The sequence below is a fragment of the Phalacrocorax aristotelis genome, chromosome 6, assembly GCF_949628215.1.
Source record: "Phalacrocorax aristotelis chromosome 6, bGulAri2.1, whole genome shotgun sequence".
NCBI lineage: Eukaryota > Metazoa > Chordata > Aves > Suliformes > Phalacrocoracidae > Phalacrocorax > Phalacrocorax aristotelis.
In genome coordinates, this window is record NC_134281.1 from 52,623,126 (window position 1) to 52,911,483 (window position 288,358).

The 288,358-nt window shown below is 38.5% G+C and overlaps 6 protein-coding genes across 89 annotated transcripts; 4 read left to right on the forward strand and 2 right to left on the reverse strand.

Annotated features, from left to right (window-relative positions):
• Window positions 1-5,126: 5,126 nt before the first annotated feature.
• USP33 (ubiquitin specific peptidase 33) lies at window positions 5,127-48,182 on the reverse strand. 6 transcript variants are annotated; one of them, XM_075097905.1, is made up of 25 exons: window positions 47,907-48,182; window positions 42,562-42,644; window positions 41,891-42,028; window positions 40,762-40,815; window positions 38,627-38,689; window positions 35,962-36,114; window positions 33,602-33,701; window positions 31,097-31,166; window positions 29,702-29,815; window positions 29,064-29,142; window positions 26,641-27,061; window positions 26,095-26,235; window positions 23,508-23,620; window positions 21,973-22,145; window positions 21,767-21,837; window positions 21,145-21,178; window positions 20,282-20,327; window positions 19,257-19,437; window positions 17,840-17,966; window positions 15,656-15,825; window positions 14,179-14,260; window positions 11,487-11,595; window positions 9,411-9,513; window positions 8,568-8,636; window positions 5,127-6,328 (listed from the first exon to the last, which is right to left on the reverse strand). In XM_075097905.1, the coding sequence occupies exons 3-25, from the start codon at window positions 41,969-41,971 to the stop codon at window positions 6,171-6,173; spliced, it is 2,712 nt and encodes a 903-aa protein (XP_074954006.1). In that variant the 5' UTR covers window positions 41,972-42,028; window positions 42,562-42,644; window positions 47,907-48,182; the 3' UTR covers window positions 5,127-6,170. The 6 variants fall into 6 exon arrangements, with proteins under 6 accessions (XP_074954006.1, XP_074954005.1, XP_074954004.1 ...); XM_075097904.1 differs by having other exon boundaries at window positions 11,478-11,595; XM_075097903.1 differs by having other exon boundaries at window positions 21,767-21,861.
• Window positions 48,134-88,694, forward strand: MIGA1 (mitoguardin 1). 7 transcript variants are annotated; one of them, XR_012661259.1, is made up of 17 exons: window positions 48,354-48,476; window positions 49,240-49,410; window positions 52,153-52,330; window positions 52,878-53,014; window positions 53,268-53,394; window positions 53,865-54,001; window positions 54,756-54,879; window positions 73,255-73,355; window positions 82,642-82,760; window positions 82,943-83,015; window positions 83,323-83,409; window positions 83,531-83,629; window positions 83,959-84,093; window positions 85,518-85,571; window positions 85,887-86,220; window positions 87,377-87,493; window positions 87,844-88,694. XR_012661259.1 is itself a non-coding variant. In XM_075097911.1 (17 exons), exons 2-17 carry the CDS (start codon window positions 49,312-49,314, stop codon window positions 87,890-87,892), a joined length of 1,767 nt encoding a protein of 588 aa, XP_074954012.1. In that variant the 5' UTR covers window positions 48,354-48,476; window positions 49,240-49,311; the 3' UTR covers window positions 87,893-88,694. The 7 variants fall into 7 exon arrangements, 5 of the variants coding, with proteins under 5 accessions (XP_074954011.1, XP_074954007.1, XP_074954008.1 ...); XR_012661260.1 differs by having other exon boundaries at window positions 85,923-86,220; XM_075097911.1 differs by lacking the exon at window positions 85,887-86,220 and adding an exon at window positions 86,619-86,749.
• Window positions 88,695-91,863: 3,169 nt separating this feature from the next.
• On the forward strand, window positions 91,864-116,230 carry NEXN (nexilin F-actin binding protein). 46 transcript variants are annotated; one of them, XM_075097919.1, is made up of 14 exons: window positions 92,184-92,425; window positions 100,255-100,336; window positions 101,555-101,746; window positions 101,877-101,958; window positions 102,057-102,205; window positions 103,577-103,618; window positions 104,735-104,929; window positions 105,008-105,181; window positions 107,545-107,730; window positions 111,833-112,033; window positions 113,289-113,510; window positions 114,630-114,815; window positions 115,275-115,635; window positions 115,740-116,230. In XM_075097919.1, exons 2-14 carry the CDS (start codon window positions 100,310-100,312, stop codon window positions 115,751-115,753), a joined length of 2,031 nt encoding a protein of 676 aa, XP_074954020.1. In that variant the 5' UTR covers window positions 92,184-92,425; window positions 100,255-100,309; the 3' UTR covers window positions 115,754-116,230. The 46 variants fall into 46 exon arrangements, with proteins under 46 accessions (XP_074954059.1, XP_074954045.1, XP_074954020.1 ...); XM_075097923.1 differs by having other exon boundaries at window positions 111,836-112,033; XM_075097921.1 differs by having other exon boundaries at window positions 92,336-92,425; window positions 100,259-100,336.
• On the reverse strand, window positions 106,052-142,857 carry FUBP1 (far upstream element binding protein 1). 23 transcript variants are annotated; one of them, XR_012661270.1, is made up of 24 exons: window positions 142,641-142,857; window positions 141,470-141,560; window positions 140,423-140,485; window positions 139,554-139,592; window positions 139,163-139,202; window positions 138,282-138,331; window positions 138,118-138,189; window positions 137,786-137,843; window positions 136,035-136,197; window positions 135,855-135,953; window positions 135,718-135,771; window positions 134,976-135,078; window positions 134,791-134,891; window positions 134,038-134,179; window positions 132,690-132,850; window positions 131,646-131,800; window positions 131,479-131,558; window positions 128,489-128,617; window positions 127,764-127,838; window positions 122,203-122,348; window positions 120,557-120,654; window positions 119,637-119,684; window positions 118,577-118,716; window positions 106,052-107,017 (listed from the first exon to the last, which is right to left on the reverse strand). XR_012661270.1 is itself a non-coding variant. In XM_075097965.1 (22 exons), exons 1-22 carry the CDS (start codon window positions 142,752-142,754, stop codon window positions 107,000-107,002), a joined length of 2,001 nt encoding a protein of 666 aa, XP_074954066.1. In that variant the 5' UTR covers window positions 142,755-142,857; the 3' UTR covers window positions 106,500-106,999. The 23 variants fall into 23 exon arrangements, 13 of the variants coding, with proteins under 13 accessions (XP_074954069.1, XP_074954065.1, XP_074954075.1 ...); XR_012661264.1 differs by having other exon boundaries at window positions 135,670-135,771; XR_012661267.1 differs by having other exon boundaries at window positions 106,500-107,017; window positions 120,557-120,649; window positions 135,670-135,771; window positions 142,641-142,856.
• A 97-nt stretch (window positions 142,858-142,954) lies between these two features.
• Window positions 142,955-169,087, forward strand: DNAJB4 (DnaJ heat shock protein family (Hsp40) member B4). 6 transcript variants are annotated; one of them, XM_075097978.1, is made up of 5 exons: window positions 143,059-143,204; window positions 143,875-143,951; window positions 159,606-159,891; window positions 162,789-163,363; window positions 164,984-169,087. In XM_075097978.1, exons 3-5 carry the CDS (start codon window positions 159,681-159,683, stop codon window positions 165,215-165,217), a joined length of 1,020 nt encoding a protein of 339 aa, XP_074954079.1. In that variant the 5' UTR covers window positions 143,059-143,204; window positions 143,875-143,951; window positions 159,606-159,680; the 3' UTR covers window positions 165,218-169,087. The 6 variants fall into 6 exon arrangements, with proteins under 6 accessions (XP_074954077.1, XP_074954079.1, XP_074954078.1 ...); XM_075097976.1 differs by lacking the exon at window positions 143,875-143,951 and having other exon boundaries at window positions 142,955-143,204; XM_075097977.1 differs by lacking the exon at window positions 143,875-143,951 and having other exon boundaries at window positions 143,071-143,208.
• Window positions 169,088-175,632: 6,545 nt separating this feature from the next.
• GIPC2 (GIPC PDZ domain containing family member 2) lies at window positions 175,633-203,482 on the forward strand. Its single transcript, XM_075097982.1, has 6 exons — window positions 175,633-175,953; window positions 184,022-184,207; window positions 187,234-187,414; window positions 190,694-190,803; window positions 191,547-191,628; window positions 201,791-203,482. The coding sequence occupies exons 1-6, from the start codon at window positions 175,720-175,722 to the stop codon at window positions 201,943-201,945; spliced, it is 948 nt and encodes a 315-aa protein (XP_074954083.1). The 5' UTR covers window positions 175,633-175,719; the 3' UTR covers window positions 201,946-203,482.
• Window positions 203,483-288,358: the final 84,876 nt, after the last annotated feature.

Here is a 288,358-nt window from a genome sequence, read left to right on the forward strand (position 1 = left end):
TTATGACCCTTATAAGGAAACTTGTCATCGAGTGACTTGGCATGTGATATCACTAACAACCCATAAAACCTATCAGACACATCAGCGATGTTTCTCTCAAATGGACCTTCTTTTTCTAGCTGCACGTCTCAGCTGACACACATTTAGAAGAGAGAAAAGTTTTGTGATAAGTAATACCGGCTTTCTATAAAAAACACGAGTCTGCTATTGTAAGCAAACATTTGTAGTATTAAATGTATTATAAACATGACATTTTATCTTGCTGTGTGGCAGTGTTCACAGTGGTTTTTTTTATGGAGAAACAGCCTTGCCACCTTGTTTAATGGCTGAAAGCTAGGCTGAAGCTATTCTTAATTTAAGACAAGTCACATGTTTTAAACAGCTATATATATTATAGAATATATTGAAGAAAACAAGTTATACTTTTCACTGTTAGCAAAAATAGCTCTTTTAAAAATTTTTACTGAACAAGGCAATTTTCTATTCTAAGATTTCGAAGGCTAATATAAACCAAGTTTGTTTGCAGCCAGATAATTTCTGTGAAATAATGCTGAAAGTGAGAAATCTAGAACTCTTATTTTGCTTCCTGCTACTAATTGTCAGCTCTGGATGGCTTAAGTACAGAGGGAAGCCAGAAAAGCCATCTGTTTGGAAGAATGAAAAAGCCTAGTTGTTTTACTCATTTCCTGGGCAAAATGAAGAGCTGAAAGGTTTTCAGTGAGAAAACTGCTTAGGCTGCACTAAGCCAGATGTATATAGGGAATTCAAAAGGAATAAATAGAACAGAATTTTCTTAGTTCAGTATAAAATAGTTGTATGGCAAATATGAAGAAATTACTTGCCCCTTAAAGCAGATAATTTGTAAGTTTTCCTGCAAATTTTCCAAATCTCAGGTTTGCTTTTCCAAATGAAGTTTAATGATAAATAACATGATAATCAATAATAATAAAAAATAATCAAATGTTAGGACTATCATTATAAGTAAATGCCTGTAATACTGATTTGAAAGAAACTTCTTGGCTTTAGACCTTCTAAGAAAACCTAGGATATCTTGTGTTAGAACAAGCCAATCACTATATGAGATTTGAATCTGAGAAGCAGGATTCTTACATAATGCATTAGCATCGCACGTCAAATTATACCCGATTCCAGAAGAATAATTCAGGCCTAGGTGGGCACATCTAACTTTTGCTCCACAAGTGAAGATTGCTCCATCCACAAAATATATTTTACAGCCAAGCATATTTCTAACACTTTACGCTGATATCGCGCTGCCAGTGGGACATACCGCTACCTCAACAGATACTTAGATGAGATTACCCTGCTCTGGGGCTCTCTCTACCAAAATATAGGACCATACAAATTTACAAAAGGCTCTAAATATAAATTCTTTCAGATTTCACTGAGTGTTGCACTCTGCTGGAAGGACAGATTTCTAAGAGTACATTATTTTCTAGTCTCCAGAAGAGGGACTAACATACTACTACTCGTTAGCTCCAATCTTCTGACATGTCTGCCTTGATAGGAATTGACTTTTGACCAAGCTGTCAGCATAGCTCTGTTGACAGAACTGTAAGCATTCCTATGTGACTCCCAAGCAAAGCTAAACAGACTAGAATCTCAACATATTGTCAGGGAGAAGACATTCTTAATTAAATAAACCCCCTAAATAAGTTAGCTTCCATAGACCCAGCTGCATGCAGTAGGTTTGCAAGGTATAGTATGGTATCTAGACAGAGCAGTAAAATTCAAATGCATGATCTCTTTACCACTGTTGGGTGTGCAGCAACAATGGGTGTGGCTGTTCGCCCTTGAATTCAGATCTGGCAGGTTTGTAGTGTCTTAACCACAGAGAGTTTACCCTACAGCAGTTTTTGTCAAATAGACATTAGAGAATACCTTAAAACATGGTTTTGCTGCATTCAGGCAGCTCAACAGCTGACCATGACAACAGTGGCCAAATTGTTCTGAGTTTCTTTGATATGAATTAATAAAAAAAAGGTTTTGCCCTTTTTCATCTTATCTTGATACAGCTTTTGAATGGCATATGAAGTATCTAACTTACCTAGCAAACTGTCAGGCCATTACTGATGGGAAGGCTGACACCCATTACAGCAGTCAATTAAGTGTCACTTACCTATTTGAAAACAAAAAACAACCTTTATCGGATGGATCTACTCAAGATCACTATTTCAACATAGAACCAAAAATAATTACCGTAGTGCCTCCAGCGACAGTTCAATTAAGAGACTGGAGAAATATATATGTAAAAAAATAAATGCACATAATATCTCTCTCTATATATATATCTCTCTCTCTCTCGATCCCTAAACACAGGACTAATTTAGATTATACTTGCAGAAACAGCTTTCTGGACTATCCAGGTTAAACAATGAATTTGCACACAGAATTGTCTCCAGAACTTCATTCCCTAACATTCCAGTCACAGGAAAGGAAGAGATTGGCCTTTAAGTCAGTAAAAGTACAGCATAGGATAATTCTACAGCTAACAAGCAAGTCATTTTTTATTTGCTTTATTAAGCAGATGGACTGCTTAGCTCTCACCTCTGAAGAGCATTATAAAAGCGCCTTATTTTACTCCTAAGCAGTTCAGTAGCTCTTCCACTAATCTTTTTCCTTCCAATTACACTGTTCAGCTACATCACAATGCATGTGAGGCACTCTCCTTGAAGCTGGCAGTCCTGATGAACAACTAGCTATACTCCTTGCAAAAAAACTTCAGAAATTTAGAAAAAATCAAGCTTTGAGCTGCTAAGTCCCCCACACCTCCCATGCAGTTTTCTCCAGAGGAGAGGATTATAGTTACCAGATTGAACAGTGGGCTTTTAACAGCTCAAATCTAGATTCCCAGGCCTAAAATAAGGACTCCACTGGATTTTTCCCTTCTTGAAATGACAGCTTCCCTGGCACCCAAACACATTGCTGTGTTTCCTCAGCTGGAAACAAATGAACAAAGAATCCAAGTAGTCTGGTGGAAGGCTTATGGAAAAAAGTAGTTTCCACAGCCCCTTCCTGAGATGCATTCTTTCTTTGCTGTGAATCAGACAGCTCTTCACAGTAAAGGCTTCTCCTTTACCTATACTCTGAAGCATTGCCTTCCCTGCAGCATACGTAAGCCATCCATCTGGAGTTCTCTCACACTGTCATACTTTAAAAGGCTACTTCCATTTCTGTGGCATAAAATCCTTTGTAGAGCTCTCAAAGGGCTAAAAGCAAGACAGCCATCCCTTTGGGACTTTCTTGAACACAAACACATCTATTTCGTCTCTGTGAACTCAGGATTTATTTTTTTTAAATCATGACTAACAGTTGTAGTGTGAAGTTGCCTTTTACCATGGTGACAGAAGCATTTCAAACTCTGCTAAAGTGTCTCATTACTGATCTATCTGCATCACAGTTTAAGGTTATGTCTGACTACGGATTCGCAGACACACAGTGGAAAAAACTGACAAAACCGCTAAAAGAGTTCTACATTTCTAAAAGGCTACCTAAAGCCAGCACAAATCACCATTGCTAAAGCAGAGACAAATATTCCTACTCATCTAGGAAATAATTTCTGTATAATAATAAACAATATTTCCCCACTGAAAGTCTTCCATCTTCAGCATTCTTTTAAGTGAGAAGAACTTAGTTTTCAACACCAAGTCTTGTTGCTCTTCTCTACAGTAACCTCTCCCCAACTTGTGTTTATCATCATATAGCATCCAAAATTGGGAACAGTACTGATAAGATCTCACAACAAGCACAGCACCAAGTAGAGCAGAATAATTACCTCCTGTGCCACACATCTGACACTTTTGTCACTATTACCCAAAACAGGTTTTGTTTTGGTATCACTGGATTTTTAACTCTTAGTCAGATCTGCTATAATACCCAGAATACCTAGCACAGAACTGCTTCATTACCCCAACAAGCTGATGTCCCTAACACTCAATCCATTTTTCTCTTGCAAGTTTTACAGGGGCAGTCAGTTGCACCATCCAGATTAATAATGAAATCATTGAATAAATCTGTAAACCTGATCACCACATAGTGATTTAGCCAAGGAAACATTTCCCAGGCTTCCAATTAAGAACATCATGTAGGAAAAATTCTTCCTAGAGTATAAGGACTTTTCCATTGATATGTAGCTTCAGTACGTTAGACAACCTTAAGAACAGCCTACATGAGGTGAAACCTTGGGGGGGGCAGTGGGAAAGAGTTAAAATAAGACAGTATAAATCCAGGTTTAGTTTAGTCACTCTAATATGAAAAAAAAGGACCAAAAAATGGAGGTGGGAAATTAGAACAGCCTTTGACAGGCCAAGGTCAGCAAGTTACTATTGACTGTTCATAAGCAAGTTAACTTTACCTTAGTCAGTAAGACAAGTCTAGTAGAAACTGATGTGTTTACCTTGTACATACAGAGGTAACCTGGTATTAACTTTAAGCTGCCTCATGTACTAATATAAAACTGTCCAAATGCATTGTCAGCTATTGAAAGTCTCTGCTCGCTGTGTCTTTACATTTACACCTATGCACGCAGACGGCTTCTCAGCTGCTGCTGTCCCATGACCTCCTCTGGAATTTAAAGAACATTTACATACAAGTTCAGAAACTTAAAGGGGAGGCCAAGAGTTACCTGTGATAGAGTTTAAAATTGAAAAATATTTTCCTTATGCACCAGCCATAAAATCATTGGGTTCATACCCAATGTCCTTTTACCCCTCTTATGTGCACTTCTGTATTTTTAGCTCTAGCTCTTCTCAGTTAGGCTGAGGAAAATACTGGGATTTACATTCAGACAGAAGGGACTACAGGGCTCATTAGCAAGTACTTAAGGTTAGAGGACACTTTCTCTAAGACTCTTATAGGTGGCTTTTTAAACAGACTGGCTTTAAGTGCTTTACAAAGTTCAAAACCAGTTTGATTTTGTACTAGAGATAAAGTTACCCAGAAGAATGCTATGTCAGCATTTTCTTACTTCGGAGATAGAACTGTCAACATCATCGTCTAAACATAAAGTGGTCAAGAAATATAGTTATATGGGTGTGAGAGCAGTACCACGCCATTACTTCAGAAGTTTTTCTATTGATGTAGTAAATGAAAAACATTTAAGAAAGCTCTTCCCCACCTTCTTCCACAGTTTTTTTTTATTGATCCAGCCTTGAATAATGCTACTTACTTAGTAACAAATCAGGCAAAAACAAGAGCAAGTGCCATTCTGCATTCCAGTAAGACTCATTCAGTAAAGTTTTGCAATATATACATTTTATCCAGCTTCTGACATTAGAGGTCATCATGCCAAAGAAAATTTTTAACAATACAATAAAACCGTTCAGATGGAACTGTTTATGAATGTAATTCAAGAGACCAGACAATTTAATTTCTGAAACCCATATCACTCATGTCCATAATCATTTTACATTTCACACTTCATGCTCTCAAACATTACCCTAGAGAAGACTAAATCTTTTTGTCACATATACTGTTAAAGACACTAGCCAGGTTTATAGAGTTACAGAAGACTATAAGATGTAAAATTTAGTAGGTAATAAGTTATGACATTTGCTGACTAAAACAATATTCAATCTACACTAATGTTTAATCCATTCAAATACAGTAAGTATTTGGATGTTATATACTACCCATTTCATATACTTACAGTGCAAAATAAGTGAGAATTTTTTTCCTGAGCATTTAGGAAATTAAAATCCTTTTTCTTTGTCATTGACTGCAATCCATTTAAAATATATTCCCCATATATCTAGGCTTGCCAAGACTGTACAATTAAGACAGGCAAAAGTGTGTAGACACCAGAAGCCCAATCAGTAATCAGAAGGGTTAATGAACACCTTTAAATTTGTTCCCATTTTTCAAGTCTAAGGATATAACAGGATTTTGAATTATACCAAAAAGTTCAGAAATTACATTTTTTTTTCCCATTGACCACACACTGCAAAATGTACAAACCACATGCCTTCCAAAACAGAGAAACAGCCTCTATTTAACAAATTGTAATACATATTTCAACTTATTCTTCTGTAGTTAGTGTAATGCCCAGCAAGCTGTGCCTCCAACAGACATAAGGGAATAAAGCTTTTAGGAATGTTGTTTGGGCATTTTGTAAGGAAGCTGGATTCCTTACAAGTTCATCTTTTTCTCAGTAGCTACACACCATGAGTTTCTAATTCAATCTTCTCCTCTGTTTGCAAGATATCAGGTTCTACTGGAGGAACAGGTGGTCTGAGTATAATCTCTGGACCTCCACCATAGATTGACTGAAGAAAATTCCATGTTTCTTCAGATATTTGTCCAGAATCTGCACCTGAAAACATTTTTAAAATTTTAATTACTATTTAGAATAATTCTTTCATTATTTCTTTGAAGTCCATAACAGATACAAGAAGAAAAAAATATATTCAAATTTAAAACACTAATGTGAATTTCTGCTTTATCTTGCACCAACTACCAAACCCAATGACATACTTTGTGTTAACTTTATACTTCTTGATTCTTAGAACTACCTCCTCGAAACTATCCAGTACTGACCACACCTCAAGTATAAAACACATGAAGGTTCTCTAATAAACATCTTATCTGATACTTATCAGTCAAGCTGACAACTGGTACCTCTCGGTACACAGGAAATGATTCATATTAATGTAGGGATATGCAGTCCCATCAATTACACAGTAAAGTTCAAGGACTCAGAATTCTTGTTTCATCAAAGAAATTAATATTATAGTAAAGAATAAAAGTGTGAGAACCACAGTGAAACTCCCAGAACCCTAGAGAGAAACCACTCTTAGGACATTAACTGCCCCACTAATGCTTTTGTATGTAGCACTGATGGGTCTGCCTGATTTCTTTTTGTTCACCGATTAACATCTTTCTTATGATTCCACTCCTCTGGCTAGAGGTCCCTCTCCTGCCTCAGGTCAGCATCCAACAATCATTTCTAGTTTTCTGTAACCATTTATAGGCAAAGGCAAGGGAACATCAGCACATCACCCCTCTAGCTTTTAACACAAGGATCCTTTCTGATACAGTTGAAGTTATTTTTTCCCATTAATCTAGGCAGAGAAGACAAATTTCTGTTTTATCTGAATAAACCTCCTCTTCTTTAAGCAACTCATTAAAAACCTGCCTCATAGTATCTAATAAAGATATTGGGACAAACTTGTCCAATCTGTCTTGTTAAGCCTAATTTCAGCATCCTCCTACTTTTAAAAAAATTAAGGAAAAAAAACCTGCCATAACAAGGGGATTTTTCTCCCTACCTCATATTTTCTATCCTCACCACCGGCCCCAGTGTGCCTACTACTGTACTTTATGTATAAAAATCTTCCAAAGAGGAAGGGTACAGAGAGCTGCACATTTCATTACCTACACTAACCGAACCATGCAAAGCTTCATCTGGAAGTGACGGTGCAAATCCCATGCCAGTACTAACGATGTTGAACCTAAATGAGTAAAATTGAGGCATATGTGCTCAAAAAATAACGCTATCTCTGTAGGCACAGGAGTAGATCTTCACTCCCTTATCCAGCTTTTCTAATTCCAGCTTTTCTAATGGTCAGGTTCAACTGAACAGGCACAGTCAACTAATGCGCTGGGATCAGGACCAGTGGATCACCGAAATACGTAGTACTGTACACTGCTTAGTAGCACTCCCAACTCTTTCTCATGACTTGAGACAAGTTTTCTACAGCCTATTCATCTTCATTTCTACCCAAGTTCTAATCTAAATCAACACAGCTGAAGTTACGTCAACAACTGGCTAATCTGCTATCAGTTATTGGTTCTAAAACGATTTTGTATTTTGCTACATGTCAGTTAGATGCTTTATACCTTGTATTTGAATTCTGCAGTAGCGCTCAAATCATTAAAGTGTACTGCAAAACTCCTGAGTGCAAGAACTCACTTTTTGTTTTTTAAATTCTTCATTAAGCTGAGCTACAATGAATTCAAATATTCATAGGAAGTCTAAAGTCTTCATAAAGCAGGCCATATTATAGTTTTTTAATCTGTACCTACAAACTGCAAATAAATGGTATTAAGCATCTGACTGAACAATAACAAAGAAATATGTATCTTTGCATGCTACAGAAGTTTTTGCAATGTACAGTGGCAAATAACTTGCAGAAAAATGAGCAACAGCATTTACTTACTGTGGTTTGTTTCCCTGTGTCAGAAGTAGCTCTCAATTAAAATTATGTTTCCAGATTCAAATAACTACATACAGATATATGACAGTCTAAAAGCCAAGCAATTTACGTTAAGAAAACCCAAATCAAGCCAAGAGATACAAAGCCAAAGAACATTTTCACCATTTTAAAGTTATTCTGCACCTCCTCCTACACTCTCATCTGTACTTGGATTAGTCTGTTACAGATACTAATTCTCCATTTTAAGAATAAGCTGCTCCCTCAAAAATGGGCACAACACAGACTCACTAGGAATTGCCATTTTATGATAACAGTTAAAAAAAGATTTAATGACTTTTCAAACTTCAGCAAATACATCATAAGGAGCCCAAAGCTGCAGCAATACTTGACACCTACCTTGTTTTAGCACAGCATTTCCGCATTTTGTTACTGCAATCTTAGCATTATCAATAGGACCAGGAGGATCTAGTATGACAGAAAGATTATTAATACTGGGAGAGCTGAAAACAAATGGCAGGTTGGAGGGGCTATTTTCACACAGAAGGAGAACAAGCTTGTTTGTTTACTGCTTGTTCTTGTGCTGCTTAACAGTACACTCTCAAGTTGTTAAAAGCTAATTGGAATTTTAATTGAGCAAGATTTTTAAAGCATCCATGATTACATTAAGTCTTCGAGCAATGTAAAACACAAATTAACCCTAATTCTTACCCCTAGCAAAGTTATCATAGAGCAGATTCAGACAAGACACTAGAACGTTTTATCAGTGTTTCGATTTCAAAACTTTGGAGGCATCTGAAGTAGGCTGAAGTGATAGTATTATAGTTGTTACTCAGTTCTGAGTTTAGGTTGTGACAGGGAGGCCACCTTTCCTCCAGAAGCAGTAGCATTATCCATCAATTTAATTTGCGCAGCAAAATCCATCCTCCCTTGTACTTAGTTCCAATTTTCCTGCTGCTGCTAACAGCAAACCCCTGGAATACAAGCAACGTTCTTTCCACAACTATCCCATTATCCATTCGTGTGAATTATTTGAGTATATTGTGTAATTTTGTTCCTGGATCTATTTGTTACCTATAAAACCTGTGTCTTGGATGTTCCGTTTAAGAGTTTTTGTTGCCTTCTCTATCTGTTCTCCCTACAGCCTTCTACCAAAGCAGAAACTATTTACTTAAACAATACCACTGCATGACAACAAAAAAAGAAAAAATTACCCATGTTTTGAAACGGAATATAACTTACCACTGTCTTTGCCCTTTACAAATCCTTCCCATTCTCTGAACCATTGCATACTGATGCAGTAAAATGTTGATGGAGATTCTTCTTCCTGGAATGCTCTATTAAGCTGAAAGGAAAAAGGGTCCATGTTTTTCTGCTTTTTTTACTTTAAATCACTTAATTCTTTTAACCACTGCATTTATTAACTGCATAAGATGGCACTGCTACAGAACATTGCAAAGAACTATTGACAATCAGAACAGTAAACATCTGGTGAATTCCTGAGGTGAGATTTTGCTGTAGCTGTAGCCTTCGTATTAAAAGATGATTTATTCTTTACTTGAGAATTTATTTATTTTTTCCTGAAAACAGCAGCAAGTTCCTCTTAAGCACAAGTGCTTACTCATCAAACGCTACTGGATAATTATGGTGAAGGCTGAACTTTCAAGCAGCAAAAGAAAGCAGAAAAGTTATTTTTGTAAAATAAAATCCCTCAGTGTTTTTAAAGATTTGCTCCATAATTGTAAAGAAGGTTCTGTGTGTGATGGACTATATCTTCATCTATGTTTGTTGTTCTTCTAATACTTTGAACAGATGCCAGTATGATTCCAAGCAAGGCACAGTGAACTAATGCGCTGGGACTTTTAATGACTTTTCTTTGCTTCAGTTTAAAGGAAACAAAAAACCCCAAACAACCCCCTACCCCAAACAAACAAACCCAAAAAACCCCACCCCAAACAAAAATCACGAAATAATTTTTTGTTCCTGCTATTTTAGAATTAAAAAAGAAAAAAAATCACATCCTGGTTTTCTGAGTTTCTGTTGCAAGGCAATGACAGTGACTGGATAAATTACAAAAAACACCTAAGTAAAGAGTCTCAGTTACATTTACCTAAATTTGCTTCTATCATTGTAAGAAAAAAATGTATTTTATAATGAAGATTTCAGGAAGTTTAACATTTTATTCTTTTTCAGAGACTACTGATCTTTTCACAAAGTTATTAAGAAACGTGCAAGAAGTCACTTAAGCCTTTAAAACCACTATCTTTTAGCTCTGTAACAATAGAGCTATACTTCCCCCTTCAAGCCACGAACCCAAAGCTTCAGCATAACCTCTTAAGGTTTCAAATGGAATAAGTTTTGCAATCATTCTGGAAAGTAACCTTTACAGAGGATAACAGAAATTTTCTGTCTGCTAATCAGCAACAATACTTGCACAACAGTGCACATATTATCATTGTTTATACTGGAAAAATACCGATTGCTAAAGCAAAGGAGGTAGGCTCAGTGTTGTTAATAATAATTACTATCCAGTGGTAACCCAGACTAAAGAAAAATCAATTACCACAAAGTTCAAATAAGAGTTAAAATATGGAAAAGCTGACACAATCCCTGAAGTGTGATTAAAGCACAGATAGAACTGAAACAACAGCTGCAATTTTATTTTCCTCCCTCTCATGAGCTAAGATAGCAGAAATGGGACTCCAATATCTCTGCACTTATTTTTACTGAAAACTTCATAACACATTTTCCATTTAAGAATTAAAAAATCATTACTACTAGTTTTTTTACCAGACTCATGCGCATAATCTCTAAGTAATGAAAAATATAGTAGCTGGTTGATATTAATTTTATAAATCCATTACAATACTAAGGTATTTACTTCACACTGAATTATTTATGTTTGTGTCTCAAGTGATATTTTTAAAATTAGAACAAGAGGTAAAGATTATGATTAACTTTTTGCTGATACCGTATTATTGCACTTAAACCTTATTAGATTGCACAGAACAGACCAATGGCAGTGTATAAAGAACAACTGCTCATGTGGCTGCACTGTTTCCACACTATAAAAAAGCAATTTAAGAAACACATTAAATATTTTCTGTAAGTACATTTCCTTATAAACAGTTATCTGGGATATCATAAGAACATTACTGTTGCCAAGGGGAAAGAAGGGATTCTATATCAGTATACAGATATTTAATAAAGTCCATTTGTTACAGGAATCACCTATGCACTTCTGGCAACCCCTTGGGCCAAGTCATGAATATCAGATGATGTCAAAAAGCAGAATGAATAAGTGTTTACTTTTTTTACCCGAATAAACATTTCCAATTCATTTTTCCTTCTTTTTTCAATTCTTTCAGACTCTATTTGGCAGGTGTGACAAACATACAGATGGTTAACAGCTGGTCCTCCTCCATACCTGCAGTAAAAATTTAAAAAAAAGACCAAAAAAACCCCCAACATTAACCTTGTGGCAAATGCCATGTAAAAAGATCATACACCTGTGGACATCACAAGTGTCAACCTCTTACAAAACGTAACAGAAGACTGATACATGCCAGTCACACTGATCCACAAATGCCATAATTTATTTTCTCAGTAAGAATTTGTACTCCGTCCGAAGACATAACCCACCTCCCGTGTTCTGACTGCCTAAAGCCTGAACAAACCGTCTCAAACTCTGCCGTATCGCATGCTTCAAAAGGCGTTACTATGGGAAGAACATGTCAGTGAGCAAGTGTTCTGGTATATGTACACACCGTGTGTGATTTTATTAAAAGCCTCTAAGAAACAGCTCATGGAAATGTTCCAGCCAGTTCTATCTTAACCACATTCCTCTATTCCACTGCAGGCTCTTCATCAGCTTGCTACCTCCGACACCAACCTCTAAACTTGTTTATTGTTTTGTTCTTAAAAAGTAATTCTCCATGACCCTCCCCTCCATTATTTTCCTTGTGTGAAACCGCATACATGGAAGTCTTCAGGGGCACTGTTACTGAGAAGCAGAGCAGAGATATATCCAGACACACACACACACACGTGTGTGTTTTAAAAAAAAATATATATATATGCATCACTATGAACACGGGCAGCATTTGCTAGCTGAGAAAATACAAGCCTGATAAAGAAGATATTCTTGAATGATTAGCAGCCTTAAGAGACGCATTTACTACAACAGAAAGGCCAGGTTAAAATATGCATTGAGATAAGGATATTCCGGGTTCTACTTCCTAGCTGAATAATTATTTGTCAGAGCTGTGTTCTCTTCCAATACATCATATTTTATACCAAAAATCTTATGTTAAATAAAATGAGAGAGGGCTCTTAAGCATAGCAACATGAATTAAAGTTCAAAATATGAAAGTTGCTTAAGCAAGAGTGAAAAATAACTGTTTACTTAGTGAATAAAATTAAACAAATATCTGCCATGGAAGGCATTGCCTTCTTTTTCCCTTTTAGTCTTGTATGTTTGTCAGTGCATAAGAATAATTTGGGATGCTATATTTTTCCCCAAATATGGAACTGTTGTATTTTAACTGAAAATTAAAGCATTATTTCAATACAACACACTAGTTTTTTGGTATGTACTCAATCATCCCAACTTATAGACATCTGTTTCATAAAATGCTCATCTACCACTTAAATTGCGCCTCTGAAGATGACACTTTGACTTTAGTCTGCACTGATCAGTTCACAAGTTTTTAACTGAAATAGGTCAAGTATGGGTTATACTATATTATCCTGAAGTACATGGAATTGAATAGAAGTGCCACATGAGCAGCAAAATGTGTCTGGGACATGGACTGGCAACTGGCATCCTAGACAGATATCTCCTTTTCCTTAACACTATCTTGGTAAAAGTCAGCTTCCACCATAGTTGGCTTCCTCACCCTAAATTCCTGCAGCCTTGGCACTCTCCCATAATTCCCAGATAACAGCAAGACAAGAAGAAAAACATGGTTGCTTCAGAGCTCCTCTGTGTTGAAAGGTGCACACGCCAGTCAGGAAGACAGACAGAACAGAGATTTAAATGTATAGAAAACACGTATCAGTTGTTGCTATGTGGTAGATTACTCTCAAAATGTGGAGGATGATATAATCTCTGGGACTTCTATGTTTCTATCAAATGACTGAAGTTCATCAACTTGTTAGAAAAGTTTATAGAGAAGGGAAATCAATGAGAAGTTTAAAAACCTCTTCCTTTAGATTTAACAAGTATTTCTGCATACAGAAAATAGATAATGCCTTTGTTGGTTGGAAGAAAAAAAAAATCAGTACATCTAGGAAAGTGGAAATAAGCTGGAAATAGTATTGTGTCTGTTTTTCGCTTGTGTCCATTGAAACTTTAAAAGAAAAAAACCCCAACCCTTTAGTTATAGTGCTTAGGTGGCAGAAAATCAACAGCTAAATATATTTAATGCAAGTGCAATACAGAGTCCTTAGGTCATCAGCAAAGCTCTTCTGCAGCGTTTTGTTACTGCTGAAAAAGGAGACACATCTTGTAAGAATCCCTCCGTTATAAGCAAGCACAAACCTGACCTACATTAAAAGCGTGGACTAGTTATACAGAACACTTAGATATAAGTTATTTTGAAGCAGTACTGGCAGCTGAGGCTATGGATTCAAAGCCAACGTAAAAGAAAAGCTGCCTCCAGCCAACAAGAGAACAGGAAGCTGATACAGAGAGCTCTTTCAAAATACTGCTTGCAAAGCGTACTTTTGCTGACCTACTTTGTGTCATTTTGTACATACCATATATGTTTATTGATTTAATACTCAAGTATTATCCCAGTAACACACTATTTTATGTAGGCTTTTAGCATTACTTTGCACAAGCAAATTACACAAATTGACTGTTTGCAATCCCTTCGCTTAGCTTTGTGCCTAGAGTATTTTTTTTTTTTTTTCTGAGCCACTAAATTCTTAAGTCTGTTGTTGCTTGGCACATGTTTGCTCTCAAACCGTATCACTGGATTTTTTCCCATTACAGTACGAAACTTACCTGCTGTACAGATTATCCCATATATTTTGAGGTAGCATTACAACTAGGTCCTCTATGAAGTTAGCTTTGTGTGGAGGAACACCTGAAAAAGCAACAAAACAAAAAAAGAAAAAAGGAGAAAAGTTGTGGATTTTATTGGCGGGTAGGAGACTATGTTAGAGGTCTCTGAATAAAAAAAAAATATAGCCTTTCAATGAATTCAGAGAAATCACATGACAATTTTTACCACAATGTAATCTATTACTGTATTTAAAGAGACCTCTCCGATTTTAGTCTGTTATGAGACTGAAAAGTTTATAAAAAGCAAAAAAAACTACATCAAAAATTAAAAATGAAGGGCCAGAATACTTTTTAGATATTGATTCCAAAATGCTTCTTAAGGTATACAATTAAAATATTGAAGAGCGCTTAAATATTTTTTTTATGCTTGTAAACACATTAGCAAACTGTCTGTTCAAAATTCACTTATTTGCTCTAGGCCTTTTTTAATTAGTTCATACAATACGAATACCTGAAAGTACCAAAATTTTGAGGGAGGCAGGAGGAGAGCCTTGCAGAATTAGAAACACTGAATTGAAGCACATGGTAAACAGCAATCTGCTATGCAGGAATTCTTTGAATAGGGAAAATCTAGCAGTTTGGGCACTCGTACAAGAGTCATCTGCTGTAACCCTGCAAAAGGAAAGCCACAGCCACAGGGGCTCACGGGTACATGTGCCACAAATTGCTTAAAGCGGCACAATATTCCTGTGTTAGAAGTTTGGTTCAGCAACAGGGGCAGCAACTCTAACTGCTAATCTACAACAGCTGTATTTTTATTAGAAAAATAGGTATAAGAACACCACGTAGTAACAATTTCTTGGAATGTTAGCACTCCAATATGGATAATTCCCCAAATACATTTTCCTTAATGTAACGCTTTCATTAACATTTAGCACAAAGTACAATTTTTATGCTCCTAATCAAAATATACAGAATTACTACTCTATTTTCACACTGCTATGCACCGAATACTCTGCATCAGAACCATTTCTTGTTCTGCAGCTTTCAAACCTTCTTGTTACTTCTAGCACGTAGCTGAGAAAAAGATTTATATTAGCAAAGTATTAAGGATGATGATAAAGTGACAGGATTTTTTAAAATGGGAACATACATGTTTAAGAAGCAAGCAGATAAGCCAAACTGTTCCTCTTTAAGAATCAAGAAAGCTTATGAACAAAAAAATCAAATGCACAGAGAAGAGGAAAAAAAAAAAAAATAGGAGAAATTCACACAGTATCTTTTCCAACTAGTCAGCCACTAAAATGGGAGAAATAATTTACTTAGGTAAATCAGAACTACAACTTCTAATAAGTTACAGAAGATATAATATGAACATACTCTTTTCAAAATCCTTTAATTAAAACAAGTTACATCCCAGTATAGCTACAAGGTGACAGACAAATTCTTTTTAAATGATACTTAGTTACAGTCTCACCTCCATGCATACAGAGAAAGTCATTATTTGAAATTGGTCCTGGCTCTGCAAAAGTCTTGAATTTATTTAACCACTGTCTGGAAACATAGAACTGCAGAAGACTTGGTTCCATCATATTCAGTAGACCTGATATCCTCCGTCTCTCTCTCTGTGCTTCTTCACTGCTCTTTCTATTACCGAAATAGAAACCATTAAACAAATATACATCCCCGTGTACAGTGCAGATAATTTACCCTGTGAAAAGAAAACTCCTTTCAAGTAAGTTAGCTGGGCCATGTCTATACTGCAAAGCTCTACTAGCATGAACTAGTTGACTTAGCACACGAAAGAACCCGCACCTTTTATACACAGCCAGAGCCACCATCTAAAGGCGTGGCAGGAACCTAGACTGTCAGATTACAGAATGGTGTGTCACAGGAGTCAGTACAGTTAGTGCAGAGTGGGAAGGGCAAAGACCACTTGTTCTGTTAAGCCTATGCTTGTCCTTAGTTCTGACAGGCCATGGCACAGGTGTTATCATGCTTACAAGAAAACTTTTGCCTGCTTAGTTCAACAACTCAAAGACCCCTGACAGTTCCCATTCAACCTACCAGCCCAAGAAAGCAAACAGCTGCACTGCAGAGACAGCAGACTACACTGCAGAAGTGATTACTGCCACAGAAGAAGATAAGGCTGTGCCCACCTGCCCATTTCCTTTATGCATCTTTTGAGCTAGAGTTTTGCAAGCTGTACTCCTTGGGCAGGTGTTCCTTACTTACTGTTCAACCTTACTTCTGAAGGTAAGTAGATCGGGTGATTCCCCTACTTCTCCTGTATCCCCCTACTTTTCTCTTTGAGGCTGTTGCTTCTGTCCAGCTGGAACTATGTCTGCTGTCCTGTTTTTAGATTGAATAGAATCTCTCTTCTCCAAAAGCAGGTTTGAACCATTATTCCATCCTCCAAAACCCTGACCTGAAACTTCACTCAGCATCACAAAAAGGCTGGGCCAGCTCAGTTAATTTATGGCGTCACAGTTGACTCAAATAGCTGATAGAAAAGCTCCAGGTAGGCCTAATGGCTATAGCAACAAGGCTATTTAGAGTATAGGAAAACAAGACTAAAAGAGTAGGAAAACACTTAAATGCTATCGACCTAATTAAAGTAAGAAATTTTTATCTGAACAGGTAATGTAACAAAAACCTTAAAAGTTTGAAAATGAAATTCAGGTAGGTAAGTTCGCTTTCCAGCTGCCGTTTAAAAATGCATGCGTATCTCCACAAAGCTTTCTAAAGCGTGCTGAAATAACATCTATTTTGTGTGTGTGGTAGTGTTTTGTGGACTATTTTCTGAAACCAAATTTTATGAATGCTATTCTTTTGTTATTTAATATGTTTGCCCAAAATCAGGGACAGTGTTCTTTCTTAGCAATTCAGCATGACTTCCACGTTCCTTTTTAAAAGACCCACTGAGTCAGACTCACAGGCTTAGCTCAGACAGTGGCAGGTACAAGTGCTCCTAATGAAAGTTAAAACATTCTCAGAACACATCTCATTTCTTGTGCAACTCTGACACAATCTATTTCACAGTCAACTTTTAGTGGAAATTTTCTGGTACTGACCTCAGTATCAGAAATTTAGAATTTGAAAATTGAGTTCAGTCGCTTTTATTATTTCAAGTACAAAAATGCCTTAGACTGAAGATGATAATAACATGATTTCTCGCATTTCATTTCAACTTTCAGGGAAAGAACAGCCTATAAACTCCCTGAAATTAAATTACAACATAGTAAAACCTCTGTTGTTCCACATCCCATCTGCTAAAGACTTTCCACAATTCCCTTTAGAGCCCTAACAGCTGGAGTCTGTGTGCAAAACCACCCCATGTGCAGAATTCCATTCCTCTAATTGAAAACAAGATAATTGGTGGCCAGTTCTAACAGTTGCTTAAAGTTCTCTTTCTACCCACCTTACTATATTTATGCAGATTTAATTTTAATTTTAAGTTCTATACATGTTTTAGCAGTGACAGAGCAAGTGTTAAGGTCATAACCAAATGACTACATCTCTCTCCCGCATAGGCTTTTCTGGTTGGTCAAATTCTTCCATTATCATTCTTGCGGGGCAGCTGATTTCTGAAAGCTGCCCAACTGCTTAAAAAGTTATTAACACACCTAACAGGAGTATGACTGTACTTTTAATATCTTACCTGTAGAAGAGAACATAGGCTTCTGCATTCTGCACTGTGGATTCTGAGACTTCTGTGACACTCTGGTCATCAAATTCATACCACAAATTATTTAAATTGTTGCGACAATAAGCTATATAATGTCCGCCTAGAGTGTCAGAAGCAAGAGTTATTAAAAAGAGTCCAGAGCTGCCCATTTTAGTTCCTTTTCATGTATTGCATAGTAAGTCCAACAAAAGCAAGTCTTAACTGGGAGAAACATTAGGTCATTAGCAAACAGGATCTGGATATTAACTTCTCTCAAACCCAGGATCAGCGTTTTCTTTTTCCCCTGATTTTCTATCAGCTAGTGGGAAGTTGGATACCACTTTATACCACTTTCAGCATATTCTTGAACTCTTCAAACAGCTTGTTGTCTAATGTACTCCTGGGCCATGATATTCAAATCAAGTAAGACTGACTGAACAATTTACCCTAACCAGTTTCCACAAACTCCTTTCAAATCTTTGGATGCTTTGTAATAGAAATCAGCGTAGATGTCTAACGGCTACATGATATCAAGACCATACTTTTCTGTTTTGAAGACTATTCATAATATATTTTAAACTATTACTATTTTAAATGCACATTCAACTGTTAGTAATTAAATAATCAAATATCTACTAAACTGATTACAAAAAGCATCATTCAGCAAGCACTAAACAGAAGATGAAAGAGCATCCAGAAAAAAAATGGAAACCACTTCATCTAAACAATGGATACCTTTAGTCTGGGGAGTAGGAGGGGGTTAGTAGCTTCTGTAAAAGTCTATGAAGTTTCTGACTTGAAACTTTTCTCTCTCCTATTTTCCGTATCTTGTAAACACGGAAAGCACTTGGGCAGGAACAAGCTTGACATATAGCAATAAGATGTTTATTCAGCTATTCATCACTACCCATAAATAGCAGCTACTGCCTGTTTTGGAGTTAATTGGCAGCAATCATCCAAGAGAACACCTTTAAATAAAGTTATGGGCATCTTTGTGGTGCTTTGTGAACTCTTTCCAAAGAAGTAAGGCATACAAAGCATCAAAACTCTAGACAAGCAACAGCTGTGTAGAACAGCCCATCATCTGGCATCTGCTGGCATGTAACATTATACATACTATTGAAAGAGAATAGTATAAATGTACAAATAGTTCTTTCACTTAACATTCCAGGATCTTTTAGGTTTTTTTCCACCTACAATTTCATTTAGGTATGCCATACAATTTCAAAGATGTGTCCACTCCTTAAGAGCAAACCATCTTATGTTCAAGGTAAAAAACACAGCATTTATCTTTCATATTATAATTACCCATGCTCATCTATTTACCCTTCAGTATATGGATATCATCCTTAAACAGAAGTGCTGATGTGAATATCAGCTGCAAAGACAAAATAATCAACCTCATACTTACTGCTGGCAGTTCCATGATGGCAGATGACAGATAGAAGATCATAAGTCACTATTTGAGCTGGACTGTCCTTTGCAAGGAAAGGTTGAAGATCAAGGCCTTCCAATGGAAAGGACACATGGGTCCCAATTTTTGTGGAAAACATAAGTTCATGTCTAAATCTTTTGAGATGAATGCACAATATCTGTAAGAAGGATCAACGGATTCACTCAAGAACTATACATTTGATATTTAATAACTACACTGGGCATGTCATCTGTTCCTTTTATCATCCCAAAGGGATCGCTTTTCTCAATGGCCTGAGGCAAATATCAGAAGCTCTGTGTGCCACAGTTTTGGGTTTGTTTGTTTTGCTTTGTTTTGTGGTTTTTTTTTTTTGGTGGGTTTTTTTTTTTGTGGTCTTTTTTTGTTGATTGGTTTTTTGTTTGATTTTTTTTAAAATCAATTGCAGCTCAAGGAGTTAGAAATGGATTTGTAATTATCGAAGACTTATCTTACTGACAGTGTAAGAAAAAAAAAACCAACCCAAAACAAACCAAAGAAACAGTCCTGAACAGTTACTAACACTGATGCAGCAATAAACAACATACCTTTCCTCCTCCTCAGTGCACCTATTGCACAATCTTGTCACAAGGGACATTAATTCTCACTGATTACTGCAGCCATCAACTCTTGTTTTGAGGTATAAGATTGGATTACTTTTAAAACGTAAAGTTACAAGCATCACTTATAGCAAAGATTTCCAGTCTGGCTGTGGTATAAGTCTATAATTTACAGTATAAATAAGTTCTACAGGATGACAGTAACAACATTGAAAAAACCCCACTCTTCTAACTCTACTTTTCATGTACAAGGTTCACTTTCGTACAGGGTGAATAATCAAACATTGCTCACATTCTTAAATGCCATTATGAAGATATGCTTTCATCATATAACATTATAAACACAATTTACTCCATGCAACTCAGTCTTACCACATTCCTAATCATGCAGAAAAAAGTGCTTTAAAGTGCATGTAGTAACAGTACCTCAGGAAATTTTTGCACTTTGCAGAATTTCACTCCATTTCTCAACCTAAGCAAAGGAAACAAACAACAAAACAACCAATACTTAGTTCTGGAAAGGTTTTATTTTCTTGTGCTAGATCAGCAAAAGTCTAAGCTGAACATTATATTAGTAAACCCAAAATATTTCTGGAATGTAGACTAGACATGGAGTAGCCAAAACGATACAAACAATGATGCTTCAGAAGGAAAGACAATCTGTACTGCTGAAAAATTCAAAGCAGCACGTACGGATAATCAAGTTCCATCTAGCTTAGCTAACAGTTTCTCTTAGCATAAAGGAAAGAACTAAGCTTCATGAAAGCTAATTATTCAGCAAAAGAGAAAAAAGAAACCAACTAAGTTTATTTAAGAAATTACCTACAGCAGATGACCAGTTACATAGCACGGAATGACACTCTTTTTCCTTAAAGGGCTTTGAGCGGTCTTCAGACCATGTCTGTTTCTTGGTTCTTTGTTCTTTAAAGCCATAGTAAATTTATTTATTTTTAACATCCTTGAATGACCCACTGCATATCAATAAAAACTTGCTAGTAACATAAAGGGCTAAATGTTTTTATTTTATCAATCAAAACAATTTAGAAAGGTGTCAAATTGTAAGGAATGTGAAAAAGAATTAAGTACATTTGGTTTGCAATTTGGGATGGTGAGTCAGTGTTTCTTGACTCCTGCACCTTTGTAATCCTAAATTTCTGACAGCCAGAACACAAGCATCAACAGATTAGTAGTACTGTGACATATCCAAGAGAAATAAATCCCTCTTGACTAAAAGAAGCATTAAAACATTCAAATTAGGACAAGTTAAAACAAAGGAAAAACCAGCTTACTTCTTACACCTTCCACAGCTGTACATGTTATCACCTGCAAATATCAGGGAGAAGAAAAAGAGCCATTATTCTCTAAATCCAAGTAGCTATCCATTAAGCACATATATTTGATATATAAAAGTTTCAAGGGAATTTATCTGTAGGTTGCATTCAGTATTTAAACAGTCATAAGATTGTTGATATTGAAAATAAATAGAAAGGTTCTTAGGTTTTATGCTTTCAACTATGAAGCACTACAACATAATGCAGAGAGACGATGCTATATAATTTAAAAAGGAAATAATTCACTAAGTCCAAATTAGGGTTATGAAAATGAGTATTAATACAGTGGTTTTGGAAATTTTTATGAGCCTTCAGTTGATACCATTTCATTAAACCAAATTCAGATATACTTGACATTTCTAAAGCAGCTTTCATGGGCATTACTTGCCTCAAATATTCAGTTGAGCGAGAAGCTTACCTTTTTGAAATGAGTGATCCCGTAAGAGCAAGGAATGACTGTATTACAGTCTAACAGGTGGCCTTTGTTTAATTGCATGAAGCTAAGGTGATGATTAATCATCTTATTGTGATAGAAGGAAAAAAACTCAGAAGAGATATGTTCATGTAATTAACCTCTTACCCTTGAGCTCATCTCTGGCGAAAAAGGCAGCAAGACAATCTTGTAAGGTTACAACTGGACCCCAAAACCAGCTAGGAACACATGAGACAACAAACCTGAAACATCATTGACAGAAAAGAAAGAAAACCAACAAATGTTCTGCCAGAAGAGCAGAAACTGGAATTTCAAAATAGATAAATAAATAAAGCAAGGTAAATATTATTTACCTTTTGAAATATTCCATAAAAAAAGCTATCCATCCCTGGGGGGCATACGCTTCTCCACATGACCCTGCCTTGACTAGAGATGTCTGATGACTTGCAGAATGGAGTTTAGCAAGATCCTCCTTACCTGGGATAGGCAAGGACAGATCCTGAAAAGTCTCCAGGGTTACAGACAGCTAAAGAATGAAACAAATGAAACAAAATGGAGTTAAGCTTGAAGAGTAACAAAAATTAAATTGAATTCTGTAAAGTTCACCAGTAACTATTAAGTCACCAAATAGCTGAAAATTCCACTAGGTAGCAAATTAATTATAAATAAGGAGATATAAGAAGTCACTTTCTAAAAAAGAAGGGAAAAAAAAACCACCCCACGTTTCAGAGTGAACTTGCACACTGTTATCACTGAAACTTTTTTTAAGTCGTCGTTCATTATTTGTCTTCTTACTAGTCATACAAAGCACCATGATTTTTGCCTCAGGCTCCTGTTACACAAACAAGTTTCAGAAAGCTTCAGCCCATTGTTTTGACAGTATTTTACTCTGACAGTACCTTGACCTGATGTAACTGGAGCCACTGCAAGAGAGACCGAGCCGTGCATTTTCTTTTTCCCATGCTGGATTTAGTGATTACATAGTCACAGAGTAAAACATCAAGCAAACTTCAGAAGTTTTTTCGTTTGGTTTGGTTTGTTTTAACTGCCTCACCAGATTAGCCTGAGGTCTCAGTATTCTTAGATCTAAAGTCTAAAGCAAGGGAAGCAGGGCATGCAACTGTGTCAGGGTTAAGTTTAAAGTTTATATTGAGAAACTCGTCCCCAGTGCAAAGGCTTGGATATCCAACACTTGATATTATTGCTCTGAAGCTAAAGTGGTCCACTAGACATGTTTAGATAAATGACCTTTTTTTAAAGGATCACGTGTGCTGTTCTAAGTAATCCTGTGAGCAAACAGTATAGGAAAAAATCAACTGCTCCTATACTGCACCACATCTTGCAGTAGAGGACAACTTCAGAAAGCAGATAATCATTCATATAACCTGTAAAAGTAAGTGTCTTTACCTGGATTTTTTGAAAGACATGAATTTGCTTAGCCTTGATCTACCCAATACAACTGTTATAGCAGTATGATTGGACTACTGTCTTTTACTTTTCTTTGTAGCATTATGTACCTGAGAATTTACTACAATAGTAGGCATGCATTAGGTTATTCAGAATATTACTGAAACTAATTATACCTAAGTGAAGTTGAAGAGCAAGCCTCTTTCTCCATCCCTGCTGTAAACCAATTCTCAAAATGTTATTTTTTGGTCTGAGTAAATATCCAGCTCAATGAAAGCAAACTAGTCTAAACACAAAGTGCTGGCAGTAGCTGCTATTACTGTTCGAGTGATCAAGTATGAAACAGCCTAATCTTCTGAGGAAATCTGCCACAAAAGAACGAAGTTACCAGAGAATGACTGTATTCATAAAACTAAGTATTTGTATTGGGGGGAGGAGTGGGGGGACATATTAAAAGCTAGGCCTTCCACTCCTTACTCACCCGATCACAAGTCAAGCACTGTACTGAGCTTATTATAGTCCCATCAAATATATCAGAAATAACACTCCTGTACTTCTTGTGCTTCTTCCTTTTTGGTGATGATACAGTTGAAACTATAAAATGACAAAAATAAAATGATGACAGTAAATCAAGATATAGTGAATTCTGATTCCCTTCAACTTTGCATAATATAACTAAACATCACACATATTCAGGATTAAATTATGAGCCAAGCTCTGTTTTCTATTTACTAATTATTTCTTAGAAGTTACATAACCAGATTACTGCTACTACCAGGCAATTCATGTAGGTTTCTCAAGTAGTTTATGGGGGACAAACACCAGAAAATTTTGCTTCCGTTTTACTAAAACTCAAACTGCCAGTCTTGAAATCTGCAGGCTACTGCTACAAGATCCATCTTGGCAGGAATCCCCCAAGGTATAAACTTAAAAAAGCACATTCTGACATTTAATTTGATCACATCTTTCCAGGAAGTTTTAACCATGTTGGGCTGAGGAGCTCATACCAAGCTTATTGTATCACAACACTAATGACAGTGGGTTGAAGTAGACTAAATTTATTCCTAGAGTCCAGCCTAACAGCAGCCTATTAAAAGGAATAAAGTAAAACTCCAAGGCAATAACATGTGCTCCCCACCCAAATCCACAACTAATTAGGTAAACACACCAGAGCAGTCTCTTGGGCTCTACGATTACTGGAATAGTAGGCTAAGAAGAAGACCACAAAACCTCTTCTGGAGTCAGTACATTACCCGAAGAACCACTCAAAAGTCTTGTAGGAGTCAAAGGCAAACTCTGCCAAAATGCTGACAGCCAGTAATAAGATAGGTAGTGAAACATGGAAAAAATGACAGTGAAAAGGAAACTGAATTACCTCAGCTCACCCAGCAGATACCATGTGCTTTCAGCAAGGGGTAGATGAAAGAGTAGGGAATAGGTGCATGTAATTAGGTATTAGCCCCTGGACACAAGTCCCAGCACACTAGGGAATTCCCCTAGCGTCATGGTGAGTTAGGACAAGAAAACCCACCCAAAAAACCCAAACAACAACAACAAAAATATCAACCAACCAAACCAACAACCTTGTGAGCTTACAAATGGCTGCCACGCCACTCCCCTAGTCAGTTCTACTTCATACATATCTGTTCCCTCAGTACTCAATGAGGATGACCAAGAGTGAAATTATTAGGAAGTGACAAAAATCGGTAGTCTAAATTGGAGGAGACCTTGAGATATCATCTGATACAGACTATGTTCAAAGCAGCTCTAGCTGAGCTTCAGAATATCCATCTCCAAGAACCTCGGCATACCTCTGGGCTCCCGCCTCTGTTGTGGTATTCAACTTCAACTAAATTGAAAGATTTTTTTTTTTCCTTCTACCTAAGAGAAGTTTTCCTTTCTGCAACCTGCTTCCATTTCTGTTTGCTGCATGGCTTCAAGAACATTCTGGCTTTGCATTCTCTATAACCACCCATAATGCCGATGACAGCAACAGTTCCCCTTTAGCCTTTCCTTCTCCAGACTGAACAACCCAGCTCTCAGCCTCTCCTTGTACATGACAGGCTCCAGCCACCTAGTATCTCTTTGGATAGACTCGCTTCATTTTGTCTAAAACCTTCCTGTAAAGGTGAAGCCCAAACTGGAGACAGTAGTACAGATGCAATGTCAAAACTGCTGAACAAATGAGCCAAGGAGGCCAATGATTTAAGTCCATTAAATTGTTGTCATTCAACATGAATGCTAAAGCATTAAAAGGATAACATGAACATTCTCAGAACTTACCCTGGACAGCCTGTTGAATGAAATAGGATCACAATATTAAAGCTGAAGGAGTTTCTTGTTTTGGTTTAATACTAGCCTTAAAAGCATGTTCCAAAAGACGAGCTTCTATTGAAATAGTCTACTGTTGCCAAATAAGTGCCAAAATAAAATAAAAGAAAAAATCATACATTGTTCCTAGTGCCCTAAAGCTGCACTGTCTTGTATCTAAAGGCAGTAAAAGTCTAAACATTCTGGGTGCTGAGAAACACATCTATACTGTGGAAAGTGCCAAAAGAAATACTCTACACCACAAAGACAGTAACAACCAGAAAGCAGCCAGCATTTACAAGTCTATCTACAGTTTAGGTACACATGGCTCCTTAAACCTTAATGAACTAAAATGGTGTCTTACTGAACTTGTGCTGAAGAACCATCGTGCGTGTTCTCTGAAAAGCATTACCCTCCTGAAGGTACTAACTTCTCCCACATTTTTGCCTCTCAAAAACAGTGCAATTGAGAAAGTCATCTAAAAATATTATTCCATCCTCCCAAAGCAGAGGCAAATACTACTCACGTTTCAAAAGAATTAGAATTTTACAGAAGTAAAGGGACTGTTATTATATGTCCAGCTTATATAATGATTCCCCTGGGGGGAGGGGATTTAGGGGGTGGAAAAAAAACCAAAAACACACAAACAAAAAACTGAGAACAACACTGCATTGCTATGCAAAAGACAAGAAACAACAAAATGAAAAACTAATACGGAGCAATTGAGTACCAGGAGGGAGAAAATAAAGGGCCTATACCTTTTTTGTGGACTGGTCCCAGTGAAGAGCATGATGCAAATGATTTTGGAGGACTGGTGGATAAGCGTGTGTTCATCCCTTCACTTGATGATAGGGCTTGGGCTGCAGATATATCATTCATGTGGACATCACTGATGTACTCTGCAATTAATATTTGCATTATTTCATAAACGCTACCAAAAACAACATACTACAGAATGAACGCATTTCTTATGAACAGACACCGCCAGGTCACTGGACATTTAGGAATGAAGCACTATTTCCATTCACATTCCTTTAAGTTAAGAACAAAACCTAAAAACCTGACTCTTCTGGGTTATCTGAATCCTTACCCAGTACAAATCTTTAGCTTTTCAAGGGAATTCAAATTGAATTCAGAACACCTAAACTGAAAAAAGAGATTTGGAAGGTGCATTGTTTACAAGTAAATCCACCTACCCTATTTGACCTATACCTCTCTGCTGTATTCTACAACCCACTTCCACTCCACACAGATATTCTGGCTAATAATTTGACTATTTCAGTTGCACATTAGTAATACATTACCTGAGAATCTGCTGTGTATCTGTACTTTGACAGTTCCTTGATTATTTAAAAATTCAGTGGCCTCTGAAGCAGTGTTTGTGTCTTTTTCCAAGTCTTCAACAGAATTTGCCCGTTTAAGCTTGTTGCTTGATATTTTTTCTTTCTGCCAATCTTTGGATGTGATTGAGCTGTTATCATCATCCTGAATTAACATGGTTGTCTCTGCAGGATCCTCTAAGACAGGCTTGAAAATAGCATCATTTTCTGTTTTATCACAGGTACCACAGGATTCACAGGGCTGAAAGCCTACATCTGACTGGCTCTTGTCTTCTTCCATACTCTCTTCAACACTCATCGGCTGGGCATCTTCCAGTTCTACAACTGGTTCTTTAAGTTCTTCATGAAGCAAATCCATTAGACAACGCAAAAATTCTTGAGCATCCTAGGATTTTAAACAGATTTTGTAATATTATTCCATCTTATTTGGAAGATATTAAAGTCATATCAGGAAAAGATACAGATCACTAAAATGAAAGCTACAGCTGGCTGTTAAAGCAGAATGAGGTAAATTCCCCTGTCCCAGGTCTAATGTTCAAAAGAAATTTTATTTCCAGACCAGATATTTGTTTCCTGCATCAACTTCTTTCATGTCACAAGTAATCTTATCGTAAGAAGTTTCCTCCAAAAGCTTATTTCAACAACTTCAACAAAAACGCTTTGCTCGTAATGGAACGTTTTAGGGACAGTTTTTCAAAACCTTACGCAGCATCTTCAGCAGAGCAATCAGAGCCTTGCTTTCACTGGGCATGGAAGTACTTTATTAAGAAATGTTATGATGTATTTAGCCTGTCTTTTCAATTGCATCATACTGTCAACAAGATCTTAATTCTGCTTCTCAAGCCTGGACAAGTTTTCTCAGCTATCAGTGTTTCCACAAAGAGCTGTCAAGTATTACTACAAGTCTAATCCGTGTTTGGAAATATCTTAAAAGTCATCGAATTTCAACAGTCCACGCAGTAGCTTGGTTCCTAGCAATAAAGAATATATAATAAAGCAAGCATGGGAGAAAACAATAACCTCTTCTTGGCAGCTACTACTGCTTCTATTTTCTTCCATTTTCCTTTTTGTATTTTGATTGTTCACAATAATAGTTTTGCTGCTCAACATTCCCATCCATCATCACAATTACTTATTAAGCAAAAAAACTGCTGACTAGAAAACATTCTTTTTCTTAAAAACTACAACTCTAAGATATGAGTTTTGGGTTTGGGTAATGAATAAAAAAAATTCTAATATGCCTATTTGTTGGTAATCCTTTTACACAACAAACAAACCCACACACACTCCCACAACCGACAACTCAAACCTTGAGACACAGATTAACTGATAAACATTTTTTACTGAGCAGAAGAATTCCTTTTTCTCCCTGAATATCGGGCATGGCTGCCCAATTGGCTGCTCAGCTTGCGAGGTTGGGCAATAGGAGAGTGTTGGTCATGAAAGACCTGCTTTGTTTTAATTGTTGCCATGAAACCTACTAAACATGAAACTGAAGTGTATTCCAGACAGAACCTAAAACACAACAGTTTCTTTTCAGTTATCAAGATTGGTTTTCTTCTTTTCCAGAAATTCATGTGTGTCTTAAGAAATTCATGAGTAAATTAAAAAACACTGAAATTACTATTTAAACATTCACTTTACAGCTACATGCTGCATTTGAACATTAAAATATGTGTTCTAAACCTCCACTCCACAAATTTGAAACATGCTAACTGAAACACCAACATTCCTTTGAGTAACAGCAGATTCCTCAAAGATATTAGCAAACTTTTCTAATTACAGGGTTTAAATTTTTTCCTCTAGACCAAAAGCTTTTTAATGAAGTGCTGTAAACTGTACGAATACAGCACGATACTGTATGAAGGATCAGCTGAAGAATGCCTTAACTATATAATAATCCATGCCTCTAACAAATTGTCAAATTTACAGTTTCCACAATACTGCTTACAAAACACACAGCGGTGGTTGTTTTTTTTCCAAAGATTCTAAATGAAAATTAGATACTGTGTATTTAATTTTTTAAAATAAATAAATGGTAGATATATGTAAAAAAATTATTCTTTTTTTATTTTTGAACACCTTTATTTTGTGTTTTTGGGACTGCTCAAATATTAGCAGCATTATTTCACACAACGGAAAAGGTTTAGATATGTATTATTTTAATTTTCCTGAAAAAAGGGAAAAGGAGTTAATCGCAGAATTTGAAGGCCCTTCAAGAATTTGATGTAAACAAACATAAAACCTGACTTAACTGTTGATGGTTCAGTTTCAGAAAATCTACATTTGAAGCATATAAACTGAAGTTTATGTTACATTTGCTTTAAACAAATACAGGAAGCACACTTTCTTAAGCATTAAATTTGAAAGACATCAGAAAGTTTTACCTGTTGAGAGTATCCTCGAAATGTTGGATTAACAGTTTTAATTCCTTGAAATAAACCAGTAGGAACAACAGAACCAGGCCTAAAGAAAAAAACAGTTTCAACTATATAAATACATATGAACAAGCAAGCATTTAAATGGAATTTTCTATCTTTACTGGGATCATAATTTTACCTACAACTATAACACATCTAACACCAATAATATTAATCTTAACCAAACACAATATTGATATTGAATAATTAACATGACAATGTTTTTTAAATCTGTCATCTAACAGAAAAGAGGCTGTATCAAGACTTTAATGCCACATTTCTTGACAAAGAATTAGATGACAATCAGACATACTCTTGGCACTGTGCACAATTACTGTTTCTTTACCTTTGTATGTGTATTTTCAAGTATTTTCTTAGACAGAGACAACAGAAACTCCATATAAGCAAATAAGAGAAATTGGTAAAACTTTGATACAGAATGAATGACACAGACAGGATAAAGTAGTCAAACATTTGAGATGTATTCATAACAGTAACTCTGTAATACGCACTAAATAAAAACTAGAAACCTAGGACAGATTAATACATCCTTCATGACTCTGGATTTTGTTTACCATCATTTCATCACCAAAATTATGCGATACCTGCTTTTGTGCCAGAGTTCTGTCATCAGCTTGAGGTAACTTTTACAAATTGCTGGTTTTTTATCGGTTTGGGCTAAGCTTCCACAGTCAAGAAAAAAGTGCGTCAAAGGTGGGCTGATTAAAAAGAAGAGAACAGTATTTTTTCAGTTTGTTAAAATACAAGAGGAAATCCGCATTTCATACAAGATTATTTAAAAAAAATACGATCACATAATTGAACAATGCCATTTCCTACATCCTTAAATGCTGGAACCAAACATCTCCTAGTGGGACAATTTCAGTAGTACAGCAGCACTACTCCTCAAACACGTTATGACATTTGTTAAAGCACCAGAATAGTCTAATGGGATTCAAATTCAAGGCCATTCCTACTAGCCATCCCAGAAGTATGCATGTACCACTACAGCAACAGTCACCATAAGTCTAGTCCATAAATAGTATCTTAAACAAATCTTTTCTCTAGAATCCAACAGCGATGCTTATAGGTATTTATAATTAAATTATTTGCTTACTTCATGCGGTGTTGCCAACTCATATACTCTCTCACTTCAACCCCTCTTCTGAAGTCACAATCCATCACACAGATTGGAACTATTTTCATCCAAGAAAGGAGATATCCCAGCACACATGCAAAACTTGCATTTCTCACAACAGAATCATTTTCTCATGGTTAGATGCCTTGTCCATTTTACCTTCTAGAGAGATTTGCCTCAGTTCTCCTCTCCCTCAACAACGGACCTCAGTGAGGTCTACTTAGCCCTGTATCCTGTCTTGGATTGCAGCCAAAAGCAGATGCACACAGCAAGCATATATGATACATGCTCAAGTAATGTCCCTGCCTAACCATTTCGAGTGCAAGAAACTTTAGAGTTGGATAGTGTTTTTATCTCTTCAGCTTTTGTAGATTTCTCCTTCATGAACTTGTCTGGTATACCCATGGGATGACATGATTTTGTACTCTAGCCATTCCTAGGATGATTTAGCATAGAATGCCCCAGACTCAGTCCTTAAGGACTGAAGTTGCATCTTTTGGTCTTATCATGTCTTTTTTTAATTAGGTTTTGTTCTTACGCATTTCCTTTGATTTCTTCTGTAGCAGGAAAAAAACCCACTCAAATGTAATAGCTTTGATGAGATTTTCTTCTAATTTCTAGAACTGGATGTTTAGGACAGCGAGGAATTAGAACGAAATGAGGAAAAAGCTGAATAGCCCATATACCATGATACTTTTTTTTCCCCTATCCATGACACATCTGTTTGTAGTATATAAGACTAAGATTTAACAAATACATGTCCTCTTCCACAGAAGTGCATCCCTTCAAAATCCTTAAGTCCGTCTTGAGAAAATGCATGTATAAGCAAATATAAAATTACATTTACAGTCATCTTCCTTACCAGTTGGAAAGAGCTTGTAAAGCTGCATTCATATAACAAGTGTTTCCAATATTTTTTAATCCTGTTAGACCTGAAAAACAGAATGAATATTCAGCAAGTCTGTTAATCCAGTACAAGACATATTAAGGAAAATACTTACACAGGACTCCTAAAGGAATACTAATCTAACTAGAAGAACTAATTAAGTCTTTCGATTTTGGCTGACTAAAACACTTCCGACAAGTAGATTGTATTTCATCTTACTAACTTTCAATGTTTTATGACACTGCAGATTGTAATTTAAAATATGTTTGTCAATATTTAAGTTTTACTTGAACTTAATGATTTACCTGTTCAATTAAGTTGTTGCTATGCTGCGTTTGTAACTGTTAATCATATTACTAAAAGCTTCTCACGGAAGATTTCATTCTTCAGTCTCAAGTTCGTGCTAGTAGTCAGATTATGCTAAACATTCAAAACATACTCAGCATGTGATTATCCCAGAATCAGAATTAAAATTACCTACGATCAGTCTGTTTCTACACCAATTATTTACCCTTATTTTTATACACAAACTGCTCAGTTTAGACTTTCCCACAGAATTTATTTTCAAGCCCAGATTGTTTACTTTCTTTGCTGATATCCACGTATAGTTTTTTCCACACACATAAAAGTTACAATGAACATACTCTTTCAGTGATAATGGAGTCATGAAAAATGCTCTCCAAATATCTGAGGAGAGGCTATTTAAACAAGTCGTAATTATCACGTGATCTCAATTTAAAAAAAAAAACAACCTGATAATCTGAAAGACTTGCTATGCACAGCTACTGAAGTGTTAAATTAATGTAGTAATGAATTTCAAAATAAAATTGCTTTTATGGGAGAAAAGAGTAACATTTATAAACAAAGAATTAATAAGACTGGAAACCTTAAAACAGTCAGCAATCAACACAGTTGGCTCTATGCAATCCTTGAAGTATAGAAACTACCACAATCATTTTAAAATGAAAAATAAAACTTACTAAGAAAAACCTTTTACATCTGAAAACCAGCTTGGTTATTTCAGTTGAATTTTCTACTACACGAAACTTAAAAATGAAGTTTTAAAAGGTTTTTCCATCTGTCTGAATGGAAATATAGTCCTGCTTCCCATATCTGAACCTGCATTCTGCCCTTCCAATTTCTGCTACAGAAGGGCAGTCAATCTTACTGAAATTGGAAAGTAAAAACAGTCATCGGATTTTTTAATTTGTTCTTTTAGCAGCAGGAGACATATCAGGAAGATACTCTCCCTGCAGTTTTCAAGTCCACAGTGTTGCAAGTAAAGTTTTCGAACAGACTTCTTTTCTTGCAAAGATATATTCTAACATTTGCTTCATTAAAAGCATTTCAGAATAAATGTTAAGAACAAAGTTAAAATGGAGCTAAAGAAGTTTCTTCCTTTAAATCTGAGAATGTATTAACATGGTCATATCAATATTAATAGGAACTTTAATGGAATTCTACTTCTATATTACTTCTAATGTTTTTGGGAATGTAACTTGTATAATAGGACAAGAGGATACATAAATACACACATTGGTAGGGGAAACTAACTGGAAATAAAACACATGGCTTAATCATTTAAGGGCAGATGGCAAATTAGTGGGGTGGTGACATATCCAGAAAGACCGTGCCAGAAAACAGAAGGGGCAAAGTAGGTTTTTTGGCCAGTGCCAGCAGACTTAGGAGAGGGAAAGCTGGTAGTAGAGGAGTAAAGGAGATATGAGATCCATGAATTAGAATAACCCTTTTATCACCACTGATGGAACACAAACTGCCTTGATATAGGCATTGACATCTCAAAAACAACAGCTTAACAATCTGCTGGTCAGATTTTTTCTGAGAAAATATCAGTTAAGAATATTTTCTTTACTAACAAGAACACATATCCTTTTTAAAGCAATCAATACCAATTTGAGACTTGTAAGAAATAATAATTATGCTCTTTTATGACACAAGAAATTAAGGCTTCACTGGGGTTTCATCAACTCTCATTTTCATCTTTATAAGTAGTTTAATATGAGGGTGGGGGAAGCTTTGGCAGTGCATGAAATCTATAACTAAAAAGGAGAAAACAAAAAAACCCAAACCTATACTGGGATACTACAGGCTAAGAAAAGGGTTACCCAAAATGCAGGAAAGCATTCAAATCGGGAACCTTTTAGAACAGGAAAAAACATGAGAACAGATTTTATAAAAAAACCCTGCTTTTATCAGAGTGGCTAGAACACCAGCTACACTAATCATTACTCCAACATGCTTTCTTATTTTTGTTGCTGCTTGCACAGGTGCACATTTACAACTGCAGCCTCTGCTCTGAAGGTAAGTAAAGATTACCACAATAAAGGTGAAACTGAAGATCTCTGAGCAGAATAGGAAGCAGTTCCACTTAGAAGAGAACTGGTATATAGATGGAGAACATACTTGGAGACATACACATGCAATAAAGGGCAACAGAGTGGTGGATTTTGCTTTTATTACCTCTAGTCTTTAACTCATCTTCTTCCACTTCTATGTCTAAGTCATCAAATACAGCTGCTAGAGGAATCTTCAGTGTGGGATTACTAGGTATTTTAAAATCCTTATGAGGAGAAGAAAAAACTATATTTATTTTTATGTATCAATTTTCCTCTTAATCGAGCTTACGTATAATTTCACCAACAAATCTAGGAACTAAAAATTATGTGAATGCATTTTGAAATCTCACTGCACATAAAATGAGAATAGGATTCCACAGCTACCCTGATGAAGTTTGCTAAGAAAAAACCCATGTTTTTGTTTGCAGATTAGCAGTGACAACATTGTGTGATTTTATGACACCAGCTAAAGAATCAAAACAAAGCAAGTTACAGTACTTCTTTCCCTTGGATAACAAACAGTAAGCCAGCATTGAAAAGCTAACAGAGTAGTCATCACATAAAAGTGTATATGTTTTTGATATGCCACCAGATGGCTCACTACATTTAACAAAGACTAATGAAACTGTTAGAAGCAAAATGTACAAATAGAGAAACACAGTATTAGGCAGGCAGACATTTATTGCATGACAAGCTCTTTCTGTGAGCACATAAATAGAAGTTCTAAACAAAACGTTTGACAGACTAAGTTTGACTCATTTTTCTGTATATTATACACATTTCTTTGGAAGACTAAAAAAGGATAAGTATAATAGAACAGAAGTTCGGAAGTCTGAAACCAGCTTTATAACAAGTACCCAGAATTTCTGGACAACAGAAATTTAAAAAAGATATTCTAGTGGTACTATTCCAGTTGAGCTGCTGGCATTTTATGAGAAAATATCAGATTACATTCATATTAAATACTAAACTTTGAAGTGAAAACATTAAAGGATATTTCCTCTCTACATACACTGAAAAACTATGCATCTTTCTGTCCAACCTTGCATCACAGTATCTCTTTCATAGCTCTATGCCTCAAGCAAAACAATTTTAGAAGTACTGTACTTGTGTCAGTTACCTGTCACTTTTCTATAAGTACATCTAATATGCAATAAAGAAATAACACCTTTTTACTCAGATATATGCCTTATGCCAATTATACTTAAGTGCAGCATAACTTTCTCCAAGACAACACTTGTTTAGAAAATATATTATCAGAGTGAACAGTGCTGATGTCAGTGAAGACGAAAGTAACCAGAAGACAACAAAACAAACCTAAACAAACCTTGCTGAAATTGCAGAAGAACAAGATAAGCAAACAGCATATTTCAAAATTCTCTGTGTAACATCTGCTTGCTCATTTTTTACCTCTAACTTGTCTCCAATACTAGGTAATGCTTTATTCATTGTCTTACTCTTCAGCTACTATGTTAATTGTTAGCAAACGTGGAGCTAGAAACAGCTAAGCACTTTTTAGAAAAGCCTTGTTTTGAAGTCATCATCATATAAAACACTAAAATCTTAAGCCTGTGTTTTACTTGACTAATATCAGCTTCCCATATACTGGCCATATTTTTCTCCTTGGCATATTTATATACCCCTTGGCAATTCTAACTGCCACAGAACACTATTAGCATTCTGATTTCCAGTGCGATACATATTTTTCCACATGAATCTAACACAACGTATTTGTCATTCTACACCAAAATTACACACATATATAGAATATACACAGGTTACTACTGCCACCTTAGTAAATTCCTGCGTAGTAGTTAAATTCTTAGCTATTCAGGAGTGTTTGGGTGTATACCACTCTGCTGGAAGAATTTTCCCACACACATACACATGCACAAAAACCAAGACCTTTTCATTCATTTATCAGAACTGACAACTAGACATGCTTAGACCTCAGAAACTAAGTTATAGGAATCCCTTGAGTGTCTTATATTAGTAGTTGAATGAGGTTAACAATTAGCATAGATTTCTCTAAAAGTACTGTGCTTGTATGAATGAATTTGTATCTCAGGCAAGTACCCATGAACACATACTAAGGCATTCTGCTGTTCCCTGTGAGCCAGCAGATACTGTAATGAGTTTTGTAAATAATATTTTCAAGAGCTGACAGAATGGAGAAGCACGGGTGAAGTATTCCACTGGCCACCTTAAATTTAACCCTGTGCTTTTTCTGTACCTTACAGGTTATTGTAGCTTACAAACAATTATACAATAAGATAAAAAAAAAAAACCCAACATTCTTAGGAAGCATGCAGTACAGAGAGACAGAACAATGAAGCAGGGGACTGTCTTTTTAAAGAAGTTTTATAAAAATAGAGATAAATTAATAGAAAGTTCAGCTACAAGAAATGTCAGTTTCTCACTTGAGAGAATACAACATTTACCACAAAGCTACAGCTGCCTTTGCTTCACTGGGTTGAAAGATACCTGCACACTATTTTCTTGTGCTTGGTGAGACAGTCTTGCATTTGGTAGTGGAGAATGCGATCCTAATTTTCTATCCAGGAATACCTCCTTACTACAGGCGTAACACCAAACACGGAGTGTAGTAAGGTTGACAGTTAGACAGTGTTTTGTCTCCTAAAACAGAACAAAAACCAAAACTGTGATTCAGACATTTGGAATAATTAAATACTGCTACATGCAAGCTACAACAGAAGTATTAAAATTCAGAGATTTCAACAATTTTACAAATATTATGTTAGAATATTAAAAAAATAGCAATTCAATTACTGAAATCTTAGCACAAACTATACAACACATTTTTAGTACACGTCACTCAAATTAGCAGCAAGGTACAATCAGAACCTAAGCCACTGGTCGTATCTGACATGCCTGTGTTATTACAAAAATAAGAAGAAAGGCTCTTGTCAGAAGTTTTACAGTTAACAACAAACCAATTTTCCAGGAACATCTGCTATTGGTCATAATGGCAGCTGCCTCCTCTACAGTAAGGGCAGTGTTTATTTATACTGGCTTGCTGCAGAAAATTCAAGCTATTTTACTGCTTTGCTGTAGGAACTTCAAGGTATTTAGCAATCAGAACAGCAAGATAAGATTTTTAGTTCAGTTACAGTAAGAGGTGCTCATATCAAACATTCTAGACAGTTCTCTTGTTGACAGCTTCATACTGTGAAACAACAGAAAAATCTGACAGATGAAGAGTATTTTTCTTGTTCTAATCTTTATCTTTCTTTTTTTAACCTCTCTGCTTGCTGTAAGATTGTGTACACAGTTGCTGTCATCCTCCAGATTTTTCCACCAATCCTTTCTGTATTTCTTCCTTATGTGTCAGCACCAGCCACCTTTATAGACAATGAGGGATTTCCTAGAAATTAGGAAAAATACTACAACTGCTGCAAGATGCCAAAGTTCCTCCTCCTCTCATTTAATAAGGCCTTGTACAAGAACAATGTTTTCCATATATAATGTGGGCTACAATTTCATTAAGAAGCCCTCCCCCCACTAAAAAGATTAGAAACATCAGGTTACTTAAATATCTCAGACAAGATTAATCATGAGAACATGCTTGATTCTGCAGCTTCAGCTGCATAAATAATTACAAGTCTCCAGAGCAAGAGCTTATTAATTTTCTTTAAGTGGGCACAATGAAGATGATTATTTGCAGTACATGGAGCCTTGCTGGTAGAAACTGGAGGAAGCAGAAATAAACTGATCCATGTCAACCTTTTACCTCTCATTATATTGAGTTTATTGAGATTTTTACTGGCTTACTATCCAGAAATTAAGTAACAAGAAAAATCAAGAAAAGGATGTCACTGACAGCAAGCAAACTCTCTATATTCCCCTTCTCTTACCTGGCAAGTACATAATATTGCTGAAACAGCATGTAAATCAGGAATAAACTACCATAGAAAGCCAAGAGTTAGAAAATTGTAGGCAAGAAATTCAGGGACCATCTGTTCCCCAATTGCTCCACAAGCAGCTCATTTATGCATCTATTGTAAAGCCTTTAGAACTGTGATTCAGCTTAAATGGCTGGCAAAAAAATATATTTATATAAATGCACTATTGATTTGAATAAATATGCACCCCTCTCAAAGCCCTGCTTCAAAAAAAAAAAATCAGGAGTGGTGGTAAAATGCAGTCATAAAGCGTACTTCTTGTAAAACCCTGGTATATACTACTCGTTCATTTTAATTTTCACTAGAGGGTTTTTTTTAGTATTTTTAAGAACCAGAAATTGCTCAGTGTGGAACCTTAGATGCATTTTCTGACAAACTGTAAATTGGTAGCAAGAATTTAATTCAATCAGAAAGTCGGCAATTCTTAAAAGACATGTTAATAAAACTGCCACGCCTCCATCCCCAGTATATTTGTTAAGAGAGACCGAATTATCTCATTTGCTCCATTTTGGCAAATGTGCACAGAACAGACAGTGAATTTAAGACCCAAACAGATGCATCAAGCTGTCCAACCCTGCCAGAACTTGGCATGCTGGGGAACATAGGGCACACACTCCACTGCTCCTACCAAGCTGGATGCAAAATCAGGACATAGCAGAAAAGGGTATACTCAGCTCAGTCTACAGGTTCTTCATCTGTAGCCACTGGAACAGGGAGCATAACGCAGAAACAAAACACCTGTTTCTGGTAATTTATACTTCCTATTTTACACCTGTTCAGCTCTCATCTTCATCAACCCAACTTCTATCCCCTTACTCATCAGCAGCCACAATCCTAAAAAGTTAGGCTGAAACAGTGAGGCACTACGTATAAGCTGAAGTGCTCAAGAATTCTCTTCTCCACACACCTTGAAAAATCATCAGAAATTGTTTGGGGGATTTTTGGTGTGGTTTTTTCTGTTTGTTTGTTTTTTAATTTTCACCATGTTCTTCTAAGGAGCACAAGAATCTCAGAATTTCATAAATAATTATGCATCTGCACAAAGATTGGAAACTCTCACATTCCTGAATTAGTAAGACCTGCTTCTACAGATAGAAAACAATCATAGCTTATCAAACTTCCAAACAGTTATGCTGACACAGGTTTCTGACGTCACTAAAATGAGTAAAAAGAGTTCTCAAATTCTACTTCACTGCTTCAACTGTATTACTAGCAAATACACATACCTGGGAATGGGTGGTACTGTGATCAACATGGGATTCACCACAGCCAACATATGTACATCTGTTCTGTTGAGCAAGATATGAGGAAGTATACAGAATTAAAGAAGTGGTGTCAAACAGATTTACAGAATAGGAATATACTGCCAGCCCCTTTAAAATTAACTCAAATTTCAAACTTGCAGAGTCCTACACAAACCAAGAGACATGCACAGTAAGTGTTAAAACAAACATCACCCAAAACAATAAGAATGTGGCAAGGTTTAACTCAACGCCTCTCGCTGGTGAGCAGTGTTAGATGTTTAATGCATTTGGAATATAAATTTTCAGCCATTTTAATATATTTATTCAGATTAAGGTCAACATGTAATTTTTTGCAATTCATGATTTAGTAGATATTGCTACAGAAATACAAAGTTAGCGCAGTGTCTCAAATACCAAATTGCAACAGTCTCAGAACATGACACATTTATACCAAAATGCCTGTATGCCCCTATCGGCAGTGCCTATTATTAAAGTATTACTTAGCAATTAATTAGTTTTTTCATCTTTAAATAAGAGTTTCCAGCACTATATGGTTAAGTACTTACTACATTCTAGTTATAACATGCGAAATAATTGTTGATTTTAATTGCGCTAATTGCAAAACATATTTGGCTGAGTTGAGTATGGAATCTTGCAGCTGCCAATCTTCAACAATTTTCACTAATTCCTCATTTGCATGAGTCAGGACAATCACATAACAGGGTACAGCATGTTATGTTTAACTCTCTAAGCACATTAATTTATACAATCAAATAGCAGCTGAACACAGTCAATTTTCTATATTAAATAATCACAGATATTTGTTAAGTTACAGATAGTTAACATGCTGGGATCTCACCTTGTTTTTGTACTGAAAAAGGTGAAGGCAAGATGCCAATTCAGCCAAGAGGAGATATATCACAGCATGACACTAAGTGTTCTACTGCAATTAGAAAACTCTCCTATGGAAATGTTGTTATGAAATTAAGTTTTTCAGTAACAGTTTAAGAGCTCTAAGTGAGAAATAAAAAAACATGTTTTAAGCTTCACAGCACCTGCCATGCTGATGTATGCCTGAACACCTCTTCCTACTCCCAAGAGGGTTTTTGTAAGTAACTAAACCTCAAGCCATCTCACAAAAAGACATTAAACCCTGTTGCCATCTCTTATTGATAGAAGGAGCAAAATAATCTGATGTCTTGACTGTTACGACTGCTACTTAAACTGTTACTTAAAAGGAGAATAATGAAGTAGATTTTTAAAAATACTCTTACATACACCTAAAGGCTGGCGTCTCAGCCTAGATATCTTCCTGACAGGACTTAGACAAATGTTGCCGAGAAATGAAGTCAAGCCTATAGAGCAAAATTTCAATCTCTGGAAACAGCTGTATGTCTCAAGAATTCACGAGACATTCTAAAAATTAGATACTTTCCTGTTGGTATCATAGATCAACCAGAAGCAGCATTTTCAGAGCTTTTTGTTTTAAACACACTGAAAAATATGGGGTTTTGTAGACAGCAAGAAGCAGCATATTTAAGAAAGAACTATATACAGGGTAAAGACTGTACAAAATTCATACAAAGTCTCAAGAATGTTCATACATACTTCTGCATGTTTCAAAGTTATTTTTTTCTGTTTTGCTTAAGAATAAAAAAAGTCAGAGTATGTATCTTTATGCCGTAAAATGGTCACCATTTACTGCTAGATGTTATTACTACAAATGCTAAGAGTGGCTTATAAAAAGTAACTTAATTCTGAAAAATAATATATTATTCCTGATCTACAGATCTGGGGAAAATATTAAAAAATGAGAAAAACCTCTTAAGAGCTAAAAAATATAATAACTCAAGAAGACACCTGGATACGCTACTTTCTTCTAAAAAAACCCATCATTTTCAGTATTCTTAAATTACAAGAAATATACACCTGACAAAAGGTAAATCATTTTAGAAATAGAAAACTGCACAAGAGATTTTGCTATTAAATAATAACATAAAGAAGCTAATTTAAGAAACTTCATTATAGTTGTTTCTTAAAAAAAAAAAACCAAACTACTAACTTTATCTACAGATTACTAGAAGAGGACCCTGCTATGGAACAACAGAACAACTTACCTCTAAGCATGCCCAAAGGTTAGGTCCTCTGACTTTGCAGTCCTGACAAGTGCCCTATTAGAAGTTAAACATGCAAGCAAAGTATTATTTCATTTACTTTCACCAGTAAACCATAACTTTGAGACAAAATGAGGAAAAAATACTGTAAAGCTCAGTATCAAATAAAGAATATTAAGTCAGAAAAAAAGCATGTGTTGATAACCAACTCAATTTTTGTTTTGCTTCACATCATCTTAAGATCAGCATATTGTTTCAGCAAAACCTTGAATCTCTGGGTTTTCATCTTAAACCAAAACTTGTTCTTCTAAATAAAGCATATATCATATCACATTATTAAAATAAATCCTCTAAATTGGTCTTTCCTACAAATTTAACATAAAAAGAAATTAAAGTGATGGTAGTGTTGTAATAACTGCGTATTCCCATTTGCAGACAGTCAGCACTGCCTGCAAAGGTTTACAAAAAAAAAAAAGATGCAACACTAGAGAAATGCTATACCACTCTGCAGCAAATTAACTGTTACGCTTTTAAGAGAAAGAAATTTAGCACCATGGACAGAAAAGGTTTGGCTTTTCGTTATCTCCCAGCTACTATAGTGGGTCACAAGATCTTTCTTTGTTCCATTTATTAATATAGCTAGAAACCAAGAGTTCAGGTACGGGCAGTTTCTCAAGCTGTGGCTCCTATATCAAAAAGTGAACTGTTATCCAAGAAAAACTTAAGCATAAATTTCTTTGTTACAGCTTCTACTTGAAGCCAAGTCAGTTACGCTGTATTAGATTAACATTTAAAACAACTAACTGCTACAATGGCAGTGTATGAAAATAAAGTTCAGCTTGGTGTTATGCTAACTCTTTTAACTAGTATTTCCATTCAAACATCACTTGCTTTGTAGAACACAGCTGGGCAAGGTACTCTTAAGTGTTAAGTACTGACAAATAGTTCTTCAGCCTTATCAAGTCCGTAATTCTTCCCATACTTCATTTAAACCTTAGTATTCCAGTACAGATTTTACCCGTGCTTAACACTTAAATGGATCTCATAACTAATAATTCATGACAAGACATGTAACTAAAATAAGTGACCAGAGTTAACTGTGATAGGAAGAAAGTAAGCTGCTACAACTCACATGAGACTTCTGTATCAATTCCTCTTTTGTTATCTCACCCACTGATTCCAAGTGTGGGCAATTGCTGCCGGGTGATGACATTTCAGAAGCTGTATTTTCTGAGATCCTGCAGCTGGGATTTTCCAGACCAGGGAATCACTTGTGAACAGAAGCAAGAATGAGTAAAACCCAATTCCTTACAGTAGGCAGCAATATTAGGTATCTAATATGCAACATATACATAACTTTTAAAATCATGTGCCTTTTTAAAGTAAGTTAGTATAAATAACTTCATTAACAGTCAGAGAATCCAACAGTTCAAATTAAATACATCTGACTTCTAAAACAAAATCCTCTGACTTTCAGGGCATAACCTAACAGAATCCCGAGTGGAGCAGAGCTAGTTTGGATTAATTATTTAACTTCCTGACCTCTACCATTGCACCCCAATGACATAAAAATTACAGTTTTCAAGAACTACCCAGACATGATGGTGGCAATGACTGTATATTCTGGGAAGGGATCTTATGCAATACTGAAGTGTGCTGAAGCTGTGATGGCCAAAATGCAAAAGCACATAACTTGCTTGTGAAAGGAGAAGGAAGCTTTATCTTGGTTTTATTTATTTACAAAGACACATTCTAGGGTCTGGCATATTATCTATCAAAAGCAAACTGAAACTTTTAACTCACATATAGTTCTGAGCACTCTGCGAGCTTTTCTCTTGTTTGAGTTCTCTCTGTCCATCCAACCTCTCTGATGCAGACACAGAAACCTACCAGAAATAAAGAATGCTAAATACAATCACTTTGTCATTATTATTTTGATGGTTGCACAGAAAGCTATGGTATTTTACAGAAGGAAAGTTAAAAAATTAATTCAGTAACATTCTTTTTATATAAATACTACAATTGACTCAAACAGAAAGGAACCATCCAAGAACTTTGTTCCAGTTTTGTCACTTAAACAATTACTATCGATGCCTTAATCTCTCAAAAGCCCAAGAAATCTTGAGCTTTCTTTGCCCAGTTATCTTCTGTCCAATCTAGCATTCCTTTATCAAGACTTGCAACTAAACTTCCAATTCTAACTCAGTGATGCACACTCCTTGATCTGTTTGCAGCCTTTAGCACTGTTATTAACATCTCTTTCCACTTTGCCTGTTTGCTTTGGCAGCTGTAGGTCTGTTCATTCTGCTACATGACCACTCACTCCTTTGAGTGTTCAGTAACCTAGAGCTTTGACAGTTTAGAGGAAAACAAACCTTGCCACACACTTCCTAGTAAACTTTCAGTTTGTTCTCTTTGACTTGGTCTTTACTTCCATTGCCTTGCAGTAAGATCCCTTTGAATCAAGAGTAATTTCAGATCCCTCTGATTATCAAAGGGGTTATATATATATGTATGTGTGTGTTTGTGTGTATGTGTATAAATAGTCTATATTATTTCTACAAACATTCCTATACAAATAATAAAGTATTATAAATTATTTGTATAAGAATAATATATAATAGTTTATATAATTATAACCTGCATGTATATTTAAATATATTGTATTGTTTTTATATAAAAATAATACACAAGATATTTATTATACGTGTAACATATATACACATACTCAAGTGTGTGTGTATCTCAGTCTTTTTGAACGTCATGTTAACAGCTGTTCAATAAAATATTTAAGAACTTATCTCACAAGACTGGGAATATTACAGTAAATTAATAATTCAGGATTTTTTTCAAGATGAGGTCTAAATTCTCCTCCTGGACCAATGGCATGACATTTAAAAACCATTACTCTCGAGTACAAGCTGCAGCTGGGGAAGTATTTCATCAGTTCAGCGTCTATTTGTAATCTATGTGCAGTATTGCTGAAAGAGACTTAAAATATGAAAACTATCATTTTTCAGGCCAAACCTCCTCAACTTCAGTCATATTAGCACCTCTGCTTTGAACTGTAAAGTTCCTTTTCAGAACAGAAATGGAAACATGAACATATCTTTCATCTTGCACATTTTGCAAGGTCATTTACTGACAATGGTTTAACCTTAAAACATTAAAAAAGGACAAGCAAGTTTCAAATAAACCCCTGACAACCTTAAAAAAATTCAGTGTGAATTAATGCTGATTTAACACAAATGCTTTAGAAAGACTGGTATAATGGATTAATAAAGCTTCAGGCTTTTTTTTTTTATGGAAGAAACTTTCTGAATGCATTATTCCAAGTAATACAAAGCAACGAATGAAGCGGAGACTTCACCACATGCTACCAGATATGTATTTAATGGATATATTTCACACCTGGAACTGTGCAAATGCACACCTCTGGTCCTGAACAAACCCAAACCCAGGAGTTCAGCTCACACCAGATTCTATTTCTTGGTGCAGTCTGCATCTCCTCGTAATAATCATCAGAAAGACCAAAGCATGTTGAAGCTCGTGTCCCTGTGCATGTGGTGGCTATTCCTGTCCATATGGAGAGCATCCCTTGTAGAAGTCTAGTTAATGTTACAGTTTCTTGACATGCTGTTATATGGGCAGAGCTGAATGGCCTTTCTTTCACCTTTTGTTAACAAAATTCTTACACACCTCCTTCCATCCTGTAGCAATCACGATAACTCACTGTACTGCCATAACCTTGGTAGCTTAATATACCTAGCTGCAGTAACACATTTTGTAAAATTTTATGTTAAAGTCTAAAACTGTAAAATTAATTTCAAACCCATGATTCATACTTCATCTCTCCAAGTACTACCAAAGCCAGGGTAGGCCCTCCCTCGCTCACTGCCCTTCCTCCATTTCACCACTTCCTACTCTATCTGAAAAGATTGCTTATCCTCCTCTGCTGACAGATCTCATCATCATATCTGCTTTTTCACAAACTTCTGCATTGAGTTGGCCTCATCCAGAAGTCACTTCTTTGCATTTTCAGTAATTTAAAAAAAAGTACTTTTGTAATTTCTCTTACATTCCATTTTATACTCCTGTTCTGAAGCTGAGTATATCTCCACTTCATGCCCCCAGTGATACATGATAGTTTGTTCTGGGAAAGCACCCAGATACTTCATATCAACAGCTCTACTGGGTCAGATGAAAGGTCCATTCAGCCCAGTATCCTGTTTCTACTGGGTACCAAAAGACAAAATCCACAGAAAAATAAAATTATTACAAGAATATATAGCCTCCCTGAATCCTTTCCAGCTCTGGGGCTTCCTCAACCAAAAGTTTATGTATTAGAAAGACAGATAAAGGCTCTGGAAAGGACCTATATCAGTAGTTCCAGCCTTCCTAAGGTTGAAGAACTCTAAAAAATTTTTGTCAAGACAGGAATTCTTTGACAGCAACCATGTGTCCAGTGGTAACAATACTATTTCTGTCCGTTTCACAGACCCTTCAGAAGTATTCCATGGTCTCAGAGGAACCTTAGAAAAATCACAAGCTCAAAACCACAGACCTACATATACAGGATGTAAGAAGCATCTTTGTTTCACTAGGAGGTTAAGAATGAAGTAAAACTTAACTGGGAACTGAACTCTAGTTTTCACACTAACTGTTCGTGATCATATTCATGCAATATAAGCTTCTCATCAAATGCTTCCCATATATTTGGGAGAGAACTTTGCAGTCTCTCCCTTGCTCTCTCCATCGTTTCCACTTGAAATGATGAAAGGTTTGTTTCAGCCCACCTATCTCATACTACATCATTCAACTAATTGAATCATTTGATGTTCCAAAGAAGGACTTACTATTTTTGCTTAGTGCATGCATACTTCAATGGAAGAAAAAAAGCCTGTAACACTTATCTTGAACTCCAGTCTTTTTTTTTTCCTGTTCCTGTTTATTCTTTGCATCCACTAAGAAAAAACCATTTGTCACATGAACCGTGACAATAATGATTTATTGTGAACCATAATTTAAAGCATTATGACCAGCAACCTATTTACTCTTCAGCAGAATTCCATGGCATCACAGACTTGTGTGGTGCCTACCACAGAACTACTATCACACACACAGAAATATCCCATCAAACACTAAAAGAATTCAACTGATCTTGAAAATTATCTTAGGCTTATGCAGGGAGCCCAATATTTCCTAAAGAAATGTAACAGATTTTAAATTATCTTAAAGAATTTTTGAACTAATGTTTTCATCTGCCTAGTTATAGTAGTTAACACTTCAACAGACATTGAAATAAACAAATATGAATCTTTATTCCATTGATATCCCTAAATATGAAGCCATTTTATCAGCTAGTTTTACAGGGTACAGTTATGGAATGCTGGTAGAAGATTTTAAGAATAAACATATTATTCTGAAGACAGCAATTACCTGAAGGAGTAACTGTATCTTCATTTTAGGCTTTTATTATTTTCCCTCTGCAGCTCTGAATAACAGCATATCAAACCAGCAAGTTCTAAGTTCAGCCTTCTTATTTGCGCTCCCAGTTATTTTACTAGTGATGCACTGGAACAACCACATTTTTCTTCATTTTATGGCAACAAAATGAGAGTGGCACAGAGGTGCAATTTTGTATCTGAATAATTAATTACTCAGAATACTAAAGAGACCTGGAACTTCAGTAATTGCCTGTCATATAGCCGTCCTTCAAGAAAGAATGACTAGAAACCCACCAGCACTCACTCCAAACTATACTTGCCCATTGAAGCTACAGCCCTAGACATACATATACAGATTTTTAAGATATACATTTCTCTATCAGTTTTCTAAAGATCTGTATTGCTCTTTGAAACATTTACTGGATTCTTTGACAATTATTACAGAAATTACTTCAGCATAGCAATGTATGTGAATAATTTTGTTACCAAACTTGAGAATAGCCTTCTCAGGTCAAGAAATAGGTAAGATTAATCTTAATTTCACACCCTAAGGTCCTTTATATTCTGTTAATCAGTAGGTAGTTTTGATTTTCATCTTCCATCCCTCCCTATTTCTGCTATTTTTAATCTATCAACTCTGAACACAACTATCCCATTCTCTTGGAAAAAATGACACCACCAGTACTAACTCTTGAAGAAAACTTACTTACGCATTTAGAATAAAACCTGGTGTTTTCCCAGTAAATGACAAACTCATACTCAGTAAGCTGATGAAAGATACCTGGTACTTCTCTTCAGGCACCAAGAACTACCCATCCAAGCAAGACACAATTTTTAAGCCGCTTTCATTAGACTTTTTTTAAGCCACTTTCATTAGACTTTTTTTGTGTGTGCCATTAAGTAGTTTCCGAAAGAAAGGGCATTTAAAAAAACTGCCTGAGTTGAGGGTATATCCTCTTCCAGGGTTAGCCATTTCCCATTTTATATTGCCCTTTAAGGTATATAGGCTGTCCATTCATTTCTTTCTTCCACCACTTTAAATCCTAGCCGTGAAACCCATTAGCTGACCTTTATGTTTCTAAGAGGATTTTCCTAACTCGGGCTTTGCCTGCGCGCAGGAGAAGCCTACAGTGATTTTCCAGTCGGTGCCACACCAGTTTTTTCTCCGGTCTATTCCACCCCTCGTTCGCGGGGACCGAAGCGCGGAGACACCTCAGGGAACGAGCAAAGTCATTTCTAGGTAAATCACCGGCGCCAGGAATTGCACCGCACCCGTGGCGCCGCCGCCGCGCAGCTTCAGCCTCGCAAGATACCTTCGGGAGGTCGATTCGACGCCCTCCGGCCGCTCCCAGCCGGCGGGGGACTGACGGGGGTCCCGTCCCCGCCCCCCCGCCGCCCCCAGCCCCGCTGCTCGGAGCGGGCTGCCCGGGCGCCGCCTCCCCACCGACCCCGGCCCGGCGAGGGAGGCAGGCGGGCCGCCCGCCGCCCCGGCCCCCTACCCAGCCCTCCGGGAGCGCGGCGCCTCGGCCGCCCACCACCGTGCCCGCAGGCCCAGCGGGCCAGGCCGCCCTGGACTTTGAGACCAGCCGCAGACACCGCCCGCCGCGCTCCTGTGTCCCCTCACGGACGCCGGGCCCGACCCGCCTCCCCCACCGCCGGCCCACCTCCCCCCATCTTACCGGAGCACCCGGGAGAACGTACCGTGCGCGGAGCCCGGAGCTAAGCCGGGCCGCGGCGAGCCCCACGGCTTGTACCGATGTCGAAACCCAGCCTCCGGGGCGAGCAGCCCTGGCGGGTGGGAGGGCAAGTAACGCTCCCCTGCCCTACGCCGCCGTAGCGGAGAAGACGGCAGTACCTCCTCCTCAGCAGAGACAGACCAGCCAGCCACAACAACCCCACCGAGAGGACGCGCCCCTCACAAAGCTAACCGCGCCGAGCGCCTCCGCCGCTCACGTGAGCGCTGCCCCGCACAAAGATGGCGGCGCCAGGTTCTCGACCCGCCGCCCGTAGAAGAAGGCTTGCCCTAGGTAAAGATGGCGGAGGTGGACTCCTAGCGGAGTAGGTCACCGTCACGTGGCAGCGAGAGGCGCTGCCTCCCGGACGCCCTCGGCCGCTTCTTGCTGGCCCGGAAGCAGATCCCCCGCCGGTCTCCTACCGGCTGCCGGTGCGGGGAAGGGACGATCCGTGGTGCCTGCCCCGGCCCTCGGCAGGTAGCCGCGGGCGGCAACAGCAGGGCTGCCGCGCAGGGGGACCTGACCCGCGCCCTGAACGGTGCGCCCGCCTTCGCCTGGGCGGTGGCGGTGGGGATGGGAGCCGAGGTGGGCGGCGGCGGGGCTGGGGTTCGCCGCCCCTAGGAAGGTGGCTGGGCCCCGCTCCGTGTCCCGCGGCGGGGAGGGGTTCCTGCCCTGAGGGGACGCTCCGGGGCATCACGTCCTGCCGGTGGCCGCGGCGGATTTCCCTCCGCCGGCCGTTAGCGCTGTGCCGGCCCGCCCTTGTCTGTCACCTCACTCCGTGCCACGGCCGGGGCGCGGTGGGTGCCTGGCGTCAGGGGCTTCGCCTTGGGTTTAGTATCAGGGGGTAAGGGGGAGATTACGTTAGGCTACAACGTTTAATCTTCATCGTGTAACTGCACAAGAATTGAAGCTCTGAATGGCATAAACTTTTTCTGGCTGTTCTCAAATCTTTTATCTATTTTAGCCGGCAAATACGTTCTGTCAGCACCAGCGATCCTAGAAACAGGGTTGTTTCTGTGTATGATTTGGAGGATGTAACTACTGAACTGCCAGCTAATCAAGGCAGACTGAGTCCCCTGTAGCTCCTGGTTATATATATACAGGTCTCAGCACGGAGCGGTTGGAATGAACGAGGCCTAAGCTGAGCCAGCAACTTTGCCATCTTCTCTTTAAGCCCAAGTCTTACTCAGAAACATCAATGAAACAAGTCATGTACCTGCTACATAGCAGACTTGAGCTTGTAGAAGAAAGCTCTCCTGTGCTTTTATTGCATAATTTAGTATGTGTCCTTTGTTTGACAGAGTATTCCAGAGTCTGGCTGTGACTGTTTTCAAGATAGTTCCACTTAATGAGGTTATGGGAGAGAAGTAGCCATGTCAGAAGAAGCTGTTACTGAGGCACGATTTTCTCTTAAGACAGTAGCTTTACGGGTATTTCATCTTCCCCTTTCTTGGTATTATTCTCTTAACCAGGTAATATATACATTATCTGAATATTGTCACTTTTGATATACATTTTGAAGTTCAAGTGCAATGTTGTAATTGCTCTTCTGAGCTTAATATAAGTTAAATTTATGCAGAATGTGTTGATTTTTAGTTTATTTAGAACACTGAACTGAAATTAGTGTTTTTTTCCTTTTTCCTGCTAATTAATGTGTAGTGCATCATCATACATCTGACTGAAGAGATTACTTTATCTGCAGTGTCCGTATGTCTTTGTTTTGCAGTAGTACAATGATTCTTATAAAATCAGATATCAAAATCCTCAGGTTGTCTTTTTTTTGTAGATTTCTTTTGGTATTTAAAAACTAAACAACTGTCATGAAATTTTGAAAAATATTGAGTGTGGCCTGAAATAATTTATAGATTAATTTGGTGAGTGGTGCTGGCAATCTGAATGATAATTAACTATTAAAAATCAAAAATCCATTGTTCTAGTTTTCCAGTCACTTCTGTTAGATTAAATAAGAGGCACATGACCAAAGCAAGGCAGTGATTCTTTAAAAACAGGCTGGTTTTTGAACCCGTTCACTTCTTTTTGTTGGCTTTGTTTGTGTGTTTTACTTACGGAAAGATCTCCAAAGAAAATCTTAAGGCTCTATTAATCACATTATTTCCTTTTATAGATGGTCCAGGAGTTAGTTATTTCTATTTTCTTTCACTGGTATTATAGGCTAGTTTTCACTGTACAAATAGCAACACAGATAGCAGTCACTCAAGTCTGAGCAAAGAGTACATTAAGAGCTTAGTTTTCAGGTTGACAAAAGTCATTGTGAAGCTGATACTCCTTGTCTGCAGGGAATCGTAAGATTTGTCCCTAGAGCACCTTCATGTCAAAGACAGGGAGGAGGAGATGTAGTTGTGTTGTAGAGATGCAGAGAAGAGAGGTGTCAGTTGTCCATAAGTACATATGTGATAAATGGTAGAGAGAAATAAGTCAGAATTACTTGAGAAAATATTAAGGCTTCAGTCAGATCCCTCAGAGAATAAATTTCTTGAAGAGTGAGCCATATTCTGATGCCATAATACACAGGAGAGAAAAAAAGGTTTCTAGTTGGCTGCACAAAATATGGTCCAGTAGTTTTTTTCCATTCTGTGTATGCTGAATTGTTGACAAGGACAACTAAAATAAAAAGAATATTTCTAATTAGGAATGGCAATAATACTTTTTTAAAAATAGATATTAGCAGGTCCTAATAAAGTTCTGCTTTTAAACCCTATGCCTTTAATATGACTGTATTTTATTTCTATTGAATTGGATGCTTGTAAGCAAAAGCTATGTCATTTTTCACAATTGTATGTAAATGTTTTTCAAAGCTTTGCTGCATGTAAAACCAGAATGAGATATTCTCAGTCTTAGCTGCATCTGATTATTGTCACACTTTTTCTGTATTTACGATACGTGAAAATTCTCACTGCAAGATCACTGATTTCTTTTTTACATTGCAGCATATTCACATCCTTTTTAAATACCATGTGCAACTCCATTAGGTGCAACTATTAACTTCCCCCTACTTAGAGGTTTCCATTGCACTGTTGATTTATTTATGATAGTGCTTGTAGGCACAGACAAACTTTAAAAATCCACTTAGAGCTTTTTGAAACTTTAGGTCTAGCATTTTATTTCATGAGCTTCAAGGTTTTAATTTCAGTTATTTGGTTATTAACTCTTTCCTGTCAAATACAATAGTCTTTTGTAAGTATGTGTTTGTGCTTTGTTTCAGGGATTTCCTTTTCCTCGCAGAGTACAGTGCTAGGCTTTTGGCCTTGGCCAAGATACAGTACCACTAAGGACAGGGTTCCCAACTCAAATGTGCTTGACTTGTTGATTGCAAACTCCATGCAAAGCAAAGCTTTCAATGCTTATTTAAGTTACCCAGCTCTGATAGTATTAACCAATTGTACAGCAACCAGGGACTGCCCGAGTGTGGCCAACTCATATGAGGAAACATGTTACAGAAACACCATATTAGCCCCAAGGACTGCAGATCTGGTTTTCTCCTAGCAGTCTGTTTCTCAAGCAGCATAGATTTCCTAAAGCTTTTGCGAACGTGGACTCTAGTTTCCAGTTAAGGGACTCTTTTCTTCCTCATATATCTTCTCACTTTGAATTTTATAAACCTTGTTAATGTCTTTTACTTCCAGTTCCTTGTGTATATGGTTCTTATTTGCTAATTTAAATTTTTGTAAACCTATGACTGATCTATGTCCAAAATAAAATGTAACAATTAAAAAGAAACTGGTTTATTTAGAGAAATATGTTTAAATACATGTTCTTCCAAAATTGAAACACCTTTCAGTATTTTTTTGCTGTTAGAGAATTAATTGAAGCCCTGCATTGTCCTGGCATGAAAAAAGAAATAATAATAAAAAAGATGTTTGTATGAAAGTCTTTGCTTATGTCCCCACAGTTCGTGGATTTGCAATATACCTTCTAGTTCTTGCTGCTGCAATATGCGTCTCAGTGCAGCCGCTCACTTTGTTGCACCAGCCGCTTGTAAACTCTCTCACCTACTGGCCACTGCAGATTTTGAGGAGCATTAGTCTGTGTCCTTAACTCAGAGTTGGTTGTTCCTCAAGCCGTGTAAGAGCAGCATCTCTTACCTCCCTCAGACAAGCTATAGCCTAGGTTGAACACACCAAAAGGAGGGTAGGAGGAAAGGTGGGAGTTACGCAGCACATATTTCAAATGAAATCACTCTCTCTTATTTTCAGATAAAGCTTTCCCCTGGGTTAAAAAAGCTGTTCACGGTAACAGCAGTGAGTGCGATATCTGTTATTTTTCTGGCCCATCACTTTAAAAGAAGACGTGGAAAGAAAAATAAGAAAGTGCCACCATGGGAGCCAAGTCATCTAGTATTAGAGTGTACCAAGGCAGCTGCATCAGAAAAAGGTACATGAAGGAACCCCCAATGTTTTTTTTCCTTTGCATTCTTGGAGGGGAACAAAAGCAGTATGAAGGGATGGGTGTGTGTAACGCTGTATAGTAGTAAAACAAACTCTTCTCCTTTAATGCTGAGTAGGTTTGAATTGTTAAAGTAGAAATTGTGCAAATTAAAAACAAAATTACAGTGTTTTATAAATAAGCTGGTCTTGTTCTCAAAGCTGAAGTTTTAATTATGAATTTGGATTAAAACTTTTTTTATCAGTAGTATATTAGCAGTGGGGTTTGTGGTTCTTGTGGACATATCAATACGGAGAAAAGCAGATTTAAATTTTTATAGGATGGGAAGATAATTATGCTCAAATGCATGTTTATTGTTATAGACATTGTTCTAATTTGCAGTTTCTTGTATAGAACTGAAAGTAAAAGAATAATTGTTGTTTGCTTCTAAACTGGATTTTATTTGAAAGAGTAAATGCAATTCTTGATAGGTCTTGCTAGCAAAAGATAGACTGACTTTAAAGCTGCTGCAAACTCAAAACGTTTTATCTGTTAGGTTCTAGTTGTTCCAGTAGTCGGCAAAACTTGACCCTTTCTCTGAGCTCTGCCAAGGAAAAAGGATCTCAGCCTTGTATCTATGCAAATGGAGGACTTTTCAGTAAATACTCTGGTTCAGTTCAGAGTCTGGCCTCAGTAAGTAAAAGTGTGTTAAGGCTTTTGAATGTCTGTTAACTTGCACTGCATATGCACCTAATGGTTTCACTGAGCTGAAACAACTTTCCTGAACAAGCTGCACAGATGGCTAGAGACGCTGAGAAGGTCATTGTACTCATTACATAGTAAAACTTTCTAGATAGGTAACTTGGATGTAAAGTACTCTGAGAGAAATGTAGTTTTAAGGATACTTTGTATAACAACGCTTCAAAATTTGTTTATTTTATTTAAGGTTCAGAGTGCCACCTCTTGTCACAGTTGTGCTTGCGCCAATTCTAATTCCTGGGATAAAGCCGATGAAGATGATATTAAGCTTGTCAATATCCCAGTGACCACACCTGAAAATTTATATTTGATGGGTAAGTTATAATAACAATATTCATCATCTACCAACAATGAACGTAAATAATCTCTTGGATTTGTGGCAAAGTGACGCAGAATATTATTGCGGTGTTCTTTCATAGTGTCCTGTGGGCATGTGTCTAAGAACATTTCCATTAAATAATGAAATCTTCCTTAATGTAGAGTCAGTTTTTTAAAATACATAATTTTATTCCTGTACTTGTAGTAAGCCATAGGGTTATTTTAAAAAGTAAATAGGAAAAAATACACTGAACGTTGTTGCTTTAATCATATTGTGAACTTCTTTATCTTATTAAAAGGCAGATATGTCTCTATTTTTTTAGAATGCAAATTGCTATTGTTTTAATAAGTTGCATCTCTGCTATAATCATGCTTATTAGCTACGTAGTTTCCTGTGACTCTAAAATGTGAATGCATATGGAAGCTGTGTATTTGATGGAATGGAGGTATTCCTGTCCCCCCCTAGGTATGGAGCTTTTTGAAGAAGCGCTGCGTCGATGGGAGCAGGCGCTAACTTTCCGTAACAGGCAGGTTGAAGATGAAGCAAACTGTGGTTCCATTAAGCTGGGAGCAGGAGATGCAATTGCAGAAGAAAGTGTTGAAGTGAGTATATGCAATCTATAATCCACTGTTGCTTCCCTGACTATTCGTTGCATTTTGTTACCTGAATCTTCAACTTCTAATTCAGTTACCAAAACTTGAGAATTAATTCAAATTTCCAATTTAGTGACATTGCATTTAAAGGAGAACTAACTTTGTTCCTTTTGATTTTTTTTTGATTGGTTATTAGGAGGAAGGGGAATTAGCTTGCTTTATTTTTCTGGCAATTGCTGTTGCATCAGTGTTTGCTTCTGAATGGTATTATCAAGCTACCAAGCACACTAGTTCTCTGCACAAAATCTCTTGGGCCATTCCTTTTTTATGACTGTGTGAGAGGATATCTGCTTAGCAAAGATAAAGGTCTTGGGAAAGATTATGAAATTATGAATATTCAGAAATAATGTGTTTGAACTTTATTTGTATTTCTTTGTTCTTATGACCTAAATGATAAAAATATATTTTGAAATAAAGATACACCAGTATGATTTTCATTCTTTCTAGTGCAGTAAACTTCACAGAGAATTTTAAAGTATTTTGAAACGTAGGTTTTATTTTTATTATAATAAATAAAATGCATGCTTAGAAAAGTGTGTATATTCTGGATGTTGAAGTATTCATCTGGCAGTGTCCTTGTGTGGTTTGTAGGAAATTAATGTGGCACAGTGAGCTCTTTGAAGGGTTAATATTCTTAGATTTTACAAAGGCATCTTACAGACTGTAAACGACAGAAAATCATCTAATGTCTGTCTTCTTGCAGGATATCATTAGTGCTGAATTCATTCATAAGCTTGAATCCCTTCTTCAAAGAGCTTATCGGCTTCAGGAGGAGTTTGAGGCCACCCTTGGGGTCTCTGATCCTGCTTCTCTAGCTAATGATATTGGTGAGTACTCCTATTTTATGTTTTTATCAGCTGAGCAGAATTATATGTATAAGTAAATAAGTGGAAAAAAATTCAGGTCTTTACATAATTATGTAATGGTTGATGTAGTGCTTGCATTTTAGATAAGAATGGACTGAGAGGAAATTTTTTTCCTTGTGGCTTGTCAGTGTACTTCAGAATTTTCATAATACTTCTCTAAGTTTCTGTTAACTCGGGTATTTAAATATTTATGCAGTAAGAATGTAGGACCCTTTCTATAACATGGGTGTATTAGAGCATTTCAAAAGAAGTTATGTGTTTTGAACTGTCAAATTGTGTATGCATGTGCTGGGTTGTTTTACCTACCATAGGTAAAAAAAAGTTTTACAAAGAAACCAAAATCAAACCAGAAAGACTTAGCCTGGAACAGATATCCATCACCAAAGCTCTTACTCCCTGTGATTGAAATTTATCAGTTATGAGTGACTAAATCCAGGATGCTATAATGGCAAAATAAGAATAGTTGCTGCCAGACTTGTTGACTAAATACAGATAATTTATTATTTTTATTTTAAAAATTGGCTTAAGATATTCTTAAAGACTGATACTATTGCACACTTTCATAATTCAAGATCAAGCATCTGATTTAAAATAACTGTCACATCATAAAGGCAGACATGTTCTGGGATTTGTTTTAGTCTGTAGCCTTGTTTGTTAGGCTTCAGCCTGACTGGCACAAGGTGGCAGTACTCTCATCTCTTAGCCCTCGTGTTACCCTGCAACTGCTAAATAGAGCTCAGAGGAAGGCAGGTATTAAATTTAGATTGGAGCTGGCTTTCTGACATATCTACGTACCCCTGTTAATGTAATTCTTAAAGCAGAAAAGCGTTTGGGTGTTATGTTTTGGTGTCTGAAATCTTAAGCTCTATAGTTGCAATGTCTATCCATTATTAAATTAGGCGCTTATTTGTAATTTCTATCTTCAGGCAAAATTAATAAAATGGTATTCAAAGGACTCAGTGTGATGTTCAATGTGTTTAGTTATTGTTTTGCTTGGTTACCCTGGAAGTATTTTGAACTGATATTTTATTTTTTAGATGTGATAACTTGATTCTTGTTTAGCAAGAATGTTCTGAGAATTGAATTCCTTTCAAATGCCCTTTGTAGAAATAATTTGTGATCCCTTGAGCAGATGTCTGTTACTTTGTTATGAATATTATTTGTGCTGCCCCAGATGAGTGAGGAAAACAAGTAATGAAGTTAGTGAGTAGTGTTTTCACTGTTCAGGATTTGGGGCTTTTTCATCACTATCTTGAATTTGTGGCTTGAACAGCAAGTAATACATTAGAGAATGCTTCACTTTTTCAGAATGCTATTTTAGAATATAAACAGATCAACATAATCTCAAACGCTGGCGCTTGGAAGATTTAATACAGAGGATGGTTTTGTTCAATATTTGATATGAAAACATTTAATCACTCAAAATTTCTTAGATAATTTATTTCCCTGTAAGACGTGACACTGAGTGTAGTGTATGAATGTTTGAAGTAGGGTGTTTTTGCGACTGACCTTTTTTGGTAACTTTCATGGGGAGAGACAGAAGAGTATGTTTGGAAGAATCCTAGAGGCTCCCTGACAAGTTTATCTCCCACCTCCCCCCCCCCCATTTTTTTTTTTTTAATTAATTTGGAAATCTAGTGAAAGAGAAGGAAAGCTGCTGTCAACAAACTTTCCTTTACTACAACAAAACGTACATATTAACATGTAATACTTATTTTGTGTCACTTCTGTCCAAAGCTTTGTATTACTCTTTTAGGAAGTAAGGAGTATAAATATTGATCGCTTTTTCCCTTTTTGTGTGTGTGCATGCACGCGTGTGCACGTGCGTAGATTAAGAACCACAGTAAAAGAAGGGTTCAAGAGCAACAACTATAAGCAAGTCCAAGAAAATCATGAAATCCGAGTGGCCAAAAGAAATAAAGATGGTACAGCATTCTTTACGCTACTGAGAATAATACCCTACTCCAAAAAAAAAAAAACCAAAACACGCAGTTCTGAACAGAAACAGAAATGAAGGTGCCTCTGTTCTGTACTTGAAATGAATCGGGAATGTGTGTATGTCTTTGACACTGATAGGAATGCGTATCATTTGTGGCAAAAGAGGCAGCATCTGCTAAATCAGAATCAGTAGTCCTGGATGATTTATACCCAAAACTTCTTAAGGAAACTAGATAAAGAAAGCACCCTAATCCATTACTATGCACTAATCTTGGAAAGTGAAAAATGTTCCAAATGATTGGGAAATTGCCAATTTAGTTCCTAATCTTAAAAAGCAAACAGACAACCCCAAAACTCCATCACCCTAGTTAAGCCTCATACCTGTGAGGCAATAGAGTTGCTAATTATGAGTTCTGTTACCACAGGCAACATAATAAAAGGTGTAATCAGTGGCAGTTGATACAGTTTCATGGTAGCTAGTTTTTCTTGGACTGTAGGTTTTTGAGAGATGTGCGATTTGGGGGATTGATACAGCACACATTAGATGATAATAGTAAGCTCACTGACATGAACATTTTTTTATACTTCTGCCCGCTGATAAAAGGTTTTCTTTCTCAGGAAGATGTTTGGTCAAACACTGTAATTTTATCAACTGTGTAGTTGATAAAATAATTTGTAGAGCTGGAAGTTGATTAAAAAATGATCATTTAGGGCATTAAAAGCATTGAATTATTGAAAAGGAAATGTTAGTAATACTGATCTGAATTATCTGTTTAAATTGATACAATCTAACAAATTACATTTGAGCCCAGACAAGTATGGGTTGTACATGTAGATGGGAGATTTAAAAAGAAAAATAATGAAGAAACACTCGGCATGCATTAGGAAAATTATGCATCACAGTCAGTGTAAATTCTCAGCACAGTGCTGTAGAAGACCATCGCTAACCTCTGGCTATGTGAAAAGGACAGCATTGGCATAGAGGCAGAGATATGACCTTGGTTTTGTATGGTTTTAGAATACTGTGTCCAGTTTTGTTGTTCGTATTTCAGAAGATACAGAAGTGCTAGAACAGCTCAAAACAAGCCATAAAAATGATCCGTGTGTTGGGGAAAAAAGCTAATATGTGGCTTAAGTTGCGTATGTCCAGCTCCTTAATGAAGAAAGTGCTGAGAGGTGACGGACTTGTTCTGAATAGCTACTTACACATAGAAAAGGTATGTGGTGCTGGGGAATTTAGAGCTTGTTGTCAGACATAACTAGATCCAGTTTCTGGTTGTTCAAGTGAAACAAGAAAAGTTCTGAAGTGAGTTGCCTCTGAAGCACGTTGAGGATATTTCAGTATTTTAGCCAGTTTGTTTGTTTGTTTGTTTGTTTGTTTTTACTGCTGTTTGAGGGATGTTTTTCTTCCTCTTTGAGAGGAAGGGATGGCTTGAGGGTAAATGTCATTGTGGTCTTTCTGGCGTTTCAGTGTTTCCCCTTACTACTGCTATTTTTTCTTCTTTTGTGGGCCTTCGAGTGAACAAGAAAAAGCCTTTGTGGTCCTTAATAGGTTCACAACACTTACAGCTTGTCATTAAAATGGTTATAACCAGATCTTTATGCATCAGGGTTTCCACTGTTGACCCACAATAGTAATCAGAAGTTTTGCTTTGTTTTTTCTGATATACATCATGGTGAGATATAGCTTGTGGATTTTTTTCCTGTTTTCTCCATCTGAAGCACTTGTGATTAGCCACAGCTGGAGACAGGACTCTGACAGTTGGACATGTGCTATCAAGTGTTATCAAAAGACTTGCTACATAAATATCTGACTAGCACTTCTTCTTCAGAAACCCTGGGTTATAATGAGCTCCAAATTAGGTCAGGAAGGAAACTTACAAAGGTAAAAATTTCTATCAATTCCTGGTTTTCAGCTTTATCTGTAAAATCTGCCAAACTTCTGGGGCTCCTGAAACCACTCTCTCCCTTATTTGTCTGCTAGTCACAGGTGTTGCTCCTTTCCAAAACCTTTATATGTTATTCTTCCCCGGTAATCATTTCCCTTTACCTAATCAAATTAAGACCTTAGTGCTGCCATTGAGTGATCAAGCCACAGACTTGCTTTTCATTTTGAGATCCCACTTACTAGTTGAAGTTGGTTGGCATGATAAACAGTTTGCCAACCAGCTTTGAGAAACAGCCTTCTGGAGGAGACTATGCTTGAGAAAAGGAGGCTTAGAGGGGATCTCATCACCATGTACCAGTACTTAAGGGGTAGCTATGAAGAAGATGGAGACTCCCTTTTTACAAGGAGTCACATGGAGAGGACAAGGGGGAATGGACACAAATTGCTCCTGGGGAGATTCCAACTGGACACCAGAGGAAAATTTTTCACAGTGAGGACAGTCACCCATTGGAATAATCTCCCCTGGGAAGTGGTTGACTCAGCCATGTTGGTCACTTTTAAGATTCGTCTGGACAGGGTGCTGGGCCATCTTGTCTAGACTGTGCTCTTCCTAGAAAGGTTGGACTAGATGATCCCTGAGGTCCCTTCCAACCTGGGATTCTGTGATTCTAATATGCTACATGGGGGAGTCAGCATTGAGTTACCTGGGGCCCTGCTGGAATACAGTAGCTTGTCACTGCAACTACTGGCTTTCATGTTGAGGCCTGAAGTGCTTCTTTTCTGTCTGCTGTGACAGGTAAAAGGTGACTTGTCAGAGCAGGCAATCATCACTTAAAGTGGTTGCGTGCTGTAGTCTTAATTGCCTTTTGTTTGATTCTTGTTGCGTAAATTAGCATCTCCAAGTGCTTTTTTTACCCCCTAGTAAAATGTAAATTATCTATTTCTTTTCTTCCAGATATTTCTAAATATTCAACTTCTAGCAGTGCAGAAGATAGAGGTATAAATAAATAGCTTTTCCCCCTGTGGGTAGAATTCTATTAATAGTAATAATACAAATAATTGCAAATTATAATTTTCAACTCTGTAAGCTATTGTTGAGTTGTAAACGATGAATACAGCCCTGGAAGACTTGCATTTTAAGTAGAAGAAATAATGGAATGCAGTTACGTTTATTGTTGTTGCATTCTCCACTGGACTTTCAGAATTATCACATAAACCAGAAAGCTAAAATAGGTTTTCTACAGCAGAAATATTTCTGGACGTGAAATTAAAACAAATATGTAGAGCTGAACTGCTGCTGGTTTTATTCTGATCCTTTTAGGACTGTGGAACAACGTGGGAAGCCTAGAAACAGGCTTTCCTGTGTCAGGCATAAGCTGCACTGAATCAGGAAGGAGGCAATTGGCAGAAAACTGTGAAATAAAATATTCGTCTTGTTATTTCTGCATGGTGAATGTGAAGGGGTAGAGGGTTAAAAGCTTCCAATACTTTCTGTAGTCTGTCCTTGAAAAAGAGTTCTTTTTTTTTTTTTTTTTTCCTTTTTAGATCTTTTCTAACAGACTGAAATGTTAGTCGAGCTAACTTGGGAGGAATGCAAAGAGTTAGGAGAGAAACAATAGCTTTACTTACGAGCAGAATTGCAGGTCAGAGGGGAAAATTCTCAAATTGTAGGGTTCCTTGTCAGTACTGAATTCCTAATACTTCATATTATTATTTTGATTTCTACTGTAAAAAGAAATGCTGGCACTCAAACTGATGGTGACTGGTGTACACTGGCCCTTAAACTTTTTGAAAATAGTATTAAAGCCTACATATTGATTAAATTTTTCTTTTTAAAATATTTACTTTTTCTTTTATATTAATTATACAATTTAAAACAAATTAATTGTTTGAGCTACTGCAGTAAAAGATATCGCACAAAGGTCTGTGTTGTTGGATGGTTTTGTTGGAAGGTTCGTCTGTTTCTTTTTTTAATTTTCTTCTCACACTCAAATATATGCTTGGCATTTTGGACAGAATAAGCACAGCCTTTAACCTACCGACAAAACTCTTTGGAGAACATATTTACATACTAGAAACTTTTCTCCAGCTGCTCTTAAAAAAAAAAAAAAAAAAAAAAAAAACTTTGTATAATCAATGAAGCTGTTGAAAGCTCATTTTTATACATTTTATTAACACAGACTTCTGTAATGTTTTACTGTCCATGGATGAAAATCTAGGGCCTGTATTTTCCCTCCTGCTTCTGAAATGTTAATGGAAAAATTTTAGTTTGAGAGTATTATGTTTTATTTGGTTACACACGAGAAACGTTTCTAACTCTCAGGCTCCAATGAGGAGGCGAGCAATTTGTAATAATTCAGTGAATCGAGTGTGTTCTACTGGTACATACTATAAAATAGTTTCGAAGTAGCGTAACTTTTTATGATAGCTTGAAAACTGTTCCTTGAAGATAAATTTACATTAGGTGACCTCTTCATTTCTTGGAGAAGGACAAAACCTTTTCTTAGTGGCTGAAACAAAATTGAAATTGCAACAAAAGAAAACAATAGTTGTTTTTTTTTCTAAGCATGGAAATACATTCATCCCAAGAAATGCTCTTGTAAAGGAAAGAAAACAATATTACTAAGTCGGAAAAAAAGCCCAGAAAAGTTATTCCAATCCTATTTTTAAAAAAATAATGCATATTTTGAACATAATTCAGCTATTGCAATTTTTGGAAGTTCAATAACTGCTGAAGCCTACTGCTTTTTGCTGTGAGGTCTCTTGTATTGCAACTTAATGCTGTAACTCCTTATTTCTGACTCACAATAGATACTCAAAGGGCAGATATTTGAATTGGATAGTATGTGTTCTGCTATCAATAATATTTAAGACTTTCCTTTGAAGGTATATTTGCCGATATTAATAACGCTTTCTTTCTAAATAGCCTTCAGAAAAATTCTTTAACAGAAATCACCTAAGCACAGGATGTTGAATAGTAGAGTCAGATTGGTAGTTAAAAGTGCAACTTAAAATTGCAAACAAAATTATTTCTGCAAATGTTGTGTCTATGAGAAGATTATAATGCTTGGCTTTCTCAGCAATACTCTTAGTTTTGGCAATACTATATTAAAAATGTAAAATAGCTTTGCATGGACCTGCAGTGAAGTTACTGGTACTGAAAAAGATTGGTATTTGATAATCTGTATCTTTATGTTGGAGTATATGTTTGTGTTTGTCTTGAAAGCTGAAGCTTAGATGCCTTTTCATTGCATAGTAAAACAGATCAGCTGAAGTATTTTCAGCAGTGGCTCAACATAATCTATTTTATTGTACACTGAACCAGCATTGGAGAACTCAAGGTTGCTTATTGTATGTTAGGCAGGGGGTGATAGGGAAGAATTTTCCAAAAACGCTTCCAATAGGATCAGAAGCAGAGTCAGTTTCTGATTTTTGAAGACCCTTGTTCCCATTTGCCCAACAGCTTTGCTCTTAGATCCAGCCGTGCAGGCTATTTATACACCTTGTTGCTTTTCCTTAAATGGCATCTCTGAAACCTGTCTTCTTTCTGTCCACACCAAAACTCCTGTTTAAGCCCTTGTCTCTCTCACTTCTTGACTCCTGCCATGTTCTTATGTCCTGTCTTGTCCATTTAAAACTTGCTTCGCTCACATGGACTTAACCGGTGTTTATAAAAATCACCTTTGCTCATTTTTCTGACTGGATTATTCCTTTCCCTTAAGCTGTCTCTCTCCCTCAGGAGCTTCTCTTCAAATGAAATGCAAGCTATTCTTCCTTGTAGCTCTAAAGGCCACTCATAATTGAGCTACCTGATTTAATTTCCCAGCCTTTGTTCAGCTAGCTGTTCCAATGCTTCCCTGCTCAGTCCTAAAACAATCCATCTGCTATATCTCAACTGTTGCTGCTTGTTCCTTACAACATGTGAGCAGCTGCAATTGTCTCTTTCCCACATCTCTTCTTAGCATGAGGCTCCCGGTTCCACAGTTACCCGGGCAAACTCTAATTACTTTCTCCCACTTTTTCCTTTCTTTTCTGCCCATTAGCTTTAAATCCCTGATAAAAAGGGGGAAATATAATGAAGCTGTTTCAGTTCCTTACATGAGTAAAGAACATTTGGACAGCAGTTTATGCAGTTAGTGCTCCACAACACTACTCAAGTAGGACTAGTTAACGCACACTGTATTATCTGTGTTTTATCACTTAGCCCACAACAGCAAAAACACATGCCTAACACAACTTTAAAGGCATATTTTTTTGTGTGTTCCATTTGCATCTTTCTTTGTTGGCCGTTCTAGTGCTTAGATTTAGTCAATAGCGTCTCCATTTTTTTAAAACCTTTTAAAAATGTACACGTAGTTGCCTTCTTTTTGTGTAAAGAAGTGATCATTTTCCCTGCGCATCGGGGCTTGATTTAATAACCACTTGCCTTCATTTTGAACGCTTTTGAAAAGTGGTGTATGGAATAAGTGGAAACAGTCTTCCAACGGCAAGAAGTTGCCTTTTTTTTTTCCTCGCTCTCGCATGTTTTTGTGGTATATTCTTAACAAGTTACAGTTTACAAATTCTTTTTCTTACTAAAAAGGATGTATATACACTTAACTTCTACGTGTTTATATACATTGTGAGTATAAATGTTCCAGAGGCAGAAAAAATCATACCAGACAGATGGCAAGTAGTGAGGGTGGGAGAAGTGTTTATTTTTCTGGCTGGAGTATCGCAGTGTGAGGTTATATAAACTGATGATCAAGAACATGTTTTGGCCCATAAGGCTAATTCCTGTTTTAGAACTTCTACTAAAACAATTTATTCTTGCATTAAAGTCTGTTTTTAAGAGAGGCTTGTCTGAAACATTCTTGGGCAAAATAAAGGAAGGAAAGCCATAATGGGGTGGGGGAGATAGACAGTGATAGTTTAGAGTTTGAAAAGTCTTCAAAGGTAATCAGCAGTCTTAGCTTGGTAGCTTAATCTTGAAAGTGCAGAAATAATAACTTGAGCTTTTCTGATTGCTTTTGAGCACAATATCAAAGCGGAATATTGACAGAATTGGATAAAATCAGCAAATGTAGCTCTCTGCATTAGACTTCCTCTATTAATTCAATAGTTCAGTTAGAACTAAAATGGATAAACTTCTGCCTGCAATTTATTTTTAAGGGCTTAAAATGAAAACATTGTGTCTGCCTGCACACGTGCAAAAGGGAACGACTTTTCTGAACTGATGTGTGTCTACTATGTTTAAATCTTGCTGCCGTTGAAGTCAAAGGCTCTGACCCATCAGCCTGGCATAAATGGTTGTAGCGTATCCACATAACGCAGCCTTCAATGACTGCTAATTACTGGGCTTGTTATTTAGCAGTAGCCATACCCCATTGCTACATTAATACATGTTTATTTACCAGGTGTATGGTTTGTGGGGTTTTTTAACTGCTTAGCCTACAGCTGGGAGGCTCAGGTAGGTTGTGTAAGCATTTAATTCCTAAAGGCCTTTTTATATCTTACAAATTCCTTAAACTTTTGTTTCAGCTTGAAACATTTCGAAGTTGAACCGTTATGTGGGAGGAAACCTATTTTTGTGGAAAGTTTTAGCAAAAGGTTCTTTGAACAATAACAACAGAGGGAGTAAAATTTATTATTTATGTGTCATTTTTCTCTCATGCATTTGTGCAGTTAATTACTAAAACCTACAAAAAATTAACTGGGTTTGAGATGTGTTTTGTTTTCCTTTTTGAGAGCTCAAGCTAAACTTTTTAATAAATTACTGTCAATTCTCCAGTTCTTTGTGGGATATCTGGTCTGTGCAGTATGTTCCACCTTACCTAATAATCCTGTTTGTAGCAAAGTGCTGTAGTGTAGCTGATTCAAGAGCACATGTCGATCACACCATGCTTTATTCTCTCTACTGCTATTTAAAGCTGCCCTTGTTCTACATGCAGATATGCTGCAAGTATTTAAAGGTAAGCATATACAAATTTCCAGATACCCTAAACTATGTACATTCTTTATTATTCAAGCTTTGCTTTATTTTACTTTACTCTAATTTACCCCAGATAACTAATATATTGACCAGATAGCAGCTCTAACTACGTCTGAGTAGCTGCTAATCGGTGTCAAGCTATCTTCCAGGGTCAGGGTGCACTAATCATTACCTACATTATAATTCAAGTATTAGTATGTTGTTGCTAATGCATTTAGCAACCTTATAGTGTTATTAATTTGGTTTTTAAATTGAAGTTTGTTAACTGTTGTTATTTAGTAAACTGAAGGTCCAGAGGAACAACTCTTCATTCACTACAACATTTTAAGGATTCTTATCTCATTCTTTCCTACTCTGGGGGGCAAGTGGAATGCAAGCAGGCCTCAATCAGTAGGGCACTTAAGATATTAAGTCTTATTGTTTAAAGTTAAGCATGTGTCTGGCTAATTTAGGTTCTTAAACCGTATGCTGTGTGCAGCTGGGTTTGCAGAAGCCAGTCACATTCCTGAGCAGTTTCACTGGGGTCTGCAGAATTCTGTAAGACAGATCTGCCCTGAAATTCAAGTGAAGACTAAGATTCTTGTGCTGCCCCTGCAGAGTTTGCCTGTGTCAAGCATGCTAGAGTCTCCATTCTGAATACAGAATCCAAATGTTAGACCAAGTCAAATATATATATTTGCATCTTTTGATGTGTATTTCACCAAGGATCACCAGTTGGTGATCTATATGTATAGCTGGTTTTGTCTTTCTATCCTTCTGTTAATTCCAGGGATAGAAAGATACCAATCTTTCTTTTCTGATACTGTCTTCATACAGGTAAGTGGAATTACAAACTGCTAGACTGCTTTTAATGGTAGAACAAATTAATATGTGGATTCCTTTTGTCTCACTTGCTTTGAAATGTCAGCACCCCTGAAGCATAATATACTGGCTAAAGATAAACCTTCCCAGCAATCTTGTGTTTAAAATTTTACTTTGAAGAGAACATGTTGGATGGTTCCATACCCTCATGCTATGTCCAGCAAAATAGTCTATACAGTAGCATACTAAATTGTTTACTCTTTCCTTTTTTGTATAACAAATTAGTGAACTTTATAAAGCAACAAGTTCCAGGAGCTGAGCAACAGTTGCTGGTTGTTCTCATCCTTTTTCATCACTGCATGTGCTACTGTCTACTCTTCTATCAAGAGATGCATGGTGGGAGAACCAGAAAGGTGGCAGTGAACTGCCTTGGAAAGAATTAAGGGATACTAGTAGTAATGCACTTGTGTGAATGTTTTGCTTTAAGTACCCACTGATTTCAATAGGTTTACACAGGTGTTGTAGAACTGAGGCCAAAGAGATAAGTTCACCTACTTTTGAGACTCCTCTCTCAAGTCTAGCGAGAAGACTGTTGTATTTAACCTGCTTATGGAGGCCTCTGGCACAGGAAAGGTATTAAAGGAGCTAATTCTATATGTGTGAGCCTCAAAGTTAACCTTGTACTTCCTTCTCCTGTAAATATGACATTGCATTTTGAATCTGCTCTGCATCACAATGAGTTAACATACTATCACACTGAATATGGTTGAACAGACCATTCCATTGTCACTAGAAAGTGTCTGTGCAAAAATAGCAGTAGGTTGCTCTTGTTTTTAGGTTGTTAAGAACTAAGAAAAGGCAGTGACGTTCAAATCTGATGACTAAGGTATCTGGCAGTCTTCACAGCGCTGTGCTATAAATCCTCAGTGGACAGCCAATGTTTTAAAATAAGCAGCGCTGGAATTCAAACTAGGCTTTGCTGTGGACAAAATAGATGTGATGCTTTCTGAATTACAGAAGAATGGAGTACCCCTATGAAGAGGAAACAGTGATAGCTTTGTGTTGCACATCCATCTAAACAGGCTCTGCCCAGAAGAGACATCTGAGCAAACTTGATTGCCAGATCTTCTCTCTCAAATCAAATACAAATACAGAAATAGTTACCTAAACTATTAGACTTGAAAACAGGAGGGTGGACAGAAATCAAATTCTTCTTTAAAGGATAGGGATTTAAACCTTAAAATCAGGGAAAATCCAGTGTTTTTTAGCTTCAGGATATGGAAAAGTTGCAGAAATTGTAACCCTGTGTAAATGTAGAACCTTAAAATGTGCAGTTATGAATAAGTTTACATTTTCAAAGAAACAAAATGCTGTACGATAGGGAGAGACCTAACAGTGACATGTAGTTTATGCAGGATATACATCTCAAATCTGTTTCAGGATCATATGTCTGTGTCAAGCAGAGAGTCAGAGCAGTAAACCGGTGAAGTGAACATATGCATACATTTATTTTGTTTACTAAGCTGATTTCTCAGCTGTCAGCACATACGATGTGTTAGTTCAGGTTATAAAATACACATTAGATGCTGCTTTATTTTCTTAAAGTTCAGATTTTGGCAATCTAGCGCCACGTGTGTTTACTCTGCTTCTTCCTTGAGATTTGAATTGCAGAGTTCCTCATGGTGGGGTCTTTCTATTTTGAGGTTTTGGTTCTGCGATAAAGCATGCCACAATGATTCAGGGACAGCTTTCACAGGTCACATTGTCTATAACAAAATTATATCTCTAGCCTTTTGATAATGTCGTTGCTTAAAAAAAATTGCACCTATCAGAAAATATTCCAATTCAGTTGTGAAATTTATAGAAGAGTTCTTTAGCAGATTTAAATCTTGAAAGAATCATTTGATTTATCCCCATTCCAGAACATCAAAGCTATATAACATTTACTTATAATCTTGAGTTGTTTAAAGTACCTGTGTCTATGGATTACAAGAAATAAATTATACTTAAATTCCTTTCTTAGGTATATTTGTTTTTTACTTGGAGAGACTAAAACGATTACTTATGCACAAGCATTTTGTGCTGTCTCTACCTTTGCTAGATGAAAGCATTCAAGGTGCTTGGTTTTACTGTTTTAGAGTATAAGAGCAGTAGCCATGTTGTTCACTGTTTTGTTTTATACGTCATTAAACATGTGGTGCTCAGCAGATAATATACATTTATGGACAAAGTCAGTATCTTGAAGGTCTGAAAATAATCAAATTATTATAAACACCCCAGAAATTGCTATGATTTCTTTCCAAAGTGGTGGAAAATCTCTTGAAGTTTATAAGGTTATTTTAGGCAGGTTGCATCTTTTTCCAGATGACAAATATTGCAAATCAGTACACCTCAGTTTTCAGGTGGATTTTATTGCTCATGTGTGTAAACTTAATGGATTGTACTTTTAAATTTTTGTATGAATTCTCTACTTATTTATATTTAAACATGAAGAATCTATTACTGACATCTCTACACATGCTTTTAATTCAGCTTTTAATCGTCTGGACTCCTTTTGTCTTAAAAATAACATCAAAGTAATAAATACAGAACACAGTGTGATTAAAGAACATCTTGTGTTTTGCTCACCTAATTAGCATTATGCATCCAGTGTCTTGGAACATGGGCCTGTGTGAGAGTATTGTAGTGGAAGGCTTTCATGTGGACCCTGAAGATTATAGCTGTACTTTGAAACAATTATTAAAGCTCTGTTGAGTCAACTTTTACTGAGGAAGTAAGACTTAGCCTTCTATTTGCCCAAAAGCAGATTATTCTCTGCATGAAAACTACGAAGGTATTTGTTAAGGATGTAATTGGAAGGTTCAGTAGTTAGCTCAGCCAAAGCTTACCTTGAAAAAGGTCTGTGAGTACTAGGAGGAAGGTGAAATTGCAAATACTAAGTACTTGGTGCTGTCCCATACTCTATTTTCCCCAGTTGCTCCTTTCCATTAGACCCCTGCTTTGGTTGCTGAGTTCCTAGTCAAATACTGGTGAGCAGAAGCTGTGTGTTCACAACAGGGGCCTGCTGGAGGTGTGAGCATGTACTGACAGCCGAGCTGGGTGATCGTACAGCACTGGAGTGTCTTTTTGTGGGTTTCGTGGTGGGAAGAGTGTTTTGGTTTTTTTAAAAAAATATGTCACTTCAGTTTGCATCAGAGCAGTCCCAACAAAGAACCATGAGACATGTTTGACTCGTCCCATGCTGATGTACTGGTAGAACACAAGATTTGGTTAGATATTTTTAAAATATCCTGACCTGAAATATATTTTTATGCTGAAGTCAATAACAGCTTTGTTCATATACAGTGAGGTGAGATGCCTCCAGCTATAGGCACTTTCTTGAACCCAGGCATTTGTGATACTGGAGAATGTAAACATATCATTTAACAATAACTGTTAAATCCAGAATGGACTGTGCGGACACTCTGCTCCATTCTTGGCTTGCCTTTTTTAACCTGTTGGTATATGACCCAGTCATTGGAAGGTGCTGTATGAAGGTTGGGATTGTTTTCTTTTTATAAATACAACATAAAGTAAAATCCACTGCTTTCTAGGTGCATCCTGTAAGACTTCGTGTAATACATTAGTAGCTACTTGGTAGGAGTGATGATTTTTTTTAGTGAATGTTCAGTCAACGCTCTCAGAGTTATGACTATTTATAACCATAAATAAAGCTGCTTTTGGATGCTTCAGCAACAGTGGTGACAAACCATTGTGCCACTTGTGACTAGCTAGAAGACTGTGGCACATTCTCTTGAAACGGAATTATGTAGTAATTCATGCTTCTGTGGTCTCTGAACTTGATTATTTTCATTCCTTTGTCTAGGCATGAAGCCACACATCTAAGGGGCCTGACTAGCACGCAGCACAGTGGCTGACTGTGTGGTAGCCTGGCAGAATACTGGGACCCTGCTGCCCTTGGGACTTTTCATAAGTGTATTCCTTTGCAAAGTTTTCTCCTCATTAGAGTCTATCAAGTCTCTCCTTTCTCATCCTGTTTTCCTGCTCGTGGTGTGTAACTGCACTGATGTGCCACTGAAGTGGGAGGGCTGGGGATAACAGGGAACCATGGCTTTAATGGTGGCAATTAGAACTAAATTCCTTAACTCCCAGTGAGTTCTTTGCCAGTGGGTAACTGCTTTCCTTTAACTCCTGCACATAAGTGCCAAACTCACTTGCGAACTCATGCCATGTGTCATTCAGAGTTGGAGGAAAGATAACATATATAAATGGTTTTCAAGATTCTAAAGCATTATGGGAAGGTGAATTCTTCCCAGCTGAGTGCTAAAAAAGTTAATTTTGTGCAGTTCCATCTCTAAGGTCAGATTTTGCTCTGAGAGTTTAGAGAGTGAGTTTTGTGGTCTGTCTTACCATATGAAACTACCAGAGCAAAGCCAAATGAATACTCTAGATTAGTACGCTGTGCATAGATGTGAAAGTAGCTTTGTTCTGGTTTGGGTTTTTTAGCCTGCTTAGTTTCAAATAGATAGTTGCTTGCAAAATCTTATAAAGCTAGGATTAATTTCATAAGCTTTAGCAATACTCCATATTAGCTTTTTTTAATACCCTTAATCTAACTTTAAAACCACATATGCATTTTAAGGCGCTGCAACCAAGAGCCTTTATGGCAATTACCGTTGTCAGTATCAGGTCTGAAACTCTACTTCATCCTTTTTACAAGTGTAAATGAACCCAAAATAACTTCCTGCTTCTCAAATAAGTAAAGTATATTTGAAGCTCACACTCTCACTAGTATTTCTTTCCTGAAGGTATTAGGCTACATAAGAACTAGGGATGAGTGCGTGAGCAGTTGCAGCCGCTGGTGGGTGGGTTCCTCTTGCAGCTGTTCATTCCAGGAATCTCATTGTGCTGCTGCCTCTTTTTTTTTTTTTTTTTTTTTTTTTTTGTTCTTGTGCCTAAAAATCATCTCCTGGTACTTGCATGGTATGTACTCCAGCTGTAACTTAATTTTCACCCTAACACTTCATAATAGTGTGCTCTCTGCACAGCGTGGGTACTGATAAGCGCCTGCTTGGCTAAGGGTATTTTAGGGTATTAGGGTGGTGGTGGTCAGAAAGTCAGAAATAGCTGACAAGGCTGTTTTGTTTTCTTTGGGGAGGCTGTGCTTTTGTGGACTTATCACTTGCCAAAGGTATTACTTCACTCAGCCCTACCAACCTTTTTTTAATCAAATTTTTTGTTGTCATAACATTAAAATTTTGTGTCTTTTTTTTTGCAGTAGGGAGAATTTTCTTTGAGTGAAAACACAGATATTCCTTATTCAACTAACATGTTAAAAACATACTGGGTAGGTGACAGTTTTAGGCCCATTTTAGAAAACTTAGAATTATGACTTCTTCAGCAAATATTGATGTATTTAAAATCTTCAGAGCTTCATGTAATCTGTATCAGGCTGGATACAAACTCCACAGAAGAACCTCTGATTCTGTGGTATTCTGGGCTGGAAACTCTGCAGTTCCTTCATTTACACCAGCTGGGGTTTTTTTTACATATATGCAGAATAAATTTTAAATGGCATTATTCCCATTGATATGTAATCAATCACATAGCCCAGTGTTAAATACTTCGGTGTCAGTCTGGGGTTATGTTGTTGTCATTGAGTTATAAACTCACATATAATAGCAACAGCACAGTAGTTATCAGACAGTATCCAAAGGCTCTGATGCTTCAGTCCGTGGTATCACTGGGACTTCCCTCTGAGGGTGGTGGGGACATTCTTGGATTGTGAATAAGTTGATATATGAGACTACTTGACAGCTGAACTTTGTGTACATAAGAGTTGGGTCCTTACATCTTCATTAAAGCCATCAGTAAGATCTTTATCAGTATGGCCCATGCTTTATGCTCGTAGGAGTTTGTAATTTGCATTGCTACTTATGAATTGTAGCTGTTTATTTCTCATTAAGCAAGTGTCGCATATTGCTTACAGACTGGGAGGATCAGGAGAATAATATTTCCTTGGACTGCACTTGAACCAGGTGCTAGAGGGCTTTTCTAACTGTGAGATGTAGAAACTTTTGGTTTAATTGCAAATTTATTATGGAAAGCAACTTAGTCAAAAGGAGAGATTCAGTGGAAAAATCTGCAATTAGGCTACACATCCCCGTACTACCCTATGTTTAACAGTATTATTGCAGTTTCAGCAACTGCTTATGTGAAAAAGTGATACTAGAAAAGCATTTAATGTAATATTAGAGGGGGATAAATGTAAATTATGAGCTACGAATAAGAAGAAAACATCGTGTTACCCGTCTGCTCTTACCAGACCTCAAGCAAATGCTTTACAAACCACAGTTTTGTTTTCTGTTCCAGCTCTTCAAATTCCAGTATGTGATTGTTTCTCAACCAACTTGGATGCTGCTGTACTTTTCCTCTTGGTTTTAAGTGATTAGAAAAAAGAACTAACTATTAAGTATGATCTGAAAAAATCAGACTTTCATATGAATATTGGTAAAGTTGTGATTACAAGCTGGAATCTGCCTAACTCAATCCAGTAAAATCTTTGGCCAAACTTTTAATAATTTTTTCCCTCAGTCAATAGTCTCAAAGACAGATATTTGTTGTTATATGCAATTTTTGAGCTGTTATTCCAAATCCGTAACTAATCAAACCATAACAACGACCGAAATCATAGTTAAGTTATGTGGATTTGTAAGATTTCAATTGATGAGTAAACCATTCCAGTATATTGGCATTTGGCCACTTTGCTATGTAATAGTGTTTTTAATGAAGTATTGCTGTAGCAACAGATCTGGATGACATTGGGTAGCTGGTCGCTGCTGACTGTTGGAAATAAAACAGACTTTTAGCAACACATGTGTAATGTCTGAAGGTAAAGTAACCCAAAATAAATGCCTGTGCTCTACCGAGGATGCAGTATGGGGCACGTCAAGCCAAAGTCTGGCTTACTGACTTATGAATTTAATCCTTCTGTGAAAGTGTGTCTGTATGGTGAAAAACCCATGTATGCTAGTAATATGTGCAACAACTGAAATCTGAGAATAAATTAAAGGAGAACTGAGAGAAATTGTATTGCAGATGATTTTAAGCATAAAATATCAGTTATTTCAAAGGCGTTAAGAATTCTAGTACTATATGAAATGCTTCTGGATGTGTTATTTCAATGGAAAAGCTTGTTGGGGAAAGAGGATAATGAGAAGGTTAAAAACTTCACTTGCTCTCCTGAAGAACCAGCAAGTGAAAAAAGGCATGAGAAGTAGAAAATGAAACAAACTCAAGTGAAGCCGAAACCTGTTTTTTATTAAGGGCTTTTATTTAGAACAGTATTTCTTGGTTACTAAAACACTTGGTTACATTGGTTATATAACACAGCCAAGGTAAAAACTTAACAGAGGATTTAGATCAATATAGCGAAGTAGTCTCTTTAGATAGAGAGATCTTCAGAAGCCTATCAAAGAAAGGGCAAAACCCCTGGGGAAAAATTATTTCTTCTCTCTCTTCACTGCAGATGATGTTTCTAACTGTGCTTTAAAAACAGAAGAATACAGTCACCCTTATATATATTAACAGGTCATAGAAGAATTTACTCTCATAGTAGTACAATGTTCTGCCTTCCAAATGAAATACTACATTAAAGTATACATGAAACACACTTTCAAGACCTAACTGGAATTTTCTCATAGTCTAATAATTAGGGTTTTCTTTTTTTATTTTAAAGATAAAAATACAGACATTACTGTAAAGGATAATACAGATGATTTCTGCCTTCGAGATACATTAAGCATCGCATCAACGGACTCCTTTGTTTCCACGGCTGAGGTAAGACTCTTAAAAATTGCTTCTTTAAAGATTCATTGATCTGTGTGAACAGTGAACAGAAGAATCTTAATTCTTTGCTAATTATTGTAAGCAAAGCGTATTTCTCTTATGGGGAAAAAACTTTCCTTGCTTAGTTGTAACCAGCTTCCTAGCAGTTCAAGTAGTGAAGCTGGGTTCAGTTTGCACTTTTTGTTTTTTTTGGGTTTTTTGGGTTTTTTTTGTGCACTGGCAGAATGTTTCCCCAACTCCTTCTAAAAAGAAGTTGCTTTTGAAAAATATGTCAGATTTTCATGAGGAAAGAAGCACAATCGAGGCTATAGTAGTTCCTTTCCCCATGAACTGCATTTTTCTCTTCCCTTTTTATTTTCCCCTATTCCCTTACCATAACATAAAGATGTATGAAGAAGGCTTTGTCTTTTTTGGAGCTGGATGTTTGTGGAGAGAAAATTATTAAAATTGACAGCTACCTATTTTAGTACATTCCATGCACTTTGTCTAACTTACTGTACTTCATCTAACTTTCCCTAATCTTCTTGGATAAGACCACAAAGGATACTAAAGAAATAATCTTCTGATAACAGGGCATTGTTTATTAGCTGAAATCTGCTACAGCTCCCTTGAAGTATTTGGAAGAATTTTATATACAGTGGCACGCTTATTTGGTTGAGGAATATCTCCTTTCATAGCCTCTCAGGAGCTGAAGTGATCTTGAATAGCACTCTTCTCCCAATTACAGGAAAGGCAATTGGTCTCAGTAGATACATTCGGCATTAGATATTGCTATCATGTATGCACCACAACTAAGCTACTGAACTCAGACAGTTGTAAAAAGAGAGAATTGCATACACATTCTTTGCAATTATCTTTTGACTGTCCATTGTGTGCTTTGTTTTTCCATGACACAATTATCGTGATTTAGTAATTCACAGTAAGTTGTGATGGTATGCCTAGTGTTCATTCCTAAGATTGTGTCTATACTCTTTCCTGTAATTCGGATGAGACCACAATTCAAGCTTGCTTCAACATTGTTAGGTCTTGAGAGGAGCTGTAAACCATTAGAGTTTGTACACTTTGTATCTTCTTTTTTTTTTTTTTTTTTTGTCCCCATGAACTTTCCTAATGTTTTTGCAAGTAGGTGGAGATGGGAACAATCCATTATGGTCATTTGTGTTGCTTGGCTTAAAAACCCCCAAAAAACCCAGGATATATCACCCTAGTGGAATAACCATCCTATCCTGATGAGTCAAAATTGGCAATGGAATAGTCTTTACACATCCTGAAAATATTCTCTGCATTTTGATACATCAAAGCCACTTCTGTTACCTCTTTCTTCCAGAACAAAGTTGCAAAGATTTTTCTCTTCCTTTCCAGTGTTCTAGCCTTTGCCAATAGAACAAGCTCTCTGATCTCCTTTCTCAGATTTTATTAAAATTCTCAGCTGATATGAGTCTTGAAGAGTAACAAAGCCATAAGCAACCTGAAGTTTGGTGTTCAAACCAGAACACCATGAAAATTCTAGATTAAATATGAGCCACTAGGCTTAAACTACAGGGCCAGTTAGCTCACTAGTAGTAGCCACTGGGACATCATTGTGTGGTGCAGGTGAAATAAAGCTGTGAATTGGTCTTCTCTTATGCATATAGTGTTACCAGCTTTGGATTTGTCTCAGCTAATGGGCAAATAGGCATTTTTTCTTTTGTCCCATGCTCCCTGACTGCAGCTATAATTTTAGTAACTATCTGAAACTCTGTGTACTGATAGAGATTTTTAGCAAAGTTTTAAAACCTGAAATTCATATAAGTGTATACTGCTGTGTGATTTTGTCCTACTGGAATCATTAGTAATTTCACCTTCCGGGAAATCACAAAGTAGCACCATTTTTTGTAGTCACATCATGCTACAAGCTGTATGTTGGCAGTTACTCATCTTCCTTTTACATTGCATCCTGTCCCAAGGAGCAGGGCGAAGTATTTTGTGTGATTCTGGTTTTAGAGACTGGAAGCTATTTCCATGTTTCAGTGCTGACATGAAGTGAAGTCAAATTTAGTTCACTGCCCTCAGGAGAGATAACAGCAAAGACACAGGGAATCCTAAAACAAGACATAGACGTTTTGATGGAAACTGATACGCATACTGCTTAGGAGGAAACAAGAATGTTGTGCTGTGTTATATTAGGACAAGGCATAGGAAGATGGCTTTCAAGAAAAGAACTGTACAAAACTGGGGCAGTTGGCAGAGTTTAATCACGCGAGCTCTACAGGACAGCAGTAGGGTGTGCCAAAACTTCAGCTTGGCTATGGCTGATAATCAAGAGGATGCTGAGGATCATGCACTTGATGACTCCTCGTACAGAATTGTGCCAGTCTGGATACCTACAATACACAGGTGCCCAAATCCTTATAAAGATGGTTTAGACAGACAGTTGCCATCCCTAAGCCCAGACAGACTTCCATTCCTGAGCACTCGCAGGCTCTCAGAAGCACTGCAGAAGGGATGGTAAGCACAACCATTTGCCCTAATTAAGTTATAGATACTATAGCAATAGTGATAGAGGCATTTTCTTCCCCATTTGAGACCGTCTGCCATCAGCTTGTCTTTATGAGGGTTAGTGTCTTGACACTTGCTATCTCACCTACTGTGTGTTCGAAATAGCTACCACCTTTGGCAAGAACACAGCCGTGAGTGTGCCAGATAAAGCTCTCCACCCTCTCGTTCCTGGCTTCTTTTCCATCTTTCCAATAGAAGCTCTTTCTGCTCTCCCTGACAGTGAGCTTCATTGCTGCCTCTCAGTTGTCAGTGTACATGCATTTAGCATGTCTTATTTTCAGATCTTGGCCAGAACTGAACCTGTAGTTCTATTATCAAATAAATTTTGCTTGCTTTATTGAAATGTTAACTCAGTCCAAAGCGTAGGAGATTTTAGGCTTGTGAATAAAGCCTTAGCTGCTCTCTTTTTTATCACTAATTCCTTTACTAAGGTTGTCTTTTTCTCAGTTCAAATCTACTAAAACAACAGTTCAGGAAGGAGTAGGGTTTGATAACAGGGAAGGAACACCAGTTTCCATATGCCTGTAATTATTTGTACCTGGCACCAAAACCTTCAAATTGAATGAAATGGAATTTTAGATTCAGAAAGTGCTCAAAAAGATCCCTGTCACTGAAAGGTAGGGGTACCTTTTTACTTGTTTACAGATAGATGTTTTATTCCTTTACCTGAAATAGGGAATACCAGAGGGAATAATGTTGGCAAGTAGTAGTAAGGTGTATTCCTGTAGCATTTATAAGGGAGGTGTCTGGTTTGGTTTCTTTCCTGTTTCATTGTAAAAATCAGACACGTATATATTCTGTATTCTGACTGCCTTCAGAAATGTGACCATAATCACTAATCTGATCTTCTCAGACCTTATTGTTCTCATCCTGGTCACTTCCCCCATTCATGTCATCTGTCTAGTTTGATATGGATTATTTTCTTACCCCAAAAACAAATGTACTACAGCAGTCCTGCAGTTGAGCATGCCCTGGGTAGCAAACCATAAGGAGCTCCCTATTCTAAAAACTTTAATGAGGTATGGAGGTGCCTCGTATTTATAGTCTTAAAACATGTGGAGAAACAGCGGAAAGAATTAATCCCTGAAGTCTTTCATTCTGCTAACAATAATACTATTTCTTTGGAGAACCTGTACCTGAAGTGCCACTATCCACTGCGTACTACTTTGGGCAAACTTAAAAGGTTTCACGGTGTCCATGGTGAAGCATGACAGCCAGTAATAAAGCTTATCTATTCATGTCATCATCAGAAGCTTTCCACCTCCCAACAAATGTCAGTAGTGTTGTAGGCAACAGGAAGGTTCTGTTCCACTTTGAGAAACACCTCCTGCTACTATGTCCTTTCTAACAAATTCCTCAAACTTCATGCTTTATTTCTGTTGATTTTTTTCCCCCTGCCATTATTTGTCTGCCACAACCTAATAGATGTAGCCGCAGTTAGAAGGATTCCATTGTAGGGAAAAGTTTTCCATGTGGCAATGAAGACTGGTCAACGGGAACCAGATTCCTTTGATTCCCTCAAAGGACAGCTGTGGTTCCTTGCTGTATGGCTATGAATAGGAAAACTTAGGCCAGCAAGTCATTAAATTGTTCTCTAAAAGCTTTAATAATAAAAAATCTGGAGTTGACCTGTGTCCTCTAACAGAAACCTTAGCTATGTATGGTATTTGCAGTTTCATCTAATAGCCAGTGTGTTCCTATACACTGACCACTCGTACTATACAGCTTTTAGTTCTTATATACATGTAACATTTGTAACAAATAGCATATATTAGCACTGAACTAATTTTTGTACCATAATACCTCCATGTAGGTATTATATAGGCAAAAGCCTATGTACCAGACACAGCCTGGGATTGTTCTGCCCAGCGAGGAGCAGTACTGCCACTGAGGCACACAACAGTGAATTCACATTCTTCATTATGCTTAACATTAATAAAGTTGCAGCAGTAATTCAGATAAAATCATGTTCTGAATGTGTGTTTTCCTCAAAGAAAATGTATCAGGTGTCTTATAATATATACAAGGAAGTATAGGAGTTCCTGAAAATACATGAACTTCCTTCCTGTTTTCTTTCAGATATTAGGAAGAACGCACCACTTTATCATTTCAGTTTATTAAAGTATTCTTAAATGTTTTAGTAAGTAATTTGCATCTCATCTTCCAACACCCAAAACATGTCTCTCACTCATCCTGCAGCTACTTATGTTGTTGTTTTTTTTTAAAAAAATCTTTTAAAAGCTAAAGATACCCAGAGAAAGAGAGCAGCAGCAGCCTTTTTAATACAGGGTAAGCATACTTTCTCAGAATGTAAGGAATGCTGACTGTGCCAGTAAATTGACCTTTTTATTAGGGGGAGCAAGCAAGAATTCCGAAAAGGTCTAGCATTCTTTATTTTTGTTACATTCATGTAGCTGGTTATTTTGGTAGTCAACAAGGTCTTGATGCACAGCTGAGAATTTTTTTCTATTTATTAAGAAACAACTTGTGAGTGGCAAGTAAGAGTGCTGAGTCTGTTCATTAGACCAGAGCAGTCAGGGAATCCCAGGCTTAAAAACTATTACAAGTTCCAGAGGTTTGATGTTTTACAACAATGGTTTCAGCATCTCTTTACTAGCAGATGCAGCCTTAAAGCCGAACTGTCCAGAGAAAATTGATTAGCATCTGAACAAAACCAATCCATGTTGTAATCTTCAGAGGCTGCTTTGCAGCACTGTGTATAGAGACACAATTTACTGCTACAAGCTTTGGAGTTTTGAAGATGTAGGTATTATTTCAACATAATGAAGTTAGGTATCCACTGCAGGTCATCATAAATGTCCTGAGCAGTGGTCACTGATAACCACTATCTCTTTCTTTAGCCTTGAATGGATAGAAGTAAAGCATGACAAGATTAGGTTGCTGCTATAGGGTGTTCCATCTTTTCAGCTCTTCTCTGCATTTTCATATTCTTCTTCATGTAACCCCACATGACACTGAGGAAATAGCAAACATTCAGAATCTGGCACGTCAGCTACATCATCACAAACCTCTGTGCTACAGCTACCAGCACTTTTGGAAACTGCTTGGAGCACTTTTTCATTCTTAGTGGTGTGTTAAGTGTTTCAAAATGGCAGTGGCTGTGCAAAGAAGTGTTCGGTACAGAGTGGAAAGAAAGGACTCAAGGAGCTTTCAAGAGTCTAACTTACCTGTGATGACAAGATGTGGAATGCTGGGGCTTTCTGATAAATACTGAACCACTGTTGAGGCAAGTTACGCGGTGCATAGGGGTGCATAGTGGGGTAAGAAGCAGCTACCTGAATACATATCACGAATGCACGTCAGTTTGTGTAAGGTAGTTATAGTGATAGTGAACCATCTCATTTAAAACTAACCTTTCTCTCCACCTTTTTCCTCAAAAGTAACAAGTCCGTGGAGACTTTTACAAGAAAGGGTTTTGATTTTCCTTTTGATGTTGGCTTGAGAAGGTTTTATCTAGAAAATGTTGTATGCTCTGCATGTTGTTAAACACTGTATATGATTTGTCCATTCTTCTAATGGCTGAACGTATTGCAGGTCTATTGCAAGACCTATGTTGCTGGTCTTACAAACATTCAGTAATGGCTATTCTTTTTGAGATTAAATAGGGTGAAAGCTTGCCTATATAAACATCCTGATTCAAAATAAAATTAGATGTTGATTCTCCGACCACACATCCACTTTTCTAACATAACTGAATCTTTTAAAATATAACACTGTATGTTACATATATATATGTATTGTTTATATCTACATATAAAATATTTATATATAAATATATTTTTTAATACTAGAAAGCATCAAAAGAAAATCCATGATGACTCCAGGAGCATTACGATGCAGCTGCAGAGCTTGTCTGGAAATCACCTTTTGTAGTTAAACTTCGAGGTCGTTTCATTTTCGGGTTTTCAGTTTGTTTTTTCTCCTCTCCTCTTTTTGCATGCTAAGAGAAGTCAGTGATAGAGGAATTTGCACCCCCTTTCCAAACGTTTCTGGTTGGGACTGACTTCTAACTGTAATCAAAACCATCTTGTGAGTGGAAGAATAGTTACACCTTTCTCTCTTGCTTTGTAGCTGGTTGATTTAACCTCTCTGTTTGAGCTCAATAATACTCATTGCAACAGTAACACAGCTATGTTATTTCATCTGCTAGCATGAGAGGAAGTTTAAAAAAAAAAAAGCTAACTAATCACGGGCCTCACCCAACTCCCAGGTATCAGATTCTGTGCTAATCTGTAACCACAAAGGCTATGATCAGGCATCTTCATGTGCTGAAGATGGTAACATCTCAGGCTTGCTGGCAGCAGCTGGAGATTATCTGCATCTAACTGTAGAAATCACAATCCTAAATCAGTCACAGTCAGTCAGTTTGCCTAAATATCTGAAGAAGGGAATTTGCCCGAAGTTCGCTAGAGAAAACCAATATAATCCCTTTTACCACAGAAATTATAACCTCCAAGAGAGGGGCAGCTGTTTACAAAGTGCATGTGTGTTCACAACCTATTTCTCCTCATGCTTTGCAAATGAAATAAAGTAAATGGAATGTTTTATGGCTTCAGTAATAGCTGGATCAGGTAAGAAATAAATTAGTATACTTATATGTATTCTGTTTTGGTCTTTATTTTGGAAAATATGTATGTATTGTTCCACAGTTAATACTTTCTTAACTATAATGTAGAATAACACATTCTGGAGTAAAGAATTTTCACTTGTCCTTGTTTATACCTGTTCTAACTATTACACTATATATACATGTGTGTATATATGGGTGTTGTGTGTGTGTCTGTATGTATATTTGTTTCTTATATCTGAAAGAAATCAGTTTATTCCTGTTTCTTCCAGTTGGTTAAATTATTCCTTCCTATATATTTTCACACATATTTTGCATTAAAAGCTATGTGGCTTCCTTTGTTTAATAAGAACATAAATTTTCAGGTGGGCTTTCTGGATTAGCAAATCCAAAACACAATTTGGTGCTACGATTAGTATTGTTAAATTGGAGTAAAGTCTTTAGTCTTAATAGCTGTAAATCTTTTTTAGAAAGTCAGCTTATTCTGCTCTGTTCTTCCAAGCAAAACAACTGATAAACAAATACATACTTTGAAAATGGAAATACTTTCAAGCTAGAGGAATTCTGAAAGTGTACATTCCTCATTTAATTATAACATTTTGTTGACCTTAAAGCTTTTATTCCTTCACTTATTCCCCAGCTATCGTCTTGTCACTTGAGTCTTAATTTGAGAACTCTATAGAATTCTATATAGGAATACAGGGGTTTGGGTTTTGGTTTTTGGTTTGGTTTGGTTTTTTTTACCCAAACTAATACATTTAAAATGGAACCTGACAGTTTTGTGAAAGGAATCATATGTATTTGCTTACAGTAAAAGGATACTGGTATGAGTGATTCAAAATAGTAGTGCAAGTTCCAGCAAATGTCTGCCATCTCACAACGTGCGACGCTTGTCAGAACACCAGCTCTGTACTGAAATGTCTGTAACTTATTCATGTGCTTAAATGCTTACACAGACAAAAATAGGTATTGGCATGTGCCTATATCCTTCCCCTTAGCAGGCAAGGCTTCTTGGCCAAGCTGTTGGTGCTCTAATTGGCTCAACTAAAGTGTGTGAAGCAGACACACTGGAAGCATGCTTCTTAATGTCCTTATGAAGTGTTATGCCAGCCCTTGCCTCTGTGTCCTCACTGATGGGAAAAACTGTTCAACATAGATCTATTTGAAAATTTTAATGGAAGTTTAACATAAAGTTATGTTTTAATCTGATTATTTTAAAATTTTCTAACATATAGGGTTATTATTCTTATATAGTTTATTTACTATGAGAATTATTTTTTAAAGATGTTTCTAGGGTCTCTTTTTATAGCCTAGAAGCACAGGTTTGTTTCCCCCATGCAGGATATTTTTAAAAAAAATTGACAAGAGAAAGTTAGAATTCTTTTCTGGTCATTAACTAAATTGAAGGATGTGTAAGCTTCTGGGGTTTTTTTGGGGGATCATTAATAATATAGTGTAATGTTTGTGGTGGACATTGTAGCTATCCTTTGTTTTGTGGATTAAATATGATATTCTGTAAACAGGCGTTCTCCATGTTATTTATGTGCTTTCATTTCTTAATCTGATTTGGGTTTTCTTGCTCTAAAATGTGTATGAGTTCATGTTAATTTATATGATAACCACACAGTTAAAGCTGCTGATAATGAAAACCTTTTTGGGAGTCTGTAGTAAAATGCTGGATGTTCATGCTTCATACAATATGCTGTGGTAACTAGCAGACATATTTACCAGCAAAACAAAAGCAGGGGTGGGAGGATGTTACTATTTCCAGCTTCCTAAAGATTTGCATGATGCAATCATTCTGTACTTCGCGTCCTGACAATTTTTTTAACAGTTTTGAGACCCACTAGATTTAACTAAACAAATTAAAACCAAAACTAAGCTGCCTCCATTTAATTAATTAAACTTTTGAAACTTGAAACCTGAAACTGTAGCTTTCAGATTTTAAAAGTCATGAAGTAACACTCTTGTTAACAGTGTGGTGTTTCTCTTCTGTTTACTAGTTGAGTGTTGCCCCTTTGTTTTAAAGCAGATGCAGAAGAAGATACATATTTCAATAGAATATCAGGAAAACCTCTTTAATCTGTTTTAGCTTTACAAAAATTATGTTAGCAAGCTCTTTAATGAACTTCAAAAAATTCCTTTTTTCAGCTTGCAGAGCACAGAGAGATTCGTAATACGTATGGTCTAGATTCCCTTTGCCATTGCCCATTGTATGAAGAAGCTATGCAGTTAGCAGAAGAAGGCAAAATTTATTCACGAGTGCTAAGGTATTGATTTATGTCTATCTAATTATTTCCAAGAAAAGCAAGAATTAAAGTTAAATATTCTGTATAGTACTCATTTTTAGAAGTTACTTGTACTACGTATTTTTTCTAGGAACTAGACTTAGTGGAAGTTTCTTGTGCTTCTTTTTTTAATGGTCTTTAAAAACCTTTGGGTTTTTTTGTAGGACTGAAATGTTTGAATGTCTAGGAGACAGTGACTTCCTCGCTAAACTTCATTGTATTCGACAAGCTTTTCAGGTAAATAGTAAGGAGAGTGATTTGTCTGCCTGTCTTGTTCAGCCTAAAGGACATGGCATTGAACCTATCAATGCACCACCTGTGCAAGCATTTTTATAACATATTCTGTAATTAAATATTTACCCGTTGCTTCTAAAATGGGACGTATTTGCAGGGGCATCCCAATTTTGTGATTAGCTTGGGAATCTTTGCACCAAAGAAACTTGCCCACTATCCTAGTGGTTATAATAAGTTTGATTTAAGTGTTGAGGGTCACTTAGTATAACCTGTGAATGAATATGTCTATGTTTTCTGAAACCTTTTCTAGATAATTCTTTCAGAAACAGCAAACAGAATATTTCTTGCTGAAAGTGGAAGAAAAATTTTGTCTGCTTTAATTGTGAGAGCACGAAAGGTAAAGCCTTTTTTAAACTGTTTTATTTTTAATGCAACTTCTACCAGAATTTACTTTTCAGTGTAAATAAACCATCTCTCATGTTAAGTTTGCTTGATACTCCTTGCTTTTTACTTTACAGAATCCAAAGAAATTTGAAGATGTCTTTGATGAAATGATATATTTTTTGGAACAAACAGATCACTGGGATAACACTGAAATGGAACTTGCTGCTAGAGGAGTGAGTCTGAATTTCTGAAAAGTGCTTTTACCCTTAATTATGCAAACCATAGCATCTAAAAATAAATTTTTACAGTTCAGAATTGTGGGAGAGGCAACTCTTCTTTGTTTACATTGCTGATTTAGAGAAATGACATCCACCACTGCAGTTTAGTACCAGAAAGCACATAATTATTTTTTAATTTCTCCTTTACTGACAAAGTATCTTCAGTATTCATTAAAAACAATTATAAATCTGGATATTAATCCAGAGTTAGAATATAGGGGATGCTGAATTCCACTGCTGAAAGAGAAACTAGGTTACTTAGATAATGTTCTGTTCTAATATAGGTGAAAAACTTGAATTTTTATGACGTTGTTCTCGACTTCATATTAATGGATTCATTTGAAGATTTAGAAAATCCACCGATATCTATACAGAATGTAGTAAATAACCGCTGGCTAAATTCCTCCTTTAAAGAAACAGTAAGTATTTATGTGTAATTTTCATAATCATTATTCTATAGTACATTATAATAAGTAGATGGTATGATCTATTGGTATGATAGTATTGGTGTAAGCATTCTCATATAAAATTTCTGTATATGCCAAAACTGTTCTTCCGCTTATCTGTGCTTTATATTCTTATGTAGAAATGAGAATAAATCCAGCAACTTCAGGATACAGACTATGAATATTGTCTTGATAATAACATTAATTCTGAGCAAAGAAACTAAACCGTCCTCCACTGTAAAGTCTAATTCAGTTTCCAATGTAACAGAATATGTACCTGAAATATTCCTCAGGGAAAATAAAGAGATAGTACTATCAGGTTTTTCATAATAGCAATTTAAAAGCTACAAGTCTTGGTCTAAAATATATAGAATGATTGAATGTACTAGAGAAAATAACTTGTCCTGCAAAAAGGAGTTTTCTCTGAGGAAGCAGAATTTTAGAAGGAAGTTTGTTAGCCACATCTTAGATATTAGATACAGGTTCTTGGTTCATATACCAGAGACTTAGCAATAAGGCACAAAGTTGCAAGCAAACAGAAGTAAGTTAATACAATACAGGCATTCAGATGTTCGTAACATTTCACAGTTTTTCAGATGTTCCTGTTTATTTGTCAAATGGAACTCATCCCTCTGTTACAGACATACAGGACATGGTCAGCGGGTACTACTGTAATTTCATCCATTTATATCTATAAACTGCTAGTTTTGCTTTTATTTTTGTCTTGCAATTGAAATATTCCCTCTAGAGGGGGGAAAAAAAAAAGGTAACATGCATGTATTTTTGTAGTTATGTGATAACATTGTGTTTTCTGAGTAGTAAATTATCTTGCAGTACTGACGGCGAATTGGATGAGGTTACAAGCTATGAGCGGAATAAGCCTAGTACTGATATCGGTATATTGTATCTTACAGGTCCATATTTGGACAAAACTCCTTAGCTGAATCTGAAGCTATTGCAAGAATGTTTTTGCTAAAAGGAAAAAGGACATTTCAATGTGATTGCACGCAATTTAATATCTAAAATAGTTACTTATGTCTGAGCACACATTTTGTTGTATAAGACAATGGTCCTCCATTAAACCCAGTGAATGTTGCTAACTGTTGCAACTGTAAAAGCAGTCAAGGATGCCAAATTACATTTGAATTAAACAAAGAAAATGTTGCAAAGTAAGATCTGAAAATAAATATGAACTACATGTAAAATGAATTATTGGTATCAGATGATATTTTATAGTTTTAAACTTCGTGTTATCACAAGATTAAAACTGAAGAAACACAAATCCCCAAATTATAGAAATACAGTATTCTGCAGGTCGCTTCTTTTGAGATAAAAGATAATTTCTCTTATAATGAAGTTATGCAGGTTTGGGGCTTTTTTTTTTTTTTTACATTCAGGCTGTGGCTTCAAGCTGTTGGTCAGTACTGAAGCAGAAAAGACAGCAAATGAAGGTAAGTTGCCTTGCAAATTATGTGGACCAAAGCTACTGATGAGCTCCTAAGAATTTGAAGTTCTGTCTTATAGCTTTGGCAGAATAAATTCCAGATCAACCCTTAATCCTGTAGACATGTTAGTGTAGACAAGAGGCTGCCAGTTATGTACGATTAGTTCACGGGGCCCTAATATAATTTTTTTTAGCAAAAAGTCTTAGGTGAAAGATTTTCAACCTAGCTTAGGTCCAGTAACAGTGGTTGCAGTAATTTCTCTGTACCTCAGATTTTTGCAGACCAAGGTCATTAATCTTGTATCTCACCTGCTTACGCTAGGATTCTCAACCCCATCTCCCTGCATCATCTCCACAGCTAAATAAAATTCAGTCCTGTCCCTTTACCTACCTGAAGTACCATCGTCCTCGCCAGCGGCAGGAACTCTATTGCAGCCTCCTTCAGCCCCCTTCTGCATCCTGACCCCTCAGTGAAGGAACTCTGCAGATTCCGAAGTAGAACTCCTCTGTGCCAGCAGCTCCTTACTTCCACCTTTGGAGGCTTTTATTAGACCTAGGAGGCAAATGCCCCATGTCTGTCACAGCCAGACCAAAAGCAGAGTTGGGGCTTGCTGCAGGACATCCATAGCCATTAGAAGTGGTTTTGCATACCGCAGGTGAGGAATCTCTGCTCCAGTGCTTGGCACTGACACCTTTCTCTGATGCTAAGAATAGCTATTTACGTGACTCCTAACTGGTAAAGACATATGTCATCGTAAAATAAGTTGCTTCCGATGGCATTTGGTGTTTCGTAAAAGCTCCTCAGATACCGTTACGTCTTAAGATTTGAGATGTTACATCCCTGTGTCAATATGGTTGGAAATTTTATATGAATAGATCTTTCTACACTCGTTTTATATAAAGGGATTGTATCTCCAAAATAGATGTTACAGTAACCTATTATTTTCATCTCTGTTTCAATGTACAACTCCCTACTCTGTCGTTCCTTTGTATACTGAAGTCTCAATATTTATAAGTTTGGAAATGTGTGAGTAACTTTACTGCTTGGGACTAGTTTCATCAGTGCTGCTGGAGTCATTCAGAAGTGGATGAAGTTAAGCACCATGGAAGTCTTTGTAAGGGAGAGACTAACTACTACAAGGAGTTTGAAGAACTTAAATTTACTTACAGGCAGTTCTTTATGTGGTATTTTATGTTTTAAATTATGATTAATTTCTATTTTTATTATTTTATAAATTAACTGATGTTGTAACATTATAAATACATGAGTATATAAAAACTGGACCTCCATATATGATATATAAATGTATACTATATTATATTTTATGAGCGCCAGTAGGTTGTAAGAGTAACAACAGGATGTTGTTCAGATATTCACAGATATTTTATGTTTTTCCTTAGACTTAAAGATGGATTTTTGTAAGGTGTCATTTTCTTCGATTCAAAACTGTGCAGCTTGCTTACTTTTTTGCAAGTTTCAGCTATACATAATGTATAGGGGCTCAGAGAGGAATAACCGAATAAAATTATCTGATCTGTCATATGGGAGTTGGAGTAGATTGTTCATGACCTTTTTGGGCTTATACCCATTCATCTTAAAATATTCAAAATACAAAGTACCACTGAAGTAAAAAACTCTAAAGAAATCACACCACTTGTTTGGTACCGTTGCGCTATAACTTAAAGGAGATCAAATTACCACAGCCCTGAAATAGTAGCTGTTTTAGGCTTTTCTGAAGACTTAATGTTATATGACAGAGATTTATACTAAATTTACTGTGTAACTTTTGTCTACAATTCTTACATCACTAGGTGCCTGATGGATTTTTTGCACATTTCTATGCTATATGTGAACATATCAGCCCTGTTTTGGCGTGGGGCTTTTTGGGCCCTAGAAATTCCCTTTATGACCTGTGCTGCTTCTTCAAGGTTTGCAAGTTTTTTTTTAATTACCACTTACCTTAATTTAAAAAAAAAAAATATATCTTCCAGATTAAAAGAAATGAGGATCTTACTTATAGGCATACATTTGCATTTTCTTAAGATTAAGACTAACAGTAAGAAACCATGAAAATAAATATTTTCGTATTAAATTTTTTTAAGCCTAGAACTGTTTTGCAAAGTCTATTTTAGTGCACTTGTATCGTAGCACCAAAAGAGTACAAGAGTACATAAATGGACGTTTTTAGGAAATGTGTAAAAGAAATAGCTAGCATTGCATACTTTTTTCTTCTTGCAAGTGAATACAAGTTTTTCCTTTATTTTTTTCCCCCCACTAGGATCAAGTGCTTTTCTTCCTCAAAGACATTTTTGATTTTGAAAAGGTGAGATACTCAACTATGGAGAGTTTGGCTGAAGATCTTATGCAGTTATTAATCCGACACACTGAACTCTTAATGGCCTATCTTGGAGCAGATTCACTAAGACATGTCGGTGCTTGCGTAAGTGGTCACGGGCATGTCATGACCAGTGGGCTCTTAGAAGCAAAAGTACAGTAAGCTTAAAATCCATGGCAAATGAGATGGAGTGCACTTTGGCATACTCCTTCCCACCTTTCTCTCTAACACGGAAGCTATCATTGCTGTTGCTGAGCAAGCGTCTGAAAATGTATCATGTCGCTAAGTATGGAAAAGGACTCAGGGAGGTTAAATGTACATCTGCAAAAAGAACTGGTGAGCATATTATTGTGTATGCCTAAATTAAATCTGCAGCTCAGCTGTCACTGTCACTGTATTTATACTTAATGTATCCCAAAGCTTTTTTCTGTAATATTTGGGTAAAGTTTATTTATGAAATACTGTACTTTTGCACAGATAATTTGTAAGTGAAGCTGACGGAGTTGTTTCCTTTAAAGGCTTGTGGTACAAAATGTTCATCACAGAGTCTCCAAATCATCGTGTGTCTAGATCTAGAAGGTGTTTCGACTGGGGTATATGCAGTCTCTGATTCATGTGACACGTGCAATAAAGTAATCGCACTCACAAAACTGAACGTGTTGCCACTGCCCTGAAATTACCTTTGTGTGGGCGTAAGCAGTCATTTTGTGCTACAGTGTAATAGAGTGATGCAGGAAATGCAGGCACCATTTGAGCAGGAATGACTTCCAGTATGCATTTTTTACTTTTATTTTGTTTTAAAAATATCTAAACATCATGAAGGTGTTTGAGAGCACTTATTTATATTCAAAAAGCTATGCTAGCTTCATCAATTAATTTAAAACTTCCTTTTTCTAAAACTGTTACTACTTTATATGGTGGTGGTGAACTAATACCCTTCTCAGTTCATATGTAGCATTTCAGAATGTATTTTTAAATAAGCATGTGTGATGAGATTTGTTAATCGTGAAACAGAATGGAAGGCAGCGTTTTATAATTAAAAGCATTTAGCATTTCCATCTTCCTCCCTTCCTTGCAGGAAGTCAGGTGCCTATTTAAGAGGAAATGTAAGCAATTGTGGCCATCTGTGTGCAGTGCAAAACTGTGGCTGAGGATACGGAGCCCTGAACTTTAGATAGGAGCTCAGCACAGCGAGGAGGCATGAGGGAACTTGCAGTACAGTCTTTTCCTGTGCTAGAGGTAATAAATAATGATGATCTATAATCTTTGAACTTCTGTAAACTGAAACAATGTTTCATAGTTAGCTTAGGCTTTTAAACTACGCTTACATAAGCTTAGCCACACAAAGCCAGCCCGCAAGAATCTATCCTGTGGCAAGACATACAGAGTAATTCTAAATATTCAGAAACCTGAGAAGCATGTTGTTAAAATCTAGCCTATTGAAACAGACAGCAATTAGGAACATTTCAACTTTTGTTGCAAACACAACCCAAAACAATGATAGTTGACAAGGAGGGCCTGTGTAATTCCATAGATTTTACTGAAGCCAATGTTTTGCTCCTTTGTTGTATTCATTTGATAAATATAAAAATGATGGAAATGTGTCATATGACTTGTGTGAAATGCCAACTGATTATAGCTTATTAATTAAAAAAAAGTATACTTCTACATGTAATAAAACAGAAATTCCAAATGCTGCTGCTGGCCTATTTCCACCACTCAAGTTGCTGAACTTGGCACCATGCTCCGTCCTGTACTTTTTTTCGCTCCGCAGAATATGTTTTCAGTACCCGAATGTGAAGGTTTTTTCACCCGTCTCACTTAGCTTAAACATACTGCTCAAAAGTATCTGTATTTTGGCAGCGATCTGCAAGTCTATGAATGAAATTATATGGAACAGTGAAGTGTCTCGTCGGGTACAGAATCAATAGGAATAGCTGGAAATAGAAGTAATGGAGTAAATGGCATGTTCCACAGCAAGTGTGCTACCCGGAGGTTGCAGTGTGTCAAAGGAGACTGTCTGCTGTGGTTTGTCTGCTCTAATAAAATGACGTGAAGACAATGAGACCTTAACATTCATCAGAGAAAGACAGAAATGCACTTTTTCACAGAAGTAAATGTGTATTTAAGTGAGCAATTTTCATATTATTTATAAAAAGCTCTTGAAGAAAGTGCAACAGCATTGCATGTGAGATTATAAATGTTTCCAGATAATGTAAAAGTCAATCTTCTGTCAAAACCGAAAGGATTTTTTTTTAAATAGAAGACTGGAAAAGGACTAATGACATGCCAAAATATTTAGAAAATGGGTAAGAACTTGATAATATCTGACTTAAATGTATCTCTCTAAATCAGGAGCACTTCCATGCACTCATAGAGCTCCCAAAAGTCCATAGAATCGCATTGGAAATTGGAGAGATGCATTTTCCATCCAAATAAGAATTACAGTATCTGGGTGCTGTAGGATACTGCTGACAAATGTTTGGTTCAGAAACAGTTAAGAAAGGAAGAAAGAAGGGGGGGGGGGGGGGGGAGAAAAAGAGATGGGAAGAGGGAAATGCGCAGGTACCTGTGAGTAGGGTTTTGATCTCCTCTGGGTCTCTTTGGACCTTGTCCCAAAACGCATGCATATATTCTGTCCTTCTAAACTCCAGAGACAGAGCGGGAAATTTAAATTTAAATGGGAGATGGCTGCCTCCTTGTAACACAGAACTGGGATCAGTTCTGTCGTAACCCAAGGTTTGTGTGCCGTAACTGGAAGGTGTATAAAGAATATCTGTTGAAAACTAGCCATGTGGCTTAAGAAAGTCAAAAGTGCCAGAGTTGCACCAAAGCAATGATAGTATGATGCAATTCTACTTTAGTGAATAATCAAAATCAGAATTTAGTTTATAATCTCTAAATTTTTAAACAGTTTTGAATGCCTCTTTCCATGCCAACAAGAACAAGCTAAATTTGAAAGCCATCCTCTTCTGCCATAACTCTGCTCCTAAGACCAGAAATGTTGAATGTGTAGGGATTATACAAGAATATTTATATCATTTGTAATTTAGTTGGAATAACTATCTCACTTTTAATGTGTTCTTAATTGTTATTATACTTCACTTTTGTAGTCTTTGGTTTCTATCAAACTAAACATGTCAAATCAAGTGTCAGAGTAAGCGTATTTGTGAACTTTCTATTGCCTAAATGAACTGCAGTTGTGTGTATTAAATAAAATAATTCAGTGAAATGATTGTTGCTCATGTAACTGTATCTAAAACTTGAATTTGCTCCCTGAAATCCAACAGAAAACAATTACAAAACTTATTATATACATGAAAAAGAAGTGGAATGGGAACAGCTTTTGAGCTGTCCAGTTTAAACTGAGTATGTGGACCTGTTTAATTTTGCTTCTCTTAAATGATCCACAGCATTGATAAATTTTCAACACACAGGCCAGAGATCCACCAAAAAGCCAAATATTGGTGTTTCTAGTCTTGGAAGTCAAAAAGTGATTCAGCCAGACACCTGAATAAACGAAGGGACCCCAGCCTAAGGGTGGCCCTGGTGGCCTGCAGGCACGGTGCGGGCAAAGCAGATTCCGGCGGCGTGACGCAGGCAGGGCTTGGTCGGCTGGTGAGATCCCGGCCTGCGGTGCGCACCAGGACGGTCTCGTTGCGCTCCTCTCTCCGTGCCAAGCTGTTGTCTCTTTCCTTGGTTTAGGAGAAGAGTTTTTTTCAGGATTATTTCCAAACCAAACTGCTATAGCGAGCTCCAGTTGTTGAATAAGGCTTCCTTTGTGGGGTAATATAAATAATGAAATGGAGAACATGAAGTTCCTAATAAGTCCTTGCTGCTGTAGAGCGGCAACGTAGATGTGCTTTGATCTGCCTGAATTTGTATTGTGTGTTACATGTGTTCATCTGCTGAAAAGTGTTATTTTACAGACAGTTGAAAGCCCTTCCTTCACTGAAATGTTGTGCCTTTGCTTCAGAAGTGGGAGTGTGGCTGTTCTGAGGGTGGCACTGGGGCAAATCCTGTGCTGTCCTTCAAAAGGCAAGCATGTTTTGTCTTCTAACTTTGGTGGCCGTCGTTCAGATTGGCAAAGCCTAAGGTCGCGTGGTTATCGCCCCAAGAGTTACAGTCCCGCTGAAAGCGGGCTCCGGCGTGGCGGACACCGGTGACATAGGAAGAAGAAAGTTCTGCACTGGAGACCTCGCAATTAAACATGTAGGAAACAAGTCATCTTTAAGCAGGAAAAGGAATGCATTCAGATGTAACGAAAGCACGTTCCTGCCTCTGCTTTCGAAGTTTGCAGAGAAAGGCGCTGCTGTGAACCGAACGCGCTCTCCGTCCCCCGGGTCTGGCCCTGGCGGGGCTCCCCTCCGCTCCAACACCGAACTGTCACATTACTATTATTAGTTGGTCGCTCTCCATGTGCCATGCGACGACCCAGGACCCGACACCGCGGGTATAAAGCCCCGCGCCGGCAGGGCCGGAGCCAGCGGCGGCGGGAGCGGCGCTGTGCGGGGCTGCGGCGGCGGTGAGTACGCGGTGAACGAGCTGCTGCGGTGGCGGAGCCCCGCCGGGGGCACCCGCCTGCGGGGAGGTGGCCCCGGAAAAGCCGGGGTGCCGCCGCCTGAGCCGCGGGCGGACCAACAGCGGGTCCCCGGGGGTCCCCTCCGCCGAGCCCTCCCGCCGCTCTCCCTGCGGCGTGCACGGCGCTGCCGGCACGGCGCTAGCCGAGAGCCGGCCTCCCTCCCCCGGTTATTTATAGCTCCGTCGTGCTTCCAGCCCAAAATAAGCCCGGGCGGCTGCCGGCGGTGGGGCGCGGGGTGGGGGGAGGGGGGCGGGCTGCGCCCCCCGCCGCGGCGAGGGGCCGGGCATGGCGTGCCGAGCCGGGCCGCGGGGCCGGGGCCGAGGCGGGCCGGGCCGGGCCGGGACAGCTGCCGCGGCGCGGGGCTCGCCTGGAATGCGGGCGCCGGCCGCGCGTCGAGACTTTTATGGAAAGTTGCAGCGCCGGAGCGGCGGCCGCAGCCAAGGGGCGCTCCGCAGCCGCCAGCCCGCCCGCCGGGACCGCGCCGAGCCGCAGCGGCGGGGCAGCCTCGCAGGTAAGAGCGGCTCCGGCCGCCGGCGGGAGAGAGGGCTCGGGCGGGATCCCGCGCTCCGCGTCGCTCCGCGTCGCTCCCCGCCGCGCACAGCCCGGCCCGCTCCGCTCCCTCGTCCTGCCGCGGGGCCCGGGCTGGCTGCCGACCCCCGCCTCAGCCGGACCCGCTGCGGCGGCGGCGTCTCCTCCCGCCGCCGGGGACCCCGCTCGTCCCGCCGCCCCGTCGCGGCCCCCGCCGCCGGGGACTCCGCTCGTCCCGCAGCTCCCTCACGGTCCCCGGCGGCCGGTTCCCCCGGACGTCTGTCGGGAGAAAGCAACCCGTTCCGCGCCGCGGCCCCGGTGGGGAGGGCGGGGTGGGCGAAGGCCGCCAAGGTCCCCGGCGTTGGGCAGCGCCTGGGGCCGGGCAGCCGCGGCGGCGCGGCGGGGCTGAGGGGACGCGCCGAGAGGGGCTGGCAGCGGCGCCAGCCGGGGCTCCCCGGGAGCCCTGGGGGCTCGGGCTCGGGGCGGGGGGCGCGGCTCGTAGGTGACTTGAGGTGGCATGGCTGCAGGTAGGGCTGGGTCCCCGGGGAGCCCCGCCGGGGCCGGCGCGTCCCTTGCCCCGCACACGGCGGCCCGGGGCCGGCCCGGAGCCAGGCCGGGGTCGGGCAGCCTTGGGAGCGTGCGGGGACGTGCGGTGCGGTCTGCCTTAGCGATTTGCTTGGTTATCTCCATCATGACTTAATAAAAAAGTGACTTGAAAATCCCTTCTGTTCATAAACCGCATGTCTCTACATAAAGAGGAGCTCGGCTTTGTTGGTGTGGTGTCCAGCAGCAGGGGCATAGGGAGTGTCGTTCACAGGTTCTGCTTCACCCCAAAGTGACAGCTGTAAGACAGCGTGGCTGTGAAGAAAATACTGGGCTGCCGGGACAGCTTATAAACTATTTATTGTCACGTTTGATTTAGGTAAATAAGAGCTTCTGCTAACACAGGAAACATCTGCGAAAAAAGCGTGTTTAATGAAACCTATTAGTATTTCGAAAATTAATTGGGAAATACCTGCATGCTAGAAAACACAGGAGTCTTAACCTTACATCTCAGGTCTTAAGAGACCTCGAATCTCTTAGAAAAACATCCAATGAAATGGAATTGTAAAATAGTAATTAGTCTTACAAGAGGGCCAAGCGTAGTAAGGAGCACACAGAAGTATGAGGGTATGTCTGGTATATGTAGAAAGCACAGTCTGCTGAAATACAAGAACTGGGTAGGTGGTTTAAGACGTGCCTAAGAAATACCTTCTCTAACTGCATTTGGAATATTTTAAGTGAGTAGTTCCCTCAGTGAAAGAAGTCAGACAATCTGTCATTTCCCGTACGTGGATATTCAGCTTGGAAACTCCTTTAACGAGGAACGGTGGTGCCCTGGCCGAGCCCGCTGGAAGCTAGCTGTGGGAAACGGAGCTGAAGGTTCACGAGGGCAGAAGGGCAGGTCAGGAAGCAATAGGGGTGACCCTTTGCTGTGCACTGAAGGCAGCCGGACCCGCTCAGAGGAAGGTATTACACACAGTCTGGTTTTTATGGGCATCAGCGCTACCAGCAGAGTAGGGCTGGTCAAGTGGAAGCAGCAGCTTATCCCCAGGAAGGGAAGCCAGGGGACCTCTCTTCGCGGCAGGGCCTTAGCACAGGCACGGTGACCACCACTGTGTTCAGTCTGAGGATTTCAGAGGACAGACAGGTAGGCTCTGTGTCCTGTTGTCTGAGAAGTAGCAAACTGCAGTAGTGCTTCGTGTCCGGTATTTTATCCCACCCTGATCTCTAGAAGTCCTGTCAGTGAAGTCAACAAGAGATGAGCTGAAATTATGCTGTTTCGCTTCAGCTGCTGTGACGCAGCGGGGGATGGAGGAGCTATGGCATGGGGGAAAACACACCCGTTTTTCTCGTGGGGATCTCGGTTCACAATTTACTGCCACCCGTGATTAGGATCAGCAGGTCACTTGGAACGTGAAATCATGGGCCAGAAGATCTCAGCAGGGCTTCCCCCGTAACAGAGCTCTGGAGCCCACGTACCCCGTAATAGTACCCAAAGAGAGTAAGGAATTAACAGACAGACCTTTTCTACAGAGAAGGGTGATTTTATTTGTTTAACACAGGAGCTGGACTGCCTGGCACTGTCACATTGAGAGTATTTATAGTTATTTAAACAGACATAGACAAAAATCCTTTATAATAAATATGTTTTTATTTAAAAAATCGTATCTGCAAGGGCTCTTACTAGCATATGAGACTCTCATATGCATATGAGGTCGTTGCATATGCTCATTGCATATGAAGTGCGATAAATTCAAAGACTGAGGAGAAGATTGTGTATGAAATTGAATTATCTCGGTCAGTTGTCAGTAAACATTCTAGTCTTTAATTAGGAAGACTTAATGAAGGAAATCAAGCGAGTGGAAGTATTGCATTTTCTATTTTATAAAATGTGAAGTTTAGACAGCTGGTGTTAATTGTCATAACTCACTGGCTTCAGCGGAGCTGACGGTTTATGCCAGTTCAGGATCTTCCCCTCTGCACGATAATTTTAGTATCTACTTTAGTATCTGTAATTTAGCACAACAACTGGTAGTGTCATTCCAGACGAGTTACAGCAGGGACGTAAATGCTGAACATCACTCCCCGCTCTCTTTCCCTTCTCTTTCCAGTTCTATTCAATATTTTGTTAAACATTTTAACATTGTGGACTGTGTTTTCCTCTCCTGAGGTTTTTGGCTGCAAGTAGTGAATTTCCAACTTTCACAATATGGTTTTCTTACATAATGGAGTCGTCCCTGCAAGCAGATCACAAAGAGGAGACAGATGGTAAACGTAACTTAGACTGTGCTGTGAAGGGCTTATTTATAACTCTCAGTAGCCATAGGACAGCAGGGGGGCCTCCCGAAAGGAGAAATCACAGAGGAACTAGACTTAAAGTCCTGGCTTCCTACTCCGGTTGTAGAGGGTAGTATGCAGTTCAGGAGAACGCTGGTGTTTTTCTGCGTCTCGTGTGAGGATGTTAATAACTCCACTGAAAATCAAGAGCTTCTGTGTTTTCTAATGAAGGGGAATTTTATTATTTATAGGAGGGGTTTTTTAATTTGGTTAAAGCTGCACAACATTTTTTGATCAATTGAGGACTCTGACCTTTCAGAAATGGAAATTAATTAAATTTAAGGGGATGGATTTTGGGACTTGTGAGCTATCAAACCTTCTGCTTTCCTTAAGGGTTTTCTATGTTCACTTTGATTATTTTGCCTAAAGTAAGGTTTTAGGGAGTCTGCATGAAAAGTTTAAGAAGTGCTATGATCATAACAATATGATAACTGATATCGGAGTGGTAGCTTACCCATTTACAGCAAACAAATAAGATGCTTGAAAACAGGCCATTTTTTTTACAGAGTTTTTCTAACCTGTTGCCCAGTTTCCTACGCATTATTGGTTTTGTATTAAATTTTCACTTGAAACTTCTTAGAGATCGCTCTGTGCGTCACAGCCAGCCAAGCCATCCTAGTAATGGCATTTTCTCTTCCATGCAGTTCCAGAGGACCATTGATCAAAGGATGGAGGTTACATTTCTCTTCTAGGAAAGATCTCACTGTAGACCTCCTTTGGAAGTGGAACTGCAGTCTAGTACTTTCAGTATAAATGTAACACCAGGCTAACGTTTCCTGAGATAGCTTGTTTAATCACAGGAAGGGTAAAATGTGGAGGGAAAAAAAATAATTACACTGGTGCCAGGTGAATGCTAGAGTGACGAGACTGGATAGGCAAAGAAAAGCCTAGTTACAAGCTCAATTAATTTTTTGATTGCGGTTATGTTTGACATTATAATCTGGGATGTTTCTGAGTGGGGAGCTTCACTGAGGAGCTCTTCCAGCTTTTCCTGATGTATGATGATCGCAGGAAATAAAAGATGTGACTGGATCTTAAGATTGGACAGTTCCGTAATAGGAGGGCAAATCTCTTGTCAAGTAAGTGCATACACAAGTAGACTCTTGTTGCCTCAAATAATAAGCTTTACTTGTATTAGGCGAACTCTGTGGGAAAATTCTTATTACAAAACAAGGAGATATATACACACAGCTTCAATATATAACTAGCTCCTCTCAAAAAAAAATTGCTAGGAAGTAGCTATTGGTAGAAAGTAAAATATGTTAAAGTTTCTTGGCTTGGACAATTTATTACCACATACTTTGGGAAAAGCTATCGGCCGATGATGAAGGCACTGTTCCTCCATGAGTTGTAGGTGTCAGGACTTCTTGACGTGGCCATTTGGGTTTTTTCAGCAGCAACACATGGACTGTGTGGATCTTCTCCTAATGATAAGGCAGATACAAAGGAGCTTCAGCCTGCTGTTGTTCCTGAAGCAGTGGTCACTGCCTCACGGACCCAAGCCAAACCTCAAGGAGTGCTTCTTGTTTTCTTAAAGGTACTGGGTTGTCTTTACTGGAAGTTGCTCCTCTGCCTTGAGGGGTGCCTGAGGCGGGGTCCTCCCGCTGTTCCTGCTCAAGGCTTAACTGCCACGGAGAGGGAAGGGCCAACATGGGCGGTATCGTGTTCAGTAATGCCCTACTGCTTCATATCCGTATCTTTTAGCATCAAAGGTGGAGGTAGGATGACTTGCAGATGCAAAATGTCTTAGCGCCAGCTGGCTAACCTTCAAGCATATTAAGAGTTAGTGATGCCAAAGAGCTGGGAAGTAGCCGAAAGTAATAGCAGATATGGCAGTAATCCAAATGGCAGAAATGTATCTGCCATCTTGAGGGCCCGCAACCTGCTGGACTGGCACATGTTTGGAAGCTCAGACAGCATGAACTTGCAAAGAAAATTTCTTCCAACATTTGCAATGTTAAAGAAAATTTCAAATTTGTTATTTGAGGGAAGGACTGAGTGCTGACAGCGATCTTAGTGACACCGTCAAGGGGTTCAGATAATCAGACCTATTGGAAAGGTTCAAGACAAAGTAGATCCAAAAGCGCAAAAGCTAAATTGTGTTCTCAGATTTGTAAATATAATAATCTTCCTACAATTAATTGCATATAGTAAGCAAATCAGAGTTTGGAATAGTCAGTTTTCAAATTACTTTAAGAGGAAGCCATATAGACAGGGTATGTTGGAGTCGGGAAGGTTAGCAGTAACCTTCGCCTGAGGTGTTTAGGTGAAATGGAACTCCTTGTGAAAGATTATCTTTGGGATTTACTTTTCTGCTCCAGCCCTGTATGAAGGCTTCAAGGTCTCTATGTCCCAGGCTGCTTCAGTGCATGAATTGCACCAGTGCACGATGTTCCTTTGTTTCCTGATGGGCTCGTGCACTAAAACTTTTATTCAGCTTCTGTATTTTAAGTATAAAGCTATAAGCCACAAGCGGGGAAGGAGAAATTAAAAACACAGAGAAGCAAAAGAAGGGAACAGAGAAGAACTTCTCTAAGACCTGCTTAGAAAAATGAGGAAGTCAAAGGATTTTACCTAGTTTTAAGGTTATACTGATCACAATGGGGATTTTACTTACACGCATGAAGCAGCTAAAGCTTAAAGACGTGCAAATCGGACTGCATGACATACGAATGTGTATTAAAGTGTATGGGGTCCTTGACACGACAAGAATGCTAGTGAAGTTATCTGCCTTTCTAGACACAACAGAATTTTAACATGCTATTGCTGATCTGGAGCAGTCTAAATAGGAACTAACGCTTTCAGATTCATGCGTTCACAAGTAACAAACTGAGGTGGCTTGGATTCCTGTCAGCCTACAGATAAGGTATTTGTCAACTGCGATTTTGGGGGGGAATGACTTTCCATGTTCGTTTGTTGAAAAGGAACACCCAAGTGTTCTCCAGAACGCCGCTGTTGAAGCTGAATTTGAAGAGTTTGGGATTTGTAAATCAGGGCAAGGATTGGTAGCAAACTGCTCGTGTTTCGTATATTGTGACTGCATTCATTTGGAAAAACATCCCAAGAGATCTAGGAATCTGACCGATCTGTGTAGCTACAGCAGCACTAACGAGCATTGATGACACTGGTGTGTTTTTGAAGCGCCATGTATGACATGACATAAAATTCCCATGTTTATAATGTTTGTAATTAAGAATTAGAGAACTTAAAGGCTAAGAACTACTAAAAACTTAACTTTGCATATCATGAAATGCCCTGACTTTAGTTCCTCTAAACCACAAGTGAGAAGTCCCTGCCAGCAGTAAGCTACTTTTCTAGCCTTTTTACTTCGAGCCCCTTCATTTGCCCCATGTTTGGCACACTGAGTTTTTAGGCTTGCCTGGGGCTCAGGGCATCGGTACAGTACAGACGGCAGTGGCACTGGAGTCACGTCATGATTTCCTTCCTCCCACCAGCTTTGTTAGACCTGGTGACTTAAAAGAAAAAGGGGGGGGGAGAAAAAAAAAGAAAAAAAAGAAGAGGCCTGCCCTGAACTTGACGTGCCTTTCTGTTAGGTTCCTAGAAAGTACAGTGTAATTTAAAATTTGAAACACTCTTCTCTTAAAAAATGCAGTGCAATTTCCAGCCCACAATTAAATGATGTAAAAAACTTTCTCTGAGGTATGTATGTGGTGTACGTACCTAACTCATTTCATAGCTTTTAGCCCTAGTTTTCCCTAGAATAGCCCTAGGGGAAAGGAAGGCATTACTTTGTGTTCCCCTATTGGGCGAAGAGCCGAGAGTCGCCAGCCCAGCTGAGAGTCAAGCAGGGAGGCGATCCAGCTGCATCTCTGAAATGCAGGTAGGTCCCCCCAGCCACGGGGCCATCTTCCCTCCTGTCAGCCGTATAAAGCATGAAGCAGCGTCTCCAGGAGGCTGTGTGGAGTTTTGGCGTGAGCTCTCTGCAGACTTCGTGCAACCTGAGCTCACTGGCTCGTACATCAGACTGAAGTGGAGCGGCGGAGGTGCGGAGCACATTCCTTTCTGCAAGCATGAATACTGAGAAAAACAGTTTCATAACCCACCAGTTGGGGCAGCCAGAGCTTGGCTCCAAGTCATTATTTTTTTTTTTTTTTTTAAATGGAAATTAAAAACCAATATCTGGGTCTATATAGAGGGGTTGTGAGCATGAATAGTGACTCGTAAGCTTGTTCTTTTAATTACTGCTGCATACTTGGAACCTATTCCTGTCTTCAGAAGCCTCAAAGGACCAAATGAAATTGTGATACATCGATTTCATCCTATGCAAACTCATTTACAGGAAGATGGTTAAAGCATCATTTAAAAGGAAAAGAAAGGAATATAACTACAACTGTTTCTTTCAGGTAGAAACTGAAAGCAATCTTAAACATACCAGGTGCAGAGCACAATACAGTAGCCATGAATGACATTGCACAGAAGACTGAGGTACGTACCAATTTTAAAGTAATCAAAGTAATGCTGTTCTTTACAAGTGATGCTTGCAAAAAGAGTAATTACAAACAAGTGTAAAAGACACACAATTATACTGGCAGCTGGCTGGTGTTGCAGTTATTTTAAGACAATGGAAGGGCGCTTGACAGTAGCTTAAGGAAACTTTTCTGATTTGATGGAATCTGTGAAACATGTTCTTACTGTTATTAAAAAAAAAATGAAGGAGGAGGGCAAAATAAAAGTACCAAAATATGAAGAAACTTGAAATGTTGGGGGGAAATTCAGGGTGTCATTCGCATCTAATTCTAAAATGTAAATATTAGGCTACTTCAAATATTTCTTCTACGTAGACTTGCTGAACAACAGGAACAAAAGCAGGAACAAAAACTATTGGTTTAGGTGGAAAATACAAAACATGGAATGGTTTCAGCCACTTTTCTCAGCATGGCTCTATCGAGAGCGTTGCTGTAGCCATTAGAGTAAAAAGAGAGAAAACTTCACGGTAGTTCTGAAAAGTGGGACCTTCCCTTACGGTTTGGGCACACACACAGAGCAAGCGTTGGCAAAGCAGCGGCCAGCAGTGGTATCGGAGTCCCGCAAGTCCGGTGATCTTGACACTTTATAACGCAAAGTTATATAACATAACGTATGTTGTATGTTAACATAAAGACTTCTGAGTTTCTCTAAATATTAAAAAAGTCAGTATATGATGCATTGGAAGTGTTAAATGAACAAATAATACTATTTATTTAAAAACCATCTGGGCTGCTGAAGTGTTGCAGAAGAAAACATACATATTGTTATTATACATCCGTGCCTTTATATCTGTTTTAAATGCTAGGGGTGGAGAGGGGCTTTGGTGACTGCGTATGATTCAAAGCAACAATATCAATCTGTATCTAATTTTTAAAGCCACAGTAATTGAAAATGTACGTTCACATAGTTCATATACTTGGTGACGGAGCTACGCATTACAATTACTTATAGCCTAAGTTTAATTCAATGCTAAATGTTGTTTTGGATACTTCAGTATTTACAACTATTTATGAACAACTACAGTGATGCTTAACTGATGATGGCTAGTGGCACAAAGTCATAATCCCAAAGGCACTTCTGTTTTATGTTCTTACATTCTTTCTAACCCAATCTAAGTATTTCTGTCCATCTGTTTCAACTTTTTCTTATCTTCATTTCTTCTATATCTTCACCAAGATTCTGCTTTCTTCATCTAAACCCGTCCAAAAATCCTATGTGCCCAAGCTTCACAAGGGTGATGTAAAGGATAAATTTGAAGCTATGCAGAAAGCAAGGGAAGAAAGAAATCAAAGGAGATCTAGAGATGAAAAGCAAAGAAGAAAAGAACAATATGTTAGAGAGAGAGAATGGAACAGGAGAAAGCAGGAGGTTATTTTCTTTGCCAATATTTTGTGTTATTTTAATATTATATGTGAAAATATTTTCACATTATTCTAAGACAATAATATTGGAATTTTACTTAAGGTGTACAGTTTACTTTCTGTGTTTCATCAACTAGATGAAAGAACTGCTTGGATCCGATGAAGATGATGACGCAAAATCATCTAAAATAGAAAAAGGTTATGTTCCAAAGCTAATAGGTATGAAAGGCCCGATTTTAAAGGCCACAAAATTCACTAGATAAGTAATGGTTGTAACTATTGTATTTCATACTGATGTATGTATTTCGTATTCACAGGAACAGTTAAAGGCAAGTTTGCAGAAATGGAGAAGCAAAGGCAAGAAGAAGAAAGAAAAAGAATGGAAGAAGAAAGAAAGCGCAGAATTGAACAAGATATGATTGAGAAAAGAAAAATTCAAAGAGAATTAGCAAAAAAAGCACAGGAGGTATGTTCATCTGATCGCAACAGTCCGGACATAATTGTAAACAATCCACACAAGAAGAAAGGTTTTGTATTGATCAGAAAGATTTGATCTTAAGATTTCCGATAGCGGTGAGTTACATGGGAGATGCTCAATGGGAGGGAAGTGGGGAACAATGTTCAGAGAATCTTCATCTGCAGTTCTTCATGGTGACAGTTTTTTCAAGCACTGAACTGGAGTTACAGATGAAACTGGGCAGGCATGAACCTGGCAGGGAAGTGAATCAGGCACAGGTTTTGGGGTCGTATGCGTACAAGAGTTTATAGACTTTACTCAACTGATTTTAAAATATCCCTTATATTTTACCAACCCTTACTTCAGCCAGGTTTTGCTTATACATTAGTGAATATAGTCCAGTGATAAATTAACTAAGGCAAGCAAGAAGAAATGGGAAAATGCCATAGGCAGGCAGAAATGAGACGATACTAATGCAGTAAAAATCATAAATCGTGAAGGTTCAGGGGATGTTTTATTCCTTGGCTGATCTGTGAGTCTTTATTGCATATATACGTGAACAGACTCCAACTTTTGTTGATGCCAGTAAAGCAAATTTTGTCTTTTGTAGAATTTTGCATTGGGGTATCATATTGAATTACTTTTGTAAGTTTTCTTCAGTGCTGCACATAGTGCCGTGCGAGTGAACATCTCAACGACAGACTAGAACCATAAGCAAATTTTTATTTAACCAGAAGACAGCAGTACTTAATTCAGATTTGGTTTTGTTGTAACAAAAGAAAACCAGTGCCAGAGGACGAGTCAGTTTTCAACAAGGACTTGGAAAGTACTTTCTACTACGAGTTTTAAAATTGTTAAAACTGGACTCTAACTGGAAACGTACCTAGCATATATTTAGTCTACTCTGAAAGGCAGAAGTACATACCATGTAGAATTTTAGAAAGTACATTAGTTTTAGACAGCAACACATAAACACACCATACGAAGCAAATACAGCGATAGGCTTTTTGCAGGAGTTGAGGGGAAGACGATGTCACTTGAATCAGAAATAACCAATGAGCTTGCTTTAGCTTTTTTCTTTTTACACAATTCTGGAGTGCTTAAATGAAGAATGGACATCTAAAGTCCTCTTCTCAGTTTGTCACTGAAGTGTTAAGACTGCTTTAGCGTACTTTCTGTATGATGATCTGTGTCGTGTTCCCTCTTCCTCAACATGCTAACCTGCCTGAAGTATTCCAGCAAAGGTTCGATCATTACCATCTCTGTGAATTTAAGTGCTACGTATATATCACTGATACAAAAAGAATTTCCAGTTCTATGTTTGCAAATCTAAGGCAAAGAGCCAAAGTAATGTAATCATGTGAAATTCTCATTTAATAGATTGATGACTTTAACAATACGGGAACTGAATCAGCAGCAGAGGTAATCAGATTTTTTTAAAGAAATGTTCACCTACATTTTTATTCACTTTGTTTCATTATTTTATTTTGGGCTGGGAAAACTTAGAAAAGGGCACACGAATACCTAATTGAAATTTAACCAAGAAGCTAACAAATCTTTGAAGTATACAGAACTATATGTCTGCACTTGAAATGAATTTATTTAAGTTTGAAGTAGAGTCTGCACTGTGAATATTTTGTGGTGGATAGTTAAAAAACACCGAAAATGTAAATATTCAAAGCCACCAGAATGATTTGAGGTATACTGGCAATGATAGTCTAAGTCCTCTCGCTTTGGAAAGTATCTTCTTAAAAGCTCTTTGCCTTAAACCTAAAAGGGGGTTCTGTCAATATGCAGATGTTTGAACACCTTACCTAGTTAGCTGCTTGTTTTTTAAAATTGACTAATTTACCATATGGATCTGGATTTTGTGTCTTGCAAATATACGTTTAATTTCAAAAATCTTGGTCCAAAGGTCCTGTTGTCTTTCACTAACACAAGAAATTCACATTCCTACTACAGTTTTGGAAAGACAAACAAACAAGAAAACCCAACCCATTAGTTTTAAGTTATTTGACAGTATCTCTGTTAATCATGGTATTTTGTGAAAAAACTGGGCAAAATATATTTTGGCAAGTAAGTTGTGAAAATAGTTTTGAAGCAGCAGCATCCTTCAAAACAAGCCTGACAAAAGCTCTCTAGAACTACAAGCTTGTTCCAACCACTGTATATATTTTACTTAGTAAATATAACACTGGAACTAGAGCGTGTTTCCAATTGCTACGTGTTCAAAATTTCACCTGTTCTTCCCCAAACTGTGAATATTTATAACTAACAGTTAACAGAAATACGTAAAGAGATTAAGGAGTTTGCCAGCAGTTATGTTTAAAATATAGTTCAGCCTTGATGCTCTTCAGATGTTACAAGAAAACTAGTGAGTGCCTCAGGCAGATGGGTTTAGTCTTGTTGTTAATACTCAACACAAGTAATTCTTTTGGAAGCTTTGGTGCACAAAGGCGAAACCAGCAGTTTCATTAAGAAATGGGTCTGTCTGGAAGCCAAGCTTTATGAAAATATAATAAATATCTTTTTGGACAGGAAGGGGATGATTCACTGCTAGTTACAGTAGTGCCTGTAAAACCCACCAAAACACCTGGGAAGATGAAAATAAACTTTGAGAACACAGGAAAGGAGAGAGCAGAACAAAGAGAGAGACAGGATGAAGAAATGAAGCTAAAATATGAGGAACAGAAACAATTCCTTAAGGAAACCAAGTGCCTTTCATTTGTCATGGTAAACCACTCATCTAAAAATACCTAAGAAATAATTATGTATAATTTCAGATGTAACTATTTCATTTTTCTTACACAGGGTAAAAGTGAAGATAATGAAACACAAGAGCCTCTGTCTCCTGGTAAGCTGAAAGTAACATTTGAAGAACTTGAAAGACAAAGACAGGCAAATCAAAGGCGGCAAGCGGAGGAAGAAGCAAGACAGCGTTTAGAAGAGGAAAAACGTGCCTTTGAAGAAGCTAGACAGCAAATGGTAAATATATGTTTTGTTCCTGCTGTTACAGAATTTTCACATAGGATATGCTTTTACATTCCCTCCTTAATCTGATTCTTCTTTTTTCTTATTCCTTAATAATATTTCAACCTGTTACAAGTCTGAAAATAGTATCACTGTAAATTTTTGAAAGACGTATTTTTGACCTTAGTTCTAAGTCAGTAACCACACTGGCATGATGCTTTAGACATTCTTTTAATAAAACAAGGAAATTTATGTATTTTAAATCTGGCAGCAATCTTAGCAGGTTTTATATCTACACTTTGTAATACCTTAGGCTGTAAGCCCTCAAGAAGATAATTAGTTGTCTGTTTTGTTCTCAAATAGTGCTTCAGATGTTTCGGTAACGAGTTTTTGATGAAAGCATTCTGTAGTAACAGAATGCTATTTGTTATTTCCATATTTATTTATAAAAGTGATAGAAAAAGACATCAGTTACAACTTTCCTCTTATGAAGGAAGGGAAAAAAGACAGGTTAGATCTTTTGTATGGATTGATGTAAACAACAATATACCCAAATTGTCAGAGACGTAGCTCACAATTCCTGTTTTGTATTACTTGCAAAACTGCCTCCATGTTTGTTCTTACTATAAGCCGGACTTTAGTTGGCTTTAGTTGATCTTATTCTAGATTGACTATAAACAGACCTCACTATAGTTTGTTCTTTGATCATACTAAAGGAATCACACACTTAGTATTAACATAAGACACACCAGATAGGTTAGTTCTATATTTCCTCACTTTAAAAAATGCTTTTGGAAATGGAGTATAGTGAAGTTCAGTATTTAAATATCTTTCCCCTGTACAATCATGATCATTATGACTTTGTTAATTCACATACAAAGAAGATGCATGAGAAATGAGATTTTAATCTTCGATGAAATCTTTGGAAACGTTATTTCTAGGAGTTTGTTAACTTCAGCTTATAAAGGGTATAATTATGAATGGACATTCCTGGCCAAACAGCTCAAGATCACTATGTTGACTATATTTCAAAAACATTCAAGAATCTGATGTTCTCCAAGAACAAAAACAAGGCAAAATAAACCAACACAGAACCTCCAGAAAGCTGAAACACTGAAATTCCCGACTGGTCCAAACCGAGAGGCTCCTAGCTTTAGGCAGACACCCAAATAGTAGTTTACTCCTCCACCCCCACCTCCAGTACATCACTTAACTTTTCTGTGCCAATAACCTTGACATTTAGTCAGTAATGTACTTTTTCCTTTTTATGTGGGGGTGGGCAGGGGTACTAGTGAAGGGGAAGAGGAAAGAAAATAAAGGAGAGAGAACTTCATTAAGTCACTAGCCATTCTAACGGGAGTTTTCTTCAGATCTCCCACCCTTAAGTATATGCCTTTATTAACCAAGTAACATAAAGTAGTTGACAGATTCTCTAATCAAAAGACATTTTCCAACATGCAGTTTTATCTTGTATCAGTGGTTGTCAAAATTTGAATTAAAAAGTTTTCTTAAAGGAGTTCAGCAGTTCATTTCCTTCAATCCTTTCTTCCCTATGAATTCCAAATAAAAGATTCCTGTAATTCCCTTAACTGTCTACCCCACATACCAGTCCCAGGGCTGCTTGCACTACACAGAGATCTGGGATATCAGTACCCTGACAGCTCCCAGGCAGTTTCCTCCATTAACAAATAAAGAACTCCGAGGTATGTTTTGAAGATGGTTCGTTCTTTTGTTCTTGATTGCAGTTTGCAAACCACAGGCTTCTCTTAGCAGACAAGTGTTCACTGGCAACAAGCAATAGTGAAGAGATCAGAGTATCTCAATTCCCTTTCTTCAGTGATGATTAAATGTCTAAAAAGAAAAGAAACAAAAAACTCAGTCTGGAGTAATAGCAAAGCATTAATCGATTTAGTTTTGCTCTAAAACTCTACAGCAATTTTTTAACTGGTAAGCGTGTTGGTGAAAACAATTTCTATGCAAATAAAGTCTTGATGGTATAAAGGTCTATGAAAGTGATGTAAAGAAAGTGAATAGGGAGTGATTTACAGTAAAGGATCCGACCCCAAGACAATAAAATACATACTTATTTGTTCAGCCTTTTCCTGATAACACATATGTCTTTGAATTACACACTCAACAGACTTTCAAGGATTATGGAAGCTACATGTAGGATACTGAAAGACTTTTTTTTTTTCTGCTCCCTGGCTAAAACCAAAGTTTCTTACAGGAACCAAACTCTTGATAGATTTTTACCTCTGGCACAGAAAAACCTTTATAAAAATATCAGAAAGGAATTAATGGAGTATTTATTTTCTATAAAGAATATTTTTATGTTTGCGTAAGTCCTTTCTGTTTTTTCTTCTCCTTCTTCTCTGAAGATGAATGAAGATGGCGATGAGGAATCTGAAAATTCTGTTAAAGAATTCCGTCCTGGTAAACTCAGACTCAGTTTTGAGGAGATAGAAAGACAGAGGAGAGAAGAGGAAAAGAGGAAAGCAGAAGAAGATGCAAGACGACGCATAGAAGAGGAGAAGAGAGCATTTGCTGAAGCAAGGAAGAACATGGTATGCCATTCTTGTTTACTATATAGTTTCATTTTTACTTAAGTCTCCGATGAACTAGAGAGCAGCTCTAGAAGAAAGCTTTAAAAACCGTTAGGAATGCATGCTTCATCTCTTTCATTAATTAGTTCACCTCACTATTTATTAGGAAGGTGGGGGAGGGGTAAACTAATCATGTTCCTTTACTGGAAATCACCACAGAACAAGCCCTCCTCACAGCAAGCCTAGAAAGGATTTAAAATAATGTAGTCAAAACCAGATGTTCTGTCCAACAGGTATTATTATGCTAGATGCAACAAACTTGGAAAGCAAAAGGTTTTCACAAGGAAGGTTTGTTGGTTTTGGGTTTTTTTTTGAGCAGTGGAAGAGCAACTGCTTTTACTTCTCCTAGTTTGTCTCCCTGCCTTTACAGGGTGTCCACCAATCAGCGCTTACTAGCTGAAGAATAATTAACAGCATACTAGAACATTGCTCACTGCAACTACAAACTTTATGGTCATCTGTGGCCCTTTAGGAAGGAAGAACTAAGAAAGCTGAACTCAGCTAATTGATGGTTTTATCGTATTTCATTGCTTGGCCAGAGAAACAGAAAAAGTAACTTGTGGCATTTACCATTAGACCAATTAGTAATATGGAACCTCCTTAGACAAATACAGATCTCTCTGATACGCAATGACTTCTAAAATTGATTATACTGAAGACAAGTTTACAGAGACCTAGGACCGACATACTGACACTGCCTGAAAGCAGGGAAAGATGCCCGATTCCAGAGGGCAGCAACATCATCATTTATAAAAAATAACGGTCGCGGAGCTTTTCACTGTGTTCTTCATGCTTATTCCAACAACTCCAAGTTTCAGCGGGCTTTTGGGTATAAGCCAGTTACTTATTAGGTGATGTTAGGAAATACAGTACTAAATTACACAACTGCCAACTTTAAGTATTGTTTGTTTCAAAAGGAAGGGCAAGACACGCCATTCAGAACTGTGGAACAACCAGCCCATCTGGCAGTGTCTTCCGAAATTCCCCTCTGTGGTTTTATTGGGAAAGTCCAACTGCATGCCTAATAAAAATTTCTTCATCATTCAAAGCAATGCTTTTGAGACAAATTAAAGCTTTCTATGACTACTAATATTGCTAGCAGTGCTCCCTCTGCCTGAAAATTGGGACAAAGACAAGACCTCTACCCTGAAAGACTACTCAGAGAAACTACAGTGTAAATTTATACTTGATAATGTACTGGTAAGCAATTATGGAAAATAGTGTCTGTCCAAACCTCCAAAGACAGAAAATAGAAGCTAAATCCACTTAAAAGAAAAAAGTGCTGCTGGACTTCTGCCATCACAATTTTTATGAAAAGCCAGCAGACAACTGAAGGAAAGCAAAGAAAGTACGTGCTGTCTTCAGGTTTTTCCTGCTTTCTTGAGAATGAATCTCCTTTTTTCTGCCTCAGTGCAGCAAGAACCTAAGCTTAAGTGTTTGGGCAAGAAAAATCTCACTGATTAAACAGGGTTTAATCCATTAGATGCAGCACAGACTATGATTGCCCTGTAACAGCAGAGTGAAGACATTCAGTAATGTAAAAAATTAATTGAAAATGTATTTTCAGCATATACATTAATGGAAAATTTTCTGTTAATTAGAATCCTGATTATGAACACATTTTCTGTTACTTGTAAAAGAAAATATAAGCTCACGCTTTCCCTATTTTCCACAGCTACACAATGTAGCAGCAATGCAGATGTGCTTTTAAACGTTTTAAGAACATATTAGTCATCCCTGTAAGAAGCAGTAAAGCCTCACGTTCAATTTTTATTTAAGCATTTAAATTAAGTAGTTATTTTAGAACCTTTTTCATGTTTGTTAATTTTAATTTGGTTTTGAAAGTATAGACACACAGAAGTAGTAATATTGTTGCTGGGACACACAAACGCCACCTCCTTTTGGAAGGATCTCCCTATTTCATCACATGGACTTGTGCTACAGCTACACTTCCATGCTTCCCACCATCAACGTGATCCCCTTCAGACTGAAGCATTCATCTTTCATCCCTGTCAGTCCTGTTCCGTTAGGGACTGCATAAAGATCCCTGTCTTAGCACGAATGAAAGAACATTCTACTTCTTGTCAGTCACTGTTTGCCCACTGAAAATCCAGTAACTGCTGCAAACTGCACCTATTACAGGACTGTTTCTCACTACCACCTGTTCCCACTTGCAGAGAAAAATCCCATATGGTCTCAGTTCACAAAATACAGCTAAAAGATTTACTGAACTAACCACAAGGGTTTTTGTGCATCCCACAACTCAGCTGAATTTATTCCTGTGTTTTTTAACCAGGAATAAGTTGGCTTACTGTCTTTCCATAACTGATTCAACAACCCAGAGCATACAGCTGCGAGTGTTTGCCAATACACACAGCTTCTGAGGTTGATATGTACGTGCATTGGTAAATTTGAATTAATGCTTCTATTCACTTAGTTCCGTATCTTGGAAGTGACGAGCGTATGAACTAATGCATCACAAAGCAAGAGACTCTCACATTTCTTTGGTAATTTAGCTGTGGTTAGCCTCTGAAAACTATGTGGCTATGCATTGTTTTCATTAAAGGAAATAGCTTACAGCTTTGTTTTTTTACTCCAGTTCTCCATAACACAATTTCATCAAATATGCTCATATTATGCAAAACGAATGAGGAATGGAAGGAATGGTGGGGCTGAAGTCCAACTCTAAGTTTACTCAGAGGGAAAATCTGAAGGAAAGCTATAGTGAATAGCAGTATTTGAATGGGACTGGCCCCAAAAACTATTGAAAGAGCTGTGACAAATAAAAAGGATATGGGCAGAGTAGGTCGTGACAGCGGCACAAACAGCAGCGAAGGTGTAAGTTACAATGGCAGTAAGTAGCGATAAAGAGAAAAGGGGGTGCAAAAGAACCTTTTAAAAATAAATTTCTGTTTCTTTATAAAGCTAATCAAAACACGTTCTCAAATGAAAGTTTTGCTCCTGTAATTCTTTCTAGCATTTGACTGGCTGCTGTTGGGAATGCCTACAATGCGAGGCACACTGGGCTCGCCAGTGTTTGCCACAAGGCTTTTCAAACATGTGCTGATTAAATAGTGCCTAAAGCCACATCAGCACAGTTCTAGATCTGTGTCTGACCTCGTCTCACACATTCATCTACAGACTGTTCCTCTTGAGACAATCTTTGTTATTAAGTTTATATAGTTACATGCACAAACATACATTTTATACGTTTTATCAAGAAGTTATTTTAAAATCTTCAAGCATAACTCATGTCATGCTACCTGGCCATTTTATAGTATACAGCTTCATTTTTCAGTAATACTTGGCTTCAACAAATTCAGTCTTATAAAACACTTCTTCCTACACTCCCTGCTTTTGGAAGTAACGTAAGTCACCTTTCCTAGGCCCTATCATCTTCTTCTGAATTAGTCTACAAAATAAGCAAACTGCTTATGAATGACCATCAAAGCCTGACCCTACTCTGAGAAAAGGACAGAAAGGAGGAAGCCCTTGCTCTGGGGTTGTACAAAGCAGCAGGCCGGCAACATCACTTAGTATAATCAATTTGTGCACAAGAAGAGTTTCTTTTAGAAAATTCTACTCGGTTATCCTTACTGGGAATACTAATATTGCTTACAAACAGGAGTAGAGTTCAGTTTGCTTAGAAAAAGATTCCAGATGTATGTACTTCGGTGTTAAGAGCAACATTTCAACACAAGCACTTCGTCCAATGATAGTCTGGGAAGTAAAGAGGAACGAATTGTTTCAGGTTGCAAAGCTGCATTTAGAGGACATCCTCGCCACCACCTTGCAAAAAAGACTGCATTTTAATGAACACCTTCAGCTTCATTATAAAAGTTTAGCGTTGTAATAATGAAGAGCTAAAGTCAAATCCAACACACGCACACCCCCCAACACACTCCCTCCCAAAACATTAGAGGAATACCCACATCGCCATACTGCATCGTGCTGGACTGTGGCAAAACATTTGGTTATTGTTACGTACTAAAGGTGTCTCAGCAACGCTGTGATGTCATCACAGGTACCTTCTGGCTGTATCATTAATGCTCTCAATTTCCAGCAGGTGCTGGATGATGAATCACCAGAAATGTTTAAAACAGTCTCTCAAGAATCTCTCGTACCTGGTAAACTGGAAATTAACTTTGAGGAGTTGCTGAGACAAAAAATGGAAGAAGAAAAGAGACGCACAGAAGAAGAGCGTAGGCAAAAGTTGGAAATGGAAAAGCAAGAATTTCAACAGCTGAGACAAGAAATGGGAGAGGTTTGTATAGCAAAGGGTGTGTTAAGCATGCTCGGAATAAAAATACAATAGGTCAGTTAATTACTAAAATCTCTAACATTGTATAAAATAAGACACATTTTTTTAATCACTAATCTACCAGGAAGATGCTTTTATCCCTTGCTACCCTTGAAGTGAAAACACAACTTCAGATTTGTAATTCTGTATTACAGTCACTGATGAAAATTTTACAGTATTACTAAACCAATGACGTAATATTTACAATATTGGGAGAACAGAAACATCTAGTTCCCAGATGAATACACAAAGATGAAAGGAGGGAAGAGCAAAATTCTTGCTTTTCCCCAAGGGAATGCTGTGTTAAGTAATTAGGAAAGAATTAACAGTGCTTCAACTTATTTCTAATCAGTGTATCGAGACTGTCACAGTTGATTTTAAAAATCACACACAAAATTTGCTTTGCATACCAAATGGCTCAAACACCATGTTCGTGAACTTTACACTTGAATTTGATTTGGTTGTGGGTGGCAATTCTTTGTTATTCCCCTTTGAACGTTAGAGGACTACATTTATTTATGTTAAGCAAAGCTAGAGTAATAAAGGCTCTAGATTGCAAATTCTTCAACTGAATTTTGTATTACATCCTGGGGAAGAAGGGAGAGACAGGGACACCCAACTACAATGCACGTGCATCTTTAATGTCAGTCAGAAGTCTCACAAAGAGGGAGTAAAATATCAACAATTACAGCTTGAAACATGGTTTGACTACCAGGATCAAGATCTGCCAGGATCCAGGCAGATCACAACTGCCACTTGATTTCCAGCCACGACATCCTGAAATATCAGCTGCTTTTTACAGAATTAAAAAAAGTAATTATTTTGTGTTTGACAAAGTGGCTGTATCTTAGAAAATTATTTCATATCATATTGCAAGTCAGAAAGGTAAATTACAGATCCAGGACAATTAAGTTTGCCTTGCTAGGTGTCTGGGTTTCCGAGTCTGTGAAGGGTAGTTTGTTGACAGCAATCCTCAAACAAAGGGCACATTCAAGAAGATATTTGAAAATCTATGTCAAGTTTATATGTGATTCAAGCGCAGTAAGCCTGAGACTAGCGAGGGAAAAAAAGAAGTTAGAGGGAAAAGGTCTCTGTGCTGATTTCAAATAACTAAGAGACATGTTGAAGTGTTTTAATTTACACCTATCTGGGGGGAGAACAGGTAGCAAAAATGACTAGGGCTTTTATCCACCTTACACATTCTGTCATTTCTGAACAGCTGGAAGAAGAGTCTGAAACTTTTGAGCTAAGCAAAGAATATGAAGAATTAATAAAGCTAAAAAGAAGTGGTTCTATTCAGGCCAAGAACTTAAAAAGCAAGTTTGAAAAAATAGGACAATTGTCTCAAGAAGAAATACAGAAGAAGATTGAAGAAGAACGAGCTAAGAGAAGAGCAATGGATGAAGAAATCAGAGAAAGGGAAGCTGAAAAATTTCAAGAGGTAAGCTGCATTCTGCATATGTTAATGATATCCTTAACTAGCACACTAATGATCGGGGAGCCGACAGTGCTGCTGCTTTCACCAAACTTTGCTGGATTTCCAAAGTGTTTTTCTACCTTCTTTCCTGTTCCCTCCTTTGGACGCATGAGGAACTCTCACCTCAGCATCCCTAAAGGAAACAGCATCCATTTATGATCACTCATCTGCTCAAGCAGAGATCTGTGTTTCTGCTCAAATTCCTCAATTCAGCATCTTAACAACCTGAAACCTGCCAGCCTGAGGGTTTGAAACATTCACATTTGAGAACTGATCTGTTAATCATCATAGGAATTGCTTCTCCTCTGAACTCTAATTCATTCTCAACTGTATGAGTTTAAAAAATCCCACCAAAACCAAACAATACCATTTCAAGATCGAGTCTTTTTATTGTCTGTACTCACTTCTCAGGGTAGAGCAGAGAAGGATGCCTACTTTTCTATGCTTCAGACTGGAACCTCTTCCGTATTTTCAGAGGGGAAAGCCAAGAAATAAAGCTATCAGTCTAACCGGTAACTCAGCGCTATGCTCATTGTGACCCAAAACACCAATGTGAGCTTTCATGACATAATCACATGGTAGGGCAGGAAACTGAACAGTAGTAAGCCTGACCTGAGCCTCCTTCTGAGGTTCCTGTCCACAGCAGTCACTCGCTTCGGCATCATCTCAAAGCCCATCTTTTATTTCTGAGCTTTTAATTCGGTGACTGACACTGCAATTATGTTTTTATAAGGTCAACCTGTGTTAGGTGTCGAAGCTACCATAACATCATGGCACGAAAGTCAAGTCACTAAGGACTTATCATTGCCACAAGACAGTATTCAACTTCTATATGAAAATAAGTTTTTAGAAGTATTTTCCTATTTAACATTTTTAAAATTACTTTTTCAAGTATTTTGCTCTATGCCTGGGATAAACTCTTATGAGACTTGATCTTAAACCCAACATTAAACAAACCTCTAAGAAAAGAGGACACTGGGCAGCTTTGCTCAGTTAAGAACTACTGCTCTACAAGACTAGTTTTATATCATACACATTTAAAAAGGTAATAACTAAGTCCTGTTTCCCCTCCCCCCCGCCAAGGATGATGAGGTAGATGTGAGACCAGCCAAGAAGTCTGAGGCTCCATTTACTCACAAAGTAAACATGAAGGCCCGTTTTGAGCAAATGGCAAGAGCCAGGGAAGAAGAGGAGCAGAGGAGAATTGAAGAACAGAAATTACTACGCATGCAGTTTGAACAAAAAGAAATTGATGCGGCGTTACAGAAGGTATAAATTACAAAGTACCTTTTCTTCAGCCATAAGTGTCATTTAACTTAGCTCCTGATTACCACTGATGGCAGCACTGCCAGAGGTATGAAAGGAACATCACACTTGTTTGAACAGCTGCTGTGAATTGCCGCAATAACATAAAACAGCTTTTGGTGTTTTCACATTCTTGAAGAGTATGAGACAGATACTGCAAAGAAGGTTCATCGTATCCTTTGAGTAGTCTGAAAAAGGAATCTACATTCATGCCTATTTTACCCCAAGATTCCAGCCTCATTAAAATCCATTTCACTGCCTGTTCCATATCCAGATTCAGTGCATGACGTTATCTAGTGAGCATAGGGGTGGCATTTCCCCTTCTCAGAAACATGGTAACTTTTCCGTAATCGCATGTGTGTCATTAGCAGTCGTACTGCTATTGCCACTTCAAGTGTTCTAAATCGACTTATTTTGAAACAGAAAAGGGAAGAGGAAGAAGAAGAGGAGGGAAGCATTATTAATGGTTCTACTTGTGAAGATGAGGAGGATCAAGCTCGATCTGGAGCTCCCTGGTTCAAGAAGTCACTGAAAAACACATCAGTGGTTGACGGCGAGCCAGTGAGATTTACAGTTAAAATTACCGGAGAACCAAAACCTGAAGTTACATGGTGGTTTGAGGGGGAAATGTTGCAGGACTCTGAGGACTATCAATATATTGAAAGAGGAGAAACCTACTGCCTTTACTTGCCAGAAACCTTCCCAGAAGATGAAGGGGAATATATGTGTAAAGCAGTCAACACCAGAGGCACATCTGCCAGCACCTGTATTCTCACCATTGAAAGTAAGAGTTAGCATTTTAATTCGCTTAATTCTCAAATATTCTTCTTGCAGCTTTCCTATTACAAAATCTAATTATCTCTTTCTCTTAACCCTTTTATTTTCTAGCTGATGACTACTAATGCTCTCCTTTAGCTGGAATCTTTCTTCCCCTCAAAACTTTCTTACTGCATCATCTCTCTCTCTGATGGGGCCAACTAAAGAAAGCAAGGATATGCATTGATTTGTCATACCTACATCAGATAAGAGTAACCTTCAAATTGTGAGAGCGTCCAGGTTCTTTGCTCAATACAAAGCATTAGTATTAAAAGCTAAAAAGAAGGAATCACTGTATGAAAGATCAACTAAAGGAAACGCTGAATTATAATAGTGCTCCCCCATTTGAAGACCAACTGTTGTGTAACAGTATAAAGCTAAACACAGTCTGGAGACTTGGGTAGTAGCGTAAATCTGTTGGTACATTTTGCATGAACACTGAATATTTAAGCTGTTTTCCTGTATCCCAGAGGCACCGAACTGGCAAAAGGAAATACTTATTGATGATTTTCAAAACGCCCAGTGTACTATTTTTAAAGAATAAAAGATGACATAACCGCTCACTTCTGTTGTTTTGTTTCAAAGAGCATTAGTTCTTCTGTTTTAACATGGGCTTGCATTTAAACTCTTATGCTCTTATCGACCTATGCAGTTGATAATCCAAGTAAAAACTATCTCAGCAAAACTTGTCATAGTCTCTATGGTACTGGCATTTGCTTGTAAAACTTCCATTTTTTCATTGCTTAAATGATACAGGAACAGTTGGTGACAAAATACGAGCCTATCATAGCCAAGGTGATAGGAAGCAAGCTTTAAGAAAAATATTCTCAGAAAGTGCCTAACTTCTCAATCTTTGTTCTCTCTTAATGCAATAAATCTATTGTTGCATCTCTAAGCATTGTCTTCCTAAGGCTGCTGTACTACTTTTCTCTAAAACCTCTTGATATCAACACTAATGTCATCGTGCTAACACCGAGTTTTCAGCTTAGCTTAAGCTTCTGTAGGAGTAATTTTACAATCAATAGTCACATTTTAAGTTAAAGAACATGTGTATAAGCCTTAACATAAAGACAAGGTAAGGCTGCAGCAAGTTAAATTTATGCAGTCATTTCAAAAATAAATTTCCCTGTGGCTGAATCTGCTGACTGCTTTTTGTAGTTACCTATTGGAAGTCACTCTTTTGCCTCAATAAAATAGTTACAAATTCAGACATGTCTTGAAAAAATGGAAATAAGCTGCATGATGTTTTGAATGAATATTTATCCTAATAGCCGTATGATGTTTTGCTTCATTTCATGTGGGCGATGTTCATTCACAGAAGCACTAGTTGCTGCAATCTCTCTCCTCTGAAGCTGGTATTTCAAACTAACCAAGGCAGGGATAGGAGCATAAAGAAGACAAAAACGTTGCTATTATCCATCAGTTTACATTTATTGAGAAAAACCATACAAAAAAACCATTATACAGTTAACGTGTACCCATATTACATACAATGTCAATGCAAGCTCAAAACCACATTTTTGTAAAGCATTCAATTTACCTCAAGTCCAAGCTGCATCTCCCTAAGACACTGTTTCCATCACAGTTGCCTTTTAAAGCCAATCTTCTTTTTACACACGGGTAGTTTCTGCAGAGAACACTTTTCTCAGGACGAAAAGGCATTTCACATGCACGCAAGAGAAATATTTGTGCATACATAAGAGTCTTACAAGCTATTACTAGGGAAGAGGGAATCCTGTCAACTGTGTGCTTTCTGAAAAGCCCAGTCCTCCCTTCCTCCCCCCACTTCCAGAAAAAAAGCAAAATAAAAAGCTTTCAGCATGCAATGGAAAACTTAAAAATTACTTTGGAAGAGAACAGGGGAGAAAGTTTCTATCATCCAATAAACACCACTAATAAAAAGATGAAAATTTTCAAGATAGGCTGTGCAAGTGAATAATGATCCTGTCTGCCCAGACAACTTAAACAGATGACTTACGATCACACTAGACTGAAGATGATCCACCCAACATTTTATTTCATGACCTATTGAAGTACAGGCTGCAAAAAGTGATAAGAAAATGCTTTTCCTACTTTGAATATTATGCTTCCTTCTTAAACTTTTTGTACTGTTCACATTCTACTTAATTTGTGGGACTCTAAGGCGGGGAGGGGGAACAGGAAACATTTAAAGACACCTTTTGGACAAGTTCATTGCATTTGTAAGGAAGCCCAGTTATCTTTTTTCTATCGGGACAACTCCAATAATCTAATTTTCAGTTCTCCTAACTATGAGTTTGGAGGCAGAATTGAAAAATAAAGACTATGCTTAGCACAAAAGAGCATGCCTGCAAGCCCAGCAGCGAGAAAGCTGGAAGTCAATACACCTCAAATGCTAACACACGAACATCTCATCTTCCACACACTAGCAACATCCCAACAAACTGGCTTTTTCTTCTTTATCTCCTCCCACTTGCTAAATTTACAATTGAAAGACTGTTAAGATATTTAAGCAACAACAGTTGAAGTAACGTTATCATGTAAAAGGAAGTGAACAAATGACTCACCCCAACACTAAATTCACAGTATCAAAATCCAAGTGGTACACACCTAACCTTTTCTCACATCAAAAATGAAGTTACATATTAAACTACATATGAAAATATTAAGTGGCTTGAGAAAAATCGAAGCACAACTATTAATTTAGTTCAAAAATTCAATATATCTAAGCTTGGCTGTTTAGAAGAATAGAAATAGAATAGATTGTTCATATTATTAAATCACAGTTTTAAAAACTTAACAGATTATGGAACATTTATGGTCAAACAAATAATACTTTAAAGAATGAAAAGTGATCAAAACAAAAATTATACCCTACACCATCATGTATGGGATACATTTCAAATCTGTTATGCTTTTGCCAATTTTACCTTCTACATGGAGCCCTTCTATGGTCCATGCTCATCGGCTCACCAATGGCATACACTCAAAGGATTCCTCTTTACTGGTAGTAACTATCTCAGGACCTGATTCTATGAGCTATGATTTGGTGCTTGCAGCATCTTCAGCACTGTGTGTGAAAATGAAGGCAGTATTTTTGAATATTTTTCTTTGATGTACAGATAAGCAGGACTTTTGAAAGAGGAGCAGCACATTTTAGAAACAGAATAATCAACAAAAAACCCAAAATAGATGCTGCTTTACTTTAAGCTAAAAACAAAAACAAACAAAAAACCCAACAACAAAAACCAGAAACAAAAACCTGTACCAGACCATCTATAAGACATACAAACATTTTAAACTATCAGAATATACAGCAATTCAGTTAAAGTATCAAGAAACAGGATACACTGACTGCTATAGAGATAAAATATTATTTGCTGTACTGTTAACATTTAAATGGTGCACATGCTTTCAGTTAAAACATACTGATCTCTGAAACTCCAGAATCTGTTTTCCTACCATGTCAAGTATGAATAAGCAAACTAAGTTACCTAAAAATTCCACTAATGCGCTATAACTGTAAGACAAGTTATCAAGTTCAGTGATAACAACAAAGTCATATTCTTTATATTCAGGTCTTACGGGTTTGAGTGGGTATAGTGCCCTATTATAAAAAACATTTGTGAAGGCTGTTGACATTTCTAACCGAAGTAATTACTGCATGTTTTTAAAGGTTTTGATTCTTTAATTGCAACAATTAGCTATTTGAGGAAAAATAACAAAAATTACTTATTCTGCTCAAGTTTAATGACTGCAATCTACTCATCTTCTCTAAAAAAATAAAAAATAAAAAATACATATTTACCTAGAAATAGAAACAGTTGTTTAAGAACTTAAAAGACTTTCCACTGCAATGGAACCGTGAATAACAATGCATTTGGGGAAGCAGCAGATTGCTTTTTCAATACACAACCACAAAGATCTCACAGGGACAACATTAATGTACTGAAATATATTAATTTATATACTTCCTTAGGTTGTGCTTACCTGTTGCTTTTTTGCAGCAGAACCTAAGGTGGAAGGTCTGGGAAGGCACTGTGAAGTATAAATAATTGCACTGTTTGCAATTAATAAAGATTTTATACCTTAAATGAATCAAAATCAACAGCCTCCATTTTGTGAATGATAAAGAATCCAGTGAATTTAATTTTGCTCAGCTTAGTACATAATAAATGCACCATTCTATAAGGTTATCTACAAAACACCATGCAAAATATCTGAACTATTAAACTTCATACCCTACACTAAAGATAACAAATACTGTCCTAGCCTTTTTCAAGCTACCAAAATAACTCCTAATTTTAAAAGGGATAAAAATAATTCCTTCTATTTCTACAGCACAATACATACATTGCTAATTACCTGAATAAACTACTGCAATTTTCAAGCCTTAACTTTTACTTCTCTGTGCAGCCACCCTAAAAAAATTTAAATTCTCAAAGCAACAATATGGTGTTCCAAAAGATAAAGCAAGTAACAGTTATAGAATTACTTAAAACATACCTACATCGCTATATATCTGCAAACTATCTGAAGACAAAGACAACGTCTGTCTAACAAGTAGTTCCAAAGACTTCAATGTTATGATATGCATACTTTAAAACACTGAATGATACAGCTGTCTCAGGAGCACTAGTGAAAAAGACTATTACTCAGATAAACAGAAACATGATTTTCTTTAGCTATTGCTAAACGTTTCAGGAATACTTACCCACAAAGCTCATATTATGTGTACGTATATGTATACGCAAACCCATGTTTATGAATTAAGAAGCGATTATGATTTCTTAAGATATCAGCACTGTATTCCAACATAATAGTCACACAAGTATGGCATTTTCATTATGTGGAACATTGACAAAAAGATACTGTTGCAGTTCATCAATTTGTCATTCTGATGTACTTACAGTGCAATGCTCCTTGAAGGAACAATCAAGGATGATACACAGCACAGTCCTCCTCACCCCTATAGAGCTAGTTCTATACTGGCTGGATCAAACCTGCACTTCAACAGACAATGGCAAGACAGACTGTATTGCATGTAGTCTAATATATGCAAAGAGCCAATAAATATGCAAAGAGCAAACAAAGGATTTCAAGAGAATCAGATTTTTAGTATGAGCATTAGAGCAATAAGAAGTTTCAAGTATATATAAAAAAAAATAATCAGTTGATTCAAGTATTTGAGTATTTACAAAAACAAGTTATCTGCTCTGCAGGAGTTCTCAACCACTCCCCACCACTCAAACAAAACAGCGTTTTAAGGACAGATGCAATTTTTTTTAACTACTATGCATACCACATTGACTTTTCTACACTGAATTTTGCAGTGCACTACTTTAAACTGAAGGCTTACGCACATTACACTTAAAATAAATTTTATAACTAGTCTGAAAAATCCATAAAATAGTTATGCAGGAACAGTTTTGAAGTACTCAATTAAGAACAAAAGTTATCTGTTATAGCAGCTGCACAGGTCTGAAACAGTGGTCATGTATAAAAGGAAATTTCACTGTTAATGCAATGGAAGTATGCCAAAAGATCACCTTCTTAAACACATGCAGTTTTAATCAAATAGAAAGAAAATTAAAGTATCAAGATTACTGGTGCTAGGCAGCAAAATACAATGAATGAAAGAGATCCTCCATCTACAACTATTCTGCAAGAGGGGAAAAACATGCTAACGACAAGTTTTTAAACTCAACAAGGTTTCATGGGGGGGGAAAAAGATCTTGTTTGTGTACAGGTACCTTGATTCAGCGTTGCAAATCAATCCTATAATTCCTTATATACCCACATATCCAACTTACCGACACAGGAGGTTTCATATTATTTATTGTAAAGCACAAAACAGGCATTTTAAAAGTGATAAAGTATACATTGAAAAAGTACATTTATATCACAAAGCATTGACCACATAATTGCAAATACATTTGCTGGAATGTGTACATCTACACTAATACTAAAAACAAACCATTTTCATTTCTACACAGAAATATTACCTCCTATCAGTAGTGATAGATATTTTGTACATTTTCAAAAACACTATTTTTTTTTAACCAAACAAAATTAAGATCTTCATCAAGGCGTCTGCATCCATACATTTAACAAAGGTTTTTTCCCCCACACAATGAAGCAAATACTGTATTGTCCACTTCTTATTATTGGCCCTGTGCAGAAGAGATACATAAGAGATACACAAAAAGTTAAAGAAAATCCTTTAAATCGAGCTAACTCAGGAGTGAAGCCTTTAAGAAAGAAAAATTGGTTAATGTAAATGGTGGTGGCTTCTTGCATGGTTTTCAAAACCCTGGGAGGAGAAAGTTTTTCTTTTTTTTTTTCTTTTTTTTTTTTTAAAAACATAATCACCAAACATATGGATAGATAAAGAACTCAAGTTATCAGGTAAACAAAGTCATCTATTAATTATTCTGCTAGTTATTTCGCTAGAAAAAAAGATGCATACTCCAAAGGTAACAAAGCAGGAGACATGCAAAAAATTACCTATAACCACTGAAACGGAAGCCAGCCAAAACACACTTAAACTTCATACCTGTGGTGCTGGAGGATGTTGTGGCATTCCCTGTGGACTTGTCTGGGCGTAATATGCTGCCTGTTGCCGGTAGTACTCAGCCCATGCTGCACTGTAATCCGGCTGACCACCTGGCGGAGCCCCAGCAGGGGCAGGAACCGCTTGACCTACAAGTAATTGGAATTATATAGCTTTGTTGCTGCAATAGCAGTGAGAAGATTTCAAAACCTCACTGCCTAACAACGTCATCTAGCTTCTAGCAATATTCCTTCAAGGCTTCTGAATAATCTTGTGGCTGCTTTTTTTTTTTTTACCTCACCACTCATCCTATTACTTTAATGTAATGAATCCCACGTAAAACAAAATTGAGGAACCATAAGGACAGTTTTTTTCCACCTCTTGAATCACCTTCCAGAGCAAAAAAAAAAGTCTTTAAAGCCTGCTGATCTAATCTGACCAGAACTGGTAGCATTTAAACTAAAATACAGGTCAACAGGTGAGATTACTTTCTGTACTCCACCTAGACTGATAACTTACCATACAGACTGCATTAAGTCACCAGATGGCAATTCATTCACTCCCCCAGTTTTGGCCTCTTAATGCAACTGCTGGGTTATTGCAGACTACAGGTTTCAAAAAGAGCATTAACTTTTGTAAACAGTGACTCCACCACAGAATATAATCTTGAAACTTCTCCTTCCAGCCTGAAGTTCTGATCCTCTAGAAATAACAGCATGTACACACATATGTGTATACACACACACAGTCGCAGATGTACAGCTGAGTACTAACGGTCCTTCCAACAAATAAACTTGCAGCTTAAGAACTGTATAAAGGCAATAGACTAATACACAAGGACTCTTTAGTCTATCAAAAACCCTGTAAATTAGAGCCAACTTTTTAGGAGCTTAGTCATGCCACCCTTCCAAGGAAGGTTTGTTACAGACATCTTTACTTCCTTTTTCCCTTCTCTTATTTCAGAAATATCGAACACATTCCGCTTATTACCACTATCTTCTTCACAATTTTTTATCTGAAAGGTGCTCTTGCAGTTACCACTGCAGAACATGCCTGACTACAAGTAGAACACCACTCACTATCCTCTACCCAATCATCTCCCCTCACACCTGCATGCATTCCGACAGAAGGGTTTTATATGGAATGCTTAAAATTAAGTTTCTTGAACTTCCAAAACAGAACTACTACTGCTGTGATATGACATTTTTGTGATCTACATTCTTATAGTTTTATTTTTTTCAAATCCAAGTTTTACAGTCTGAATTAGGATACTACCAAAAAACTACCACCTCCCCTTTTTTTTTCTAGGACACTAGGAAAAAAAGACCCAATCCAAAGAAACAACAGAAGAAACAAACCAAACGAAACACCGTATCCAACCACACTACATCAAATAATTGGATTTGATAGATTTGCACAATGCAAGCCTGCACCCTGTACAATTCCATGTGCATCTAATCTCTGTTCTGCTCTCAAGAAAAAGAGGCCTCTTCCACACAACGAGGGCTGAAAGTTTTCAATCCTACCTGAAACCACCTCACCTTTTATTTTGATACAAGACCACTGAGCAACATTCTGGGGAAAAGGAGTATCAAAGATTGTAACAAACTGTTTTGTATGTATCAGAAGGTTAATTTTGTATGGTTGGTTTTAAATACTTTCACACAGAAAACTGACATGACAAATACCAGTTATCCACACTCCTCTTACATATAAATGTATTCTCCCAATCCTCAAACACATTTAAGTGCGAGCAGAGAATCTGAACATTTGGCAAACCACTATCCTGAACATCTTCAAAACACAAATCTTCTGTTTTCCAACCCTCTAGACAACTTCCATAGTTTTCCCCTTACATCATAGATATATTAACTCACCATTACTGTTTGGGTTATACACTAAACAGTTACACTGTACACTGTTGAACAGTAAAGCAATTGTTTTTCTAGAAAAATGTACTTAAATTTCTTCAAATCTTAAGAGCCGAAATAACATTTTGCAATTGATACTTATAATTTACCACAACTTAAAAGTTATACTTCTGATCAATTATTTTAACCAAAATTATTTTTAACATGGTTATGAATTATCCCAGGCTATATTCTCACAAGTTCACTATTAATCTATGAGATAGTACTTGTAAATTATTTAGCACAGCTGAATGTCAGAGCTAAGGCATTTTTTGTGAATTATGACCCAAGGATCTTCTGACATTCAGCCAGCTATCCCAAGGCACTGTTGAAATTCAAATAATAAATCAGATATAGGAAGTTTGACATCTACTCCAAGATGTCAAACTGGACTTTTGTCCTGAAACAGATTAGTAAAAATTCGAAGTATTTTAGCTGCATCATCCTCCTTCTAAGTAATACAAGTAATTCTGAACCTACAGTTCAGATTTAGTCACAACTTCCTTTCAGTGTACAGAACTGCACTGAAACTGTACATGCTCATCATTAATATCCAGATGCAACTGGAACACTAACAAGGTTTCTAAGCTACATACAAAGAAAATAAAACACCGAATACCTCCCCATTAAGAAAGGCTAAGAAAGAACATGCCAGATGATTCTACAGTTCTTCCACTACTCAAATCTTCAAAGGTGATTCTAATAAAACTGTTCTTTGTCGTCTTTCCCACTGCAGCGCTGAGGAATCATTAAAGAACAGTTCCACTATTGTATTGTGGAAACTCCTAACTATGAATCAAGCCCACAATATACTAGAATATCTTTAAATGATAAATTTACAAACTCCTATAGTGACATACAGATCATTTACTGATCTGACTTACGAACATATGACTTCACGTTTAGAGGGAACTGTTACCCGTGGGAGGTTTTTAGGGTCCAGTTACGCAAATCTTTATTTTGGCTCTTGTAGGCAAGAATGGAAGTACTCTGCCTCCGATGCAAGGTAACAGCGTCTGTATGTATTCAAAAGCTGATCTACTGTCTCGTTACCTAGTAACACTCAAGGGAAATTTAAAGCAAATTTTCTGAATTTATGATGTAGGATACCAAGCAAGTATATGGTCTGAGTCAACTGCAAGATCCACATGCCGTAACTTACCAGTACACATGAGTAATTTTACTAGCTTTTCAGTCTTATCTTTAATTGTATTTGCTACTCAAAGCAATAGTCCCTGGCCAAAACCAGAGTCTGAAAAAGGAGATGGACTTTGCCAATATATTTGAGAGCTGGGAAACATGATGTTTTCAAGTCACTGTTCTATATAGGTCAGTGTTCTCTGTGATTAGCCGAATCATATTGCACCAGTAGGAAGTCACTTTGGAAAGCAGTATTGTGGTTTTAATGGGAATATTCAGGAATGCTTTAGGAGTTTTCAGATCACCTATACTCAAAGTATGAGAAAATCCAGAGGACCAAGCGCAGTATCACATGCAACTTGCTCAGCTCAGTACTGTTGCCCTCATAATTATCAAAGTAGTTTTCTTCAGCCACAAAAATAAAGTTGCTTGGGCTCAACAAGTCCCAGGTTTCAGTTCAGTTCTCCAAAACAGCTGTTCGTGTAATTATCTGTGCTGTGAAAAATCTGAAAGAAGAGCCGAAGAGTGAGTGACTTGTAATTCCTACCTTCCCCCTTTTGCACAAGTTAACGGGGACAGAAGCATTACAGTACTGCAGGAAGCACCAACAGTAACAGCTGTATTTGAGAGCCTGGAAACCACACGGGCCTGCTCATCGACAGCCCTCCTGTTGATTACATCATCTACTACTACTTAACACTGTTGTTAAGGAGTTGGGCTAAACCACCTCCATTTACCAGTAAAGCAACTCTAGGCGAATTCTCTGCCCTTCAACCTCACTTGGTCAGTTCTTCCTCTTTTCTAAGTGGACCTTAAGAGAAATTATATCTTCCATATCAAGATTTTGCACATGCTGAAGAAGTAAAAAGTTGTCATGATTTAAATAGCCAAGTTACACAGGTCCAGACACAAGGAGTTCTCCTTCCGGCAAAGAACTCAATTTAAACTAGAAAAACACATGAAGATCAGAACTGCCCTTCTGTTTGTCCTCTTGTTTGATTGTTGTCTTTGAATTTATTTTTACGTTTTAGGAGCAATTCTTTACATCTCCCAGTGTCTATCGTTTTTGGGTTCACAATCCTCTTTGGACTTGCTCCCAGAAACTCTATCCCAGCACCTTAAAAACTAGCTATTATTTAATTACAACAAATGTAAGACTGGTACAACCCAGGCTTTGCTTTCCAGAGACAGCAAATTAGAAAGACAGCAGAGCCCCTGCCAACAAAGTATTCTTAAAAAGGCAGTGAAAAAATCCCCAGAACATGGCATTGAAGAATGTGAGCTGAACTAAGAGATACAGTAAATTGAAAAAAGTTAGTTAAACGAAACAGAAAGAGGAAAACTGGAAAGGCTCATCACATCTTAAAAATCCCGTTTGGTAGCCATGTTGCAATTTTCTTAGTCTGATATACAATTCTTGAAGTAATTATATCATCATATATTTTCTGTTCATTTCACCACTTATGCTGTGCCAAAATAAAAAAGAATAAAGGTAGTTATGGCTTGGCAAATAATTTGAGATGAACCTGATAGAAGGCTTATAAGAGGAATTAAACATGCTATTAACCTTCACTCCAAATGCTTTTTAATATTCCATGAGAAAATGGGGTGCAGTTGGAAGAAGGCAAAAATCTCACCAAACCCTCCCACCCAAACAAACAGTCCAAACTAGATGCTGCTACATGTCTGGTCAAACAGAGATACCAGGGAAAGCACTGGCATTCATAAGCCCACTGGTCCTCAGTATACAGATCTGCATCAACTACAACATCCACGGGAGGACACCATGGGCAAAATACTGACCTGCGAGACTTTCCCATATGCTTTCAAGTAATTTACTGAATAAGGAAACAAGTCTTGAAAATTGCAAAATCATCAACTTCACAAGCAAATACATTTCAGGTTAATAAGTCATTTCAAGAAAATATTTTGAAAAGGCTAGCAACAACATATAAGAACTGTGTTTAAACTGCAGGTTAAGTGCTGCAAAGCAAATGCTATTTAAAAAAAAGGGCACGATATAAATGAAAGCTAGCTATGATGCTTTAATAACTTGGAACACAAAGTAAGAAAAAACCCACCAAACCTCAAAACTATCTGTAATCTTAAGAGCATTAGGAAACAACTACTAAACAAGACAAGGAACAGCTTCACAAAATAGATCAAAGTTGAACTCCAACACTTATGAAATATACTATAAAAACACACTTCAAAATACTCAGATTGAAGTAGTTAAAATATGCTGTTTCCCAATGATCAAATACAGACATCTCGTTATGTACAAAGTATTTCTGTAAAGCTGATTACCAGCATGAGTACAAGTAAAAATTTGTTGTGTTTAAGGCATTTAAGTCTGTTCTCCTGCGGGGTTCAGGGCCTCTAGCAGTATATAGTTCAGAAGACACATGGATTGTGCATGTGTTTTTTGGGGGTAAAAAACCATCTCAAATAAGATAAGCAAGCCTCCTAAATCATTCAACTATGCAACAAGAGAAAAAAGACATGCCCACGTACCCATTTTTTTGTAGTACTCCTCCCAGGCCTTGGTATAGTCAACCTGCCCTGCTGGTGCTGGATTTGGCTGATCTCCTGAATTAGACCAAAAATAGTCAAACTACTGGGTTTTGCTTCATCCATCGAACAATTTACAGATTATCAGCTAAAGTTTTCAGCAACAATCCCAAAAAAGGTCACTTAAATCTGGCACTATAAACCCATGAGGTACAAGCTACTACAAATCTAAACAATTAGTAAAAGACACCACAAAGAAACACAGAATTGTTTCAAGCGTTCAGCATGTTTTTAAGATTCAGGAACGCATACCACTCACAGTACAAAATGCTACCTAAAATTTAAGTGGTAAGCCTCATCCAGGCACAACAATTATACTAATACAGCTAAACACTATAATCTTAATTGTCCTAAAACCACTGGAAGTGATGCAACTGTTTAGGCAAATGACAAATCAACAGCTTGGCTCGTTCCATTTTTACTTATGACTGACTGCACTATGTAGATGTAATTAAGTCAGCCCAAGTTGCAGCAAAATTCTCTTTGGAGCCTATTACAGGAGAAATACATTACCCTTATTACTGCTGAAATTGAGAAAAGCAACGTTGAAGGCTGTAATTCCAAGAAAACCTTACCACAAATATGCCCAATATATGAAGACAACAAAAAGTATTGGGGCACCTACACTCCCAGCAATGAGAAATGTATCCATTTTACTGAACAGCTACCTTGTCCATTCGTTTGGGTTGTAGCTGGTCCACCAGGAGGGGCTGCAGGCGGTGGCTGTGCTTGCTGCTGATAGTAGTGAGCATAGTAGGCTGCCCACGCTGCAGAATTGGGATCTGTTCCTGGCTTACCTATGAAAACAAAATATAAGCATTTATGAAAGTAGTATGAACAGAATGTTGGCCTCAATTCTCCCTGTCCTAAGCACTCATATTTTCCTCCAAGGAAAAGTCCATCTCTACCAAATAACCATGTACATCCTGTACCTTTCTTTCTAGCACAAATTTTCCATCAGGTTTCAGACAAGCGTATTGTACAAAGTATACTTTCATAGGACTGATGGGATAAAATCATTCTAGAACCCTTACTACTACCATGTCATTTATTAATTTTTAAATGTTGATAAACAGACTTTCAAGTTTAAATAAACAGTCATGTTACTAAATGGTAGCAACAAGGAATCATTCTAGCACCAAACAATTTCCGTGGGTTTACTTTTGCTATAACCTCACGCTAACGACACTGGCAGAGGAGGCATGCCAAGTACGTATTTCTGAAAGAGAAGAACACAAATCTTACTACCTGTTTGCAATGCTTGTCAGTTAAAGTTCAAGGTAACAGTAAAATACAGAAACACATACTATTTGGAGAACCTGAATCCCCATACGTGGCTGTAAAGCATCACTGTTTACTTAAAGCTTTTTAGTATAACAAATAATAGCAACAGTTGCATCTTCTGCAGCTATCTCCATGCTTCCCTTATTTTTAACTACTTCTAGGTAGGCAAACAATGCTGCCTCCTAGAGCCTTATTTCTCTGTTTTTCACATACAGCCTTTAAGAATGGCTTATTCTTGCTGAATCAGAGATTGATTACATTACCACACTGGCAATCCACAATAATCCTGCAAATCTACTATTAGAGAATGTAATGTTCTGTAACACAACTAGCATCCTTTAACATTATTTGCATCCTTAAAGAATAAAAATATCTGCAAATAAATGTGGCCAAATGAGGAAAGAACTTCACGTAAAGACATTGACGCAACTGATACTTCAGAGTAACTTATACATGGGAATAGAAGTATATTTCTCTCCAAACACAAAATAGGCAAGGCAGTAACTAATGGAAGAGAAAGAAGAAATGCCCTGAAAGAAGTGTTCAGGGAGAAGAAATCCACAGCACAACAAATTTCTTGCAGTATTTCATTTAGCATTAAAAAGTCAGATGTAACCACTTAAAATGCATACAGAAAACAATGTGAACATGCCATTTCCTTTTCATATTACACTGTTTCCATCAACAACAGTGGTTCTAAACTAATATGTACTATTTTCTAAGGTTACCTGCAAATACCAAACAAGCCATTGCTCAGTTCCCCCCCTCTTTCCCCATAGTAGCTACTTCTCCAAATAGAAGAACACAGAGCGGGATTCATTAAATTTCCAAAGAAATCTGACTGCTGTAACTAGCTCCACTTTCACATGGCAAGGGGCAAGCATGGTTCTGGAGAAAGGACCCCTGAAAAAAATACTGAAATAACCCATTTGTTACACTGAAATGAGCAACTAACACGGACAACTGTACAAAACTCATCCAAATAAATGCTAGTCAAAAGAAACACCAATTTCAATTGCACATATGAAAACTTCATTAGATTTTTAAAAAGCATATTTCTAAAAAATGATTATTAAAATCATCAAGATTACTTCAAGGTGAATACTTGCAATTTTTCTTACAGATCTTTATGTAAATAAATTACTTCATAAAAATGAAAAGGTGGTACAAAAAGGCTGTAACATTTTGGCAGTGGCTTTGGATTACGTAACACTATTGGTATGCTGAGACTTCAGGTCACTGTGAAACATTCTACTTCAAAATAATGACAATAGGCATTTTTAAATGCTAAACTGAATGCATGCAGAGCTACCTTTTATAAGAGTTAGGGAAATGAAACCAGAAATGACTCTTTGCAAAGAAAGGATATATAAAAGACACTAACATGAATAGAAGTCTCTGTACACTGTAACATCCTCCAAAGCCCTCTCGTTTTTCCGTGATGTAACTTGTCTCGGGACCAGTGGCTATCAGAAGATATTTATTCCATTTATAACAAAAATAAAAATGAGATCTTTTGGCTGAAATTCTGAAGAAGCTCTACCTCAAACAAGTGAGGTGCAAGCGACTCAAGCATCTAGCCTTACCATGCCTCCTGTGACTGCAGTTCCGTTTCCCCATATGCTCTAGTCCAACCAAAGGATGTAACTTAAGGAAAAGCAGGATACTAAAACTTCGGGAAGTTGTAATTAAGTAAAAACCCCCGGTCTTGACAAAAGTAAACAGCAATAGAAGAAACAGATTCTACAAAGATGGGTTTCAGAAGAAAATACAAAACTATTATAAGCAGAAGCTCAAAATACACAATCCTACCTAGTTTTACTCTATCAACAGCAGTTCAACAGAAGTTTTACCCCTCAAAAAGGGCTGAGCAAAATACAATTGTAACAGACTCTGAGAAGCAATCCTCATACAAGTCAACAAAAGCTAGAAATATGTAATATAGCATAAACTGTGCGAAGTCAGGATCAGTGAGATTGTAAGGAGCACTGTTTAAAATACAAAGTCATTGACTATTAGGGAAAGAAAACACAGCCTAATTGAAGAACTTTAAAACATCCACTGTAAGAAAAATCAACTGATTCACACAGAATCAGTTAACCAAGAGCCTTGCAAGAAATATCATAAATTGGGATGCAATATCAATGTTTAGTGAAGAAGCATATTCCAACTGTAACAACTGAATTCAACATCTCACAAGGAACACATGGGAAGTATAAAACAAACTGGCAATCAGTAAAGAAAAGGCTGAAGAATAGCTTTTACAGATCTACCTGTGTAACACAAATGAATTGTGAAACGTATATACTTGTAAGGACAAAACGGATGTACCCAAAGTATATCCACAGTGCACTACAACTGTGATGTTTCCTACCTGGATCTGGTGGATTTGGTGGCTGCCAGTGCGGATAAGCATTTCCCCATCCTTGTGGAGCATACGGAGCTGGAGGACCGCTATAAAAGATCAAGTCATACATAGACAGTGAAAGCCAGTCCCAGGGGCACCCTACAAGAGATGAAGCTATCTGAAGCAGTACTTACTGAGGTGCAGGGCCAGGAGGCCCTGGATTATAAGGAGCTGGGTTGTATGGTCCCATGGGAGCACCAGGACCTGGCGGCCCAGGAGGTCCATGTGGGCCAGGAACAACACCGTGGGGCCCATGGGGAACAGGTGGACCCAATGGATTTACTGGACCCTGTAAGAAGAGCAGCAATGCAGATGAAAATAAACCTTGCTGTTCTCCATTTTTCGGCAGTTTAGAAGCATAAATCTTAACACTTTAAAAAGGATTGATTGCTTTTAAATAAAGACATTTCCCTGGAGAAGAGTCTTTTTGAAGATTAATTAGGCTTACGGCTAGTTAAAGAAGAGAGTTAAAAGCAGCCATGACAGTAAGAGCAACTGAAAAGCTGCATTTCAGTTCTTTCTTGAGGAAATAAAGAATTTTACAAATAAACATAGTTTTTTTTCCCCACAAGTTGCGTTTAAAAAAAAAACCAAACAACTCACAAACTAACCCAAGACTATCCATGTTTTAAAATAAACTGATACATCTAAATCTGGCTAATCTTGCTCATTAAATCTGTTTTTAAGATTCGGTACAAAAATCAGGTAGTATATTTGTTTACATGCGTACACATACGAACAAAAGTGCAGTGTGTTTAAACAGCATGAACCTGGATTAAAACTCTACCTAAACATACTGAGGCTGAAAAACTAAACACACAGTATAGTAGCTTTAAAAATATCAAAGATGTCTTTGAAGTTGTCAAATTTTTCATTATGCAGAGTGGGCATCTTTAAGAACACATCACTAAAAAAATACACAGTATTACATTGAAGAAAGCAACTGTTTCTTTCCATTACAAGTTTTTGGTTCTTTTGATGCATCAAGTTATGTTTATATTAAACCCAGATTATAATTAATTATAAATTTTATGATTGTTTATTACAGCATCTACTACATCACTATGATCCAATGATTAAGTAATTTGGAAGTGAAATGGAAGAAAAGTCTCCAAAGGAGACTCACTTCCTATTCTGTTTAATTACAACTGTAAACCAAAATATAGTTATGCACTCACTCCAATCTTTTCTTCTATAAGTTGTCGTGCATAATCTATTTGCTGGGGTGTTCCACGGATAGTAAACATCTTCATGTTTGGATCTGCATTAGGTGGAGGATTTCGTTGAAGTTCTATTCTAGCACCAGACTGCTGGCTTATGCTTTTAATAGTTTCACCACCTACAATGCAACATACAGCTTTTATGACATGCATTAAAGCAAAAATACTAAGATTCAAACCAGAAAAAGTCAACTGAATGGAAGCTGAAGACAGAGAAGTGAAGAGACACCTATTCTCAAGAGCCATATAAGAACATTCTAACAATTAGAAAAAAGCCTCTTCTGTGTAGTATAGAGCTTGGATTGCAATAAACCAGTAAAAATAAATTATTCTTAAAATGAAAGACCATAATATTTTTACTCAGAAAGAACAGCAGAGAACTACAACATTGTCTGTTTTTTTCCATTCGTGTAAAGATGTAAGGTTAGACAGAATGACAACCAATACCCATGGTTATCCGTAAATACAACATTAAAGCCTAACCTCCTAATAAAGCAGTAGGCAAGCACAGGTGACAAAACCCCAGAAGCGACCAGCTGGTAAAGCCCACATTTTTTGCAGTGCACTAAACCTAGAGAGTTACATTCCCTAAACTAGTTCCTCCTCTTACAGGATCCTGAGATGTTACCTGTATCATTAGTAGGCACAAAGTTTTCAGAACAAAGGTCATTTGGCATTTTATTAAAAAACAAAACAAAAAAAAATCAATCAAGTTTCCAGGTCAAGAACTGAATTATATCAGCCTATTTGTTGTGTCTCGAAAACACATGACAAAAGATTAAGATAACCCAAGCATTTCATTTAGAAGCATATGGCAAATTATTTTTATAACAAAATTATTTGAGAAGTAATTATTTTACTAAACACACAGATAAAATTTTTTTCAGGATTCCATTGTAAAAGATCTTCACTGGAATGTGTGAAAATTAGTTTCAAGAGTGAGTTACAAACACAATAACACTAGGCTAATCAAGCAGTATTAAATGCAGACTAATTATAAGATACATCATCTAAGAATCTACCAAACACTACCAATGTAACTCAGTACGTATTACTTTAAATAAAATGGGTTAGATAAATTGATTGGTTCTTGACTTTTAACTACTGGGGTACGTGTTGTGGTGAGGAATATCTGAAAAAAAGTATTAGGAGTGTTATGATTTAGCAGTATCATGCTCTACTGTACATGAAACTATTTGCAAAGGCTTGTCTTGAAATACCTCTCTAGTATGGCTATTTGTACAAAGAGAAAAGCTGAGAGATTTTTTAACTACATACAGATACACATATATATAAGATATATTGCCTTTGCCAATGATTAATCCAGTTTTGCCAGTGGGAACAATAAAATTGAACTCCTGTAATCCACCAGGAGGCCCCATGTTCCAGTTCCCTTGGCCTCTACCCCTTCCTCGACCACCAGGTCCTGGTCCACCAGGGTTTCCAGCCTAAAAAGAAAAAGCACCAAATTAGCATGTTCTATAAAGATTACTGCAAATGAATTATTAATGCCAACTAGTTACATCACATCTTTTGTTAAGGAAAGACTGATCTACTACTCAGATAGTTTTGATAGTTAAAGCAGTATCTTTTCCAGAAGACCTAAATTACATCTTAAAAGATGTTCTGAACAACTCTGCATATGAAAGACAGAAGAAAAGGATATAGAAGAGAGCAGAAAAGTTTCACATGTACAGAGACGTAATTTCTGCCTGCCTTCTGTAAAGGAAGTTGCAGGGCTCATCTCAAACTAAGCATTTAAACCATCTTTTAAACACCAATTACACCCAAGAGTAACAGCATATCGGCTATTAATACAAGACAACAGAAGAAGCAGCTCTAAAACCAGCCAGATCAAGAACTACCGTGACCCAATCAGTATTGTCATCCTGACACTTGCAAAACTCTAACTGTAAAAGCAAACATTCATATTCCAGATCAAACTTTTGAAGTTTAACCATTAAATTATTTTCTTAAGTTAAACACTAATTTTTAAATTTTTAAGTCTTTTCCAAAGTCTCTCAGGAGATTTGAAATGGTAAGCAACATATTACCCAACCTGAACACTTCGAAGGAGATCTGTAATAATTTCTGCAGCATGCTGACATCTGTCAGGAGGCCCTGTGATTTGGGCTATTCTATCTGGAGTTGTTCCATCATCTGCAATAAAAATTAACTATTCCAGTATATGTAATCCAGTAAATTTACACTCAATTCACAGAAACTTAAGGACATACTACCAACCTGGCTTAAATTGGATCCTAACACCAGCATCATTCTGTATCTTTTTTATCATCTCTCCATTTCTTCCAATTACAATACCTACAGCAAATCGTGGTATTGGAACCTTAAAGAGAAAAAAATAATGGCAAGATGTCAATGAGGCAAATATTCATACCAAATTCACACAATTAAAAGGGTCACGTATTAAAAGGGTAAACTATGGCCAGCCCTATGCCACTTAAGGCTTTTTGAAGTGTGTGTTTTCAATTCAAGTGAATTTTTTAATATCAAGTCACAAGCATAGCAAATACTGGATGAAAGCATCAAAAAGAAAGAGATCCTATGCACTACAAGTTCTCATAGTGGCAGCAATTCCAGTGGATATTATGCTTCTCACAAAGAACAAAAGTTCTAATGGGCCTAAAATACTAATTCTAGCAGGTGAAACTTTCAGCCTCACCTCTGATGAACAATTATAAGTTCATGACTTGCATAATAGGTGGACTTAAATATTCTTCTGTAAAGGCCAATCTCCAATTTCTACAGTGACATTATATACTTAGCCATAAAACTTATTTCAACAACGATCAAGTCATACTTACATGCCACAACCACTTTTGGAATACGTTTAAGATTTTTCAGTGGTATTACCCAGCTCAGCATTTTAATGTTAACATCTCAAAATACAGTGAACAAGTTTTTCAACCATGCTTACGTCTATCCCTTCATTTCCTCCTATTCTTGACCCATATTCGTTGCGCACCTCTCTAAAGCCACCTTGATCACGAATTAACTCCAGCACCATTTCCTTGGCTTGCTAAAAGAAGAATTAAAGTTCATTTAGGTACTGCAACATCAGAAGGGATTTCAAAATGCTCTGAATTCTGAAGGAGTCCTTACCTGAACTTTATAAGGGTCTCCAGTTATCCTAAGTGGCTTGTCTGCACCAGTGTTCTGCGGACCATCCTGAATCATGACCATTTTGACACCTGCCCGCTCCTGTTTAACAAAAGGGAGGTCAATACCCACTCAAACCCAGATTTGATATTATCGCATGTTTAAGAAAGGATGCATACATACCTGCAACTGTTTAATTGTCTCTCCACCTTTCCCAATAACTAATCCTGCTTTACTTGCTGGAATCATAATTTCTTGGACTGCATTTCCAGGTCCATCGCCATGATGAAAGCCAGGTGCAGGTCTTCCCTTTTCTACTATTTGATCAAGTAATCTTTTTGCTGATCTGTGAAGGAATACATACATTTCTAAATACATACTTATTCCTACAAGTATCACTTACCCACACCTATTCTGCTTGGAAATTGTTCTTTTTTTTTAAATTGTAAAGTTTCTACAGAAGAAATATAATTACTATCACTAAGAAATATGAGACAAACTCAGTAAATCTGTAACAGTAACTTAAGAAGCTAATTCCAAGATGTGATAGACCTAAACCACCCCCCAATATGAGAATACAAAAGGTGGTTCTTTAACAAACACACGTAAGTTACCCCCTCAAACACAACCATCGTCCCTGAATACAGTTACACTGATCAAACCTTAATTCAGAACAAATGATGGAAACCTTGCCCTTTAAAATATTTTTTTTAAATTCCATTTTAATTAAAAGATTTCAAATTTTTTACTTCATTAAAAATAAATCACCAATCAGAAAGGTTTTTCTAGCTTTGCTTAGTTTCAGTAGTAATTCAGGTAACCTCTCATTTGACAGTAATTTTTCTTTAATCTACTAACAGCCAGTCTTAAGGTAGATCTACCTCATGTTTTTATAAAAAGGCAAAAAACCCCAGAGTGTAAAATAAACCTAGCTTTAACACCAAGTACCATGATAGTTGTTGCTTGATTCAGTATGCAAAGTAAGGACACTTGTAACCATTACCAGAAGAGTGTATGGAAGCAAGTATATATTTACCACAAATATAAGTCAGTTGCCAGAATAAAATCAGGACTACAGTACTAAGATTAGTTAAAAACTCTTCCCTCTAATATGCAAGCAGAATAAACTATAATTAGAATTAAAATGCCCATAAAGGAATGACTTCATTAACAGCAGCCTGCTTGGCTGCCACATAAGAGGAGAATGCCACACTACTTCACCAAAGGAAAACATGTAGCTGCAGGCCTTACCTGCAAACACAAAGCAGGAGCAGCTAACATAAATGAGGCAATACCAAATATACTACTACATTTAAATCTTTCCTAGCAAAGCAGGATAAGTCAGTCTTCAAGTGGTTACATAACTCCTGTGCCAGTGAAAATACAAACCCCAACCATTTTCATTGCTATCATCATCATCTTCCCTGAACACAGGAAGTCAAAAGTTAACTTTGCTGATAGGTAACACAGACACCACTTTCATAGCTTTTGATATATGTTAATTTATACCAAAGACATTTAAGAACTCTGATAGGCTGGGATTTCAGTAACTCCTACTCTTACACGTTATTGGTTTTCCACATTTTCCCTGTGATGTTCCAATTTATAGTTAATACAGAGTCTCTTTTTAGCACACATTTCTTTTTAGTATACATTCACACATTTCATTCTCAAGCTGAAATCAGTGCATGGTTAGGTAAGTATTATCCTCAACAAGACTTGGACTAGAAAAAGTTGAAGTTCCAAATTTTTGTCTTAAAATTCCAAGCATGTTGAAGTATCTAAGTGCAGGTTCAGGGCCTTTGTTCTTATGTACCAGACTGCCTCTTCAAAAGAGGAAAAATATAGTATTTTAAACATGCTGTCTAGATATTCTATTTCGATCTAAAAAATGATGTGTATTGCACAGTACAACATTAATTCTTTTTACTTACTGAACAGACTCGGGTGTTCCAGTTAGCATACATGATCTTTCAGGCAGGCCTCCACTATCTACAGTCATAAAATAAAACCAATTTAGCAGTAGTGTTAAGTCAGAAAGAGATAAGAAATTAAACATAAAGTACAAAATACTGAAACTTCACTGAAGTAGAATGATCAGTGACTGTATTTTGCACTTCTTTAGACTGTGATAATCGTGATTAGCACAAAACATTAAAATATACCTTAAGTGAAGGTTCAGGCAATTAGAAGCAATGATCAGCCTTCTGAACTTTCTATTACCCCCCCCCAACCTAAACAAAGCAAAAATGCCACAAATAGTTACCAGGTGCAATCTGTATTTTACAGCCAGACTCCTGCTGTATACGTGAGATCTGTTCTCCACCTCTGCCAATTACTTGGAGAAAGAAAATGTAGAAAGATTATTTGTATTAATAGCATTTGCTAACATCCCTCACTATACCACACCACCACATCCATACTACTTACTGAATCCAACCATCCCATCTGGAACTTTGTACTCCTCTGTCATCACAGACCTACAGAGAATGTTAAATCAAACGAAAGACAACTGTTCAGAGACCAAACTGGCATTAAATTGACATATAACCTCCCATTAAACTAAAGAAAGCCAGCACCCCCACTATTGCCCTGGCTTACTTGCCTCCCATTAACTTTAAAAGTCATTATGCAAGCACAGCACTAAGTAAACTAGCAATATACAAAAGTGACCACAAAAAGTTCCAGTATATTACGAACTGATGTAAGTTTTCCTCCATCTTCTCCACTAGTAAGAGACTTGTGGTATAAAAAAGGCCAGTGTAGCTTTTTAACTTTCACATGTATGTCCAAAGTATGCTGAAAATACATAAGTTTCAGCATCTCACCTACCAAAACCACCTAAAGCATAAGAATAATAGCTGCATGTGGTTGTTCAGGGAAGAAACAAGTGGAGAAAACTACTAAGATGTAGCAAATGTAGCTGACTGAGCAATACACTGTGTTAAATCGGAATTTTTTCTTTTTAATCCATTAGCTTTCCTTTTTGTTTACAAGATAGTGTCAATCCTTTCCCCTTCAAATCTGCTTCCAACTTCCAGCTATGCTATCTATGCTCAAGTAGTTAAAACCAGCAACGCATTTTCCTTTTAGTAAGCTTGATGCACAACCTAGACTGCAAAGAGGAAGAAAGAGACAGCAATGTAGATGCACTGTAAGTGTTTGGCTTGGGACTTGCTGAAGCTATATTTCTACAGATCACACATACAGAGTAACTGCTTTATGCATTCCCCTTTTACAGAAAAATTTCTTGAAACTGCTTTCTTTCACTCAAAAGGAAAACTCCACATAAGATGTAGCGTAACTCTTACCTTTGTTGTTGATGCATCGGTGGTAGCTGATTTCCAAAAGCTATAAACAAATATTGTTAAAATTAAATTCAAACAAGTTGTATAATTTACAACTAAGCTTCTCCTTTGATAATAAAACTTAATTGTATCAACTTTTGTCCAAGTTGACTTTTAAAGAAGTGTTATCGAAAGGTTTAAAAACAGCTAAAATGATTCTCAGCTGTTGCTAACATCATTGCCAGTTTTACAAAGCAGACTTGCACTGCTTCAAGAAAATAAGGTGTAAACCCCCTGCCATTCTTTCCATCTTACTGATTCAAGTATGACCTACCAGAACACTGTTTCAAATTCTTGTTCTAACAATGTTACACTTGTTTAGGTTATTTTTTGCAACAAAATAAAAATTACTTACAGTCATTCTGAGGAGCAACTTTCTTAGCATCTGGTTGATCTGCAAAATTAAGATTTTTTAAATTTTTTTTGCCAAGAAATTCAAGACCTGTTTACACCTTTTAGTGTGAATTGTAAATTTCCAGTGTATTTTAGTCCCCCTTTCCTTTTTTTTCCTTTTCTTTCTTTTTTTTCCTCCAATTTCAGGGAGTTGATCATCTGAATAAAAGAAAGAATCTCACGAACACTCAGCACTTGGTTAGTATAGCTGAAAAGATGTTAGGTTTTTCCATATTATCTATTCAGTAGTTTAAGAAAAGGCAGTTTTCAGAACACACTGTAGATTGCTCACAGATACCCAGTCACTGAAACTTAACTAAGACAAGGAACAAAGTTTAGCTCTGTTGGTTGCTCAAGCTAATGATGCTTCTATAGTAAAAAAGAAAAAAATCAAATCCATACAAAAATCAACAATGATTTAAAGAAAAAAAGTTTCTGACAATGACCACAAATCTAGATCAAACATCTGAAAACACTATCACATGGCAATGCAATCTCAATCTGAATGTCGATATGAAATTCCTATCCAAATATGAAGCATTTCATAGCATAAAACTTCAAAAAAAAGCAGACTTAATGCAACTACATCACTACCATCCAAATCCTTTCTGTACAGTAAAGGAATAAAAGGCACAATAAACCTATATCTGAAAAGATAGACTTCAGATGCTTCCTTCCCACCCCAAAATGAAGGTTATATGAACCACCATAACTCATGTGCAGCAAAAACTCAGACACATATTCCAAGAAATATTTGTGTCAATCCAGAAAGATCCACTAGTTTATGTCATGTTTACATACTAAACACAGGTAATAAATAAAAATTCCTGCCTTTAAAAGGAGAGGGCATTCCCTCCCAGTGTGTTGTACTGCTCGGACTTGTCCAAGAGCCATCTACACATAAAATAAAAAGAATACATTACATATATCATCTGAAGCATCATTAGCTCATTTTTTGTATATTAAAAACCTCACCGTTAATAGAAAAAAAAGACTTTATTACAGGACACAAGAACTCCTGATATAAAGCTTTTGTTACATTCTGTAGACTGAGTTTCAATCCTCTAAAAGGAAAAAAAGGCATTGCTCTTTTGTGAGACCTATTAACATTTCAACAAGCTCAGAGATTTCTTTCCACAATTTAGCCAGGATTTTATGTGTATATTAGACATATCAAACCCTGTTAAGTTCAAACTGGCTGCTTAGTAAGAGACAGACGACAACACACACTCATTTCGGGAGAAGACTTTACTGCAGTATAAGGCAAATCCAAAAAGCTGCAAGTTAGAAGATTTAAATATGATCTTATCAGGGTTCACACATGCTATGTAGGCTTAAATATGATTACACAAGTGTCTACAAGGTAGAAAATTGATTTTCCTGTCTTTTTTTAAAGTCCTATGCTTTCACAATGAAATGCATTAATACTTTTATTTGAAATTGTGCCGTAATAAAGTATATGAAAAAATCAAATTTACGGAGTGAGCACTTCTTACCCTAACTGTGATTTACAAACGGTAATCAGTCCTACACAACAACAAAAGACTTAACTGACATACCTGCGTAAGTGTTTCTCAACCATTAATTTATCTGCCCCCCTTCCCTGGCACACATTTTCCTCTTATCAGCATTTAAACCACATTTAAAATATTTTAAAACAGGCCTACATTCACTTCACTTTAGAGCACAATGGTTTAAAACAGATTCCCCCATTAAACTGAAAATGAAAAAACATGTCATGATCTAGAGGGAACAAAATATTTTTATGCTGTGCTATGGCAAAAAAAAAAACCACAAAGGGAAAAAAAACCACCTGCAATCTTTCTAGCACCATGGCCATACTCAATAAAAACAAATGCAGCAGTAACGAGTGCATACCTCCATCCTCAAGAGGTCTTTTTTGTCCTCCATAACCGTAGTCGTTTGAATTCATTGATGTGCCAGCATCTCCTCCAATTTTTGCTGCAATCTAAACAAAAGGCAGATGTTGTAAGTTTTAAAAAAATAAACACCAAAATAAATCAGTCAGTCCTCGTTTACTCCAGGTCTTCTAAGAGATTTTAAGCGATTTGGACAATGCATATTAAGATGACCCCAGTTACGCAGAATGCTGCTAGAAACAGTTCTGCTCACAGAAATTTTATTTTTCAATGTCTTCACGAGACTTGCGCTCATCCTTCAACAGCAAAGCTATTATATTTTCTTCATCGGTTGGAAAAAAAAACCCACAACAAAAAACCCAAACCAAAACCCAAACCCTGCCTTTCAAGCACCGTAAAGTTTTTGTAAAAGGTGCTTTTCCTTTTCTACCCGTTCTTCACGAAACACTGCGGTATCTCACAGAGGGCCCGAGTGCTCAAACTATTTCAAACCTCAGTAACCCAGACTACATCAGGTCTTCAAATATTGCCAGAACCGCGGCGGGTTATTGCCCGACGAGGCGAAAATTTTACCCGAGAAATAGTGAAAACATCGCCCGTGGAGAAAGCCTACAAATAAAACATGGGGATAAAGAACTTCCGAAAAGACAGCCCTCCGCAGGCCGCAGCGCTTCCCAACCGGTCCAGGCAGGTTAGCGGGCACCGAGGGCGCCCCGGGGAACGCCGCGCGGGCCGAGCGGCGGAGCCGCCCTCCCTCCCTTCCTCCCGCCGCCGGGCACCGGTAAGGCGGCACACCGCTCCGCCGCCGGCTGGCATTTCCCCTCCCGGCCGACCGGCAGCGGGGACCCCGCCACGCCGCCCTCCTCACGCCGCCACCCGTCATGGCGCGGACGGCGGCGGGCCCGGCCGGGGCGCCAGCGGGCAATGGCGGGGCGGAGAGCCGGGCTGACTGAAAAATAAACCCTCTCACCGCCCGAAGAGGCGCGGGGCCGGGACACAGCTCCCCCCCACCCTCCCACAGGCGCGTCCTGGCGAAGGGGCCCCTCCTCAGCTCTGCCCGGAGCTCGGCGCCGTGAGGCCGCACCCGCCGCCTCCTCCCGCGGCCGCCTCCAGGCCCCGGGACCCGCGGGCCCATTGATTTGGCAGAGCCACGTTACACACGCACACACCTGCCTAGCCCTCTGCAGCGCGTCTTTAAAGGCATCATTCACTCCTCCACCTCCACCGCCGCCTCCCCCGGGCGCGCCCGAAGCAGGAGGGGGCACCGTGGAATAGTCCGCCATAGTCGCTCAGCCACCGCTTCCTGCCCCGCTCGCTGCCTGCCAAGAAAGAAAGAAAATGGCGGCGGGCGGGAGCCTTTCACATTCCTGCGCGGCATCGTGCTCGGGGAGGGGGGAGGGAATGGGGCCTCACCTCGCGAGACCTCGCGCGAGATTTCATGGGCGCGCCGGAGAACAACGGAGAAACCTCGCGGCGTTTCGCCGAGCGGGTGGGAGCGGGCGGGGGTGGAGCTCGCGGTGTTTCCACAGCGGCACGAGCCGTTAGAGACAACCGGTGATAGGGCTGGGAGGGTCACGTGGCGCGGGCAGTGCGGCGGTGGAGGGGTAGGGGTTGCTAGGTAGGTCTCGCGTGATTTGGTCTCCAGTGGCGGAGTGACGGAGCGGGAGCCGCGCCCAGGGCGCGGAGGGAGCCGGGAGCGCGGTTGGACCGGTGGGCGGTTGAGGCGACGTCAGGTGGGTGAGTGCGGGAGGGTGGTCATGGGAGGGTGGTCACGGGAGGAGGTCCGGGGCGATCGGCAGCGCTGTGGCTTGGCCGCCCGCCCGTGTCAGGCTGCGCCCAGGGAGGCGTTCGGGAGGCTCGGTTCCTCCCTGGAGGGGCGGAGGGGCGGCGGTGCTGGCCCAAGCCCTGAGCGGGGCTGGGGGCCGGGCCTTTTGTTCCGGCGGTGCCCTGCGGCGGTGCCTGGCGCTGTCAGCCCGCCCGCCGGCCGTGGGACACGGCGAGGGGAAACAACACAAACGGCGTTTCCGAGGGGGGGGAACCGTGGCGTCTAACGGGGGAGGTTTGGCGGGAGCGGCGAGGGGCGGCCTGTCACGCCTGTTACCGAGCCGCGGGGGGGCAGAGCCGGCGGCCGGGGCGGTGAGGCGGAGCGCTGGCCCGTCCCTCCGTTCTTTCGGACGGCTTTTGGGCTGTTCCACCTCCCCGAGAAGCCGAGCAGGCTTTTTCCTTTCACGGAGCTTCTCTTGCCTCCTCCTGCAGCGACCGCGGTTGTTTATTCCTGCGTTGAAAACGATCGCTGCAGTTGTACGGTTTTTACAGTTGGGAGGGGTTTTATTCGTGGCTGCGCAAGCATAAGCTTTAATGAAAAATTAGAGCTAGTAATGCTTTAATCCGGGCCCTGTTTAGGTTCTTTGACCCGGTGGGGATGAACTGACGTGCTGAATACGGATGACAGAGTTGCAAAGGCTTCACATCTAGATAAGGTCATAGAATATCTTCTTAACTATCATAGCAGTAGAGGCTAGATAATACTGAAGAGGAACTGAGCTGGACAACCGCTTTCTGTACTCTTCCAAGGGGATGTTTTGCAATTTTTAAAAACTTATTTAATGCATCGAACTGTAGCTTTTTAATGCGCTCCTGGATTATATAAACATAATGCTTGTTTTTTAAAAACATATGTAGTTTTAAACTGAAGTGTGGAAGGTCTCTTCTGACCTAAATGAGCCTGCATTTCTCTGTTGTCAGAGAATTTCTAATTAAGGAATTGCTGTTTTGGACTTTGCCTGGTTTTGGGCCCTGTGCAGGGAGGGACCAACTCTGCTGAAGTCGTATAAGAAAATGTGTCTTGCTGTTTCTCTTTTAGTTAGTCTTGTAGTTCCGTGCTGCCTTGAGAAGTTCCTGGTTTCTCATTGATCCCTTCAGTGCTGGCTGCTTATAAATGGGTTCATTTTAGCATACCGTAAGACACACACCCTGCTGCTGCTGAGGTCGAATCATCTTGCATCTCCAGTCGAGATTGCGCCGACAAAGGAAACTGAAAATGTGCTAGATTTCTTTTTGCCTTCTATGAAACTTCTGAAGTAGTGTAGCTCAAAAGGATTTTAAGATTAATAAATTCCACAAAATTAAAATTCCTGTATGCCTTTAGGCAGATTACAGTGTATAATTAGAGCTAGGTGAAGCTTGCTGCTGAGATACTTGTGCTGAAAAAGTCTGTTCAGAAGAATTAGCCTATACCAGGGTTTGAGTAGCTGCCTTCAGGCTTAAACCACAACAATTTTCCATTAGTGTAGCTGTGTTAACTCGGGGGGGGGGGGGGCAAAATAGGTTTGGAAAGTAAGAAATTAATTTTCATGCTTGACTCTTTGCTATTTCTAAACAATAATTTGATCGTGAACTATTTTTAAATTTCCTTTGTTACTGAGAATTTGGCTTTGTATACCAGCCATGCTATGCAAATAAATAAGTTGAGTCATAGGAGTTGACTGTGATGTGTTGAAGCTAATACTGGCTATTGGCTATGTCTTTTATGGCTCTTCGCTTATTATAAGGTGTGGAGCGTCTATGCTCTTTGTTTTTTATTGTTATGAAATGAGATAATAGTTCTTTGCTAAGTTCTGTGAGACAAGGCAGTAGCTGTATGAGGCTGATGATACTTTAAAGCAGCTATAATGCCTTGGGCTAATGAAAACACTCTTGCCTGGTACTTTAAGTGTTCTAGTTGCATTCATAAGGAACTAATGATAAGTGAACGTTAATTTTGGAATTTTTACCAGCTTTTTATTACTGTTTGAGATGACGCTTATTTGAAAGATGAGATATTTAGTACATATATGAATTCCTCTAGCTTCCAAGTTCTTGAAGTCCCTGTATTTCTTAGGCTTTTCAGGTAGTTAGAACATGAAATTTAGCAAATTACAGAGAAATAAGATCTTAAGTAATACATACTATATAAATATTATGCCCTTATTTTCACCATTCCTAAATTGATCTAATGATCTTTATCAACATCCCATGATGGCACCTATCTGCTAGAAACCCATGTCTCTTTTAAGTATTCTATCTCCATTTCCCTTTTTAAAATGATACTTCTGTTGAGAAAATTATCCTTATGGGATTAATTCCTTCTCCTTAATCTCTTAAAGGAGTGGGGTAAGGATGCAACTCCTTAAGAGTGCTAACTGCTATATTCTTTCAGACGCTTTGCAGACTTGTTGGAGCAGCATGTGCCAGGCTATTTTGCTTTCTTACTTGCAAAAATTACTCATTTCGTGTTTTCTCAAATCTGCCTTCTAAGAAATTTAATGTAGTAGGTTGGTAAGCAAATATTTGCACTGCGCTGCTAGAGCAAGAGAACTCCTGTTTTACTGTGTAAAATAAGCCTCAGTTCTAGAGTAACTCATTTTTACTGAAGGATGTATAGTAGATCTACCGCTTTCAGAATTTTAATAATTAGATAGTAGACAACATAAGAAGTAACAGAGAATATGGAGTTCTAAAATGTCTTTCAGTATTTCTTCTGGAGATTGGAGGAAGGTGTTTCCCTTAACTAAACTTATTAGATAATGATATCTCTCAAGGTTTTCGACCATAGTCCGATGATTACCGAAGACGACAACAACTAGAACATTCTGGTAGGTGTAATTACTGAGGAACAAGTTCAAATGAAAACTCTGACAAGTCAGAAAACTCCTTATTTATAATATGGATTGTCTTGTCACAGACTTTACTGGAGAGTTCTTGGGGGGAAAAAAACACAAACAAACCACATTTCTGCGGTTTTTTAAGTCAAATATTGTGTGTATGAAGAAATCCGTACTTCTACCAAAAGGTACTCTGGGATATTTCTAAATTAGCTAGTTCAGGCATTGCAGGAGCATAGATGTAAAAGTGTGGAACTGACCCAAATCCTCTGCATTAAGCTAAGACATGTCAGTGCATGTTTGCATTGAGTTTTGTTCCATTGTTTGGGTTATTTGGAGTTTTTTTTCCCCTGTAACAATTGACTTCAACTTTGATCTGCAGTGACCAGACCAAAGGGTAAGTCATGAAAGAAGTGGTTTGCTAGTACAGGTAAGGAGATGTCTCACATGGTCTTAAACAAAAGGATTATGTTTCTCATAAGGTTGCCTCTGCAACTTTCTGGGTGTCGTGTTTTGTTTAGCTTTGCCTCAGTATGCTCAACACTTTTTTATATAGGAAAAGTGATTACAGTCTTTATCAGAGAAGGATAACTGTTGTGGGTTACAGTGCCATTTTTTTTCTGATGCATTCTCTTTCAGATCCACAATTTTGTGGATCTGAAATTTGTAATTACTACTTTGGTGCATGTATGGTAAATATGAAAGCTCATGACAGATCAGCAGTTGTTTGGATATAGAGCAGATGTTGAATCGTCTCTCGGTAGTTACTTAAGGGAGTTTTCTACTGATAATGTTGCAGATCCTGGACACCCTTTGCCAGTGCAGGAGCACCAGCTGACGGTTAGGATTTGAATCTGTTGATCTTAATCTCCCAAAGTGATGAAATCATCAGAAACCAATTGCAAATTTCCCCACGCCAGCAATGACTTGCAGAAAGCATAGTAGGCAGATTTAAAGCTAGAAGTGGGTCGAAGCTGCTGAAAAGAAATTTACTGGTAAAACTTAACAGGGAAGAAGGGGGTCTTTGCCCCAAGGTTCCTACTAGCAAATTTGATTCTGGGCTTGAGGAGAGTTGGGCAGTGAGAGATTAACATGATTTAGCCTCTGAAAAGTTGACTAGCTTGCTATCAGATTGCATTAGTTATGTCACAAATGCAGAAGGATAAATTGGAGAACATGTACTTCTTCCTTAAATACAGCTGGACTGTGCCATGAGGCAGCGGATCACCATATAGAATGAATGTAGTGCAAAAAAGTAGATGGATAATATTAGTCAGCGTGATAATGTGGTCATCAGTCTTCAGTGTCCTACTTGGTCAAGGAGTTGGATGCTTTTGTGTGGGTGTCATGGGAAGGGAAGTTTGGAGAGCCCAGCGAATTTGTGTGCTGTTAGCTTCTGCAAAACTCTTCCCAGATGGAGAAGTGTGAAAGGCCTTGTTTGAAATAAATTGGTTGATGGAGCTAGGCATGGAAGTTGCATGTGAATGGGGGTTAAGAAGGGCAGAGATGTGGGCTGAAGGGCTTTTAAAGGGAGAACAAATACGTATTGCAGTAGTAGCTGTAGGAGATAGAAGTGTCTACTGTATTCCTCTATCAGCAGAGCACTGAAGAATGTACATTGAAGTCCTGTTAATGAGTGTGTAAATGCATATTTTGTTGAATTAAGCCAGTAATGTTCAGAATCCTCATCTCAAAAGCTTTATTTAAAGGGTTTGGTGTACTTCTCTATTACATAGGCCTGGGCCCTAGTAGTATTCTTTCTGATACTGTTTAATTACAGCTAACATCTTTATTTGTTAATTTGTGAGTCAAGGCACCTTATTTTTAACCAAGTTGTGCTTATATCACAGAGTCAGCTAAAAAAAACTAGCACAGAAAGGTAAATCTCTTCTGAGGGTGAGGAAGGAAAAATGGAAGAGGTGTTTTAGAAGCCATAAATGTTTAATCCCTTCAGTCCATAAAACCATGACTAATGCAAGCTTATCTAAGCTGGAAATTGTCTTAAACTTTATTGTAAGGGTTATGTGTATGTTTTGGGGAAAATAAATGTTTGCAGTGAAGTTTGTGAATGTGTAAGGCTAGATTTTTTCTTCAATAAATCAATATCCAGAGGCACCCTAAAGAAAGCTATAGTCTAACTGCCACTTCAGTATCTGTTGGTGGTTAAAGGTATCTTGGTGTAATCAGTTCAGCTCAGTTGTATTTACAAATGAGCCCTCATAACAATGCTGCATTTACTTGAAAAGGGATGAATGTTGCTGGGTTAATCTCAGATATCACTCAAAGAAATCAGTGATGTGGATGTCATGATATGACTTGATCTGAAGAGCAAGAAGACAGGAGATTCTGTAAGTTTAGCTTAAACAAAAAAACTATACACCTCAACTTTTTGACTATGGATTGGCGTTTTCTGCAGAGTCTATGAAGAGTAGATTCGTACAGGTTGTCTCTTAGGGTTATGTCCTATGAGCAAACAGATTCTCTGTAATGTTTTCATTAAATAGGGAAATGATACATTTTATTTGCAGGTGTCCTCTAATTCATCACTATTCTTTGTACTCCATTTTTCCAGAAGGAACAGGGAGTAGGTTAAAAAGAAAATATGTTGATTTCTACAGTGAAATGTCTTTCTAGGACTTGTTACCATGAAAAGTTTAAACTTTTGGGATGAGTTGGGTGGAAAATTTTCATGAAACTATAGAATTTCTATAGTCTGTTAGTAGAATAGATGCTGAAATTTGCTATCACTTTAAAACACCTGGACATTTTTCTGCTTAATATTTCATCTTTCCATGTTCTATCTTCTTTACCTAGCACCATTTAATCCATCTAACCTAGAGAAATAACGTCAGTTAGGAGATTAACTGCAATGCAGGTCTATCAAACTCCCATCTTCTTTCCCAAAACTTCTAGGTTGACTAAGGAGGGAAAAAACAACCAAGAAACGTGATTTGAGCTGTGGGATGTGGTTGAAACATTTGAAAGACTAATGAGCAACTATTTTGAATTCTATTACAGCAGACTCTGATAAATATAACTAGGGCTGCCTGTAGTTCTGTCTTCTGTAGGTGAACAGAAGTACATTCTTATTGTTTCAACTTAAGTGAGTTTAGGTGTGCTGACATATGTTCTCCTTTCAGGTTAAACAGAGTTTTTCTGACACCTCCGTACCAAATTCCTGTTTTTATGCAATGGTTCAGTGTGTGTGTTTTCAGCCTTGCATGTAAAACTAGCTGTGTGAATCATAGCAGCTGGGTGGGATTTTGACGAGCGCACTCTGGAAAAAACATCTAGTGTGACAATCTCCTTTTGCTTATGTAAGAACACTGTGATCACATGTCCACGGCAAAAATGTGTGCAGATCCTTATTTGGTAATGATAAATAACCTTAATCTTGTTTGAGTGCAATTAAAAACAATACCATGTAGCCCAGCAGCTTTTCCAAATGGATTTATTTGTTTTGCAGTTTCTCTCTTTCATCAAGACTGAGGAAGGAGTTTATTTTTTACTGGAAACTATTAATTTCTGCCGTTATGGGGGTGGGTGGGAACCAAACAAAAAAAAAAACCCAACAAGTAGAGCATGGATAGGGATTGTGCAGGCATCTTCCACCTACCCTTCCCACTCTTACATGTGACCTGTATCTGTGATCAGTGTAACGCTTACTCAGTTTTTTCTCTCAGCTTTTCTGTTTACTGATAGCTTTTTAACTATGCCAGGAAAAAATCTAATACTTCTGCAAGAAGAAAAAATGACTTGCAGACATGACTTCTTTCTGTTCCTGAATTATGGAACATTGATTGAAGTAGTGGTACAACTCTAGATGCGCCTATTACTCTACAGCTTCATACTGAAGACCATCTTCTTTTTTTTTTTAATAGAATGAATCCAATCACTTAGGTAAGTGATAGGCTGAGAACCATTGGAAAGACAGGCTTCAGGTTCAGATCAGGTCACATCTGAGTCATGCCAGTGCCAACTTCCCAGAAATTGTTAGCAAGAGCTAACCTGTAAGGACTATCTCTATTCTACAGGTGCCCTGAATTCTCTGCTGCTGCCTCTTTGCTGAGACAGCAGGTTGTTAATTACATTGTTTGGTGGAAGAAACCCCTTAGGATTCCTTTGTTGTGAATCAAACAGGTAAAAGGCTAAAAGAGGAGCTGTTGTATGCTACTTCTTCTGAAACAGATATTAAATGAAAGAGTCTGCCCATCTTAATGTTTTCTGGGTGATAAAGTAGTTGTGATAACTATGTAGGATATTGAAATAAAAACATTTAAAATGCATTTTAAAAACTTTTTCCATTCCACTTTCTTGAAGGAAAGTCAGCAAGGGTTATTGTGGAAACAAGCACTATTTTTCCATTGTCCTTTTACTGTTAATCAGTACATTGCACTGGTATTAGGTCACAGGAGTTCTGCTGCACCAGGATTCGTTTGGTGGAAGAACTGGTAGGGAGCCAATCACGGTTCCCAGGGTCTGAGCTGGCTGGCCTTGCGTCCAGCCTCAGCTAGTCCCGAGCAAATGTTACTTTGGTTTGTGCCAGCTGGCTCTGGACAGTGGGGTGGAGAAGGCTGGACTCCAGAAGGAGTAGCATATGAGCTGGCTATTCTGTCTCTCTACTTGTAGGGAGATTTCTGCCCCTTCTGTGCTGTGAGAGTGGGGCTGAATCCATCGAGTGTTAGTGTCAAGTTAAGCCTCACTTCTATTGAAAACTGGAATATTAGAAATGTCTTTACCAGTGTTACTAAATACATGTTTAGAAAAGTCTATTGTAGGCAACACCCCTCTTTATGTCACTTAGATGGAGAACAATATAGATATGCTTAATATTCATTTCTTATTTTTCCAAGGTTTGTATAATAAACAGATCTCTGGGTAGGAAAATGAGGGTAGAGGTCTAATTATCTTTTCAATGTGGGTTTTTTTTTCTTTGTGTGAATTGTCTGAGAGCCTCTAGGCAACTGATTCTTTGTTTCATAGGAACAGATGGAGAGGTGGCAGGAGAGAAAGAGGAGGCAGCAGGGTTGCAAGTGGTACCCTGGATTGTAATTTCAAGTCAGTTTTAAGTAACCTGCCTCTAGTATATGTACATTTTAAAAAAAACCCCAAAACAACAACAAAACACCAACCCCCAATAAACCCAAAACAAAAAAGCCCCCACCAACCCTTCTTAGCAGTACTAATGAGAGTTGAAAGTTTTTTTGAAAACTTATACAAAACAATACTCCAGTTATAAGGCAAGGAAGCATGCTAGAATAAAGAGTACCCAAACACTTTTCTTCTAATACCTTAGCTGGAGTGGACCTCCACCGCTTGGCTGAAACGTACATTTGCAGCATTTGTCTGTCACTGAGGTTGATTACGTAGTGCCAGTGCTCACATTTTAAGCTTCTGTGTTAGAAAGCTTTTGTCCTTTAGGACGTGGAAGTGGCTGAATTGCATTATACTGAGATTTTCATTAATCTAATGAGGATGCCTCTCTAGAGAATGCTGAACTGGTTGTCCATTAAAGTAGTGTGTTTAGTCCAGTAATTTGCATTCAAAAGTGGCCCTAAGTAGATGCTTCAGGGAAAGTTGGAATAAAGCAAATGCTTGGTCCTCTTTCCACCTTCCTAGCTTCCAAATATTTGCAGCTCAGGGATTTCGTGCTCTGGCTTCTCTGTCAAGGAAATTGCAGTGGATCTCTTCTATGGTATTTTTTCGGTACCCCACTGAAACCATTTTTGAGTTTCCAGTGTCCTTTGGCAGGGAATCCTATCACTTGTAGAACTTCTTAATTTTTTTTGTTGAAACTGGCTTCTGCTAGTTTCATACAGTGGCTCTATCTTAGATGGGAGTAAACCATTTCTCCATCATTTGTAGACCTTGTAGAGCTCTGTGACTTCTTTCTGTCTTTTCAGCGTCCTCAGTTGTTTCTCATGTGGAAGCACTTTCATATCTTTCATGATCTTTTGTGGTCCTTCTCTGAACACTTAAAAAAAAAATACTTGGTTTTTGGGAATTGAGGGGAACAGAATGGCAGTGTTATGGTATAGATGTACTATTGGTACTGTACTGTTCATAGGATACTATAATAATGTTTTCTGATTTGTTCTCTATTCCTTTCCTAGTAACTCCTACCACTTTATTTGCTTTTTTTTTTTTGTGGCTGCCAGGCACTCTTGTATTCTTTTTGACACTAATCAGAATTAATCAGTGCTTATTTTATCTTTTTTTAAGCAACATCTGTTTCGTTATGTTGTATACTATTCATGTTGAGAAAAGTGTAACATGGAAGCCTGTGGCATATGTATAAAGCGTATGTCCAACTGATAAAATACTCCTGTGTGACAATACTGAAAATGTATTCAGGGTCTGAGTATGTTAGCACTTGAGAATCTGAAAGACTTGTATTGCAGCAGTATGTTTTTTCTTAAAACAATCACCAGAAAGGCTACAAAGCTTAAATATTAATACAATCAAATAAAAAGGAACTAGCGTTGGAGGGAAACAGCGAACAATTAGGGAGCCTTAAGCAGTTCCTCACGATAAACATCCTTACTTGTAATAAAACCAACACGGGATGGTTGGTGGCATGGGAGAAACCTGACTGTGATAAAGGCGTGAGGAAGTCTAACTTTTCCTCTGCACACAGACTGTTTCAGGACAGAATTCCCCAAGTCTTGGATAAATTCCTGAGTGTTAGCAGTCAGTACCAAAAGTAGTTAGGACAAAGATCCAGGCTTACTATATGTAAAATTGAAAGGAATAACTTTGACTACTATGTGTTTCTGCTTTCTTTGCCCTGAACTGATAACTTAATATTAAATTGTGCTGAACTTGTCAAAACAGAACATTTTCTTGAAGGAAACAGAACTTCAGCTTCCTTATGAATGTCTTTTTTTTGTTTGTTTGTTTGGTAACAACAGTGAGAAGATATTTCTCCTTACCACCATGGTACACTTTTCTGTATAGATGTTTACAACAGTACCTATGGCAACAATGTCATTAACTACTTGATGTTTGTAATAGCGAGTGTAGTAAATAGGCGTAGTCAGTAATGTGAGGGAACCTGTTAAATGTTTTGAATGATTGGCGTTTTTCCTGGTTGACCAATCAACTTGTTTTGAAGAGGAGTCCTTTTACAGAAATTTGTGTGGGTGGGAATTGAAAAGAACACTGAATCTAAGTAAGGAATTGAAAAGCACTTGTGGAATCTGTACACTTCCAGAAGATGAAATCTGTAGATGAAAATACTTTGTGTGTTGCTTTGTGTGACCATATTTCCAATGTTTCCTTTTGTTTATCAAAGTGCAGTCTGGTACTTGACTGAAATAGTTAATCACACCATTGTGAAGTAAGGGGGAGTAGTTACGTTTTCATCAGTGCGATGCTTCATAGCTGAGTCCCGAGAACTTTGCCTGCTTGCAAGAAGATGTTCATTCCCTCTCAGCAATGGAAAGTTAAATTTGGAAAATTCTTCCAAGTGTATTTTTGTTCTTCGGCTATAGTAGAGTGACTTAGTAGACAGGAATCAGGTATGAGAAAGCAATTCTTTATTTTAATGACATGTAAGTTTGCTATGTTGTGATGAAGTATCAGTGTGCATGTGTTACTAGTCTCCTAGTAATGTTTTCGAAGAGAGTTGTAACCATGTTTAATATAAAATCTACTTGAGCTTAGATCAGTTTATTTTCTTTTTTGTTAGTAATGCATGTACTTCTATGCAGGTCATTATATATATAGTGGCAATATAATAATTTTCTGAAGAGAAGAACTCAACCCTGTAGCTTAAAGTATAACAAATGATAGTAAGTTCTAATGTGAAAATACTACGGACGTTTTCAGTTGTGCATAGCACTTCTAGCTTTTGGTCTAGTGTTACAAAAGTAACAAGAAAGATGAAACTAAAAAAAGTTGCTAAGTGTCTGTTGTCTTGTTGTGTAGATTTTCCAAATAAAATAGAAGGCTGCATGAATCGCAGGCTTAAAAATTCATTTTGAGGGTTCAGAAGTGGTAACAGTATATCTCTGGGTGATAGAAGTATGTGTTTTGAGATTTAGCATTTGAACTTGAGCTGTAAATTCATGTCAACTCTGAAGTGTATACTTAAAGTAAGCTTTCCCATAAAAGACCTTAAAAACGTGTCCTTTGGCCTGTTGGCGGAGCATAACTTCATGTATGTTCAAGTAATATTATAAAAATTTTGAAGCGGATATCTCCTATACTTCCTAGATTTAAAAAAAAAATCTATATTGGCTGTGTGTGTCCTATGAAGTACTGTTTCACAGTGACTTAAATATAGCTCGAATGGGAGCCAGCTATTTTTGTAAAGTATGACTATAACTATCCCACTACATTTCTTCCTTTTTAATCTGTGAGGAAGTCAAAAGTCAACAAATCATTTTAATACAAGCTTCAATTGCCGTTGAATTGCATTAAATTGCACTCTTGCATATGCCTCAGGAAAGAAATTGTGATGTCTGTAGTATGCAAACTGGTAAATACTTCAGGGTGCATTTCAATTCAAATCTTTTACAAGTAGTGTCTCAAAGACGCGATGTATGCAATGTGAAAATATAAAATAAGTGTGCTTAAGTATGCTGTTTAACAAAGTTAATGTCACTGTCTATTGCAGCTTTATAATTCTATTAATTTTTTAAAGATTTATGTGGTATTTCACTTCCTCTTAGGGTTATTTATTTAGATATAAAATCAGCCCCAGAATCCTTATGTACAATGAACCTTTTACTTCCACTACAGTGCAGCATGTTTCTGCAGAGAAGTAAAGTAAAAATTTTATAAATTTGGGTAGTTACTTGGGTATGAAGTGTGTGACTAAACAAAGCTTTTCTTTCAGGGCCATTGATAAGAAAGAACTGTTAGGCTCTGCAGGTTTCACTTTGCATATTCTGTTAGATATATTTAAAAAATCAACTATTTGTTGCTTCTGTTGTAAATTCTAAAACTTACTTCTGTGTATGAGACCAGCTAGTGAATATTTCTGTAGTGAAATTTAATGAATTCAGGGATGGGATTTGCATGTATAAGGTCTTATTCATGGTCCAAAAGTATAAATGTAGCTCAGTCAACAACGACATACAGTTAAAGATGGTGTGGAGAAAAGTCATTCTCAAATTCTTCTTTCTCTGGGAAAATAATGGATGATATTATAGGAAATTTCACTATTGGATGTGCTTTCTTCAAACCATTGTAGACAAATGTCAGTTTATTCCATTCATTAGTGTGGTTTTGCAAATATTACAATACTTGAAAGAGCTTTTTCTGGGGAGGGATTTGGCTCCTCTAGCCTGACATTTACGTGCACATGTGTATTTATAGTTGTGATCTCTCTGGAATTTGCCTTTGTGGTTTTGTTTGCTCTTTAACTTGCACTGTGATCTAGCCCTGTCTTTTTCAGTTTTTTCTGAGGTTTAATAGGTGAGGAATATAGAAGAAATGGCTTAATTTAAAGAAAATAATGAGCATTTTTATTCAGCTACTTCAGGGAATAATGGCACTGTTCTGCTTAGAAGCTTCTCCTTCATATTACCTTATACTGGTGCTAATTTATGATTAATCTAGAATTTGGGTATAACTGTTCCTGAGAATGTTTCCTTAATTTGTTTCAGTTGTTCTTATGAAGGCTTCTCTAAAGAAAGCAACTAACTCATATTATCAATGCAACTATTCTAAGACCCGGAAGTTTGGCAGAACAATGGGTGCAAGGTCATACCACTTATGATGTGTAGCACTTGTCCATATGTATGTGAGGTGAGGTGAACTACAGTTGTTCAAAGAGAAAAATGGGAAAGATATTTTAAAGCAGTGATTTTTTTTACTGAAATAAGAACTCAAGTGGAATGCTGAATATCAGCAGTCAAACTCAGCCTCAGAAGTGAAGGGGAACTGTTGAAGGAACAATTTTCAGCTTCCTAGTGTACATTTCATAAACATTTTTAGATTAAAAAAGGGAAGTCTTGTATTATGAATGCAAATGTCACTTTTGTTTTTGATCAAAGAGCATAGAAAATCCTCTGTAGATAAGAGTGGACTTATTAGGCAAGTTCTATAGGATTTCAAAATTCTATGCAGTCTTCTTGGGAATTAATACAGTTTTTTAATAAACTTTCTATTTGACCTTTTGGTAATTTGTTGCAGTTGAAGATGTACCAATTTTTTCTCCAGTCAACTTTAAAAAGCTCAACCTGAAATTCCCATTTTATGTATTTGTTTTTTAATTTGTACTGTAACAAATAACACTGATGTAAGGAAGCACTGAACAAATACAGGATGCTAACTTTCTCAGTGCATGATGAGAGTACCCTAAAGTAGCTTATAAGAACAGGAAGACACATCTAAAGCTGTCTAGTTTGATGGAAAACTGGTTTACAAAATTGACTATGAGCAAAAGCTTCATAGATAACCATTTGATACTACAGTGATAATAAAAACTTTTTTCTCTGAATGCCTGAAAAGGAATGCAGCTGTTGTATTTGAAGACTGTAAACAAAGAACTGATGATATAGATGGTTAATTGATTCATAATGTGATCTATGTCAGAGAAATGCTGATGTGGTAGAATAAGGAAGAAAGGTAGCTGATGGTGGGGTTTTTGATCTGGTATGTTTCTGAGGTTGTGTCACAGCCAAGTGCATTACTAGATTTGTGTGTCTGACAAGTTGCTTAGCACTTGTTTGGGAGCACTCTTAATCAGAGTCTTAGACTACGGCCTTACTAATTTAGAGATAGGTAGTTCAGTGGCTTGCTTCTGGGAGGTTTGAGTAAGTTGCAGGATGCACTACTGCTGGCCTGTCACAGCTGAGGCCAGCCTTGGCTTCATAGGATCTATGGGGTTATGTGCTGTTAGTGTTCCCTAAACAAACCAAATCACACTAACCACCTCTCCTTCAAAGTCCAAATAGAGCGCTCATCCCAGTATGCTGTAAAGAGAACGGCTCATGAGCAGGTGTGCATACAGTGCGGGTTCCTCATGGTACTTAGACACAGGTGTCAGTCTCTGAAGTAAGAGGTGACTGAAATGCAAGGACTCTGGGAAATGGGCTTACTGACAAAATGCCCTGTGGTGTTTCTAAATTCTGCTACAAAAGAGGAATACCTCAAGATAGAAATGCAGAAACTTGTAAACAACAAAATAATCCCGTAAAAGAGTTTGTCTGTCACAAACTAGGTGATGACCTTATCTGTTTTTGTAGGAAACACTTATTCAGGCACTTAAACAAAAAATTAAAATATTATTCACACCTATGGGAAGCAGAATCTTTCCAGAGTCTAGAAGAGTTTTTAAAAAACTTCCACTTCTACATGTATATGGTAACACAGGAGATAGGAAGGATTTTCCCTTCCTTACTTTTGTTAACTCTGAAGAGGTATGTGAGATAGAATAATAAAATGAACAATAAAGAATTGCAGAGATCAGATATTCAGGGTTCTAAAAATCTAGCAGCTGTGATTTATTCTGTCCTTGAAACTGCTCTAATACTAGAAGATTGGAAGATGTAGAAACTTACCACACTTACCAGATGGATTTCACTGTCTGAAGAGGTGCTGGTATGATCACATGTACCCAGATGATCATTGGCATGATCACCAGATGTTCATCTTGTACATGCTAGTCTTTTAATAATAATAATAATAATAATAAAGTTTTCACTAGTTCTAAAAGAGTTGTATCTCTCAGTCTATTAGAAATTGTTTCAAGAAATCGATAACCATGTGAGAGGAACTGAAGCCTACTTGTGTTTCCAAAAGATCTCTGAGTATATGATAAAAGGATGGAGAAAAAGAAGGAACATGCTTTCTGTAAGGAGGTGCTCCAGTTATCCTATCAGCTCTTGGAAGACAGGAGATCCAGACTGTAAATTCATTCTGACATGAAGATCTGCAGGGCAGGAAGTCTAAGTAATGTGGTCATTGCTGTACATCTTGCTCAGAAACTTAAGTAATTTCATTTCTAGGGAATAACTTCTGTAATTAGGGTATAACTTGGCACTTATGCCAGAATAGCATGTTCCCCTCTGTAGGGAGAGAAAGGATGCCTGAACACTGACTCACTGTGACTGTCGGCAAAAAGTCTCAGTGTAGCTTTTGTTGTTACCAGAATGTGTTCTGTAAGTTTTGACATTTGAGGGGAAGAAACTTTTAATTTCAGAAGAAATCCTGACTATTGGGTCTCTTAATGAAACCTGTGAAATTAATTACTATGTTTTACAAAATGGGGAGGGGAGGGGAAGGCTAAGCCTTGCTAGTTGCAGCTCCTTGAGTATTCGTTTGACATTTAAAAGTGAGATAAGTGTTTAACATAATAGTCTCAAAGGGGAAAATTTTGTATACCTTGTTTTTCAAATCAATGTGTGTACCCTCTGCCACTTTGATCAACCAGAGGTTTTGAAAAACATGATGAAAAATACAGTCTTTAGACTAGTCTGAGCTATTGCTGTTCTGACAATTCTATTATATGACAACACAATGACAAAAATGGCATGGGTTCCTTCTTGGACGCTCACTAGTGGGAATACTTAAAGCGATGTAAGTTATGACCACACCAGAGGTTGCTCAATCCATACCATGGGGGCACAGCTGAGGCCTTTGTACTGCTAATTTTGCAAGAGAACTTAAGGCTGCTCTAAATCTTCTATCAATAGTGAAGTTTGTTGTAGTCCAGAGTATCGTAACTGCTGGGTTTGGGTAGCGATTTGTCATATTGGCAACCATTTCTTGAGTGTAATAAGGTTAAAACTGCCCACTAAAACATGTAAGTAAAGCAGCTTCTTAGGGAGTGGTATTTGATCTTACATTAAATCAGTTGAAGTCCTGTTTGGTTGAGGGTGACTTAATTTTATTTTTAAAGAAATGAAGTTATGCTTTTTGAAGCTTTGTAGTTAACTTGGGTGTAAAATACTGCATAGGCTTTGCTGGAAAGGGTACAAATCTGTGTTGATATATTTGGAAAACAGTTATGTGTACTGGTGTCTCTATAGAAACTGAAGTAAAGTGCTATAATTACTTTATATGGGCTTCTGCGTTTCTGCTGGGGCAGTTATGTCTTCAGAGCAGACTGGGTTCAGCCCTGGTGGTGAAAGGCTTCACACTGTTAAACCTTTAAACTTTGTAGCTGCTTGAGAGGGAAGAAAATAGAAGTTCAGCATGTTCTCTGTGTGTGTGTGTGTGTGTGTGTGTGTCTGTGTGCGCATGCGTGTGAGAGAGCGTGAAAGCTGTTCAGGCTGTTCAGCTGGGGCAGTCGGGGAAGTGACGTCCTGTATTATTTGTCGTTCTAGAAAGAGCGGAGGCACATACTGTAGATGGGAGGACTCTAAAGAAGGCTGTCTCTTGTCCAGTGTGTATAATTATTTATAAATGAGCAACGGGGGAAGGAGGGAAATACAGAGAAGCTGTCTGGTGTTTCTTTAATGTATCAGAGACTTTGTTGATTTGTAACAGTTCTGTTTGTTTCAATTCCAAATTTGATTTTTATTTTTCCTTCTCTAGCATCTCTACGTTGCTAAGACACTGGACACTGCTTTCTTTATAGCAAGGAAAATCTGAATTCCTCCAACACTCAGGATGGGGAAGGATTATTATTCTATCCTGGGAATTGAAAAAGGGGCTTCTGAAGAGGATATCAAAAAGGCTTACAGAAAGCAAGCGCTTAAATGGCATCCAGATAAGAACAAATCTCCCCATGCAGAGGAAAAATTCAAAGAGGTTGCAGAAGCTTACGAAGTGCTGAGCGATCCCAAAAAGAGAGACATTTATGATCAGTTTGGGGAGGAAGGTATGTATGTCTGTGTTATACTCTGGTCACTTTCATTATGGTTAATGAAGCAAAATAAACAGATGATGCCTGAAAACATGCTATATGTTGATTTTTAGGCAATGTATTTGTATTGCTTGGAAGTTTGACTCATTAGATTTTTAATGTAAAATACATTGCAGAGTTTTAATACTGGTCTAGCTTTAATTTCTTATTTTAATATGTGTTTATGTTTTTCTTTTTAAATCGCAAGTACTTGACAGGCAAAAAGTTACTGAATTGAAAAAGTTTGTATGACCCACAAATAGCTTTCTGGGATCTCTTACTGCTGTCTTCCCCTGCCGTGGCACTTTTTGAAGTGGAGTTGAGAAGAGATGTATTCTTTTCTTAAATTTTTGCTAAAGGGCAGTCCGCTTGATCTAGACAGGGCAGTCCTTCTGAGCAGAAGCCCAGGTGTCCAGTCCGTAGTTGTCCTTGGCTTCTTGCCTGGAGAGGAAGGAATTTGGCTGATGTCATGAAATACCAGAACAATTTTTTAGCTTTAATTGTAAGCAGTGATAACATGCCAAGAGAATGAGGCCTCAGAAATGTCATATTTATCCTAAAATGGTTATCTGGGGAGGATGGCTTCTTATTTTTGACCAACATGACTCTCAGTCTTATGATTGAGCAACAGAGGAAGTCATTAATGTCCCTCCCCTTAAATGTATGGTATCAAAAATTCCACATGAAATAATGACTTCCCTTGTGACAAGTAGGTACACGCTCGTTGCCATTCACTGAGGGCTATGTTTTTTACTAATATGAAGGAGAACGCTTAAATAGCAGTACTTTGGGGGAAAATTGTAGGTTCTTACGAATGCATAATAAAATTTGGTCCACGGTCATCTGTAGGACTTAATACAATTGTTAACATCCATAAATTCCTGTAGAAGACCTTCAGCTTCTACTGAGAATGCCATTTTTTGGTCACTTGTTCCATTGCATGTGTTCAAAGCTTTAGTGCTGTTACTGAAGCATGCTAGGCAAAAGGTGTTTATGTCGATAGCAGAGGCCTTTGTTGCCTCTTGGGTCTTCTGCTTTCTTGTACTTCTTCCTTCTCACCCCCTGCCTCCTTTCTGCATATCATTATAAACCTATTTACTGTGTGGATTCATTTGCATTTTAAGTTCCTGTGCAGCAGCTCATTGTAGCTGCTTTCCCAAAATACCATTTCAGTCACTTTTACTAAAGAGCTTGAAGTAAAGCTTATAAAGCAATGCAGCCTTTGTCATCCTAGTATTGCATACTTGAAGACAGAGGTTCAAAACATAGATTTCTGTTTATTTGGGGCATAATATTAAACCAAAGTATGAACTTTTAGAATGGTGAATCTGGAAGTACCTCCTGATGCCTCAGTTGCTCTCTAAGCTCTTAAGTTGCATCTGAGAGTGTAACTAATAGTTGTGAAGGAAAGGCAGGGGGTGGGGTGGAAGGAAGGAGGAACCCTCAGTGTTTTTACAGCCAAGAACTTGATGTACCTTCAGTAACTTTTGGCTAGCTATTCCAGGAGGTGTCCTTCTACTCCCACAAATTGAATCCACTGATAATCTTGTTTGACATTAACAGAACTGTAACAGAAGGATGCTACCTGTGCTGAGTACTTCTAATGTGGTCTGGTATCGAGATGGGGAAAGCATTCTCATTCTAATATCTTACTTGGTTACTGTTGATAACGAGTACTAAGCTTCTGAATAGAGGGTCTAAAACACTGAGACCCCTGTTTCAAATTTAGGGAATGCATGCTTCATTAATGTAAGCTTTCACATGTTTATGGCTGTGGAAGTAGGACAGCAGCTGTAGTGCTGAGCTGTTGCAAGATTGAAAAAAAAAAAAAAAAAAAACAAACACCAAATATTGCAAATTTAGGAGGAAAAAAAGTCTCTTAAGAAGACACTGTCTTTCATCTTAAAGGTTTGAAAAGGTATTCTGAAATGGTCAATGCAGGAGAGCACTAACTATTACAAGGAAATACTTAGAGGTCACCTATTGGGAAAGAGGCATTTAAGAAAATTGATTTTTAGTTGGGTTGAGAATGAGGGTGCAGGAAATACAAGAGGATGTCCAGTGGGAATTGTAAGGGAAATCTATCAGGAAGAAATGAGATGTACGTCTTGCCTTGTAGAAGATAGAAGAGAAAGAACAAAGCTGATTGAGAACACTAATTTTTTTTACACAGAGATGGTGACAATATATACAAGATTTTTGTACCCAAGGGAACTTCCAAGCTATTTTTACTGTGGCTGTATTGAAAAGAATTCCCAGGTTTCTTACCTGTTTTATATCATAGGAACACAGGCTGTGATAACTTTGCGGTTGTAAATTTAACATTAAGGAAGCATATGGCTGCTTGACCATTGGCATGTTACCTTCTACTCTAACTGAATTATAGGAAAACAGAGGTAAAGCTAATTAAAACAGAGTTAAAGCTGAGAGACTATGTAGACTATGGAAAGTGTTGCATATAATACTGCATAATTTTCCCCAGAAGTGATCTTGAAGAAGGATGCAACTCACAACAGACTTTGCAGAACAAGGAAAGATCAAGTCAAGCAGACCTGTCTTCTGTTTTAAGATGCTAATTTTTTTAATAACTGGCTTTAATCATATGAAATAAAATTGGCAGTGTCGGAATACTTGTTCTTCTGAAGTAGAAGTCATTCTGTAGCTTCAGAAACTTTGTTGCTGTTCAAGCTAGTGAATTACTGGGTAGTTGGTACTGCATAGTGTGATGGTGAGTCCTCCTTGAAAAGGAGACCTTTCACTCGCTTGCAAAGACCTTTTCGACTCCTTGGTTCTGATATCATTGTGCACTACAATAGGAAAGCTTATACTAATATTTGATTTGTTTTTTAACTTTGCTTATTTGTCTTATTTAGGTCTGAAAGGAGGAGCTGGAGGACCTGATGGACAGGGTGGTACCTTTCGGTACTCCTTTCATGGTGACCCACATGCTACATTTGCAGCTTTCTTCGGTGGCACAAATCCTTTTGAGATCTTCTTTGGAAGGAGGATGCCGGGTGGCAGAGACACTGAAGACATGGAGGTGGATGGTGATCCATTCGGATCCTTCACTAGTTTTAGTATGAATGGTTTTCCAAGGGAAAGGAATACAGTTGGTAGCCAATTACGCCGTAAACAAGATCCCCCTGTAATCCATGAACTTAAAGTGTCATTGGAAGAGATCTATCATGGCTGCACAAAAAGGATGAGGATTTCACGTAAAAGGCTTAACCCAGATGGTAGAAGTGTCCGAACAGAGGACAAAATTCTTACTATTGAGATTAAAAGAGGATGGAAAGAAGGCACCAAAATCACTTTTCCAAAAGAAGGTGATGAAACACCCAACACAATTCCAGCTGATATTGTTTTTATCATTAAAGATAAACCTCACTCTTACTTCAAGAGAGATGGATCAAATATTATCTATCCTGTTAAGATCAGTTTAAGGGAGGTAAGTTTCTCTTTTGGTGGATCTCTAAATGTGTAAACCTGTTACAATATGATACAATGGCTGTGCTGCACAGGCTTTATGGCAGCAGTAAATTTTTGGGTTGTTTTTTTTTTTTTTTTAAATAGAGTTTCACTCTTGTAAAGTCAATTTGTGCTGCAGAGCACAGTTATTTATAGTGGAAGCAATAGCTGTTTTGATAAAAATGGAGTATTTTGAGCTGTTGACTATAGAAATGGAAAAGAATGAGGGTGAAAAGGTAAGAGTAAAGGTTGATATGTCTTAAACCTTCATACTCTACCTTTCTAGCTAAATATATATTAGGCTGAAGTAGCAAATGCAAATACAATTAACAAATACATCCAATATAGTTATGCTCCTTACTGCTGTGATATGATTGCTACTTCTGTAGGACCAAGTAGAAATGTCTTAAATATTTTCACTGCCAACAAATTCCAAGTCTGCCTTTTTATGTCGTACGTTATCTCAGTGTGATTTCAAAGTACATCAAGATTGATTTCATGAGGATAAATTATCATGAACAGGTGTTATAGGAGCTACATATAACAACAAAAAAAGTGTAGCTTTTAAAAATTTTGTTCCAAGTCAAAACACATTGGCTTTCAAAAGGAAAAGTCAGAAAGACAACTGAGCAGAGTCCTTAAGGTTCTGAAGCTTCGACGTGGTCATCCTTTCAAAGATAATGTAGCTGAGTGTGTGCATTAGTGGAGAAAAAATAAATTCTTGCTTGCATTATAAGCTCTTTGTGTACATTATAAGCACACTTCTTAAAGGATTCTTAACTTAAAATACATCTGAAGTGAGGTGAAGCACCTAAAATAGGATGAGAGGAAGAAAAGACAATATTTAATGTTGATGTGGGTAATATAGTTCCTTCATAGATAAAAGCCTATTTAGACGCGTTGTTATGTAAATTGGGCGTTATCAATATAGACTTAAGTGCACTGAATCAGGTCAAGCTGAAAGAATCAAAATGTTATTATCAGAAATCCTAGTAATGAAAGCAAACTATTGGATAAAGCAGGAGAATGCCTGTGATGTTTTAACTTCGGTGCACCAAAATAGTTGTTTGCTTTTCTTCAAGCATCACAAATGCTGACCTAAGATGGCTGTGAAATTTAATATGCCTCTGCTTATAGACACTTAAATGTTCTGCAATTTGATGTAATATAAGTTGATAGTGTGTTAGAGTAAACCGCTGTGCAATGTGAACAAACAAAAAATGGAACAGGGCTCTAAATTTCTAATGGAAACTGAGAAGCTGGAAATCCCTAGAGAAGTATGAGTAACAGATTCACTCTGTGCTCAACTACCTTATTATTTGATAAAGTGTTTGAAGGATATGTAAGCTCAATTATGATTCTGTGATTCTGTTATGCTCCAGTGGCCATTGCATAAGATTTGTAAATTCCATGGTATTCTGTGACAAATTGAACCCTTCCCTTTTTGAGAGGAACGCTGTATTTTAATTTTGACATCAGAGTATTGCACAGTGGAAATGGTGTTTCGAATTCTGGTCTTTTCTAAATAATCCAAATTCAATTGTGGGTGCAAATAAAGTTCTCACCAATTTCTTTTTCTCACGATGCAATCTTTCTTTAGGCTTTGTGTGGCAGCTCTATGCACGTGCCAACTATAGAAGGAAGAACCATACCCATGACAATAAACGAAGTTGTAAAGCCTGGGATGAGAAGAAGAATTATAGGATATGGTTTGCCGTTTCCCAAAAATCCTGACCAATGCGGAGACTTAATTATAGAGTTCGAAGTAATTTTCCCAGATAACATTTCTCCAGCATCAAAAGAAGTACTTAGGCGAAATCTTCCGGTTTCATAAAACGAAGACTGTGTATGTCAACTGTTTAAATAGGACACTGGAAATGCAGAAGACTGGCAAGTCTGTGCTTTAAAAGTGCAATCTGTAACAACTAGTGGAATATTTGGGGTTTTTTTGTTTTGTGGGATGGGTGGGGGGAAATACTGTAATGCTGCATGAGAAGACAAGGGTTAAATACAAGTCATACAGGTCACTTCTGCAGTAAAATTTACAGGGAAAACCACTCATTTTATTTTACATCAGAAAAGTTTATTCATTATTTTGCCTAATGTAAAATGTAGTCAGTTTTTACAAAGTGCATATTTCTGATACAGTAAAATATACTACTTATATCCCTACGCTATCTATAACATTACCCATTTATACAAAAATTGGAGATAGTAGTAGAAATACAAAAATGTATAGATATTTTGAAGAGCAAACATGATACCATTTTGGTATGTTGCCTTCCACTGCACAAAGCATAGGCTGGGAAAATCAGCTTGGACTCCTGAACCATACCCCAGTGGAATGAAAGCATTTTGTTTATTGCCCCAGAATGTGAGGACTGCATTGCGAGACTAGTGAAGGGCAGTTGTGGCTTGAGGAGCAAGAGTAGCCATTTGCTATGGGAGAGTTCCTCAGCCTTCGGGCAGAACAGCAAGAAGGGGTTCTGCAAGTACATGAACAGCAAATGGTGGGCCTCCTGTCAAATAGGGCAGGGAAGCTGGTGACAAATGACATGGAGAACTCAGTGCCTTCTTTGCATCAGTCTCTCCCAGTAAAAGAAGCCTTCAGGAATTCCAGGCCCCTGAGACCTAAGACGGAAGTCTTGGAACCTCAGTGGTGGAAGACCATATCAGGGTGCACTTAAGCTGGAAGTCCATGGGCCTGACAGGTTGCACCCTTAAGGGTTGAGGGAGATGGCTAATGCCTTTGCAAGGCCACTCTTAATTATCTTTGAATGGTCATGGAGATTGGAAGATGTGCTGGTAGACTGGAAGAGTATAAATATCACTTGTAAATAAGAAGGAAAACTTAGAGAGCTACAGGCTAGTCAGCTTCATGTCAATCCTTGGGAAGGGGTTGGAGAAAATCCTCCTGGAAAGCATTTACAAATACATGGGGGACAAGAAGGTGATCAGGAGTAGTCAGCATAGGTTTACAAAGGCGAAATCGTGCTTGACCAAGCTCATTGCCTTCTACAGTGAGGTGACTAGCTTTGTGGATGACAGGAGAACAGTCCACATTGTTTACCTTGGCTTTAGTAGACAGACTGATAAAGTACAGGTTAGATAAGTGGAAAGTGAGCTGGATTAAAAACTGGCCAAATGAGTGGCACAGGGGGGTATAATCAGTGGCAGAAAGTCCAGTTGGAGGCAAGTCAGTAGTGGCGTACCTGATGGCTCAATACTGGGGCCAGTACTATTCAACATCTTCATTAATGACCTGGATTATGGGATGGAGTGCATCCTCAGCAAGTTTACAAGTCACATAAAATTGGGAGGAGTGGCTAGTAACACCAGATGATATACTGCCTTTCAAAGGGACCTCAACAGGCTGGAGAACTGGGCAGAGGATTCTCACAAAGTTCAACAAGGAGGGGAATGCAGAGTCTTGCTTCCTGAGGAACAACTCAAGGCACTAGTACACCCTGGGAGCTGACTGGCTGGAAAGCAGCTTTGCTGAGATAGACCTTGGGGTCCTGGTGGGCAACAAATTAACCATGAGCCAGCAATGCACCCTTGTGGCAACAAAGGCCAAAGCTTTACTAGCAGTCTGAGGGAGATGATCCTTCCTCTCTTCTCTCGGCCCTGATGAGGATGCATCTGGAGTACTGTGTCCAGTTCTGTGCTCCCCGGTACAATAAAGACAATGATTTACTGGAGCGGGTCTAGCACAGGGCCATGTATGAGAGGCTGAGAGAGCTGGAGCTCCTCAGCCTGGGAAAGAAAAGGCTTGGGGGGACCTTAGTGCGGCATGTAAACATCTGGTGGGGGGAGTGAAGGTGGTGGGGTCAGGCTCCTCTCAGTAACTGTTAGTGACAGGGCTCAGAGGCAGCAGACACAACTTAAAATGCAGGGGATTCCATCTGAACACAAGGAAGTGCCTTTTTACTGTGAGGGTGGTCAAACACTGGAAAAGGTTGCCCAGAGAGGTTGAGGAGTCACTATCCTTAGAGATATTCAAAACCTGACTGGACATAGTCCTGGACAGTCTGCTCTAGCTGACCATGCTTGAGCGGGGGTGTTGGACTACATGATTGCAAGAGGTCCTTTCCAACTGAGATGATTCTGTGAACTTGGATGTAGCACTTTTCATGAGACAGTGCTATGGCCACATTCTGCAAATGAGGCTTAGGCCAAAGATGGACGGTACTGATGTGACAGCTTGAATCCCTAGGGAGTAGGTCTGTGCTTGAGTGGAAAGATGCACAAAGAACACTGTAAAAGCATTTGGCTAGTTCAGGTATTTAAAGATCATGCTGATCTCAAGTATTCATTATTTTCAAAGACTGACCTTTACTCCCAGGAAGAGGAAGGAAGAGCCCAGGTCCTAGCTAAAGGAAAGTTTGCTTAAGATACAAAGTGGGATAGGGGTTGCCCATAAACTTTTGTATTCTTGAATTGAGTCTTTTGAATACAAATACGAGTTACTTGTCTTTAGAGGTAAAAGGTGCATAGGAGAATGGAGAGCCCTCTGTAATAGTCTAGTTTTATAATACAGTAATAGGGCTGGTTCCCTTGATTGCGGCATGGTTTTGGTGAAAGAAATGCCTTGCAGGTGTGCTTTATCACTTGAGTTTAAAACCATAATACAGTGCTTTAACAACACTTTCAAAGGTTTTTGTTTGTTTGTTTTTGTTTTTTTTAGTAAGAAAATATGTAAGATTTGCTGTCAGCCTTTTGCCTGTGGAAATTTAGTAGTTACCTGCTCTGTTAGGTAGCTTAAGAAATAGCAGTGTTACCTTCATATATGTGATTTTCTGCAGGAAAGTTAATCCTATGGAAGTTGGGATTTAATTTACAATAACTTTTTAATGAGCACAAGAAGAATCCTATTCTATTACACAAAGGAATAGAACTTCTGGGAGATGCTGCTTGAGGCAGTTTTTCAGCTGCTGATCTCTTCATACAGTGTCAGTTGGTTGTAGTCCCTAAATCTACAAGGGACTAAACAATTGCTGGAGCAGTATCACAAAAAAAAATTTGCTGCTTAGTGCTTACACATATCATTATACTACATATTGTTTGTTCAAAAAATTCCCATTTCAGTATGTTCCATATTGCATTTCTTACGTGGTTTTTAAGTAAAAAGTTTAAAGTTGGTTTTTAACTTTCTCTTATATTTTGTTATGACAGCAGATGCTATAAGCTACATGACTTTAAAAGCATATCATCCTAAAATACCTGTTTGTTAGTTTAAAAGCTAATAGAATTGAGCATTTTGTAATCCAAGATCTTGTAACCATAGTCCAACTTGTAAAAAAAAAAAAAGTTACAGCAGCTAGGACTATTTTTTGTAACCACCTTCAGGTAAGAGTAGTAGTGTTAAATTGAAGAATTGCAGTATCTTGTGTATTTAGAGGTATATATATATATATATGTATAGCAACCTAAACTTTTCCAACTGTTTTCTTGCTCAAAATACAGAACTATAGGACTGGTATGAAATGCTTGTATTTCTTTTCTTATGGAGAGATAACAAAGTATATGTTTCAGAAAATAGGGTGTGGAATTACTTCAAAAGTATGAGAGGGAGCATTAATATCTATCTAATCCAGGATTCACAAAAATTAATATTTTTCTAATCAAAGACTGTGCTTAAAAGCTATGTTTTAAAACTCACTTGATTATTTAATAAAGGCTACTTGGGAGAAGGCGGCAAATACTCAGTCACCTACTATATCCTTAACTGCTGAAACACATGGAAATAAAACGGACATTCATGAAGCTGGGACAGGAAGGATGTTTTGATCTGAAGGTTGCTTGGGTGCCATAAAAAGTAAAGGTCATTTGGTTATTTTGGAGGAGTTCATTCAGCAAGTCTATGGAAACTTTTTTAATCTACCAAACATCAAGCTTTAACATAACCTCAAGCTTCTGGAAGAGTAGGGCAAGCGACATTACAACCATTTCTCCTTTCTGCCATGCGGTGGTACTCTGTGATTGCTCCAGAGTGGGCTTGTTGGCATCATGAGGATATTAGTATTCCACTCTTCTACTGAGCGTTTTTTATATTATCTGTGCTGAAAACTTGTTGAAGCCTATTTGTGGTGTGTTGAACAGATGTTAGGGTTTTGGGTTGGTTTTGAGTCCTGACCTGTTTACTTTGTTACAGAAGTAACAGACTGTCAAACTGCGGTTGGGTCTGCAATGTTCCTGCCACCTTCATCTTGTAACTTTGTGTGTACTCACCTCCATTTGCCTGTCATAGGGTGGAAGCTTTCTCTTCATTTTTATGTCCTCTTCTAGTGTTCACCCCTATTTTCAATATGACCTTCAGTCCAAACCCAGCAAACAGTGCTGAAGATGAGCAATATGTATTATGATGGTCAAATGAGATTATCAGTGTTCTAATTCTCAGATGTGATACTTGTAGTATTTTTAGTAACTGTTCAAAACAGTGTCCATGTCTGATTCTCAAAAATCCAAGTGTAGGGAGGAGACGTCCATCAGAATGATGTACAGTGCAGTAAATGAATCAAGCTCTTGGACTGGTTGTACCTGCAATGCTAAAGGGCCAAAGCATGGATGAAGAAAAGGTCTGTAGCTGGCTTGGTTTTAAAGACCCTGGTTGAACTGTGCAGAGGTGTCAGTGTGCTGTAAAATTCTCAACCTTGCACGGTTTTGCTTAGAGACTGGAGGAGACAATTGTTGTGACTGGATAATCTGCTATTAGTTGTGGATTTTTTTGTTGGAGGGCCTGTTCCAAAATATATCACCAGCCTGGTAAGAGAGTTGTATTTGGCGGCGAATCAGTTCTACTTGTTGGTAAGTGCCACTAGCCCTATGTTTGCATAAACTAAACTTCCCATATTAATGAGTCACGCCGTGTGTGAATTTTTTTTTTTTTTGAGACATACTGGCTGGCATTTCGTTTTTGCTGAGAGAGGAAAACAACAGTGTTTTCCAAACCCTATTTTCCTTGGCCTTTAGTTAAGACATGTTTACATCTCTTTTTTTTATTCTTAGCCTATAATCCTTGAATCTTTCAAAATATTTTAGTCCTAGAAAACCCCCCAAATCTGTAAGCCCTTAAGATGCTTTTGTCACTCCCCAATGACTTGGTCTCACTAATGTGATGATGCCGTCTTAAAATGTGATTCTAGCAACTGTATATCTGGGGTGCCACTGAGCTAAATGAGTGAAGTCCATAGCCTTTGTAAGGGCTTTGCTTTGTTCATGGGCAACTGACTGATTTTAAAAAGTGCTAGGCTGGTTAATCATAATGTCTCTCAGCCTGTCATTACAGACTCTTATTTCCCTGCTTTAGGCACTTCCATACTTGATGATGACCTGTGTGTCTGGCTGACAGGATTATCCAGTAGCAAGTACTTCATAGATAGGGGGTTGAGAGAATGATGTGTGTGACTGAATGGTGCCTGTAGTATCAGATGGCAGAAAGTGTGGAATGCACAACGGAAGGGAAAGACACTAATCTCGGATGCTTGTGGAGAAGAACAGAAGTACGTGTGTGAAGATCTCGTCAGTCTTGCATTTGAAGAGCACTCCCTGCCAGATCCAGAGTCGCTTCCCCTGATTTCAATGGTATCAGTCCCACAGGGATCCACTTACAGAGCTCCACGTTGGAGTGATCATGGCAGCTCTTGTATTGTGCTGGCCCCCTGTATTAGATTATATAGTTGGTGAAGCATCCAGAGGTGACTGGACAACTGACTGACTTCAATTCATGAGCTGTAAAACAACTAAATGCAATCCATTTCTTTCTAGCATGCACATCTTATGTGCTAGTCTGACTCACTGGAAACATACATTGTGGGTAGAATAGGTTTTACCCCACCAGTGAAATTTGCTATGATTCAGGGTGAAATTCTGTGCACTTAAGTTCATATGTTAGACCTAAGAAATACTGGACATGGACATGCTACTGTAAATATTAAGAGACAATTTTCCAGTCAGTAAATGCTAGTCTTCCTTTGCAGCTGACATTAATCGCTCTTACTATATTGCTTACTGAACAAATCCTATAGACCCAGGGTATTCATATGTGCACTTACTGCTTGGCATGCAAGCTGGGCAAACGGCAGTGCTAATCTCATGAAGTACAGAATCGCAGCTCTTCATTTGTCACATAGCTCAGCAGTGGACTGTTGGATGGCATGATTTGCTTCCTTCAGGCTCCTCCAATTAATTGTTCTATTATTTAGAGCGAAATTTGAGGTCTACTGTTGCTCCCCTTGGGTCTAGAAGGTGTAACTGTCCTGTGCTTGTTTTGTTCCCCTGGAGTTCCTGGCTTACCCAAGGGAAGAGCTATACAACAACAATCTTGTTAGTCATGCCTGGTTGCTTTATCAAGGACAACTGATCACCTTCACACTCCTGCTGCCCTACGTAATTAGAAAAACAAAATCCCTACCCAGCCAGCTCCTGTAATACCGTATAGCATTTCCCTGAATAAGTACTTTATGTCATGCTCAAAAAAAGTGTCTCGACTCCTTGTGTTTATATCCAAAGAAAGGTTGATAAACTGGGTTCGTTGAGAAGCAGCCCTTGCCAGAAAAGCTGTGACCGTGTGTAACAAGGACCTAGAACCTGAGAGCAATCCAGGAAAACCATGGATCTTTATTTTCCTCGTATGCTAGCAAACAGATTTTAAAAGAAATAGGAAGCAGGATAAAATTCCCTGGGATCCCCTTTTGCCCCCTAACAAGTCACAATTCCAAACCTGAAGTCACTGTTTGAACTCCTGTCTTAATGAGGAAATACAATCTTACTGAACGGCCTTGTTCTGCAGTATGCTCTGGTGGCTTAAAAAAAATAGGTTTAACATTACTTATGAGTAGGAAATTTCAATTTTATTTTTATCAACATTCTTTTGTTTAGATAGTTTATATAAATTTTATGCTATGGTTGATATTTATAAACACCAGCTATGTTTCTTCTCAGTCTTATTTTCATTAGACCAAATAAGATAAGGTCCTGAAATATCTTAAAAGCAGCTCTTTATTCTCTGGTCATACCAGTAATTCTTTTAAGCAGTTGCTTCATTTGGAACATGAGTGACCAGAAGGGTAGGATACGCAGCGGGTAAGAACTGCCTACGTCACAGGCAGGTATTTTCTGTGTGGTGTAAACAATATGTACTGATATACAATATATACGGACAGTTTGCAGTATAGCACTGTGGCATTTCACATCCAGTAACATGACTCTGTTCTATGCCACATACTTTCTCCACAAACTTTACGGCTGTTGCATGCCACGATTCTCACATCCTAAGTACCATGGCTGAGAAACTGAAGACTGGGATAAGCTGCAGCATGCAAAATACCCACAGGATAAAAGAACTGAAACCCATTTTTCTTCTTTTTTTTTTTTTTTGTAGTACATGGTTTATTTTCCTTCTAATTATTAATGTTTTTATTTAAATGGTTAACTCTCCAACAATGTCAATTACAAAAAGTGAAATTTAAGTAATTTTTGGGTCCTAACTATCCTGAATTGCTGGAGGCTTATTTGGATTAATGATCTAGTTTTGATGTGCGCTTATTAATGTTGGCAGATATTTCCCTGGAGGTTAAACATTTCCCTGGAGGTTAAACATTCGAGGAATTCTGAGAGCAGTACTGGTTGTAGTTGGAGACAGTGTCTTGTGTCCATTATAGGCTTTTATTCTTGGAGGGTTCTCATCAGTCTGATGCATTTCTAGCTCTACGGATCACTCAGTCAACGCTATGTTATGCTGGTTAAATCTAAATGGTTGAAACTGCTAATACACGATCAGAGCAATATTAATAAATAGCACTTGCAACTTAGCAAAAAATAAGTACCCGTAGCAGTAATGGACAGGTGAAGCTGGGTGTTGAACACTGCTTCCCTGTTTCTTGCCAAAGCTGGGGGCTGCTCTGACACTTCCATGTAGATGCTGCTCTAGGCTGGGCTTTCGAGAATAACTTGGCATTTGTGAAATGTTATCTTCCTCTGATTTAAGTGACAACAAAGATTTATATTCATCTGTTACATCATGTAAATAATGATAGCGCGTGCACGCTCCATACTGCTTGTATTAAACAGTACGATGTAATCTTCAGTTTGTTCAGTCAGCACTGTTGGTCGCAGCAGTTTTTCTTGCCATGGTTAAAAGCTGATGCTGTTGCTCCAAGCTGTAAGTAGGATCAGCATGGTTCTTGTACAACTTCAGCTGTCTTTTTCCATCCATCTCGTATGAAACGTGGAAACATTAACACTTCCCCTGAAGAAAGTTTGCAACAGATATCTAAATTAGGGCTGTGTCAATGTCCATGAGTTTTAAAAATAAAACTAATCTGCACCACCTCTGTATGTTACTACATGGAAACTTGACTGTTTTAATTTGCATTAACTAAATTGTTAACATCAGTAATGGCTTTAAACAGTATTTACTCTTTTTAATGTTGATTATATTTTCAGAAGGTAAGGAATGAGTTGGTAGAGATCAAGTTGGTAGAGACAAGACAATGTCACCAAATTGTAACACATTTTAGTAAATGGGAAAAGGCACATTTTAAAAGAAATCACCCATTTAAAACTGCAAAACAGCAAAAACCACTGAATAACAGAATGAAACATGAACAGTTTTTGGTACCGAGTCTCTCATCTCGCTGCGATCTCATCCAGTTTGTGCCAGCATGCTGTCTGAATTGCATTCCAGCAGTGGGAAAAAGTACACACCGTTCTCCAGGTTGAGAGAAATCTTCAGTTTAAGCTTTCTGGTTTCAGACTGGGCTGGAAAGTCAGCTATTGTGCGATGGTAAGTTTCTTCTGTGGTTTTCTGTTGTTTTTTAATTGGTGGAAACGACTAGAAAATTAGTAACAATCTTGAATACAATGGTCATCGATTAGAATTGGGTAAAAGTCAGGCATTTTTGAGCATTCAGTTAAATCTACCACATTCTATCTGGAAAGACTGAAATCCAGATGGCTTCAAACTTTGCCCCCCTGCCTGCCCCTGCCCCCCAACCCACCCGACATGAGCAGTTTAAAAGTGGTGTGTATTTTCTGAGATGCTCTAGGTGCTCGGTTTAGCTATGCTAAGAACTTCTGACTCCAGCTGCCTCCTCATAATTCACTCTCAGTGCCTGCCGGGGCTGACTCCAGGTGCCAGAATCCCTTTTGTATTCTGAGAGTCAGAAGATGTGGTAAGGCAATGCTGCTTCTCTCTGCAGCTTCACAGCTGATTCCTTTAGAAGTGCTGGATGTTGCCTCATGAATTTTCCACTTTTCACAACTTGAGTGGGTTCAGTACACCGGTGAAGATGGAGCAATTCCACTGAGGTGAATGTAGCTATTTTGGAGCATGGAAGGGGTCTTCTGTAACATGCAAACATCCAACTCGTTCTGCAGAATACATTTCTCTCTTCCATGGTGGAGAAGGAAACATTTTAAAGCTGCTAAATATTAGAAAATAAACTTTTCAAGTATTTATATGTTAAATCTCAGTATTTCAAAGCTGTTTTCCAGTTCAACAGGAAGCCTCTTAAACTTTGTACGGCTACTGCTTTATTAATCCTTAGCGGTTGATAGCTATGCTATGTACAGTCGTGGTAAGTAAGCAAGAGTTGGCCAAAGCCCTTGGACACTTGGTGTTTGCTTTTATATCCTGTAGGCACAAACCTGCTCTGATCAGTATTTAGTCCTTCTTTATTAGTAGAAATTCCTGAACTAGTCAGTGGAGAGATGGTGAACTTTTTACAATCACTTGAAAGGTGTATATATATACACTTTACAGTATACACTTCTTATAATGCACAGTTAGAAAAAAGTGGGAGAGATGTCTTTGCGTTGGCTGGCAAGCTCGGCGCTGCCTAGTTCAAAGTGTCCTTGGCTTCCAGTTAAGAAAAAAGCCTCAACCCCTACCTCAAGCCCTTCCTAACCACTACCATGGGCAGGAAGGATTATTTATTTATACGATCAGCTTCTCTCCCGGGTCTGTGTTCCTCTGCTTTCGTTGTGTCCGGCTGTGCCTTCTGCGGTGGGCGGGGGTGGGGGGGGCTGGGGCGAGGTGCTGGGCGTGGGGGGGGGGCACGCGTGGGGACGCAGAGCCCCGGTACCCCCGCACGGCCGGCGGAGTGGGGTCAGAGCCGCGGTACCGGCCGCGGGGGGGGCGGGCGGGGGCAGAGGCGCGGCCGGGCAGCTCCGGCGCCAGGGGCCGGCTCCCGGCGGGGCGGGGCGGGGCGGCGGCCGGGCCCGGGCCTCACCTGGCGGCGGCATGGCCGGGGGCCGGGGCCGGGCGGCGCCGGGGGCAGAGTCCGTCCGGCGCGGGCGGCCGGCGGCAGCAGCAGCCCGCTGCAGGCGCGCAAGATGCCGCTGGGGCTGCGGAGCAAGAAGAAGGACAAGTCCAAGGAGAGCTCCAAGCTGGTGGAGAGCGAGGCGGCGGCCCCGGGCCCCCCGGGCCCCCCTGCAGCGGGCGCGTCGCGGCTGCAGTTCCACACGCAGCTGGCGCACGGCAGCCCCACGGGCCGCGTGGAGGGCTTCGGCAGCGCCCGAGAGCTCTACGCCAAGATCGCCGAGGCTTTCCGCATCGACCCCGCCGAGGTAGGGCCCGCCGAGCCGGCCCCGGCATTGCGAGGGGCCGGCGGAGGCTTGGGGGGGGCCGGGGTCCCCGGGGGGGGGGGCTGTGGGTGCTGGTGCCCCGGGGCCGGGGCCCTGCGGGTCCAAAGACGGCTCGGAAGACGCAAAAAGGAGCCGCGGGCGGTTCTGCCCCGTCACTGCCGGTGGGCATCGAGTCTTGCAAATTTTTGTGGACTTGGGTATTTTCCTTTTTTTGGGGGAAAAAAATTCCTTTTGCTGTTTCCAAATGAGCATTACTGTACGGGAAGGGATGTAAGCATAGCTGCGTTTAACTTTTACATGGAAAACCAATGGTCTTTTTAGCCAAGATATCTGTAGTGTCTTAGCTAACCTGTTGCCAGCCTGCTGTTTAACACAACTCTTTAAGCACTGAGTCAAACCATTTGTATTACAGTTTAGTGGAATAATTATTTACAAACAAGGAATCATTGACTGTGGTGATTCATTCCAGTTAAAAAAAAAAATAATCAGTGGATCCATGAGGGTACATACTCAGAACAAAGGCAATGGGGAGGGTACAAATGCTTTAAATCTGACCACGTTTTAAAATTCCAACTGAATGTGGTGTTTGCAAAGTTTTCTGCTTTGCCTTTTAAAAGGCTCCCTGTTTAAGTGAGGCTATTTAAATCTGTAACAGTGGGGTTTTTTTTTTTAAACCCTGCTGCCTTTTTGATCTTTTCTTCTGAGCCAAGTCTTAAACATTTGTTTGGATAATGATTCATTTGTATTTGTAAATGCATTGTTTTCTCTTAGTTAAAAGGTAGTGGCCATATCAAGTTCTTCCTACGTGGTTCTGTGAACCTTAACCTCTGAGTGGCGAACTGAAGCACAGCGCTAACATTTCATTACCCCGCATGGGGCTATGCAGCTTTACTGGTTTTCTTATTTGTAGCTGGCTCTTTTAAAGCAGTAAAAACGACACCTACAGACTTTGTTCTGAGAGTCTGTTGTGGCCTGACCTAGCAGCGTTTCAAACAGTAAATTGTAGAAGAAAAGTGGCAGTCGCAGTGAACACGGTTTAACCAGTCACTGGTGCGTGACGTGACTAAGAAGTACGAGCGCGGCTCCAGCCACCACACCTGTGTCCCAGGCCTTCCCCGCTGCCTTCCGACCTTCTGCTCCTGTTTTCTTCCCGTACTGAGCTGCTGTTCTCCTTCTGTTCTGTTCCATCTCCAGTTATACCCTTTACTCTCAAGTTCTCATATTTGCCAGATTATCTTCTATTTTAATTTTCTTCCTTTTACTGTCGAGCTTTTGTTACTGATCTTTTGGCTCCCCTGACTTGAGAAAGAACAGCGTTCACCAGAGAATTCAATTATTTATGAGCGGTGCGCTCCCATTTCTCCTGCTAGGTGTATAACCTGACACCCCCAAAGGTTTTAGAAGCAGCAGCACATGTTTCATGGGCATCTATCACCAGCCTCGTGCTAAACTAGAGGAGTTTTTCTTCTTTAATCTTTTGCTCTTTACTGTCCTATTTGTATTAGAGTGTTGTTTTGGTTTTTTTTTTTAATGTGGGTTATTGGTAAAAATGGATGGAGAACTTTTGCTGGAGGCACTGAACTTAAAATCGTTTACTCAAGAAATTCAGTTGGCTTTAAGAAACTAAGTTGTATGAAATGAAAAATAGCGATCAAAAATATTTCCTGGTGTAATGGTGGCACAGCAGAGTGAAGAACCCGAACCTGAGAGTCTTGCAACAAAATTTTGGACAGACAAGATAAAATAAAGACGACACACAAGATAAAAAGATGAGTGAATAGTGAGGGGTGCCATGAAGCATGAATTTATTAGCAACTGCTGAGCTTGATGGAAGTAAGGAAAGATTAGACATTTTAAATGATATTATCTATTAATTAAAGCTGCTTTTGAACAGTCAGTCTGGTGTAAAGATTAATGCCTGAAGCTACACCTCAGCAAACTGAAAGACACTGAGGTACTCAAATGCCATTTGTAGGTGTTACCTGTCTAGGAGAGTTTCTGTGACCTGGCTGTGCTGAAGCCTGTGGGCAGCGTGACACCGCAATGCCTTCGGAAACGGGTGCTATCACAGAGATCTCTGCTCTGCAGTGACTGAGGTGGAAAATAGTGGGGGGGTGGGGGTGAGGAATTGCTCAGTGTAGAGGAAACTTGGCTAACTGTTGCAGAAGAGAATACATTTAATATGATACGTGGGTTTACTGCCATGTAGGCAAGGGTATGGATTTTCGGATAAGTTCCTGCTTAAGTGTTTTAGTACAGTTCAGGATGAGCTATACTTGTAATCTGTCATTTCTCCTTTGGATGCTGCATGGTTACAGCACCTCATTTCCTCTTTGTATCACATCTCGCAGGACCAGCTGAGTTTAGCTTCTGCTGGAGAATCCTTTCCAGGATCTGTGACTGACTGCCAACAGTGACAGAGCGAAGCTTGTATAAAACACAGTGTTTGTTGGACAGACGCTGACAAACACTTCTGTGCAGACCTGGATCGTGAGTAGGGTAGGATGGGGACAGAACAAGACAGGTATAACTTCGAAGGGGAAACTCCTTCACTCCTGTAATGTTTGCTAGGCATTTATAAAGGAGTGAGCCGTTACAGCAGCTCTGAGGCTTTTCCTGTACTTACCTTTTCTTGTCTAGGTATTTTGTTCTTCATCCATCTTCCTAGCTGAATATATATCTCAGTTATCCCTTTCAAACCTGATATTTAACTGCATTTCTGTCTACCTCTCTGACTTTTACCATGACTAGCATTTCTTCTTTTCCTAGTCCAAACTGAATGTTCTTTCTGCAGGGAGGAGGAGTGAAGATGGCTTCTAGCAATGGATTGCTTGTCGTTAACATGGCTGCTGGTTGAGGTAGATCACGTTGTTCTTGACTTTCAACTTGATTTCTTCAGGGTTTCAACAAGGAATCACAGAGACAAAAGAACCCAGACAAATTGATGCAATCCTTAACACAACCCATCTACAGTTAACGTGTATGTTTCTACTTGCATAAATAATACAAATATTTCCCCCGTTTTTTTCTATAGCGGGTTAAGTAGGGAAAGTAGTTGGAAAAAGTATTTGCATGGCCTTTGGCCATTTAGGATTACTGCTCCATCGTGACTATCAGAAAATGTGGCAGGGAATGTTACGTTCCCCGTAAGGGTGAAAGTACCAAGTGCGGCCTGTGTGCTAAAGTCATGACCAAAGGACAATGTGGGTCTGTTAAAGCATTTGGTGGTGGTGTGCTCCTGTGAGAGCACATGGTAGGGCTTTAAAGTATTCAAAGTAGCTAATCGGGCACTGGGAACAGGGGTATTAAAGTCCAACTGTAGCAGGGCTATTTCTTGATCAGATGAGAAGGGAATGGTAAACCACAGAAGCTGTATGGACTTTTGGTTTCTGTACTCATAATTTGCACTTCTGATTATTTTGTTTGCTTTGGAAGGTGAAGTATGGTGGGGCTGGTGAGGTAAGTTGAATGCTCAGCGGGTGTGTCTGTCAAGAGCCCATGTGGCTTGCCATTTCTTTCATGGTGGAAGGAATTTTGCTCCATAAGGGGAATACTGGAGAAGGGAGACCTTCCCAGTAGCACCAAGGGCAGAAATGCAGCTCCGTCTTCCAGTAACAAGAGTTCAGCTGCGGAGCTTGCGTCTGGGCTTGCCCCCTCATGCTAAACAGTTAAGTGTACTGTGAGGCTGTGCCACGTTAAGCTTTCATAGAAGTGTTTGATTTGAACCTCTTCAATTTAAACTTTTATAAAGGTGTACTGAAATAAGCCACTATGCTGAAACTTAGGTTTCTGAATAAAAGTAACCTTGTTAGAAGAAAAATCTGAAGCGTGTTTTAGGAGGTTAGGGAGAAAAGGGTCAGCTTGTGAAATCCTCATCACCAATCTGTTCCAAGTTTTAGAGCGTATACTTACTTACCTGTTGACACAAATTGCTCACAGTCTTGCCTACAGATTAAAGACTTTAAATGAACAAACAGTAACACTATCTACAAATCACTTCCTCCCAGCTCTGTGGCAGCAGTTGTTTGCTTGCTGTTCCCCTAAGCAGTGCTTAAATGTCACACCTGTATTATGTGGACGCTTGTGGTGTTAATGATCTGTTTTTCAAATACTTCTAACCTGTGTGGAAGAACTTACACTGTAATTCTCGTGTGCTCTGGGTTTAGAAAAAGAACAACGAAACACTGAATGCTTATTTTTATAGTACTTTGAATGTATGTGGGGAGGCAAAGTTGCATAGCTGATGGAGTACCAAAAGCACAGGAGAGCTCGGAGGACTTGGTTGCTCTTGCTGTTGCTGCAGCTAGTCAAGGCTCCCGCATTTTCCTTAGGGAGGATAAAGTACCTAGAAAATGCGTTGGTGATTTCTTGATATAATGACACCTGCGTATATACGGAAATATGTCAGTGGGTGTCACATCTTGCTCAGAAGTAGAATTCCTTTTCCCCCACCTCTTAAATAAAGTGAGTGTGATCTCCTTTGTAAAGTTATGTGAGATCTACTTTAAAAGTGCTTTTTATAGCTTCTGAGTGTGTCATCTATCAGTCAACTTACTTTTGAGTTCTTCTCAAGGTGTAGGCTTAATATGGTAGATGAGAATAATTAATATATAGGATATGCAATATGGTACTGCATATATGCTTTATATAACACATAGCGTAACCTTTTTCTTAGGTAATACACCGTGTGTTGTATAAAGAAACTGTAACCCTGTTTTTATTGACTAATGTAGTCTCTTCCTATTGAAAATACTATGCGGGGAATAATCTGCTGGTAATGGTATCTGGCAAATCTTATAAGGTTGTGCATAAGCCTCGAGTCCCTGCCAGCCGAATGGGATTTCCTTGTTCTGTGTGCCGCACAGGATAACTCTCTCAGTGAAGGAGGTATCCTAGATACTTCATGACTGATGTAACAGTCATGATTTATAATGTCTTGCCAAAGTTGGCTTGAAATGTCACAGCACTGGTGTGCTGAGTTAAAGATCAAATGCGTATGAAGGTTGGGGGTGAGAAGAGAGAGAAAGACTTAACAATGAGAATTGCACGTTCAATTTTTTTCTTGCTTCTCTTCTGGGTAAGAAAATTACTATCAAAAATATACCAAACTTTAAGTGAATGGAAGGTGTACTGTAGTAGCTGTTGTTTAATTATTTAAGCATATAAGCTGTTATTAGGTACCTGTATTAAACTTACATAAAATCTACAAAAAATATAATTTTTGAATTGACAGGTCTCAGTAATGTACAAATAAAGCTATGCTATAACTGACAGATGGTGTAACTGTATATTATCCTGGGTAGATACATCTTTAGTACATTACTCTCTGCATATATCTGTTCTGAGAAAAAGCAGTTGCTCACTAAAGAGGATAAAGAATGATTTAAGTTTTATTTTTGACTGGCTGATGCTCTTTCAGCCTTGTGGTTAGCACAGAACTGACTCACAGAAAATTCTGCAGACTTATAGGCTGTAGTAGGAATGCCATCCAGATGAAGGTCTAAAAAGAGAAACTCTGGATCGAGTTTCTAAATATCACATTTCTGCTCGGTTGCCAATTTTATCTATTCAAAGGTGTGACAGTAGTTACTAGATGATTGTCTGTTTGACAAGGTCAGATGAAGGATGCTAATGTGTAAAATGTAAAGACACAGTGCTGCTTGTTCGTTGTAAGAACAAGAACTGAGTTGCAGCTGTAAACTGGCCAAGTTATGTAGCTTGAGAGAGAGCTGAAAGTATATACGTGAACTTAAATATATTCTGTTTGAATGGAACCTTCTTGGTTTAAAAATAATGCTGATGATTAGAGATAATTATTATTTATAAAATAACATCTAATTTTCTACTTAAAACCAGCTGAATTTCTCTAGGTGATATTACTGCTTGCGTATTGGTTAACTGAAAAACTTTGTGTTACCTGACAGAATAAAACTAATGTCTGCTAAGGGTGTGCTGTTACAGCTCTCATTGTTAAAGTAAGGCGTTAGATTATGGTGGATGTTTGATGGATTGTATGAGGTAAGTAATTAGCCTTTGAAGTAGGCTGGTTTTTTTTGGTTTGGTTTTGTTTTTTAAAAATCAACAACTAAACAAGACCCCCCTCATCAAGAAACACCATCTCACTACTAAACTTTCAGTTTTTAAAACCAAAACCCCATAGTTATAGAATCTAAGTTCCAGAAAGCTTCGGAAACTTAAATGGTCTCTGTGAAACACATGAGTAAAAGTATTCGCCCCTCATTTGACCTGGAATAAGTTTGAATAGGTTGTTTTTCTGCTGTCATCCAGGGATGGCAGAAGGAAAGAAAAGGCCTTTGAAGTGTTCTGGTGTGGAAAACCCCGTAACTTTTACAAGCGTAGTGAGGGAAGGCAGGAGGAGACCCCGCATTTCCAGCAACGCACCGGGGGGTTCGGCAGGCCGCGGGCAGGTCTGTGCCTGGGTTTGGGGCAGCTGGGCTGGCCCGCTGCTCCCCAGGGTCTGCTGCTAGAGCGGTTGCAAAGATGAAGGACACTGAGCGACATCCTGCTGCTGTTTTTCTCAAATGCTAGCCTGGCTTCCCACTGTGCATTTCTTTTCATGTGTTAGCAAGGCTTTTTCCATTTCCTAATTTGGAGCTGGTGCGGGCAGTGGCTGCAAGGGGGTCCCAGGCACACTTTGAAGGAAAATAATGTCCAGCAGATACAGGTAGGGGGTACAAAATTATCTAACTTTTAAGTTTTATAAGTTAAAAGTATTTAACTATTGTCCTGTCAGAGCCACGTGTGTCCTGCTGGCAGCAGAACCTTTGTCTGATGGTTTGCAGCGGAGGCTTTGCCACGTGTGCTGGAGGGCTAAATGGGGTGGCAACTTTCCTCCTCTTCACCTGCTTCCATTGCATGTGAAAGATGGTCTTTAGGGGCACCCTTTGCCTCAGTGAAGTAGATTTTAGGGGTTCTCCAGGTTTCCCTTGGAGCACAGAGTTTCTCTATTTTGGCTGCTGCCCTGTGCTGCCCAGGAGGAGGCTGTGCGGGGCCTCCCTCAGCCCTCACTCCTCTCTGGCTACAGCTTGGGAAGGAGTCGGGCAGTGTAGTTACTCTAGCTGTGAGGAGGAGCATTGGGCTTGTTTTTTTTTCTTTTTTGGCTAGGCTGTTCAGTACAGCCTGTACTCCAAGAGCAGAAAGCCCAAAGCCTGCCTGGACCGGCCACATTCCTCCACGCAGCACCGTGGTGGGCAAAAGCATCGTCTCTGTCCCTGAGCAGTACGGCTGGGTTAGTTTCATCCTGCCTATGCCCAGGACAATAAACCTCCCTGTTAAAGAACCACCAGTATTAAGTGTAGGGAGAAAAAGGAGCGCCTAACACCCAGTGCTGAAGGGAAATCCCTCAGAAAGGCTGACTTTCAAAAAAAAAGGAAAAATTTTTTCTTTGTAAGTCTTGCTTTTACTAAGCTGGGACAGAGACAACCCCCACTTATGCTGGAGGAAGGGCAGGAAACTAAGCCAGCTTGTTGGAGGGAACATGCTCTGATCTAATGGTTGAACACATGGAGCAATATAAAACATTTCATTCTCTCTCCTGTCCTGTTTGTTTTGATAAGCTCCTTTTTTTTCCATGAAACTGCTTTCAAGCAGTTACATTTTGAAGCAGTCCCTCGTGATGTTTGAATCCTGTGGAATTTGAGGTGGGTGAATGATGAAGCAGAAGATGCTGGTGGCTCTTCAGTTTGCTCACTCTAACATCTGGAACAAGCTGTTCTGCTCTAGCTCAAGATGCTGGTGTCAGAGTTGGTGTGCTGGGACAGGCCATGAGAGGCTGCTCACACAGATACGTCTCTCTCTCGGTCCCTGCCAGCTCTTATCTGCAGAGTTTGAGCTGTTGATGCTTTCTGTCATGTGCATGGATGGAGACTATCACCTCTCCTGGGGCAGCTGGAGGAGAGTTACCATCATTTCAGCTATGGATCTGCCAATGAGGCCAGAACTAAGCTCTCCTTTTATCCTCCTATCAAGCTCACCAAGCCTAATATACTGTTAAACTTAAAGATCATGTGTTTGCTGTCCTCTTGCACAGATCATGTTTTGCACTTTGAACACTCATAAAGTTGATATGGACAAGCTCTTGGGTGCACAAATTGGACTTGAAGATTTCATATTTGCCCACGTAAAAGGACAACGAAAAGAAGTGGAAGTCTGTAAAACTAATGATGTGCTTGGGCTTACCATTACAGACAATGGAACTGGCTGTCCGTTTATAAAGGTAAACTCGATTACCAGTGAAATCTTTGTTCTGTAGAAGCTTATGTTACTATTACAGTTTAATTATTGTTTTAATGATCCTTTAGAACTAAAAAATCTTTACTATCATATATATGATAAGTAAAAAAGTTGCTTTTCTTTAGGTTCATCATTCAAAATTAGTTCAGCTATTTCTGTCCTCCATGTCATTCAAAATGAGTTCATTTGTTCATTGCTTCTGTGGTGTGTATCAGCTTTACAATGTGAACATTGTGTTTCACGACCTACCCTGAGGTGGTAGGTGTTAGGTACTGCTTGCCTATGCCCCCTACTTTTTAAAGTGATTTTCTGATGTCGTTGATGAGGTGCTTATAGAACTTCTGTCACTCATGTGATGAGATCATGTTCTTTCAGTCTTTAACTGTTCACAGGGCAGAAGCCTTTGTGCTATATAAGAATAGGTGCAAGTACGGTGCTTTTCCAGCTTTCCAATATTGTTGCCTTAGATAGGATGAATTAAAAGGTGCTAAGATATGGATTAACACAATTTACCACAATTAACTTGAGTAGCGACTATGGGCAGTAACATGTACAATATATTAATCATAATTGTTTTCCTCCTCCTCCTATATATGACCTCCACATATTTTGAGACAAGTAGAGGCTGAGGAAATGATGTTCCCCTCCTTGCTAAACTAGGTATGAGGAGCCTTAATCACACTTTCTGCCTTTTTTAGATGCTTTGCTCTAATTTAATCCAATTACCCATTATTAGTGAGGTATTGGCAATTATCTTCGATTACTGCTGTCCCCATCACTGTTCTTACTGCTATTGTAAACAGAGCTGCTTGTACGGAGAGGTTGTATTCTCTATTCATTCCTTAGCTACCACAGATTCAAAACAAGATGTGATTTAGAAATAGGTTTGCTTGTCTTTGTTGTGGAAAAAAGTGATTGAGATCATGCTTGAGAAAGTCAAGATGCAGTGGATGTTTCAGTAAGCAGTTTGGCGAAATCATAGCCTCATTTTTACATTTATAGACACAGAACTCTGAATTGCTAGTGATAGCATCCGTGCAGCCCATAACACTCAGTCACGCTGCTGCTTATGTGGCATAGAAAGCAGTGCTTTAGCGATTAAAATTCACATGTGCAGCACTGTACAGAGCATTACTCTCTCTGTGCTTGGTTGGTAACACGGGGAGAGAGAGGAGCCATCACATAGACTACTGTGTAATTGGAGCAGACTGGAAAACCCTCACCACATTAGCAAGACAAGCTGTAATTTCCAGTAAATTCTATAAAACTTGTCTGAACAAAGATATCATTGTCCTTGTACTGGTCTAATAAGCAACATAATGAATACGGTGCAGTCTTTGTGGGAACATGTCAGTTTAAAGGGGTTTCTAGGAGCTTTGTTGCTGTTGCATATCTAGCTAATTGATTTTTTTTTTTTTAAACAGCATAGAAAATACATATACAAAAGTAAAAGCTACATCTTTTTTACACTTGGTTGTCTAGGTAAATGACTAAGCAGAGACTGTCTTTACAATTTGATAGAATTCTTAATATACTTACTTTTCTTGAAAAAATGTTACTATGTTCCATTATTAAAAATTATTAATATTAAATTTACCTATCTGTGGGTTGTTGAAAGCTGTTATGGGCTGTAGTAATTGGTGTTAGGATCCAAGTGACGAAGAAAAGCTAAACAAGAATAATTCAACATGCAGACTAAACATCAGTTGAAGCCTGGTGGGCCTGCTCTCGAATCCTGGCACCCGGTAACAGAAATGCATTTGGGACCTGGTTTCTGGTGTGTGTACGATACCCCCCTCCTCGTTCACCATGAGGCATCTTTTTGGTTTTAATCTAGGTTAGGGGAAAAAAGAGTGCTAGGAAGAGTTAAATTCAGCCTGAAGCTAAAAATTGTTGGAGTTTATTATAGGACACTGAGCACCATCACACTTCCCACTGACTCCCTCGAATGGAGGCACATATGTGGGCTCAGACATGCGCACATAAACTAGAAGCAGGTTTCTGAGATAGTTACGCAGCTAGGCTAGGTGTTACAGCAGTAGGTGGTAATGTGTTTATCTCCGTTGTCTCAATGCTATCTCACTCAGTTAGCCTGAACAAGATCAGTCTTAATTGAAAAATACTTCATTGAGGAAGATATTGGAATGAAATTAATATCTCTACAAAATATAAGATATTCTATTATGTTATAGTTTTTCTATTATGTTCCTATGGCTATTTGGTTTATGTGACTTACACACATGATAAACATATGACAGCATATAACAACAATAGAAAGAATCACTGAAACTTTAAGTGGCCTCCAATTGAGTTGATATATCATAGACATCTCTTAAAGATTGTCTTTTTTTCCTCACTTTTTAAATTCCACTTCACAAAACCTATATATCTTAACTTCTGTTACATTGTATGACCTTTAGGCCGTTTGTATTTGTATTCCGTGAGATAGCATGTAGAAGAATTTCTTATTCTTTATTGTTGTTTCAGGGGAGCTACTTTAATATTCAGCCATATGGCTTGATGAGGAACATGGTAGAAGTTTTGTCACTATAGATGGGTCTTATTAAGACTAGCCCTTTATAGTATGTCAGACACTTTTTTTTATGTCCCTGGACAATACTTGAGGAGAGAAGGGTTCTGTTCCTATGCTTGTCAAACTATTAAATCAAAATAAAAATCCAAAACTCAATAAAACATTCACATTATTGACATGTTTGGATTCAGTTTTAAACACAAAAATATTAGCTTATTCAGAAGCCTTCATTTCTAAAGTATAATTGCATTCTTTTTTCTCTGTTGATTTTATATTCAGTGCTTATTTTAATACTTTGTTTAAAAAACAATGCTTCCCAAAATATGTTTTATGAAAATCTTAAAGACAAAACACACTGGTATAATAAGCTCAATGCTATTGATGTTGCTAACTGACATTCTTGCAGCTCTGTGGTGTCACCTCTTTACCTTTTAAAGAAATGTTTCTAATTCTATCTTCTTTTTTTTAAACAACAGCGAATCAAAGAAGGTAGCCTTATGGACCAAACCAAAATTGTCTGCGTGGGTGATCACATAGAAAGTATAAACGGAAAAAATGTGTCAGATCGTCGGCATTATGAAGTTGCTAAAATGCTAAAAGATCTGGAGAAGGGTCAGATGTTTAAGCTGGAGTTGATAGAGCCTCTGAAGGCATTTGGTGAGTGACCTGACTGTCCGCTTTGTTCGCTGGGTATTGAAATCCCAACACTGAATTGCATTGCAAGTTTTGTCTTCAGATTGCAGCCGGGTGTCTGCCCAAGGTAACATAACTGCTACCAGAAAGTACATTTGTGTTTTTTCTTCAAAGTGGGAAATCTACAAATGGATTTTCTTCCATCTCGCTTCCTTCAGCAGTCAGCCTGGTGTGGGCTGCCTCAGGCTAGGTCTCGGTTGCTTGATTCCTTTGCCACCACATGGCGATGCAAAACAAGTACAGGAGTTTTTTCATAGACATAGTTAAAGCATGGATCTCTTCACTAATGCGCTGATCCTGGAACCTCCTCTTCTCTTTTCCTCTATTGATACATAATCCTTGTTCATTTGTGCGTCAGACTTTTCTATTCCTGTACCTTTTACTGGGGACTGCACTCTCTAATGCAGAAGAATGCGGCAGAAAACACGGTCCTAGAGCACCTCCTTTGCTGCATGCCTGCCTGCTCTCCCCAGCTTTTTTGTGGATCTCTGATCATACAGCAGGTATGCTCAGAATTGGAAGAAAGCAGTATGGCAAAGGTTTGACTCTACCTACCGCCTGCATGCTATGAGAAAGTGATATATCTATAGGAGGAATGCATACCTGCTGCTAATCCTTATGTATATTAATTTTGTCAATGTGGTAAACTAAAAATAAAAAGTAGGTTTAGCTCAGGGATTCAAAATAGAGGCTGAGTTTTAATTTTTACTCTCTCAAATTTTTTATAACACCCACCCCCAAACCATGTGGGATTTTTCTGTAATAAAAACTTCAAAGTACTGCTAAATTATAAGTATGTGTGATTCCTCATGCACATCTGCACTAACAGCAAGTTCAAAATCACCATCTTCATCACAGCAGCAAAAGTTAAAAATGTTTATTTTTCAAATCTTTTTATATCTGTTAGTAGCTTATAACTGCTGTCATACACCAGTCTTGACACTTGGTGTCAGGGTAGCAGCAGAAATTGAAAATGAGAGAAATTTGAAGATTTCTTTTTGCTTTTAGTGCTTTTGTGAAGAATGAGGGTTATGAGTTAGCCTCTAATGCATTTGCATATAAGTTGATACTCCTGTTAAGTAAATGTGTGTGTTATACATTACACTAGAGTAGTATTACATACGCATAGTATTGCAATTAGTGATACAGGAATACCTTTTTAATATGGGTCTATCATTTGTATTCAGTGCTAAATGTGTTACATAGTGTATTTGTAAAGACCAGGGTAAATCAGCATTTGATTGATGACTTCAGCAATTATTTCACAGTAATTACTTTAGTCAGGTGATTAAGGTACCTTTTAGTCTGCCTGTGATGTAGAGAAGGAAACCTGCTAATTCCCTGGCAATACCTTTTATCTGACATTGAATTAAGAGTCAATCAGAGCTTTGGGGACAGATTTTTGGAAGATGTACATTATTTTTTACCCTACAGAAATTAATTTACAAGTTGAAGTGCCCAATGGGTTAGAATATCCCACCATTAACCTTAGGTGCAGTTAGGCTTTAGGCACAAGATAGTGTTTAAGCTGCAGCATGCTGAGAATAGCCCCAGAGGAGATGACAAACAAGATCCAGATCCTGCTGGGCAAGTAGGTACTGAATTCCTGTTAGTTTCAACACAAGTTTAGGGGGGTATAGAAATAAGAGACAAACCTCTCTGTGAAATTACTAACTTTTATTTTTCTTCCTGTCAGCAGAATGTGAAATAGTATAATTTACTGGTTGGATAGCTTTCTACCACGTGTACACAGGCTGCCTCAGCTACTTTACGCAAGTCTTGTAGCACAGAATTGAAGATTTTTCTGAATAAGATTGGTCCTTAGTCACAAGCTAGCCCTCTGTGAGTTGGTGAAAAATTAATGGAAACAAAGTAAAGGCAGCATAACACAAACTCTAAATTTAAATTATTTGATTATGAAAAATACTTTCTGTGATGGCCAGAGCGCTTTGCCTGGAGTATTGCAAATAAAGGTGATGTCAAATCAGTTCTAAGGTGCTAATGGTGACAAACTAGAAAAATATGTGCATTGTGTCAGGGATGACTTTCTGAAACAAATCTAGCAGAAATTATTACAATCTTAAGGATGTTTTAAACTGTTCTTGAAGCAATAAAAGGGTTAAGGAGAAGTGTTGCTCCTAAGTATATAGGTAAAAGACTGTGCCGTATCTGTTTGTTAAAATAAAAACAATTAAAATTTACCTTTCAAGAGCTGTTCAAGCAGAATAATCTGGATTTTTGACTACTTTTGCAAGGGTGATAAGTTGGAATCTACCTGGCAAAATGGATATAGCATGTTAAAGTCTTGCCTTCAAGGAGAGCTTATTAGAAAGGCCTGCTGTTAAGAGGAGGAATAATCTGGTAGAGGAAACAGCACAGCTCAAAACAGTTCTGCAATATTATCTCCTCTCTTTTAGCACTTTCCAGATTAACTATGTAATTCCCATCTCAGTATGTAAATTAAAGCTTTGCCACTCTTGAATGTAAAATTATGTCCTAGAACAAGAAAGCCAAGTCTTAAGTGATTCCATACTCCATTTACTAACTGAGGTGCCATTACCCAAGATTAGAGAAAGAAAGCTGAATTCAGGTAAAGAAAACTTCACCCAGATACTCTTGGTAGAGATTTATGAGGTGTGACATTATGACCTTGGTGAAACCAGTGGAAACCAGTAGATCCTGCAGATCTACTTACGGACATTTTTACCTATGTGGCTGCTAGTAATGAAATTGTTCGCTTAGCTTCATGTGGCTCCTCATGACTTGTTTAGCAGTAGTGTTTGCGCTGTTGTTTCAGTGAAAGATGGAAACGTTGCAATGCTAAATCTGCTACATAGTCTGCCTGTAAAGACCAGGATAAACCAGTGTTTGGCTGATGACTTCAGCCTTTGTCTAATATTAAGTAATATATACTTCTACTTTTCCGTAGAATAGCGAAATAAAATTATACAAAGAGCGTATGTGAAGTTGAGTGCAATAGGCCTGCACAGATATATTGGTTAATAGAAGTCCTAGCTTCTGTGCAATCAAGCAGATAGTCAAGTGTGAAGACAAGAAATTGTCAGCAAAACTATACTTAGAATACAGTTAATTTATAATTAAATTTTTACATAGGTCTAGGTCTTGATTAGAACAAAAATTGGTGGTAATGTAATAGCCAAAGCAGATACATCATATTCCGACATACCATATTCTTAGTTTTATTTGGTATTCTTTTCTTTTTGTTGTTTGTTTTGTCCTTAGAAAAGCTGGAACCAAGGTCCAAAGGTAGAACTCTGCCAGAGGCTAAAATCTCCAGAGGGAGGGAAACACTTCGGCTGAGAACCAAAGGTCCTGCTACTGTGGAGGAAATGGTATGTTTATCTTGGTGCCCTTCAATAGTTTAATCATCTAGCACCTGATTTATTCTTCCCTAAAGTTGATAAAGAAAAGTAGGAAGGAAAAATATGGATGCTACAAAGCTTGTGGGACTTTAAGACAATGACTGCCTTCTGCAGGGAGAGATGCTTCTATAAAAACTAGCAGGGGTCAGATGGGGCTGAGGAATCTGGAAACAGAAAGCCTATATTTAGATGTCATGGATTACATGGATGAATTTAAGGTAGATTCAAGGAGTGTTGAAAAGAGGGAAGGGGGGAAAAAAAGGGGGGGAGACACACACAGTTGAAGAGTTGGTTCTGTTTCTGACACTGCAAAATGTACTGGTCTGGTGTAAGGGTTGTTACTGGGGGAGAGGCTAATAACGCACGTTGACATGAATATGTGTAAAACTAGGACTGGGGTTTGGAAGAAGAAATGTTATTTATTCTGGGCTCCTCTAAAGCTGATGAGGATTTGATGAATATCTGTATTGTCAGGAGATTTAAGGCCCCTGTTTATTCTGAATGTGAGAGCTGTGTGGCTTGACATTAGGAGGAAGGCTCAGGGTTGGGAGAAGATGGAAAGAGAGTGGAATAATGTGTTTTGCTTGTAGGTTTTGTAAGTCTAGGTGGCTAGGATGGGAGTAAGGGTAATATGTGGTGAATTGCTGGTTGTTTTGAAATCTGCATGGATATAATCATACTTTTGCTCTTTTTCTCCCTTTATTTCAACAAAGCCAACTGAAGTTGAAGAAAAAGCAATTAAAAAAGTTGATGAGCTTCTTGAAACGTACATGGGGATAAGAGATATTGAATTAGGTAAGTTTTTAACAGATACCTTACTACAAGATTAAACCATTTCTCGTTTTCCGTAGTCTAAAATTTCTTGACCACTTTAGTCTCTGGATGTTAGCGAAGCAAAACTTGTCCGGTGTGCAGTCTCAAAAACTTGCTTGTATATCTCCAAACGTGTGTGTCTGATAAAGGAAAGAATCTCTCACTACAATCCTTACGATGTAATTAATTAAACTTCTATTCTTCCTGCACATTATCTATACACAGTTGCATGAATGATTTAGTTGTTTGCCATTAACTGTCATCACTGTATTCTTTCCAGCATATATTTTGTAGTGGAGCTTGTGTGTACCACGTTTCAGGATTGTTAAGGATAAGCATGTATCTCTGCTTTTTTGCTCTTTTGCCCCATGGCTTATACACATCAAAGTTGATCACTAAAGTTTGAGATCTTCATCAGTGTGTGCTGGTTTTGGCTGAGAAGGGGTTAATTCTCCTCACTGTGGGGGTCAGCTACCTTTCCAGCTTCCCGCGCTCTGCCGCGTGGCGTGGCAGGGGGGGCTGGGAGGGGCAGGGCCATGGTGGGGGCGGCTGACCCCGACTGGCCAATGGCAGGTTCATTCCATACCATGTGACACCATGACCAGTATATTGAGGGGGGGCAGTGGCAGCGCGGGGGCGGAGCGGCGTCGGGTCGGCGGGCGGCGAGCGGCTGCGGCGCGTGCGGTTTGTTCCGGCGGTTCGTTCCCCCTCTCCCCTCCCTTCCCCCCCTCCCCCGGGGCTTTGCGCCCCTCGTTGTTCTCCTTTACATTGCATTTCTACTGTTGTTTCTTTTAATTTTCATTATTAAACTGTTCTTATCCCAACCCACGAGCGTTACCCTTCTGATTCTCTCCCCCATCTACCGGTGGGGGAGTGAGCGAGCGACTGTGTGGGGCTGAGCTGCCGCTAAACCACGACACAGTGAAAGGGCAACTGTTTAGCAAGGGAACTAACAGAGTAATCACACAAATCTATCAAATTCTCTAAAGCCTGTGTTCTGAAGAATATGGGAAATTTTCCAGAATATTTACTAGCTAGCACAATCATCAGTTTATAATGAAATAAACTATTCAGCCCCAGTGTCATAAGTTCCTTAAAACTGCACCAAACTTGTCCTTGCAGCTGTTGTTTATCTCTGTTAATCTGACAACAGCTAAATAGGAACTTCTGTTTGTATGGAGGGAAGCTCCAGTCTAGCAGAGTAAGAAGTGCCGCTGCAGCCAGGTGTGGCTGGGTGTAGCCCTCATACAATATTGTGGAACTGCTAATACTGAGACAGAGCGATGAATTTATTGTTATGGTAATATCTAAAAAAATCAGCCAATGATTAGGAGCTGATAAGATAAATGGAAAATGTTCTTGAAAAGAAAACTTTTATGAGAGAGAAGTGGAGGAGGCAAAGCAGAATAGAAAATAGGTCTGGCATGAAGCTAAGGGCAAAGCAGGAGGGTTCGACAGGCACCAGTTAGCACAGAGAAATGAGAACAATAGGAGACTATCTGAATAGCCCAAAGTCCTTTGGCTGCTCCCACCAGAAGGCATCTCATTGGCAGCTTCTACTAGTTTTCTCACAGCAAAATTTGTAGGTAAAGTATTATTCGTCCCCCAACCTAAGGTAGAGATGGGCTTCCTAGCATAGAAGAGAGAGTGGAGCTGCCCAAAACTTGTGAATTCTGTTTTGTAGGTAGTATCTAAACCTTCCAATTCCCAGAAAACAAAAAATTCTCAAAAAGTCTGTTCCCAGCAACTCTAATATGTGATACCCCTGCCATGTAATGTATTCCCAGGAGCCCTGTGTGGTGCTGACCCTCTCTTTAGGTTAGGGAGGATCCCATGTCCTGTTGCTCTCCTGCAGCCTCTGCTGCTCAGTCCATCTCTGGCTCATGCTTCAAAGCTCCGAGTCTCGTGCCAGCTGTCCCTCTGGGAGCTGTTTTTGTCCTGCAGCTGTCGCAGTCCTGGCTCTAGCCAGGCTTCTGGAGGCTCCTGTCCTTGCAGGTTACCTCCAAGGTCCCCAGGCTCCTGGCTCTGCAGGAGTAAGCAGCTGTAGGTGTCCTGGTTTTGGTGTCCATATCCCAGAACCCTGAGATCCCAGGCCAAAGCATGGCTTCTTGGGGTGTTGAGGTGTGCTATGCTTTGCTCTAGGACAGGGAAGCAAGTTCCTGTGGGAACTGGTGTGCCTATACTTTTGGCTCTTGGTACTGTAATGGGATGGCTCTTGTAGAGTAGACTGAGGAGTTCAGCTTTCAGCACATATGGCTGAGCTGATTGCTAACCACCTGGTAGAGTTTTCCCATGAACTCCTTGACTCTTTCCCCCCCGCCAAAGATCTAATATGCTTCACCTTTCAGTATGCAGTTTGGAAAGTTTCAGAGAATTCCTTCAAAGAATACTCAAAGAACGAACAGGTCTTTGTCCTCAAAGATACTCTCTTCTTCCCAACTGGGTTATTGTTTTGCCCTTCACCTCTTCCTTCTCTTCCTCCTAAAAAGGCAGTGAAACAAAGAGAAACTGTCATGAATCAAAGACTACAGGGTTCACATAGCTTTAGTTTGCATCTTTGAAGCCATTTCCTAAAGTTAAAATCTTAAAGCCGAGGGCCAACGGTAATGACAAAAAAAGAAAAAAAGTTTTATCATTTTTAAACAATTAAACAGCTCTAGGACTCTTTAGGAAAGGAGAGCTAATCACCTGTCACAAATCTGTTCAATTAACATATGTCAGTTTTTCATGTACTGGATGTGATCACTCACCCATGAAAATTAAATATGAGGAAAGGATTCATTCAGAGAATGCCAATCACTACTCAGCTAGAAATTTCACTCATTACTCAAGCCAGATTAGTTGAAAATGCAAGTCATCACAATGCGACAGCCGACAAGTGATTAAGATCTCAATCATTGCTCACTCCTATGCAGTTCTGTTTGTCAGAAGCTTTGAATGTCAGTTAATATTGCTCTTTCATCTCCATTAAAATGACACTTCCATGGTGTGATTGAATTCTAAAACAGTGCCCCAGTTTTAAGCCAGAAGTTATAAAGAAAGGAAAGAAAAAATAATGTAAAATTACAGACAGAATTAAAGATGAGATAAAGCCCTTAATTTTTACATAGTTAAGTATCTTGACAGTTTCAAGAATGGCTGACTAAATCTCCGCACATATCCCTGAGTTGCAGATAAATCCTTGGAAATCATTTAATGGAAATGCATATGCTTTTTTTTGGCACAGTTTTTTTATTTTCAGAGATCTAAATGCTGTTTGAGATTTACATACCTGCCTTTTGAATGCACTTTTGCCTTTTTACCTCTTTATTTTACTGAAAACTGAGCTTCTGCAGAAGTGATACTTGGCTCTGGAAATACATTCCTCAGTCATTTTATGGGCACATTAGAAATTGGGCCAAGGCTTGACTTCAGCCTTCTTTAAAACATAAGTATGCCATTGAGAGATAATTCAGGTTATTTTAAATCCTGTCAGTTGCTTTCCGCTAAAGGAATGTGAACAGTTGATTAATAGGAGGGACTCTGGAAGCAATGTTAGTGAAAAATACTAGTGGCATTTACTTTTCAAATCAGTGAGGCTTGAACTGTTGTGGGCTATAATTGATCCCAAAGATTCTAGGTGGGAGAAAGCCTGAATCTGTGGGGTCCAACCCCAGAATGCTACTGATGGAAAAATGATGGCAAAAAGGTCTTCCTGTCCAACTTTTTTCTTTCAGCATCTTCTTGCTAGCTCTTCTTCCACTGATAGTTTATAGTTTATTCCATTTTTTCACTTTTATAGTTTATTTTTTCACTTTTGGATGATTACTTCCTTTTTGTTGTTCCCAATAATATTGTTAGACATTACATATCTTTGCATATTTTCCACCTCCGCTTAGAAGAATTTCGAATCTATTTCTCCATTCTTGACTTTATTTTTCAAACTTACTGTCCAGTTTCAAACTTACTGTCTGTGTCCAGTTTTGGGCCTCCCAGTTTAAGAAGGCCATGGAACTGCTTGAGCAGAACTGTGGAACCGCTTGAGCAAGTCCAGCGGAGAGCTACCAAGATGATCAGGGGACTGGAGCACCTCCCTTATGAGGAAAGGCTGAGAGACTTGGGTTTGTTCAGCCTGGAGAAGAGAAGACTGAGGGGGCATCTCATCAATACCTATAAATATCTAACGGGAGGGTGTCAGGATGATGGGACTAGGCTCTTTTCAGTGGTGCCCAGTGACAGGACAAGGGGCAATGGGCACAAGTTGGAACACGGGAAGTTCCACCTCAATATGAGAAAAAGCTTCTCCCCTGTGCGGGTGCCAGAGCAGGGGCGCAGGCTGCCCAGGGAGGGTGTGGAGTCCCTTCCCTGGGACATTCACACCCCACCTGGACGCGTTCCTGTGCCCCCCCGCCCTAGGTGTCCCTGCTCAAGCAGGGGGGTTGGATGAGGTGATCTCCAGAGGTCCCTTCCAACCCCTACTGTTCTGTTATTCTTTCCATTCAAAATGTCCTAACAAGTTTAAACTTTTTGTACCCAAGCTGCTTCTCTTGGCTTACTACCAATGCAGCAATACTGGATAGATGTTTTTATCTTGAAATGCTTTGACTAAAGTGATATTCTCCCTGAATCTGTTGTTTTCTGCTCCTTCTGTCACCGGACTTTTTTTCCCCACAGGATTTTATTGTATACACTTTGGGGTATGTTGTCTATGAGCATTCATTTAATTCTGAGAGAATAATGGGAGTGTTGTGAATAAGGGAAAGGTAGCAAGTCTGGTTAAAGAAGAAAACTTCAAGAAGAATTAGTACTTAATAAAAAGAAACAAGAAGAAAGATTATTTGTAATGGCTTCTTGAGTGCTGGATCTGACAGTGTTCGCCATGAAACTAAAACGAAGTAATGTTAAATACTGGGAACTGCAACGACACGCTTCATTTTCTGTCACGTCATAAGGAAACTGAATGTGAATTTTAGCTCTTTTGAAGTGTCAGGCCAGAATAATAATATTTGTTACCTTTTGATGAAGGCAAAGCTCTGACAGCATTACATATAAATAAATATTGAAGTTTCTGTTAAGACTTCTGAAAAAGCTTTTTTGGAAGTTACAGGGTAGGATATGGGTAGTAAAACTGCTATGTAAGGTAGGTGACAACAATGGCAGGCCCATTGTAGCTTTCATAGCTTGTGCCGCATGTGTCTATCAAAAGTGAAAATACGGATTTTGTGAAAGATCTTTGAGATTATTTTAAAGGAACCAGGTTTAAAAAGCCAGCAGACTACTTTGTTCATATTCTGGGAAGCCTGATATTGAGCTTCTTAGTTAAAGTTGAGAAGACTTCTAATTCCTTTAATTGCTTTTACGTTTGCTGAATTTTTCACATTTTATGTAAAAATTCCTCAGGTATGAGCATTACCTGAAGTGAGATTTAAAAAAAAAAATAATCTGAAAACAACTGGGGCTATCTGGAATCTGGAAAAATGTTCTGTTGGAATAAAATTCCTGTAATCACTTATTGTGCAGCTGTTATAAGAAGCTGTGGGGGAAAGGGAGGGAAGCGGAGGCAATTTGGCACGGAGCTGTCACCCTCTGAGAACCAGTAAAGTTTTCTTCAAGTTGGCAAGTATCTGCTAAATGCCTTGGCAATCAGTAATTTTTGATTTGCCTTGGGAATTACACATTGTGAATGACACTGTGTAAACACGTGTGTTCTGCACAGCTGTGCCGACGAGAGGATGCCGTCCCACATCTGCGTTAACCGCCTGGGGAAATAGGATTATGCACGCTGGGTGATCGAAAAGACCGGTCAGCTGTAGGGTTCCTGTATGCATGAAACTAGTGAAGCAGGGTTCAGCTTTGCACATTCGTATACATCAGTGGTACAACTTGCGTGTGAAAATCGGGAAAGGTGGCTTGCATCTTGCACTAGGATTTGCTGCACGGTAATACAACTCCGCTGGCACTAGAGGTCAGCACCCAGCTACCGAAAACAGTCCTGCAGTCTCTGCACAGAAGCGTATTTCATTACCTCAGGTGAATCTGGGAAGGGAAATGTGCTTTAATAAATATAGTACATTAAATGTATCCTGGTAGTTGCTCAATACAGTTGAAAACACTTTTATTTGAGGCTGCTGCCTTTGCATGGCGGTGACATTTTGACTCCTGCTTGACTGGGTTGAAAGTTGCCTTGATTATCTAAGTTTAGTGGATGTTGTTTTCAAGTTCGGTAAATCTATAAGAAACTATTTTTAAGGTTCTATTTCATAACTTAGGAAGCTCAATCTTTAAAGAAAATTGTGTTTGAAGTAAGATTTTCTGTTAGTGACAGTCTATTACTGTGTAATTCTGAGGTTTCAACTAGGGCAATTGGACTGTAACCTAATGCTGTGTTGTCTTGTTTTACCCCTGCTGTCTGTGTCATACGGCTCTTTCATACGGCTTGACCAATTTGTCTTAAAACTGGCTAAATTCCTTACTCCTGCTCTTTCTGCTGAAACACTTGCCTAGATCCTCACCCTGTTGATGGCAACTTTTTAAATATCTTGAATAACTATGTCTAGACATGTTTGTTCTTGTGTCACCTTGCACAGCTCTTCTCCCTCCAACCCTCTTCCAGTGTGTGTGTATAGAGTAACTTCATATCCTTGTTCATATCCAGAAATCTGAGACTTTTAAATTACACCCTTCACCTCATTACCTCCAATTACAGAGGCTGCTCCTCCTCCTTATGCCACAGTGTCGGGATAAAGGGTGGCGTTGACAGGACAAGTATTTGTCTTCTGCTTGTCAGGAACAAGAGCCCCCTGCTTAATGCCTGTTTCCCATCCAGGCTCCTCTGAGTCAGTGTCCCAGGAACTCACAGGGGACATGGAAAGAATCAACACAACAGGGATAGGGTTTCTTCTGGCAGGGAAACACGTCTTGAGAATTCTTGAGTACTGCTAGTGGTTCCCGAGAAGCTGGGTTACACTTGAACAGTCTCAATCACAGCATTTTGCTTGTCAAGATTTATATGAATTTTCCTTGGACTGCTTTGTGTAGTTTGGCACACTGTGATTTAGTTTGAAGCCTTGTGTCTGAACACAGTTAAAACCAAAACGTCAACTTTCTGCAGAATTACTGTTGCTGACGTCTACAATGATGAATATGGCTCAAGTTTGCTCACAGCTTGTTACAAGTTTGCGTAACAGCAAACACTGTTTGCTAGAAGTTCATAACTGTCAATAAACTTGAGCTCAGTTTCAGGTCAACAAAATAATATTAAATACATATAACAAAATTTCAGAGCAGGGGAAGCTTCTTTTCCTTTTTATCAGAGATATTTTGCTGTGTTGATACAACACAGTGCACGCAGTAGACAGCAGATTGTCCCAGTGAAGATGGTCTTCTGTGGCTTCAGAACTTCCTTCCCTTCCTCAGGCGCTTAATACAAGTTTTCCACTCAGATATCCCTCTGAGAAAAGGCTAGAAACTATTAAATCCTTCAGTGGAACACCTGAATTTGATGTGCTCATGAAAAAAGTAGTGGTTACTTGATGTGTAACAAAAGACGGGAGGACATCCTGCAGTTTAAGGGAGGTGTGTAAAGTAATCACGAAATGAAGCACGCTTTGAGGGTTTAATCTATTGTACAATACCATCATTTCTTGTGAATATGTACAGAGGCTGTGGAGCAGAGTTACACCTCAGAAAATAAACTCTGAACAGCTGTTAGTGCTGAGTCTGTTTTATAGTATTCTGCCTCCCTCAAATCATGATAGCCTGCTGCCAGTGGTCCTCCTGGCCTAGCTCAACCAGGAGAAACTCCTGTGCTGACACTTGCCATCCTTCAGGGAGGTGCAGGTGCCAGGTCCGAGAGAGGTTTGAGCCCTCACAGCTTTCCTTTGCTCTAATGTCCCTGGGTTGCCACCATCCAGTGGTGACTCGGGTAGACTCATAATTTGTTCTGGGATCTGAGAAACTGCACAGTGGCTAAAGGTGAGGGGTGAGCACAGCAGCTGAGGACTGAGTCCTAAGCAATGACCCCAGTGTAGCCATTTCCAAACTAAAGTCTAAAGCTTGGTAAATTCTGGTACTTGGGTGTTAAATAAGAGAAAGTGCTGTACAGCATGGGCATACAAGGTATCACAGTCTACCTCTGTTGTATCAGACCCCTCTGCTTTAACTTCTCTGCGTACCAAAATATTCCTACTCTTTGGTGACTCTGGTTTATTGTGCACAACAGCAAGGCTTTTCCCATGCTTTTGCACAATTTGAGCTGCCTGTTTGCGACTTCCAGAAATAACTTTGATCTTTTTCACTTCATAGTGGCGTAAGCACAAACTTTCCCAGCCTTGAGGGTGCTATAAAGATTTGCTTTTCAGAGCTGGAGGTAATAATAACTGAAGCAAACTCTGCACTGACATTAGTTACTTTTTAGTTTGGATGGTATTGAAAAAAATGCAGATCCAAGCAGAAGAATGATGTGGCTCACAATAAGTGCCTCAGTCTCTTTACTATCTGGAAGTGGTTTTGGTTTAAAAAATTAAGATAAAATTAATTAGAATTAAATAAAATTAAGCTGAAAAATTAAATCTATTTGAGGTGATATGGTAGTTTCTTGAGAGCACAACTTTCAGGTAGTTGTAAACATACTGTGTGCAATACCTAACAAACCAGATTTTAATTTTCTCTGTATTTTATAAAATGCATTAGTTGAGCCTAGTGTTTGAATTCTTGTTTCCTAAAGTAGGGTATTCGAGTGTTTTCTCTAGGCTCATTTATCATTACTCCTTTCTAAATGCGGGTCATTAAACTCGTTAAACATGGATTGTTGCTAGCAAACCCCTACTAGCTTGGTTGCATGTATGCACACTGTATGTTGTTTTCCATGTTCAAACCCTATGCCTTTTGTCTTTCTGTGAAGAACTGGGCTGCTTTAAAATCTGACTTGCTGAGATCTTTTCTTCATTCTTTAGAGGAAAAAAATTTCATATTTACCTTTTGATCTTCTTATTTAGATCAGTAAGGTCATATCAAACTCACTGAAATTGGTGTGATGATCTGGCGTGGGTCTTGTTATCACAGAATCACAGAACGGTAGGGGTTGGACTGGAGATCACCTCATCCAACCCCCCTACTTGAGCAGGCACACCCAGAGCAGGGGGCACAGGAACGCATCCAGGCGGGGTTTGAATATCTCCAGGGAAGGGACTCCACACCCTCCCTGGGCAGCCTGTGCCACTGCTCTGGCACATGCACAGGAAAGGAGTTTTTTCTCATATTTAAGTGGAACTTCCCGTGTTCCAACTTGTGCGCATCACCCCTTGTCCTGTCACTGGGCACCACTGAAAAGAGCCTAGTCCCATCATCCTGACACCCTCCCGTTAGATATTTATAGGTATTGATGAGATGCCCCCTCAGTCTTCTCTTCTCCAGGCTGAACAAACCCAAGTATCTCAGCTTTTCCTCATAAGGGAGATGCTTCAGTCCCCTGATCATCTTGGTAGCTCTCCGCTGGACTTGCTCAAGCGGTTCCCTGTCCTTCTTAAACCAGGGGGCCCAAAACTGGACACAACATTCCAAATGTGGTCTCACTAGGGTAAAGTAGAGGGGGAGGATAACCTCTCTCAATCTGCTGGCCACACTCCTTTTAATGCAGCCCAGTACACTGTTGGCCTTCTTGGCCACAAGGGCATGTTGCTGGCTCATGGTCAGCTTGCTGCCCACCAGCACTCCCAGGTCCTTCTCAGCAGAGCTGCTTTCCAGCAGGTCAGCCCCCAACATGTATGGGTGCAGGGGGTTGTTCCTCCCCAGATGCAGAAGAGTTATGCTTAACCTTACTTTTAGACCCAGAAATGAATAGACTTCATAAATGAATACAGAATATAATTTAATAAGATTAAAATGAAGGTTCATTGAATTAAAAATGAAACCTCTGCTGAACAAACAGAAGAATACATAATGAGCACTCCAAGGAAGCTCTCCTGTTTATGACAGCAGAATGTAGCTACTGCGGGGAGATTTAAGTACATAATTCCTATTGAATCCTAAATTCAGTGGGTAAGCTTTACACCTCCCTAAGATGACCTTACTGGTTTTGAAAATAGACATTCAAAAACTATCTTGGCCATATATGTTAGCTCTCACTTTCATGATAATTACAGTATTTTGTTTTGTTGTTTTTTAGCTGCAACCATGGTGGAAGCTGGAAGAGACAAGAAAAACCCAGATGAATTTGCAGTGGCATTGGATGAAACTCTTGGAGACTTTGCATTTCCAGATGAGTTTGTCTTTGATGTATGGGGAGCAATAGGTGATGCTAAGCAAGGGCGACTGGAATGAGAACTGTGCAGTTTATCAATTCCTATTTGAAAATGCAAAATGATTTTCAAACTCGTACATCAGGATTTTAATACTTTTCTTGATATGAATCCAGGGCACTCTGTATAAGCATTCTTATCTGAAACTTTCTTTTGCAAAGGAAGGTTTATAATGGAATTATGAAGATAAACCCAAAGTTCTGACAACTGTACATTTAAAACAAACATTTAATTTACATGTAGAAATCACTGAGGAGTGTGTCGAGGCAATATATTTATACAGACATTTTATGAAAATCAGGTATTTTTTTATTGTGCATACACTTTGATATCAATATTCTGGAGAATGTTAGACATATGCAACAAAGAGTTTGGATTATCTTATCTCTTCTTTAGAAAGGTTTATAAACTTGTTGAAAAACTACCTAGCTGCGCGCTGTACTTCCCTGGTCTTCTGTTGTCCTTATGTGTTCGTGTACACAGAGAGCTGTGGAAAACCTAAAGCCTTAGGTTTTTGTACAGTTTGACCTGGATGTAGTCTTTTCCGTAGACAAAGCTGGGAAGAAGCTACCCTGTTTCTGAAGAACCTGAGTTCAGGGGAAAAAAAGTATTCCTCTGAAACATAAGAACGAAGATCTTTAATGATAAAGACTTGCTTTCATTTGAGTCATAACGCACGCTGTCTGGGTATTACTGAGATGAGTAACTGTAGAAGTGCTTAAACCAGGAAGCTGCTGATTTATTCAGATGCCATATTACTGCAATATGAACTGCATAGGAAGAAACAAATGTTAATTTTGATTACTGTTCATATATTTGAATAATATCTGTGATCTGGCACTGGAGACTCTAGTGTATAACTAAGTGCTTAATTGATCTTTGCATGTGCTAAATGATTTGCTGAGATCCTATGCAGTTCCCTCTTGTCTGTTTTTTTTCAACGTGGCAACACAGGAGAGATGTTGAAGGTGTTCCAACCTGGAAGATATTATTGTAAAGTCACAAACAACTGCAGTTTGGATAAAAATTAAAAATACATTAATTTTAGATGTTAGGATTTCCAATCATACTGTACATAAACATTTACTTTAACTGTTAATATTTTACTAATATCAAATTATTAAAAATGAACTGTCTCTTAACCCATCTGTTACGTCTGCATTTTTCCTCCTGTTCACTCTGTATTTAATGAAGAGCAATGCAATAAGTTTTGTTTTTACTCATAACTAGATTCTTTATCAGTTTTTACTGTGCTTTGTTTTAATCAGGACAGACATTTGCTCATTTGTTTAGAAAAAGCTATTTTCAAGTGATTATTATAGCCAAATAACATGCCATGAGTGTAGTTGAAAATAAAATTGAACAGGAATGTGGGGCCTGACCTGGGAAGGTGCCATAGCTTTTTAGTATTTTTATATTTGCATAAGCATAGAACATAACAGGTATTTAAAAGTTTTTTTCTAAATCACTACCTAGTTACTTTTCTTTTGTGAGGAAAATGTCTTTCACTGTCTTGCAGAGATCTCTTTAAAATAAAGACTGTGTCAATAAGTTTACAAGTTCTATGTCAGTGATTTTTCTTTTTGTCTAAAACCATGACACTTTGAAGTATTATTGAGAGAACAAATCCTCATTCTCTTTACTGTGTTATTTAGGAAGGCTCCTAAACCCCACTTCAGTGTTTTACACATGTTACAATAAGTGAGTATTTTTTCTAGTTATGAAATATTGCATGAAGTCTTATAAATACTGTTCAGTGGTCTGCCAATGGGGATAATCTCCTGTTTCATAAACGCTGTTCTGAAGATTTTGCTCTGAATGTTGTCCTCTGATTTAAGGACAAGTTTTCACGTAATATAGATACTCCTTTTTACGAAATGAGTAGTACAGAGCAGTATGCAGGTCATATATTTTCTTGTATTTAAGAAGTTCAAAGGTGTCAAAATTTCTCTTAATTGTACAGTGCATCATAAACACCAGTGTGGGATGAAGTCTGTATGCATCTTCAAACAGGTGTGATCATTATCAACTTCTATATGTAGAAATACATATAGATACAAAAATTTAGGCTGTTTTCAAGATAAGAGAAGTAAAAATATGTCATTTTACAAGGAAATTTGAATTTTAGTAAAACGTGAAAACAAAATTAAAGAAACTTTGTAAGGAGGTGTGTCAATTTTATACCTCCCATTGCTTAGCTGGGGCCATGAGGTGGTATTATTTTGACAAAGGAGTGTAATTATAGGACAGAGAGCACAAGGGGGATAGCATTTCTCTGTATTTAATAATTGCAAATCCGAGCCCACGATCTTCCATTGCAGTTTGTGTCTGGCACAGGGCTACTTTAACTAATGTACTCTTGGTAATGAAGAATGAAGGTATCGTGAGGCCTATTATTTATTCTTTAAACTTCTTTTAGGTGAAAAGGAAAAATGACATGCCAAGAATTCCCTGTTGGTTTTGAATTGTTTTCTATAAAACTCAAATATAAAATTTTGTGGAAAAGTTTATGTACACTAATGTTAGTAACCAACATGCCGCTGATTATAAAATCATTTAAAGTTAATAATTCCTTCTTAAACAGCAAAAAAAGATGTACTATGGAAGAGTCATATTATAAAATAATACATGAAATGTTACCTGTAGCAGATCGTGTGTTTTGGCTGTTAATTTTATTTTGAGAAATTAACGTTGTTCAATCAATTTATCCTCAGAGGATAATTTGTCTTATTACACTGGCAAAATAGTGAGATAAAAATAATCTCTGAGAGATGAAAATAATCTCTGAAGCTCTAATTCTGCACGGAGCTGTCTCTTGTCATAGTGGCCTATCATTGTGCAGTTTATTTTAGAACTAAGATTTAAATAGTGATTGCAATTTTACTAGCATTTACTTGAATAAAGTATGTTGATATGTCTTAATAATTTTTCTGAGTTCTCACACTATTTCCAGCATGTAAGACCTAATGGCACCACTACCCAATTTAGTAGATTGTTTGCATTTTCCAGCTATGCATGAATAAGTTGTCACATGAAAATCATACTTCCTTATAAAGTATGATAAATACTTCTTGCTCTTTGTAATGATTTCTGTAGTAAATTAATGATTTCTGTATTAAATTAATGTTTTACTAATGAAATGCAGCCTGCGGATCCCTTTAAAACATAGTCAATAATGACACTGAAGCCTTTGCACGCTTTTTAGGGTGAAAATGTTGTTAAATGTCGCTACAAAAATACCCCAAATTCATTTGAATTACTAATTCTAGTTACTATAAGTGCTGATCAGAGAGGACCATAAACGTCTTGTTAGTGTGTGTTGCAGGTGGAGGTGAACATTGGTGAATAGTCCTCTCAAAATCGGAGGTGGGATAAGACAAGGTAGTAAGTCAGCCTGAATGCTATTCTAAAAGTAACTGATGCTCATTCTTATCATTTGGTGCACAGTTTGCAGGGAGCTGGCAGGTATAGGCAATTGTTTGTGCCTTTACTTCCAGCCTTACTGCTATATTCAAGATGATGGAAAATACACCACTATTTTTCTCTGTAAGCAATACTCTTTAGGTGCAACAAGGGGATTTAATGAAATCTGGTGTTCATAAAGTTTTGAGCTCATAATCTTAAAAATATGGTAAGTGATTAATATTTCACACTTTTAAAGGAACTAATTTTGCAAATTACATGTCTTTTGTGACACCTTTAGTATGCCAGATGTTGCTTCAGTTAAATTTGATTTTATGCAACCCTATTCATAATAAAGTTGTTATTCAAAGGGCTATTAATGTAATCAATGTATTTGGGAAAATCTCATCTGCTATTCAGATTTGCACCTTGGTTTGAATAATGCATTTATTCTTATTTCTGTATATGACTTTCTAAACAATTTTCTATTTCCTTTTAATTTTTTTTAAAGATAAAAGTAATATAAAGTTTTAAAAACCTTGTTCTTTTTATTTGAGTGAAATATTAATCTTAAAGTTAAGCTGATTTATAATATTTTGTTAAGAAAAGTCTATCAGGCAAGATGTAAAGCAGGGTATAAAGTTTTTAAAGTGCCACCTGTGATGACAAAAAGCAAATTGTAAATTTTTTTTTCTGCTTTTTAAGGTGAACTTCTGTTACTTTTCAAATTGCGTATTGTTCTTCATGAAAACAGCTCTGAGAATTTGTATTCCAAAGTCTGAATATTGTAGTAAAATGATATATTACTCTTAGTTTTCTTTCTGCCAAGAGATATTTCAGAACAATTAGAATTCAGGGTGTTGACTGTTTGCCCTTTTGAAATCAAAGGCATGTTTGCCATGAACTTCAGAACTCAACTCTAGCAATCAGAGCTTAATCTGAAATTTATATTCAGTATTGTTCTTTTCCAATTCTCTGACTCCCTGTGTTTGTAAGGCATTTTGCCTTTAGATGTTATCCTTTGAAAGATCTGTGATTTAGTTTATGAAAAGATGAAAAAATTTACAGGCTTGGAAGTCAAAGATAGGCAGAATCCTCGACGTTTCTTGAAGATGCTCGTATATATGAACAGTCTTTCATGAAAAAACATGCAGCCTGTACAGACTTGTCCTCAGAAAAGGTAGATTCAATGTGTGATGTTCGGGGAATGACAACTAAAAAGAAAAAGATTGAGACAGCATAAATGTAAAGAAAATATCCTTTTCTTTAATTGACAAACATGCACTGGCTTTAAATAGAACAACACAAGGTCTGTAGATTGAACAGAAACAACCTCCTGATGTTTTTAGGCTGCCCTCTGTCTCCGCTCTTGTTGCTTGTAAACAGGTTGTGAACAGCTTTTTCAGTTTTCTTTAAATAACAGCAGTCCTTACCTAAATCTCTATTGCTAAGAGCTCTTTCAGAAAAATGTAGCTGCTGGTTTTGCAGCTGAATCATTAGTCTGTGGGGTTCTCCCAGTTCCTGCGAACTAATGCAGCTTTTCAAGTTGTCATAAACTTAATTTTGCTATTGAAAGAGGAAAATATCAGGTAGAAATAAATGTCCACTTTTTTTTTTAGAAGAAAGGGTATATAGCAGTTCCACTTTTTCGAGTCATTACTGCAGTACTTCTGCTGCAGTGAGCTGTGTGTGGGATGCTGAAGAGTAACAGAGAAGATATCAGGTAAAATCTGTTGTCTGAAAAATATGCCAAAACAATCACCACGTAGTAAGAATGCTTTGTAAATTATTAGGAAATCATCATTGTGGAAAAAAGTGTAACTGCTATTCAAAAGCACAACAGGTAACCCCAGCTCGTGGCATAAGGTAGAAGTTTTCCAAAGCTCAGATGAAGAACATGACCTGGCCAAGCCATGAGCAGCCAGCTTCTCCAGGAGAATGCTGTGGAAAATTATGTCAAAGGTTTTACTAAAGTCTGGGTAGACAACATCCACAGCCTTTCCTTCACCCACTAAGCAGGTCACGCTAGAGCTAGTTCAAAGTTAATCCCTGACACAGATTAGTGTGGATGTTGGGTACTTGGCCCCAGTGGTTTTGGCAGCAGACCTGCTTCTGTGGTTCCTTGACTTCTTGCCAGGGTGCACCCACTGTTGGGTTTGCGTGGCAAGGTTTTGCTAGTGGAGACAGGGGTTACAGGGGTGGCTTCTGTGAGAAGTTGCTTGAAGTTTCCCCCATGTCCAACAGAGCCAAAGCCAGCTGGCTCCAAGATGGAGCCGCTGCTGGCCAAGGCCGAGCCCATCAGTGACGGTGGTAGCGCCGCTGGGATAATATAGTTAAGAAGGGGGAACAACAACAAAAAAAAGACCTGCACAATTGCAGCTGGAGAGAGGAGTGAGAATGTGTGAGAGGAACAGCTCTGCAGACACCAAGGTCAGTGAATGAGGGGGAGGAGGTGCTCCAGGTGCTGGAGCAGAGATTCCCCTGCAGCCTGTGGTGAAGACCATGGTGAGGCAGGCTGTCCCCTGCAGTCCGTGGTGGAGCAGAGATCCACCTGCAGCCTGTGGAGGACCCCACACCAGAGCAGGTGGATGCCCAAAGGAGGCTGTGATCCTGTGGGAGGCCCACGCTGGAGCAGGCTGCTGGCAGGACCTGTGGACTTGTGGAGAGAGGACCCCATGCTGGAGCAGGTTTGCTGTCTCATGAAGAGCTATAGCCCGTGGGAAGGACCCACATTGGAGAAGTTCATGGAGGACTGTCTCCCATGGGAGGGACCCCTTGCTGGGGCAGGGGAAGAGTGTGAGGAGCCCTCCTCCTGAGGAGGAAGGAGCAGCAGAGACAGCGTGTGATGGACTGACCACAACCCCCATTTCCCTTCCCCCTGTACCGCTGGAGGGGAGGAGGTAGAGAAATCAGGAGTGAAGTTGGGCCTGGAAAGAAGGGAGGGGTGGAGGGGAAGGTGTTTTCAGATTTAGTTTTTATTTCCCATTACCCTACTCTGATTTGATTGTTAATAAATTAATTTCCTCAAGTTGAGTCTGTTGTGCCCGTGACAGTAACTGCTCAGTGATCTCTCCCTGTCCTTATCTCGACCTGTGAGCTTTTCGTCATATTTTCTGTCCCTTGTCCAGCTGAGGAGGGGAGTGATAGAGCGGCTTTGGTGGGCATCTGGTGTCCAGCCCAGGTCAACCCAGCACACCTGTTAATGTTTACGAGGAATGTGGTCTCATCAATGTAGCATATAAATTAAGCCTGTTTTTTTTTATCTTGGATGTTAACTGTATTTTTTTCTCTTTGGAGGGCGATAGGTTTGTCTAAACCTAAAGGTTACAAACAACAGTCCCCAAAGCTTTTCTGTTTGTGGGACTGTGGGCTGTTGTGTTTCTCTAGTCATTGCATGTCTGAACTTTTCACAGAAGCAGAGAGAATGAAAACAAGATTCACAATTCAAATTTTTGATTACTAAATATGCTTTATATTGACTTATTTTTTTCTGTCTTCCTTTGGGATGAATAGTTAAATATTTTGTTATTAATGTTTCTTTTTGGAGTGTGAACTGCATTAATTAACTACTTAAAAGAAATCAGGTATTTGAATTTCAGATGAGTTCTAATTGGAGAAACATATTGCACCACAATACTTGGCAATATCTAAGAATGCAAGTTTCTGCTTACTAAAAAGATTGTTTTATTAAGTATTCGCAAATCTTTTTCATTGTCTTTCTAATAAGGAAAGAAGTTTACAGAATGGTGAACAGCCAGGGAGGAAAACTTTTAGTTTAGTGGAAAAAACTTTTAATGACAGACTTACGGTTACAAGTTGTGCTTGTAACACAGATGATCTAACAACGATTTGTCTAATCCTTTCACTTGACAACTCTTCCAGTAAAGGCACCAATTTGTGCCTCATACATATGAACTCTCTCTGGCTTGAAATGGCAAAGCAAGCATGGTAAATCCATTGTAAGTCATACTCTCCAGGCATTCATAATATTGAAATCTCTATCAACCCATCACACATCCTTTTCCAAATATCCTTATTTTCACAATGTGGATTTTGTTGCCAGTGAGTATTTTTGCAGATAATTTTAATTGCTGAGCTTAAGTTTTGAAACCAGTAAGCCTTTTTTGAAGTATCTCTTTGTAAGCTAATTTTTTAATTATCAGATACAGAAACTGTTCAATAGAACGACATAAATGTCAGCTCTGTTGGTAACAATACCTGAAATGCCCAATGGATGTTTGCCATTAGCGTGAACAAACTTGGTAGTGAACAAATTCTAATTGTAGGACTACAAAAGTCGAGGCTGACTTTGTCCTTTCTATGTTAACAAAATAGCATGTTGTTTTATGGTCGATATGTTTTCATTATCTATAAATTGAACCAGGAAAGAAAGGGACCAACTATGATCAAAACAAATGTTATGAAGTTAAAAGTATAACCTCTTTCCAGGACCAGAAGCGTTGCTAATTGAGGTGAAACTAGATAGCCATGATACCAGTACAAATGCTTTCTCATTTGGTAAAGAATAAGCTAATCCTTTCCTTTCAATATCACAGATAAGGGAATGTCATTTTAATGTTACTTGTCTGTTCAAACGTAGCGAACTGTGTACTATCTATTGAATGTGCAACTTCCTTGCCAAGGTTCTTGGCTGGAGTGAATTGCCACTAAGGAAAGATTCACGAAACTCAGCTCAGATTGATGGTTTGGTCCATAGGGTCTGAGGCAGCTAAAGCATTGCCTGAGGGGGAAACAACTTTTCTCTTGAGTTGTGCTAATGGTCAAACTATTGAGCTAGAGAGTTTACCAGAAAACTTTTTCAAGAATTGATCTTGGGACTGATCTCTCTCTCTCTTGTTTTTTTTTTTTTTTCTTAAGAGAAAAATAAAAAAGACCTTGGCACAAAGAATAGGCTTAGGTTAATGATATTGCTGATGACACAAACTGGGAAAGATGACATGACTAAAAAGAATAGTGGAATATTATCCAAGAAGATGGCCTTTAAAACTTGACTAATAGAATTTTAATAGTTTAAAATGAAAGGTCGTAACTTCAGGGACTAGTAACTGAGGGAAGGTCTTCATTTGAAATGATGGATGAAAAATACCTTGATGCACTAGTCATTCACAGAATGACTGTAAGCCACTAGAGGGCTGCATCTAGGGAAAAATGACCGTGGTGTGCATCACGGGGAGAAAATCAAGGAGAAGCTGGGAGGTAATGATGTTATCCAGAGCAATGGTGAGATTTTTCTCTGCAACAGTGTGCTCAGGGCAGGCTTCCCGTTTTAGAAAAAATGCCTAGTAAGATGATCACGAGAATCTTTAAAGACAGAGCTGAAGAACCTGCATTCTTTGGCACAGTAAAAACGACAAAAATTGTGTTAGGGTGGCAAAAATTTTGAAGAGGTAAGAGTTCTTCAAGCTAACCAACTGCATTGCCAAAAATACATGTGCGTATTTTGTAGCCATGAGCTGCCTTCAGTCTGGAAACACTAAGAAGGATTTCTAACCATGAATGGAACAGTGCAATGGAAGGGTATGGGGACAAAACCCAGACAGGCTTTAGGGCAGAACTTCAACCTTTATGAAGAGAAGTTACATGATTTAGTTGCTGGAGTACCAGCAAACAAGATGTGATCGCCCAGTAGGTTCCTTCTAGTCCCAAGAATTGCATTGGCTGTGTTGAATTACCAGGTGTTTCAAACTTTCCCAGGCTTATTTAAATGTGGACAGATTTGGAAAGGTCGAATAGGGTTATAAAGAGTGAAGGAACTTGCCTTTTTGGCTGGAGTACAATGCCAAAGTCTGCCTGAGGTCTCTCAGCAGGGCAGGCAATTTGGGATTTTGCTGCTCCAAAGGTGTGAAGGGAGATGGCTAAACCAAGGCTTTATTTCCTACTGTGTGCCAAAAGAAGGGGAGCCGTGCCAGGGAAGAGAAGGAGATGCCTCTGGAGAGTTAAGCTTGTTACTACTGCTGGGGCTTGGGATGATCACTTCGCCAAGAGCTATTGACTTTTCCTTCAGTGGTAGCTAGATCCTGATTTTTGTATGGATTTGGTGCACCACAGTAACTTTTCTGTCCTAGACCTGTGCTTAAAGCCAGCACTACAACTTTTGAATGCAGAGAAGGAGTCTGCCATGGTTTCGTCCTACCCCCAGGAACAGCTGAGATAAGTTCTGGTCTTCAGCAATATTCAGGTGTAGGCACTGAATTGCCCAGGACATGTGAGGGGGAAGAGCTAAGTTCTGCCTATCTTTTAGCTGTGACCGAGCGAAGAAAGGGTGCAGACCACATAGTGTCTATTGGTCATGCTGAAGAGTGTTGCTTGTGACACTATTTTTTCCGTTCTCTAGATTTCTAGTCTCTAGTAAATACAAAAATGTCTGAGATTTGTACCTTGCTAAACTCACTACAATATGCTCATCCCCTGTATTTCTGGCCTTTCAAACTTGTGGTTAGTCTCTTAAATGATCAAGGGAAAAGGAATTAGTAAAATATCCTTGGCTGTGATCTGTATTCAACTCTGTGTTGAACATCCATTATTTTTATGGCTATAATAAAATGAAAAGCAGTGTAACAGGTGCCTTGGGTTTTCAATTAAATCACTAATACGTATGCAAGAAGATAGCCTGCCTCAACAGTATTTATAGGGAAGAGAATATTTTTCAAGATTTGTTGCAAATCGTTATTATGTGTTATTTATCTGGCATTTGGAAATGAGGGAGTGGAGTTGCAGGAATGCTGCTTTATTGCTTGCAGGTGGAATGTGTGATAATCAGCCTGACCACTCTGCAATATTTCTTAATGATGACAATTATCATTGCATAAATATATGGCTTTCTAAGCTTGATGAACAAGACTGTAGTCACTGCTGGTTTTAGTAAGAAAGTGGTTAGAGTTCACAGAAGGGCCTGAATGTGTATTTACAGCTTTGCAGCATTATTTTTAAGAGAAAAGTTGATGGCATGAGTGAAGTGTGTAAATTCCTGTTTTATTTCAATGGTTTGAGGGTGGGGGGTAGTTGCTTTGCTCATTGTTTCCAAACTGCTTTCTCCAACATGCTTTATTTTCTTCATCTTCGCTCCATGTCAGAATCATGCCTTTAACAGTTTCATTTGCTTACAGCCTTCATTCTTCTCCTTTGTGCCTCTAAGCTTGCCAAACGACACTGAACAATAAGGGAGTCGCTTTGTCCACCCAGCTTAGCTTTTGTCAGGCTTTGCATTACAGCCCATTTTTCTATTCTTTCCAGCAGTATCTTGTATTTGAGGCACCACTGTTCATGACAATCAGTCTGAAAGAACAGTCTTATCACACTGCTTTTACAGGTCTGTTATTCCTTGTATGTGAACAATCGACTGCCCAGTATCTTATTATGTTTCCACCATAACAAACGCAAATACAAAAGTCATCTCAGTATTGGAGCATGGAAGTTGGCTGATTAAAAAAATAATAATTACCATCCTGACACATTATCTGCTTCAGCTCTAAGGCAAGTGGCAGTTTGGGAAGTGTTTTATTAAGTCTTCACTCCCATACCCAGAGTAAGTAATAGGGCCTAATAGCAAAAAGGCCAGCTAGGATTAGTATGAGACAGGTGGTGTTCATGTATGTAATGCAGCCACTTTACTCTTAGCACTAAATTCCTTTTATTGAATTGTTTTATTGCAGAAAGAATTTAATCTTCTATTACTGACAGCACTTGAATAAATGAATGAATAAAATAATGAATAACCGTGAACCATTTGGTCTGTGAAGTTGACAGCAGGATTGCTATCTCCTTTCTTCCCAAGGCCACTCCATCTCCCATGGTCTCACATCCAAGATCCCTTGACTTTCCGGTTTACCAAATTGGTGTTTGCTAGTTTACATAGAAACAGACGTAGGTAACAAAAACTTTTTTATTATAGTTAATTAGGATTTCATACTGTTTCTTTATGCATCATCTGAAATTGTTATCTTCTTAAATCTCATCATGTAGAAAAAATTGCCAAAAACTTAAGCTAGACTGGAGCGTTGAATTGTTGCAAGAGATCCTCATCTGTCATAAATAGTTCTCAGAACATTACCCTCAAAGTCATCACAGAAAGTACTTTAGAATCCATGGCAACTGGCTCAAAAGCATTAGAAAACAAACTGAAATTATTTATACCTGACACTGGCACTGTGTGGATAGAAAACAGGTCCTGTTGAGTGGACAGACAATGCAGGTTTTATGAATTTGAGAAGTTTATTTCCTACAGCCCATCACTGTGAATTATATATAAAGGGGTGATGACTGATGACAGGGTTAAGTAAGCAGAAAAAAATATTTCTATTTAAACACTTCAATTTATGGAACAGGAATGTATTTACTTTATCTGGTAAAAGAATTCTTCTTTATTGTTTGTAGTGTAGTAAGCCTGGATTTTCATATCAGGTTTCCACTGTCTGAGGAGGTTCATAAATCTACTCTCAAGCATCTGTCCTGAAAAGCATATAATCTAAGTCAAGACTAGCTATGTATAGACAAAAGCATAATGCAAAACAACTAGGGAACTGAAAACTAGAGCTTAACAGTAGATTTTTTCCAAATGCCTCAGGGAACAAGGATTTTCAATGTTTTGCACGTGTCTCATGGAACACACTGGACAGAGCAAGCTCCACAACTCGGATCTGCCTTCACCCTGGTTTTCCTCCTAGACTGTTTTCCCACAGTTCCGTATGATTAACTTTTAGTTGGTAGGATTTACAAGAAAAAAAGCATTATATTTGCTTACAAACACAGGGGATCAAAGAAATGAGCTCTGCTTTGTCAGAGTTCATGGAGATGCAGGTAAGATAATTTCTCCTGGAAAATGTGGAATGACACTTCCTTCTCTGTCAAGTTTAAAACAACCGTTTCAGCAGTTTCTGCTTTGTGCCTCTTCCCTCAGATTACTTCCAGCCAGCTTCTTGTAATTACCTCCTCATTATGTTCATGTGGGATGGGAGTTTAAAAGATGATATCACTCAGCCACATATTGTGATATGTATGAGTAATCAGTAGTTAACAATGCAACAATTAATTCCTCTGTGGCATTTTATTTGTCACTTGAAAATATTCCTTTGACTCACAGAGTAACTCATACCCTGCAGGAAAAAGTCTCAGCTCATTAGAGCTGATCTGCAGTTATCACTTGGCCAATATCTCCACTGGGCCTCATTTATTTTAACCTTGATCTGGTATCTCACCTCTTCTTTTTATTTTAGTGTTCTTTTTTTTCACAGTGGAATATCTATCTGTCTTGCTTCCAGGCAGAGCAAAGGAGTAAACCAACATTATTAAAAGCAAATAAAAAAAAGTAAAAAATGTAGGCCTTTCTTTTTGCAACAAGCCTGTATGACAAAGTACAGAAATGCCACTGTATGAGTGTTTCCTCTGAACTTTAGTCTCGGGGCAAGAGGCATCAGTATCTTCCACAGTGTCCTGATTTGCACTTACTTACCTTTCCCAGAGATCAGTCTTGCTTCTAGTTTCTCTGTGGATTTACTTCTTTCTTTAAGAGTTCATGCTCACAAGAGTAAAACTTTTTACCTCTTTGCCTGAATCTATTTTAAATACAGCTGATGCAACCGAAAAGCCAATGATGTCTGTTTTTCTGGAGGAAAAAAACAAAATCTCAAGTCTTCTATACTAGGTTGATCTGCACAACAGAGATCTTTTGGAGTACTTTTTTTTACGACAAAACTCTCAAATGTGACGTGGTTTCAGCTCTCATGTGGCCTGAAAAGCATGAGGTAGCATTATAAGGCCTTGTACAGAGTTCCTCAGGAACAGTGTTGTCGTGCAGGTAGGGTATAGCCAGCAGCACTCTGAAGTTTTTCAGTGACCCATGTGTTTTGGTCATTGCAAGCAGTGTCTCTTGCAAGGATCTTAAAGGAGTGGCAAGGAGGGCCAACTTCTGATAAAAATATTTAATGTATTTGAATCTCCTTGACATTCTTGAATTAAAATGTTAATGTGGCAAAAGCAGGGTGAACGTCGGGCTTCTGCACCCATGTGGGGCTTCTGCCTCGGTTTCCTGCTTGGAGCATGGTGTTGGAGAAAGGAGTGTGCAGCCAAATCACCGTTCATGCGGTGAGTCTATTGCATCTGGGAACCAAAAGCCAGCCGGGAAGGCAATCAAGGTGTGAGACCAGTAGAGAGAAGGCTTGTGTCTTGCTTACTCTTCACGATCACCAGAGAGCTGTGCACAGGGTATGCAAACAGGGACTAGGCAGATAATGCAGCAGTTGATGTGAAAAGTCATGCTGGGAGCCCAGGGTCACCACTTTGGGATCGAACGCCTCACTGCGGTGGTGATGATGGTGAGCTCCAGAAGATGGTAGTTTGTGTCACTGAAGTGACTGGCTTGCACACCTTGATCCTGAGGGAGGGCAGAGCTGCAGAGTGTGTCTGCTGACGGAGGATGCAGGAAGGGCTGACGTACTCCCTGTCATTTTTGCGTCAGTCTTTTCTAGTGCAGTCTGCTCCTTGGCAGTGTCTCCTCGCGGTAGAAGAACAGGATTTTTCAACTCAAGTTCAAAAAAACAATCTTTTTCTGTGTTGGGGAATGCTTTCTCATCCACCTCTTATCATTGAATGTATGAAGTATCAGTCAAATATTTTACATACTGTATACGAATGTATCATTTAACACCAGGTTATGCAAATTCATACCCCATACAATTTGCCTTCTAAAATGTTTTCTCCATTAAAGCTTAAAGTCCTTTTCTATAGTAAATCTTTCTACAAACTGTCATTATTCTACACATCATGCAGCTGAGGCAGTGATGGAGTAAATGGCCTACTAACAATCTCACAGAGGCAGAGGGAATCAGAAGGAAAGACACTGATACTCTATGCAGGTAAAACATGAATTTCTACTACCAAATTATTAATATATTGCTAGCAATAGGAAAACAAAATGAGTTATAAATGGGTTATAAATGTGAAGGCAGCAGAACATTTAAAATGCATGCAGATAACTGCTGTGTGCTGTAAGTGAAATTCCCCATATTCTTAAGGGACAATGCCTATTTAGAAAGATATTTGAAACACACTTAAGTGCTGGAGTACACCCTATCTGAAATGATAATGGTTGAGATGGTTACAGGTAAGCTAGATTTATTCTTTTGATAAATCCGGTGTGATAGATTTTTTTTTTTTAAGCTGAAAAATCTGATTTGTCAAAATCAAAACTTTTTCTAAAATAATTTGATTTACTTTGATAGCTGAAGATATTCTGTTTATACAGGGAGTTATGCACTCCTTCAGCCAAGGAACAGCCGATCAGTTCATTGCAAGGTACACAGTCAAGCTGATGAAATAAATATTTTATTACTTGTAAAAAGTAGAATAGCTCAAACTATCTAGAAGGCCTAATGACTTAAGAGGTGCAGTTAACCAAAGTGGAAAATTAGGTTCAGTTCCCTAATTGTAATCGTGGAAAAGAGGGTCTGGAGGCAGGTGGGTCATATCCCTGGCAAATGCCCCCCAGCAAGTTGGTAGAATATGCGATTGTCTCCTTTATGAGATCTCGGGGTTGTTTCAATTTAGAGTAGAAATACTGTTAAAATTTTGATCATCTTTCTCTTTGGACACAGTTTCATACCCAGCTCTTGTTATAAAGCCATGTGAGCAGACTATGCGGGCAAAAGCCCAGGAGAATATCAGGATATCTTCCGAGAAACAGCTTTGGGAACATGCTGCAGCCAGAGGCTGGGACCCAAACCATTGACAAAGGGAAAGGAAAATAGCAGAAAGATTAGAAAGATATGAAGCATCAAAAACACAAAGGACGATTAGAAAAACATGGTTTGGAAAAAGGACAATCTGCCAAATGTGTGAAAGTCTACCACATACAAATTTAATAATGGGGCTGGATAGGTTGAACAACTGCCATACAGAGTGATCTGTATTATCCTCTGAGAAAGAAATGTTTTTAAAAAGGTGTGGTTTTTTTATTAGAGCAGAGAGCTTTGCCAAAATGTAAAGAAAAAAGAAATGGAAAAAAAGTCCATTTTTCCAATTGGGTTTATTGAATGCGCCAACTGAACAGAAATGCTATCAAGGATCCAGTCAGAGCAATAAAATGACTTTCAGTCATTTCTGAAAGTTGGGCAATTCTAGCCTCTTGCATAACACCTTAGCACTGATCTGGTAATTCCTGCATCCATCTCATAATTTCTGTCTGAACTCTTAGCGTATCTCTGAAATGTGTGGATAGTGATATAAGGGGCTCCAGGAGATGAAGGATCTACTATGTTCCCAGGTAAGGTGCTTTAATGCATTGATTCTCTTCAGTTAAAAAACCCCTTCAAACTACAAAGGTGCCATTTCTTGACCTAACCATAAGCTTCCTTGTGGCTTTCAACAGAACATATGAATTGAACATTTCTAACTTAATCTGTGATGGTTGCCGCTCTGCTCTGCTCTGGTGAGACCCCACCTGGAGTGCTGCGTCCAGCTCTGGAGCCCTCAGCACAGGAGGGACATGGAGCTGTTGGAGCGGGTCCAGAGTAGGGCCACAAAAATGATCCGAGGGCTGGAGCACCTCTGCTGTGAGGGCAGGCTGAGAGAGTTGGGGTTGTTCAGCCTGGGGAAGAGAAGGCTGCGGGGAGACCTTATTATGGCCTTTCAGTAATTAAAGGGGGACTATAGGAAGGACGGGGGCAATATCTTTAGCAAGGCCTGCTGTGACAGGACAAGGGGTGATGGTTTTAAACTAAAGGAGGGTAGATTTAGACTGGACATAGGGAAAAAATTTTTTACAATGAGGGTGGTGGAGTGCTGAAATGGGTTGCCCAGAAAGGTTGTGGAGGCCCCATCCCTAGATATATCCAAGGCCAGGTTGGACGGGCTCTGAGCAACCTGGTCTAGTTGAATCCTGCTCACTGCAGGGGGGTTGGGCTAGATGACTTCTAAAGGTCCCTTCCAACCCAAACCATTCTAAGATTCTATGATTCTTAGAGGAAGGTCTTGATTCAGACATGGCTGCTAAACAGCAGTTTACCTTGAATGAGTCCAGATCCTCTTAGTTTATAGTCATTAGTCATTAAATTTCTCTGGCAAAATGGGGTTTATGTCTCTGAAGAATTAAAGTGAATGGATCTCATCTTCTCTTGTGCTGACTGTGAGGTTATACTTGGGAAAAATGACTGATGCTTGTTCTGAATGTTCCCCTTTATTCCCCCTGGCACTGAGAGAAGCAGGAGGGCCAAAACGGTGCTCTGCACCTGAGGGGTGAGTACTGGGAGAGTCCGGAGAGCTGCATGCTTGCATACAGTGCTGCTTAGCTATTGAACAACCTTCTTGCAATCTGGAGACTCTTTTGCTGGAGGACATATGTCCTGGTGTACCTTTTAATGTGATCATTTCAAGGCCACATCTGTTTTGTTTACTATGGGTATGAACCCCCACCTCCCTGTCCTCACAAGAAATACTCACAGGTATGCATATCCCTGTTATTTTTTTCCCAAGACTATATATGTAAGAGCTGGAAGTTATTTGAAGGACTGAAGATTTAAAATCTTTTAAAATATTTTCTCTCAGAACCAACATTTAAAGGATTTAAAGAACATTAAAAAAATTAGAGCTGTATTTCTGTTCCACAAAATGATTTCCATTATTTATGAAGAGTGTTTTAGGTCCCACTATTTGTCAGGCCTTAAAATTAAGCTGTGGATATCTACAACACAATGAATGTATATAAAGCTTATGTAAATGGTAGTGTAGAGTGACAGTCTCTTCATGTTCCAGGCATTTTAATCAGCAAAAATTTCTGATTACTTCTTAAGCCCATTTTATAAATTCCTCCTTTATGTTTAAAGACAATCTTGTATTTTCTATTTTCAATCTTTTTTCTCTCCTTTTTTAAAGATATTTTAATAGGCAAAACTACATATAGATACATTAACATGCAGTGCAGCTTTACCTTTAACAGCGAGTATACTGACCATTAATTAAATGGAAAGACTGGGTGTTTAGCTATTTCATAAATCCATCAGGACTATGTTCTTTGCACTGATTCATTAATCAGAACACATTTGAAACTCTGAAATAAGTAAGTTAAGTTAAGCTGAGATTTAGTAAGTAATTAACAATGATGCCAGCCAGTATGTACTGCAGATACTTCAATTTCTTTCCAAATTCTTCCTCTCACGCCCCCCATCAATTTTCCCATATTTGCAGAAATGTATTTCAGTTGACTACTGCATTTTAAAGATTGTAATTGTGAAGACAAAGCTTGGTGAGCTCATGCTTTAGTTAATTATTTGTTTTGGCTTTATCTTTAGTAAATGCATTGCAGCTGTTTCCAAATCATCTTGTATCAGTACAACATTGTCAGGACAATAAAATCTGCTTAGGAAGCATTGCATAAGACGCAAGGGTTGTATAAGATACGGTTCCCAGTCACGAATTACACTCATATGCTCATTATACTCATCAGAGTGATTTCCAACCCTCTGAGCTTTTCCTTCTGCTGGGGTTACACCAAAGCATTAGGGAAAGGACTGGGAGAAGTGTGTTTTCCACAGCCATAACATGTGAAAGTCTGCTGCCTTCCCTGCTCCCTCCTGCTCCACTGCCCTGTTCACCAGGGGCTCCCCTCTTCTCCCAGGCACACTGCTGGGGCTCTGGCTGCGGAGTCGTGAAGCTGCAGGTCTGACCTGGAGTGGGATCAGCACACAGAAGACATGCTTCTCAAGTAATTTTCAGTGTATTCCTTGCTTCTCTTGTGCAGCAGATTTACATCTCTAAATCTGATTAAGGGAAAACTAACTGATGTAATATAGTCATCCCTTCTGAGGGGCAAAAGGACTAGGCAAAAGGGTGCAGCATGGACTAGGAGATGAAGAGCTGATGGTTGCTCTGAGAGTGTGCTTGGTTGTGGGTTACTGCCAGCGAGTGGCTGTGTGAGTCCAGATGCTTCTTAGTCCTCAGTTCTAACATTTCAGAAGTGATTAGGTAGAAAACATTACAAATAATGAACAGAGGTTACATAAAGGGGAAGTACTGTGAATAATGAAAAGGTGGGTTTGGGATGGTGTGGACTGTTTGGTGACATGGTTTCATCCTAGCATGGCTTCCCTGAGAAGCTTCTCCATAGCATAACATGACATGTGTTCCCAGACATAGGGTACCGTGTTCATGGTTGTGCAGCTGGGCCTATTGCTAGCTCACAGCCACCTAATGATTGCATTTCACCCTGGGTATAGCCAAACAATATATGTTTTAATATAGTTAGGGCTAAAATCGTGCTGCTGGAAATAGGAAAGTGTTTTTCCTATGAAGGAAGGCTGTTGTTTTTGGAAGCAATGACTCAGAAAAGGACTCTAAGGCAGAGGGAGCTCCCAGTGCAACACTATAAAGGTGGTTCTTTTGCTGTCTGAACAGAGGAATAGGAAGTTGCTCAACCTGTAATTACTCACAGTAAACAGTTAGGAGAATATCACATGCAGGTCTGGAAGTTTATTAATCAGGGAGGTCTAAGAGAGGAACTCTGAGATTTGGAAACCTTTCTTTGCAGTGGGATCCAGCAAGGTTTATTATGGAGACGATAAAGGAGCAGCTTGACCGTATGTGAAGCAGAGATTTGATAACAGCAGCTCTCCTGTCTGGCTGGCAGAGGTATAATGAGATCCGTGCAATTAAATTTAAGACTATGTGATTTGGATTCCAAGCAGGCACATCTTAAACAGTGCGAGAAATTTGCCAGTGGAATGATTTAATAAAGATTGTAATGAATTCCCCGTTATTGGACATTTTAAAATCTGAACTGGATGCTTTTCTGAAGGAAATGGTCCAATTCAAACAAGATGAATACATCAAAGTATTGTGGTCCAATTTATTCAGGAGGTCAGACTGGAAGATTATTATGATCCATCTGTCCTTTAGTTGTGCAAAAAATTGCTCAGTGGTTGGTCTGTGCACTTTTGTCATGTGAAAAGATTATTTCTTTAGCAGACTCAAAGTATATCAATTCAACAGAGAGCTCTCAAGTCCTCTTTTGTGATTCCAGCTTTTTTATTAAAAGGAGCGGTGGCCCTAACTCTTTTGTTTTTATTGCATTGCATTGGTTAATAAGGCTAAGAGCTGATAGCATGCTTAATGTTGCTCATATATCTTGAGCCAGTATGGGGCAATAATGAAAAAGGCACTTGCTAGATTCCTTTTGCAATTTTAAAAATCCACGTCAGTGGGATTATTGCGCTTTTGACTCGAGACAATACAAATGTGGCTTCATATAGCTGATTTCTGAGTAACGGTAACTGCTGGTCTGTGAGGTCTTCCTGTGCAAGCTACCTCCAGATACTGCTAAGTAATAGGGAAAGCATAGCTCACTGCCGTGGGTTAGCTAGCAGAATGCAAATGTACGCAGCATTTCACCCTTCGTTGATGCATTGCTGCTCCTCTCTGCTTGGTTTCTCTGCTCTATTGGAATATAAAAACTAGATCGCTACTAGAAAAAAGCTAGGCTATTGCAGAGTTCAAATGAAGATGATACTAACAGAAACTTCCTCAAAACTGAGAAAGCCATGGCAAATTTGGAAAAGAGAAGGTTATGCTAAATAAATATTAAAAACAATTTAATTGGAGAAACATAATTTAGAACAGATTAATTAATGGTTAAAAATACACATAATTTAGTTACTTGAAATATCTTCCATTTGATACTCCAAGCACAATACAGTGCAATTCTTAAAGATTAGCATTATCGCATGTTGCCTTGAGAACTAGTATTTAATCTTAATGACTCTCATTTGCATATTCCTAGACTTTCCAAATTAGACATGTTTCAGCATGCAGAAGACATTGCTGCCAGGCATTCCACAACTAGAGGGAATCCTTTTCATTTCTCCCCCATGAAAACTCTCCTTCCTGGTCACTGATTTGCAGTTTTAGTATCAGAAGACTGTTGTCTTCTCTGCACCCTTGAATTCCTTCAGGTGAAGATTACTTTTTTCTGCAGCTGCTGAAAATACTGCTGCTTTCTCTTTTATTGCAACTAGATGCCCTGTTTCTTTGCTCCTGCCTACAGGCTTTGTCCTTGACTAGGTACATTCCTTACCTGCCCCTTTTCTTTTGTAACATCTGTTTAGATCTAAATGTAAATGTCTTGTAAAGAATATAGGGATAATCTCAGAATTGAATATGTAAGAGTCCAGCTATTCCATGCCTGCTCCTTGTGGAGTCATTGGTTTGATTGTCCAGCTTTACATAGCTAATTTTGGTACACACCAAAGCTCAGAGCTTGTACTCCCTAAATAAAGAGATAGACCGCTAACCCTGGGTGCTGACATACCTAGAGCAGACTGTCTGACTGTTCTCTTCGTTAACTTTTCATCCAGCATCTCTTAGTTTCATTTTCCTGAACTAGGTTGAAAGATCAGTCTTATGGTGTTCAGTGAAGTCAGGTCCTGACTAACATTGAAACTGCCTAGTTCCTCTGATTGTCCTCTACCAATGCTGGAGTACTCACCTGCCCCTTAAATTTTGTCTGTCCTAATTAAGCAGCAGAAGCAACTGCCGTGTATATTGGAATCACACAAAATATGATCGTGACCTAGTTGCTTCCATTTCATCTGATATTAAACACACACAGAATTCTTAGATTATTGTATTACTAGTTTCTTGTAAATCCATGACCTATAAAGGCTACAGAATGCGAGTGCTGGAAGAGGTATGTTTTTTGTGAGTTTAGTATATTGCTGCCTGTTTAGATCTAACTGTTCGTGTTACCATAAATTCACAGGTTTTCTGAGAACCAAATGTGTGCACATGCTGTAGGTTTGCAATATTTGTAATTGCTGGCAATGAGAAATTTTTTTACTGCGTATTTTATTTCTGTGTGATAATCTTTAGCTCATTTTGAGAAAAAAAAAAAGTTAAATTATTCATGGACTACCTGTTTGCTTTTCTCAATACTTTAGAGATTGGCAAATATCTAAGAAAAGAGGGTCTGTCTTCCATTACTCTGTTTAAAAGGTTTAGGAACTCCTACTCAGCAGATCAAAGAGGAAGTGAAGACCCTTTAATTTGATCACAAAGAAAACAGAGATTTGCCAGTCTAGTTTGGATAAAACATACATAAAAATGTTTAATGAGAGGAGAATAATCAAAGTGAATTCAGATTAAAAGAAAAATGCATCTTTGCAGTTTTGAGGTTAATTAACCACTTATGACATAAAAAGCATTGACGGATTCTTCCTTCTACATTTTAAAATCAAGATTGGATTTTAAAACCAATGCTTTAAAAGAAATATTCTAGGTCAAATGTGAACAAGTGCAGAGGCATCTTCTTGTCCCTTTATAGAAATTGCTTTGCAGCTGGTCTCTGGTAGTTCTTACAAAGTTTATTTAGCAGAGATAAAGTATGTAAGTTTTAATATGGACCTTTTGAATCTTCTTCAACCTGTGACTTTAGTTTTCATAATGAAAAGCAGCAGGAATCCTAACTTAGGTTTCTAGAAATATGTTCAATTCATTTTAATTGTGGTTCATGTGAATTAGTTAATAAATCCAATGGATAATGATGTTTTTTAATGTTGCACATACATCTTAGGACAATTATGTGGCAATAAGAAGGAAAAAGCAATCCCTGACTTCTTTTAGCAAGTTTTAGAGTCAATGAAAATGACTGTATACCTTCTTAGTGAGTTGAGGCAACCTGAAACATGGATTGAACATCACTATTTTTTAGAAAGCAAAATGTTCTGGAATTAGACTGGATCAGCATGTCTGAGTCACTGTTTTAATGGCACCAGACTGTAGGATCTGCCACTTGGCCCTTTGCTTAGTAAGTGTGATTGTCATACATGCGGTTTGGTTAGAAATACTTAGTATTTGCTGATTTCATTTAAGCTAGCTCCAAGTGAAAACAAATGCTGTCATAAAAAGCACAGCAGTTAGAGGTGAATTTAATAAAAGTTGTTAGGCATTAAAACAAACAAAAGAAAACATGGGAAGATGAACGAGTTCAGTAAAATTGTTCCCAGTAATTTGTTCACACATTGTCAAGGAATGTTGGATTTCATTTATGTTTCTTACAGATTATAATTTTTTCTTACTTGGAGTGGAGATTTTATTTGAGAAATTAGGGGCTTGCTTGTTTTTTCGAGACAGAGCAGGCCACACAGTGCCGACATTTAAGCTCTGTGGATTGATCCATTTCAGACTTCATACTTTTGATAGAACAAAAATACGAAGAAAATTGCATGATATTAATTGCAGATTTATACAGTACTGAAAAATTATTTCAATCTGCAATCAGACAATGTCTCGAACTGAAAAGATCAGTTCAAAATCTTTTGTTGTTGCTGTTTGTGCTGGAACTGCAGTTATTCAGATTTTTATTTTTGGCTCACTAAGGGAGGTGGTATGGCCATGTGCACTTTGTCTTTCCCAGGGAACTTTCTGACACGACCAAACTGGCAGAAGCTCTGCTATGTGAATATGTCCTGGGTACGTACTTTCTTTTGGGGGAGTGGAGCCGCAGTCAACATTTGACTGAAATTCTTTAAATGGCATTCCCTAGAAGTTTTTTTTTTTCCACTTAGAACATTGCATTTTCTGTCAACTAGATTTAAAGATAATCAGTGGGGGTAACCTTTATTATAGCATTTCTGTAGATTATTTCTGGGTAGACCCAAGACATAGAGACAGACTGATCAATGCTGTTAGTTAACCACAAGCTCAAATAAAAGTGTTAGCCTTGACTATGGGTTGAAGTTTTTATTTATTAGTGGATGGAATTAGTCATGTGAAACACAGTATTGTTTTACTGGATCAGACAAATACCATGATTTGCCCTGTATTTGGTTTTTAAAAGCTGCGCATAACTTTTGTACAAGACACTGGTTTTGGGCAGGGCTGGGGGGAAGTCAGGGATGTTCTTCCTGTCCTCTGTCAATTAGGGGTGGCTCAGCTATGCTCTGCATCTTGGTCCCAATGCCACTGAAATGAAAGAACTTTGTTTATTACTTTCACTGCAATTTAAACAAGCTGTGATGGATTGTTCTCTTTTCTGTTTTCCATCCTGTCTTATATTACTCTGTATGTCTCTGTGCTCTTGGTAAATATCTATTCTTTCTGAACCTTGTTAAGACCCATTTCAAACAGAGAACTGACTTAGAGAATCCAATTTTCTAATCTGAGCAACCCAGTTTAGATGCTAGATGACAATGCCTCCTAATGTTTCCTATAGAGGTGTATATAATGAATATAAAGGGTTTATATAACAGTACTATAATATTAAAAATAGTATTTGCTATCTCATTTCTTATGAACCCTGCTTTTTTTGCCTTCTATACCTGGTACAAGCTAAGCAGATACTTTAATCTGTGCCCAGTGACTACCTCATCTTCTGCCTATGCACTTATGATCAGTTTAGAACTCAACAACATGCAGAAGTAATTGGCAGAATTCCTCCTCACTTGCAGCTCTTTGCATTTACCATGGTTGACTTTCATTTGTCTTCATGTTGCCCCTCTATTCAGCTGTGCTTAGATTTAGCAGAAATAAATTTTGTGCAAAATTTTATTTTGGTGTGATAAATATTTTGAGCAGATTTCCCTTCTGGCACCAGATGCATGATTTCCTAGCATTCTCTTTTTGTTTTGTTTTGTTTTAAAAAAACCCCAAACCCACAACTTTGATTTTCAATTATATGAAGGCATTGAAAATGAATTTTCAAGGGGCTATAAGGGTAACTTATGGAAAGTTAACTGTGGAAAAACAAGTTGGAAAAGGATGAAACACCCCACCCTGATGTATCAAGGAGATGCAGAAATTAGTGTGTGAAAAATGAAGTAGAGTCTCTTAAAGTTACTCTCAATGTATTTTTGAGCAGTTTCTTTTTTCTGAAGAATTCTTTTTTTTTTTAATGTTAGAAGGTGACTTGTTTTATGAATAACAAATTATTGAATTAGTTTTTTTCTCAACTTTTAAGGAAAAAAAAGGAGAGTCTAGCTCAGTAGTGATTAGGGAAGTTGACAAGGCAAAAGTAGGAGTCCTGGCTTATCTCCTAGGACTCTTCATAGATTTCAAATTGGACATCCTGTAGATAAAATAATAATTAAAAAACATGCAAGTGGAGTCAGAAGAAATGTATGATGAACCAACCACTCCTGCTGTGCAGATTTTTTTTGACACCAGGCTGAGCAACATGTTTTACTCTGCTGAGCAAAAGCAGAAACAGTCTCAGGGTGAGTTCCACAACTCTTACAACATCTGTAGAGTTGTTGTCCTAAAATAGTCCTCTACCAGCTGTTAGTCCATCTCTTCTGAATAACACAACGAACAGCTTTTCCTCCCCTCTGAACAACAGCCTATTCTTTTGCAGAGCAAGAGCAAGAGACTTGTTGTTATCCCATTATATTGGGATCTCAGAGGGCTTGTGTTAAGGACATGTGTTCTCCTAAGTGGTTATAGCTGGCAGACTCTGCACCCTCCACGCCCATTTGAAATTTATTTCACTTTCATGGTGTCAAATTCATTGTCCCTGTGCTTTGTCATGTCTTTGACTGCCAATGCATTGCATCTTATGGAAAAATACCAGAAAACCGCATGCTCTTATTTGTTTAGATTTTCCATTCTTTCAATTTCAAGGTAAGTAGGAGTTATGTTTTGAAATGGATGATTCACAGGCATAATCATTCCATTTTGGCAATGCTATTGCATCATAGCACCACATCCTTTAAATACAGCATAAAATTTGCTAGTGTAAAGAAAATGGCCTTGCTTATATCTCTGAAACTTCCTTGGTCTTATTATAGCTCTTCTGTTCTTTACTTTCTTAGTTCCCTCTTCTAATGGTGCTACATATTCATGCAGCAACAAAGTCAATAAATCAGACCTTCCTATTCAGGCAGGTGTGCAAATATAGTTTACTTATCTGAAGAGCAGAGAAAAGAATTATTTATTATATAAATAATTAAAGTGACACAGAGAGGTGGATAGGCTGACTCACTACAATTAGCAGGAAGAGCATTTCGAAATGGAGTGATATAAATTGAAGGACATAAAATTTTATTTTATGGGTCTGTGAGGCCCCCTTGCCCTCACTGGACAGGCTTTAGTTCAATGGGATTTTTATCTGTTGGTTTCTTATTTTTTAGCTGAGGCTTGGCAAAGCCACATCATTTTTGTTCATTGCTTCAGTGGTTTTAAATCACTTTTGCTACCAGAAAAAATTAAAAGCATCATCTTTGCACTGGTGGTTATCATCTCATTTTACATAGATATGGTTTTGAAACTTTTCCAAGGAAGCACAAGGCCATGTAAATCCCCAGCTTGGTACTCAGGTAGGATCTCATTGCTAATTAGTCAAGCTAAATGGCTGTCATGTTTAGCCCTTCTAAACAGTATGAACTGACAAGTGACGTTGTCTGTGTAAGTGCAACTTGGCAGGCTATGTTTTTTCATATCTGTGTCTACCCATACAGATAAAGAAATAATTATCATGAGATTAACTCATTTACTTAGAAGAGCCAAATTCTCCATTTGGCTATCTTTGTGATACCTCTGCATTTTGCTCCTGCAGCATCCTGGAGGAGCTGCTGCTGCTGCGGGTGGCCCTAGTATGCAGCACCGAGTGTGCTCACCCTGCCAGCTCCCCATCAGTGCCGGCTCCCCCTCTTTAGGGAGCTGTGGGGGGGGCTGAGATGGGACCAATAATGACATGTGTTACCCTCAGGAAATTATCTTCCAGTTCTTCAGCATAAGGCAGTTGAGAGACGTTGCAGAATTTGTTGCTGAACTTGAGAAGGCGCAGAGTTGTGCTTGTATGGATGGGGAGAAGCTCTGCAGAATGAAGGCTGGGATAGCTTTCCGTGGTGCTTAGTAGTATAGTTAGTACTGGGTTGAAGAAAAAGATCTTACTTTACTATGACTTGCATATGGTAGTCTTGAGAAAGAAGAGTGACCTCTGTCATCCAGACTGGTCAGTCCAGATCAAAAATCTCAGTAGCATGGTAGAAACTGTGGGACCTGAATGCTTTGAGAATGCTTTGAGAATGCTCTTTAATATCCCCCAGCCTTAGTGGAACTTTTTCCTTCCCTCTGGAGCTGCGGTCATTACAATATACCACACTTCAGACCCTGGGAAAAGCTGTCAACAGACCGCTGTCCTGCCCTGTGGCCTCCTGACTGAAAAGTACATTGCTTGCCACATGCAGACACGGAGCTACAGCATCCTCTAGCCCCATTTGGCTCTCATTTACAGTCAATGGACTGCTCAGTCAATATCAGATCAGTAACCAACGTTGCTGCTGACTGTTTAGAAAAGCAGAAGATATTTTTCTCTTCCCCCCGCTCCCCCCCCGCCCCCGCAGTACTACAATGGCAGAACTACCTCTGACTTTATTTCTGCAAGAGCAGAGCATACCCACAAATTATTGTCTGATAAGCTTCCAAGTTATAATTTTCCCAGTTATATTTTCTTGCTTTCTTCCATTCCCTTGATTTATTGATAAGATACAAATGTTTTAGAACTGAAAGCAAAAGTTCAGATACGGTTACCTTGGGACCCTCTACTGTGAAAGGCAAATGAGCCATTTACCTTCCCAAGAATACCAACTTCTTTCATTGCTTCACCTTGCATGACCAGCGAAAACATCAGAACTTGGCAGGTGGCATAAATTTCTGGAGGCTAAATTTTTTAACTGTAAATGCTTAACATAATAGTATTTAATTGCTTCTGCTAAGCTTTTTTAAGTGAAAAGTAAGATGGATCTCAAAATGATGGATGGAGACAGGGTCTAATGTGCTTTTTCAGGAGACAAATGCTTTGCTGCTTCATCCTCATTCACTCCGTCTCCACTTTCTGCAGCATTTGATCAGCTGGGCTGCTCTCAGCCAGAAGCATTAGGTCAACAAGTGGCCAATATTGCCTCCCTGCCTCATCAGGCTTTGTCTTTAGAGACTACAGAGATGTAAATGTTGAAGGTACAAATCACTGTTCAAGATATGGCTACATTTGACTGTTGAAAAAAGAGAGAAAGGAAGTTCAAAATCTCAGCTAAAAAGCAGCATGGGTTCTTTTCTATCACAGGGACATTTGGTCTGCCTGAAAAACACTAAACTTGCCTGATACTTCAGACTGGTCACTTTTCTGACAAAGCACAGGGGAAGTAGCCCTCAGAAGCAGGGCAGAGACCAAATTAATGATGTTACTCCTGTGCACTGAATTGCACTAGGAAAGCAGTTCTTACACATCTCTTTCAAAAACAAGATAACATCATTTCTCTTCCAGAAATATGCCAAAATAAATCATGTTAAGTAACAGCAGAGATTTCAGCTTTAATTTTTTAAGTCCTCAAATAGTCTGATGTATTTAAGTTTTTCTTTTTTGGTGGTTGTTTTTTTTTATTTAAATAATTTCTTAATTTAATTTTGAGTTTCCTAGTTTACTTGCTGAAATTCCTATTTATTTAAATGAGTGAAGTCATTTTGCAGGTCTAGCTCTTGCTGTTTAACCTTTCCGCTTTCCTTTCTTAATGTGTCTGTCATTGTAAAATGACATCTCTCATTTTAGAGTGCAGTAAAGCTTATTTCATGAAACATTTGAAGGCCTTATAATCTAGTGAAGTCATGAGGTAAGATGTTGGAAAAAATATGTATAAAACATAATGAAGCAATTCTGACAAGATCTATCCATCCTGTGCAGTGCGTGAGGTCGGAGAAAAAAAATGCATTTGCATAGTTAAAGCTTGTATCATAATACAGAAGCTGCATTAGGCAGACTTAAACCTGGTATTTCTTAACTTTTGAGAGTTTGGCTTTGCAACCTCAGTAATGCTGTTTTTTCTCTGTGGGTAGCACTTCTACTGTTGTCACATAACAAGGAAGATCGTCTTGGTACAACAGATGTTCATCCTGAATGAAGTTCAGGGTTTTTTCCAGTAAATCTAACTGAAATGGAGAAGAATTGAGCTACAATAACACCCAGCATAAAATGCTTGTGTGCGTTGTCCTCTTTCACATCTATACTTTGTGTTTGCTGTTTTCCTTCCAATGCTCTTGGCTAATTTCTCTCTTGATGTTTCTGTTAACAAACATGTTCTGAAGATTAAATTCAAACTGACGTGTCTGAATCCTCCGTTGGATCAATCGCTGTGTCCATTTTAAATTAAGGTTTACACAAATACCAGTGGAGAACGTGCATGATATTTGAAACCTTCAGACCTTACAATTGCCTAATCCAAACAAAACATCTGGGCACTGCCTTGCCGGAGTTATTTGGTAGCTGTATTAGTAATGTCATACATGGAAGTATGAGAAGGAGAAACAGGCTAGGCCAAGGGATGGGTTTAACCTGTGTCACGCAAGATTATTTCCAGAGACAAAACCCTATTCAGCACATTACTGTGGTTGAGTTGCTTCTGAAAGCAAGTGGCTTCACAAAGGCCATATCCCAGAACTTCTGCGCAGTTCTATTACTCTGCTTTTTTGTAATATGAACTAAGATTTCTCACTTTATTTCTAAAATTACACACCTGTTTCTGAAATAGTATAAGCTAGTGTGTTAAGAAGAATTGTTTAATTTTTCTTCAATAAAATACACTGACAGAAAGCTTTTTCTTAATCTGCCTACAGTTGAAAAACAAAACTGAACCAAAACTCCTAGCCTGTACTGGTAGTCCTATGAGAAAATCACTTGGACAAGTTTATAAACTCTGTCTAGCATTCCATGTCCAGAAAGAACAGTTTCCCTAAGTCTGTTTATGCTGCTCTTTCTCTAATGCCCCAGGCATTTTTGTCCTGCTATTTTGGAGCCTCCAGACTCCAAAAAGTTCCAGTTTATCTGTTGCTTTTCTTTAATTACAGACAGCTTTTTATTTTGACTTGGAAGTCTACTTAGTACAACCATGTGATTTGTATTCATCTATTTTTCTTTTCCACTTGCTTACAAACTGGGGAAGACAAGTCCAGGGACAAGTTAAATCGACTAAAGTGAGCGGGAGTCTTTCCATTGGCTTTAAAGGATTTGGACTGGACCATTGTAGTTCAAAAAAAAAAACAACGAAGCTAATTTTGTGCATATGCACTTAAATTAGGCTACATCCTTTTGAGGAAGAACAGTGACTCTTAGCTGAGTAACTAATTAGGTGTCTACCACTGTAACCAAATACTTCTAGTAGCCCGTTAAATGAAATGGCTAAGCTGTTGCATAGTTTTTTTTTCTTTCCCTCCTGCCATCCCCTTGAGGGATAATATCTACAGTTTTTTAATATAACTTTGCTGAGTGTTTTCTGGGGAATGTGAGTTGGAGATGTATACTTTGCACTGGAGTAAGGAATGGTGAGGTTTGTGACAGCTTTTGGTTCCAGGTATGGACTGGCCTTAGGAAAAGGTAATTTATTTCTAAGGAATATCTTAAAATAAGGAGCAGGAGTAACAGTTTTCAAACATCTTTTCAAAGATGTTCAGTGATCTTTTAATTGCACTGTTTTGGGAAACTGACTGTGGAATAGAAGAGTTCAGGTCTAGAATTTGTCTCTCCGTTCTATGACAAATGAGTGTAGATTGTGAAGAGCGGTTGCTATTGCTTCAGTTGTTGAGACCAGCCGCAATGTCCTGTACCAGCTAGAGTTTGCTAACAGTGATGGCTTTGTGCCCAAGTAAATTGCATTGTTTGAATCCACTTAGGATGTGACTAAGGGACTTAATACTTAGGCATGGTCATAATTCATAAAGATGGGATAGTTATGTTAGCCCTGCTGAAAGGGTGAATGGGGTTGTTTGGAAAGAGAAAAATAAGAGTACAGATGCTACTGCAGCTGGAAGCAAGGTGTAACTTTAATGTACAGAGCTAATGGATTCAAAGGGAACAGACAGTCTCTTTTTGCATAATTATTTTTGCAGCTCAGTTTCATTTTGCAGCACATTTCTGTCCCCAATTACAAATCTAGCTCTGGACTTTCATTTTTTTCAGCCTGAGCTCTAAGCTGATTTACAGGCCTTTGACACATACTGCTGAGAGATTAAGTACTGCTCAGAGGAAATAGTAGCATCACCCCTCATTTTGCTTTGAGTTGTACTTTCTAAATACATACTCTCTTTCCTCTAAGCCTAACTTTAGGCTCATCTATAGGAAAGGCATAGTGATTCCAACTCTTCCCCAGCGCACAGGAAAAGCTGGCATGTTAAGGTGCACATCTGCTGGTTCTCAAATATATCTGCTAAACTAGAGCTGAAATATAGCAAAGATATGACCTATGGGTCTAGAAGGAAAGAAGGTACCTAAGACAACTACTGACACGTTTCTGTTATTTTAATGCATACTTTTAAATTATTTTTGAAAGCCAAGAGAAGTCAGAAAAAGGTAAGAGATGTATAAGAAAGTACTAATATTATGAAAGAATAACTGGTTGTCCTTTAGCATGGGCATAACAAAGACAGAAAGATATCTAATAGAGCAAAGCAAAACTCTGTGTACTTGATTGTCCTCTATAAAGTGAGACTAGCCGGACACATTCACGGCAGAGGAAAAGGCAAACTTGACTATTCCTCACTCACAAAGTTACTCAACCAAGAATGTAATACAGCCATGAAAAAGCAAAAGTCTTTCTTGGAAATATCAAGGGAAATATTGCTGGTGAAGGCAAGGAAATAATAACATTTTTGTACATATCAGTTAATACATAATAATGGTATCTTCTGCTTTTATAATTGTTGCTTAAAAAAAGACTTCTTCAGACTGGGACTGGACTACAAGAAAAGAGATAATATTTGATGAGTCGTGTTAAAAGGCTTCAAGTTGTGTAGATAGCAAGTGGATGAAGTGGTGATATGACTGCCCTGCTCAAGTGTTTTAGGACAGTTTCTGTTCCAGAAGAACAGCTGAAACAAAATTAAAAAAAATCCATGCAGGAAGAGATGGCTGCATCCTGGGTGCAGGGGTGGTGGGAGGTAGACAATCAACAACGAGCCGTTGACTGAGGTTCTAGAGCAGGAATTCAGGGACCCAACTGTGGAGACACAGTTTGAATTTATGAATAGCTTTATGTTATGTGATGATCTGTTTACAGCAGGTACCACAGACTCTCCGTCAGTAGGGTGAAGAAAATGAAAATAACCCAGAAATAAACTTAATTCTCCTATGAGTTAGAAATAAAATGTGTTTTGATTATAGGAAGAAACTTAATTTTAGATGTACTGTTTCCACTGAGCTTGTTTTTGAGGCGTGGAACTAGGTTCCTAGCTCTGTCAATTATATGCTATTAGAAAATCTATATGGTGCCTATTTCTCCGCCACATAGGAATAACAATATGAAATGAAACTAAATTCTTATAAATACCAGGTATTACAATTATTATTAATCCTGACTTTTAGGGAATTTCTTCTGTTTGTGATGTTTTTGAAGCTTATTGACTGATCTCTATTTTTACTCCTATTCTGAAATACACCTTATATTTTAACGTATCGTTTTAAACATGCTTATTCTATCTCACATGCACACTCTCTTGCTCTCTAAAAGCAATGGAAGCTTTACTGAGATTGTTAGGTTGTTTTTCTGCTGTTCCTATATGCACAAGTCTATAAACAATATTGTCCAGATCAAAAACTGTGGGGAGCTTAATGCAATGAGTTTGGAAGAGTTGATATGGTGGTTGGATGCCTAGGAAGAAAGTTTCGCTTTGCACAGCACCCCACCTCACAGTTGCAGCACAGGTCAGACAGCAGCTCTAACCCTGTTGTACGGAAATCACATGTGCATTGTGGAGGAATCGGGTGGTCTGTACTCTCAGGTAAAAGTGCTGTACTACATAATGGCAAATCTGTTACTAGAGGAGGTGAGGAGGCGTCATTATTAAGGCATTAAAACCATAGCAATGAAGACACGATATTTTTAGCAGAGATAGTAATTTTTTGTATCATTTGCTATGCTTTGCTCCTTGCAAAGTGTTGGAGTACCGCACACTTTACAGCTGGGTGAAGCCTGGAAAGACTGGTTTCTGCAACAGCATCTCCAGTTTACTTCACAAGTAGTAGAAAGAAATGGATCCTGAAGATTTCCCTGGTATCTTTGGTTTAAGGGAAAAGCATCACTTTTCTGAGGCTCCATCCTTTCTTCACCTGCTCTCTTGACTGACACCTGCTATCTGTACAATGACAGCAGAAAATCTGTGTGAACAACAAATACCAAAGTGTAAATTCTTACACTGTGCCTTTTGGGAGGCTTTGCTGTTGTGCCTCGTCCCACTGCTTTGGGCCTGAGACTGGAGGAAAAGAGAAGTGATATAATGTTTTGAGAGTAAAGTGAACTTTGGTGAGATTTTGTCAATAGACAGTCTATTGACTGTCCGGTGTATTTCCACACACGGTGAAAACAATGGATGAGCCAAACAGACTTAGGGAGAATGGATTGTGGAAGGTGACCTGAAGACACTTCAGAGAGCCTGAGTTATATTAGGTGACTTGTATAAGAGAAGAAGTTGCTTTTTTTTTAAATTTATTTTTACCGAAAAGTGGCCTGGAATTAGAAAATTTTATAAAAAAAAAAGACCCAATTTACGTCAATAAGGCATTAGTGCAAAGCTGCTGTAAGGTGGGCATTCATCAGTGAAGGGAAGGAAAAGTCCCATCAATTATATCTGAAAAGATATAGAAATATATAGAAAAGATATAGAAAATTCTAGTGCAGTACTGCAAGATTATACAGCTAAATAAATCATGGTGTAACTAGACTGAATTTACTTCAGAAGCTGTCTTGTTTTCTAAATATGATTTTAAAGGTCAATTTGTTAATTGTCCACAAAACCTACTATTTGCCTTAGGGGAGCTCACTCCAAGCACCTTAAGCAGAGATTCCCATATAGTTAGTGAAAACAAATTTGTCCTGTGTTATGAAACATGACAGGTTCCACATTGTTTTCATTAGATTGTCTGAATATTTTGAAAATAAATATTTCTGCTGTGGAAGAAGGCACAAATGTCAGCAGCACTGGCTGAGTTTTCAGACAAAATAATTTTCAGATGAAAACTAAGGGCACAATTACTATGCATGCAGATAAGGACTAGATTATTCCCAGCAGACACCTTCCTTTGCTCCTCATTTCAAGAGGCAAATATCATCATCACTGTTCACTATTACAGAAAGGAGGGCAGAAGAGTGAACAAAGCTGAGAAAGGATGAGTCCTCCAGATAGTGAAGAGGTAAAGGAGGGAAAGAGAGAATTGATGGAGAGAAGGTAATGGTCCTGTCAATATGTAGGGGAAACCAGCTATTTGGCTCAATGGAGAGGTTCTAATCCTATTTTTAGCTGATATAAATCAATATACAAAATTAATGTTTTGCACCTCTCCTCTAAAGCCTCAAAAATTTATTTTTTACAGCTGGATAACTGAAGCTGTCAAGTTTTCATTATTTGCCAGAGACCAAACTGAAGTAAAGGCGTAGCATCTTGGTTTCCTGGCTATAAGCTGAATGTCCTCTCTAATGAAGTTATTCCAATCGGAAAAGATCTCTACAAGACAGACGCTAAAAATAGAGTGTCTGAAGATAGTTCCTGAGATAAAGAGAAACTGGATTGTATTCCCTTCATAGGAAAAGGTCAGTAGAAGGAAATTAAATATGAAGTCACAGAATTATTTCATGCTTTAGCATCTAAAAGCATTATTTTCCTTTCCACTTAGGTTATGGATATTTTTTTTTGCCAATGCTGTTTGCTATAACTTTTGGCTTACCTGGCAGCTCCTAACAAAAATTTCCTCAGTTCAAAGCATGTGGTTTTCAAAGTGTTATGAATGTGCTAAAAGATGCATGTGCTTGATTTCTACATCTATAACAAATTTTTCTATTTGTAGTCAAGTGAAAAAACTTTATTTTTGCAAGCAAGAACTAAGTGAAAGAAGGTTTGAAGACGATAATTTCTCTAATTAGTTTAACTTTAATTTGCTCTTTGAATCTTTTCTCCTCTCTAGCTTTCATGCAATAGTATTCTGTTCATTCCTGTTACGTTAAATCTCTAATACATTTTCTGTCAAACTAAAGAAAAGATCACTCAAATGAAGCAGAAGATTCAAGATGTGCTCCTGCTGCCTTTTGGATAAAACTCTGGAGAGGTGTTTGGTTCCCTTCTGCTTGCTTTTTGCTTTGGAGATGAGAACTGTCTGATCTATGTCTCCGTCCAGGTTCCAGTGCGCTGCACATTGTGCCTGCGCTCAGCTGAGAGAAAAGCCCATCCTGTGCTATCTGAGGCACTCTCTCTTATGGCTCTTTTAGTTGTATTTTAGAGTTTTGCCTTTGCATTTGGCAAAAACAAGCTCTGGAGGTTTATTTTGACACTGAATTTTCTGATGTTTTTTATTTCATATCCTTACAAACTTTCAAATTGCTTGTGGCTTCATGGGCTACTTTACTTTACAACAATGCTGTTGTGCAGCAACCTGTCATTCTTGCTAGAGCTCCAATCATTTCAATTTTTAGCAGAATATGTGTTCTGCCATACAAGGCTGATCAATGACTACCTTGTCAATGAAAATATAAATATAAGCCAACTTTACAGAGAGTTCTCATAAAGTTCAACTTGATTAAAATAGTTGGGTTGTTTTAAACCACAGTTTATATGTGCTACGACCAAATACTTTTATAATTAGAAAGCCAATTAGGAAAAGGGATAGACGTTCCACTTAAAAAAAAAATAAGAAGAAAAAAAAAGAAAAAAAAAAAAGTTTCTTCTTTTAGACTGCTTAGGTTTGATCTGAGAGCTTATCCAAAAGGAATCATGAAACATCTGGACAGCTGACTTGAGTGCCCATAGTTCTCAAATCTGAAACATCCATCCTAGCCTAAGATGTCATAACAGCGGAGGAGTACTGGCAGTGCTTTGCGGCTGTGTTACCATGATCTCATGGTGTGATAATCCTCCCTCCTCATACTGGGAAAGGCCCTGTTGCAACGACTAAGAGCAGAATACTATGAGTGCAAGGGTGGAAACAATCTGGGGAGGTCCTTGTATGGGGTTAATAGAGCTCTACCATGACAATAATGTCAGGATCATGTAGGTCATGTATTTAAACACTAACAGAGCCAACTGAGGTGTGTGTATGTGTGTGTTATTCTTTCCAGCACTAAGCACAGTTGTCTCCCTGTTTTATATAAGAAAATAATTTATTTGCAAGATGAAAATTAGCAGCAGTTAATGGATTGCTCAGTAAATAGCCTGGAGGATCCTGGATGAGTCATGGTTGTCCAGCAGCATGACTATAACACACAAAACTTCTCTACCATTCACAGTTTGTCTACTATCCACAATTTTTTTTTACTTGTTGTGGTCTAACCCCAGCCAGCAACCAAGCTCCACACAGCCGCTTGCTCACTCCCTGCCCCTCCGGTGTGATGAGGGAGAGAATCAGAAGAGTAGAAGTGAGAAAATTTGTGGGTTGAGACAAAGACAATTTAACAGGTAAAGCGAAAGCCGTGCACACAAGCAAAGCAAAACAAGGCATTCATTCACTCCTTCCCATGGGCACGCAGGTGTTCAGCCACCCCCAGGAAAGCAGGGCTCCATCACATGCTATAGTTACTTGGAAAGACAAGCACCATGACCCTGAACCCTTCCTTCTTCCTCCAGCTTTATATGCTGAGCATGGTATCATATGGTGTAGAATACCCCTTTGGTCAGTTGGGGTCAGCTGTCCCAGCTGTGTCCCCTCCCAGCTTCTTGTTCTCCCCCAGCCCACTCACAGGTGGGGAGGGGTGAAAACAAAAAAGGCCTTGACTCTGTGTTAAGCCCTGCTGAGCAACAACTAAAACATCCCTGTGTCATCAACACTGTTTCCAGCACAAATCCAAAACACAGCCCCACACTAGCTACTGTGAAGAAAATTTACTCTACCCCAGCCAAAACCAGCACATACTTCAAGAGTAATGTGAAAAATTCTTACAAAACAGTTATTGACTCTATTTCCTACGTACTCTTCCTGTGGAAGAGATCAAGTGAATACAGTGTGTCCTTGCTTCTCCAGGAAGATCACTTTATAGATCTGGTAACTGTTTTCCTTCATGACATAAGTTTTGATATGTACCATTCTCCCTCTTTTACTCATCTTTACATAGTCTTCCGAATTAAATGTGGTTTGTCAGTGCTGTCTCCTAGGATGTTCAGTATTTAGCTGACTCTTAGATAGGTCTGTGACTAGTTCATGGTAGTAAGTCAATGAAGCAGTATCGAGATTTCCGTGATGACGATGATGATAGCCCTGCTTTATTCTTGCTTTTGCAGTAGTTGATGCTGTAGATGTCAACTGAGATAGTGAGTAAGGCAATGATAAATAAGGTTGAAAGTATTTTTATGAAAAGTACATTCCCAGACTGGATTCAATGGCAGCAGCATTCCTGACTGGAATTGGAATCATGCTATATTTGGTTATTGACAATTTTTAAAAAAACCAACCCAAATCAAAGACAAAACCAAAAAGCCCTCTGAACAGGAGTGTTGAGCCTCTTGCTGGGGTCCTTAAGACAGTGTCTTTTAGTGGTGTTGTCCTGGAGGTTGAATAGATTCAGGGTTTTACAGGAGCGGGCTGCTTGTTAAGATTGTTTTATACTTTGAAATTATGGTTTGCTGAACTGACTTATTCGTATTTGCATTTTTATTTTAAAAGTCGCCCCTGTATGCATTTGCATTGTCTTTTCAGAGTATTAGCAACAAAATGGTCACTGGGCAACATTAATGAGAAGAGTTGATAATAGCTTAGGTGTGAGGCTGGATCTGCTGATTCCATTGAAGTGTGTGAAGCTGTAAGAGAACATTTCTAAGCAGGAGGATTTGGCTGCATCTAAACAAGATGGCCAATGCCCTTTGCCAGATTTATAATTTTAAGTTGGTAATATGAAACATAATAGATGGCATAGAGAAAAGCTATTTTGGCAAATGAACTTTTTTTTTTTTAAATTTAACTGCTTCAGGAGGAAAGACCCAGTGAATCATTGAATTGTTGCACAGAACCAGCCATTGTGTAGCCTACTGGCTCTGCTGCAGTCTGGTGGTCAAAATAAGCATGATGGTGGTGGTCATAGTAGAAATCAGGAACATGGCACAGTAGAATGATTGTAATAAAGGTTTGAGGGAGACAAAATTGCAAGTAGAGTTGCTTTGTTTTGTCCTCTATTTCCTCTCAGGAAATGTAATTTGAAAAAACTGTGAAACTTTTTTCTAAAAAAACCACCCCTCTTCTTTGTCACTGGGAGGTGTTATTAATTACAAATACTGAAGACTGATTTTGTGAAAGCCGTTGGCAATCACTGCACGCTTTATTCCTGTTCCATGATTTTAGAATCATGTAAGTTTTCTTAGCCTTGAACAAATATCAGTTGTTTTTCATACAACAGACATGCATTAATAAGTTGAACGAAATGTAGGAATTTCCTAGCTAGAGCCGAACATTGCACACTTAAATCGGCATGATAAATACTTGCATATAACTTCTGTGCTGCCATGTGCTGCATTCCTGAGGAAGAATTTGAGCTCTGACTAAAAGGAGAGATAAATGTTCTCAGCAAAAGGATCTAAAGTGGTTACTCAATGCAAATAAAATGCAGTCAAAGACAGAGCAGTAGAAGAGAGGGTCTGAGATGTCAAAGGTATTTTCTTTCACTGGATTATATACCATGCACTAGAGAGAGAAGGAGGTTTCTTCAGAATATAGGCAACCTGCCAGATTTGTGAAGTTTTCAGTTACAAACTGATTACAGGGAAGAAATTCTAGTCATCGTCTGTTTATGGTTTACCTCAACCTGTTTCTTCCTTTCAAGATATTTTTCTCTTTTTAACAAGAAAGGGCTATTTATGCAAAGAATGACTCTGCAAATGATTCTGTATTACCTGCTCTTATCTGCGTAAGAGCATAAATAGTGCTACTAACTTTAAAAGAACAGTCATGTAAAATTAAGTATGGCTTTTTTAGAATGAGACCCAGTTACCAGTTTTTATTGTGGTTCTATTCCGTACAACCAAAGATCAGTAGTTTGTACAGAATCTGTGCTAACGGGTAAACACAAATCATACCTAAAATACAGGACAATTCTAGAATGGTTTTAAGAATAAATGCTTACCCTTTTTATTTAAATCAGCCAAGTAATGGTATGTGTCAGCACATGTGTTTGATTTGTGTATATTTTCTGTTCTGGACCACCTCATATTCTTTCTTAAGAGCCAAGAGTGAGTGATCTCATATTATGGCTTTCCAAATGGGGCTAATTAAGGACTTTTCCTGCCAGGTGCTCAGCATGTCCTGCTCCTATTGCTTTCAGTTGTGGTTGAGGGCATGCTGCATTCTCTGGTATACAGCCCTGTTGTTTATGAGTTTAAGTTAGCATTGCCAAAAGAAATACAACGGTAGAAAATAAACAGCACTGAGGTTTACTTTGAGGATCCCCTGAATAAGAAGGTTTTTTTTTTCTTTTTTCTTGGGAATATCAAAGTCAACATCTGGAAAATATCAGTGTGACATACAAATACTTTCTGACCACTAATTTCACAGAACAGTCTTTATATACAATTTGCGGGAAATCAGTTTCATGTTAAAGGAATAAGGATCTAAAGTCTCCTACTGACTTAAGAGCTCTCTGGAGCAGTAACTAACTCTGCTTTCCTTCTTGTAACATGACCCAACCTCTGTTTCAAAACTCAGTGTTGCGGCCAATTAATTACCATGTAGTTTCCTGATAAAGCCTCAAATAGGCTAATCCTCAGAAATAATGCCATGCATGGTTATTACTGACAGCTTCCATTGTTCCTGAAAGCCACAGTATGTGCCTTTTACTTTCTTTTAAGAAAAAACAGATCAGAAATATGAAATGTAGTAGGTTGTTATTTTTTTATTAAGTTATGTATGTGAGGCGTCAGGGAATGAAGGGGCCTGCTTTCAGCTTTAAATTTTTCAGCAAGATAACAACTTGCAGAAAGTGGAATCACAGGGGAAAAAATCTTTCCTCTTATCCTCTAGGGACCAAGTCTGCATCCAGAGAATCAAATCCCTTGTGGGACAGAGATGGGTAAGAGAGAGGAGAGATAAAGGCTTTCCGGTATTCATGCTCAGGTGTGCTGGGGTCCAGCACTGAGGAGATGTCCTCCCTGTGGCCATGGGTCAGCCAGCAGGAGCTGCAGAAGGGGTCAGCAGAGCTGACGGCTATGGTAAAGTCAGTGCGGCAGCTTCATGGGCGGATTATTCCTTTTGTTCTCCAGTATCTCTGTAGGGAAAAGATTTTCTCTTCATTTAGTGAACACTGGAAGATAGATAGAGCTCTTCTATTTCCCTAGTGATGGAAAAATAATACTTTTCTTGAAGAAAAATACAGTAGAAAATCAGGTATTCTGCTACCTCTGCTTTTCTGTATATTCTTGTTGGGTTTTACATTTAGGATTCTGTTTTGGCATTTCCAGATCATCATGAGAGGACGTACTTATTTCAAAGGCAGCCTATGACAACTGGCAAAAGCTAACTAGTGCTGACATACTGCTGATAAGAAAGGAAGATTTTTTTTTTTTTCTTAAAATGGAGGGTTTAAGAGTTTGGTGAGTTGTTTGTGGGTTTTTTTTCTTTTTTTTTTTTTTTTTTGTGTCTCTCTTTAAACAGGAAAGAGTGAGGGAGAAGAGAGCAAGACTTGTTCATCCGTGAGTGAGTGCTTAGTGCTGCAAAGCTCCTTTGCAAAATACATATTTGGATTTCATCTGGTTTTGTAAGTGCCAGCCCTCTGTGGTTCAACAGTTTGAATTTCTTTGGAGTGATACTATTAAATGTGATGGGGTGCTTTTTTCCTCAGATAGGACTGAAAGAACAGTACATCACTTAAAAGACTCCTCTTCTAGTATCCATGTGAAACTGCACCTACTTAATCAGAATTGGGGAAAAAAAAGAAGTAAAATTTGTGGGCTGAGATAAAGACAGCTTAATAGGACAGAAAATGAAGGGATAATAATAATAGTAATAATAATAATGATAAAAGAGTATACAAAATAAATGATGCATGATACAATTCCTCACCAACCACTGGCTGATGCCCAGCCAGTTCCTAATCAGTGTTTGCCCCAGTCACCCCTGTCCCAGCCAACTCCCCCCCAATTTATATATTGAGCATGATGGTCATACGGTGTGGGATATCCCTTTGGGCGGTTGGGGTCAGCTGTCCCAGCCGTGTCCCCTCTGAGCTTCTTGCTGGCAGGGCATGAAAAGCTGAGAAGTCCTTGACTAGTGTAAGCACTACTTAGTGGCAACTAAACCATCAGTGTGTTATCAACATTACTCTCATCTTAAATCCAAACCACAGCACTGTACCAGCTACTAGGAAGAAAATTAACTCTATCCCAGCTGAAATCAGGACAGATGTATGAGTTGTAATATATTTCTAACAAGTGAGTATAAAATCAGTTCAGCTGAGCTGATAAAGACAGCAGCAGACAGGCAACACTGTAAGATTCAAAGTTTAGCAGTCAGAAAAATGAAAGAATATTTGTAGTGGCCCTCTGTCAGAAGAGTTGTTAAATACCATTTTCATGTCACTGATTAAGTAAACGTCACACAACAAAGGAGTTACAACAGAGGTCTCTGTCAGCACCTCTGAGCAAGGTAAATGTAAATTATTAAAATTACTGTGATGATAATTTTTCCATTTAATTTCTTTTGTCAGATCTTAGTGAAAAAAACTTAGTAAAACCTGCTTCTCACCCACAGCTCCTCCTGCCCTCGCCCTGAATTGGATTTTACTGCATTGCTTCTTTAATCTCAAGATCTGCCCTGGAAAGAAAATACATTGGTGAATTAAGGTAGACAAGTTATTTTTGAGATGTAGCTTTTTCAGAACAACCTCTGCATTTTTAAAATTATTTAAAATTCATAATTAAAATACATTTCTGGACTTACACTCTGTTTGAAGCCAGCATGGAGAACTTCAATGAGCAAGTAGGGGTTTCTATCAGCTATGACCTCAGCAATGTTGCAACATTCCTGCTGTAAATCCCAGATGCTATCTTAGGTGATAAATACATCTGAGTGGTAGGGAAAGATTAAAGATGTCTGGGGAAGAGCAGCTTAGCCGAAATGTTGAGTAATTAAATGGGGCAACCCCCGACTTCCTGGAACGAGGTATAGTGAAGCATTTTCTTAGCCACAATGTTGTAATCTGAGAAGCTCAGCACTGCTGGAACTTGATGTAGACCAAGAGCTATTGTGAGAGGGAGAGCGCTGCTGTGCTCTGGTGCCTGAGAGCGCCTGGGTTTAGCTCCAAGAAGCTGTAACTGGCCCCTGTTACAAGTACTGTGCATGTTTGCACATGAAAACTTTAATGTTCAGAAAAGCATTTCTGGAAAGTTTCCCCTACAGCATTTCAGTTTAAAATAGTGTTTTATGATCATGATTCCACTTTCTTTGAGATGAATGATAGTATTTCTGGCAATTTGAAGGCCTATTGGAAACGAGTCCCAAGTCAGTATGCATGTTGTCCTGCTGTGGTACAGCTTATATCTAAGCTCTGCTGAAAGGAAAATGTATAATCCCAGTGTTTTTATAAAGCACTGTTTAGGATGCAGAAATACAATGATGTTGTGTCAAATACCTAATATTTTCACACATCTGGACAAGGCTTACGTGCTACCTGGGTCTGCAGTGTACTGATTTGGAAGGAAGACTCTCTACACAAATGTGCTCAGTGGTTTTATGCTGCCAAATGAGGATGGCTGCCTTTTGTCTGGGAGAAGCTTGACTGAACTTTCCTACTGAGCCAGCTGGTGCTAGGGAATATCATGTATATTTTATGACCTGTTAGGGAATACAGATGAGTCCCCACAGAGGTTTGCTTCCAAAAATGGGACTGAGGTGGAATCTAGGTGCCTACTTCAGAACCCTGAAGATGTTTATCTCTACATCTTTTAATTTCCTCCTTTCACAGGTTTGTTGATCAGACAGGAGGCATCGGTCACTCTGTACTAGATCCGTATATGCTGACTGTAATTTCTGGAACAAATTTGCTTTATTAGCCACAGATAAAGTAGCACTGCTTCTCCTCCAGGATACAAAACTCAATAGATAGCAGGCAGAGTAACTTCAGGGCGTGGTTCCAAGGGACCTTGGCTGCATCAAGTGCAGGACATTACCGATGTGTCCTGGAATTTGATTTGGGGTAGTTTCTGGGAGAATTTACCAAAGCTGATGTCTGACAGAAAACTGAGTCTGTGTAAAAGGTGTATGCACCTCGTGCGCTGTTCTCCTCAGACAAGCAGTCACCTCTGCCTTCAGCTGTTGCGCCTCCTGTTCCTCTTGCCCTCCTCAGCGTGAGTCTCTGCTTTCTCCACACAATTTATTCCTTCACAGTCACTGCCTGCACAGAGCCCTGACACAGCCCTCCTGGTTGTGCCTTGTCCTCAGCGACGGTGTTGCAGGAGAGGTAGGGGTGTTCTGAAGGGAGATGGATCTGTCTGCATCTCCTCATTCTGTTTTCCAAAGGTCTGAGCCTTTGAGCTCTTAACACCATCAGTTCCTAGGAATTCCTTTCCCTTGAACGGGTTTTATTATCCAGCCCATGTGTGGGGAGGTTTTCTGGAGGATCTTTCCTGGAACTCCTCCTGGCTACACAACAAGCCAGTTTCACAGTTTGCTGGTTGTTTTGGATCCACTCTGATGGGCTTAATCCTTTCCATGATTGTGGAAGGAGTTTTGACAGATAACCTGGGGGATAGCGTCCCAAAGTTTTGCTCTATGTATTATGAACTTAATTCAGCAAAGAATCATGATCACGTTGACTGTGTCTTAAAATGCATGCATACTTGATGCTTTGGTGGAGAAAGGCCCATGAAAGCACATATTAGCTATGGTTAGACCGGGTTTGGTCCCCCCATCTGCTGTGTTCATTTATTTCCTGGGCTTGGGTGGGCACCGTTTTGTTGCCTCTGCTCCTGCGTTGAGGGATGTTCTGCGTGCACATGAAGCCATCCACCCCCTGCCTTCCTACGCCTCTGCAGCCACAGAAAGACAGCTTGGGTATCCCAGGTGCTGAGTGTGAAATGATGAGAGCCCCACAACGCTGGGAGTGGCAGCAAGATGTCAGAGGTACCACTGCTATCAGTGAGCGTATTAGTCATTAAATCTTACTTATGAAATAATTGAGAGACTGGGAAACATGAATCTTGGCTATATGGTTGAGTAAGGAGAAAAGTTAGCCTATGGTAAATACAAATGAAGCAGAAGTTTTATTACTAGCATTATTTAGAATATTAATAGACCCCAGTTTTTGGAACTTAATAAACTCTGTAAAGGAGATTCAATGATACAGTTATTACTCTGATGATTAATGGCATACTTCTGGCTGGATCAGGCCTGCAGCTGTGGTCTGTGTATTCTGGAAGTTTGAATTCAACTCCATTGAGGGGAAACACTCTTCTGAAACATTTAGCTTCTTTTCAGCAACAAAGCTGTTATGTGGAGAAATGCATGTTTCCTATATTTCTACTGTATTCTACTTTTATACTGTTGTTTACTACAAGCTGTTCAGCCTGCAGCTGTGTTATCGGTATTAAAAAATGTACTGAATTTCACCTGCTTTCTCCTTAGCTTTCCTTCACTCTCCCTATTCCTTTATCTTCAGTAAATCTCTGCCTGGTATTGCAAACAGGTAGGAGGAGGGCAATGATCCTGAAACAACTCTGTTTCCTACAAATGAAATTGCACTTTTTAGTTCTGAAAATTTGTCCAAGTGACCCAGAGAAGCAGGATTGCTGCAGCAATAGCTGAGAGCGGAACAGACAATCAGCCTAAGATATCTAATTTCACTGGCTGTACTGAAGAAGGGTGCTTTGTGTCTCCTAGTCTGGCAGATCTTCAGTGGGGATGATGAACTCCAAGAGAAGGAGATTAATGGCTGAAGAGGGCTAGGGTGGTATCTTGAAGCAGTTTCTGGTTTTGCTGTTCTCAACGTCATCAGTCTTACAAGTTTGTAATTGTCCTCCTTAAAAGCCTTCACTAGATTAATGTATGCAGTTATTAGTCATGCATTTTCTTATTTTGGGCTAAGTTTGTGTATACTGTCTGGTTCTACAATAATTTAGTTTTTGAATATGCTAAACTAAATCGGACAAGGACTGGAAAAGGCTAATCTGAACTAAATGCTTATCTGCAGAGTTGCACTGGGAAAATGGAACGTATAAATTATAACTGCTGTAGTTACAGTATTTCGGTGTAAGTTTGTAAAGGGGACCTACAAAAAGCAATTGCTTAGCAGCATCTGCCATGGTATAAAATGGCCAGATGGAGATCACCACACTTATTAACTGGACTTCAGCTAGGGGCTCGTGTGAAAGCTTCTCACCTGTTACTGTGCAAATTTAGTTGGCTTTGCTTAACCTTCCCAACTTCCCTTCATTAGCCTTTAAAGTTCAGCTGAAGTTTGTTTAAGCTGTGGTATCTTTGCAGGGAAGCACGTAAGAAATGCTCACCCAACCTGCTATTGCAGGTCAGGAGGTGCTAGGTGGGAGACTAGCTTAGGGCAATACCCTCGATGGTTTTAGCTAGGTCCATAGACAGGTGTTTGACTGTTGGGTTTTTTTTGGTTTGTTTGTTTTGGGTTTTTTTTTAAGCATTGACTACAGAAGTATGTTTTAATTGTAGCTATACTTGTGTAATATATGTATATATACAGTGCTATTGGCTATTTAATTTTTTAAAAGTGGTACAAATACCTTTTATTAATTTATGGAGTTATGTACTGTGTATATTCTTTTACAACTGTTTGTGAGTAAAATATCTCCACATGTGAGCTGTACCCATGTAATGTAATGGATTGATGAAAGATTTGTTCATGGTAAGTAATGAGAATGAGAATTTTACAGCTCAAATATTGGGTGATTATAATGGAGTTCAAATGTAATTTTGAACGTTCATTACTAAACCAAGTAGATGCCATTTGTCTCAGCTGGAGCAGATGGTTTGGATAGGTCACCATTTAAAAACTGAACTCACAAAGTATTTATTAAGTCCTTGAAGAATTCGGTTATTCTTTCCATTGCTACTTCTGTAATGTCCCAGGAGAAGAATTCTGCATCCATCAAACTGCAGCTCCGTGGAAAAATTAAAACATAAAAAATGACTTGCTGGTAGCATAGTCTAATAGCTAAACATTTTTGGTTTTATGTTGTAGCCATTTTGGTAAAGTAAGAATCTTAATCTTTTCTTTTTAAAAAACATGGGAATGGAAAACAAGTGCAAGCAAATTCTCAGCTGTAGCAGTGATGTTTTATGATGCAGACTTAGAATGTCAAGCCCATGCTCTCAAAAATCAGATGGCTGCCTCATAAAATGACAGTGGGAGTTATCATCTTTTATTTCAAAAAAGCAAGCAATTAACTAAAATGTTCCTTTTCACCTTGTTGTAAAAGCTCATTTTTCATTAAGTGCTGAAACAATTTTTATAGCTATCCAGCGGTTCTCTAAATCCCTAATCCTGCAAATATTTTGTACATGTTTAACCTCAGGCATAGAAGGAACTGATTTTAATAGCTTGAAGATAAGCAAGTCTGTAAACACTTTTACGTTTTTTTTTTTCAGTGGGGATTTTCATGGAAAAGTAGGAAATACTTAAATTTGAAAAATGACTTTTTCAGGCAGATGAAGAATCACGGTTTCATCACACTGAGATCCTGTAAGACTCAAGTGCTGCACATCAGACATTTCATTCAAGGTGTGCCTTGAAGACTTAGGGGTGGCTTAGAAATCTTTTTATTCTCTTCGGCAGTGGCTGTTCTTGAAGCTTTCACTTCATGTACCTTATTAAAATACTTGTGTGCCTTATTAATCTCATTATATTTATGATGCCTTACAGAGGTTAGTTACAAAAGAAAATTGTGCCATGAGTAAAATAAAAGTGGGAGCTCATTTTGAGGTTAGGCTATGAGTAGCAGCAAGTTAGAGGGGGATTATCAGCATTACATATCCTAACCACCTTGTTTTACTCTTGCAGGATTTTCTCTTTTGCTTTTTCTTTAACATATGCATAAATGTAAATCGCTTATTTTCTTACTTACACATGCTGAATCGAGTGGGAATGGTCCCCTTTCATTGCTTGCATTTATTATTGGTTGCAGTTATTTAGCTTTGGATTTACGCAGGTTTGTGGCAATGGTTCAGTTTTGGAGAAGACATAGAGAGAGGTCAGCAAGAGATTGGAGAACTACGTTTTTCTTTGTTAGGTTTCCTGGGTGTTCAATAGAAAATGAGTGCCAGGCATCTAGATTTCATTTTCCTGCTTTGTGTCAAGAATAGGAATTTGGAACAAAATTATTAACAACAAACTATTGTGTTGGCCTGTCCTTTTGCAGTCTTAAGACCCTAGTGATTCTCTTGAAGGTCAAGCCATAAAGGAAAAAGAAAGACAACATGCAGGCCAATTGTCTCTCTGTATTAAAGTGGGATTCTGCCACGACTGTTGTTGGAGGGAGTCGATAAAAAGCAATGTAAATAACTGTACTCTTTAGGACATAATTTAAATGAGAGTGTTGGTTGTTACTAGAGTTGCTTGTGAATCAAGAAGATAAAAGGAGTGAGGAGAGTGACCCTTTCTGTAGACTCTCTTAGCCATGCATAGCAAACATTTTGCTTTTCATGGTCTGTGCGGCTTAAAAACTTGAAATTTCCAGCATGGAGACTGAAAGAAGCACAGCTGGCTAGTCTAGGGATGAGATGGGATCACCTGCTGCAGGCCTAGCTGGGGAGTTGCCTTAAAGTAGGGGTGAATACGTAACTGCCTACAGTCAATCCTCTACTTCTGGCACAGCTTGATAATAGCCACTTTCCTGAAAAGATGGGTGGAAACCTTTGCTTTGCCTCCATCTAGTAATGATGAGATGGGTTACCTGAGGCTACTGAGCCGTGGGGCTGACATGGGCGTATAGATGGAGGAATGTCGCAGCACTGACTGCCTGCTGTCCTGCACTCATGCTCCAGAGCCTGGATTCCACAGTAATACTCAGTTTCCTTTCACAACCCTTTTTCAGGGTCAAATTTATTTTAAAGCTCTTCTTCAAGGGAATGCCCTCACTTTAATAACGCTTGAATTCAAATGTGAGTCCTTATTTTAAAATGCTATTTAGATTGGGGTATAAAAGGTTTTTGAGGGCTGTTTTTATTCTGCCAATTTCACATAATTAGTCAGTATGGCCTTCATTTTGCTAAGTCCTTGTGCAAACTGTGCAAAGAGGAAAAAGGAAAGTAATCTGAAGCTTTCAAAACAATTCCGTGTAAGGATTTTGTTGGTACCTTCAAAATACCAAGTAACTACTTCTTGCTTTCTCAATGAGCTTTTAAAAAATATGTATTCAATTTGTTCCAGTACTTCAGGTTTTTCCCTAGAGAAAGTTTCCACTGATTTTAAGTGGCAATTTTGCTTGAGAAGAGAATTTAGTTGCAATTATTTATGTTGTTACTTTTAGTGATTATTGTGGTTTGAAATCTTGTTCATTTTTGCAGTTCCTGTGAAATTCATGGGTTGCCACCTTCTGTAACTTGTTCAAAGACTCTTGTTCCTTGATTGCACAGGTTTTATGACCGCACTGTTATTTTTATTCTTTGAGAGAGGTACTATGTTTATCTTTACTGTTGTCTAGCCTTCCAGTCTGTAGTAATAAATATATTCTGTCAATATTCCATGCACAGCCTGATATTTCACTTTAACCTGCTTCTGACCTAATTCAAGGCTATTATGATTGCATCATGCAAGACAAACTAGCTGTATAGGTGAAGTTCTCAACTGATGAAAGCTAACATAATTTCTGAGGCTTTCTTAACAACAGTCTTTGTTTGAAAATATCCTGCATGAAAAGACTGTGCAGGAATGCAACAAAGTGCTGTTCTGTAATGCCAGCTACTTAAAAACAGTATGCAAGTGCTATTTGAATTACTGACTTGCCTCTTCCGAGTATGTATAGTGCTTCCTGCTATTGCTGATACGGAAAATATACTTTAGTACAGTGCCAAACAGCTAATAAAAAAGTAAGGAATCTGAATTTAGTTCTTTCTCTTGACGAAAGGAGATTAAACCAACAGCTTCCCAGGAAGAAGTTCTAAGAAAGTTAGTTTTTCTATAAAGATGAGTTACTTTTTGGAAAAAGAGAGATTCATGTAGCAAAGAAGCATAAATTGTACTTCAGTAGTACAGGAACCACCTGGTAGTGGGACACGTGGGCACAAGTCACTGCTCCTAAAAATGTCTCTACTTTCTTCAGTCTAGAAGTTTCTCTCTGAAATTCTCCACTGTTAATAAACCCATGTCACCATTTAACTTTCCAGCCCCATCAGGAACTTCCCAGATTCTTTGAATTGTCACAGTTTCGTAAGATTCACAGTTAGTTATTGTTTGAGGTTGAATGTTATGAATAGTTTTCTTCAGTGTGTATGGGAAGAAACCCAAGCTAAGATGTATCAAAATGTTTCAGTATTTATAGGTTTCGAAACGACATACTGTTTGAAAAATTGCAAAGCTTAATATTGGCTTAAACACAAGAAAAAGAAACACTTTGAACAGAAGTAAATGTTTTGATTAACCTCAAAATAATTTCTTTTTATCATCAGACTGATGCTTTTTTCTTTGCTTTAGCCAGTGAACCAAAAAAATCAGTTATTGTCATAACTTGTTTTTTTATAGTATTGTTAAATTTGAAACCTTGATAATTCTCTATCAGTATAGTGTAAATGTACATACTCGGTTTCATAGTCCTGTGTTGCTAAATAATTAATGATTAGTTTTGTTAAATGTCCATTGCTATGCATTTCTGTTTAAAAGTCATGCCCTCTGCTAAATGTATTTCTCTCTGCTGCTACAGAGGATGGCAGTCCTATTACAGTTATTTTTCCTAGCTAAATTTTCACAATAATACCACATGTTAAAGTAATTCTATCATATAAGGTTAGTGACCTTAAAAAACTACATATAAAGGAATGCTGTGAGGCAGGCATGGTAATAAGTGGGCCATATCTAAAGGCAGGTATATCCTAGAGTGGATTAAAAAATGGGAAAATAGTATTTTAATAATTTATTACAAAAATAGATCAAATAAATCTTAATGTCTGAGTTTTGAGTTTTATCTTGTGCAGATAAGCAAGGTGATGGCTGATTGCAAATTCAGAGCCACCTCTTGTATACCAAAGTCTTGGCAATAGAATATTGCTCTTTAAATTTAGTTCAATTTAATATAAAACATTCTTTAGTTACAACTCATCGCACATGAGGGGAACTGTTGAGCCTTCTGATTGTGTATTCCCTGTCTTTTTTACCTAAGGTGTTCTTATTAATGTTGAAAAATGTTAAATAATGTATTAATGACAGATACAATCAAATGAGATGGCATTATTTACAGCACTTTGTTTTATTTGTAGTTCCATACTAAATAAACCAAAATCAAACCCTCGCAGCTGGATCTACTTCACACCAAGTACAAGATTTAGTTCTAGGTATCGTACCTAGAAAAACATTGATGTTTTTCAATGACCTTGATTTCCTGGGTTGTTTTTTTTCATTTGTGCTTGGTAGGATCAAGCACGAATATATTGTGTATAAAGAAAATATACGCATAAGTGTGTCTATAGGCATGTGGATATACATTAAAAATATAAAAGCCCGAGTCAAACATAGAAATTCAAAAATCATGTGTACTAGCAGAGTTGTAAGCAATGAAAAGTATTAGACAACCCAAAGAAGATGGTTCTGTCATTGAAACATTGGAACAGAAATTAGATCATTAGAATTATGGGTTACGCTTCTTTCTAATGGATTCTGAGGTTTCTGTATTTAAGTTGTAAACTCTCCCAGTGCTCTCAGTCTGTGCGTGTATCTTACCTACTGCAACAGACTGCCTTTCCAAGAAGGAAGATCGGGCCATTTAATGAGACCAACTGGAGTGGCACGGATCGTGTCATGTGTTCAATTTGACTTCCTTCTCAAAACAGGGTGGCAGCATCCAGACTACGTGTTGGGAGTGGTTCCTGACGTAGACTGTGGTTGGTCTTGCATTCATGTAGAGTCTGGGAAGGTTCTAATTTGTGAAGGTCAAACTCTGCCAGGGGGTGTGCTGGGAATTCAGCAGTATGAGTGTGTGTGGGTGAGGGCTTAATCCTCCTCTCTGACCCGTTTTATTTATTGGTGTCAAAGTAGTCAGACAGCTCTGCCAAAATTGAAGTTTCAAAGCACTGTCGTAAGATGATAAGTATTAATACAACTAAGAAGGCTCTGTGCTTTCATCTTAATATGATGCTGGCCTTCATTTTCTAGTTTAAGTCAGTTTTCCAACAGTTCACAGAAAGAAATAACCTTTAGAAAGAAAAATAAAGATATGTAATATATTATACTTTTATTATACATAATAATAAAATAATCCTTAGTACCTGTGTTACCATACAGAAGATATTAGAATTTCTTGTATTATTAATCCTTTGCATTTTTTATGGTAAGACAGATTTGTGAATAAAAAAAAAATGTGTGTAGTCAGTGTTGTATTAATATCTTTGTGGTTATGGTTTTATTTTAGCTAAGCACTTCTCTTAAAAACAGGCAATACATTATTTTCATAATTAAAATGTACTGATTTACTCTTAAAAACTGGGAAGAAAGCCAGCAGAAACCTCTAAATGGCTTTTAATTATATTCTTAACATTAGCGTGTTACCTAGTTACTGTGTTCTGCTGTTATTGTTAGCACAGAACTGGGGTAGGGGCGAGACAAGAAGCGGGAGAGAAGATATCAGCTTGGTGTTTGAATGATTTCTCAAGGCCTCAGACCAAAAGGGTCCAAAATAAGAAAGATCTATGGAAAGAGGAATTGATGGAACAAAAGGAAAAGCAGAAACAGGAGAAGCTATGAAATACAAGTGGTGACAAACCTCCCATAAAGAATTTTTTCCATTGTCAAGTAGGGGGAAATGTAGAGTCTCTAAAATTTGCATGGAATGAGAAATTTTGGAGAAGAAAAGAGAGGAGAGGATGCAGTGCAAGAAGTGCAACAGAAATCACGTTGAATCGTTAATCAACTTGATGACAAAATGAAGAAGTAGCAGGAAGTTGTGAGAAACCAGAAAAGACCACGCTTAGCTGTTGTGGGGAACGCTTTAGACCAGTGATGAGATCTGTTTTGACTATGGCTTCAAGGAGCCATTGTATTTAGAAAAAGGAAAAAAAAATGTTATAAGTTATTGCAATATGCAATAATCCAAATATGAATCATAACCCAAAAGAAGCTAAGCACTTCCCTTACTCTGTGGAGAAAAGGGAGAGACTGAGGAATACATGAGAATGAGGCTTCAGGAATTACTTAGGAAACCTGGCATATAGTATTTCCAATAGTCATGTAGGATATGTTCATTGAAATAATGGCAGGAATGATCCACTGACAACAGGAAATGGAGATTTGGAACATCCTTGGTCTGAGAAAGAAAGCAGCTGGTTGAAAACTTTCCACAGAGTCCCCACAGCTTCTGTCCTAGGCCCGTCAGAATCCAGATCTGTAAACTCTTGTTTTATTCTAATTTTTCTAATTGGAATATCAGGTGGAGGTGCCTAGCTACAGTATATGACCTACACTGAGGGAGTTTCAGTAGACACAAACCCCATGCTTATAGGAAACGGTGATAACTGGTGAACAGTAGAATTATTCAATATAATTTTATTACAAAGCCTTTGCAGCATAATGTAGTTTAATCTGTTGGGAATGGAGAGATTTTGGTTGGAGACTTTAATGCTGCCTTGAATGTCTAACATGCCAATGGAATACTATGTATTTTAGTATGAGCAACTATGTCAAAATCTTTTTAATGAAGCAAGAAGGTGAACATTTTTTTAAAAATTATTTCTAAAGTCAGGTCACAATTGTTGAAAAGATCTTCTACACTTACGAAATAGGGAAATGAATCTGCACCCACTTTCAAATTACTTAGGGTTTGCTGTGTATAGATCTAAACTGTGTACAGCTCACTAAAGCTGTGCAGTAACTTATAGTTTGGTCTGCTGTCCTTATCTTGTCATTTCAAATCTCTGACTGTACTGAAAGTTGCACTTCTGAAATACATGTGAGTTCATGTTACATAACCTACTGCCTCACTTACACTGGGAAACAGAAAAATTGTATGAATATCTGAAAAAGAACACCACCAGTTTTCATTCACTGCTATGAGGAAAGAAATTGAAATGGTGGCAAATCAGCTGACCAGACCATTTAAGTCATCATTCATGTTGGTCAAAAAAAGCCTTTTGTCAGAGCCAAAAGAAAGAAAGTCTACGAGGATAGCAAGAATCACAAGATCTGTCTCTGTTGCTATAGTAGGTACGGATTTTCCCAGACATTGGAAAGTATTGTGGAGTACTGCTGTGTAAGAGTAAAAGTAGAAAGAGTATGGACTCCATAAATTTTCATCTGCTCTGAAAAGTATGTGGGGAAAGGATGCATGATTTTTCTACTTGCTGTGAGCATTCCCAGTCACAGATGCTTATTTTAATGAGCAAGTGAAGTTTTTAGTGTGTTTAACCTCTATCAGCCTTACAGAACCAATCCCACCCTGGGCTGTAGAACAGCTCCCATAGTGTTGCTCCCTCCTGAAAAGACCATTGATTTCTGGACCCCATGGTAATTGCATTGACTTTATATTCTCCCACATGTGGTACTGAGTTACTCTACGGGGGAGTTCCACAGATCTTGGAGTTGCACCCAAGATCCAGGTAAACCAATAGCCATGGTCATCTTAAATTCAGTGGGCTCTTGATAGGATTTAGTATTTATACTTTTAAATCTTTAATGAGGTGATGATGTATGGGCTAAAGAACACAGGTGCCTCTCAAGGATGTGAGTGGAGTCGACTCGTCTTTCAATTCATGGACCAAAAAGCTGAGAAGATGCAGGATGATAGTGATGGGCTAAAAGTAGACGGCCACATGCCCTGAGCAAAAGGAAGCCAAGGAGATGATTTGTGTCATAGGCGCATGCCTGAGTCATGGTGCCTCCCGGAGTGATTCCTGGGATTGTGCTGAAGTTTATGACCTTAAGCAAGCATTATTTTTCTGCAACTCATTGACCCGGTAGCTGCTGAAGTTAATATTATTTGGTATTTTTCAGGTATCAGTTTTGCAGGGTTTCTTTTCAGACAATTCTGTCTTAGTTGGGAAAAAGTGATCACTGTGTTCTATGACATGAATTTTCAGGTATCAAAGGCCGTTGTTTCTCTAAGAGTTTTAAATGCTAGAAGAAATATTTTTGTTTTCAAATTAGAGATAAATACTTTCCTTTGGATGGGGATGGAACTTAATGTGGAAGTGAGGTGTAATCTGATTTGCACCTAGACAGGCAAATTGTCCAGAGATTAAAAGAAACAACTACAAAAATGAGGAAAGAATAAAAATGCTGAATGATATTGCTAGAAAGGTGAAGTATATAATATTCCATGTTACTCTGAGGATAGTGTTCTCATTTGTTTTATCACTCCACAGTTTATAGGTAGCTCCATTTGTTAATAAAGCTATGTGTGGATGTTAGGGCTCATTCCAGAAACCAGTGCAGTGCCTCCTAAAGGTGCCTGCACTCGTAGCTGTTTAGTTGTTAATGGACTTCATGAAACATATATTAGCCTAGTGATTACCATCCCATCACTGTCCTTCTGTTACAGGAGGTGGCATCTGTGCAAAGCAAATGTCTCTATTATCATCCGTCTCCCAGAGACATTATAAAGTGGTAAAACTACACCTGTTCCATTTCCAGAATATCATTTGCAGGTGGAAGCCGGATCTGTTACTTAAAAGACCTGATAATGTGACCAAAATATGGCGTGTAAAATCCTTACCTTTTGTTGTCTTTGTGCCAAGAGTTGTGAGGTAAGTTGTCCGGAAGGACTAAGCTGCTCTGATCAGATGGCAGTTCTGGTTGGGGTCTGCAAACCTCTTTGGTTTGCTGGCATCCGCAGCTGGTGCATAAAATCAAATAGTGACATCTCATATTTGGATCAGGCAATTCTTTTTTTTTTTCTTTTTTTACAACCAAAATAGAGCCAACAGCTCCTTGTTGAGATATAACAGAAAACATCTTGGTCATTTTCTGCTGTCCATACTCATCCTGCAAATGCTGCCCTCCTTGTGGTCGTTAGCAGGGGCAACGTTAATAATATCAGGAGTATACCTGGGATCTGACACAGGCAAAAAGGAAGGAGTACCCTGTGGTGTGACTGTTTCAGGCGGTGTAACCACAGATAATCAGTCTGAGGAGCTGCCTACCCAGCAAAACAATGGTGCGAGGTAGAAAGTCTTTGTGTACACAAAGTAGTTTCATCTCATTAGCATGGCTTGCAAAATAAGAGCAGAGATGTGGTAACCCATGGTTAGTCATGTGTCAGCACCAAGGTTATGGATTCAGTACTCTTGGACAATCCAAGAGCTGCCAGCACATGCTGATGTCTGTGGCTACATCTTCAGGGATGTGAGAGATTAAGCAATCCTGAAAAAGTCAGCTCTGTTTTTCTGAGTAGTGATGAAGCCAATAGAATGGTTTGAATATTTTTATATGGTGTATGATCTATAGTGGTTTGTTCCTGTGATTTCACATGGCTTGAATTATATTTCATTGCTGTGTAGGTTTTATGCTAATATTTTGGAATGATTGTGTGATGCCCATTTTTGCTATAATGTGTGATTGAAGATCCAGTCAGTGGCTTTTTTCCATAAGCATCATAGCACTCCATCTTATTGCCGTCATTTTGAAATATGCTTAAAACTATGTTAATCACTTAAAGTTTTGTGCAAAAATGGACACTCGCCGTGACAAAAGGTGCCAGTCACCAGCTGAATTAAAAAAGTTATGCTTTTGTGATCTGAGGTATTAGGCCAACCTGATCCCTAGTCCTAGACTTTCTATAAACACACGACAGGTAGGGACAATGCAATTTTCTATTGCTCTGACCATGGACCAACTTTGAAATAATAAAACAAGCCGTAGTCTCCTGCTCCAAACAATCGGAGCTCTGCTTACTCTTGATGCCATTGTGTGATTCTAGTCACAGTAGGCAGGACAGACAAACACACAGGGGTTGTTCCTCTCCTTTTACATATGTTTTACTCTGCAAGAAAGAAACAATTTCTCTGCTGAGACTAACATGAGGAACTGGTTCTGAATCATTGTTTCAGGTCCAAGTTATTATTTGCATTTTGGAAGTTTGCTTTGCAACCACAGGCTTGGGCATTTTTTGTTTTTTTTTTGCTGTCACTCACGGTATAAAAGTCTCCAGGATGTTGTCCCTTTTGCACATAATACTCACTCTTTGCTTCTACTAAAAACATGCAGTTATTACTCTGATTACCCTAATTCTTAGCAAAGAATAAATGAGGTGAATTATTCTTCCTCTTTTTGAAAATACAGTCTACCCCCAAACTTTGTTTTAAATGTGTATCGGTTCTCCTGCTGTATGTCCCCCTGAATTTCTTTCTACATCCAGTTTTGTCTCATATGCAGTCCCTTCCGGGAATAGAAAGAATTGCTTTGTTCATTTGGTTTCTTACTGTGAATTCTTGATTAGTTTAGCACATTCCCTTTTCCAATATATTTTAGTTTTGAGTAAAAGCATTTTAAAAAGCCAAATTATAAGTCTCTATTTCTCTCCATTGCAGCAATACTTTTCTTGGCTTGCGGTTTTCAACTATTTTTTCATATTTAAAGTTCATTTTACTCTGTGGGACAGGGCTACAGAACACGATGTTCTCTTATTACCAGCTAAGTAGTAGGTCAGTAATATATTAGAGCTATTTATAAAAATAAATGAACATTAATATGGCTGATAAAAAACAAAGCAAAAACAGTTTTTGAAAGTTGGCCCAAAAGGGATTTTTAAAAAAGGATCTTTATCATTAAAAAGTGTTATCAAAATAGTAATTGCACACACACAAATATTTTTAATATGTTTACATATATTATAAATACATTTATATATGTTTGGGTTGTCCACTGCTACTTCACTAATTCTGTATTTGTCACAGGTAGAACAAATGCAGTTTCCAGGGCTGGCACGGGCTCCTCTGCTTGAGGAATCCTAGTTCCCCTTGTGATATACGTGCAGCCTACTGCTCGACTTCGGGCAGTGGATTTCAGGCTTCAGTTTGAATAGTGGTAAAGCTGTAAATGTTAATTTTAAATGAGATGTATGATCCATCTAACTCAAAGGAATAACACTGAAGGGATCAAAGGCATCGCTACTCCTGCATAAGACAATCTTCTTTCCTGTTCCAGCTGTGCTAATGGAAGAACTCTCTGGCCCCTAACTCTTAATTCTTGATTTGACTTCTCTGCCAGTTGAGCAGCTAATGTAATGGCTCTCTTACCTTATTAAAACAAACATGCCAAGATAACTCGAACCACTGCTGATTTTGCTTGACACTAATCCTGGAGCACCTGGATGCCTGCTTCTCCCCCACTGCAGAACCCACTGCCCCAACAGGCAGCGGGGGTAGTTCTCTTTCTCTCTCACTGGCCTGGCTGGATCAGAAATGGAGTATAAGCCCACCTTTAGCTTCTTCACTAGGCTGATTCGGTAGTGGTTTGGTGCGGCCCCAACTATGCTGCTCAGCAATCTGCGTTTGCACTGCTTTTCTCCTCTGGCGTGATTAGGAGTAGGTGCTGCATGAGTTGGTGCAAGTGAAGGAATTTATGTCCGAAATTCGCGTAGCCCATTTGGGGTGAAGGTATGCCTTTCTCGAAAAAAGTGAGCCCTTGGAGAAATATTGCAGGTCCCACAGTCCAGCACTGAAATCTAGGAGAGATCACATCTCCTCAAGTCAAGAAAGAAAACTCAAGCCCCTAACAGACCACTGAAATGAAGTTGCAGAAACTGTGTTTGAAAAGGTTCTGTAGAAGTCGATATTTTCTCCAAGTCAAACGATGCTGTAAGTACAGAATACAGTGTGAAATTAGTTTTCACTAGCAAGCATCCTGACATTTACCCAGCTGTACTCAAAGGTGTAAGAACATGCTACAGAAACGTACTCTGTCCAAAACCGATAGAAAGAATGCATCTGAGATTGGCTTCTCCTGTTGACAGTCCCGCTTCTAACACAAAAAGACTGATGCCTTGTCATTTAAAAGTACACCAGAAGCTAAGAAAAAGAAGCTTTAACCAATCGATCTGGGACACATGCATTTTTAAGCTAGCAAAGGATTTCTATCCATCTTGTGGTTTTGTTTTGCTTTCCCTGTGTTCACTGTTATTCATGAAAGCACCATTTAAAATCATCTATTCCTGCAGAGAATTCCTGGATGCAGAGTAGTGTGAATAGCCAAGAAATCTGTAACTGTTTATCCTGCATAGTCTGGATTTAATTTCTTTTGAAGGGCTGTCCAACCGGAAATGTTTGGCTGTGAGATGGTACTCATGAGGGAGAAGTCCTCATAGATCGAGGGTGGCCGGCAGTGCAGTATAATGCTGTAGGCATCCTGTCAGATACACCGTACTCGTCCTAACAGTGCTGGGAGTCACAGGATACTCTTAGTACGGGTCCTCCTCTGGATCCTCAGCTGTAGATTTCTTCTTTTCTGCATGCAGCTCTCTTTGCAGGCATCTCAGGTATATTCAGCTCGGCTGTGTCTAATTCTCTGGCCACTGTAGTAGTCAGCGCTGGTTTGTTGTATTCACACGTGCCAAAGTAGTGACAGAGTTTGGGGAACCAGCCCTGAGGAAGGGCTTGGTGGGCAGTCAGTGGGAGGACTGGTGCACACTGATCTTTGAGAACCTGGACACTGTGACACAGCAGAAGAAGATTAGCACAAAAAGCAAAGCTCAGTCCCTTTGTTCTAACAGAGCAGCGTTTGGGGGGATGCCTGCTTGAGTGCTGGAGCAGTCTTTCCATCAGATAAAAAACAAAAAGCTTTTCAGTGGTGCTCAACGACAGGACAAGGGGCAGTGGGCACAAGCTGGAACACGGGAAGTTCCACCTCAATATGAGAAAAAACTTCTTTCCTGTGCGGGTGCCAGAGCAGTGGCACAGGCTGCCCAGGGAGGCTGTGGAGTCCCTTCCCTGGGACATTCACACCCCGCCTGGACGCGGTCCTGTGCCCCCTGCTCTGGGTGTCCCTGCTCAAGCAAGGGGTGGGACAGGATGAGCTCCAGAGGTCCCTTCCAACCCCTGCCAGTCTGTGATTCTGTGATTCTATGTGCAGACTGGCTGGAGAGGGTGCTGCAGAGCAGCTGGCCTTCGTAGTGTGGTTTGCTAGAGTTGAAGATGGAATTTTTCTATTAAAGGGAAACATCTTACAATTTAGAGACATCTTTTTATTATTACTGCATATAATAATGACTTGTGTGTTTAAACTGAAATAATAATGAAAAATTAAGCAGAGCATGGACAACAGTATCAAAGTGGTTTTTGCAACCTTTAACTGCCAGGGAATGGATATACAGAAGATTGCCCTTTAGTATAAATACTTCTGACAGAATTAGGAAATGTACAAAGAAGCCTCAGGATTTTAATTATTTTAATTTTAACACACTTTCTAAAATGCATTCATCACCTTTTTAATTGCTTTCATAGTTGCCTTTGTAACCTCAGTTACTGAAGAACCAGCTCTGGGCAAACTTCATAAATATCCTTGCAGCAACTTTTCATGACTATTTGGCTTTTATTTGCAGATGTCTAAACAGATGCTGCAGAATAGTTTTGTATAGGGATATATACCTTCACTTACTGTTTCTTTCTCATACTAGCTACTATTCCCAGATAGCACAGTCCTTGTCTTATAAAGGCTGATGATGCACTATTGAAATTTTTGTCTAGGTTCTGTCTGGCAGCATTTGCATTGTTGCTAAACTACCTGCTTTCCCCCTGTTGTTCTTTAAGAACACATAACAAGGGCTAATGCTATCTTATGACTTGCTTTCAAAGTCAAATACTGCCAATGCTAATTTATTTAGTTTCTGTGCAATTAAGTGACCATACACTGCCTACTCTTGTTAACTGAAAGTCAAGTGGCTTTAAAGATGGTCTGAATAAATCAAGTGGACATGTGACCTTGTATTACTTTTTTTCTGTACCTGCTGCTCTCTTTTATTTGCTGAGGTTTTGCTTTAGGTGATCTGGCACTTCAAATCTATAGTATTAAAGGTAAAGAAGAATTACAAACTCTTAAGCATGCTTTCCTTCAGGTTACTAAGCTGTCCGTCAAGTTTTTAATGTGTTACTATGTCAAACTTGTTGTCTTTTTCGTATAAAAGCAAAGCAAAGGGCAATAATTTTGAAGTTACTCACTGATTTATTTTTTAAAAAAGATTTAAACTTTCTAAGCAATTTAAAGTAACATCCTAATAACATGATATTTTACATCAAATACTAAAATTCTGGGTATAAAACACTTCCATCACCATATGCTTAATTTTTTTCATTTGTCTACTGATGGCTAAAACATAAATAGCCTGTTTATATTCTTTTTTCCATTTTAATATCTTTCCTTTAAATTCCTTTTTTTTTAAAAAAAAGTATTTATCTTACATAATAAATCATAATGTATATTTGCAAATTACATACTGAGTTATCCATCCAGATACCCTGAAAGGCAGCACAGGTGCTGTAGCACAAACCACTAACCTATTCAGTAGTAATTCACTTCTGAGTGCATCCCTAGATCACAAGGTGAATGCAAACAGTGAATGCAGAAAGGACTGAACCTGCTTTTATGGTTTATATAACACAAATAATATTTGGTGTTGACAGATGGAATAGAGTGCCCAGGACTCTGGAATAAAGAACAAGAGCACAACAGATAAGAGAACATTGAGTGTAGAGGGCATAACTCTGTAATGGACACACAGTGTTTAGAAGATGAACAATATAACAAACTAATTATGTTTCAGTACAAACAGTGCCTGAACAGGAGATGTGGTCTGAGCCAACCTCTTGGTACATGTGGCTCACGCAGCCCAATTTACATCACACTTTCAGTGAGTAATTGAGCACCCTACTGTAGGGCTGTTTAGCTCTTTGATCATTTCCACGTGCAGTTACCATACATATGCAATCCCAGAAACTGCATGCTCTATTCAGAGGTGCAGACAATGAGGTATTTTTGCATTCATTTACACGCAATTAAAAATCCAGTAGCACTCACAGTTTGAAACGTAACTGCTTGCCGGTCTCTTAACATTTTCAAAATGGAAATTCTAGATTTGTTTTTGTCAGTTAAAAGGAATAGAATTTATTAGCAAGTATAAATAGATGAAAAACAAACTTAAAATTTTAGATCAACTCAAAACATTAAAATATTGTTCTCAAAATAATACAATTGTTTTGCTTCTTTGTCTCCTCTTAGGATACTTCAGCATGTTTCACATGATTGGAAAATTAAACCTTCTCTGGCCCTTAGAAATTTTTCACTGAGAAACTGCCCAATAAAACTTCGTTTGAAGATTCACCACGGATCAGTAAGAGCTGCCAACTGTCCTCAGGCTCTTGAGGACCATCTGCCTTTTTAAATGATGTCTCATTTTATTAACTTCCCTGTCCGTGCCTTTGGATGAGTTCACTTATATGCATGTGAAACTGCAATTCTTTCCCTTTACTATCCATTAAATTCTATCAGGTATTGGTGTGTTTTGCATTTTTTAAAATTATTTTCCTCTCCTTTGGTATGCCCTATATGAAATTGCTGCAGAAACTGAATATAATTAAACAATTGAAAAAAAACATGTTCCTAAATGACAGTAAGGAAAAATTTCCCCAAACTGCAGAATGTATGAGTTATAGAGGCTTGGCATATTTTAACATGCACAGGAATTTCTTTTCTCAGAAAGAATAAAATTTACTTTGTGATGCCCCTAATAGGAGGTTTCCTTAATCTGAACTTGAAACTGAATGGAAAATAAATTTTGAATTGTTGGTTCAAGTCACCTACTACCTTTTTAGGTGGCTGAAGACTACACAGAATCACTGGGTTCAATTTTTGTCTGCTACTGTGTATATAACAGAATGTGACAGAGCTCTGAAACCATAGTAACTTAATAGGTAAATTTAAATTGCTGTATCTGTAAGTTTTTTTCTGTGCACTGTGGTGTTTTTATACTCAAAATATGATGTAAAATCAGTCAAGAAAAATTTCAAGGTGTACTAAAGAGAAGAAAAATGACATTCCAGCAAATAACATATAAACCCTCAGATTTCTGAATTTTGCTAGTAGCTTGAATGGGAGAGAATTCAGTCTTCCTCCTATTGAAAAGGGCAAAGCATAGCTATAGGTTATACTTCCTTTGCAAGATTGTCTTTAAATTGAATTGTGACTTGTCACCATGAGTTGTGGTAGAAAGCTTCCTGGCCAGTTGTTGTTTGGTCCAAAGTATCAGGCATATATGGGGCATATGTCTCAGCAGGGAGGCATTGAATCATAGCTGAAAGGCTGCAAAGAAACTGGCTGTGTAAATTCTTGCCTCTAGCTTGAACTGCAGGTGATGATTGGCTGTAGGAGCACAAAGGGCAGCCCTTGGAGAGAGAGGTCCTGCTGCTCAGATATTGGGTGTTCATCCTGAGCTTTACCTCTGCCTCTGTTGATCCATCCACCACATGTGAGGAGCTGAAGTTTGGAGCTTCATAGCAGGTTGCAAGGACTGACCTTAAGCCTTATTACAGCTGTGTTGTATGGCTTACCAGTGTGAATGGCTGCTGGCAAGGCGATGCCATGGTGAGCTGCACATGCCTAGGTACAGTCCTCTGGTGGGATCATCTAATGTACTTGGATTTTGAGGATAATGTCCCCTTGGAGCACTACAGAGGCTGAAGCAGATGGTCAAGTGGTCATTTTGGAAAAGTCAGATTCTGGAGGAGGACCCTAAGCATGTTTGATTCCTTTTTATTTTGGACTGGGGGAGAAGTGGTTTAGATCCACTCCAGCCCGAGAGATAACGGATAAGAGAGCAGCAGAAATGAGAATATTCTAGAGCTTTTGTGTTTGCACAGCTCCTTAATAAACTTTGAAACTGGATGATGTGGTAGCACCGATCCATGCAACCCCCTGCAATCTGGATCCTCAGCTGCAGAGAAGCCCTTGAACTGCGTTGGTCACTGCTGGTCCGAGCTGCAAGCACCCGGGCAGGAAGGAGGGAGCTGGTACATGGCGATGCGCAGAGGAACAATGCTCTGCTGTGTGTAGAAAGAGAATGTTGATAGAGGTGGTGGGAATCATTTAGGAAAACACAGCTTATTCTTTCCTTACATACATAGTGTGTTACCATGCTTTCTGACTTGTTCCATTTCCCCCAGTTCCTCAGACAGCCTTTGGAGCACAAGAACATGGAGTGGTTACATCTTAAGCAAAGACATCAGGGAATTCCCACACTGCCCCCCATCTCCCTTGATGGAAATTCGAATGGTTTAATTTTTTGACATACTGACAAATCTTTTCTTGCTGACATTACTTATCTGGCACTAGAGTCACAGTGGTATCGCTTGCTTTGATGCCTGACAATAAGTGAGAACTCACTGTGTGAAACTGGCTGTAAGTCAGAAGGCTCTTCTGAAATTATATTCATTTGATGTGCTCCTTATGTATTGTTTTACTTTCATGTGAGACACATTGATGAAAGGATGGAAGAGACTGTATAATGTAACTGTATTCTTGAGAAATCTCTATTTCTCATGTCTTTGCCTAATAGCTTGTTACAGAAAAATTTATTTCCAACCAGTTATCCCCATATTGCCTTTAGGACTAACAGGATGACAGTTGCTTCAGGTGATGGTACATTTTGTGTGCTAATGTAATTAAATGCAGACAGAAGCCATTGTTAAAACAAATAAATCCTGCAACTAGGGCCCTGTGCTCCCCTCTGTGGGAGAAGTTAAAGAATGATGTATTCATGGGGGAAGAGAAATCAGAGATTTAATGGAGCTATCTGCCAATGCAGCCCCTTTCCAAATTGCTGCCATTTCTCCACAGGAATTTCAGGGGTCCTCCAGCTGTGATGTTTCTGGGTGCCCTTTTAAAGCTCTTAACCAAGATAACCAGAATAACCCTTTGGCTCTTAGGTTTTTGTAATAAATCATATGAGAATGGGGGCCGTGCTGTTTAAACCAAGGAAGTAAGGAGAAAAGAAAATTAAAAGAAAAAAATGCAAAAAATTCCTGTTGTGAATCTCACAAGATTCTTTCTTTTGTTGTTGAAATATTGGTTTTGCTCAACCATTTTAAATAGTTGCTTGACTTCCAGGCTTCAGAGTCACAGAGAACAGTCAGTAAGATTTCTTGCATTTTCTACGTGGGGAATCATTACTTGCATATAGAGCACTTCCAATGGCCTCATATTTGTGGGCTGTCAGTGTCTCTTCTGAGGACTGGATGACTTCATGTCCAAATTTTTTGAGTATCCTCCAGTCTGGAGTGTACTGGGTTTTTTAATGTGTGTATGTGTGATTAACTGGGATATCTGTTGACACGTTTGAATGTAATACTTATGGGTTTCCATTAAACTCAGCAGGACTGAGCAGTTCTGGAAACAAATCATAAATATTCATGCAGAGCACTCCAAAATTCAGATGCCCCAAGTATGTGAGCTACTGAAAGTTGGTGAGATTATTAAGTTTCAGGCTTGCTAGAAGCAAGAACTATTAGAAATGTTCTAAAGATTACTGTCCTATTGTTCTTTGCTGCCTGTTTTTTGCAGATATTTAGCGTTTTTTAAAGACATCTCTACCTTGAAGTATATATCTCAACTGGCCTGAAATCTCAAGGCTGAGAAGCTTAAATGTAACAAATCAAAATTAATAAGATGTCAAATTGGGGAAAAGCCCTGACATCCATTCTTGATATGGCGTGTTCCTTTTTTTCAGTAAGTAAAATATTTTCTATATGGTTTTCTTTGTTTTTGTAGGAGAAAGGCATTGAAAAGGAAATGCAGAAGGATTTGTTTAAAGAAAAAGCAGCTCTCTAGCTACTCACATAACCATGTGAATGTGTAAATGCATAATGAGATTATCTGGTGAAAGGTAAATGCATTGGAATTCACAGTCTCCAAACTCAGTTTCCATTAAAACACATGTGAATGGTACACCTAGAAACACAAGAAACTAGAAATGGGCTTTGATGATATGAAAATGGTAGCTGATAACATGACAGCATTTGGAGCTATGTTACCAACAAATCCCATACCATTTTCCCCAGCTCTTGCTTTCTGCTTATCTGCAAGGCTGAGCTCTCAGCTCTGCATAGTCACCGCCTTCATCCAGAATCTCAAACAATGGGAAAGCAAGGACAAATTCAGCAATTTACTGCAACTGCCAGAGTGACTGCAGCAGAAGGAAAAGACAAAGCAAAGCAAAAAAAGCTGGTGCTAACAACGACATCTGACAACCATCTGACATAGTCTAGAGCCTGTGCTGTACAGCTCTGCCTGCCAGCATATTGATTTTAAACCCTGCATGGCACCCAGATGCTGCAGTGATGGGCAATAAATAAATAACATTGTTTTGTTCACAATGAAGATGACTCAGGATGCTCAAGAGACGGGGAGTGATTCATATGCAGCCCTCAGACCTCCATCAGCTGTAAGCTATTTTGCTTGCCCTCAGGAATTCAGTAACTGGGACAGGGGAACAGAGAGTTATTAGTGTGTTACTGTTGTGCTTGGCTACTATATGTTAATTTACAATAGTTCCATGTTCAAGTAAGTTATTACTTATTCCTCAGGTGGCTGCAGTGAGGCTATTGTGAGAAGCTGCGTGTACTAGGACGTGTGCCTGGTGGAATGAATTCTACTGATACAAGCCATGGAAATGAGCAGCACAAGGCAAAGCAAATGAACCACAGCCTGGCTTCTCTTCTGCTATGAGTGCCTTTCTGAAGAAATATCACCATGCTCTTTCTCAGCCCTGCATCTGATATTTGAATTACCTTTACATAATTTTGTGCTTTTTAAAATCCTTCCTTCCTAGAGGGTGACAGAATGGCAAGGTCCCAAGCTGTACTCATTGTTTGCATTGCAAGAGATGAGTGAAGAAAAAGTGTAGCTCAGTTTGAAGTTTTAATTTCATCTTAACCGGTCGGTACTTCTTTGTGGCCATGAAAGATCTCCATTTAGTGCTGCATCCTGTTCTTGCTAGGTATGGATAGAGCCTGTTTCTCGTGCGCCTTTTCTCTGTTGTTCAAGTCTAACTCTCTAAACTTCTCAGCACATGAGAACACAAAGGTAATGAAACCCATCAGATCTGTCGCAATTGTTATGTGAGAGCATTACAAGCTGGGGAACAGAGGCACAAATTAAAAAATTACTTGCATGGTAGAAAAATTACACAACTGGTTATTCTGAGAGGCAGCTAGAAATTCCGGGTGTCCTGGTTCCTTTTCCTTACCTGGGAGGATTTGAGGGTAAGGTTCTATAAGTAAAAGAAAATTTTTACACATCCGTCCTGCATTGTTGAAAAGCTCTTATTTTTCCCCTTTTATTACAGCTTGACAATTGTAATTAGAAGCAAATGTCTAATTTCAGAAGGCCAATTCAGGAATACAATTGCTGTCTGGCACTGTCTTCTGTTCTGCGCAAACCTACACAACCATGAACATCCAGCTTCAGCTTTGTGCAGCATGGGATCCAGATGGATGATTTTGCTGAGTCTGGGATTTTGTTTACAAATGCTTCCACTCTAAAAAAAAAAAGAAGAAATTTCCCCACATACAGTTACTATAAGCCATTAAAAAAAATGCATTTAGATATCATATATATTTAATACATGTCCTGAAGGTAGAGGTGCTGAATTTTCCTGCTAGGTTTTAACTCCATTTTAACTTTTCTGTTTCTTGGTTTTATTTGTCCTTTCAATACGGATTTTGACTATGCTGTCTGAATAACTATTTTTTTTTCAGCTGAAATTTTTTCCGTGTTTCCTAATGAAAAGGACCTCCTTCTGCTTCACCAGTTTCATTTGTACATTACAACAGAACAGTGCAGGAAGATTACATTTGGCAAATGAAAACCTAGTCAAAGGACAGATATTCTTTCCAAACACTGATGGGGTTCTTTGCCTAGGTCTACAATAAGAGTTTCTAACCACTGCAGAAGCTCGGTGAAACTCTGGAGGCTGGGCAATATAGTAATGCCCTGTATATTTTTACTGCTGTCCAGTTCAACTGTTTTACCACCATCAGCCAATGTGCCTTCACAAGATCCTTCATAGGGATTCTCAGTGTGTACCATTAGCTCTAACTTACAGAAAAAGCTACCAACATTATTTCCTCACCCCTGCTCCCACCCCCAGAAATCCTCGACCCCCAGGTTTCTGAGCAATGTAGCCAGCAGCAGCTGGCTTCTTTGCAAGCAGATGTGGTGCCCACTAAGGTCCATAGCTGCCGCAGCAAATGTTAGCTCTGCTCTCAGGTGACCTCTCCAGTGCTCTCTAGGCTCCTGGAATAAAATTTGTGAATCAGCATATGGGAGACAGCAGATATTTCCAAACGTTTAAGCCTTGGTAATATGTAGCATGCTTTTGATTAAACTTTAGATAGAAGCTATTTGCTACATCTACTCAAGATGATGCTCAGGATGCTGTGTCAGGAAGTGAGTGTAATTCCGGTCACATACAGGTGAGTATTTACAGGGAAAATTTATTCTCTAGCACTACTGACGTATCCTATGCTCTGCCATCTTTATCACTTACATCCAGTAGCCATAAATGTCTGCTAAAAGTTTCTTTTTACTTCCATTTAGATACATTTAAATTTGACCTTTCTGTTATTTTATTTCATCATTTTTTCTCATTTTTCATCCTGCAGTTTGGAACAACCATTTTCTTCATTGTCCATAAAAAGATTTCAAAAGATGTATGAGTATTTAATCTTCTTGAGACATGCACGTCAATCATATTCTGTATAAAACATACATTCTACTTTAATGTGGTTAAGATTACCAAGTAATATCCAAAATGCAGAAATATCATATTCTAAAAAGGAATGTTTCCATAATCTCTGCTAGGAATACTACATCTCAGCATGGGATGTACTAAAATCTCTAGCAGCAACCCAGAATTAAATGGGTCTAACTGAAATCCCTGAAATGAAATGGAAATATTTCCTAACTGCCCAATAGCACTAAGAACAGTTTGAAATACATCAATTATTGCTCATTAAGAACTGTTGTAATTGCTCTAGGACCATGAGCAGCTGTCCAGAAGACAGTCTTTACCTGACATAGCATGAGTGAAATTGCGCTTCTCTCAATATTGCTGTCTATTGCACCTGGGTGTGATGCAAGATCTTAGCTTGATATAAATTTGACTTGAAGACAGTCACACATTTAAGGTCTTTGACTGAGACCTAAAGACCCGACTCATAATGCAAAGCATTCTCAGGAAAGATTGTTTTGTCCAAAAGGTGCATTCTAAAATGTGCTGAAAATCTTTTATTCCTTTTCAAGTCACATTTGGCTGAGGTGTTTACTGTCTTGCAAGTGGCATACTGTAACATTCTTCTGTAATGCAAGACAAAACACAGGAGGAGCATGGAAAAAGGATATCAAAGGCTGGTTAGTGGTGAATAGAGGTAAAACAATAATTATATGGAAAAATGCATTGAAAATTAATTAGATGGAGGAGCTTGAAAGGAGATATGGTGGTCAGGAAAGGGGGAAGTGTTTGAGACACTTGAGACGCAAGTGTTAAAGTAACTTTATCTCTCAACCGGGTAACGGCCAATCTGAACTGGTGCATGATGATCTGGAAGTAGGTATTTTAAAGCATATGAACATTTATTTTCTTCCTTTTTTCCTCTTCTGCATACATGTCCAATGAATGTGACCAACTTAGTGTATTGGCTGTGTTTTGGGGGATTCCACTACTGTTCACTAACGATATTTATGCAGGATGTAGACCCACATTTCTGTTTGAAGAGTACATCCAAGGGTGTATTGGAGACACCCCAATATACCTCTCCAATGGCAAGTATTTTAACTAAATGTGATTGTTTCAGTTTTTCATATATCATGAGTTTACGAGCAGACTGAGTGAACCTAATGCAATATTTATGTTCCAATTTTTGTTAGTGGACAAGTGGGACAAATAATTCTTGATGTAAAGCAGAGTCTGCCTGAGGTCTAATTTTACATCACAGCTATAAATATTGCTCTTTCCCAGTCCCGTTCATGTCCTAGAGTGGTCACCTGGTTGGCAACTTTGAATTTATGCTTGTGCTGAAGGATTTTGCTGTATATTTTGTGATCAGTCTCCTGCATTTCCATCATCAAACTCCTTAAAGCAAACTTTCACATTGGAAAGTAGTGCCCATACAGTGAGAAGCTAATTGTCTATTGCCGCAACAGTGTACACAAATGAATAGTTACCAAAGTCACTAGGTAGGTACATGTTCAGTAATGCTCTGTATGCTATAAGACAAATGCAAACAGTTTATCCAATGTTTATTTATTTTTCCTATGTCCCTTCAACACATATTTTTGAAATATTTGTACTTGAAAGTACAAGTGTGCAAACCGTGTGATTTGAGTAACGGTGTTTGCAGTCAGTTGCTATTAGATTTCTTTACACTGTGTTCCTTGAAGACTTTCGTAATTCTGCAAAATAATGCACACTTTCTTAACTGGCTGTTGGCAATACTTACTGAAATCCGCATAGGCAAGTCTCCTGGTCAAAAGCTATGTTCTGTGGTGGTTGGCTGATCCAGCCTACTGACCTGTGTAAATAAAGGCAGTCCCTCTGAAAAACCAGCTATGCTCATTTTTCAGTACAGACATTAGATATCCATGCCTGTTGATTTTCTGGGAATGTATGAGAAACCTCTTGGCTTGGTAATAGTTACTAGTGCGCGACTTCCCCATTTAAATGTATTTAGATTTAATTTTGCACTGATGTCTAATTGTTCACTTACAAAGCTGGTAGTTATATACTACATATCTACAGCTTGCAATGTGTTTGGATTCCATTTGCACTTTGATAGACCACAGTAGCATCACTACTCCTTCTGGATTCTTGATGTGTCATGGCATTGCATTTAGGAGTCGGGGAAACATTTCGTATATCCGGAAGTAAATGACATCTGATGTGTCTTCTTTATTCTGCCTTCAGGGAAAGTGATGAAGAAATGGTTGTATCTCGCAGAGAATGGGAGAAGTTTTGCATAAAAATGGCTGGAGAAAGGTCAAATTTGTGACTATTGTAGGTTGTGAAATGTACATTGTGAAACTAATGAAAAACTTATGAAACTGGTTTCTACTGAGTACAGGAAATGCAGAATCTGGCCCATAGGGAGAAGCAGTAAGTATGGAATAGGAACAGTACAATAGTTTTATTTACATAAAGACTTAGTAAAACAAGCTGTGTTATTTTAGTTGAGTCTGCCCGATTTACTATCCAAACACAATACTTAACGATACATAATTGGCATTTGATCAGTACCACATAAGTGGAATGTTATTGTGCAATGTTCTGTCTTCAGAGCAGTTTCCTTTCTCGGTGCGTTACCAGTGAGGTCTGCTACACAGTGCTGAGAGACAGTGTGCGCAAGGGAGCAGGATCCCCAGATGTGCTTTTGGAAAACATGGGATAATGCTTTGCTATAATGATAAAAATCACGGTGTTCCTGAATGACTGTATTCTGCTCCAGAGGCTGCTGCAGCCTTTAGTCTGAATTAGATGAAGGCCCAGCCTGGGCTTGCTCAGAGGCCTTGAATTGCTGTAGTATAGGATGCTTGGTGAGCTCCTGTGATACCCCCCTTTGCCTTCTGCTGCGTTGTGTTCCCACCCAAAACACTGAACAGCTCCAAGGAGCCTGGCTCTGGCAGATGCATTGCAGCTCTGCAGGCACTGCTGGAAAAGAACACAGAAGGCCTTGCTTTGTTCAGAAGCAAGTGGGAACAAACATGATCTACTAACAAAAAACGCTTCATCCTCTGACAGTAATTTTTTTCCCTATTCCTTTGTTGTTTGTTTTGCAGTTTTATTTCTTCATTTTATTTCTTTTCCTTTACTCTTGTAGTGCTGTATTAATGGCATCCTTCAGATACAGTGGCATTCGCTGTTATATTTTGAATTCATCAGTATAGTTTTCTCAGAGGTTTATGTTAAAAAAACCCCTTGTTCAATCAATTTGATGCAAGGACCCTGAGTCTGTGAAAGGGCTGCATGCTGTGCTCTCTAGCACTCTTGGGGATTCATTCCTGTTTTTTCTGACATAACTGGTTTCCAGAGATTGGCAGGCTCTCATCCTTTAAAAGATGGAGGACTGAGAAGAAGAGAGTTGCTTGGTGGAGGTTGGTAGAATTCAGCTCATGGTTGCAATTCAGCTATTTACAGGTCAATAACCTGGTCAAAAATATCTTAGAATTAGCAAGCTCAGAACTAATTAGGTCATGTCTGGGATATCTTTAGGAAGCGGCTATCTGTTCCAGGGTGTGCTAGGAAAGCGTTGCTAGATGAGACACACCACTCAGAGTCACCATGGAGCTGGTGCACAGGGTGAAGGGTGAAGGTGTAGGCAACTGCTTGTGGTCCTCCATTTCCTGTCATTTTTCTATTAACAAAGACCAGACACATATTTCAGGAGGATGTAGAACTGAGGTTTTTCAGTATCTGCAACAGTTAAAGATGTTTTGATGTCCCTCCCACCCCCTATATTTGGAAGTGTTTGCTTCAATGTCAGCCAAATTTGACAGTTGTTTCTTACACATTTCTGTAAGCACAGATGTGTAACACTGCTGTCACCAGGAAGAAATGTGGGTTTTCACTTGTAGTCAGAAAGAGCTCTAGAGTTTGTATAACACTTCTTATTCCAAGACAATTTTTTGTTCCTGGACCATTGTGTGTCACTGTGATTTCATAGCATGGCACAAATCACTTTGCTGATGCTTGTGGTTTACGCTCAGTAAAGTAGCTGAAGGAAATGTCTCAATATAGGAAAAGGTTTTCACAAAAAAGTACTCTGAGGGACAAAGGTGGAGTAACTTCCATTTTCCTTTTTATTCTTGGCCACCAACTGACATGAACAGTTTTGCTCTGCAGCTGTACACTCTTGCAGGTTGGGTTAGATTCTGATTTGCCCAGGTCAGCGGGACTGAAAGAAACCATCTCCAGTATCCCAGTCTGCAAAGAGTCAAACCTTGCTCTCACTTTGAACTTCCTTTATCTAAGAAGAGAGTTTCTACCAGGAACTCAAACTTTACAGGTTCAAATGCCCTTTGCAAGAGAACTTCTCATATGAAATACATATAACTGATAATACACACTTGTGTTTGCTCTGTTATAAACGCAGGCAAACGAGCCAAAATCTTCAAGGGCATCTGTGAATTTTAGATGTAGAGGGAGGAAAGTAGGTGGGGAAGGAGCTGAACTAGTGCTTATGTGCCAGCTAAGCAGATTACATTAGATCAGTCACTGGCACGAAAACCATGAGTAGTAGCAGACCAAAAGGCACTGTCTACTTGCAGCAGTGCATGTGTGTCTAGATCTTTATTTTTGGTCAAATGGATATGAATATGGGAGATCTTGAGAGGGATAATGTTGTGAATTTGTATGTTTTTCTGTGCTTGGGAGCCCCAGTCAGTCTGTTTGTACCACTGATGTCTGGGAAGTTGACAGGTCCTTTCAGCTGGGGTAAGAGGTAGTTAACACAATAATAACAGAAATAATTTGCCCTAAACCATGTTTTTCCTCATCTGAGTCTGGGGTCTGTTGGTAAGGGAGAGGAATGGGGCTGCTACTTCAAATCAGGCTGTAGACTACGTTAAAGATTTGAGAGCTGCAAATGGCTCTTTTATTTCCCCATTTTATCATAAGCTTTGTTCGGTGCTTCCTGCAGCTGTGCATCTGGGCGGCTTTTCCTCAGCGGTAGTGCCAGTTCATCAACATCAGCTGTGGTTACTTGAAACAAAGTGGTTAAGCCTGCCGTGTTCGGAGATGTGCCACAAAGCCATTTTGTTTGGACGACTCAGTGACCAATTCTAGATCTACGGAGGAGAGATGTTGTAGGCAACCCTTGAACAGTCTGAAGTAGTGTAAATTGTATTATGAACTGTCTAATTTCTAGTACTCAACATACATCAAGCTCATTTCCACGCTGAACGCATAGTCCGTTGCATCAGTTGTGGCCAGCGCGAGCCTTGCGGGTGTGCGCTACGAGGAAATCTACACAACCATCTGTTATATTAAAGCAAATGTAATCTCTGCAGTGCTGGCTGACTAATACTTTAAATTAAATAAGACTTTAAATTAAGGGCCACTTTGATATCAAAAGTCCTCTTCTGTTTTCTATAAAAATTCATAGAAGTCTTTCCAGAACCTTGAAATTAAAGAGGAAAACCATCATTAAAGCATTCATTCCTCATTGGGAGAAATTAAACTTGTATTTCTTTGAGTTTGGAATTAATAGCAAGTCTGCCTTCTGTTCTTTGAATGTGGTGCGCTGTAATACCCTATCGCAGCTTGACAGCACGTGTGGACTGTTTATTCCTTTATAAAGTCACAAGCTGCTGTATCAAACTTTTGTTCTTTCACTGGTAGAAACCTTTTCAACTATATAAAGCACAGTTACACCCTGAGAAGCGACACTGAAAACTCCACTGCAAATACCTTTATTTCATGTCCTTCATCGTTACACAACATATTTTGCCTAGTTCAAAAAAGTAAAGATGTTTTTTCCTAACAGCTGGTGGGTGTCGCTACTGGGCATGGACATCTGGATCTGGAGTTCTCTCCTGCTTGCGTGTCACCAACCACCTTGGCCTGGCTGGGGCACGTTGCATGTATGCTTGGTGCAGCCATCAGATGGGTCAGGTAGATCATATATTTTAAATACATGCATTTATATACACTGAAATAAGTACACCTAACGTATTATAGGACTATAATATATATTGAAAATATTTTCAATCTGTGTTTTCCTAAAGACATGCTGATGTTTTCTGTGCAACACCTATAATTGAGTTCTGTATCTCCAAACAGGCTGGGATAGGGCAGTGCTTTGTATCTAAAGCTACATATGAAAGCCTGCTTCCTACTAACTTTTTGGGATATTTAGAGATTTTTGTTTGCTGTACTTAACTTCATTGCTATTAAATTTATTACTAGAGAAAGTAATTACCCAGAAAGAAACATATTTTCTGAGCCTTGAAGTTAAATTTCTGTTTTGGGAAAGCTTCCAGATAGGTGGAAGAGAATTAATTAGGGATGGAGAAGACTTTTTATGTCTGTGCAGAATATTCCTCTGCCTCTTAACCTAATTCGTCCAGGCCACTCTCTGTACCTTTGCTCCTCCTGGCATCCAGAGGCTGTTCCACAGCTTTGGCCATTTTATTTGTGCTTGGGTACCATTGATTGTAGCACTGTGTGTCACTTCTGACCTGAGTGCCACAGATTCCACATCAGTGACACAGAGGTTTAGTTAATATACTGCATTTTATAGATTAATAAATTAAATAAAAATGTCCTGATTAAATGGACCATAAGCCTGGCAGGATACAGGTAACCTGTGTTTATGCACTACCAAACACAAGCATCCCCACTACCGATTAGATTGGTACCTTTGGGCGCTAACTTAACAGCGATATTTAATAACAGTAATAAAACTAATTCCATCGTACTCCAGGCACACTAAAAAGGTAGCTTTGAAATGCTTTTGGCATTGATCGGTTCTTTTGAACTGCCCCATCATGATATAAATGGTTTTATGCACTGAAAGATGTTAACGTATTTGTCCTCCTTCTGATTTTGGGTGCAAAAGATGGCCACATGTGCCTACATTTAACTGGGGTCAATACTATCTTAGCTAGCTAACTAGGATATATGTACTGCACACACCTATCTTTCTAGGTAAATCAGAGCTACTGCTGGGTGCATGGTGGACTATATATTGCTAAAGGCCAAGTGGAAAATATTCTGCACCTTGAGCATGAAAAGACCAGTTCTATCCCTATATTGTGAAATTTGAGCTGCAGAGAGTGTGGGCTAGAGGAATTATCACAAAATCTCACAAAACCACAGCTTTGTTGCAGTAATTTCTTTTTTTATCTCTTCTGCTGTTTATCAAAGGACTGCCAAGAAGTAGGAGGCTCGCATCTTGATTTCTCACTGAAATTAAGAGAAGTAGTTTTGTGTACATCTTCCTAAACACTTTCTGAAACGCACCAGCTGGCATGATAATTTGTGAGCGGTACTCATTCAGCTGCTAAATTGTTTGTAAACTGTATTCTTTGCACTGATTGTGTTCCGGTCTCCTAAATGAAACAGCTGTAGCTGTATTTACAGTCTGAGAAAGCTGGACCAGTGATAGAAGCTTGCAGTTTTAGTCACTGCTGATAGGCTGACGTAAAGGCAAAGCCAACGCGGAGCATGTGCTTATTCTGTCTATAGTGTCTAATTCTGCCCACGTGTTGTCATTTAACTTGGATGAATCAGAGAAGTCAGCATTCAAGGCTTCTGATAATTCAGGTCTGTGAGGGCATATTAAGTCCCAAACAGGACAGTTTGTTAGAGACTCCAAAAAACCCAGCTATATATTCATGGAAGTGGAGAAATATAAAATAGATTTACAAAGCGAAGACTGAAATGCAAAAACAAGGATCACAAGTTATCTAGTGATACGTCTATAATTAAAAAAACCCTAAAATCTACTCTTTGTTTTTAACTGTCCTGAAATTCTATTGCCTCAAGCAGGCTTTCCTGTAGATCCTTGTACAAATATACTAAAGTTGCTTCTGAAACTTTAGTGACTACAGAGAAAATGTTCCTGGATTTGTATTTATTTAGGAAATTCCCTTTATTACAACAAACTCATGAATGTCTTGAGAATACTTTATTCCTGTGTTTGGTTTAAAAAACAACCTCAAACTGATGGCAATTATCATAGAGTGTAACTAAAAGATGGCAGCAGTCCAGTATTTTTTTTTCCTACCAAGTAGATAAGAGACTGAGTTTATTTACTCTTTTATGAGCTCTACTGTGTTATTAGAAAGGAAGAATGCTATGGATGCTATTTCCTACTGGAAAGAAAGTGATTAAAACAATCTGAGAGGTAAAAAATAGTTGCAGTTTTTGTGTAAACAGAACTACAAACTTACTTTTATTAAATTGCTATTAATTGGGCACTGCCTCTAGGATGCGGCAGGCATAGAATAAACCACATCGAGAGGAGGGACTTGTCAGACCAAGTAGAAGTGTCTTAGCTTAAACGCTTTCATGCTCTATGATTCCTAGATGGGACTTCACCCTATAGTGACAAAAGAACCAACCAGAATTAGCTTCCTAAAACATGAGGACTGGAGAGGGGATCAGAAAGGCTGACTGAGGCGTGTTTCCTTGTCCTTTAACAGCGAATGTGTGATTATTTCTAGTATGTGATCTTAATACCTGTGTGCTTCAACTTTCCTGGTGACGTTCAAAAGGGAAATTACTAGATTAATGAAATGATGTTCACAAGCTTTCCCAAAGCCCTGTGAGGTCAGGGAAAAGGCTCCCACTGACAATTTATTTCCAAATCAGGTGCAGTCTGGTGGCATCCCAAAAGTGCCTGAAATTGTGCAATGTGCAGATATGCACCTTACGCTGGGTTTTGGATTATCAGTGCAGTCAAGGAGGCCATAGCAAAAAGGCAGCTACCTCTCTTTGGGGAAAAAAAAATTAGGGAAATAACTGTTCGTTGGTCATATAGTGCAGAAAAATTCCCAAACAAGAAAACCAAAACAACCAAGCACTTGAACAAAAAAGCCTTTACTCCCCTCCCCACCCAAGCATTTTCAAGTTCAAACACCTCACAAATGAAAGCACATAACATCTTCCAAAGCATAGAAAATCCCTTAGGAAAAGGTTTCTCATAATCACAAATTTCCTTGCAGGAGATTGCTCAACAACTCTTAAGCAACATTTCCATTATGTGCAAAGCAAAACCAAAAGTTTGTAGTATTCCAGCATGCATTCACTTGCTGCTGGAACCGAGTCTGTTCTTAGTCTGCTTTACTCTCGGCTCCTTTGTAAGGTGAATATGAACTAGGAACATAATTCTGGTAACTGATCTTCACAGCTGTGAAGTGGCATTATCACCTTGTTAATGTTTTTCATATTTTTCAGGCTAATGCCTGCTATTCAACTAGTGTGGTACACCACTGCAGAAACCCTTTGGGTAGCTGAAGGCTGTCCTGATCAGGGACCATTTATTCATTTATTTTAAATGATTAAAATCCCACTAGCATCTTCCTCTGACTTAGTATTTATTTTTGGTAGCTCAAGGTTCCAGGCTGAAGATAGAAATGGGGAATAAATAAAAGAAGCAAGTACAAAGTGTGATTCATACACTTTAGGCTTCAGAACAGAAGCAGCTTGTCCAAAGGACGCAGGGGTGAGTAGGACTTGCTTTTTCCTGCATGAGGCTTTAAGAGAAAAGCTAAGGGAGAAAAGGGGCACAAAGACTCTGATAGGTGAAATGCGATGGAAAATTTGCCTGCCTTTTTTAACAACTGTCACCTTTTTTTATGCTTTTTGACTTACCCTGATATTGGATGATTCTAATTATATAACTCTGAATTGCTACTGAATTTTATTTTAGAAAGGGAAAAAAATGACTTCATTATTTGTACCAGCAAAAGATGGTTTAACCTCCTGCAGAAATGCTAGTTCTTTCTTTCAGCTCCCTGCTGGTATTTTTTTTAGGCAACTGCTATCTGCAGATGTGAAGGCATACCTTGTTTTATTCACGGGCCTGCAGCCTCACAGTCCTCCTCTCAATTAGCGCAGCGCAGTCAGCATCAAGCCAAATTTACAAGCCAGGAGAGTTTGACATCAGCGGGAGTAGTCTCAGGAAGGAGCATACAACGTGACTCCAGAAGAGGCACATGAACTCCACAAGCTCTTTTTTAAATAAACAACACATTGATGTTTGTGGTGAGCTAAACATCTGCATTTCACTTTGAGTGTTAAGTGAACTTTGAAAATGCGATTTCCCTTGTTTTAATTAAATTCAGCGGATTGACGAAACTTGGCCATGAGACGTATTTCTAAAAGGAGTGACCAAGAAAGAATGGTGTCTTTTATTATACTGAAAAACCAGATGTACTGACCTGTTTCCTTTTTTGGTGGCTCGCACATATACACTTCAGGTGGATAGCGGTTCCATTACCAGTCTTACTAACTGCGTTTACTTTTTGTCTATGTAGTCATTAATTTACCTGTTAAATTTAAAGGCTTGTCTTCTCAAGAAAAAGTTGTACAGGAAGAGGAAAAAAGAGGATCAGTCTCATGGTTATACTTAAGCTTAAGGTTTGTTTTACTCTATTTTTTCAAGAAGAGTTTCAACATGATCATCCAAATTTTTTTTCAAAAATAGCAAAAGCATGAATTTTTTTTAAAATTTAAATACCCTCTAAAAAACATTTGAGAAAACCTGGACTACCACATTAGTTTACATTAAATCCCAGCAGAATTAAAGATGTGTGTGATTTTTTTTTTCTTAATAGCTTTGACTAACTTTGTTTTTCTGGTGAACAATTTACTACTCAAAATGTACTATTTCAGACAATAAAAGACGAAGAGAAATATGTCCCAGGAAATTATTGTAATATTTCCAACAAAACATTTGCTATCTGAATTTGATTAATGAAGAGATTTGGATGCCAGTCATAAAACTGAATTCTACTGAACAGGGTTTGGTCTTGCAATGTCCTGGTCTACTGCTCTGGCCTACTCATGGGATGAAGACCTAGAGTAAAATTCCTTCTTGGAGAGAACAGGGCAGTATTAATGCTCAAGTAACCCGTATTTTGGATGATTTTCCAACAGAAAGAGGTGAAACTTGTCATTGTGAGCAATGTTCTTTATTTCACGTAATCAAGGAGCAAAAACACCGTCACTCAAAAGCTGAGGAGAGGAAACTCTGAAAGAAGTTCACAGGCAGGAGCTGACAACAGTTTCCTGAGGCTGAACATGTCACTTGTCACTGATCCAGGCAAGCAGGGTTGGCCACAGCTGGCTGCTGCTTCTCCTAGAGAAGGGTTCAGAGGATGCAGCCAGCACGTTCCCACAAAAGACAGCCCTGCTCCCTCACGTACCCAGGCCTGGCACAGGAGCAGTCCTTGGACAGCCTGCAAGTTAGCTATCATCCAAGAGCAACAGGATCATCACCTTTGGTACACAGGGTCAGGGACATGAAGTTTTTGGTGTTTTTGTTTTTTTTTTTTCTTTCCCTTTATTGCTTTCTGACTCTGGTTTGCTGGCATTAGTAAGTATGTCTGATTTGTTTCTGCTTGAATGAAATGTTTTGTTTAATCTCAAATGATCTGTCTTAATTGGCTGAGTATGTGGAAACATTTAAGTTTGAGATGGATCCAAACCAATAACCACTAACTTTTTTTTTCTGTTGGCTACCGAACCAAAAAAAACAAAATCAATTATTTACATGGTTTCTGTTTTAGCATCAGCTGCGGAGGAACTTGGTAGGGTGATGGCTTTGTGTGAACATGAAAGTCAACGTGAAATAGGAAGCTACGGATCAAAATCAAAGCAGGTTCAGAGAAGCAAGCAGGGTAGAGAAGAGAGGGTAGTTTGCTGTTTTAAATGTATTTTATTTCCTTCTGGTACACTTGAATTCAATTTGCATTCATTTTTGAGTCTCTTAAAAGTTGCTATTCTTTGGGATTCAGGGATTCCTTTGACTGTGTATAGAAATAGAGCTAGAAGGTCGGTTCTGGATATGGAACCAAGTCTGTTTTAGGTGATGGACACATTCTGATTCGGGATAGTGTTCGCTTGTCATTAGATAACGTGAGCAGCAGGTTTAGATCAGAATATTATGACAGGTTTTAAACTTGGTAAAAGTTTTTTGGACCAGGGCTTCATATTTTAAGTCAGCATCAGAATTACAACTTCCAGCTACTGTGAGCTTCAGTGTCTTCAGTTGGGATTTCCAGATCAGCTACATCTCTAGTGAAGGTAAAATATAATGTGAAGAAGGCAACAGGATGAAAGACAGACAAATAATTTTTCATGCTTATCTTACAATCATGTAGTAGAGAATAGCAATGGAAATAGCACTGTTAGAAGCTATCCAACACAAATATGATTTAGGGAGATGAATGAGAGCTTTGGCTGTATCTTGTTGCAGAAAGGAGCCAGATGGTGATGGAAAGCCCATGTTGCCTCTCCTGTAAAGCCAAGCAGAGGCTGTGGTTTCTTCTGCCCCTTATGGTGCAATTACTTCTGAAGTGGTTGATTCTTAGATGGAAAATAGGAATTAAAAAAAATCCATTTTTCTTTGCCGAAGCACAAATTAATTAACTGTACTTTGCTTGATCTGCTGTGGCATTGGAGAGATGGAAATAGCTTGCTTAGGTGGTGGTTATGGATGCACTCACTCCCCCTTCTTTCTCCTCCATTTCAAGCCTTCCACTATCTCCACCTGTCACTTGATGCCTTGGCCACCGAATGAAATGCACACAAATGCTGTTATTTTGCATTGTAGTCACAGGAACAATGTTAAAGCAGTTACCTGGTAAATTCAGCTTGGATTAAGTGGAACATACCTGCCAAGACTAGCTCATATGATGAATGTGGTAAAGAATATGAAGTAAAGGTGTAAGGCGATGTTTTGGGTAGGCTAGATATGTCATTAGGATCAGTCCAGGGGTCATCTGTGATAAATGAAGAATATTATTACTTGTATAGATTTTACTTTTTCTTTTTTTTTTTAGTACACAGGAATTACAACCAAAAGTCATAACTAGATCCTGCATATCTTTGGAAGGGCTACAATGAAAAATTTAACAGTCTGAATTACACTTTTAAAGCACTGCAAGATATAATATAGACTTCCAGTTACACTCACTTATGCCTGTCACCAAGACCAGAGTGTCAGATCACATTCAGGTTTTCTCAACAGCAAGGAGGGCTTGGAACGTAATTGAAAGAAAACAAATCCTGAAGCACAAGTTGTGCGGAAAACAGTGCGTGAGTCAGTAGACGTTTTCTAGGAAACCTTTCATAAAAAAAAAAAGAAATTAGTCAGCTAAGAGAATTTTGTACTGTAGAGAAATTAAATTTCGCTAAACAAGCGGGTCTTTGAGGTGCTGATTTGATGATCATGGTGAAATATTTGAAGGTACTGCTAGTGGCCACTATTTGCTCTCAGTGCTGGACTACGTCCTAACACCCTGCATGGGCTGTGCTGACGGGTTTGCTAATCTGGGTATGGAGCTGAAACTATTCTGCAAGTGTTGGTTTCACAGCATTAACTCCAGCTTTGTATATACTACATAGTCTGTAAGATACGAGGTCCTGACACAGCATTGCTGGTTGACAGCATCTGAACATGAGCCAGCAGTGTGCCCAAGTGGCCAAGGCGGCCAACAGCATCCTGGCTTGTATCAGGAATATTGAGGCCAGCAGGAGCAGGGCAGTGATTGAGCCCCTGTACTCGGCACTGGTGAGGCCGCACCTCGAGTGCTGTGTTCAGTTTTGGGCCCCTCACTACAAGGAGGACATCGAGGTGCTGGAGTGTGTCCAGAGAAGGGCAACGAAGCTGGTGAAGGGTCTGGAGAACAAGTCTTATGAGGAGCGGCTGAGGGAGCTGGGGGTGTTTAGTCTGGAGAAGAGGAGGCTGAGGGGAAACCTTATTGCTCTCTACAGCTACCTGAAAGGAGGCTGTAGTGAGGTGGGGGTTGGTCACTTCTCCCAAGTTACTAGTGATAGAACAAGAGGAAATGGTCTCATGATACATCATGGGATGTTTAGATTGGATATTAGGAAAAATTTCTTTACTGAAAGAGTGGTCAGGCACTGGAACAGGCTGCCCAGGGAGGTGGTGGAGTCACCATCCCTGGAGGTGTTAAAAAAAATGTGTAGATGTGGCACTTCAGGGCATGGTTTAGGAGGCCTGGGGGTGTTGGGTTGGTGGTTGGACTTGATCTTAGAAGTCTTTTCCAACCTTAATGATTCTACGATTATCCACTTTCCATCTGTCTTCCCATTGCCATGCTTTTGCTGCAAAGCAGTGCTGGAACAATTATACTGGAGGCACGGGGAGGAGAAAGTGCAACTTCTTTTTCTCCTCTGAAAGTGCCTGCAGACTAACCCCCCACTTAAGTTTTATACTGCAAGCCATTTATTACAGAGGAAACATCTTACCAGCTAAGAGATAATTTTTCTCCAAGTTTTTCTGTTAGCCTGTCCTGTGAAGAGAGGTTTTTTTTTAAAAAAGACAGAAAGGCTATTTCACCAAGTGTCACATGCCTCGCTCTACATGTACTATATAGATCACTTTCTCTAGTTTTTGGTAGATGAGATATCACTATCTAAGGACAATCAAAGAAAACAAATGCTTGGGAAAAGTTGGGTCAGTTATTTGTGAAGTTCTGGAGCTGGTTCCCTCCTGTCAATAGCTAAATTAGTTTTATAATGGTAATGCCGGCTACAGTTGCAACATAATTGCCTCCATTTGATTACTGTACTCTGGTTTTCAGCTGCCAATAATCTTCACCGCTATTAGTTGAATCTAATATCTGTATTGTTATTTTTACAAAAAATAGCAAGGATTGGACCAAGCTCCCTTCTCTACAGGTGATCAGATCAGGATTAGAATACACTGGGAGGATAATGTGGTAATAGTAACTCCCCACCTTTTACTTGATTGTGATTTACTCAGTCCTAATTCTCAGACTTTCTATCCTCTAGGTAAATTACATGATTAGTTTATAATTTTTTTCCTAAGTCATGCTAGCGTAACTCAATGAAGTCTATCAGTCTCTGCTTTATTTCCTATATATACTGTTAAACAAAAGTGAAATCATGACTAGGAGGCCAAATATGATGCAGTGGGAATAAATATATGGGATTCTTTTTTCAGTATACTTGCAGTATCTTTTCTTTAAATGCTCCATTATTATTTTTCACAAAAAGTCAAGAAAATAATTTGAATATTCTGTCATAACTTTTCCATCTTGTCAGTGGATTTCATTCTTAGTACATAAACAGAGAACAATAAATTTCTAGCTTCATAGTTGGTCTAGTTACCTGTTGTCTAAAAGAAGTAATATCTTAAAGGGCTAGCAATATAAGTAATTGCCTAATACTTTTAATTGAATTTAGATAGTTTCCTTTAAAAACTTTGCCTCCTGCAGCAAACTTTTAGTCCTATACTAAAGTTGAAAATGAGTATAAATGGTGCTTTGAGGAGAATAATATGGAACCCAATATAAGCCTCCTGCCTACCATAATGAGCTGTGCAAAACACACACAGTGGGATTTTAGTCAGGAAATTGAGAGATTAAGAATAGAATTGATGTGTCTCTACAGAGGGACTAATCAGAGACTTTTCTGTGTGTTTAATCACTCCATATAAGGCAGCTGGAGTTGTTCTTTTTCATATTGCTTCAATGAAATATCTTGATTTAGGATTTTTGGGGGTTTTTTTGGATGACATTGTATGATGAATCACATTTACCAAAAAAGGGTGAGTGATGATGTCCACTAGATCAGTACCTATGACTTCAAAATGGAAATACAGAATTATTACATATGCAGCTCTTACGGAAAACGTAACATGAAAACTCAATGTGCCCTTACATACAATGCAGGCAAATAAGAATGGTCATACTGTAACGGATTTATATTCACCCCTCTAAATGTATCTGTTGAAACTCTGGAAGGCATTATCCTTAAGCTTTCCCTGGATTTTTCTCCTCAAGAATATATTGTAAAAACAATGTTATCATCCTGAGACAAAGAGTTGGAATATATTAATCTGACATGTTAGGATTGTTAGAAATATTAACTATTGGTCTGAGCCATCACCTTCCACTATAATCCTGAACTCCATTGGCAGTAACTGTATGTACAATCTTTGGTATGCACTTGGCTAAAAGATCTAACAGGCACACGGCTTTAAAGCTGGGATTAGGAATGTAAAAAAAACACCCCAAAAAACTAGTCATGCATGGACATGGATCAAAGTCTAGCATAGAACAAAATACGTGTCTCTTGGATATGGATTTCCATTTGATTTTCCTACAAAATCACTGTTGGAGAATCTGTTTTATTTTCCTGGTAATCTCATAATGAAAATAGCTGGGTTAATAAAGAACAGCCTTACATTTGATTACAATGTAAATATTTTTTTAAAGAATCAACAGTCTCGTTTTCAGTAGCTTGAATTATCAAAGCTCCTTTGATGTCTCTCAAAGAATACTTTTGAAAGTGCTAACTACTCTGGATATTTCTCTCCTCTTCTCTCAGTTTTGACACTTTATAGGAATCCTTTTTATATTATATTATAAAACGTCCCATATTTATTAATAGCATATATATGGCTAATAGTGTTTAAAAGAAATTGCTCTGATGTGCAGAAGTTCTGTGGTTTACATTTTATCATGGCACATTGTGAGCTGCCGATTTCCAAGTACTCTGTCCAGGGCTGTCTCTGAAAGAACACCCTGGTCCCAGCATCCAGGATGAAGTGTGCGTTAGGTAGAATTTATGAGAGAGTTTTAAAGGATTTAATTTTTGTCTTATATATGTCATAGTTTCCAGATGCTTATGAGGAACAACAGAGTGAATCATTTGCCTTGACTAGACTATAGAATTACCTGGGTTTGTACCTGAAAACAGGTGTCAATGATGGGTGCTGGTTCAGGGATGAAAGATGACGTGCAACAGGTGGGGATAAGGCAGTCAAGGATGCATATGGAATAGAGGAAAGACAGGAAAAGATTACTGGGGTGAAAAAAGGACAGGAAAGGCATTTGCTAAATGGTAAAAGGTCTGTTCATATGAGAAAACTGCAGATAGAGGTGAGGTGGCAGCGTGAGCAAATCCACAATCCGAATAAGAACGGTGCAACTGGGCTGACAGCTGTGTTTCATTTTCTTTCATCTGTTAACTGGGAAACAGGTATCGTTTCATTTTACACACGAAAATGAGATGAGAGGCAGAGAGAGGTTTATTTAAGGTCATCCAGGAAGTCTGCAGCAGAACAGGGAACTAAACCAGGAATTTCTGAGTTCCAGACCAGTACACTAACCATGGGACAGCTCATTTCCTCTCTACGGGAGTTTCTGCTGCCAAATTGCATTAGATGAGAACAAGTCCCTCTTGTTTACATTTCTTTCAAACAAACCTTCATTAGGACTGGACATGTGATGTGGATACATTACAAATACATTATCAAGATTACCATGAAATGTTTAATAAATCTCTAAATCCGAATGATAGGATTGGCTGATGATGTAACTGAAAATGAGATCACAAGCTTCAGGAGAAAAGCAAGGAAGAATTATCTGAGCAGAAAAGTAAGGTTATTTTCCGATGCAAGGAAAAAGAATTGAAAAAGCTCTGAGAAGTTTTTCTGAATTGGGAAAAACTTGTTTATGTGATTGAATATGCCAGAATAATTTAGAAATTCATTTATTATGAAATAAAATCTGCTTGTTTGAATACTGTGTCTCAACAAATCCCCAGAGGATTGTTTACATAAAGGAAAACAATCTGCCAATGTTAAAAATTTTACTCACTTCCCTCATTTCCCAGTTCTTTCTTAAGAAAAAAAAAAAGAAAAAGGAAAAAGAAAAAAAAACTTTTGTGCAATGCTCTTAAACTTACGGAGATCACACTCTTGTAAGAGCCAACTGCCGCCTAGCTGCTACCCTCCACAAAGGATGTTGCTCAAGTCGTTAATGGAAAAAACTGTGCTTTAAAAACAAAGAAAACAAAACTATTTGTGCTGAGTATTATGGATCTTTACTAGATTATAAGTATCATTTAACACCTTGAACACACGGTAGCGATGCTCTTCATTTTTAGGAAGACGGTGCATTCTGCACTGCAGCTCCAGGACAAACAGCTCTGTGTTTATGTGTCTACTGCTGTTCCTGGACATAGTCGGGTTATGGTTTCAGTATAGTAACTGTACAGACACACCCAATCTGTCTTCTATCTTCTGTTTTTCCTAGTACTATATACTCCAGTTATCGTCACGTCCCTTTCAAAATGTTTTCTGTCTTTTTCCTCGTTTTTAATGAAGGTTTTTCCAACTGCTCTAAATCTAGGTCTCTGTATTGCTAGTATTATTCCTTCCATGGCTCTTGCTCTAAGGACAGCCGTGCAGTCTGGCCTATATTTCGACTGTGAGTGGACAGCCGTTCCTTCCTTTGGCTGAGTGCAGTCCTGGCTCTGCTGAATTTGGTGGGGGTTCTCTCTTTGACTTCCATGAGGTTTGCCTCAGATGAGTGTCAGAAAGTTCCCAGTGACAGGGAACTAGGCCAAAGCCTAGGGATTTGACTAAATGTGTCTGCAAAGCTGCCATCGCAGTCGCCTCTGCTTATATGACGAGACAGGTGAATATATCTTGTGGATGTCCAATGGTAGTCACATATACATGTCTCCAAATGCAGGATTTGTTCATAAACTGACAACAATGTTACAAACTGACTCTTAATTTAAACATTTTACAAATTTTCTTGTTCAGTATTTTGTATTACTTAGGACTAATATTTAGCAGTCAAAATCTAGGTATAGAGAAATGGGTGAAAGTACTTCATCTAGGCATTTCTCACAGTCATGAAAACATATGTCTTTTTAAAAGTAGATGTCTGAGTTTCTCTTGCTGCCCAAAATATCATGAAATGCTTGTTTAATGTCCATCAGAAAAATACAGATATAAAACTTCTTTTACTCGTGTTCTTGTTCCTTTCTACCCAAAACCAGAAACTTACCATCTTAAGTCTGTATCAGGAAGCGGAGATATGGTGTTTGTAAGCATCTTTAGGGCTTCGGGCTCTTTCCTTAACTTTTTCCCTCACAGCATATGGTATATTGACTATGCTGTTTGGTTACTGCCTTTATGTTCCTCTTGCCAAAATATTTCTGTATGCTTCCTGGTCTCTGCTAGTCTTCAATTAAATACCACATGCTTCCTTCCTATCCTATTAGTGCATCCACTTGTTCTTCTCTGAACTTCCTCCTCTGTTTTGTTTGGCAGTGATTTTCTTTTCTTTGCCAGGCTTTTGGCTCTATACACTTTTTGTGTGTGTGTGTGTTTCAACAGGGCAGATAATAGGAGAACAGTAACCTAAAGCTGTTCTCACAAATCT

Excerpts from the sequence above, each read along its gene's own strand:
- USP33 (XM_075097900.1), bottom strand. The coding sequence starts at position 41,971 with ATGTCATCACCCGGCAGCAATTGCCCACACTTGGAATCAGTGGGTGAG. Across the intron at positions 22,146-23,507 it reads AGTGCTTGACTTGTGATCGG|CTGTCTGTAACCCTGGAGAC; the intron begins GTGAGTAAGGAG and ends TTCATTCTTTAG. Across the intron at positions 20,328-21,144 it reads AGCTGTGGAAGGTGTAAGAA|GTTGAGAAATGGAGTGAAAT; the intron begins GTAAGCTGGTTT and ends TCCTTTGCTTAG.
- MIGA1 (XM_075097910.1), top strand. The coding sequence starts at position 49,312 with ATGTCAGAAGAAGCTGTTACTGAGGCACGATTTTCTCTTAAGACAGTA. Across the intron at positions 54,880-73,254 it reads TTCTCTAGCTAATGATATTG|ATAAAAATACAGACATTACT; the intron begins GTGAGTACTCCT and ends TTTATTTTAAAG. Across the intron at positions 83,016-83,322 it reads GTATTCGACAAGCTTTTCAG|ATAATTCTTTCAGAAACAGC; the intron begins GTAAATAGTAAG and ends AACCTTTTCTAG.
- NEXN (XM_075097912.1), top strand. The coding sequence starts at position 92,886 with ATGGAAAGTTGCAGCGCCGGAGCGGCGGCCGCAGCCAAGGGGCGCTCC. Across the intron at positions 102,206-103,576 it reads TAGCAAAAAAAGCACAGGAG|ATTGATGACTTTAACAATAC; the intron begins GTATGTTCATCT and ends CTCATTTAATAG. Across the intron at positions 113,511-114,629 it reads AAGCTGAAAAATTTCAAGAG|GATGATGAGGTAGATGTGAG; the intron begins GTAAGCTGCATT and ends CCCCCCGCCAAG.
- FUBP1 (XM_075097962.1), bottom strand. The coding sequence starts at position 142,754 with ATGGCGGACTATTCCACGGTGCCCCCTCCTGCTTCGGGCGCGCCCGGG. Across the intron at positions 134,892-134,975 it reads TAGGATCCAATTTAAGCCAG|ATGATGGAACAACTCCAGAT; the intron begins GTTGGTAGTATG and ends TTTTTATTGCAG. Across the intron at positions 134,180-134,790 it reads ATCTCCTTCGAAGTGTTCAG|GCTGGAAACCCTGGTGGACC; the intron begins GTTGGGTAATAT and ends TTTTCTTTTTAG.
- DNAJB4 (XM_075097976.1), top strand. The coding sequence starts at position 159,681 with ATGGGGAAGGATTATTATTCTATCCTGGGAATTGAAAAAGGGGCTTCT. Across the intron at positions 159,892-162,788 it reads TGATCAGTTTGGGGAGGAAG|GTCTGAAAGGAGGAGCTGGA; the intron begins GTATGTATGTCT and ends TGTCTTATTTAG. Across the intron at positions 163,364-164,983 it reads TTAAGATCAGTTTAAGGGAG|GCTTTGTGTGGCAGCTCTAT; the intron begins GTAAGTTTCTCT and ends ATCTTTCTTTAG.
- GIPC2 (XM_075097982.1), top strand. The coding sequence starts at position 175,720 with ATGCCGCTGGGGCTGCGGAGCAAGAAGAAGGACAAGTCCAAGGAGAGC. Across the intron at positions 184,208-187,233 it reads CTGGCTGTCCGTTTATAAAG|CGAATCAAAGAAGGTAGCCT; the intron begins GTAAACTCGATT and ends TTTAAACAACAG. Across the intron at positions 191,629-201,790 it reads GATAAGAGATATTGAATTAG|CTGCAACCATGGTGGAAGCT; the intron begins GTAAGTTTTTAA and ends GTTGTTTTTTAG.